General features: G+C 37.9%; 5 protein-coding genes, 1 long non-coding RNA gene and 4 pseudogenes across 13 annotated transcripts; 3 read left to right on the top strand and 7 right to left on the bottom strand.

Moving 5' to 3' along the window:
• Positions 1-37,613: 37,613 nt before the first annotated feature.
• Positions 37,614-47,212, bottom strand: LOC118997947 (60S ribosomal protein L10a-like; annotated as a pseudogene).
• A 3,610-nt stretch (positions 47,213-50,822) lies between these two features.
• Positions 50,823-50,948, bottom strand: LOC118997957 (uncharacterized; annotated as a pseudogene).
• Positions 50,949-55,182: 4,234 nt separating this feature from the next.
• Positions 55,183-62,555, bottom strand: COMMD2 (COMM domain containing 2). Its single transcript, XM_037061839.1, has 5 exons — positions 62,437-62,555; positions 62,263-62,340; positions 61,482-61,564; positions 60,757-60,930; positions 55,183-55,778 (listed from the first exon to the last, which is right to left on the bottom strand). Exons 1-5 carry the CDS (start codon positions 62,501-62,503, stop codon positions 55,581-55,583), a joined length of 600 nt encoding a protein of 199 aa, XP_036917734.1. The 5' UTR covers positions 62,504-62,555; the 3' UTR covers positions 55,183-55,580.
• Positions 62,556-69,456: 6,901 nt separating this feature from the next.
• Positions 69,457-108,994, bottom strand: ANKUB1 (ankyrin repeat and ubiquitin domain containing 1). 2 transcript variants are annotated; one of them, XM_037061837.1, is made up of 6 exons: positions 108,558-108,994; positions 107,110-107,253; positions 98,396-98,612; positions 87,496-87,610; positions 82,825-83,756; positions 69,457-69,729 (listed from the first exon to the last, which is right to left on the bottom strand). In XM_037061837.1, the coding sequence occupies exons 1-6, from the start codon at positions 108,645-108,647 to the stop codon at positions 69,599-69,601; spliced, it is 1,629 nt and encodes a 542-aa protein (XP_036917732.1). In that variant the 5' UTR covers positions 108,648-108,994; the 3' UTR covers positions 69,457-69,598. The 2 variants fall into 2 exon arrangements, with proteins under 2 accessions (XP_036917732.1, XP_036917733.1); XM_037061838.1 differs by having other exon boundaries at positions 98,531-98,612.
• Positions 74,418-74,480, bottom strand: LOC118997955 (uncharacterized; annotated as a pseudogene).
• TMEM60 (transmembrane protein 60) lies at positions 99,461-102,235 on the top strand. Its single transcript, XM_037061790.1, is given in 5 exon segments — positions 99,461-99,563; positions 101,722-101,801; positions 101,804-101,971; positions 101,973-102,057; positions 102,060-102,235. Coding segments are annotated over 5 exon segments (579 nt in total). The 3' UTR covers positions 102,203-102,235.
• Positions 108,995-115,931: 6,937 nt separating the features above from the next.
• LOC118997946 (60S ribosomal protein L32-like) lies at positions 115,932-128,820 on the bottom strand (annotated as a pseudogene).
• A 5,321-nt stretch (positions 128,821-134,141) lies between these two features.
• RNF13 (ring finger protein 13) lies at positions 134,142-257,958 on the top strand. 3 transcript variants are annotated; one of them, XM_037061829.1, is made up of 10 exons: positions 134,142-134,282; positions 162,723-162,852; positions 169,405-169,485; positions 178,929-179,054; positions 204,918-205,005; positions 209,845-209,935; positions 217,418-217,523; positions 225,960-226,053; positions 256,533-256,613; positions 256,867-257,958. In XM_037061829.1, exons 2-10 carry the CDS (start codon positions 162,739-162,741, stop codon positions 257,226-257,228), a joined length of 1,143 nt encoding a protein of 380 aa, XP_036917724.1. In that variant the 5' UTR covers positions 134,142-134,282; positions 162,723-162,738; the 3' UTR covers positions 257,229-257,958. The 3 variants fall into 3 exon arrangements, with proteins under 3 accessions (XP_036917724.1, XP_036917723.1, XP_036917725.1); XM_037061828.1 differs by having other exon boundaries at positions 134,142-134,385; XM_037061830.1 differs by lacking the exon at positions 134,142-134,282 and having other exon boundaries at positions 162,725-162,852; positions 204,918-205,015.
• On the top strand, positions 235,108-248,765 carry LOC118997927 (uncharacterized). The gene is made up of 3 exons (XR_005068770.1): positions 235,108-236,108; positions 242,555-242,561; positions 248,752-248,765. It is a non-coding gene; the product is annotated as an uncharacterized LOC118997927 (long non-coding RNA).
• A 3,696-nt stretch (positions 257,959-261,654) lies between the features above and the next one.
• Positions 261,655-267,723, bottom strand: PFN2 (profilin 2). Of its 5 annotated transcripts, none has more exons than XM_037061833.1 (4): positions 267,446-267,723; positions 265,139-265,331; positions 264,615-264,660; positions 261,655-263,323 (listed from the first exon to the last, which is right to left on the bottom strand). In XM_037061833.1, exons 1-4 carry the CDS (start codon positions 267,575-267,577, stop codon positions 263,272-263,274), a joined length of 423 nt encoding a protein of 140 aa, XP_036917728.1. In that variant the 5' UTR covers positions 267,578-267,723; the 3' UTR covers positions 261,655-263,271. The 5 variants fall into 5 exon arrangements, with proteins under 5 accessions (XP_036917728.1, XP_036917729.1, XP_036917726.1 ...); XM_037061834.1 differs by having other exon boundaries at positions 261,655-263,009; XM_037061835.1 differs by lacking the exon at positions 261,655-263,323 and adding an exon at positions 264,507-264,525.
• Positions 267,724-278,304: the final 10,581 nt, after the last annotated feature.

The following is a 278,304-nucleotide window of genomic DNA, read 5'->3' as shown; positions in this document are numbered from 1 at the left end:
GCAAAACACCTAAGCTCATTATTCCTGGGTTTCCTTCTTTGAAAATTAGGGACAATAATAGCACCCACCTCACAAGATTCTAGATCTAAACACCAGACAGGCATAACTTGGAGATATTGCAGATTTGGTTCCAGACCACCGTAATAAAACAAGTGTAATCTCTTTGTTGGCGGAGGGTTTTGCCTTCAGTTTTTTTTAAACACGCAGTCTTTGTTAAGTTCGATAAAAGAAAGCACAATAAAAAGGAGGTATGCCTGTACAAATTTTGTCTGTTGACCCATGATTTAGAATAATAAGCTTTGAAGTTCCCACCTCTATTCTCTACATTGGGCGAGTTATTTAGCCTCCTCAAGTCACAGATTATTCATTTACAAATTGGAGATACTATTCTAGTTTGTGACATTGCTGCCCTCCTGGGAAGTCAATGGACTACCCTCCTGTTAGTTACACCCTCATGGAGTCCCTTTCACTTAAATCTGGATGGGGCTAGTGACTTGCCTTAACCAGGAAAATGAAGCAAAGCTGTACTAGTTCCCCACCTAACCCCTGAGGTGTGGAAGTTTCTGCTTTTGGACTTTTGGGAGACTTAAGCCACTCTAGGTAAGAAGTCCAATTGAGCTGCTGGAGAAGGCACTTGGGGAGAGAGAGAGAGGCCTTGAGATCTGTGGAGAGAGGGAAAAGTCCAGCCACACAGAATCTGAGCTGCACCCAGCACTCAACCAGCCCACCAGCTGACTGCAAACACATCAGTGGCACCATCAAGATCTGTAAAAGAACTGTAGAGCCTAGCTGACCCCAGACTGTAGAACTGTGAGCAAATAAAATGGATAGTGTTTGAAGCCACCACATTTTGGAATTGTTTTAACACAAAATGGGAATTCTAAGAATTAAATAAGAAAATGCAAATACAGTTTTCAACACCAATTTTGTCAAATACTTAAGCACTCAGTAAAATAATGGCTGTGATTGAAGTCTCACAGAGATCCCCAAAATACCATATTTTGCAGTTGCATAATGTGCACTTTTCTGCCCAAATTTTTGAGGGGAAATAAGGATGTGCATTATATGTGGGTAGTACTATTTCCTTACCTATATAAATGTCTAATTCTTTTACTTATGAATATGTATTAAAAGTGTAAATCTAGAAAGCAATAATGATATCTGTATGAAAAATAATACCCTGAAACATGATAATCGGTTTTGTAGAACTTCTTAAATTGAATTAAAAAATTAAAACAAATATTTTTAAAATATTTTATTTATTTATTTTTAGAGGGAGGGGATGGGAAGGAGAAAGAGTGGGAGAGAAACATCAATGTGTGGTTGCCTCTCATGTGTCTCCTACTGGGACCTGGCCTGCAACACAGGCATGTGCCCTGACTGGGAATTGAACCTGCAACCCTTTGCTTCACAGGCCCATGCTCAATACACTGAGCTACACCAGCCAGGGCTAAAACACATATTTTTTCCCTGAAAGTCTGGGCCAAAAACGTAGTTGCCCTTTATACACAACAAAATACAGGGTAGATAATATATTATACATCCTCATTTTGCAAATGTGGAAACCAGCCCTATGAATTTTAAAGTATTTTGTCCAAGTGCATAACATGAATTTGTGAAAAAAAACAAAAACAGCTGGGAGTCAACCTAGGGTTTGTAATCCTAGATCCGATTGCTTTTTCTACTCTCCCATCTTGTGTGAGCCAGAAGTTGCTCACTTGTATTGTCATTTTAAATCAGTGTGATATCTATTGCCTGCCTATCTCATAGAGAAACTCCACAGTTTTTATAAGATAACCAATTGAGAGAACACTCCCACCAATATGTAAATCTTTCTCTCCACTTGCAAAGACTTTCCCCTGGAAGTTCATGCCTACTTCCAAATTTCCCCCTCAACACACATCCTACTGAAAGCTTCCCTCAGTCAGCAGGCCCTCCTCATCCAGTCAGTGGCAGGTACTGTCATTCTTTTCTTCTGGTATCCCTCAAACCCCTCCTTGCTGTCCCCTCCCCCACAGCATGACCTTATCTCAAAACCTTGCAGTGGCCTCCTCACTGGTTTCTCTGCCTCCACGCTCTTCATTTCTAGCCTCCTGATTTCGTGATATCATCTCCTGGCTCTCAGGCTTTTAGCAACTGCCCACAAAAATAAAGGTCAAAGCTATCAATCTAACACCCAAAGTCTCCCAGCAAACTGCCATCCCCTAGCTTTCCGACCCTGATTCTTACACAACTGTGTCCCTCGTCCACTCCAGCAGGCTCTGCCCCAAGCATATGCAGCCTGTGCCTTCACTACACCACTGTCTCGTTTGAACCCTGCTTGTAACTGCCCCCCATACTCCATTGTCAGCTTCATTAACCTCTCCTTTTCCCTAAATTCAAGTTGTTCTTGTCTCTTTGTTTCCTTGACACATAATTATACGTAACACTTACCTCAGTATAACTTGCCTCCTCCCCTGGATCAGAAATAGGTGTGGGACTAGAAAAATCTTACATTTCCTTATGGAATTGCTCTCCTGGAGGCCGTGACTCCTTGTTAAGGGCAGAATGATCCTTACATGACCTTGCCTGTTCTTGTTTCAGCACCCATGGGTGTGCTCATTACAATTTGTACAGTATCTCCCCACCATTCAAAACAGTTTTGGCACTGTGTATGGACTCAACTCCTGAACAGGACTGCAAGCTTTTGAGAACAATTCTAAGAGGATTTTTGGGTTTTGTTTGTTTGGTTGGTTGGTTTTTGTTTTTCCCATGTTTAACAAAGTGTTCTCCTCACAAAAGGGTCCACTGTGGTCACCTAGCCCAGTGGCTGTTGTCCCAACTGTGTCCTCTGCCATTTTTGCCTCAGGAAAGCCACAAGCTGCTATTCTCAGCCCTGCCTACCCCTTTGAACCGCAGACTTGGGCTGAACCGATTGCAGCTAAGGTGAATGGTCAGGCCCTTGGTGGGGTGGGTGAGTTGTTAGAGGACTCTGGCCCAGGAGTCCTTGGGCAGAACCTGCCTGGACTTGTTGAACCAGTATGGAGAAAATTCCCAGAGTAGGGTCACCATTAGCAACTGAAGAGGAACAAAACAGACAAGGATCTGGAGCAGATAAGAGTTTGAATAATAAAGTGTCCAGAAAACTGTCGAATAAGATCAATCAGTATTTCAATGGGAGGATACGAGTTGACGGATTTCATGACAAATCAAACAGGACATGTGCATTCATAATTTACTACATCCTTAAGTGTCTAGCAGTGTGCTTTATATAGTAAATTTACAAATATTTAAATCAAAACAAATTGGTGTTGCCACCCATTTTTGTGTTCACTCTTCCCAGGTGCACAGTTTCATTGTCACACTTTGCTTCTGTGGTCCTAATGATGCATGACTCGCATGATTATAAGGAAGATAACTTTAATGATGATGTTGGTGATGATGTATGGCCTGTCTTCTGCCTAATGTTATCTATTGCTTCAGCAATGCAGTTGGACCAGAGGAAAAAGAGATTTCTGAGATTTAGTCTTTACTTAAATACTGTGTGCAAGTTGTTTATCCTTTAGTACTTTCACAGTATTTTTTTTAACTGGGACAAATATTTTTAAATGGAAAAAACAACTAAGGCATATTTTCTTAGAAAAACAAAGTAGACTTTGAAAATGTATAACAACATAAAGTGTGTTTCAGAGGTTAACCATCAAGCCATATTGTGAAATTGTCAACAGCAGCATAATCATAGTAGAGGAAAATTAGAGAACAGCAGGGAAAATCTATTAGTAGAGAGAACATTAGCAAGAGACTGGCTAACTATATCTGACAGCATAACATATCCAATGAAGTTTTTGGTAGCTTTCTGAAAGAATATTTATAAAGACAATGTACCAATGTGAAAAGGATCTTGTTTATAATTTTTGATGAGAAAAATCCAGAAACAAATTATCTATGAACATCATAACTACAACTTTGTTTAAAATCATGGGTAAAGCGAATGAAAAATAAGGTGCTAGAATAATACCAAAAAATAAAATACCTATGTAAAAATAAAAAGATAAATGTTTCTTCCCATGTACTCTGTGTAAATCTATGTATGTATAACCCAATAGAGAAATTGAATGATCACTCTAAGAAGCCTAAACCATAATAATATCATTAATATTATTTTGGGTGTGTTGAGAGAACTACTTAGCAATGTTTGGGGTATTATCTCAAGGTGCTTAGTGTTGTCAATATATTCAAGAAATAAGTATGTATACATATGCATAAATATACCGAGTGTCCACTGTTTGCAAGACCAGATGTGGTCTTTCAAGCTGAGCTTGGACAAATTTGCAACAAGATAGGACATCCATTGGCTGGCAGTGTCATCCAGCTCCTCCCACTACCCAGTAAGTTCCAAATCTGGTTACACCAGCTGTTCAAGCCACTCCTCTTTCCCTGTCTTATTTGTTGTGTTGGCAGGAGCCAAGCATATACAAACTCTACTATTATCTCTCTGTCTGGGCATTATTCAGGCTCAATTGAGGCCACTTTTTGTGCCTGGTCAGGAAATGTCAATTTGTGGTTTCGAGCCAAAGAGAGGAGAAGAGGACCAGCCAATCCAAGGCAGGGAGAAGGGAGCTCAGGACCAAATTCTGCTCCACAAGAGAGCTGACCCCATAAGCATGAGTTCAAGTCACTCGTGCTTTAAAAATAAGAATTGTTTCCTTTAAAACTCTGTATCTGCAAACAAGAGGGTGAATTTATTCTCATGTATCTGCCACACAATAAGTTCTAATTTGATTATATGAATGTAGACATTTCCACCTAGTCATAATAATTAAAGTTGTAGCTCAATAACCACAGTAATAGTAAATAATATTTATGTAATATTGTACAGACCACAAAACAATTTCACATGTACGATCACACATGAATCTCACAGTAACTGTGAGAATCGGCAGACAAGCCTTACCAGAACTCCTATGAACTGAATTGGAGTCTTACTTGTTCTGTGAAGAAAGAACAAAGGAAGGAAGGAAGGAAGGCAGAGAGAGAGGGAGGGAGAGAGGGAGGAAGGAGAGAAAGAAAGGAGGAAAGAAGAAAAGAAAAGAGAAAAAAATACAGAGGATATTTTAAAGTTATTTCTCCTCCACTGACTTACAATGTTATTTCACAAATGCTTTATCATCAAATGGCCATTCAATGCATAGAGACTTCTAAAATTTTGATTGAAGTTTAGTTTTCTCTTCCTTCTCATTAAATAAATGAAAACTCAAATGTGTTGGAGGTACTAAAATGCAATAAAACCCTGATGAATGGAGTACTTGTATGTATTTAAAAACCTTTCTGTGATGTGAATCATCACTATCAATTAATATGGAACAAGTGTTCCTTATTTTTTTAAATTTCTTTTTATAGAGAAGAGAAAGAAGGGAAAAGACAGGGAGAGAAACATCAATCAGTTACCTCACTCACATCCACAACCCAGGCATGCATCCTGACCCAGAATCGAACTAGCAACCTTTCAGTTTGCTGGACAATGCCCAACTGACTGAACCACACCAGTCAGGGATATTTTTAAAAGGTTATATTCTGAAAGTTATTTTGTAAGCTGATCATTTGGAACTTAGAACAAGTTTTATTTTTTTAAGACAGAATCTTTTTATTTTAATTATGTATGGATTTTTAGAGAGAGAGGGAAACATCGACTTGTTGTTATACTTATTTATTCATTCATTGGTTGATCCTTGTATGGGCCCTGACCAGGGGTTGAACTCGAAACCCTAGCATATCAGGACGACACTCTAACCAACTGAGCTGCTTGACCAGGGCGATTGTATTTTGTTATAGAAAAAATATTACAAATGATGGCTAGGCAACCCAGTTACCTAGATTACTAAACAGACTAGTAATCTAACTAGGACCTCCAGCACAGCCCCAAAACCTCGGGAGCCCCCAAACCTCTGTTAGTCTGTCCTGGTCCTCAAGCTGGGTCTATTAGAGTACTTGTGCGGGGAGAGTGCAGAAAGCAAGCAGATTTCATCCACAAAAGCAGCAAAGTTCCTGTAAAATCAAAATGGTCTTGTGAGTCCAGGATTACTTGGCAAATTTAGATTTTCTGCATCATGCCTTCTCAAGGAGTGGGATAAAAAGTAGTTAAGACTTCTCTTGGCTACATGTAAAAAATTATGTTTACTTAATCAAAAGGAAGTAGTTATGGATAGTGCATGGAATCTAAGGAAGTACGTATGCGCACGCACACACATACACCCCTCACACATTCTCTCTCTCTCTCTCTCTCTCCACCCCCAACCCCGCCACCCTTATGCTTGCTTCTCTCTCTCCTTGCTTCTCTCTGTATATTTATTTTATTCTTCTTCATGGACCACCCAGCTTATTCTCCTCTTCAGCCCTTGGGGCAAATGGATGCCCGTATCTCACAATTTCACATATTACATGTAATTCCTCTTAGAAGAGAGATGGGAAAAGATGCTCGACATTGCTGGCTATCAGAGGGATGCAAATTAAAACCACATTGTGATACCACTTTACACCAGTCAGAATGGCTATGATAAACAAAGAAACAAACAACAAGTGCTGGAGAGGTTGTGGAGAAAAGGGGACCCTAGTTCACTGTTGGTGGGATTGCAGACTGGTACCACCACTATGGAAAACAGTATGGAATTTTCTCAGAAAACTAAAAATGAATGTGCCCTTTGACCCAGCAATTCCACTATTAGGAGCATATCCTAAGAACCCTGAGACACCAATCCAAAAGAACCTATGCACCCCGATGTTCATAGCAGCACAATTTACGATAGCCGAGAGTTGGAAGCAACCTAGATGCCCATCAGTAAATGACTGTATCAAAAAGCTATGGTACATTTACACAGTGGAATTCTATGCTGCAGAAAGGAAGAAGGAGCTCCTACCCTTTGCAACATCATGGATGGAACTGGAAAGCATTATGCTGAGCGAAATAAGCCAGGAGGTGAAAGACAAATACCATATGATATCACCGTTAACAGGAATCTAAATGACAAAACAAACAAGCAAGCAAAATATGACCAATGACACTCAAATATGGAACAGGTTGACAGGGTCCAGAGGGGAGAGAGGAGAGAATCATAGAGGAAAAGGGGATGGACTCACATGAACAAGTATAAAGGACACATGGACAATAACTAAGGGTGGGGGGTGGAAATGGGAGGGAGGCGGGGAGCACGGGGCCAGGGGCAGGCAGGGCTGGGAATATAAGACAGAAAGCTGTACTTGAACAAGAATTAAGCAAAAAAAAAAACAAAAAAATAAAAACAAATCAGGTACTGCAAAGTACCAAAAAAAAAAAAAAAGAAAGAAAGAAATTGACTTTATCCTCATGTCTAAATTCCCAGAGAAAGGTCTCTGATTAGTTTACTTTGAATCAGGTGTCCATCTTTGGACCAATCACCTTTGATGATGGAGGAGAATGTAGAGGAGGGTCAAATCATTTGTGTTTCACAGAAAGGAAAATAATTTGAAAATATTTGAAAAAAAACTTTAAATACCTTGATAAAATGCCAAAGAAAAATGGAATGAGAAGATTCCTGAAGTTTACCCACTGCCTTCTTTAAAAAATTCTGCAACTGTTGTCCATGAAAGTGTCAGTCAAAGCTCTTCCTCATATTGTTTGCACAGCCAAAAGTCCAGTGCTAGAGATGCTAATAATTCAATCTGGCTAGTTGGTATTGCATCTATAAAAATAAATCTGGTTAATGGTTTTCAAAGAAGAAAGCCTCTAGATTTTTAGTTGTCCATTTCTCTTGTAGTTGTTCAAAGACAGCCTTATCCAATTAAGTATGGCAGCTTGGACCTTTCAGTGAGAAAGGACAGAGCCCTTCATCTGAGAGATCTATCTATGCTAAATCCTCTAGGGATGGGTATATTGAGGTGCACCAGAGCTAATGCTTCATTACTTCGTATTACAATCCATGGTTTTGAGTTAGAACTTAAACCGTTCTTAGAACAAAAGTAACCACCAATAGAGGGGAACACTTTTGATGAATTCTTTGACAACTCTGGAGTGATAGGTATACTGATTCTTCCACATAAGCTATCTCTGACACTTTGCACACCAAAGAATGTCACATAGATTTCAAAGCTTTTTGCACTAGGATTTAAACACCCCACAAAGTGATTGCCAAGAAATAAGTCTCAGTCTGTTTGTCTTAAAAGACAGACATAATCTGGTGGTTAATTTCTTCCTTGCTAATGGATCCTCCCCTTGACTTCCAGTTGGTCAGATGAGTTTGGGGGCCAAACTTTATAGCCTCCAAAGGACGCTGTTGCTATGAGAGAGATCCAGCCCATTTTACCTAAAATCACCGAAGGTCCAAGTTTTTACTTTTAGTCAGTCTTTTCTATTTCACCCCTGAGGGTGGGTTTGTTTATTGAGAGAGGCAGTAAGAACCCCACATATAGGTGTTTTTCTACCCAGACTTATTTGTTTGCAAGGGAGCCTCCTCAGTAGCCATAAAATCCCACAAGGAAAATCCGAACCGAGTTTATTCCTGTGCCAATCCCATTAGTTCAGCCTGGGGCAGCGGTGTGTAGTCAGTCTGGGGACGAAGAGTGCTCTTTCTTTTGATTATCACAAATTCATCTGGACTCAAAAGGACCTCACTTGAATCAGGAATTTCTATTTTCTGAAAATATCATTTTATTTGAATTTACAGTCCTATGGCATAAAGAAGACAACAGAGTTTCTACTACTGAAGTCTAATAGGAAGAAAACAGGTGAGGATCATAAAAGTAATCCAGGAAAGCTCTGAAGGTGAACTTGCCCTTATGCAAAGTACATCTCTGTTTCCCTGGTACAAGGCATAGAAGATACTTACACATCCTGTAACTCCTCTGAAGAGTTGAATAACAGTAAATTGCCCAGCAAAGATACCTGTCCCATAAATGTGTCTGTTTAATCTTCAATGTTCAAACTATATGTCAAGAAAAAAAAATGAGAAAGGCAGGTGATTACTTGGAACAGAACTAGAAAGCATGGTTTGTGGGTCAGCTCAGATCCACCAGAAAGCAAATGCCAGGGTGGAATTAGATGAGCAAGAGATATATTGAAGGAAATAAGATTTTTTCCCTCCAATAAAGGAGACAAGGAAGAAGAGCAAGACAGAGGAGCCTTAAGATTACAATGTACCGATGAATGTACAACACCTGAAAAAAGAGGAAAGCTGGAAGAATTGCATAGGATGAGACTCAGACTGCAACAGAGCTCTGAGACAGTTCTGGCCACACTAATGGGGAGCTGAAAACAATACTTGGCCAACAGAAGTGTCCCAGATGGGCAGGAATGGCTCATCAGCATTAACACCCTGCTGTTGTCAACTGTTGCCAGACTGGGGAGAACATGGTCTTCAGTTTGAGCAGTGCAGCCAGTTTCACAAGGGCGGCAACACCTTCCATCTCATTACAGTAGATTCCCTGTCAAAGGGAGCCGTGAACCATGAGCCAGCAAGGCCTTCACCAGTCTGCAGACTGAATCGCATAGACTGATCTCTCCACCCATACTCAGGGTGCAATTATTCCAGGGTTTTCATGGGCCTCTCCTTCCGAAAGAAAACTTAGAAGAGGGAAGTTAGTGAGACAAACCACAGCCCCCTGTTGCTGCAGTTGGTCTTCAGGTCATAGCTGGTTTTTAACTTCTCTCTCCTCCACTATCCACTCTGAAGTCTCCATGTCTTAGGCTATTACCTATGCAGGTGTTGATGGCTTGTTTGCCTGGTGGTACAACTCAAACCTTCACTTTCGAAGGGCCCAAGTTCTTGGAATCATACTCTTCTTGGGTTGAAGCTGCTGTGTATGTCCATGCATGATTATAATTGAAAAGGAGAACTCCCAGAGGCACCAAGTGGATCACCTGCTCATGCACATTTCTTCCTGCCCACATCCCTTGTACAGTAACAGCCTTAGCTCCTCCTGCTGCTCAGGTCATTGGCCCTGGCCAGAATGAGGATGACTTTTCTTCACTGCTGGTCCCTGGACACAGGAGTCTAAAATACCTAGGTGACATTAGTAGACTATAGTTCAATGATACTCTTGCTATGTTCCCTTGCAAGAATGTGCTCCCTTTGGCATGCTGGGCCTCTAATCCTGCACAGTCCAAGGCTGTAAAGACGAGAAGTACGAAGTTCTCCAATGGGTCACTGGAAGTGATGTTACATGACCCCACTCTTTTTTCCACCCCTTTGTGGATCCAAGCATTCTTGGACTCATGCACTCTTCCTATGATATGACACAACCTTATATAAAGATCTCTGATTTAGTACATTCAGTGCACCTTAAGGGATGGCACCTCACCTCTGCAGAGTATGCCCTACAAGCTAATGCTTCCACTGTGCCTACTTTCTAACAGTTTAGCTATTGTAGCATGTAATAATACAACCAGTGGGTCTTAATATACCATGGTCATTTCTACACCTCCTTTGCTGCAAAATGGAGCCCCTGATTGGTTGCTTTATATGTGATTCTATGCCTATGGACCAGTGATTCTATACACTTCCAGACAGTTGTCCTGATGGAGGCTCTGTGGGCAGGAAAGATAAACGCATACCTACAACAGGTATCTATTTCTTTGCAGGCAAACTGGATGGAAAGGACCCACTATGATCAACTTGCTAAGTGGCTGGGTGGACTCTTCTAGGAATACTGCCATGTTGCAGGCTCAGTATCTGTTGTTGCTGGGTATTTAACACCAGCAGGAACTGAGTCAGCTTTGGTAAGTGTGAGTCCATACTGTTGGGCCCATGCATAGCCTCTGTTTTCAACACCTTTTATTTGACTATTATGTCAATTCTGTGGAGTTGATGGCAAAAATTGGCTAATAGCAATTGGCCAAGTCCATTTTGTCTACTTGATTATTTAGTGCCTCTTCAATGGTGAATACTTTTGGGGAAACATTAGTATGTAATATAAAATCATGCCCACTCCCATTTATCTACCTACATGCCTCTGCCTCTGATCTCTTTGTCTCCAACCTTCCAGTCCTTTCTCTTTCAGGGTCACTGCACACAAAAAGTGTATATATTCACACCTCAAGCAGTCACCTCTCACACAAAGGGAATGACCTTTTAATACTTGAAGCTCTACCCACTGGAAAATTTCTGAGCCATTGTCTATTTTTGTCTTGCACACACATACTAACCCAACTGATCCATAAGCCAAGCTTGGGCTTTTTCTTCTCCCTGAAGGGAGAAGAAAGGAATGAAGAAGTTCAGCACATCCATGGTGCATGGCACAGGGGTCTGGAATACCTGTGAATGAAGGTATTACTCATGCCATCTGGTCCTGCTCAAGTGAAGTGCCAGGTCTATCATTTCCATTTTATAATGAGCTTCTCTTGGGACTGTCCAGCTTTATGACTTGGTACCCCATGGCCAAGAGCTCCATCTCTACTAGGCCCTTGTAACATACCAGGAACTCTTTCTCTGAAGAGGTATAACTCTGCTGCATGCCTTCCTCTACAAGTCCTGGAGCCTGTTTTGTGATTATTCCATGGAGGCTTGCTATAAATCTCACACTGTGCCTCTTCCCACGCAACGTTTATTGAGCACCTACTTTGTGCAAGGCTGTGTGCTAAGTACTATGGGGATCTTAAAGGTGAACAGACTATGATGCAAGCATCAATACATGTGTTTTCATTCAAGGTCTCTGTGAAGTTTATACCACCATCTCTACTACCACCAGCTACAACCACATAGATCTAACAATATAAAATGTATTTCCCATGAAAAATGGATTTAAATAAAGAACTTTACCCTAAAATTATTAGGGAAACTGTACCTCCCACTCATTTAATGAATTGTACTTTTCTTGGTGTATATAGTCTGAGACAGGCTGGTAAACCAGGACAAGCACCATAGGGAAACTGTGACAGACAGTTAAACAAGCAGTTTGTAGTCGTCTAGTAAATTCTATCTTCCCTAAACCATGGACACTTAAGAGTACAAGGTTTGCACTTCCCCCTCCCAATCAGCTTAAATCACCCCGAGAGATAGCAGAAATCCAATTAGTATCATTTGCCAACAGCACCCAAGGACAGGTGAAGTTAAGAAAATTAATCTCATTTCGGCACATCTGCATAAAAACGATGCATATTCTATTAAGATCCTGCCCTAAAACCTCCCTTAAATTCCTGGCCTTTAAAACCCCTCATAACAAAAGCCCCATCATACCCTCTACCTCCCAGATGCACACACTCATTTTTCCCTACCCTCCCCCTTTTTAGCCCCCACAGACATGCATCTCCTAAACCCTAAGGGACCCCACAAAGCTTGCAACCCGGGAGCAATGGGCAGCAGCAGCAGCTTGGCCCAAGCTAACCCCTTGACCCTGTCCCCAAGGCCCCCTTTGTTCTGACTTCTCAGTGAGCCAAAGCAGCCCCACCTAGGCTCATTTCCCTATCTAGTCCCTCTCCCGTTCCTAGGCCCTTACTTGTTTCACTGCCCTCAGCTTTAATAAATGCCCTCAAAAAGCCACCTGCACTCATGTTGTCAAATCTTTGTTACACAAAGTCAAGAAACTACATACTACCAGCTAGCCTTAGGCAGACCCACTAAGGACCAGGTCCCCTTCCTGGTAACAACACCTATTACTAAATGATACAAACCAATATGCTGAAATTTTCAGAGTGCTTTTCCAGCATTTTGACTCCTAAAAAGGGAATTTTAAGTGTGAAGGAATCATAGAAATTATTTGTTCTAACTCCCTCATTTTTAAGGTAAGGACGATAAAGCTCAGAAAGGCGAAGTCACTCATTCAAGGTCACACTAAATAGGCAAGAAGAGATCACAGTGAGAACTCAATCCTCTTGACTTACTCATTGTCCAACGTCTTCCTCTCCCACACAGCGGGAATCCCCACTGTAGGAGGATGAGTAAGGAAGGACTATCCTTCCAATCTGAAAAAAAATTATCACACCTCTAAGGCAAATAAGCAAAAAGAGAAGGAGAAAGTGCATATTTTCTTCCAGGAGTCCTTCGTTAGCTCAGGGTGTGGCCTGTTGTGTAAATGAGGAGGCCCTGCCAGAGAACAGGGCCAGGGGTTTCCTGGGGATGGAGCATGATAATGCTGTATGCTCTGGAAGAAAAATAATACTTTACACTTCTAAAATACTTCTCATCGGTCCAAAAATAATAAATAAGACTTTGTACTTTCAGCCAAATAATGCAAAGTACTTACCAATATTTAACTCAGAATCCTCAGAACAACCAATAAAGGAAAACTTGAGCGAGGAAGAAAGAGAGCACCTCACATTTTCATGATTCAATGGGGAGTCTAAGGTCAGAAGAAATGAGTCTGCGAGTAGCTGAGACGCCACTGGCAGGATGCCTGACATGCAAAGATATTCCTCTGTTGGAACACAGTCTAAGGTGACCTAGACACAGGATTTCAAATAAGGGAGAGGTGGACCCCAAAAAACCCTACTTATTCTTCCAGCCCAGAGACTCTATGAAACGTTCAAAGGAGCGTTGGTTCTGGGTCTAAAAAGGTTCTTTAAAGTCTCTTCAAAAATTGGCTTATCCCCTAAAAGAGTTACTTTATTTTTACTTTTTAAAGATTTTATTTATTTTTATTTTTAGAGAGAGGGGAACAGAGGGAGAAAGAGAGGGAGAGAAATACAAATGTGAGAGAGAAACATCAATTGGTTGCCTCAGACTGGAGACTGAACTGGAAACCCAGGCATGTGCCCTGACCAGGAATCAAACCAGCAACCTTTCCTTTTGTGGGACAGTGCCCAACCAACTGAGACACACTGGTCATGGACCCTAAAAGAGTTTTTAAGACCATGTATCCTTTCACAAAATTTTAGTTGACATCTAAAACATTTTATATCTTTAAATAATTGCAAAGTTTATAATTTCTAGCGTATTGTTAATATCGATATTTTAAAATAACTTATACAATACTATTTTTTGAAGATTTTACTTATTTATTTTTAGAGAGAGGGAAAGAGAAGGAGAGGGAGAGAAACATCACTCTGCGAGAGAGACATCGATCAGCTGCCTCCTGCATGCCTCCAGCCAGCACCCAATCCACTGAGCCACACCAGCCAGAGCTGCAATACTCGCCCCAGAGAGCAGAGCAGAGAGAATGTGGTGTGGTGGTGGTGAGGCAGCTGCAGCATCATCAGATGGCAGAAGGGGTGGTCCCACAAGCACGTTTGGCAGATAAAAACTGGGAGGGACATCAGGGGAGCAAGCCATCCCAACCTCAGGCCAGACAATGCAGCCCAGGGTTCCAGCATCGGGGAAAATAAAACCTCATAACTTCTGGCTGTAAAAAACAGTGGAGGTTGGGGCCAGAGATGGAACTGCCACTCCCTTAGAAGAGTCTGTTTAAAGAACCCACACAGCCCTAGAATGTACAGCCACTCTGGGATTCAGCAGCAAAGCAGCAGCTAGAAAGGTGCCAGTCGCACAAGGGCAGTGGGGGAAGTGATTGGAAATGGGGCAAGAGCTGAGCAAGTGGCCTTGTTCCCTCGCTGACCCCTCCTCCCGCACATACACAAAGCAGTGAAGCGGGCCCCATCCTGGTGAATACCTAAGGATCCACCCCTTACGACCTAACAGGTGCATTCGAGACATGCTCTACATAATACACAGAAACAAACACAGAGAGGCTGCCAAATTGAGGAGACAAAGAAATGTGGCCCAAATGAAAGAACAGATCAAAATTCCAGAAAAAGAACTAAGTGAAACAGAGGTAGCCAACTACCAGATGCAGAGTTCAAAACACTGGTGATAAGGATGCTTAGAGAAATCACTGAGTATGGCAAATGCATAAGGGAAGAAATTAAAGCTACACTAAGTGAGACAAAGAAAAATCCACCCGGAACCAACAGGTAGGGAAGGAAGCTGGGGTTCAAATCAATAGGATGCTAGGAAGAGAAGAGGAAGAGCAAGAAATTGAAGATGTATTTGAAAAATAATGAAATAAAACTCCCCCAATTTGGTGAAGCACATAAATAAGTCCAGGAAGCATAGAGAGTTCCAAACAAGTTGGACCTAAAATAGGACCACACCAAGACACATTATAATTAAAATGCCAAAGGTTAAAGATTAAAAAAATCTTAAAGGCAGCAGGAGAAAAAAGAGAGTTATGTACAAAGCAGTTCCCATACTTTTATCTGATTTCTCAAAAGAAACCTTGTAGACAAGAAGAGACTGGCAAGAAGTATTCAAAGTGATGAAAAGCAAGAACCTACAACCAAGATTATTCTACACAGCAAAGTTATTTAGAATGGAAGGGCAGATAAAGTGCTTCTTAGACAAGGTAAAGCTAAAGGAGTTCATCATCACCAAGCCCTTATTATATGAAGTGTTAAAGGGACCTATTTAAGAAAAAGAAGACCAAAACTATGAAGAGTAAAATGACAACAAACTCACAACTATCAACAACTGAAACTGAAATAACAAAAATGAAAAGAAACTAAGCACACAACTAGAATAGGAACAGAATCATAGAAATAGAGATCACATGGAGAGTTATCAGTGGGGAGGGGGAAGGAGGAATAAAGGGGGAAAAGATACAGGAATTAAGTATAATTGGTAGGTACAAAACAGACAGGGCGAGGTTAAGAATAATGTAGGAAATGGAGAAGCCAACGAACTTATATGCACGACCCATGGACATGAACTAAAGTGGGGATTGCTGGAGGGAAGGGGAGTACTGGGTGGAGGGGGGCAAAGGGGAAAAATTGGGACAACTATAATATTATAATCAACAAAATATACTTAAAATTTTTCTTCAATAATGCCCACATTATATAAAAAATATGTAAAAGTTTTATACATTAGTGTTACCTAGTGTAGCAGAGAATGTAGTAATCTCAGAAAACATTTCAGTTAAGTTGAAAAGAATTTGCACTACTCCTGAAGTTGCACTAGCTTAGAGAGCATCCTTCACAAGTGTTCTAGTAGAGGTGGATGCCACTGGTTAAGATGTGTGAGAATGCAGCTTGTGTGCCATTCTGTTGTGTTTGTTGTGCCACTCAGTCAGGCATCAGTGGCAGAAACCTGCCTTGTCTGCATTACTCACAGGTGAGTCTCTCTAACTAATGGTACCTCCTACGGTTGAATTTTGAGAATAACTGCGAACAAATTGTAGTCTCCATTTTCAGCAAAAAGTGTTTTTTGCTTGGCTGTCATGGGTCCCTCCCTAAAGAGTTATTCTTTCTTTGATAATAATTGGGACAAGGCATGCTGAGTCACTCCACCTCTCCACTTTACCACCCATCTGAATCCAGATCCTCTCCACACAGGCCCAAATACCCCACATCTTGCCTTTTATGGAAATAAAGCTACACCTTATCTTTCATGGACAGACCAGCCAGGTAATTTTGCTTAATCATTAAAGGAGGCTCTTTCAAAATCAATACTTTAAATCACCACTTTGTTTACCTTTTCCCACATTTTCCAGAAGCTCTCAAGATCCTGGAGATAATATTGCAAGGTAAGTTTCAGGATGCTTGAAGAGAGGTTATTTCAAAATGGGAGGTGAAAATAAAGAGTTTGTGTTAAATTTGAGGCTAGTTTTCAGAAGGAACAACTTGAAAATCTAGATACTGATTTCCTTAAAAAAAAAAATCCGTGTGCATACAACCCCTTTGCAATGTTGCATAACTCAGATTGATGATTACTCTTTTAGTGAGATTTCTGTAAATCATGGTTCTGATTAGACACAATAAATATTTAAGTGAGATCACATATTTGTGTTTTCTAGTTCAGCTTATAGCTGATATTTCTGGTACCAGCCTTCGACATTCCAAGGTTCCTGGCTCTTCCGATTCTTATATTCTATGATGTGAAATTTTGTTGGTAAATTCAAATGTTTTTCTGAAGGTCAGGGAGAACCAATGAAATTTTTGAACAAGAGGCCTATGTGGCAAAGCAATGTTTCTAGAAGATGAATGTGGCCATATTGTATAAGGTGGGCTGTGAGGGAAAGAAAGTTGGAAGACCAGTTATGAAGCTACTATACTTGACTCTGAGGCAGGATACAAGCACTTGGACTAAGGTGGTAGGACTAAACCAGGATGACATATTTTCTAGCTTTTTATTTACTCCTTTTTTCGTATACAGTAGAACTCTAATTTTATTTGGAAATCCACACCTCAGGGAAGATGACCCTATTCCTGGGTCAGGGATATATCCTGATCAGACTAACCTAATTATAATAGTCCTCTACACCTTGGCAATGATTGGGTATTAGACCCAGTTTGGGTCAATGAGATGTGAGGAAAAGTCTGCAAAGGGACTTCTAGGAAAAATTTCTTCATTCTTACCAGACACACACAGGAGATGCCCTCTGCTTTGAAGGCACATTGAAGTATCTGACTGTGATGCCCAGGTCTGCCATCATCTTGACCAGATGGGCAGCTGGCCTGAAGCTGGGCAAACAGATAGACAGGAACAACCAGAGTCCTTGATCGTGTCATTCAGCTACCACCATCCCACTTTTGAGCTTGTATCATCAGGAGAATAATGGCACTGAAAAGAGAAATGAGGAAGGCGAGGGGAAAGGAAGGATTTGGAGGCAGAGGATGAAACTTCCAGTGTTATACATGTTGAATGTGAAGAACAGTGGAGTTTCTACATGGACATTGCCAGCACCTAATTAGAGGCATGAAAATAAAAGCTCAGGGTTGCTATCAATCCCAAAATGTCGACATAAAAGCTCTTCACAGAAATTGACATCTGCAAGGGGAAGGGGTAAGGGGGAGCACTGGTCCTGTCCTAATGGCACACAGCTAACTCTTCTAGGGGAATTTAATATCAAAGGAAAAAATTAAATGACCGTCTGCTTGAAGAAAACTAGGAGACACCTACCTCTGCCGACATATTCTTAAAGGTCTATTTATACTCTGAAACAAGAATTCTAGATTCTATATCTCCCAGATTTAATAACAGTGTTTCTAGACAATTGAAGAATTCCAGCATTTCTGGTTTTAAAGTGGAGTCCCAGTCTTCTCTCATCACCCCAGCAATATGAAAATTCAGTCTCATTCTTATTCAATAAGAGCATAATCTTTATTCATTTATTTTTATCCTTTTTTATCTGAGGACATGTTTATTGATTTTAGAGAAAGGGCAAAAGAGAGAGAAGGAGGGGAGGGAAACATGGATGTGAGAGAGAAATTGATCAGTTGTCTCTGTACACGCCCTGACCATGGACCGAACCTGAAACCTAGGCATGTGCCTGATGGGAATTTAATTGACATCCTTTTGCTTTGTGGGATGATGACCAACCAACTGAGCCACACCAGTCAGGGGTAAATAGTGAGGTTCTTTGTTTTGGGGAGGGGGTTGGTTGTTGTTGTTGTTTGTTTGTTTTGAAAAAATAAAAAATAAAAATATCATTAGAATGGATGACTTTTCTGATGATGATAATTCCAACTTTATTATGCCGGGTTCTGTGCTGGGTGGTTTTATATATTGTTTCCAGTCTTCTTCAGTAACCCATCTGGCACATATTGTTAGTCTGGATTTATACACGAGGAAAATACAGGATTAGTCAGAGTAAGTAAATTGCCCAGGGCCACAGTTATCTGGAATTCTAAATAAGATATGCCTTTACCCAAGGCATACTCTACCATACACCACTGACTTTTTGAAGAAAGAAAATATAAAGCCAGGAAACCAATGGACTTTTCAATGTGCACACTTTTCAACAAAGAATATCTGCAAAAACAGTCAGAGAAGGAGCAACCTGAAAGATGGTGTGAAACCCTGAAGTCTCTCTAATAGCCTCCAAATTCCAAAGGCAACTGGATAATTTTGAGACTCTTAAACGTAGCAGAAACAATTCCAAGGCAACCAGATACTCCACTTCAGAAGCCACTTTACATTTGTTAAAAATGTCTTTCCCCTCAAATGCCATTGATGAAAAAGACCACTGTAGATGCAAACAGTGATAGAACTAAAGAAGTTGGTGGTCACAGAGTTCTGTGTCTTTTTGTCCTCTTGCCTTCTCACTACACAGCGTCTTGGTCAAACTCATCCATTATCAAGGCTTTTCCTGCATTTCATATGCTGACAAGTCCCAAATATTCATCTATGGAACTCTTTCCATCTCCAGACACCACATCATATCTCCCCATGATGTTCCTACAGGCATCAAACACAGTGTGTCTAAAATTGAGCTCATTATCTCCTGCTCACCCCAAACCTGTTTTGCAGCCAGCATTGTCTCTCCTGGGAAGTGCCATCAAGCCAACTGGTTGTTGACACCTGACTTTGGTACACCATTCTCAGTTTCCATCCCTCTGTCTTCCACAGTTCCAGTGGACCTCTACCTTCTAAACAGCTCTCTGACTCAATGCTTCCCAAACTTCTACCACACCATGGCACACAAATTCTAGCTGAGAAATTTGGAATTGCTTCATGAAAACAATTATTTTTGGTTTTGTTTTTCAAAAATTAATCTACAGGCTTATAGCTAATTCATGAAAAATAAGGGCAGTAATGCATTTAGGCCTCGGTAACCCTCTATATTGAGGGCTGAAGTCCTGAAGGGAACCCTAAAACCCTCTCTATCTCTCATCTATCTTTCTTTCTGCTTCATTTTTTTTCTTGAAGACCAGCATTTTCAGTTTTCCTACTCACTTATCAGAAGATGATCACACCCAGTGAATGAACTAGAAGTCTTTTAATACTGATTCCAGGGTCTCAGATGAAATGGCTCAATGACACAACTTGAATCAAGCACTCATTTTTTATATGATTAACTTTTCCAGCTTTATTTAAATATAATCACAAATAAAGTTTTATTTTACATATACAACATAATGATTATGTATACATTTTGAAAGGTTTTCTACTGAGTTAAACAGCCATTATCTCATGTATTTTCTCTCTTTTTTAGGAGGGGTTGAAAACATTTAACCTCTTTTAGAAAATTTAAATTATACAAAACAATATCATGCATGGACAACACTGTGGTGATTGCAGGGGGGAGGGGTTGAGTGGAGGCAGAAGTTATAAGGAGGATAAATGGTTATGGGGGAAAAATGAGAATAAAATTTTTTAAAAAGCAGTATTATCAATTATAGTCAAAATGTTATATGTTAGATCATCAGACCTCATTCATCTTAAAATTGAAACTTTCTAACCTTTTACCAACCTCTCCCCATTTTCCCCATCCCCAGACACTGACAACCACTATTTCACCCTTTGTTTCTATGAGTTTGAATTTTTGTTGTTCGTTGTTTTGTTTTCAGACTCCACATATAAGTAATACCATGCAGTATTTCTCTTTCTCTGTCTGGCTTATTTCACTCAGCATATATAGCGCCTTCCAGGTCCATCCACGTTGGTGCAAAAGGCAGGACCAATGAACTATTGCAAAGAAGTCCTATTTTGTAAACAAGATTGCTTTCGCTGTCACTGTGTGGATGGGGTTAGAGGTACAATGACCAGATAAGGCAGAATTATAATCAACTCGGGAAATAAACCATTAAAATTAAGGAGATTTTTATTTTTTCTAGTTTTCCATTTGTATATTCAAACAAGTTCTTTTAAGCTTAACTGAAAAAGTCTTAACTTCATTTGAGATGATTCTAATTCTAGCCTCGACATTTAGTGCATATGAATTAGAAATACTAAAGTGGCCATACTAGAAAGCGTAAAGGTTCTAAAAGTTTCACTTGAAATGTAAGATGGAAAATGTATTCAATATTATGTTTTTTTAATTGGTTAATTTTTAACATTTTATTTTTTTCGCTTTCCAATTTTTTGCAGTTATACATTCTTTCTAGGCTTTCAGTAGTTACCCTACATATTACAATGCATGTCATTCATTTGACAAAGCCTATAACTAACCTTTCTCCTGGTCGTTGCAAGAAACTTAAAACATTTTAACTTCATTTATCTCATCTTACTCATCTACTATTATTGCTGTGAGTTTTAAACCTCACAGACTTTATTTGTTATTTAATACAGTCAATATTCATTTAAATTTATGTATTTATTTTTCACTTTATTTTCTTTTTTATTCTTTTACAAATTTCTGACCTTCCTACAGGGATCATTTCTTTTCTGCCTGCACTTCATTTGTTAATATTTCTTTTAGTGCAGTTTTGCTGGTGGAAAACTCTCTCAGTTTGCAGATACAAAAATATCTTCATTTCACTTTCATTCTCAAAAATATTTTCACTAGTACAGAATTGTAAATTGGCCGTAAATTTTTCTCCTGACCTTCATTGTTATTATTGCTAAGTGAACTGTCAATCTAACTATTGTGCTTTTGAAAGTTATCTGTCTTATTTTTTTCTAGCTACTTGAAAATTTTACTTTTTGTCATTGGGGTCTGCAATATCATGGTAACTTATGTATTCCTTTCTATTTCTTTTACTTGGGGTCCTTTTGGCCTCTTGAAATTTTTTAATTGTTTTTTTAAAGAGTTTATTAGTTTATCTTTAGACAGAAAGGGAAGGAGAGAGGGAGAGAAACATCAGTGTATGGTTGCCTCTCGTGTGTCCCCCGCTGGGAACCTGCCTGCAACCCAGGCATGTGCCCTGACTGGGAATAGAACCGCGATCCCCCAGTTCACAGGCCCGCGCTCAATCCACTGAGCCACACTATACTGGCTCTAATTAATTTTCTCTCACCTCTTCTTATGGGACCTCCAAAAAACATATTTATACTTTTTCTCTTTAATATATCTGCAGATAGATATCAATATAGATATACATATATATCCATATAATTTACTGTCTACTCTGTTTACTTGTTCTTTCATCAGCTGTGTCTAATTCACTGTTACACAAATCTAGTTAGGTCTTAATTTTTGTTACTGTTATATGTCACTTTAGTGTAATATATCATTTTAAAATTTCCACCTTTTCCAAAATGTTATACCCTTTTTTTGTGGTTTCTCTGCTCAATTTTTCAAGTTTGTCACATTAAGCATAATTGTTTTATAGTCTATGCCTGATCATTCCAACATCTTAAGTCTAAATTAATGGCTTATAATACCTTTTCTGGAAAGTTGTTCCTGATTATCTAGCTTGCCATTGTTGGACACAACAGAGGACTTTTTAAAACAGGTTTTACTCACAGAAATGGTTGAGTATGGTCCCAAAATAAAGGAAGAAGTAAAGGCTATGCAAAGTGAAATAAAGCAAAATATACAGGGAACCAACAGTGAAGGGAAGGAAACCAGGACTCAAATGAATGATTTGGAACAAAAAGAAAAAAATAAATATTCAACCAGAACAGAATAAAGAAATAAGACTTTTAAAAAATGAGGCGAGACTTAGGAACCTTGGGGACAACTTTAAATGTTCCAACCTCCACATCATAGGGGTGCCAGAAGGAGAAGAGAGAGAGCAAGAAATTGAAAACTTATTTGAAAAAATGATGAAGGAGAACTTTCCATAACTGGCCAAGGAAATAGGGTTCCAGGAAGTCCAGGAAGCTCAGAGAATCCAAAAGAAGTTGGACCCAAGGAAGCACAAACCAAGGTACTTCATAATTACATTACCCAAGATTAAAGACAAGGAGAGAATCTTAAAAGCAGCAAGAGAGAAGAGGACAGTTACCTACAAATGAGTTCCCATAAGACTATCAGCTGATTTCTCAAAAGAAATTTTGCAGGCAAGAAGGGGCTAGAAAGAAATTCAAAGTCTTGAAAGGCAAGGACCTACATCCAAGATTACTCTATTAAGCAGAAGCTATTATTCAGAATGGAAAGGCAGATAAAGCACTTCCCAGACAAGGTTAAAAGAGTTCATCATTATCAAGCCTTTATTATATGAAATGTTAAAAGGACTTATCTAAGAATTAGAAGATGATTAAAAATATGAACAGTAAAATGACAACAAACTTACAACTATCAACAACTGAACCTAAAAACAAAACAAAACAAAAACAAACAACTGGAACAGGAACAGAATCACAAAAATGGAGATCACATGGAAAGTTATCAGTGGGGAGGGGAGGGAAAAGAATGGGGACAAAGGTGCAGGGAATAAGAAGCATAAATGGTAGGTAGAAAATATCCAGGGGGAGGTTAAGGATAGTATAGGAAGTGGAGAAGCCAAAGAACTTATGTGTACAACCCATGGACATGAACTAAGGTGGTGGGAGGTACCGAGTGAAGGGGAATAAAGGGGAGGAAAAAATGGGACAACTGTAATAGCATAATCAATAAAATATAATTAATTAATTAATTAATTAATTTAAAAAAACAAGTTTTAGCCCTGACTGGTGTGGTTTAGTGGGTTGGGTGTCACCACCCAGAGCAAAAGGTCACTGGTTTGATTCCTGGTCAGGGCCCATGCCTGGGTTTTGGGCCCAGTCCCTTTCTGGGGTGTATATGAGAGGCAACTAATTGATGTTCTTCTTCTCTTTCTCCCTTCCTTCCCTTCTCTCTAAAATAAAATAAAATAATAAAATATAAATAAATCTTTATCAAATCAGATTTTAACTTGAAAAGTTTACATGCAATTTCAGACCATGGCTTCCTTACAATGAATGGTTTCTTTAAGTTTTTGGTATCTACTATTTATGAAAACCAAAAATTTTTTGCAGACATTCAAATTTTGTATCAATTGATGTTGTATTTAAAGAACTTAAATCATTAGCAAATGAAATGGTGTGTTTTTGAACATTTTTATCTCTTTTTTTATTTTTAAAGAAAGGGAGGAAAAGAGAAAGAGAAACAATAATGCAAGAGAGAAATATTGATCAGTTGCCTCTCATATGTGCCCAGACAGGGGACTAAACCTGCAACCTAGGCATGTCCTGACCAGGAATCAAACCAGCGACCTTTTGCTATGCAGAACAATGCCCAACCCACTGAGCCATACCAGTCAGGGCATAATGGTGCATTTCTTAATATAACAAAGTGGGTTTCTAATTTAATCCAACTTTTTCATGTCAAATATTTCAAAATTTTGCTGAAGCTTTAATTCGCAGAACACATATGATTTATCATTATGGGTGCTGTTCCGCTAGCTTGGATGCCACTAAAAGAACACCTCAGCAACAAATAGAAATGTGCAATGAAGGTAAAGACAAAGATTTAGAGCCATCGCCCAGAACTGCAGAGCTCCAGTCAGCATTCCCTCATTGGGAACACATACTCTTCTGACAGCTCTTAGGGCTCTGTTCATGAGAGGAAGTGGTGTACGCTACAGCAGCTGCTGAAGGTGACAAAGCATCTCCTTGGCCATGTTCAGAGCATCACAGGAAGCAGAGAGTGACAGATGCTCTGCAAGGACCAAAGTCTGTAACATCAGATCCCATCCTCTAGCAGGGGTGGCCAACCTTTTGGCATGTTTGGGCCACACTGGAAGAAGAAGGGATGTCTTGGGCCACACATTAAATACATTGTGACATGTCATTACAAAAAAAGGCCTCACAATGTTTTAAGTAAATTTTTGATTTTGTGTTGGGCTGCATTCGTGGCCACCCAGCATACAGCTCAGGTTGGACAGCCCTGCTCTAGTCTTCCCTCTCATCTCCACCTATCGTCTGAGGTCCCTACCCTGCCACCCCAAAGGTATACGGTCCATATCTCTTTATATGTCACTTGCTGGTGACATGCTGGTTGGCCATTTTTAATCTTATCTACCTAATTCTATCTCCACGATCAAAGGTGGGTTTTACAGATTTTCCATGAAGCTAATAAAGTTTAATCTTTAGGACCCTGTTTCATGAAAAATTTCCGAGGCCCTGGGATTCTCCACCAATGTGTTCACAAGGCCATGTGTTTTTATAAACTTTACAAAAGTAGTGTATTTTATTATTTTTAATTTTTTTATTTATTAATTTTATTTTTACAATTTTTGTTTATTAATTTTTAGAGATGGGAAGGGAGGAAGAAAGGGAGAGAAACATCAACGCAAAAGAGAAACATCGACCATCAGAGGTGGCAAGGCCAATGTACCTGGTTAGTAGGGACTCCAGGACTGCAACACAGGAATCCAAATCTTGGCAGTTTCTCTATCGGGCAGGGACAGTTTTGGGTAAAATGGCAGCCCCGACAATGAGCATCTTCAGCTGACCCCTTCCATGCCCTGTGTTTGTCATCTGTGTACCTCTTTTAGAAGGTGATGGTTTCTGCTACTTAATTGTATATACTTGTATTATAAATAGACAAGTTTGTCTTTAATTTTGCTATATATCAGCAGGAAGAAACACATTTCCTCTTGGCTCATCTGATTTGTTTCCCACATTCGAAAACGAACACTGAACAAAGCATCCCAGGTGTGGACGTTGTCTGTCTGGCCACAGCACACTATGTCAGTGCAAGGAGTCTGGGCTTTGGAGAAAACTCTAAAAACCCGGTTTTTAAATACTGTTTAAGTTTTCATCCTAGGATGTGCTTAGGGAGAGGGGAAGGCAGAAAGAGAAACATTGATTTGAAGGAAAAACATCGATCTGTTGCCTATCGTAGGTACACGCCCTGACCAGCATACCACTCTCATATGCACCCCAGTTGGGGACCAAACCCACAAGCCAAGCATGTGCCCTAACTGGGAATCAAACCTGTGAACTTTCAGTTTATAGGACAACACTTCAACCAAACGAACCACATCGGCCAGGGCCTGTTTTAATTTTTAATAGCTTTGTGACCTCAGGTAAGTTGTTTAATCATTCAGAGACTCACCTTTCCTCATATGCAAGATAGACCTAATAATTAAACTGCAAAGTTGTTTGGGAAAATTAAATGGGCCCATGTATGTGAAGCATCCAGCAAATAGTAAGCAGTAAGTAATAACCGTTGTAATAACAATTCCTGTAATTGTTTTTTATTTTCTGAAGCAGCTTTTTCAACTTTAATCTTGCAAACCAAAAAAGTACCAACTATCAGATGGCCAATTGAGCACATTCTGATTGACTAGTTTAAAAAAAGAAAAGCAAGATCAGTCTTTCTTTGACTATTGGAGGCTAAAAATCAGTTTAAGAAACTTCAGATTTGCCAACTGCTTATCGTATCGGCCACGGCGTTTCTGAGAACGCAAGGGCTGTTGTTCTGTTCTGCTGTGAAGCTGGCCACATGCCACATAGTCCAGGCCCACTCAAGTGACTCCCTGAGTTGTCCCCCAAACCCTTATGAAATCAGCTATGCCAGGAGGGTGTCAGTTGTGGGAATCCTCACCAGCACATAGAATTAGATTTTAAAATGTGGAAGGTATTAACATTTAGCATGGACCTAAATCCTTGCTCGTGTTGTTACTCATCTTGTTACCACTCTCCCGTCCCCTAACCTAAGTCCAAATCCTTCCTACACCTCACTTTACAGAAAGAAGGTAGACTATAAAGTCTCCTATTGAAGGAGGTATTACATATAAAGGTTTTCTCATTACAGAGATTTGAGTCACTCAGTGATAAAATCTTTGGTTGTAAGGATGCAAGCTAAAGTAAATAGATTTAGGAACTTGTGTTTGCAAGCCTGTGGTGTTGTGAAGAAGTATGTCACAAAGTGGGAGCCTGGATGTCAGAACCATCTGGGACACACATGCTGTTTACATCTCTAGCCACATAAAAGTTGATGAACAACCCCAGAAGGTTTGCCAACAAATCGAAACATTTACCATGCAGCAGTTATAATGGCCAAAATATTAAAAACCAGTTAGAAAATAATGAATGAACACATTTGCAAAACGATTCTAATTAGTTGATTTGGGATTCTGGCACAACAAAGCTAATTTTGCAGAATAAATCATTACATTAAGGATATCTTTTTAAAAAAATACTGATTAAAGCCCTGGTCAAGTAGCTCAATTGGTTAGAGCATTGTCTCAATATGCCAAGGTTGTGAGTTCTATCCCACTCAGGGCACAAACAAGAATCAACCAATGAATGCATAAATAAGTAGAATGACAAATTGATGTTTCTCTCTCTCACTCTCTTAAATCAATAAATAAACATTTTAAAGATACTGATTAAAGATGGCCAATTGAGCAAATGCATTTACCCCCTCCCTCAAATCTTCATTAAAACAGAAATAAAGAGATATTTAAAAATTAGAAGGAGAGGGAAATAATGATACAATTTTAGAGGCTGAATAATAGGACAATTGGTATGAAAATGAGAAAGCTAAATCTTAAACCAAAAGACAGCAGAACCAAGGAGCAACTCAATTCCCAGGATCGGCCACCTCAGAAGCCCCTCTCCCAGATGCATCTTAGCCAACTGCCTCTCCTAAAACCGCAAAAGACTTGAGGTTTTCTTCAACAGAAGATAAGGGTCTCTAAGCCAGAATTAGGGGCACTGGGCGTGATTAAGATCAGGAACACAATACTGAAAGCAGAGAGTTTAGAAACAAGGTTTATATGAATGTGTTGTCATTCTATAGCCCACATTTAGCTTCCAGAACACCAGAAGCCATTGTTCTCTTGGTAAGAGAGGAAATGTTTCCTCCCTGAAAAATTCAAACAGACCAAGAAAAATGATCTAAAGGTAATGACATTTCTCCTCATATAAATGTCCAAGACAGCCCTAAGTAGTATGGCTTAGTTGATTGGATATTGTCCCACAAAGCAAAAGGTCACTGGTTCAATTCCCAGTCAGGGCACAGGTCTGGCTTGTGTGGGTTTGGTCCCTAGTCAGAGCTCATACGAGAGGCAATCAATGGTTGTTCTTTTCTCACATCGACATTTCTCTCTCTCTCTCTCTATTCCTCTTTTCCTCTCTGTCTAAAAATAACTAAATAAAATCTGAAAAATAAAATTAAAAAATTAATGCTCCAGGCAGATCACCTTAGAGTGAAGATTGAACTCAACAATTTCACAGCATTTTCCATCAGCTTTAAAAATATGAGTGAAGGGCAAGGATCATCAGACATCTGAAGAAAGTCTCTACCAGAAAATGCAGAGACAAAACCACAAAGATGAAAAAAAATCAATTGGAGGGAAACAGAGACTCTGGGAAATAAAAGCAGGGGAATAAAAGCTTCCAAAAATGCTATTAATATATTTAGAGAAGTAAAAAGAATTTTATAAGAATAGGATGCTATAAACATCATTAGAAAACAATAAAGAATGTTTGGAAATTTAAACTATGATAATAACACTTAAAACTTAACAAAAGTTTTAAGCTGATAAAGTTGCAGAACTCTCAGAAAATAAAGCCAAAAGACAGAGAAAAGGATAATAAAAAATAAGAGATAAGATGAAATATCAATGTAGACGTTCTAATATTCCAATAAATAAGAGTTCCAGAAAGAGAGAACAGAAGTAATAATGGGGAGGAACTCATAATAAGTTTGTAATTCAAGATTTCCAAAACCAAGGGACACAAACTACCAGACTGATAAGGCAGCAAATACCAAGTACAATGGATTAAAACAGACCAACGCTAAAGCAAATCCTTGTGAAATTTAAGAACCCTAGAGACAGGATAAAAATTCAACAAGCTTTCAGAGGGAAAAGCAGGTCTGAGAGGACCGAGAGTCCCAACACTGGAAGGCAGTGTAAGACGGCAATTATTGTCAAGTGATGGTCATTGGTGCCAAGTCAACCTCAATGGGAATCCACAACATGGGGTACAGTGAAGAAAAAACTATTCAGTGCAAACAGCTCAATTGTGATACATCACAGTGCAATAGTGTTATGGTTTAATTATGAAGCAGCAAGGCTGTGGAACAAGCACAGCAGTGAGGTGGCACTGGGGTGAGGCCCCTCTCCAGCTAGACAGCACTGCTTTGCTCAGCTTGGCTCTGCTCGCCTCTGCCTGCTCTGCTTTGTTCTGTGCAAGTCTGCTCCCCTCTTCTCCACTTGGTCTGGCCAGGTATCTGTATCCTTAGTATTTTGTTTTTGGTATTTCAGCTCCAGACAAGGAAACACAGTCTTCTTTCTTGGATGGAAAAAGGAAATGTGTTGTCTCGGTCAAAAAGGAGCTGACTTATATAGAGAGAAGTCCCCAGCCCTGATTGCTGGTTGGTCTGTCCTCAGGCAAATGAGAACCCCAAATCCTCACAGTTTGATTGGCATTGATTGGTGAAGATGCTGATGGGGACAGACTGCACAGCTTCGGTTGGACTAGGAAAGCCTCATTCCTATTGGTAGACAGATACGGGGCTCCAGGAACTCCTTTATAAGGGCTGGCTCAGATGGCAGAACACAGTGCAGGCAGGCTGTTCAGTGCAGGCTTCTCCTTGAAGTACAGTTTGCATGAGAGCCCCTGGGTAGAGACGGCCGCTAGGTGCTGTTTTTTTTGTTTTATTTTTGTTTTTTAAATTTCAGCCCTGTTAACCGCCAGAAGTCTTTTTTTAGTAGGTATCTTCTTTCTCAAGGTCCACATTATTAATCCATACAAGAGACTGAGATACTGGTTCATTTTCTAAAAACAAAGGGAAGCAGTACTTAGAACTCTAGGGAACACTTTGAAGAAAAATCCTAACTATAAAATATATCTGTAGGACAAGAAACTGAAAGCAAATGCTCAATGTTTTGGACTTGGGTTGAGAAATAGATTATAGCAGGGTTTCTTCTTAATCCTTGAATATCAACAAAACACAATCATTCTAGCTACCTGGGCCAGGCATCTCATTAACCATTTCAAACACACATTAGTTTAAGTAATCCTCATAACAGTCCAAATGGGCAGGACTAATTATCACAGGTTTACAGATTAAGTTATGCTAGTTAAATAACTTACCCAAAGTACACTATCACTGGTTAAGAGAATGAGTTAGAATTCAAACACTAAAACCCATTCTTTTAGCTGCTATACCGTGCGGCCTTGGGAAATAATGCTTATATTCCAAGGTTGCAGTCAAAATTTTCATAAAGCTCAGTATTTCTGCCAACACTGACTAGAAACAGCAAAAATGTGTGTATACTTCATATCTTTATATTTTGAAATAAGGAGAAAAGAAGGAGATTAGCTTAAAATTAATCTAATAAAATAACATACTAGTTCCTGGTTTTTCAGCAAAGAGTATCTTGGTTAGCTGGCAGGATTTCTAGGAACATTTTAAGAAAAGGAAAGCGTCAAAGATGAGGGTCCAAGAAAGAGTAGCAATATTTCAGTTTTAGCTGGCCTACCAATTGCTCAGTGATGTTCATGCCCAGACTATAAGAGGGTTTTCACAAAGCTTTTATAATTTGGCCTGGCAGCCATTTTTATGTACACAAGCCCTCCCATACTGAATTTTCCGTATTAATGTGCTTCCATTGTTCTCAGTCGGGCCTGCAGTAACTTTAGCCCTGTTCCAGATGTTTCCTGACATTAGCATCCAAGATGTGCTGGCCAGCTGTCTTTAAAATTGCAGGAACTCTGTGTTGTGTGCATTAGTTATGCAAATGGAAAAGCAAGGACAAGAAGCCAATGCAGAGGATAAAAAAGAACCAGGGGAAGGACTGGAGCAGAGCTTTGCTGGCACTTGTAGTGTAGGTAGAAAGCCAAGAAAACAAGCTGTCTTTGATCAAAACCCCCTGCAGCCCTCACCACCACTGCCCACGCAGAGGGGTCATTGTCCTCAGTTCCCAGGTCAGGCCTGGGTTTCTGGAAGCTTCCTTACTCTGGTGATTTAATAGGAACACACTGAATACCCACAGATCTATCAAAACTCTAACCGGTTTCTCCTTTGCTCTACTTTGTCAACAGAAAAATATCTACATAAACTAGAGAACAATTCCCCAAAGCACAGTCCTCAGTAAAATAATAGATATTTCATGAAAAAGCAGGACTGTGCAGTCAAAGAAGTTTGGAAAACAAAGTTAAGTGATTTCTTTCCCAAAGCACTGAGTCTCAGGGCCTCTGGCACATTCACATACACTGAGAAAATCAGAGATAATCATTTCTCAGAGGACCGAGTCCACCTGAGAAAATGCTGGACACAAGGCAATGTGGCTTCTCAGTCCCAACCACCCCCTCAGATGCTAAACTAACTGCCAGCTGAATAGCTTTGCATGTCCCCAAATTAACACATGTGTTACAGAACTCACAATTGCCTCGTGTATCTGCCCAGGCCCCCCTTCCGTTTCCTGGATTATGGTAGCATCATCATTATTCTACTGAACTAGAAATAGAGCAGTTGTCCTCGTCTCCACCCTCCCCCATCCAGCAACCTGCCGTAAGGGGCTACTGCTTTGTCTTCAGAGCACCTCCATGGGTACCAATCTCCCACTTCAGACTATAGCATTCGTAGCTGATGACTGGACATTTCTATTTGGTTCACTACCAAACACTGTACCTGAGCTTGTCAATGACTGACTTCAAGTCTTCATCACCCAACGAGCATCTTTTCCCGACTCTCTGTAACTCTCGAAGATACAGAATCACTATGTTCTCAGCCCTGCTGTGTTGGCTTTCTTTTTCTTGTTTGTTTTTATTTTTGCTTTGTTGTTTGGTTTATTTTTTGTCTGTTTTATTTTTAATTGTGGTAAAATATATATAACATAAAATTTACCATCTTACTCATTTTTAAGTGACCTGTTCAGCAGTGGGAAGTACATTTACACTATTGTACAACCAATGTTCGGATGTCTTTTCCTGTTGCAAAGCAACTCCCCACTTCGCTCTTCCCCCAGCTCCTTCTATTTTCTACAATCGCCATGTCACTCTCTTTATGAAATTGACTACACTAAGTATCTCATATGAGTGGGATCCTACACTATTTGTCTATTTGGAACTAGCTTATTTTAAACACTTAGCATAATTTCCTCAGGGTTCATCTCTGTTATACTGTGTTTAAGGCTGAATAACACCTGGGTTGCTATCACGTTTTGGCTACTGTAAACATGGTTGTACAAGCACCCCTTTGAGAGTCTGCTTTTGATTCAAAAGCAGAGTCAGATGGAAAATCAGGCTTGTGCCAAAGTGACTTTTACTCCCCAGATGAGTGAAGCTTTTACTGATTAACTCCGCCTAAGTTGATTATGCAGTGATTTAATTATACGGGCACAGTTTTGGAGGAAGACCTATACACCCAAAAAGAAAAAAAAACAATCAGACTTTTTTATGAAACAGTCAAAAGTATGGGAAATCAGCAGTGAAATAATTCTCTCCTTCTTATTAGCTTATCAAAAGTGATATAAACCAAGTAGATTCACTTCTGTTTTATTTTTGAGTTGCCCAGTGTCAGCAATCTCTGGAGTGTGCATCTGTGAGTAGGAGTAGGGGTGTGTGCTGGGAAGTGGGTGTGATATTATTGTGCCCTAACTCCAGTCACCTCATTAGCCATTTGACATTCACTATAAAGTTATTGCTCTCTCTCTTCTCTTCTTAGGGATTTATATAAAGACCATTTTATAAAAAACGTGTGTCTAAAATTGAAGGATGTGTAATCATTATCTATAATATTTTACAACTAAATCATAACTCTAAGTTCAGTACTTACATTTCTTTATGACAATGCTTCTAAAAACCATAGAAATAGCTAAGGAGTTTTCCCAGCAACTCCTCTTATTACACAGTGAAATTACACAAAAAGATTAAGTAAGTGATTTGTTCAGAGAGACCAAGTAATACACTCTAGGCCACAGGTGGCAAGCACAAGGCCCACGGGCTGACTCCGGCCCTCCACCTTGCTTTATCTGGCCTGGCACCTGGTTTCTACCTGGCAGCAGCGCCAAGCTCTCATTTAAGGAGTAGTTACATTTATACAGTCCTGAAATTACACTCGGCCCTTTGGAGGCAACCTCGAGGCTGATGTGGCCTCTTGGTGAAAATGAGTTTGACAGCCCTGCTCTAGGCTTTCATAAGGATGAGCCACGGATAGATTTGGTGGTGTGGTCATTCTGAGTAAAAGTGGTTCAACTCAGCCACGTTTCACTGGGTGCCACAAAAGGCTGTGTGGTTATACCCTCAAGAGCTATAAGATGCATTTGCTTTGTTAGAGAATGGCACTGGAACATCTTTTATGAAGAAAATTTACCTTAGCTCCAGGGCATACACAATTTGACCACTAGTTCTGTTCTTTGCAGACCTTTGCCCCCAATCTTCACTGGCTGGGCTTCCATCCAGACCACTTCACTGACCCTCCTTCTGCCCGGCCTACCAAAGGCCAACTCTGGCAGTCACTTGTGGTTTTCATCTCGCCTATCCTCTCAGCAGCATCAGTTGACCCAGTCTCGCTTTCTGGAAACATTCTCTTCTCTTAGCCTCTTGGTTCTCCATTTTCTTGGTTTCCTACCTACCACTCATGCTGCTTCTTCTGTCTTCTTGACAGCTTTTCTTCTATCCACCTGACCTCTTAAAGGTGGAGGGCCCCAGGGACCACAGGGATTCACCCAGTTCCTAGCCCAGGGCTCTTGTGACCCTCTTGCTATCTCTACACCAGCAGTGTTCTCATCTTGGGGCATTGGCACTGGCTATGCCTGTAACACTCTTCTCCCAGGTAGCCACAGTGCTAACTCCTTACTTCTTTGAAATCTTAAGGGTGACCTTACTTAAAGGCTCACAGTACTAATCCTTCCTTCCCTTCTTTATAACACTCGTGAACTTGTAAGATACCATTAAGTCACTACTCTAGTACCAGTATATAATACACCCACTAACATGTAATAGGCATTCAATGTGTATTTTTTAACAAATGATTTAATCTCCATGCCAACAACTGTCACAGTAAATCTCCAACTCTACTTTCTCTCCTGAGCACCTGACCATATATTTAAATGACATCTGCATGTGTTTGAAAGGTACCTCAAAGTCAACACGTCCAAAGAGTGAACTCTTGGTGTATACCTTTACCCAAACTCAGGTCTGAACATTTCAGTGGTCGCACTGCCATGCTCCACGTTGCTCAGGCCAAGAGCCTGGGAGTCGTGATTGATTTCTTCCTTTTCCTGATGCTCTGTGTCTAATCCATCAGCAAGTCACTTTAATTCTTTTACTACAACATATTCCCAAATTTCTACTTCTCACCTTCTTAAGTGCCACAACCAAGTTCCAGCCACTATCATCTCCTACTAGGAGTACTGACATGACCCCTGAACTGATATTCCTGGGGTCACTTAATGAGAGTTACAAGGCTTGCTGAAGCCAGATGTTGCTTGTTTGAAAGAATTTAGGAAAATCTGAAGCATGGGCCAAAATAAGCCGTTTGGATGGAAAAGCCACTGGAAACAGCTTGGGTGGGCCCAAAAGTTGGATGGGGCATCAGGGAATCACCAGAGAGGGGCAAACAGTGTGAGCCAGGTTGTTGGAGTCTCGGATATGGTACCAGCCTGTTGGTTCTGTGGCTCTGTGGAAGGGCTCAGAAAATGAACAATGGACTCTGCCAGCACTTCTGTCTGCTTGAAAGCTGCCCCCAGCTCTCACCCTGATGCTGAACAATTCAGTTCCTTCTCATATGTCTCAGATGCCTTTCAATCTGCTGCCCCCATGTTGGAGCTCATGAATGAGTCTGAGTAGGTCTGTGTGTGGGCCCATTAAGAGGAACTGCCTGGCAATCCAGAAGTTTCTGTCTTCCACAGCCTCTATTCCCAATGATTTTTACAGCCAGAAATTATGGAGACATCTTCCTGGCACTGGTACCCTGGGCTGGGGGCCCTGGTGTGGGGCTGGAATCCCTCAATCTTAAGATATTCCTCTCAGTTTATATCTGTCACAAGTGGATGTGAGACAGACTTGTTCTGTGTCTCTGTCCCTACCACCGGCCTCAATGTGGTTTATTTTTTAATTCTGTAGTTTTAGGACTTCCATTCATCTCAATTTCTGATGCTTCTGAATGATGGTTGTTCCATAGTTTAGTTGTAATTTTTTAAATTTATTTAATTATTGTTCAAGTACTGTTTTCTGTCTCTTACTCCCATCCCAGCCTACCCCCCCAGTGTTCCCCACCTCCCTCCCATTCCCCCCGCCTTAGTTTTTGTCCATGTGTCCTTTGCACTTGTTCCTGTGAATCCTTCCCCTTTTCCCCTGAGTTCAGTTGTAATTTTGATGTGCTTGTGCAAGGAGGTGAGCTGTGTTTACCTATGCCACCATCTTGACTGGAAGTCTCAAGACTATGGTGGTTTAGCTCAGCTTTGTATTCCTAGTGCTTAGCACAGTGTCTGACACACATCAGGTGCTCAGTTTATATTTTTTTACTGAATAAATGCTGAATGATGCTGAAGTCATAGGAAGAAAGAAAAGGAAAAGGAAGAAAAAGGGAAGGAAGGAAGGCAGAATTTTATTTTATAGATTTAAACTTTAAATTATTGAGAACTTTGATAGAAGGAGTGAGTGAAACACAGAAAATTATTTCCCCAAATCAGAGTTTTTCTAACAATAACTTTCTTCATGTTCAGTCCTTGATTTGCCATTTAACCAATATTCTCTTGTTCCTGAACTCTTCCGAATGGGGCTTCGAACCAAAGGGTCACTGGTTCAATTCTCAGTCAGGGAACATGCCTGGGTTGCAGGCCAGGTCCCCGGTAGGGGGTGCATGAAAGGTAACCACACGTTGATGTTTCTCTCCCTCATTTTCTCTTTCCCTTCCCCTCTCTCTAAACATAAATAAGATCTTTAACATTTTTTTTAAAGTAGATGTTAGTTTGAGGCCAATCCCCAAAACTAATTCCTATGAAATAGTGGTAGCCCTAGCTTCCTGACTATACTCAAAACTCTAAACCTTAATGGAAATGGCAAATAATTTATTAATAGATATTACCCAGCTTACTACTGAAAAGGATAGAAAGTATTTTGAAACCAATTACACTTCAGAAAAATATACATCTTTTCTTTCAGAAAAAGATACATCATTTAATCCTAAAAAAAACTCTAAGAGGTATATGTTATTATTATTATTTGCTTATATGGAACCTGAGGTTCAGTCAAGTTACATTTGATCAAGGTCACACCATAAATCAATAGGGGAGAGAGGCGTCCAATGCCCAAAGCTACACTTTTTTCCTCCACCCACACTGCCTCCTAAACAAACACCCATGTTTGACATAGCCTGTGAGAGGGACTCCCTAGTGAGCAGGTATGTGGGTGGAGAGGAAAAGTAATACAGAGAAATAAGAAAGGGTCTGAAACTTATGATTTGGGTTGAGTTGGAGTTGGGGCAATTGAAGTTCAGAAATAATTTCCCATGTACTCAATATTAGTTTTCAAATATATTTCAATTTTATATATTTGAGTTAAAACTTTTTACACATAAAACATTAGAAATTCAGAACTGTCTATGGCAATCCTAAAAAAGAAAACAAAAACCTAATTATCTCCTGTAATAATGTACATCTTGAATTTTAAAATCTATCAACTTATTTCACTTCTCTGAAGCAGTTGTTCATCCCATAAAATGGAGATAATAGTGCCCACAGATGTGTCGCACATGGGAATCAGGAGACGGATAAATTCAGCTTGGCGTGTGTGAATAAAATGCTCTACAAATGTTACTTCCTCTTCCTGTTACTTATAGAAATCGCAAAAAGTTAAAAATAACAATAACAAAGTGGTGGGGATTCCAAAGGGGACTACACCATATTTCACTAGATAAAATGTTTTATTTTGTCTTGTCTGGGGTGGGTGAGCAGGGAGTTTCACCAACATCTGTAACATTGTCTTCCTAGGAGTATCGGTTCCACGTTTGCTTACAGAGAAAACACTGACCAACTTTGAGCATAAAGTCTTTCATGTAGTGAGGGTTATTCAGAAATTGCTGTTCAGATGCTCTGAAGTCTTTGACCCCTTAAGCTAAATCTAATCTTAGTTGTCAAAGGAGCAGAAGGACATTCTAGATTTCTTAATATCCACAATATTCTGTAAGTGAACAAATGACCGCTTGAGTGGTTCTGAATATGGGATAAGCCCACAAGAATGAACAGGTTTAAAAAGTAAAAATTTTTCATAAAAGAAACAACAGAGAAATTGTAAGAAAAAATAAAACAATGAGAAGTACATGGACAAGGACACATTATTTTTATTCTTAAAAAAATCTGTCCCTAGCAACTATTTTTGACCATTTATTGCTTACTTGTTGGAGAAAAGGCCTTGTCTTGCTAACCTATCTCCTAGAGGTAACTCTACTTTGTGATTATATGATTCTTCTTTCTCCATTGAAGGCAGTTTCGCTTCTGTTATCTCGCTTTATAAGCTTTCAAGGCAAGAATAAGAAATAGAGTTTTAGATTGTTTTCAGCCTAAAAACAATTAAGAACAAAAAACATTCTGAACTAATTGTTTACAAAGACTTTACAAGGACAATTCTTTTGATTGTGCAGATTGATAAGGGTGGCAGCCTCCCGAGTAATCATTCCTTTCTGTCTCTGGTGGGTGTGGTGAGACATTGGAAAAGAACGTTAATTATCAGGAAGAACAAAGCTACATTGTTCCTTTAAGGTTCTTCAAGGTGCTGGAGCAAATCCAGAGAAAACTCTGATGGGGGCCAGGATAAAGAACTGGGGGTGGAGTGGGGGGTGGATTTGTGTCCCATGTAAGAGAGCCTTAAGATGCTGCCCTCTGGTGTCCAAGAGGTGAAAGACAGGCTGACAATTCCGATAACCAATTCTGTAAATGTGAAACATGTGTTAAGACTTTAGTTCCCTGATTAGATGTGGGGTGGGGTTAGTGAAGGAGGATATTCTCGGTTTGAGGCAAAGACATAAAAACTCATACATCTGGAAACTCTCACTAAGCGGAGGTTTAGGAAAAGACTGTAGTAACAGTGAGTATCTAGACTTAAAAAAAAAAAAGGCAGCAGAATGATGTTTTAATCTGTGCCTTAGTACAGGTGCTGGGGCTTGCCCACGGCGCCCTAGATGTTCAAGGCCCAGATGTTCTGCCAGTTCTTTTTGAGCAGTGACTCCAGGAAATGACAGCTAAGTGATGTCGTTTCCTTGTATCAGAGTATGATCCGAGCTCATACTCTGCCATCTTCACATGGCCAACAGCCACCGCCAGACACAGCACCTTCTTCATCTGGAACTTGGTTATGGATTTCACTTCATCGACTTTGGCCACCGTGTTCTCATTGTGGGTTAGCAAGGGAGGGAACTTGCTAGCCTTATTCAGGGATGATCAGAGCCAAAGCAAAAAGGCATCATACTTCTTGGCCAGTTTCTTGACCAGTTTCTTTTGTTGTTGTTGAGTTTCTTTAGCGTCTCAGGGTCCATGTGGGGGATAGTCACAGCCTTGGCCTTGTCACAGTATTGCTGCCCACCCCAGAACACAGATGGAGAACTTGGGGTGGGAGTGGACTTAAGCTTGACAGTGCCCGAGAAGCGTTTGTCCTTCAAAGGGTCATAGTTCTTCAAGCTGATCTGCAACTCCACTTTCCCCCAAAACTTCCCATGCTTGTGCTGGTTCTCATGCTGGACTTCAGAAAATTAAAGGACCTTCCATACTAACCTCACACTTTTTTCTTTCTTTTTCTTTTCTTTCTTTTCTTCTTCCATAACTGTCACAACAAACTTGGAATTTAAGATCTCAGGGAAGTGGGATTTTTCTTTCAGGGAAGTAGATCAGAAAAAAGAAAATCAAGGAAAGAAAGGAGGAAGACAGTGGGAAGTGGGAGATCATTATCAACGACTCACCCAGCCTCGGGCCACTCACCTTTGCTCTCATGATAAGCTGAATGGCTCTCTGGGACTTCTCCAGATTTTCTCACTGTCTTATTGAGGGCCTTTTATTTTTAAATATTCTTCATTTAAAAAATTCTGGTAAAATAAACATACATAAAATGTACATTGTAACCATCTTTAAGTGTACAGTGGTGTCGAGTACATTTATATTGTTGGGCAAAGATCACCACTGCCCGTCTCCTGGACTCTTTTCCTGTTGCAAAGCTGAAACTCTGTCCTCATTGGACAGTAACGCCCCACTCTTCCTGCTCCCTAGTCCCTGGCAAACACCATTCTATTCTGTCTCCGTTTTCTCTCTATTCTCTATTTCGTCTCTGCTCTGATCTTCATTATTTTCTTTCTTCTGCTAGATTTGGGTTTAGTTTGTTCTTTTTCAAGTTCCTTAACTTGTAAAGTTGTTGATTTGAGATATTTCTTGTTTTATAATGTAAGCATTTATAACTACAAGTTTTCCCTGTCCACTATTTTCACAGTGCCTCATAAGTTTTAGTATGGTGTCTTAGTTTTCATTTATCTCTTTTTTCCAGCTCTTGTGTTATTTGTTTCCCTTAGATCCACGAATTGTTTAAGAGTATGTTAGTTTACTCTAAAAGTTAAGCCTCCTTTTCTCAGCCTTCCCTAGCCCTTCTTGGCTCCCTAGCCATGGTCCTCCTTCACAGATACATAGAACTATAGGTGTAATAACCCTCAACCAATCTGGTCACAATTTGCCCATCTCTTAATTTACATAACAATCAACTCATTCAAAAGAATATATGTACACCTATGTTCATAGCAGCATTGTTTTCAATAAGCAAGATTTGGAAACAGCCTAAGTGCGCATTAGTTGATGAGCGTATAAAATAGCTGCCATACATTTACACAGTGGAATACAACACAGCAGTGAAAAAGAAGGAGCCCTGACCTTTTGTCACAGCATGAGTGGACCTGGGGAAATATTATGTTAAGTGAAATAATAGTCAGTAAAAGACAAATACCACATGATCTCACTTGTAAGTGGAATCTAGCGAACAAAATTAACTAACAAGCAAAATAGAAAGAGAGGCAGAGAAACATGGAAGAGACCAACAGCTGTAAGAAGAGAAGGGGAAGGTGGGAACTGGTTGAAAGGAGGTAAAGAGATTAGCCAAAGAACATATATGCTTGACCCATGGTGTGGGGATTGCCTGAGGGAGGGTGTGGGGGCTGGGGGGGCAGAGAAGAGGGGGGAAATTGGGACAACTATGGTAGTATAAATAACAAAAGTGCCCTGGCTGGCATGGCTCAGTGGATTGAGCACGGGCCTATGAAGCAAAGGGTCGCCGGTTCGGTTCCCAGTCAGAGCACATGCCTGGTTTGCAGGCCAGGTCCTCAGTGGGGGACACATGAGAAGCAACCACACATTGATGTTTCTCTCCCACTCTTTCTCCTTCCCTTTCCCTCTCTCTAAAAATAAATACATAAAATATTTAAAAAATAAAATACCGTTTAAAAAACCAATGAACTCATTGGCGCATGAGGGTTCATTAAACTATTCTATCTACTTTTGTATATGGTTGAAATTTCCTATAGCTAAAAACAACAATAACTGCATCTCTGCAGAGGGTTTGGCCATGATTTTTCATCCCTGAAAGATCCCTCTGTGTTTTCCAGAATAGTGAAACTTGCAACCCTGCAGATGAAATCAGTCTCCAGCTCTTGCAAATAAGCTTCCTCACTCCACAGATAATCCAGGGATTTGAAGGCCCATATTTTCTCAATGCTAACATTCTGGCTACTGAGTTCTTCTTCCTCAAAAGTGCTCTCTTCATGGTAACCTCTCATATTCAGCCCTAGGATGATGACCTCTCAGGCTCTTGCTCTCCATTTAGGAGAGCATACATTTAGGAATGTATGCTAGGTATATAGACAGAGGATTCAGGTACCACATTTTATAATGGTAAAAGGAAGTCTACCTATGTTATTTTATTTCTCTTTTTAAAATAATTTTACTGGTGCAATTTGAATGGGAAGAAGTAAGCTGAGGGTGGCTTGAAGAATGACTGGCCACCAGGACAGAATAACATCTCTGATCTTGGTAAAGTTTATGGCAGAGGCCTTGTTCTGGAATCCACATTCCTCTGTTTTATAAACTCAGAAACTTAAATGTTAGCACACATAGACACAACAGGACTCTAAGGGCTGATGAATGCCAATAATTAACTTGCAATGAGAAACTTAATTACAAGCAGACCCCAAATTCATGTTTTCTGGTTAGCACATTTCTGTTTATGGGAAACTTTTTATGCAAAGCCAAATTATAATCAGATGGGTATTCGGTGAGAGCAAGCTCTAGAACAGTGAGTTTTCAACCAGAGAGAGTTAGCATCCCCTGAGGGATGGGAAAAGGGTGGAGGCTGCTTGGGGAATTTTTGTGTATGATGGTTTTTTGTGTTTTGTTTTTTTTTTTAGCTTATGTCATTAGAAATGGTGTGCCCAATGGTATAGTGCAATAATACATTTTTTGGGGGGGGGATTTAAATCCTATTGCTTTTATAATGAAAATTATAAAAAGCAAAGTTCAATAGAATCTTCTTGGCTGGTGACACTCAGTTTGGAGGGTAGAAATCCACAAATCAGACTCTCTGGAGGTTTTAGCCTTTTTGTTTTTCTAAATGAGATGAGAGGACAGTGTTGACAGAGCACTGAGCAAAGGCCCCATGTGAGGCGACCTGTACTTTCAGGTTGCGAGTCAAATTTTCTGTTCTCAAGTTCTTTCTCACTAAAAAGTGTGGTGATAAGTGTGATCATATTTAGTTTATGATTAGTCACTAACTGTGGGGATTGATGTAGAAATGTACCTATATTACTTATAAAATATTATATAGTTTATATTATAGTGTAATATGTAGATAATATTATAAAATACTACTATAATTTGTAAACAAATAATTTGTAAACAAATTCTGCAGTGAGGCCAAACCACTATGTGGGAATAGCAGACGTTTCATGGTCTCAGTATTGATTTTTCTCCCTTCCTCCCTCCTCAAAAACCTTATGTTCCTTTGAGGATTGCTTTGGCTCCTGAGAAGGTGACTTTACTCTTGTTCTATTGCATCCCAATCCCTTAAACACAGTGATTGCTTTATAACCTAAACTAGTCCAATCAAAGTGAATCTAAAAACATTTTCTAATAGTAACACTGGCACAGGACGGGTTCACTTTCCAGGTGACTTTAGCAGTTACCATCTTCGGCCAGGAGGAGGGCCTACATAAGGAGAAAGCCAACACCAAGACAGGTCAGAGACACAGGAAAATAAGCGGTGGTCACGGGGATCATCAGTGGGCCACTGGGTGGGTTTGCCTCAAATCAGCACTCTCTCTGCACTTGACAGTTACTTGTACCAGTGAATTCTTTTTACTCTATCAGCCATTTTTAGTTGAAGTGGAAAGCATCGTGGGTGTCAGGGTACTGCTGAATCTGGATTGTCTGGATTTCTTGTTCTCTGACAGGTTCAAATATCACTCAGTGAAGCAAGTCCCAAAGGAAAAAACTCCAGTAACTGTCATGTTCTTAATTTTTCCTGTACATCAGAATCATGTGGAGGGCTTTTATAAATCTAAGGCCAATTAAATGAGAATCTATAATGGCGGGACTTAGGTAACAGAATCTGTACCCTCCCCACTCAAGTGACTCCAAAGGACACTTTAGGCTGAGAACTACTGGTCTCAGTGAATGTCTGGCTCTGTCCATTCAATGAAATCTGCAGACTCAATGAACTAAATTTGTCTCCCCACTGAAGCAAAAAAAACCACAAATGCTGACATGTAACTTGTGAAGTTTATGCAAACCATACTTGTGTGATAGAAAAGCAAGATTAATTTGGAGTGTGTTTATCTTTAAAATGTATGCAAATGTTGTATTCTAATCCATTTTATATTCCTTTCTCCCTCTTTCTTTTTCTCCCATCCACTTTTTAAAAAATTTATATTTAGAAAGAAGGAGGAGGGAGAAAGAGAGGGAGAGAAACATCAATGTGTGGTTGCCTCTTGCACTCCCCCAGCTGGAGACCTGGTCTGCAAGCATGACTACTATGTGCCATGACTGGGAATCAAACCAGAAACCTTTCAGTTCTCAGGCTGACAATCAGTCCGCAGAGCCATACCATTCAGGGCTCCTGTTCACATTTAATAGGAGTTTACCAAGTACCAGTCCCAGTGAAAGACAGCAGGGATACAGAGGAAAACAAGAAAGACACATTTCTTACAACCCAGAAATAATAGGTAGTTATTAATTACCAAAAAACGCTCCTGTGATATCTCTGATAAGGGCAGCAAGTGGCACTATGTAAACAGAACAGGGCTCCTGCCCTCCTGGAAGAAGTATTGTTTAAGCTAACACCAGAGGAAGGCATGTGAGTTACCTTGTTAGATGTGGCTCAGGGCTGTCAAACTCATTTTCACCAGGGGCCACATCAGCCTCGAGGTTGCCTTCAAAGGGCCGAATGTAATTTTAGGACTGTATAAATGTAAAATGTAACTACTTCTTAACAGTTAAACGAGAGCTCAGCACTGCCACCAGGTAGAAACAAGGTGGCAGGCCAGATAAAAAAAGGTGGAGGGCTGGATTTGGCCCATAGGCCTGTGTTTGCCACCTGTGGTGTAAGAGGATCTAGACAGTGGAAGTGACGGAACTGAAAGAACTTAGCAGGAAGAAGAGGAGAATGCTAGAGAGATGAGGTTGGAAGTGGAGACCAGACTTTATCCCAAAAGTAACGCAAGTCAACTGAAGGGTGTTAAGCAGTCAAAGTGTGTGATTTCTCTTTTTGAAAGATAACTGTGGCTCCTGCATAGAAAATGCATGGGGGAGGAGGGCAGGGGGCATAAGACGGAGTCAGGGAGACCAGTTGACTGGAGGCAGATACCGTAGCCCAGGCAAGCGCGCGGAGTCCATAGGAATGGAGACATGCGGACTCATATGAGTGCTATTTAAGAAGGTAGAATTGACAGGACTTGATAATTGACCAGGGCTGTGGTGACTGAGTGGGGAAAGAGAAGCCAAGAGTTACGCATCTCTGGTGTGAGCAACTGTGTGGGTGCCGATGTCATTTCTTGAATAAAGAACACTGGAAGAAAACCAACTTGGTAGGAGATGAGTTGAATTCTTCCCATCTTGAGTTTGAAGTAACTTTTAGGCATCTGAGTGCAGATTGCTGATAGGTAGTCCCATGCGTCTCAGACTCAGAAGAGCGATACAGGCTAGATCTATAGGGGACAGTCATCAGAAAATTAATAGTAATTAAAGCCAAGAGAATAATCAAGTTACCTGACATAAGTCTGTAGAGAGAAATGGATGAAGTTCTGAGGAAAATCTACAACTAAGAGGAAAGTAGAGGAGAGAGTCTTGCAGAAAAGAATGAGAACACATCACCAGAGATGTTGGAGGCAAAATAGTAGAGCATTTTACGCACTCATGCAAAGATAGGGAAGGGTGTATTTTTAAGAAAGACATAGTGATCAATCTAACACATGAGGCTGAAATATCCAGTAAGATGAGGACTGAAAAATGTACATTGGGTTTAGCAAAATGGAAGGTCCTGGAACTGTTACTAGGAATGCCTTGGGAAGGGAAGGTGAAATTTTTCAAAAGTTAATGAAATGGAAAAGAGAGAGAGTGTGTGCTAACTGAAAAGGGATGTAGGTCAAGGGATATTAAGATGAGACAGACTGAACAAAATTTTTAATAGAAAGAAATCAGAAAGATAAGTAAAAGATATAAACATTTCAGGATCCAGGGATGTGAGGAATGCCTCTTCTACTAGAGAAAAGAGAAAGAGGAGTATCAGTGCAGAGAACAGTCAGGATTTTAGATTTGTTGACTAGAAGTGGAGGAAATTCTTATGTGATCACTTCTACTTGTTCTGTGAAGGAGACAATCATCAACAGAGAATGAGAGGGGTTGGTGGGTGAGTTAGAAATTTAAGGGGAGTGGGGAAGATTCGAACTGTTAAAAATAGGAGACAACAGTCATGGCTGGTGTGGCTCTGTTGGTCATCCTGTACACTGAAAGGGTGTGGGTTCGATTCCTGGTAAAGCCATACACCTAGGTTGTGGGTTAGATCCCTAGCTGGGACATGTGAGCGAGGCCACTGTCTATGTTTCTCACATTAATGTTTCTCTCTCTCTGTCTCTCTAAAAGAAATGAAAGAATGTCCTTTGGTGAGGATTAAAAGAAAAAAGTGGGGGACAACTGACTAGGGAAATGGAAGGCTAGCCTGTCAGTGTTAAGAGCTTAACAGAGTTTAGTGATCATTAATGTATAAGCTTAATAGTCTATGTGGTTCTGTATATTTTTTCCTGTAGGTCTCAGCAGCCCATGAACTAGCAAGAAAAAAGATGGCTATTTTAATTCACGTGTGGTGAGCAAAATAGATGCAATAGAAGATGAAATGAAAAGGATTTACAATATTGGTAGTGATGGGTTGTGAATCCAAGATGGATAGGGAGGGAAATATGGATGGGCAAAGGCAGACAAATGGAGAGAGAGAATAGGCAATTGAGGTTCCATTTGAAGCTCAAGAAATGAACTGTTGGAAGTAATTGACTTGCAACTATTCCAATTGACTGATCCAATGAGCTGGATCAGTTTCAGAGAATAGGATGTCTGAAATTGTGATATTAGAAACAGAAGTGTTCATGTGGGGACAATGGTCAGGGAGCATCAATGGAAGCAAGTATATGAATGAGAATGGGAAGACCTTAGGAAATGAGATCCAGGAAATGAGAAGCCAGGTGTTGGATAAATCACCCACACATCAGTTTGATGGAAGAACTTGAGGGAGCAGAACAAATGGAAGCTAAAGGCCCCTCATAGTCTTGCCACTGCCCATTCCTCTGATTATGTCTACCCTCACTTAACTTGAGCCACACCAACATCCTCACATTCCCTCAAACATATCAACCCCATCCTCACCTCAGGGCATTTGCATATACTTGTCCTTATGTCTTTACTACTCTTCTCCCAAATATTCCACAGCTTATTCTCTCTCTTCGTTCACATTGCTGCTCCAACATCACTTCTTCAGAGTCTTCTCTGATCAATCTACGTAAAATGGTAGCTCTTGACTCTAACCCTTCACTCTAACACCTAATCTGGTTTTATTTCCTTTATTATCTCTCATACCACTAGAATGTAAGCTCGATGTAAGCAGTGATATTTCTCTTGTTCCCACTGTATTCTCAGCACCTAAAGCAGACCATGGAACCTAGTACGTGCTCAATAAATACTTGTTGGATGAATAGATGGAAAAGAGAAAGAATCCAGAAAGTACATGAAAGGCAGCTATTCATGATAAGGGGGCATGAATGGCATACATTCTAATGAGCTAGGGCTTTGAAACAAGAGTGAAAGGGGAAAGTTTGAAAGGCCAAGGGGGTAAATGATACTGACACCCCCTCTTCCACTCCTAGAACACCCACCTCCACTAAAAAAGGCAAAAGGGAAATGGGTCCTGAGGGGAGACCCAGATTCAAGGTTATAGTAGTGACAGTGGGTCATTGTGCAAAGGGGCCCACAAAAGGCAGCCGCTGCCGCACCCCATGCCACAGCGCAGGTGACCGAAGTGCAGCCTCTGACTTCCCACTTCTCTGCCTTTGCTCCTGCTCATCTCCTGCTCGGAATGCCCACCGTGCCCATCTGCTCAAATCTGCTCTTCTCTCAACAACTGAGACACTTTTTTTCTGACCACCGCAGGCTAAAGTGCTTTTCCCTACTCTGAAGTTCCACAGAGCTTATTGTATGTTCACTCACTGCTCACTCACTCTTACTTACTCATGCATTTGTTCATTAGTTTTTTTAGCTATAATTTGCCAAGTACTATCCCAAGCAGTTTCATTTGATAATTACTATTTTATGGTTTTATCTTATTTCTACCAGCAAAGTGTAATATACTAATTAAAAGAATTACAGTGAAACCACCAGATTATTATGTTTGAAGGTAAGTTTATAGACACAATAGAGAAGATACAGGAAGCAAATAAAATAGCACAGCACTCAAAGAAAAATGCTAATTAAGGTCATTTGTTTTGAACCTTCATCTCCCTAATCAACTGTGAGATCCTAATTATGAGTTTGTTGCACTCAAACTATATCCTAAAATAATGCTTAACTTTCAGATGCCTGACAATTCGCAGAGCTATTTTACAAGAATCTTATTTTATGAAACGAAGCATGCAATTTTACATAATCTAATTGTATTGTTGCCCTCTGTAACATTTTGGGGTATTTAAACAGAGACTTAAGCAGAGAAAGACTTGATTGAATGTATACTAGGTTCTCTACAGAATCAGAAGGCAGCTCTGAGACCTGGTCCCACAGGAGCACCTTCATGAGTCATGGACAGGTCTCCAAGCATCTTGCAAGGTCGCCACAACTGTTTTGACTTCCCAGGTTTCAAGGTCCCAAGAGAGAGAATTAAGAGGCTCAGCATGATATCCTGTCACTGAACTAGTGGCACTGAACTATATCCAATTGGGAAGAGATTATTCCCCACATATAAACCAGAGTGCAATTACCAAAACAGCAAAAACAATCAAGGGAAAAAGTGCCTTCCTGATGTCCTTCATGAGAACTACTCACTCCTCCTCTTACGTACACAGAGCTTCTTATTTATTATACCCCTTCCTGTGCTTACTCACGCTTGGACGGAATCATGTTGCTTACCTTCCCATCTCCTCCACGGGCCCACAAATCCCGGAGCTGTGGCTGCAGCAGCGGCGTCATCTACAGAATGGTGTTCTAGAGACCCCTCAGTGCACTATTTCAAAATTAGTTCGCAAATGTTTTCAGGTGTGAACTTAAGCAAAAGTAAATGCCTTTTTCTCTGTTCCACTACAAACAATTTTTATGAATTGTTTACAGTTTTATCTAATATGAAAAATATGCAAATGAATATAGGAAGACATAGATCCTTAGTCACTTTCTTATCTTCTCTAAATCTATAAAATGCCCACAAAATTTTCATCATTTCAGTAGCAAATCTTTTATATTAAAATGAAACACTAATATAATTTTCTTCAGAGCTGATTTCAGCTAAGAGTCTCTTGAACAGTTAGCTGACTAGCTCGCTACCTGATACAACTTTTTGGATATGACTAAACATACAGCACTCAGTTCGCTGCAACTCTGCTAATAACTGGCTTGGGAAAAAATTGCTCTCGGACTTTTCTAACTTGAATCTGGGAAAATAATTCCATAAAACTATCATTATAGAAAATACATTACTAAATCTGTCAAAGGTTCTCTTATAAACACTATATAATAAAATATAACAGATTATTTCATTGCAAGACCAGGAATAAGACTCAAATACTGTAAAAAGCAACAGTGTGGCCATACAAATGGAATATTATTCAGTCATAAAAAAGGTATAACATACTGACATGGGCTACAACATGAACCTTGAAAATAATATGCCAAGTGAAAGATGCTAGACACAAAAAGCCATATATTATATAATTCCACTTATATAAAATGTCCAGAAGAGACAAATCCACAGGGAGGTTGGTGGTTGCTAGGACTGGAGGGAGTGGGAAATGGAGAGTGACTGTTAGCAGAAATGGGTTTCTTTCTGGAGTGATAAAAATGTCCTACCACAGAGTGGTGATGGTTGCGCAACTTTGTGAACCTACTAAAAACCATGGAATTGTATACTTTGAAAAGATGAATTTAATGTAAATTATTTCTCAAAAATTAAAAACAGGAAGGAAGAGGCTTAGTGAGAATTTGGTATGAAAATAAATTGTTCTACGGGCCTAAGAAAGGCACAAATTTGGTATTTATGTCAAGGCAAAGACAAAGAATGGGAGAAAAGAGCATAGGAAAATATACCCAATAATTACCTACTTAGAGTCTAACCATTTTTTTAAAAAGGCTTTTATTACATTGCTCATATCGTGAGAGAAATAATTTTTGCCCTTTAAGTGCTAAAAAAGTTGCCTGCAGCCTTTCTTAGTTCTCTGTCTGTGAATTGTGCAAGTCTCAGCTGCAAATCAAGCAATTTTATTATGTTGCAGCACTCCAACTCACTTGAGCTTTGTAAGAATTTTTCTTTATTTGGAATACAAGCACGGTTGGCAGACCATGCCAGGATATAATATCCCAACCATCTATACTTGCCCCAGTGAAACTCAAAGACTTCCCTGCATTTTCTTTTCCTCATTCTCTGAATTTTAATCTGTGTGTTTCTAGTCTTTGAGTTAATGGAGAAGCCTTTTCGTTCTGTGAACTAAGCACATTCCTTCAAAACCACAGGCATCCACTTTTCATTGGATTTTTAACAATCACCACATTGGCATGCAGGTAAAAAGGGCACTCAATTTGCTTTTCCCATCACACCTCTGGTTACCTCAGGGAACCCCACTGCAATGGAAAAGGGGAAAAGGCTAATTTCTGGCATTCTAACCACGTCTGGGTATTCCACACTATTCTGCAGTGACCCATCCTCTCCCCTGAACAGGTCTACACTGTAGCCTCTGAGTCGAGTTAGTGCTTGCCTTCTGGAAGAAGGTGGAGTTTCCAAAAGAGTTTCCCTTGTTCAGAACGGCCTCCTTAGGAGATTCCTTTCTGCAGCCTAATGAGTTTACGATTAAACTATTTTCAAGGATTGAATAGGATGGACAAGCATGAGAGCGTTGTAAACCGAGAACTAGGACTTTATTCTTTGTTCGACACACAGCGTGAATCACTCTAAGCGCTTAATAAATATTAACAAAACTGAGTCAGGACCATTATCCGACGAGAGCTATAAAAGGTTTTCAAATTTGCTTTGTTATTCCTGTCAACACAATGCCCTACATAAACTAGTGAATTACAGCCCGATGTAAGAGAGTAAAGAGTAAGAAAAACTAAGAATAAAGAAGTAAAAGACCTCCTGGTTTGTGAGAAAGGGCAAGTCTTTTTTTTTTTTTGCATGGTCTCTCTGTGTTATAAGAGAAGATGTAATTGCAAAAGGAAGTGAAAGTTAATAGTCTTAGCAAATTAAAAAGCATGAGTTTTGGCTCAAGCACAGAAGAACAAGGCCTCCAACTCTGATGGCTACATTATTAGTACTATTCCTAATAATAATGGATCTAATATACAATAGAATTATTGAAAAAAACTCAAAGTTGCTGTTTAAAAAACCTAAAGAGAAACCACAGAGTACATTAATGCAGATATCTGTGTTCCTCATGTTCCTTTTCAGATTAAGCCCATTAAGGAAACTGAATTACTTTTCCTATATTTCCTCATTATGATAAATAGAATCTTAGGGACTTATGGCTATCAAACATAATTAAGTGATTTGAGTTCCTGGGCAGGGAGAGGAGTGGAGCTATACAAACATAAAACAAAGAGCCATTACTAATTAGTGATCAAACCATTATATATATACTTTACTGTGATAAAGTGCACCATTGTTTTTTCATCTCCATAGTATACTGTTTTGCAAAGCTGAGAAATAATGGGCTTATTCGGCTTTTATAACTAAAAGATCATTTTCAAAGTTTGTAAAGCTTACTGAACTAACCACATTAATGATGGAGTGGACTTGTTTTGTTTTTAAAAATAAGTTTTCAAGTTTGAGCATAACAGTCCTGGTGGTTTAAGAAGTGAGTATTTAAATGAGAGGCAATGTCTTATGACACCCTTTTTACCAAAATATTTTCTACCATTTGTGAAAGAAAAGAGATAAGAGTAACCTAGGATCCTGGAAACTGTGGAAGGGTAAATTAAGGAGGGACTTAATCATACATAATTTTATAAAATAAGTACAGAGACAAGTGAGTAAATTATTGTAGGAAGACTTTAACATAGCAGCTGACAGAACTTCCTGGCCATAAGGGCTGCAAAAAACTGCAAAGACATTTATGTGTCTTTCTTTGAAGACTAAAAACAATGCAGGTAATTCTTCAGTTAGATGAAATATTACGTATAAAGAAGAGAACTGGCTTAGATAACATCTTGAGCTTCCTATGCTTTTTTCACTAGTAGGGAGAAAAAAAACAACACACTCTAGACCAACCTCTATGTAAAAAACCTTGGCCTGACCACCTGAGTCCTTTGGGGACTAAGGAGATTTGAATAGCTGAGTTTTCTGGAGAACTATGTGTGATATCATTCCAAGAATTAAAATTTTGGACAAAAATATTACTAAAAATGTACTTAAAATCCCTGATCATTTTAGGGATTGTAAATCTCTCTTCAGATTTTAAAGTTGTTTTTAATGAGTCATCTAACTCATTATAGAAATTAAGAAGAAAAAGAAACAGCCATAATTCTACCACCCAGAAATCACCAGGTAATATTTATTTATTTATTTACTCACTCATTCATTCATTCATTCATCTTAACCCCTTGTCACACCACTGATTGAAGCGAAACAGGACATGCTGCCATTTCACCCAAAAGCAGTATTTTTACTTTGCCTTTCTCGACGGCTCAGTGGGTCATTAACAAAAGGCCCAATGAGTGCTTTTCTTTCTTTTCTTTTTTAATATATTTTATTGATTATGTCATTACAGTTGTCCCATCCCTCCCTTTACTCCCCTCCACCCTGTGCACCCCTCCCCCACCATTCCCCCCTTTTGTTCATGTCCATGTGTCACAAGTTCTTTAGATTCTGTATTTCCCATACTATTCCTGCCCTCCCCTGTCTATTTTCTACCTACTGTCTATGCTACTTATTCTCTGTACCTTCTCCCCACTCCTCCTCCTCCCACTCCCCTGTTGCTAACCCTCCATGTGACCGCCATTTCTGTGGTTCCACTCCCGATCTAGCTGTCCTCTTAGTTTGCTTTTGTTTTAGGTGTGGTTGTTAATAATTGTGAGTTTGCTGTCCTTTCACTGTTCATATTTTTTATCTTCTTTTTCTTGTATAAGTCCCTTTAACATTTCATATAATAAGGGCTTGGTGATGATGAACTTGAATTTGACCTTATCTGAGAAGCACTTTATCTGCCCATCCATTCTAAATGAAAGCTTTGCTGGATAGAGCAATCTTGGCTGTAGGTCTTTGGATTTCATGACTTGAATACTTCTTTCCAGCCCCTTCTTCCCTGTAAGATCTCTTTTGAGAAATCCGCTGACAGTATGATGGGCACTCCTTTGCAGGTAACTGTCCCCTTATCTCTTGCTGCTTCTAGGATTCTTTCCTTCATTTTAATCTTGGCTAATGTAATTCTGATGTGCCTTGGTGTGTTCCTTCTTGGGTCCAACTTCTTTGGGACTCTCTGAGCTTCCTGGATTTCCTGGAAGTCTATTTCCTTTGCCAGACTGGGGAAGTTCTCCTTTATTACTTGTTCAAATAAGTTTTCCACTCGTGGCCATTCCTCTTCCCCTTCTGGTACCCCTATAATTCAGATGTTGGAATGTTTAAAGATGTCCTAGAGGTTCCTAAGCCTCTCGTCATTTCTTTGAATTCTTGTTTCTTCATTCTTTTCTGTTTGGTCATTTTCTTCTTCCTTCTGGTCCACTCCCTTGATTTGAGTCCCAGTTTCCTTTCCATCACTATTGGTTTCCTGTGCATTTCCCTTCATTTCAATCAGTTTAGTCTTCATATATTCCTCTAGTATGTGGCTAAAATCAACCAATTCTGTGAGCATCCTGATCACCAGTGTTTTGAATTGTGCATCTGAAAAGTTGGCTATTTCTTGGTCACTTAGAATTATAGGCTTTGGGGCTTTGAGCTGTTCTTGAGTCACAATGTATGGTCTGTTCGCACCTGTTATGTTTGAGGGGCGGAGCCTTAGGTGTTCACCAGGGCTGGGCGACCCAGTCACTGGGTTGTGACGCTGTATGTGGGGGCGGGGTCAGAGAGGGAAAAGAAAGGGGCTTTGCTCTGCTCTGCTCTCTCAGATTTGTCCCCTCTGCTGCTTCCCACAAGCAAATTGGGCCCGTCTGGTGCTGGTTCCCGGGTGTGTGGGCCTGTGTACTCTCTAGGACCTTGTGAGTCTCTCCAACGAACTCTCTGTGAGCCTGGGAGCCTCTCCCGGCCCCTCAACCCCTAGGAAGTCTTTCCAATTGGTGCTTTCAGGCTCTAATTCCCGTCGCTGAGGCCCTAGCCTGAGTGGTTTGTCTCACTGTTCGCTCCTTCACTTGATTTATCTGTGCGTGAATATGTGACCACAGTCAGCCAGCCACCCTGCACCCTCACTGGGTCTGCCCGTCGTCACCCCACTCCTGGGATCCACCAACCACCTCTGCTTCCGCTCCTGGGTGGGTCAGACCGAACGATCTTTCCAGCTCGACCCCGCTCCGCCCCTGGCTCCGCACCTCTTACTGGTTTGGCTGAATGGTTTGTTATTGTCGGACTTCCATACAGTTCAATTTTCACCGTTTTGGCTGCATTTTTGTTTCTAAAACTTAGCTGTCTTTAAATTTAGTTGTGGGAAAGGGCACAGTGTTTCCACCTACGCCTCCATCTTGGCCAGAAGTCTACCAATGAGTGCTTTTCAAAGAGGCCAGGTACTATTTTCTGTTTCTTGAATTATCTCCCAGTGTATATGGGATATAATGAGATAAGATACATCCAATAAAATAATGAGATCTCAGTCTACATGAGTATTTTCTAAAGCCTGGGGTTATGCTAAACATTCTATATACATAGTCTCATTTAATCCTCATAAGCCAGTAAGATAGGTGTTATTATTCCTATTTTACAGATGAAGACAACAAGACTTTGGGAATTTATTAAGGGTATGTTAGAAGCCACAGAGCCTAAATTCAAACTCTTTTATCCAGTTCCAAAGACTGGCCTCTTAACTTTTTCATAGGATTAAGAGCCTCCATACATGTATCCTTTACACACACACTTAATGATTTTTCAAACTTTCCTGTCAGGTTCTTATCTCTCAGTTTTCAAAGAAGATATATTTCCATCTTAGCATTTCTCCACCACCTTTCTAATCGCTGCTTTAAACTTGTGTAAGCTTGAAAACACCAGTAACAGACAAGCTCACTGACATCTCGTGAAACACAGAGACTATATGTCGATTTTGTGATACATATACTATTTCTTACAGTTCTGATCTGGGTTTGAGACATGAAAGATATAATAGTTAAGTCTAAACATGGACCAGTCAGTCCTGAAAAATCAGCTTACTAATAATCCAAATGTTAATAAGAATTTAGATGGTAATAGATAAAAGGGCACATTACCAATAGTAATAGATAAAAAGGTACATTACCCAGAGTCAAGAAACTTGATCATACAGACAGTGGAACAATGACTGCATCTGCAGAAAATATATTTATAAACAAGCCACACACACACAAAATCAAATATGCCATAGACCCAACAAGGCAGAGTTGTCCATAAGGGATGGGATGTTTATATACGAAAAGGAAGAGGCTTACTTTCTACCCTGTACTAAAAAGTGAGCCCCAGATTCAAAAAGGTGTCAAGAGAATGCTCCCAACTCACTCTGGCCCACAAAGGTGAAGGCAGCACATCAGAAATAATGAAAGAGAGAGAGGCCAGGAAGGTGTGATACGTGAGAGACAAATGCTTTCTTACTTCGATTGGAGTAAGAACAGTGTATATAGAGTGGAAGAAAGGTTGCCCTGGTGTCAGTGCTGCTTATCTTCCACCAAATACGGACAAATAAGACGCTTCACAGAGCTATTTTTATCATCTAAGCTTGGCAGGCATACTGCTTTAAAACGGGATGACTTATGCTACTATTTCATGTAATATATAAGGTTTCCTTTTGTCAGGTTGTTAACAAGAAAGCTTCATCAATCAAGTTATCACTGTAATTAAAAATTGTTTCTGATTATAGTTTGCTATCTGATATAGGCATTTTGCAACTGTAGAACATACACCTTTGGGAAAACAGCGACCCACATGCCTGCAGGGGGCTGATGGGTGGCAATTTCAACTATGCTTTTTTCTTTCAATTTTCCTGATGGGTTGAGCTCGTAAGAAGGAACATGATGTCACTCTGACCTGAAAATCTCTTTCTCAGGAGGCAAAGCATTGATAGAGCCTAGAGTACAGCTTAGAGTCTGATGGTTCCACAGGCCTTCCTAAGTCGATCCACCAGGATGAGACTCTCAGAATAAGGGCCCATGTTTCAGACTGAATCCCCATTTCCACTCTTCCATGACTTTTCTCCATGAGTCCCCTTTTCTCCTTAAGTCTCCCTGTGTCCCTGCACTCGATCACACTGACCTGACACATCAGCATCTGAGTTTTTCAGGCCAATAGCTTATAGTTACCTACTAAAACAACTAAACCAAAACAAAAACTCAGTTTGTAAGGAAGAAGGGATATTTGTCCAAAATGTAGTAAACATGATCTCCCTTTCCTTCTTTATACTTTATTCAAACAAAAATATAAAAAGTGACTATCATTTTTATCCACATAATTAAGAATCTATTATACTACTCCTGCATGCATTGTTTATAAATGCAAATGACAGCGTATTTCTTAGATTATTTGGGTACTAGGGGGGAATATAGTCCTTGATAAAGTGCAATATATGACCACAAAAATCTGAATACTAAATATTTAAGCTAATTAGCCACATCAATTCAAACTTAAGCAACATGGCAAGCACTTATCTTTGCACGCCAAGAAAATTCATGAGCTGTCCAAACAATATTGCACTTTAAAAATGTTATATTTATTTCCAACTATCCTGTGGCTATTAGCATCCATGGTTGCTTTCAAAGTTCAAAAACATTGAATTGTCTAGAAACATTCAGAATGGTAAGAGTATTATACTGTGAATTTTATTTTCACATTTTGGTCAATAAGGAGGAAAATAACAAAGTTAAGCAATCAAAAGAAGTACTAAAGAAAAAATAGTCATTCATATACACAGATAATATGAACACTAAAGATTCATTTCCCATTGATTCAATCTTATTTACACATTTAAAATATAAAATGCATGTTAATTTGTCAAGAAGGTAACCACATTTAGCACCAGGAAAGGAACTTTACATTAGCCTTTGAACATGACCTCACATCTTGGCATAGGAAAAGAACTGTCATAGAATCTATATGTAGTTATCACCATCAATTAATAAAAAAAGTTTTTATAAGTAACTGCTGCATATCATTAATTCACAAGCACTTCAAAGGGAATTAATCTTAAAACTGGGACTACTTGATATTGCGCACAACTCTCCTGCAGTGGTTTGTTTTCATCTCCTCCAACGCTTGTTCCAACTGCTGAACCAAATGGAGCAGTGTGGCTGGGTCCGTCTGTAGAACCTGAGTGTTGCGTTCTCCATTCTGGTTAAGGTGTAGCTTTATAGTCACTGATGGTTTTATCTGTTGCCTGAGGCTTCTGCTTGCAAGCTTGATTTGAAATGGAATGAGAACATAGTAACTATTTAATAATCATGTTGAATATCTAACATTTATAATTACCTTATACCATATACAAAAACCAAATTTCAGATAAATCACAGACTTCAAAATAAAAAGGAAACTTTAAAACTTTTTTCAGAAGATTTAATTTATTTATTTTTAGAGGGAAGGAAGGGAGAAAAAGAAACACTGACATGAGAAACACTGATCGGTTTACTCTTGCATGCCCCCAACTGGGGGCCTGGCCCACAACCCAGGCATGTACCCTGACCAGGAATTGAACTGGTGACCCTCCAGTTTGCAAGACAATGCCTAACATACTGAGCTACACCAGTTACGGAATAAACTTTAAAGCTTTGGGGGAAAATAAAAAAAGAAATGAGAATATATTTGTAAACTTATAGTGTGGAAGGATTTTTCTTTTTTTTAAAGCTTTTATTTATTTATTTATTTTTAGGGAGAGGGGAAGGGAGGGAGACAGAGATGGAGAGAAACATCGTTATGTGAGATCACTTGCCTCTTACATGCCCCCAACCGAGGACCAGGCCTGCAACCCAGGCATGTGCCCTGACTACAAATCGAAACAGTAACCTTTCAGTTTCAGGCTAGCACTCAATCTGCTGAGCCACAGCAGCCAGGGCTACAAGGATTTCTTTTTAAAGATTTCATTCATTTTTTTAGAGAGAGGGGAAGGGAAGGAAAAAGAAAGAGAGAAACATCAGTATGTGGTTGCCTCTTGTGTGCCATATGCCAGGGACCTTGACTGCAATCCAGGCATGTGCCCCAACTGGGAATCAAAACAGAGACCCTTCAGTTCACAGTCTGGTGCTCAATCCACTGAGCCACACCAGCCAGGGCCTAGAAGGACTTCCTAAACATATAAAAGGCACAAAGCATAATGAAAAAAGTGACAAATTTAGCGACATTAAAACTAACTTTTCTTTTAAGGACACCTAAAGATGATGAAAAAACAAGCCATAAAATGAGAGAAGTTATTCAGTAACACATGTAACCCCAAAAAGACTAGTATCCAAGAATGCATGAACAACTGCTCTGATTTAAAATGAACAAAACCAAGAGAAAAAACATGCTGAAGACCTATAAGCACTTAATAAAAGAAGTAACACAAATAGATAGATAAAAACAGGCAAATATGTTCAACTTTATTAGGAATAAAAAATGGCCAATAAAACCATAAAATACTGTTTTGCACATATCTGAATAGCATGAATTAAAAAGCTGTCCATATGGAGCACTGCAGGTTACAGAATGGAAACTCGTGTCCCCTGAGGTGCGAGTGGCAAGAGAGTCACTTTGGAAAACAATATATATTTCCAGTAATTCCAGTCTTTGGTATATGTCCTGAACTCTTATACATATACATGTATTTATAATAGTATTTGTTGCTAAGAGTCAAGAATTGGAAACATCTTAAATATTCTTTAACAGAATGGATACATTGAGAATACTCATACAATGAAATGCTTACTGGCAGCAAAAAGAAATACATTACAGCAAAATGAATTGCCATGGATAAATCTAAAAAAAGTTAAATGGAAAAAGCAAGTCACAGAATAATACGTAAAAATCTAAAAAATCCAGTTTACTGAAAAAAAAAAAAGTATGTAAAAACACCCAACTATAAAGTAAAAAATAACAAGGGTGGTGGTAACCTCCAGTATGCTGGGAGGGGGTTCTGACTCGGAAAGGGACACTCAATGGTACTGGTTGTGTTCTAGTTTTTAAGCTTGGCCGTGAGTATTTGTTTTGTTATTTTTCTTTAAATTGAGGATCTATAATATTTTATTTATATGATACATCCCAAATTTTTTTTTAAAAAGCACTATTTGTTCAAAGAAAATAACCACTAGAAACATGACCAACTTGGAAATGACAGAATTTAACCCTAGCACCAAAGTGTACTCTCTTACAAGGAACTAGCACCTCCTTGAATAGCTAATTCAATTCAAGTCTAGGCCTGGGATTGTACAGATGAACCCCAAATATCCTGTTATACAAGAAAGCAAGGTTGTTGTCTAAAATCACTGGAGTAGTGCCAAAGGACAAGAAGCCAAATTGAAGAAAGAGACTTCCAGTAACAAATCTAAACCGAAGATTTTAGGATTACCTTAACACCACAAGATAGAAATTGGAATGACAGTCAGTAGTACTACTAGAAGATAAAGAACAGTACCCATAAAGTTCTTGATGTGAACTTATTTTTAATAGGGATAAAATTCTGTCCTTCTTCCTGTACAAATAACAAGAGCAATTTTAAATAAATTAACCCTAAAAGTAACATCCTCTCCACCAATCTCAGATGCATTTAACTTAACTGATGCTACTAACAAAGATGTCAATTATACTTGCAATTTATGAAGTACAGGAACTGTTTCTATTAGAAACTAAACTATGATGACTAATTTACTCCCCATAAGCAACTACACAATAATTTGATGGTAACTATCCATTCATTACCAGTCTCCATGAGACTAATCAGTTACTCGAAAATGAAAGGTTCAGCCCTGACTGGTGTGGCTCCATGGACTGAGCGCTGGCCCGGGAACCAAAGGGTTGCTGATTCGATTCCCAGTCAGGGCATATATTTGGGTTGCAAGCTAGGTTCCCTAGTAGGGGATGCAAGAAAGGCAACACACATTGATGTTTCTCTCAATCTCTTTTTCCCTCCCTTCCCCTCTCTTTATAAAAATAAATAAATAATCAATCTTAAAAAAAAAAAAAAGAAGAGAAAAGAAAGGTTCTCTATCCTGTTATTAGTTTCCTAGTCTTTTAGCTGGTTTTCATTTGACAAGTCTTCCTTCTATAAGCAGAATAATCCACTCCAGTTAAAAACCTCTTGCAGTAATTCCCTGACCAGTGTGGCATGGAGATCATCCGTGGTCGGCTGGACATCATCTTACAAAGCAAACGGCCACCAGTCTGATTCCTGGAAAGGGCACATGCCTGGGTTGTGGGTTTGGTCCCCTCACGAGAGGCAACTAATTGATGTTTCTCTCCCTTTCCCTCTCTCTAAAAATAAATAAATAAATAAATAAATAAATAAAATTTAAAAATCCTTTGTAATAATTTCAACTAATATGCTAATGAAATCAATTATTTTTCTGTAGCTTTTTAGCACTGAAATGCATTTCACAGCGAGGCAATATTCATTCAGTATACTCTGTAGACTGTATAAAGGGTATTCATTCAGTTTAACTCTAGACTGTGTATTAATCCTAGCAATAACAAAGCTATTCAAACTCATTTCACTGGATAAATGAGTTCTCTTCAATTTGATTTTAGAATTTCAATTGCTTATCTTTTTAATTTCTAAAATTGTCTTCATAATGGAGAAACTCAAAGCCAATCAATAACAACAAAAATTAAAAAAAGAACTAAGGGATACCAAACCCTAAGAGTCAGAAGATATCCCCACACAAAAAGGTAAAGATGTAAAAGATAAATTACTGCTGAATCTCATGAACATGACCATCCCCACTTCTCTTCCACCTGGTTGTTCTGAAAGGATCCAAACATAAAGGCTTAACCAGTGATGGCCTCCTCATTAGCTCTACAGGACTTGTTTATAACGATTCCAAGAGTATAAACTGTACCTTGTTCTTTGCTGTATATGCATCACAAAATATCAAATATCTGATATAAAAAAAATCAAAAAACATTTGATAAATTAATTTAAGAATGTGCTCACCACTACATCCCCTCCCTACAATTTTTACATTTAGCAGTGAATGCCTACTATATGCCAGGCATTGTGCTGGGGACACAGCAGTCAACAAGACACAGCACCCGCCTTCATGGAGCCTAAAATCTGGTTTATACCATAACTGTGTTAATATCTATTCAAGCACTCATCACATTAGATCATAATCGCTAACACTTCTAACTGAATTTCTATAACCTATTCGGACCTCCTTACTACTATTCAAATCAGGAAGAATCTACTATGAGAGTGGTTTACAAACTTTGTTGCACATTAGAATTACCTGGTGAATGGGGAGCTTTAAAAAATCCTGATGCCCAGGCCAAAACCCATACCATTAAGTCCATTAAATCAGAATCTTGTGGCAGGGATGGGGCAAAGAATTTTTAAAATCTCCCAGGTCATTCCAATAAACAGTCAAGTCTGGCTAGGCTAGTGAGCTATACCACACAGTCAATATGCTCATTCCCATAGGCGTGTGGGCCTTTATAGATTACACTGTCTCCTTTGTCAAGAATATTCACCCTGGTTTTATGTATTCATTTATCCTTCTGAAGTCTCACCTCCTTTTATTGAAGCTTTTGTGAATCATTCCTGTGTACACTAAACTGAACTACCTGAGCTACAGCTTTTTTAATTACTCAGTTGTACCTTGATTTACACAATTCTATTCTTTTCCTCCTCCAGAACCACACTTTACAACTACCTCTAATTACTAGTTATTCTGAGAACATCTAATATTCCTAAAATATTTTTTTCAGCTAAGAAAGCATCTTATGCTTTTGTTTCCTAAAGCATTTAGCAAAGCACTGATCAGCAAATGGATAACCAGCAACCCAGGCATGTGCCCAAACCAGTGACTCTTTGGTTCACAGGCCAAGACTCAATCCACTGAGCCACACCAGCCAGGGCCTTCTACGTATGTATTTATTTCAACAGAAGTTTTTAAAAATCTAAGCATCACTTTAAAAAATCCACATAATCATCTCCTTTCCCAAAATAACCTATTCCTTACAAATTTACAAATTAAACTGATTTGACACCTTAAAAATATTAGAAAATGAACTATTTGTGAAATGGCCTGAAAATGAGTATTAAAAAACTCCTGAAGTTTCAAACCAGAGTTTGGTTAAGGTGGTAAAGAATACCATAAGCCTGAGGACATATACCTAAAATAAGTCTTATATTCTAATTCAAATTAAAAAGAAGAGGGAGAAGGAGAAGAAGAAGCTGCAGCTGCCATACCTGTACATCTAATCGCCATTCAAGGCTGTGGTAACTGGGAAAGTCTGGTGCCAGTTCACTGAGAATAGTTCTGATCTCCTTTCTGTTGTCCAGATACAGCTGAAGCAACAATTTGTTCAATTCTTCAGAGAATCCCAGAACAAAAATAGAGTCTTGGAAATCCAGTTCAGAAATCTGAAATGAATTGAGTTGAACAGAACATGAGAATTTACCTTTGTCTAGTAAATGCTAAAATAGTTGATATACACAAAAGAATATGAAATCCCCTAATTCTTTTGTCTAGTAAAAGAATCAATACCCTTTAGTTAAAGGCAATCCTATTTTAAAATCTGAGTTTCTGATATATAAAAATATTAATGTATAAAAAACAATTATTAAAATGATCAATTTTCTCAATTCTTCACCATCAAGCCAGATACTGCTAATATGCAAACACAAAGTAGAATAAATCATTATGTTCTCCCTCCTCTTAGGATATTGAACCACTATTGTATGTGGTTCAATAACATGCAGAATTATAGGCAACTCTAATTTATACTAACATGAGGTATCCATGACAACAGATTGTTATAGTTCTATTGTTTAGGCATGGCTTCACCAAATCAATGATAAACCATTAACAGCATTACTGAAATAAGTGTGTACCTGCCAGGGCTATGACATGGGGCATACATGCCCTTCCTGAGGTTTGGCTAATCTTGTACAAGACAGTCTACAGCCCTTACCATGAGCTTTGAGCTTTCAGTGAGAAGGTAGGTTAATCCTTCCACACCATGCTGAACAGTGTCTCGACTCACATTGAGTTTTCCTGAGGAAAAAACGTAAAAGTGGGCAAATGCATTACTGGGTGATATTTACCCTTTTATTCAAACTCTTACTTAAGAATAAATATTACCCATTATTCCATTTTTTTCAAACACTGCAATTAATAATAATGAGTTGGTAATAGCCTCCCATTCGTTCTCCAGTCTCAGCGAAATGGTTGCAGTATTTTCCATCTTCTAGAGATGGAAAAATGCAGACTTTACAAAATGCAGACTCCTAGAGACTAGTACCAGGAGCATGTCCTTCTCTTGAAGGCACTGTTCCTTCAAGCCTGACAGAAGAGGAACTCAACAGAGACTGACTTAATCTGATAAACTGCCCCTGGTCCGGCGGGAAAAAACTATACTTCGCCAAAAGATGTGTGTACAACTAATAATAACCACTTACCGGACTAAGTGGTTATTTTGGGGAAATTAAGTTTTATACTACCACCCTGGCAGATGGCAGTATGTCGATTTTACACACGAAGAAGTCAACTTAACAGAAACTTAAAAAATCTCACAGCTACTAAGGAAACCTGCAGAATATGCGCCCTGACTGAAGAGCTTTTCTGGTTTTATTCTACAACAATGGGGTTAAGACCGTCGGAGTCGCAAAGACCCCTTTCTCGCAGAAGTACTACAGAGAATGGCTAGTACTTCCACCGCGCAGCCTGCGGGACCGCGCCCCTCCCCGTCTTACTGGCGGCGCCGTCGTAAATCTTGGGGTTCGAGCCTCGCCTCAGGAACTCCACCGCAATCCGACCAAATTCGGCGACCACTGCAACGGAAGCCAGGAGATCATGAGAAACGGGCGCTCCCTCTGCTTCCTTCCCCAGACCACAGAACACCACCCTCCGCTGCCGCGTCCCCTGACCCGAGCTGTCCACTTGCGGCAGGAAGGCCAAGTGCTCCTTGTGCTCCTCCGACAGGTCCAGCAGCATCTTCGCTTAGCGGCCAACTTCATTCGTAGCGCTGACCCCGCCCTCCCCACTTCCGGATACCGAGTCCTAGCGCGAAAAAGCTCCGGCGCCTCAGCATCCCGAGCTTTGTGTTCCGCGCTGTGGTCGTCCTGCATTAGAGCGCCCCCCGGTGCGTGCTGGGTTGGGGAGTGAGGAGTTGGGTTAGAAGATTCGTTCGTAAATCTCTTTCTCAGAAGTAGCTCTCTGGGTGCAAGGTGCTAGGATTTGTTGCAGACAAAAGAGCCGACACGCCCCCTCCCGCGGAATTTACCTTGATAATATCAGTAGCTAACAGTTATTAAACACAGTGTTAGGGACTATCCTTACCATAATTGTTCCCCTTAGAGATAAGGAAACTGGGAAGTCGGGCAACTGAAACTAAGTTTTATAGAACTATTAGTTTGCACAGAGCTCTGGTGTATGTTATTTTGTTTCATGTATCTTATTTAATGTGCTCAGTAGCCGTTAACTTGTTCTTACAGATGAAGAAGCAAAGCTCCAAAATGACCTAAGAAGCCAGTGACAGAGCTAGGAGAGCGCCTTGACCACGTGTTCAAAAGGCCATCATTCTACACAGCAGGCCAAAAGCTGAAGGTGTTTAACAAATTCTTTGAGTGATTATAAATTAGGATAAAGATGATGATGACTGAAAGGACTGATGTTTGCAGAGCTCAGAACAATTCATTTTTATGTGTTGATTACAGTGTGAGAATTCTGATTCTTTTCTCATCTGTCTCTCCTCACCTGCTGTGGTTCAAACATAAGAGACTACAGAATTGTAATTGTGAGGCACGTGACTTTCCAAATCTCCCCTCTTTGTGTGTGGTGGGAAGAAACCTAGAGAGAGAGACGTTTCTTATCTATCTTATGTCTAGGTACTGAGACACGTCTTTCTACACTGGCCAGAGTGAAAATTGGAAGTTCCTCAGCTGTGTGCTGCGTGTACCTTATCCCTCGCATCTGACTGAAATTGAAATTCTTTGTTTCCTCAGGGAAAGGGGGCACAGAAAGGCAAGTCCTTGAACTAACTTGTTATAGTAGTTAGGTCTTGAAGAAGCATTTCCAGAGAGAGAGAGTGATTTTTAGACTGCAGATCAGCAAAAGTTGCAGATCGGCATAAATAGCATTATTTTCTGAAGAAGCCTTTATTCACACATTATTGAGAAAATGTCCATTATTTAAGATACTCTTCAGAAAAGATAAAATCGTGATTTTTCTACAAATATCTGATGAACACACATCAAAGACTGTATTAAAATCATGAGTTAGTAAGGGAATCAGTAAGGGTACAGTAACAAGTAGTTTCAATGGAGATATTCCAAAACAATACATATGAAGGAGGACCCCCCCCCATCCAAAATCAGAGTTATATTCTGGAGGGCGGGCCCCTCGTAATGCAGGCTTCCCCCTCCAGGTGAATGTTTTAGGAACCCATCTGTATCAGTGTACCAGTTGGTGTTGTTGTGAGAAGCTGCGTTTAGCTTCAGTGGATTTTTTTGAAGACTCTTTCAACGTTTGCCCATTTTAATGATGGGTGATTTGTGAGAGCACCTGCCCACACTGTGCTGAGTGTTCAGGAGGTTTTGACCAAAAAATGGGACGGCCCTTGTGCCCTATCCTCCCTATTCACTCAATCTCACCCCAAGCGACTTTTTTGTTGTTTCCCTGAATGAAAAAAGTCCTCAAAGAGAAATGTTTTGCTGATGTGGAAGAGGTGCTACAAAACACAGCAGAAGCACTAAAAAGTATCAAAATCAATGAGTTCAGAAACTATTTTGAGCAGTGGATAAAAAACATCTCAATAGGAGTATTCCATCAAATGAAGAGCACTTTGAAGGTAACTGAAGTTTAAATACAAATTTTTATAAATAAATTCCATTTTTTCATGTCCCCCTTTCATATACAGATATTCCTCAACTTACGAGGGGGTATTGTCCCAATAAACCCACTTTAAATTGAAAATATCATAAGGCACCCTGAATGGGTGGCTCATTTGGTTGGAGAGTCATCCAGTATGCCAGAAGGTTGCAGGTTCACTCTCGATCAGGGAACATACCTAGGTTGCAGGTTCCATTTCTGGTTGGGGCATGTATGGGGGGCAACTGATCGATGTTTCTCTCTCTCTTTCTCTCTCTAAAATCAATAAAAACATCCTCGGGTGAAGATTATAAAATATATGTGAATCATGCTCTGGCCAGTGTGGCTCAGTTGGGTGTCATTCTGCAGCCTGAAGGGAATGGGTGTGATTCCCACTCAGGTCACGTGCCTGGGTTGCAGGTTTGGTTCCCAGTTGGAGCATGTGCAGGAGGCAACTGATGGATGTGTCTTTCCCTCTCTTTCTCCCTCCCTTCCCTTCTCTCTGGAACCAATAAAAGAAAAAAATTTAAATTAAAAAATATATATCATAAGTCAAAGTGCATTTTAAACATCTAATCTACCAAACATCATAGCCTAGTTTAAGTGTTCTTAAACGTGTTCAGAAAACTTATGTTATGCAGTTGGGGAAAATTATCTAAGTCAAAGTTTGTTTTATAATAAAGTTTTGAATATCTCATGTAATTGATTGAACACTATATTGAAAGTGAAAAACAAGTGCAGGCCTGTGAACCACACGATCGCGGTTCGAAACCCAGTCAGGGCACATTCCTGGGTTGCAGGACAGTTCCAGCAGGGGATTCACAAGAGGCAACCATACATTGATACTTCTCTCTTTCCCTGCCCCTCTAAAGATAAATAAATAAAATCTTTAAAAAAAAGAAAGTGAAAAACAGAATGGTTGTATTGGTATGCACCATTAAGATACGCAGAGGTTAAAGTACACTGGGCCTGAAGAATATTTGAAGCACTGAGCTGAAACGAAAATGCTGGCAACGCAGTGTAGAATATTGGCTGTTTATCCTTGCAGTCTCGTGGCTGACGGGGACCATCACCAGAGAGCATCAGACTGCATATTGCTAGCCCAGGGAAAGATCAAAATTCAAATTTGAAGTATGGTTTCTATTGAATTCTTATCACTTTTTCACCACTGCAAAGTTGAAGAACTGTCTGTATAGGGAATAAGAAGTGCTGAAATGAATTTCTATAAATAGATTCAATATTATACTAATATGATATAGTCCTTCTTCCCTGGGATGAAGTGGGGGCAGGGGAGGTGAAGGTAGTAATACGAGTAGCCGAATGGGATGGCCAAAGAAGGGAGCCAAGAAGCCATGTTATAGGTGGTGGAAATCAGCCTGATCTTAAAACTCCCCAGGCTAATTTAGAGAGTGACTGCTGTCAAATGTGATGTTGTTTAGACGAAATTACCTGAATAAAAAAAAATCAAAGGTCTAGATTCCAGATCTGGCTCTGTTACTTACTAAGTGTAGGGCCACAAACACTTTGTTTTTATACGTTATACAGTTAGCCTCTTCATTTGTGAAATGGTTATTTTAATGACTACCCTTTTGTACCATGCATAAACTAATAAATTTATATCAAGGAATTAATTTTGATGATCAAATAAAGCAATTAATTAACATGAAGCAATTGGAGGATTTGTAAACTGGAGTGTTCATATTTTATAGGAGATTTTATATGTACAAATTATTGAGAATTCCACGTGCATGTTCATCCTAAAATTCATTCAATTCAACAAATATTTATAGAGCAGTTCCTCAAAGATTCAAGCATATGCTATGCCTTGGCAATTTGGAGTTGAATAAAACAATGTTCTTTTCTCCTAGAAGATGACAGCTCAGTGAGGAAGACAATCAAGTAATTTCAGTACAGTGTGGTGAGTGGTAATGCTTGAAGAATAAACAAAATAATGTGGAAGCATAGAGAAGGTGGCGATTTCAATAAGATTCAACATGAGAATACATGTTCCAGGGTATTCTGTACATGCTAATAATTATGCTTTGCAATTGTATAACATTATATGTATATAATGTCTTAATGTTATTTCGTCGTACATCTTAAGTAAGCCATCTTCTTAACCTATATTATTTCTGGAGCTAAAGAAAGAATAAACATTTGGTATTATTTCAGTTGATCCTGTCAGAAAACATTGTCCATATCAATTGCCCTGTCACAGTTTCTCCTCATATTTCTTTCCCTATCAACATTCCTTTCCTCTTATATTTCCCCATATTCCTTTCTCCTTAGGCATTTCAGCTCCAGAATCGCTGCACCAGGCATTTCCTTGGCTGTGTTTCAGTGATACATAAAATATTTTAATCCCTGCAAGGAATCACAGTTCAGTTCAGCAGACTGTTAAGGACCTGAGATCTAAAAAAAAAAAAAAATAGTCACTTTTAAAATTGGATTACAAACTGCATATAAAAAGGGTACAGATAAAACACTCCTTGTAGACTTTTCTCAAGTTGAACACACCTATTAACCTAGATGAAAAACTCAGACGTTATCAGAACCTCAGAACCTCTGCTGTGCACTCTTCTAGTCACTCTCTCCTCTTATTGCTACTGCACTGACCTAACACATAGGAGTGGACACGTGCTGCCTCACAGCATCTCTTTACCGTCATCCTTGTATTTTCTTTTGTACCAACCTTATACGTGCCCGAACCTCATAATATTTAACTAAGAATTTAAAGTTATTTTAAAAGTGAGCTTTAAATTTTAGGTGTCTCTGACTGTTGTAAGAGAATCTATTTTTTAAAACTTCCTAGCAAATAGAATAAAAACAAAATATTTAGAAAAAAATTAACAAAAGGTTTGTGAGATCTCTACATCCAACACTAAAAAACATTGATAAGAGAAACTGAGAAAGACTTAAGTGGGGACATATAGCATAGACAGAGAAATATATCATGGGTTGTAAGATTCAACATTATTGTAATGTCAGTTGTGCCCAGTCAAGATCCCAAAGGGTTTTATAAAGAGAATGACAAGTTTGTTAAAAAATGTATATGGAAATGCAAAGAACTAAGAATAGCCAGAACGACTCAAGAAAGACAAAGTTGAAGTATTCATACTACCTAATTTCAAGACCCATGATGAAGCTATAGTAATTGAGACAGTGTTTCGTTAGTATAAGGATATATAAATCTGTGGAACAGAAAAGAGAGTCCAGAAGTGGATCCATACATATATTGTAAATTGGTTTTGGGCAAAAGTGGCAAGATAATTCGATGGAGGAAAGGAAAGTCTGTTCAACAACTAGTATTGGAAGGATTTGATAAACTGTTAAGTGGGAAAAAAATAAATCCTAACTCATCTCACATCACACACAGATAAATAATTTGAGCTGGATTATAGGCTTAACATAAAAACTAAAATTGTGAAACTTAAAATATTTTTTCAAATATTTTATTTATTTATCCTTAGAAGTGAAGAGAAGGCGAGAGGGAGAGAAACATCAATGTATGGTTGCCTCTCATGAGTTCCCTGCTGGGAACTGGCCTGCAACCCAGGCATGTGCCCTGACTGGGAATCGAACCTTGATCATGTGGTTCGCAGGCCCGCACTCAATCCACTGAGCTACACCAGCCAGATGAAACTTAAAATATTTAAAAATATCTACATGACTTTGGATTATGCAGAAACTTTTTAAGAAACAAAAGTATGAATCATAAAAGAAAAAGCGATAAATTGTACTTAATAAAAACTAAAAACTTTTATTCATCAAAAATGTCATTGATAAAATGAAAAGGTGATCTAGGAAAACACAACAATATATTTATCTGATGAATTTATATCATGAGTATCTAAAAATCTTCAATAAACCAATAATTAAAAGATAACCCAATACTTTAAGTTTCAAACAAGCATAAATTTATATTTCACAAAAGAGAATATACAAATAGCCAATAAGTATACAAAAAAGCATTCAATATAATTAGACATCAGGAAAATGCACTTTAAAACCACAATGAGATGTCATTTTAAACCATAATTTTAGTCATTTAGAATAACTCGAAATCAAAAACACTGAAGACAACAAATTTTGCCAGTATGTGAAGCAACCAGAACCACAATGAAGTAATCAGTACACTGTTAGTGGAAGTTAAAATTGTAAAACCACCATGGAGAACTGTTAGACAATTTCTTATCACGTTAAACATGTATTTACCCTGTTATCTAACAAGTGCACTCCTCAGTATTTGACGAAAAGCAATAAAGACATAAGCCCAGAAAAAGACCCGTACAATAATGTTCATAGCAGCTTTAATAGTAATATCCCTCAACCTGAAACAACCCAAATGTCCATTATAGTTGAATAAATCATAGTACATCCATAGTATGGCACACTAGTCAGTAATAAAAAGGAACATCCTATTGAGACATGCAACAGTGTAAATGAATCTCAAAATATTAAATTGAACAAAATAACCCAGGCACAAGGTGAGCAGCTATATGATTCCTTTGATTGGGGCGGTGTGTCCAGGGAGATAGGAAACAGAATAGTGGTTGCTTACTCGGGGCTGAGACGGACTGGGAGAGAGGCTTAAGGAAACTCTCTGGGCTTTTAAAATTATTCTACATATTGATTGGGATATTGGTTACACAGATGCATATATTTGTCAAAGTCATTGAATTTTATATGTAAGATCACAATATGTAAACTGTACATGCAACTCACTGCATGGGGACTTTACCTCAATTAAGACAATTAGTAGAAACTATGTTTTAGCAGATATTCAAAAGATGTCTGAGACCAGTACTAGACTTAAATGGTATTGGTAACTCTCCTAGGAACTGTCCCTAGGTAAAATATTTTTTATTTTATTTTTTTAACTATGTACTGTATTCACATGGTTTCAAAAAAAATTCCAACAAACTCCAAGAGGGAAAAAAGAAACAGTAAAAATTCTTATTTCTGTCCTTGTGTCCAGTTTTTCTTCCTCTGAGGCAACTACTGTTCTCAGTTTCTTATGAATTCTTCCTTGGGTTCTTTATGCAGAAACAAATGCCCTAAATTTTCATTTACGGTGATGGAGTTCAAGAAAACATGGTGTTTAACATGAAATATTCTGTTCATAGTTACATAGCATTAGACCCTTGATTAGAAATGTTAACATTAGAACTGGAGGTTCTATTTGATCAGTTCTTCACCCAAACTGACGTTGTCATGACTTCAACGCGCAGATTCTGCCAGGTTTTCACATCCTCTCAGTCCTCCTTGGGTCATCAGGTGAGAAACACTCTTTTTGGCCAGGACTCTTGCTATTTCTAACTGCCGAAGCCATCGTTTCTCTTTAAAAGCACGGTAAGAATCCAAGACATTATTTGTTTGTTTGTTTATTTTTCATTAATAAAGTTCAAGGTTTTATACTATTTTCTAAAAATTTTATTGAATGTATTGGATTGACATTAGTTAATAAAACTATATAGGTTGCAGGTGTACAATTCTTTTTTTAAAAGATTTTATTTATTTATCTTTAGAGGGGAAGGGAAGGAGAGAAGGAGAGAAATATCAATGTATTGTTGCCTCTCGTGAGTCCCCTGATGGGAACTGGCCTGCAACCCAGGCATGTGCTCTGACTGGGAATCGAACCGCAATCTTGTGGGTCGCAGGCCTGAGCTCAATCCACTGAGCTACACCAGCCAGGTAATTCTTTATTGTACATAATCTATATTGTATTGTATGTTCACCACCCAAAGTCATGTCTCCCTCTGTCACCATTTATTCCGCCTTCACTCTCTTCTACTTCCTCCTACCCACCCACTCTTTCCCTCTGGTAATCACCACACTGCAGTCTCTGTCTATGAGGTTCTTTTTCTTTGCTTATTCCCTTCATCTTATTCACCCAGCCCATGATCCCCCTACTCTCTGACAGCTGTCAGTCTGTTCTCTGTATCTGAGTTCACTTCTATTTTGTTTGTTGGTTTATTTTGTTCATTAGATTCCATATACAAGTGAAATCATATGGCACTTATCTTTCTCTGACTGGCTTATTTCACTTTGCATATTTCTTTACTTTCTATTACTGAGTAGTATTTCATTGTATAAATATACCACAGCTTTTTTTATCCACTAATTTTTTAAGGGGTACTTGGGCTGTTTCCAAATCTTGGCTGTTATAAATAACACTGTAATGAACATAGGGGTGCATATAGTCTTTTGAATTACTGTCTCAGGTTTCTTTAGATATATTTCCAGAAGTGGATTCATTGTGTTATAAGGCAGTTCCATTTTTACTTATATTCCCATTGTATTTTTATTACCATTTATCCCTCTTATACCTCTCCCACCTCCACCCACCCCTCCCCCTGAAATCACCACATTGTTGACCATGTCCATGAGTCCTTTTTCTGTTTTGCTCAGTGCCTCTACCCCAACCATCCACCCCCAAAGCTGTCAGCCTACCCTCTATCTATAAGTCTGTTTATGTTCTACTTGTTAGTTCAGTTTTTCATTAAGGTTCCACATATGAGTAAAACCATATGGTATTTGTCTTTCTCTGATGGGCCTATTTCATTTAGCATAGTGTTCTTGAGGTCCATCCATGCTGTTCCAAAGGATAAAGTTTTCTTTTTTCTTATGGTAGAGTAGTATTCTATTGTAAATGTACCATAGTTGTTTTAGCCACAGTTGATGGACACTTGAGCTGCTTCCAAATCTTGGCTGTTATAAATAATGCTGCAATGAAGATAGGGGTGCTTATGTTCTTTAAAATTAATGCTTCAGTTCTTTGGGTGAATTCCTAGAAGTAGAATCTTTGAGTCATAAAGAAGTTCCCTTTTTAATTTTTTTGAGGTAATTCCATGCTACTTTCCACAGTGGCCACACCAGTCTGCATTCCCACCAACAGTGCACAAGGGGTCCCTTTTCTCCACATCCTTGCCAGCACATGTTTTTTTTTAATTTTTAAAAATATATCTATTGATTTTAGAGAGAGAGGAAGTGTGAGAGAGAGAAAGAAAGAGAGAGAGAGAAACATCAACATGAGAGAGACACATTGGTTGGTTGCCCCCAATATGCACACCAGCTCTGCATCAAACCCACAACCTAGGTATATGCCTTGCCTGAGAATTGAATCCCCAACCAGTTCGTGTACAGGACAGTGCTGCAACCAACTGAGCCACAATGGCCAGGGCACTAACACTTGTTTTTTTGTTGATTTATTGATGATAGACATTCTGACAGGTATGAGGTGGTATTTCATTGTGGTCTTAATTTGCATTTCTCTGATGATTAGTGACTTTGAGCATCTTTTTATGTCTATTAGGCACCTGTATGTCCTCCTTGGAAAAGTCTCTCTTCAGGTCCTCTGCCCATTTTTAAAGTGATTATTTGTTTTTTTTTTGGTGTTGAGTTTTATCAGTCCTTCATAAATTTTGTATATTAATCGCTTATCAGGTATATCATTGATAAACAGGCTCTCCCATTCAGTGGGTTGTCTCTTCATTTCATTAATGGTTTCTTTTGCTGTGCGAAAAACTTCATAGTTTGATGTAGTCCCAATTTGCTTTTTTCTTTTGTTTTTCTTTCTATTTATTTCTTCCTTATGTTCCAAATCATTGATTGATTTGAATCCCAGCTTCATTCCTTTCACTGTCGGTTCCCTATAGATTTTTCTTTATTGTACTTAGTGTAACCTTCATTTCTTCCTTTATGTTGTTGCCATACTCTGAGTTCTTTGAGCATCTTGATCACCGGTATTTTGAACTCTGCATCTGATATGTTGGCTATCTCCATTTCATTTAGTTCTTTGGGGTTTTGCTTTGTTCTTTCATCTGAGCCATATTTCTTTGTCTCCTCAATTTGGCAGCCTCCCTGTGTTTGTTTCTGTGTATTAGGTAGAGTTGCTCTGACTCCCTATAAAAGGCACCTGCAAATTGTGTGGGGTGGAGCCTTAGGTAATTGCCAGGGTGGGGCAACCTGCTTTACTACTTTGTGGCTCTGTGTGGGGGGAGAGCTCAGAGAGGAGACTGTGCTGCTGCCTGGCTCCTGGGGGTTTGCCTGGCACTTGACCTGTTTCCAGTCACTTCACCCACTTCCTGTATGTGACTGGCACCCTTCCAGCAGTTGCCCTGGTGTTGAATCTCAGAGTGTGTGGGTTTGCATACTTTTTAAGACCATGAGGGCCCTTTAAGCAAAGTTTCCTGAAAATCTGGCAGTTTCTTGTGTGGCCCCACCTCCACTGGTTTTTACAGCCAGAAGTTTGGGGGATTTATCTTCCTGGTACTGGAACCGTGGGCTGTGGAGTCTGGCCTGGGGCTGAGATCACTTGCTCCCACGGTATCTCTCCCAATTTATATCCACCACATGTGAATGTGGAATCATCCATGCTTATTCTTCCACTGCCTTATTTTTAAATATTAAAAAAAGTGTTTATTGATTTTAGAGAAAGAAGAAGGGAGGGTGGAGAGAGAAAGAGAGGCAATTATGTGAGAAAGAAACATCAATCAGTTGCTTCCCATATGTGTCCCAACCAGAGATTGAACCCACAACCCTGGATATGTACCCTGACCAAGATTCAAACCCCAAACCTATTGGTATACAGGGTGATGCTCCAACCATCTGAGCCACACCAGAAAGAGCTTGTCAAATATTAATTGGCCATAAAGGCATGGTTATTTCTGGGGTCTCTGTTCTGTTACATTGATCTATATGTCTGTTTTTATGCCAGTACCGTGCTGTTTCTATTACTGTGGTGTTGCAATACAATTTGATATCAGGTAGTGTGATTCCTCCAACTTTGTTCTTCTTTCTCAAGTTTGGGGTGGCTATTTGGGGTATTTTGTGGTTCCATATACATTCTTGTAATATTTTTTTCTAGTTCTATGATATACAGCATTGGTGTCTTGATAGGAATTGTATTGAATCTATAGATTGCTTTGGGCAGTACAGACATTTTAATGTTAATCCTTCCTATCCATGAATATGCTATGTGCTCCCACTTATTTGTATCTTCTTCACTTTCTTTCTTCAGTGTCTTGTAATTTTTCCAATACATGTGTTTTACATCCTTGGTTATATTTATTCCTAAGTATTTTAATTCATGATGCAATTGTAAATGCAATTGTTTTCTTAGTTTCCCTTTGTGATAGTTCATTATTGATGCATATAAATGCAACTGATTCCTGCATATTTATTTTGCATCCTGCTACTTTACTAAATTCATCTATCAGTTTTGGTAGGTTTTTGGTGGAATCTATAAGGTTCTCTATACAGTGTCATGTTGTTTGCAAATAATGACAATTTTACTTCTTCCTTTCCAATTTTATGCCTTTTATTTCTTCTTCATGTCTGATTGCTGTGGCTAGGACTTCCAATACTACGTTGAATAAGTGTGGTGAAAGTAGACATCCCTGTCTTGTTCCAGATCTTAAGAAAAATGCTCTTAGTTTTTGCCTGCTGAATATGATGGCTGTGAGTTTGTCATATATGGTCTTTATTACATTGAGGTATGTCCCCTGTATTCTTACTTTGCTGTGAGTTTTTATCAAAAATGGATGCTGAATTTTGGTAAATCCCTCTTCTACATCTATTAATGTGATCACGTGGTTTTTATTATTTTTGCTTACATGGTATATTGTATTTATTGATTTGTGGATATTGTACCATTCTTGCATCCCTAGAATAAATCCCACTTGATCATGGTTTATGTATTGCTTTTAAGTGTATTGCTGGATCCTGTTTGCTAATATTTTATTGAGGATTTTAGTATCTATGTTCATCAGGTATTGGTTTATAAATTTTCTTTCTTTGTAGTATCTTTATCTGCTTTTGGAATTAGGATAATATTGGCATCATAAAATGAGCTTGGGAGTCTTTCCCCCATCTTGATTTTTTTGAATAGTTTGAAGAGGATAGAGGCTAGTTCTTCTTTAAATATTTTTGGTAAAATTCTCCTATGAAGCTATCCAGTACACAGCTTTTGTTGTTCAGATTTTTTAAAAATCATTGCTTCAACTTCATTAGCTGTAACCTGTCTATTACAGCAAAGGGGGCCAGGCTAATCTTCTCTGTATCATTTTAATTTTAGTATATGTGCTGCTGAAGTGAGCACCAAAGGACATGTCTTCATTGATTTTAGAGAAAGAGGAAAGGTGGAGTGGGGGGAAGAGGGAGAGAAAGAGAGAAACATCAATGCATCATTTGGGTGCCTTCTCTATTTGCCATGACTGGGGATTGAATCCATAACCTAGGCATGTGCCCTGGCCTGGGATCAAACCTGCAGCCCCTTTGTGTATGGCATGAAACTTCAACCAACTGAGCTACCTGGCCAGGGCTGTCAGTCTTGGTTGTGTTTTCAAAGAAACAGCTCTTGGTTTCATTGATCTTTTGTATTATTATTTTTTAAGACTGTATTTTGTTTGTTCCTGCCATGATTTTTATTATTTCATTTCTTCTACTCAATTTGAGCTTTGTTTGTTGTTTTTTTTCTATTTCCTTTAAGTGTAAATTTAGATTGTGTATTTGAGGTTTTTCTTGGTTTTTTTTTTTTTTGAGGTAGGTCTGTAATGCTATGAATTTCCCTCTTAGGACTGCTTTCACTTTGTGCAGATAGTTTTGGTTGTTGTGTTTTCATTTTCCTTTGTTTTTGAGTATCTTTTAGTATCTTCCTTGATCTCATTGTTAACCCATTAATTATTTAGAAACATGTTATTTAGGTTCCATGTCTTTGCATGTTTTTCATTTTTGTTCTTGTGATTGATTTCTAGTTTTATACCATTATGGTCAGGGAAGATACTTGATGTGATTTCAGTCTACTTAAATTTACTGAGACTTGTTTTGTGTACTAACATGTGGTCTACCTAGAAAATGTTGCATGTGCACTTGAAAAGAATGTGCACTCTGATGCTCTGAATATCTAATAAATCCATCTGATCTAGTGTGTAATTTAAGACCACCAGTTCTTATTGATTTTCTATCTATCTGGAAGATCTATCCATTGATGTTGATGAGGTGTTAAAATCCCTACTATGGCTGAATTACTGTTGATCTCTCACTTCATTTTTAAGTATATTTTATTAATTATGCTACTACAGTTGTCCCATTTTTCCCTCACCTTTATTCCCCTTTGCCCTGAACCCCCTTTCCACCAGCATTCCCCACCCCTTTTAGTTCATGTCCATGGGTCATACATATAGGTTCTTTGGCTTCTCCATTTCCTAAACTATTCTTAACCTCTGTCTGGCTATTTTCTACCTACCATTTATGCTTCTTATTCCCTGTACCTTCCCTTCATTCTCTCGCTCCATCTCCCTACTGATAACCTTCCATGTAATCTCCATTTGTCATTTTGTTCCTATTCTAGTTGTTTGCGTAGTTTGTTTTTGTTTTAGATTTAGTTGTTGATAGTTGTGAGTTTGTTGTCATTTTACTGTTCATATTTTTTTTATCATCTTATTTTTCTTAGATAAATCCCTTTAACATTTCACATAATGAAGAGTTGGTGATGATGAACTCTTTTAACTTGATCTTATCTGGGAAGTACTTTATCTACCCTTCCATTCTAAATGATGGCCTCGCTGGATAGAGTAATCTTGGATGTAGGTCCTTGACTTTCATGACTTTGAATACTTCTTTCCAGCCCTTTTTTGCCTGTAAGGTTTCTTTTGAGAAATCAGCTGATAGTTATGGGAACTCCTTTGTAGGTAACTGTTCCCTTTTGTCTTGCTGCTTTTATGATTCTCTCCTTATCTTTAGTCTTGGCTAATGTAATTATGATGTGCCTTGGTGTGTTCCTCCTTGGGTCCAACTTCTTTGGGACTCGCTGACCTTCCTGGATTTCCTGGAAGTCTATTTCCTTTGCCAGATTATGGAAGTTCCCTTCTTTATTTTTTTCAAATAAGTTTTCAATATCTTGTTGTTCCTCTTCTCCTTCTGGCACCTCTATGATTTGGATGTTGGAACATTTAAAATTGTCAGAGGTTCCTAAGCCTCTCTTCATTTTTTAAAATTCTTTCTTCTTGATTCTGTTCTGGTTGAATGATTATTTCTTCCTTCTGCTCTAAACTGTTGATTTGATTTCCTTCCCTTCACTGTTGGTTCCCTGTATATTTTTCTTTATTTCACTTTGCATAGCCTTCACGTCTTCCTCTATTTTGCAACCATACTCAACCATTTCTGTGAACATCCTGATGACCAGTGTTTTGAACTCTGCATCTGATAGGTTGGTTATCTCCTCATCACTTAGTTCTATTTTTGGAGCTTTGATCTGTTCTTTCATTTGGGCCATATTTCTTTGTCTCAGCCACCTGTTACATTATTAGGAGCAGAGCCCTAGGCATTCACCAAGGCAAGGCAAACCACTTTGCTGGGTTGTGGCACTGTCTGTGGGGGAGTGGTCCAAGAGGGAACCTTGTCACTTGCTACGCTCTCAGCCAGTTTACAGTCACTTCCCCCTCTACACACAAGCAAATTGGGCCCCTCTGGTGCCAATTCTTGGGTGGGTGGGGTTGTATACATTCTAGGAACCTGTGGGTCTCTCCAACAAACTCTCCTGTGCAGCTGGGAGTTTTTCCCACCGCTGCATCCCCACAGGTTCTCACAGCCAGGGGTTTTGAGGCTTTATTTTCCCACACTGGAAGCCTAGGTCTGTCTCACTCCCCAGTTGTTCCTTATGGGAGGAACAACTGGGCAAATTTGGGACTGCCCAGTCCTCCAGCCACTGCTTTGCTGCCTGTCCTCTCTGCCCCTCCTACCAGTCTGGATCTGTTTCTTCTTTAACTCTTTGCTTGTTGGACTTCTGTACAGTTTGATTTTCTGGCAGTTTTGGTTATTTTTTGCTTTTAAATTTGTTGTTGTCCTTTTGGTTGTACAAGGAGGCAAAGTGTATCTATCTACACCTCACTCTTGGCCAGAAGTCTGATCTATCATTTTATATCCACCCAGATTTGCTTTACATATTCAGGTGCTCTTCTGTAGGGTGCATAAATGTTTACAAGGGTTATATCCTCTTGTTGGATTGCTCTCTTTATCATTATGCAGTGTCCATCTTTGTCTCTTACTACAGCCTTTGTTTTAAAGGCTGTTTTTTTCAGATATAAGTATTGCTACCCCAGCTTTTTTCCCTCACTTCCATTTGCAGGAAATATCTTTTTTCACGCCTTTTTTTAGTCTCTGTGTAACTTTCATTCTGAGAGTATTATGCTGGATGAAAAAAGCCAGTCAGAGAAAGACAAATACCACATGATTCCACTTATATGTGGAATCTAATGAACAAAATAAAGCAACAAACAATTAGAAATAGAAATAGACTCATAGATACATACAACAGACTGATAGCTCCCAGGAGGAAGGGGGCTGGGGGGCTGGGTGGAAAAGGTGACAGGATTAAGAAAAGGAAAAAAAAGCCTCACAGACACAGACAACAATATGGTAATTACCTGGGGGAATGCAGGGTGAGAGGAGGAAGAGGAGGGTAAAGGGTAATAAATGGTGATGGAAGGAGACTTGACTTTGGATAGCGAACACACAATACAATATAGATAATATACCATAGAACTGTACTCTTGAAATCTACATAATTTTACTAGCCAGTGTCACCCGAATAAATTGAGTAAAAATTAAAACACAAATCAGACTGTAGGAGCACTATAACTAAAAACAAAGCAGGACTGGAGGGAGAGGGTACAGGCTGACACCACTCAGGTCAGATTTTCTCAAATAGCCTCTGCCATGCTCAGACCCACCCTCTGTGAGTGTGTGGAAGTGGGCTAATTTAGGCATTTTGTCCTTGAGTTGTCACTTTCTGGGGTTCTGGCATTTACCCAGGAGAGACCAGTGCAGTTACTATCGCTCTGGTGGGCAAGGACAATATACACACACTCATCAACAGGGCTGCCTTACTATAGCATTATTTCAACTCCACCATTGGGTACTCTGTTGGGCTTTCTGAACATGGGGACCAGCCCAAAACACATCTCTAAACTCCTGAGAAGACCTAGGAATTCCTATGGCTGCCTGTGTCTCTTTAGAGGTGGGAGCAGAGCATTATGGGCCATGTTGCTGAGGCTGTGTCTGGGTGTGCCTGTGCACCCAGAACCTCACCCTTGCTTTGATGAGGGTGATGACAGGAGTCATCTTTGCATCCACCCTGACCTTTATTTCTTATCATATGCGACCTACCACCAAGTCCTATCAATTTCTTTCTTGCATTTGTTTCCAACCCATCTACTGCTCTCCATTACTCAAGCCAATCTACCACCATCTCTCCCCTGGACCTCTGTCATTGCCTCCTATCCGGACTTCAAAGTCCTTTCTTGTTCTCTGACACTGCAGCCAAAGTGATCTCTACAAAATGTGAAGCTGATTAGGTCAAACTTTTCTGTGTTCCCCTATTGCTTTTAGTATGAAACTGCCCAGTTCTTCATAGGGACCCCAGCCTGCCTCCCCACGTTGGTTTCATACCCCTCTTCTCTCCCTTTACCCTAGCATATCTTTCTATGTCACAAATGCTCCACGAACTGCAGCCACAAGGCTTTTGCATAAGCCATGTCTTCCATCCAGAGCAGTATCTTTCCACTCTTCCTTCACCTGGTTAACCCCTACCCATCCTTCAGAATTCAGTTCAGACATTGTCTCAGAGAGGCCATAGAACCTCTTCCCTGAAGTTCCTCTCCATCACTGCACATGCCTCAGCTTGTGTGATAATGCCCATCACACCCTGGTTAGTAGTTTGCTTCATGAGTGCAGGACTGTATTTGTATTTGCTCTTCATTGTAGAGGGTGACCACCTCTCCTCGTTTGCCAAAAACTGAGGGATTTCTCAGGAAACAGGACTTACAGAGCTAAAAGTAGGAAAGTCATCCTACTACTGTATCACCAGCTCAATATACATTTGTTGAATGAATAGCCATTAATAATCACTAATTGGGCCATCAGCCCAACCACCTACCTGAATCTCAGTGTTTCTTTTCATCATAGGAGTTCCCAGTTAAAGGATAAAAGGGTAGTATAACTCTATCCACCTCTCCCTGGCTTGACAGGTAGTTTTAGGTAGACACAGGTGCTTTCCTAACTCCTATGAGGGGCATAAACCAGACCAAAAAGAGCTGTGCAGGGTCATGAAGACTCTAGGTCTTTCCTTTCCCTCCACAGCCCACCAACAGAGGAAGGTGGGACAGATCCTGGGAAAGATGCAGTGGATGGGGGGGAAACAGATGGGAAGGAAGGAGAGAGTGCAAATAGAGGACAGAGAAAAAGAGAAACTGTAAAGTTGGAAAGATTTGCTGGGAGTAACTCTACCAGAGGAAGTATGAAATCAGACTAACCACCACTCCTATGAGTCTCCTTATTTTTTATTGTTGATACTATTGCAGATGTTTTCATTTTGCCTCACTTTGCTAACCTCTTTTTTAAAAAATATTTTATTCATTTTTTAGAGGGGGAAGGAGGGAGAGAAAGAGGGAGAGAAACATTTATGTGTGAGAGAAGCATCTATGGTTGACTTCCTCACGACCCCACCTAGAGACCTGGCCTACAACCCAGGCATGTGCCCCAACTGGGAATCAAACCAGCAACCTTTCAGTTGGCAGGCCAGTGCTCAACCCACTGAGCCACACCAGACAGGGCTTGCTAACCTTTTTCTTTAATACAGTCTTCTCCCCAGAGATTCCTTTCTCAACCTTGAAATTGTTTTCTCTGATAACTTCAACTTTATAAAATATGCCTACAAAAATAGCATGTTAGTACAACCTCTTTAGAAAACTGCTTGGAAGTGTTTCCCATCCCCCCCCCCAAAAAAAAAACTTATCCTGTGACCTAGCAGTTCCATTTCTAAGTTTATAGTCAAGGGAAATTAATGCAACTGTCCAACAGACCTCATATACACAAATCATTATACAGTTTTATTCAGATAGTCCCAAATTAGAAACAACCCAGCCCTGGCCAGTGTGACTCAGTGGATTGAGTGCCAGCCTGCAAACTGAAAGGTCACTGGTTCGATTCCCAGTCAGGGCACATGCCTGGGTTACAAGCCAGATCACTGTTTGGGGGTGTATGAGAGTCAACCAATTGATGTTTCTCTCACACATCAATGTTTCTTTCCTTCTCCCTCTCCCTTCCTTCCCCTCTCTCTAAAGATAAATATTAAGATAAAACCTTAATATAAATATAAAGATATAAATATAAATATAAATATAAATATAAATATATAAAGATAAAATCTTAAAAAAGAGAGAGACAAATAACCCAAATGTCCATCAGTAGGAGAAGAGATAAACAAAGGTATGGAATACTACACAGAAAAGGAATACTACATAGAAATAAAAAGAATCAATACATGCAAAAACATAGATGAACCCCATAGGCAGTATATTGAGCAAACAAGCCACGTGTAGAAGGTGCATACCATATAATGCCCTCTATGTGAAATTCAAGAACAGTCAAAACTAATCTCACTGATAGGGATCAGAATGATGGTCACATCTGGGAGAGGTTATTGACTAGAAAGGAGCATGAGGGAGATTTGGGGGGTGCTGGAAATATTTTGTATCTGATCTGAGTAGCTGTTACATGGCTGTGTGCAAAATGAGTAACATATGTAGGATTAACACTCCTTATGCATTTTTCTATATATTTCGCAACTGAATTCCTCCCCAAGAGAGCATTCCACACAACAGACACTGGCAGCCTTTCTCCCCCTAAACCACACACACAGGCCCACCTTAAACACAGATGCATTTGCACATTTCCATCCTGCCTAGCGTTGCACTGGGCCATGATAAGCACTTAATGGATGCTTGAAAAATAAGCTTATTTTTCACTTTTATTTAAGTGTAACTGACAATAAGAAAATAAGCTCATTTTAAAAGGTTTTATTTATTTATTTTTAGAGAGGGGAAGGGAAGGAGAAAGAGAGAGAGAGAAACATCAATGTGCGGTTGCCTCTCATGTGTCTCCTGCTAGGGACGTGGCCTGCAACCCAGGCATGTGCCCTGACTGGGAATCGAACTGGCAACCTTTTGGTTCACAGGCCTGCACTCAATCCACTGAACCACACCAACCAGGCAATAAGCTAATTTTTTAACATGCATCTGTTAATAAAACTAACCAATATTTCCTTTCATGTTTACATCCTGATTTTAAAATGAGCTATACAGTTTTTTCAACTAAAAAATTTTCTAGTCTTTTTCTAGAATTTGAGGTTATTTTTTATACATTCCAGTCAGAGATACCTCACAAAGTACAAAGATTGAAGATATTAAGTAGTTTCTTTATTGTCCTCACTCTGAATTCTGCCAGTGTTGAAGCCCATATTATTCTCGCCACTAGGTGGCGATAACCTTGCTGAAATAAAGTGGAGCTGAAATAGAGACCAACACAGAAAGGCAACTAAAACAACTTAGCCTTGTTTTTTCTTTCCTTCTCATACACTGAGTGAGGGGGAAAAGCCACTCACAAATCTGTATTTCAGCTACAATACTGACACCCAATAACACCTCATACATTTTGTAGGTTTTATTTTATTTTTAAATTTTATTTATTTTTAGAGAGAGGGGAAGGGAAGGAGAAAGAGTGGGAGAGAAACATCAATGTGTGGTTGCCTCTCATGTGTCCCCAACTGGGGACCTGGCCTGTAACCCAGGTATGTGCCCTGACTGGGAATCGAACCAGCAACCCTTTGCTTCACAGGCCTGTGCTCAATCCACTGAGCTACACCAGCCAGGGCCACCTCATACATTTTGAATGGGACCTGAGATTTGCAGAGCTGGATTTTCAGTAAAATCTGGTGACCAGTATGTAACATTTTATCTTACGAAATGAACGTGTTTGAAAAGTCCACCCCAGGTACATTCGCTTATGTCTTCGAATGTGATAGTGCATTACTTTTTAAAACTTACCTTAAATATTAATGTCAATCCTATCACTCCAATATAGACCTCCCACAACTTGTATATCTTGCCCAGTAAGTCAACTGAAGTCTTTATGGTTCAGTTGTTTCTTTTATTTTTCTTTCCCCTTCATTTCCATCCAGTCTTCCATGATAGTTTTAATGTCTCCCTTCCACATTTCAGCAAACAATTCTTATTAGTGTTTTTTTTTTTAAGAAACAATGGACTTTGTTAATTGATACAACTTTTTAAACTGTGTCTCTTTTCTTTCCCAAACCTTAAGGGGAAAAGCGCTACACAGATTGGATTGCCCAATAAAAACTGTTTTGCTGTAGACACAAGGCTAAAGTGAGGTCCTGGCAGCCAGACACTGATGCACTGGAACAGCCTGTGTTACGCTGTAGGGCGTGGCAAGGCTTCACGGGCCATCCCCTGCCCCTAGACCTGCCCTTTGAAAGGTTTGCTCTCATATGTTTAAAGAGAAATATTCCTCTTAACCAACATCACCCCAATAAATTTAACTAAAAATAAAGAAGTACGTACATGAATACAGAAATAAAACACATTACCTGGCCATAGCTAAGCAGTAGATAGCGTTTTCCCTTGGAGTTCTCCCGCTGCGCTCAGAGAAAGATGCGAAGGAGGATCTGAGTAGAAAGTCAGCCCTGGGTGTTGTGTAGTAAAAAGAAGGGTGTGAATGGCCTACTCTGGAAACTGGAGGGAGTGGGATTTGTGGGAGGTATGTATCTTTTGTGAGCTTTTCTTTTTTCATATCCATGGCAATATTATTTTTCCAATTTTGTTTTCTTTGTAATTCAGAGGTTGTATTTTTATCTGCCAGCGGAAGAAATTTGAGAGTCTGTTCTCTTGCATCCTGCTGTGAAATTACCAAAGGACTGACAGGTTTCCTGCTTGCAGTTTGTTCCTTGAGAGGCAGTGGCTTGACCACAGGGCTTTGTGAGTCCTCATTCCCAGCCTTATGCCAGCTCTTGGAGGTCATTCGTGGTTTGCTGAAACCATCCACCATCACAGTGTCTCCAACTTTTGCCCCGAAAACTCTTGATCCACACAGCTGGCTTTTATAAAGGTTGTGACTCTGAGCCTTGAGCACCCATTGTTTTATTTTGATATAGATCCTCATGGGGACTGACATTTTCGGAAAAGAAACTGTGGACCACATTTTACTAAGCAGATACAATACGCAGTCTTTATGCTTGTGTTTGAGCGCAATGGCCAGGGGAGCTTGGCCTGCGGCGTTTCTGCATTCCAGGCACAGCACACTGCAGTTGACAAAGGCCTTCAGAATCAGCAGCTGGCCTGCTTCTGCAGCTGCATGAATGGGACATTTAGAGACATCTGCATGCAGGGCTTCATGGCACCATGCTCGGTGAGGGTGGACGCCAACCGCCTCATGGGGCCGCACGCCCTGCTTCAAGGCCCACTCAGTGAGCTCAATGTAGCCATAAAAGGCAGCAATGTACAGGACCACCCTCTTCTGGTACCTGGATGAGCGAAATGAGTTGGAGTCGGAGTTTAGCAAGTCAGCAAACAGACAAGTGCAGTTACACTAAATGCCCATGAAACATTCTACTTAAAATTTTTGTTGCTTCCTAACTTTTACCCAAAATGTTTTTCAGAAAAGGCATATAGTAATATGCAGGTTAAATTGCAGAGGTCCTGCTTAGGCACATGATCCTACTATGCACATGCAAATAATTCCAACTGGTTTCCTCAGAGCAGTTTTCTTTCTTATGAAAATTCAATGCTCAGGAGAAATATCAAGCTTTATAGCAATTGGCAAAGTATTGGAAGAAATTTAGCACATTTTAGAAATGTGAAAGGGGTACATGTTTGTTTGTTTTGCCTATTCTAGCAGTCCTCATTTTCAGGCTTCTCAGAGTCCTTGCTGCTATCTGATCTAAGCACCAGGTTGCCACCCTCCACCGGCACCACTCCCAGTGCCTAACTGGTCTCCCACCTCCATTCATCTCCCTCCAGGCTTTTCCTCACACGGTACTCAAAGATCTTTTTATTCTATAAATTGGAAGTTTCCTGTCCTCTATTCCAAACCCTCCAATAGCTTCCCACCGCAACTGAAATTCTAACTCCTCACCTTGGCCTATAAGGCCCCTCATCATCTGGCCCCTGGACCCCTCTCCAGCCCCTCTTCCCACCAGTCTCCTTCTATTTCACTATATTGGAGGCACACTGGCCTTGTTACTATCCTTCCAGTAACCTAGAAGGCACAGTTGACTGATGGGGGAAGGCTGTTTGGAGAAAGAAGAATTAGGGAGGGAAACCTAGACAGGGCCCCACCTGCCAGAACATACTTGGGCAGGGCTATCTGACCCCACTGTAGAGACGGAGGGAAGCTAGCCTGGTATCATCCAAAATACACTGTATTTAACTAACTCTCCTGTGTCTGCTTGCATGCTCGCCACACCACGTTTTGCTGTGTAGGTGGCTTCCCATGTAATTTTCCTGTGAGGTAGATGGTTTCCCCAGAACACATGGGTCTCTAGGAGGACTCTGGCAGTTAGATTATAACTAGAGTTATACATTAATACAGTGGCACACATCAATTTCTTTTGAAAGTCACTAGTGCAAGTCAGCACATCTGAATTTGATCAGTTTTCTTGACCTGGGGAGAAGAGCCTCTCCTGACCAGCCTCTCCTGACCAGCCTCTCCTGACTGGCCTTCGAGTTTACCCTTAGCACTCAGATTGTGGGGACCAGAGGTGCTCTTGGTACCATGGCTAGTTGATGCTGCTTTCTAAATGCATCTTTTCGAAATATATCCTCTCAGTCCTGAGCCCAGGTCAGGCCACCATCTTCTCTTGACTATCTCCCTGTTTCCCTCCCTGCCTCTGTCTCTTGCATTGAAGCCCAGCTGCAATGTCTTCTGAATGCTATAAAGTTCAAATTCCTTTGCATTCCTGTGGGGCCTGCATGAGCTGGCCTTTCTGTATATTTTCAGCCTCTGCCTACTCCCCCCTCTCACTCTGTGATGTACCATGTGGAATTTCTTTGACTGCCTTGAAAATCCATTCTCTTGCCCTGGTTTTTGTTCATGTGGTTCCATCTGCTTTGGGACATGGGGTTTTTGTTTCTGTTTTCCTCTCTACCATTTCTCTGAGTACCAACTCTTCGGGTCTCAATCTTAATTCTGTTTCTCAGGATGACCCCCTGGGACCGGTTAGGTTCTCCATAGTATCTATTCTCAGATTGTCTGGCTCTGAGCCCAGGCCCTAACACTTCTCACACTAATGACAGCAGCACCTAGCATTCATATCCTCTTGCCATATGCCAGGCAGCTCTCTAAATTCCTTATGATTCCTAGATAATTTAATCTTTAAAACAGTTCTATGAGATACTGTTATCACTCCCATTTTATACAAGAGGATAGTGAGGTACAGGATGACTATATAATTTGTCCAAGTTTACACAACTAAACCTTGAAGGTGGGTCTTTGAATCTAGGCATATGAGCCCTGGCATATGAGCTTGTACTCCCAAACACTTTGCAATGCCACTTCTTCAGAAATTGGCTACTGTTTTCTGTTTTCCCTACCGGAAGCCTAGGCTATATCTTGGTTATTGCTACGTTCCTAGAGCTTTGTGTAATATAGAGAAAATGCTCAACAGATATTTGTTAATTGGGTAGAAAATAAAAGGAGCTTTTCAGTGTGATTATTTATATTCTCTAGATTGTATTTAACTTTTTAAAGATTTTATTTAAATATTAAGTGGAGGTAGTTAAGGAGATAAGCACTAGAGTTGCATTGTTAAGAGGATCCAATACCCAGTTATGTTCTTGTTAGCTGTGTGAAAATGGACAGATTTCCTAAAATCAGTTTTCTCATCTATAAAGTAAGATAAAAGAATATTGACCTCATAAAAGTATGAAGTTACCAATAAATATAACTGTCACAAAGTACTCAATAAATATGCACTATTAAAAGTAACAGTGTAGCAGGGCTATTTCTTTGGATTTAGAGCATCAAAAGAATTATTACTGCCCTGGCTGGTGCAGCTCAGTGGGTTGGACACAGGCCTGCAAACCAAGGGCTTGCAGGTCTGACTCCCAGTCAGGGCACATGCCTAGGTTGCAGGTCAGGTTCCCAGTGCGGGGTGCACGAGAGGTAACCACACATTGATGTTTCTCTCCCTCTCTTTCTCCCTTCCCTTCTCCCTAAAAACAAATAAATAAAAATCTTTAAAAAAAGAATTATTACTATCCCCAAATAGAAATTAATTTTAAATATTTGAATATTTTAAAAACTTGCAAGAGGTGGCTTCCAATCTATCACCTCGCAGAGCCCTTAGAGCCGCTAGTGGATATGCCAGCTTCTGGAAGGCATACTTAAATCACCCACAAGGGGGCACTGTTCTAAAATACAGCACCACTGATTTTAAATCAAAAGGGTAGTAGTGTAGCATTTGGGAAGCTGCAGGCATACATTAAAATGTTCACCTGCTTCTCTAAACCTACCCACCTCCACTGCCTCAGGCACACATGTTCTACTTCTGAAAATGTATGAATATTGTATTAAGTGCAGTTTGAAAACTTACATGGGCGCTTATGAAAAGACCGCCAATTTTTCAGCTAACCAATTAGCAAATAGTGGGGTTTTTGTTGTTGTTGTTTGTTTTTAGAATAATTGAATGTACCCTGACTGGCTTAGTTGGTTGAAATGTTGTCCTGCAAACCAAAAGGTCGCAGGTTCGATTCCTGGTCAGGGCACATGCCTAAGTTGCAGGTTCTGTCCCCGGTTGGGGGTACCAGAGGCAACTGATGGATGTTTCTCTCTCCCATCAGTGTTTCTCTCCCTCTCTTTCTTCCTCCTTTCCCCGTTCTCTAAAACTCAATAGGCATGTCCTTGGGTGAGGATAAAAAATATAATTGAATGTGGCAGTGACAAGACACTTATTACAATGTCTTTTAAAAAAGGTGTTCAAAGTCTGATAACCAAACCAAACTGGCCAACCACTGAAGTAGTTAGTGTTTCCCGAGGAACATCTACCCAGACTGCAATCCATCCCCAGAGGCCGTCAGTGCTGCGGCATCCCTGCTGCGCTGTTCCATCCAGTCTCTCAATAACGATGTCTGACCGAGACGTTCTGAAAGGAATCGGCATGGAGCAGCAGTACACCAGCCGTGGAGTGAATTGCAGACTCCAGGTGCTTTGGAAATTTAGTAAAAATTAGTTAAATTAAGTTAGTATTTGCTTTATCTCCGTACTTAAGTACCGGCTTTTCGTTTGATAAGTAGCGTTGGACTTTAAGTTTTTGTCCAAGGAGACAACCCATCAGCAATTCCTTCCATCCATCCCAGACGTCCAGGCGAAGCGTTGTGCCTGCGGGTGAAGAGAGGCAGTTCACAGTGCAGTCCATCTCTACGGCTTGGCGATCCGTAAAACCTCTAAAGATAGCTTTCCCCAAACGGAGGCATGAACTAGATGGGAAACAAAAGGTAACCCTAAAGTAAATAAGTAGACAGAGGTTATTTTTAGCATAGGCCTGCGCAGGAATTGCAGACCGGGCTGAAACGCTTTCTGCGGCTATCTTTTCAAAAAGCCCTGTGGGTACTGATTCTGGGATGACGTATCCATCACTGTGAAACTGAAGCTGTTCTGTTGGAAGAGGAAAGTAAAGAAAACGTGGCAGGGCAGATGGGCTGGCTGCTTGGGCCTTTAGCTTATGAGTGGGCTGTGGTGGAACTGAACGGCCCCTTTGTTCTATGCTTCACAAAATGGGAGCCATTCTGCACTATGTTCACCGCTGCTGCGCGACTTACCACCTGCTCCTCCACCGTTTACCCTCTCCTGACCCTGTGTCACCACATTCCCTTTGTTGTACAGGCAAGTGTTTTCCAAGACTCTTTTTTTTCTTTGGTCTTCTTCTGATTTGCTCACTCTCCACATTCCTCAGGATAAAACCCAGTCTGGCCACCTTGCCTCTCTCCACTTCCTGGGACCCTCCTGTCTCAGGAGAGCCAGCTTGCTCCTGTCCAGGGCACTCTGACATTTCACCTGTTCTTGAGACACACCAAGTCCACTCCCATCTCAGGTCGTAAAGACTTATCATTTCTTTTGCTTCCAAGGGCCTTTATCCAGATTCTCACAGGAGCGTGAGTCTCTTTCAGTTTTCAGTTCAAGCATCCTGCCCTCACAGAGGACCTTCCCAGCCACTGCAGCTGAAGCAATCTCAGCCAGCCACCACCTCCTCCCCTTAAATACTCTCCATCCCATGACCTCATTTCAACTTCTTCATGTCCTCTGTCATCAGTACTTGGGATCATTTTACTTGCATAGGGATTTCTTTTCATGCCCCTACCAAAAAGAAAGCTGGTTTGGGGACTGGTCACTCAGCCTGGCACTTGGTGAGTGCTCACTAAGTACTTGTTGGTTGACTAACAGGCAGTCTCAGTGATACTAAAGGCTGCATTGACCACCCACGTGCCGCTCACTCCCAAGTCCAAATCTCCAGCCCAGGCCCCAGCTCCGGACTCCCCCTGCCAGGGACATGGAGGTCCGAGGGATTGCACTACCTTCATGGTGTTATAAAGGACAACTCATCACCTTTCATTTCCCACCGGCTTTTCCGCCTGCCTTCTGTGTCTCAGTGGGTGGCACCACCTCCTTCCTCACTACCTACGCTAGAAATTTCAGAGTTGCTTTCTTCATTCCTCCCTTTTTCTCATGCTCTACACCTGTGTAAACTAGTCACGGAGGCCTTGCCTAGTTTATCTCAGAAATGTTTGAGACCTCTGTTTCCTTGCCTTCATCTCAACCAGCTCCACCCTCTTTCAGGCCGAGATCATCTGTCGCCTTCGAGAAGCACCAACAAAACTTCCTCTCCCTTCAGGTCTCTGCTAAAATGTCATTTCCTCTTCTGACTAAAATAGCCTTCCTCTTACCACCTCATTCTTTATCCTCTTATGCTGCTTTCCTTTCCCGCATAGTTCTTATTTCTATTTAAAATTTGACATTTTTCTCCTAACTTGATGGTGCTTGCTTTCCTCACTGAAATGCAAGCTTCAAAAGGGTAGGAACCCTGCTACTCACGCACAGCCCTACGCCCGCTTTCTCAGTGGTGCCTGGGTCATGGTGAGTAGTCAGTGAATAGTTGGCGAATGAAGCTCCGCCCCACTCCCCAAATCCATTCTGGGCATGTGCTGTCCTCCTCACCCTCAACAGCCCAGCAGGCTGGCCTGCACTTCTGCATGCACCCCAGGCTGTTTCTGGCTCCAGGGCTTATTATTTTGCTGCCCCTTCTGTCTGAATTTTTCTGGCTCCTTCCCCCCACCCTCCTACCAATGGTTGATTATGCAACACTGGCATCATCTTCTCCAGGAAGTCCGGCTTGACAACACCATTCTCTCACTTCCCCAAATAGCTTAGACTTTGAAACTATCGTTGAGCATACATTCTGCTTTGGAGTGGTTAGTTTTCAAACACTAATAGAGAACTCTTTGAGTCCAAGCATCATGTCTCATCCAGGACATGGGCTCTGTTTTAGTCATGCTCTTGGGTGGCAAGGAGGCCTTCAATGAAATGGGTTTATTGTCTCAGCGTGTCACTGAGACAGTGACGGGCAATGATGTGCATAAGGAACCGAGGCTCCAGAATCCCTTGTGCCCTCTGTGTCTTGTGTATCTTCTCACTTTCCTTACCCACCGGCTACCCTGCTTACAGTTTCTGCCCCATCACAACTTTGGCATGCATTAAACATCAGTTTCTCATGACCCAAACTTATTTCATGACACCTTTCATTTTCTGCCACTACTGATAACCAATTTTATCTTTCTACATTTCCCAATTTGAATTTGCAAGACTTATAATAATGAATAATAACATTAAATATGAATAGTTGATATTCATCAAATCCTTATTATATTCTTTGTATTGTTCTAAGTACTTTACGTGAATAAGTTGATTAAAAATTCACAGAAGCACCAAGTGGTTATAATATCATCTCCATTTGACAGCTGAGGAAACTGAGGCATTATGAGATTAAGTAATCTGCCCAGGTTTTTCATACCCAGTAAGTGGTGCAATTAGGAGTTGGACCTGGGCAATCAGGCTCCTGTGCCCATGTTCTTGTCCTCTGTGTCATACTTGTCTCCAAACAGAATCTAATTGGCTTAGCTGTGAGAGATGATGTCATTGGACAGCCTGTGGATCAGCTGCCTTCAATTAATGTGATGGCTTTGGCAGTAGGAGCCGGTGTGTGTGTGTGTGTGGGGGGGGCTTACCTATACATGTCTGTAGGCTCAGACACATAGTAGGTTCATAATAAATACTTGCAGATAAAAAGGAAGGGAGGAAGAAAATGAGGGAAGTCAACCTCATCAGCATTTTGGAGGCATACAAAACTTCTAAACATGCTTACTTTCTTCTCTGGGGTATCCTAACACCAGTTATCTTCAAGTCACAGAATGCTGAAGACTGAAAGACCAGCACGCTCAATTCCCCTTTTTACAGAGTGGGAAGCTGAGACCCAAAGATATGGTGAGTTGCCTGAAGTTACTCAACAAACTGGGAGTAGATTTGGCTTGTAGTTTACGTCTATGGGGCCTTATCTAATGCCTAGAAAGCCACCTCCTTTCACTTGCCTTTCTCTTTTTTTCTCTCTAGTTCCCTCTCTTCCCCTTCTTGCCTCCACTCCATGGACAGACACACGGCTAAGTTTAAGTTCTCTCCGCTTATCCTTTCCTTTCTGGCTGTTCTATATTATAACCTATAATCTTGAAGTGGGACTGTTCCTCTGTTACTTTTTTACTGTGGTTCGTATTCCTTGAGCGTGGCCTCACTCTCCTTTGTGGGTTGGCTCCCCTTTGCTGTGCTTGTTTACTCACAGAGCAGCATCTACAGTACCGGCCTCACCCCCAACCTCCCTCCACCCTCACAAATCTGGCCTCGCTAGCAGAGCCCACTCTTTGTTGCTGGAGAATCAGGGAATTGTTCTGTGGAGACCAAGCAGTGGTTCTGCAGGTATGCTGCAGAAATGCTTTGATAAACATTTTCTAAACTATGGATCACCCTCGACATAATAGACTTAGTTTCTCTAAACCCGCTTTGCTGTACTTAAACTTTCTTATGAAATGCTTGACCTACATGGGTAGCACTGGTAACAAAGGACTTTAAACACTGGTCCAAGTGCATTCATTTTCTCGCTCGACTTAAATGATTTACTATGTTTTTAGTTTGCTGTGGAGATCACTCACAGGTGAGCTTGGAAAGCTTCAGCCTGGCACTGTACCGCTGCCTCCTTGGCCCTCCACAGCGGTGGCCACATAGCCCCGGGCCTGGGGAACAATTTTAATTCCATAGGAGGGAATAGGTGAAGATTCCGGGCCAGTAGGTCAGAGGTTTGGTGGAAAGTTAGTGTTCCCCGTTCCACGATCTTGCCTTACTCTTGAGCAAGCCCCCACTCTGTGCCCCGGAACATGATGAATTCCAGTATCCTTTCAGGTTTTAGAACTGAGGTTCCATTCTGAAGCTCCTACTCTGAACTCCCATCTCTGGGGTCAGATTTCTCTTACCTGCTGTCAACCATCAGCTTGTCTAGTTTTGTCTGTTATGTCATTCATTCATTTATTCGTTTACTGCCTTGAAACTCTGTTACAGTCGTAAATGGTTCAACCACCATGTCCCTGATGGATCTCCCTGAAGCTCACCTTCTGCCTTTCTCAATCTTACCAATTGCCAGTTGCAGACTGACCTGCCTATCCCAGGATGCCCACTAGCAGGACTTAAATAACTATATGTGGGTTCTTCCTGGCCCATCTGTCCTCTAAGTGGTTGCCTCACCTCAGGAACTTAGCTGTCCCTGGCTCAACCTGTCCACTGCTGAGGAGCCCTGATTCTGAAAACTACAGTGAAAGCTACATGATTTATTTTTATTTATTTATTTTTTGTTTTTTCTCTATCTTGTCTTTTTTTTTAAATTTCTTTTCTTTTCTTATTCTTGACTGCTATCTGTTTTAAATCCTCATTAACAGTAGGGTACGTCCATCAAGCCCTGTATTTTATTCTGCTTTAATTCCCTATCTAGCAGCAAATGTTATAACTATCAATTTCAGTTCCTTGCAATAAAACAGTCCTAATTTCCAAAAAAAAACAAAGATTAAAATGGATGTTTTTTTCTCTGAATGCTCAGTGCTCAACTTTTATTTATCCAGAGAATTTCTAAGCAAGTTAACCAGCACCATTTATTGGCTAATCCACCCCAACCAATTTGTGATGCCTCCCTTGTCACCCATTAAATTCCTTCATAAGTTTAGGAATTCTGTTGGGAAATATAAATTTACTTGAATAATGCTATGTTGTTCCAGAAAATACAATTAAAATCTACAACTGAAGTGAAAGCAAAACTAATGAGTCTTAAGCTTCAGGGCCTCTCACTATATGAGCTTTCTAATTCTCTCTTTTTAATGTTGGATTATTTTTAAGAGGACCCCCAATATTTACAAAACAAACAGAAAGTCCACTCACTTTCTGCTTGCAAACCTATCCATCCTCCATGCCCAAGCCACACAGAAAAGCAGGTGTGAGCAAGAGTGTCTGTTCTAAGGAATCACATCCAAGCTCTCTTCACATGGTCCCTGTACCTCAAGTTTCTGGATTCCTCATCCATACTCTGAAGTCAATACCTGCCTTTATGACTTGGGCTTTTTATTCTTTAATGTAGAAACCATTTTTCTCGTTTGGATTTCTCCTAATGAGAGACAAAACATTGATCAGAACTTAAAAAGCACCAATAAAAATAGGCACACACAAAGGATGCTGGATTGGCAGTGTAAATTGTTGGAGACAAGCCAGTCTTGGGTATATGATTACAATTTATTAGCAGCATGACCTTTAGCAGGTCAGTTAATTTCTCCCAGCCTCATTTGTAAAAGGAATCAAAATGGCACAGCAGATCCCCAGGGGGCCAAAGGGAGCCTAGTAGAGGGACCAAGAAGAGGGAGGGAGACCTAGGGACCAGCCCAAATATCAGGTTCTGAACTGCCAGGAGCCTGCTGCTAGAACAATCTCTCAGATGCACTGTGTTCAGGCTGGCCATGAGTACAAGCCATGAGGTGTTTACAGTGGAAAGTACCAATGGCATCACCCTGTAAATAAAGGACATTCATTCATTCGCCCATTTATTTAGGCACATCTTGTTCCAGAAAGGATTAATATTGGTTTATAAAAAGATATAAAAATATAGATGGAATAACAAGTGAGCAAGAACATAGATAAGTAAGAGGAAAATGTGGGCCAGACTGAAACTTAGGCGCCAGAAATGGAACTAGAATGACCATCTGTCCCTTATAGGTTGATACGAGAGAAGGTATGTTTGTGTGTGTGTTGTGTGTGTGCCTATGTAATGTGTCACTAGGCCTCAAGTCACAATATCACAATTAAGGGATATTTAGTTTTGATAAATTCTTGATAAATTAATCATTAAATATTCTACCACCAAAAAAGTCCCTTAATCTCCTTATTACTATCTCCTTTATAACTGCTGCAATATTACTGTCTCTCCATCCACTTCATTGAAACTACTCTGAGTTCACCAATGACCTTTAAGCCAAATCAAAAGTTTTTTTCTTAGACATTGTTTTGGGCCTTCTCTGTCATCCTGAAAATTGTCTCTTCCTTGTCACCTGTAGCAATGCAAAGTCCACTTCTCCTCTCAACTCTGACAGCTTTTTGTGTCTCATTTCCTGACTCCCGTCTACTTGCCCTAACTTAAGGGTGTCCTTAGCACTGGCCTTTCACCCTTGACACGTTCCTCTCTATTTGCTCTCCAAGGAAAGCACCACTCAGAGCTTCACCCACAATTCCACTGGCAGGACATCAAGCAACACCTGCTAACACAGCCATCACTCAAGCCCTAGCTCCATGTTTGTTGTGGAGTTGTACTTACAGCTTGGCCACTAACAAGCTAAATAGCTTACAGGGGGAACACGTACTCTCTGAGTTTCCTTATATCTAAAATTTAGAACCCAAAGCATAAATTTCTTTTCCCAAGTTCACCACCACTCTCCTAGTGGCAGAACGTTGGTATCTCCCTCTTCTTTAATGTGATCCAGCATGACATTCAGTCTCCTTTTTCTGAATTTCTCAGATTTGTCCCATCCATTGCCAGTGGAATTTGTTAATACTGGATTGTTAAAAGTTATCACCTCAAAATTACAACTGAACTACAGAACAACCATTGTTTAGAACCACTTGAAATCTAGCTGAATGGTGGTCATTACAACAACCAATGGTGGTCTGGTCATTGACAGACTGGTCATTGAAACCAGTCTGTCATGAAACAGACTGGTTTCACAACCACTTGTGGCAAATAAAAGTTGGAAAAGATATCTCAGCTTTGGAGGTCCCTCCTGAGGAGTGAGGGGTCACAGCCCCACACCAAGCCTCCCAGCCCAAGGTTTCAGTGCCAGGAAGAGAAGTGCCCATAAGTTTTGGTTGTAAAAACCAGCAGGGAGCATGGCTAAATGAGGAGAAGATTCCTGGAATCCCAGGCATTTTCTCTTAAAGGGCCCATGCACAGACTTAGACTCACTCCTTCTGAAATACAGTGCTGAGGCAGCAGCTCAAAAGGCACCAGGGATATGCAGGGAGGAACTTAATTTTCTGGCATCAGGGCAAGAGATGGAGGGACAGCTTTCCGCCAGACAAAAGTGCTGGCAGAGGCCATTGTTCCTTTTCTTAGATGCCCCATCTCCACCTATATATATACAAGACAGGCAGACAGGCACCATATCTGAGCATCCATCTACCTAACACCATTAGCCGTGCCCAGGAAATTTCCTGAGACCCTGCCCCACACAACTTGGTTAGACCTAACCAAGCTGTTTCCAATGGCTTTTCCATACAAACTGCCTGCCTTGGCTTCTGCTGAAGATTTCCCTAAAATGTCTCAAAGTTTCATAAATTGCAAATAAGCAGCATCTGGCCTTGGCGTGCACTGTACCTCTCACTAAGTGGCCTCAGGTCCAGCACTAGCAGAGCCAGCCTTGTTTTGCAGCTTGTACTTGCCTGGACACCTCCAAGCCCAGCACAAGTAGCAGCCATCTGCAGATCTCTTTGTAGTTCACGCCAGGTAGAACTGGGCAGGACAGAGGTGGTGGCTGACCTTAACCTGTTCCTCCCAGGAGGCCCCAGAGCCAGTACACCTGGTAGAGAGCTTCAGGCCATGCTGAAGCGCCACCCAATCATAAGAAACACATCCAGGAGGTAGACTCAGTGAGCACCAAAGCCCTGCTGAAGTGAGTCGTGTTTCATGTAGTGGGCCTCTGCACATCTGATCCTCTCTGGTGGTTGCAGCCAGTCCTTGCAATTGATCAGCCTGGGAGTAAATCCTTCCCATTGAGGTGCTAACAGCAGTCCAGGTTCAACTACAACAGGAGGTTGTACACAACCAACTTGGAGTTGGGGGAAGCAGCTCACCTGAAGCACTCACTTTGGGTAATCAGGGAGGCTGTGCCACTGGACCCTACAGGATACCTATTACACAAGGCTACTCTACAAAGACCAGAAGTAGCAGCTCTACCTAATTCATAGAAACAAATGTGGGGGCGCAGTCAAAATGCAGAAACAAAGAAACAGATCCTAAATGAAAGAACAGGAGAAATCCCCAGAAAAAGAACTAAATTAAATGGAGGCAAGCAAACTACCAGAAACAAAGTTCAAAATAATGGTTATAAAGATTCCCAAGGAACTTAGTGAGAATTTCAACAGTATGAAAAAGGACACAGAAACCATAAAAAAGAACCAGTCAGAAATGCAGACTAATTTTGCAGGGAATCAACAGTAGAGTATATGAAGCCGAGAATCAAATCAGTGATTTGGAATATAAGGAAGCAAAAAACACCCAATCACAAAAGCAAAAAGAAAGAAGAATTTAAAAAAATGAGGCTAGCTCGAGGAGCCCTGGGACAACTTTAAGTGTACTAACAGTTGCATCATGGGGGTGTCAGAAGCAGAAGTGTGAGAGCATGGAATTGAAAATCTATGTGAAAAAATAACAATGGAAAACTTCCCTAACCTGGTGAAGAAAATAGACATACAAGTATAGGAAGTATAGAGTCCCAAACAAGATAAACACAAAGAGAACACAAGATACATCATACTAAAACTAACAAAAGTTGAAGAAAAGAGAGAATCTTGAAGGCAGCAAGAGAAAACCAGTCAGTGACCTGCAAAGGAGCTCTCATAAGATTGTTAGCTGTTTTTCAACAGAAACTTTGTAGGGCAGAAGGGAGTAGCATAAAATAATCAAAGTGATGAAAAGCAAGGGCCTTCAACCAAAATTACTCTACCCAGCAAAGCTATCATTTAGAATCGAAGGACAGATAGCGAGCTTCTCAGACAAAAAAAAAAAGCTAAAGGAGTTCATCATCACCAAACCAGTATTACATAAAATGATAAATGGTCTTCCTTAAGAAAAAGAGAAAAAATATGAATAATAAAGTGGCAATAAATGCATATTTATCAATAATTAAATCTAAAAATCAAAATAAATACACAAGCAGAACAGAAAGAAACTATAGATACAGAGAACATTTTGATGCTGCCAGATGGGAGGGGCACTGAGGGGATGGGTGAGAAAAGTGAAGGGATTAAGATGAACAAATGACAGCCCTGGCTGGTGTAGCTTAGTGGATTGAGCGTGGGCCTGCGAACCAGACGATCGCGGTTCGATTCCCAGTCAGGGCACATGCCTGGGTTGCAGGCCAGTTCCCGGCAGGGGCCAGTTCCCAGCAGGCGATGCACGAGAAGCAACCATACATTGATGTTTCTCTTCCTCTCTCCTTCCCTTCCCCTCTAAAGATAAGTAAATAAAATATTAAAAAAAAAGATGAACAAATGACAGTTAGAAATAGTCATGGGGATGTAAAGTACAGGAGTAATATTTTAATAACTATGTGTGGTATCAGATAGGTACTAGATTTATTGGGTTTATCACTTAGTAAGTTACATAATGCCTACTCACTGGGTTGTACACCTAAAACTAATATAATATTGTATATCAACTGTAATTGAAAAATAAAAAAATATTTTAAAATAGAAAATAAATTGTTTATACTAGAAAAGTGTACTCTGACCCAGGAGTGAATTTAGCTAGAGCTGTAAACAACTTGGGAAAACCAGGTTTCCATTTTTGATAATAATGGGCTTCATAAAGCAAATACTATTTACTGGTATTCAGAGTATATTAAACTGTAAATTTTGGAAAAGTCAAATAAGCACTATCCTAAATTACAGCAAAAATAAATATGAGAAATAACGGGGATCATTTATGTCAAAGTGTTGAGAGCCTCAATTAAAAATAACATAAAAGAATAAGCAAGTATGATAGGAGGAGTAACAAAAATGCAAATTTAGCATTATACAGAGCGAAACTGCTTCACTCGAGAATGTCTACAAAGCCCTATTATAAGTTGGAAGAACTCAAATTCCATTGCAACAAATGTTACAGCACGTTACTTAAAAATGTGCCAATTGTTAGCAAAGACCCATTCACCTCAATCAAGAATCTCTACAAGGTTTGAACCATTTCCAATATGGTTAAACAAACCTGGCAGTCCTTTGAGCTTGTCTCACTGGTATAGGGCTAGAAGGACAGTATTTAAAAGGAGGTCGCAACTGCCATGAAGAGTAAATAAAGATCAGCTCACTGAGGCAGCTATTTGACCAGCACCGTACTGGCCTCACCCTGTTTAAAAGATTGTTTAATATAACCAATAATATTTTAAAATGAGATTGCATAAAGCAAGGCTCAGAACAGTGTTTATCATGTTACCAGTTGTGCTAAAAAGAGGAAAAAGAGTATGTACTTGAACTTGATTTTATATATGCTTGAAATATATTTGAAAGAGGAAATTACAAACTTGCTCTTCTACCCTGAGAAAATATTAAGTCCTCTTGCTTTGAGTAAAGAAAACAAGACATGGCAGGGCTGTGAGACTTTTCTTACGTCTTAGTCTACAGAACCAGACACCAAAGAGGGTTGTTGCTAATCTCCATCTATATCACTCTTTCAGAGATTTTAGTTTAGCAACAACTCCTCCATTTGTTGTGAATCTGGTATCAAAGAAGTGCTGAGTAGTAGCTGGTATCAAGGGTAGAGGGCAGTACCAATGTCAATCTGATAGTCCCTGAGGGTGTTGCAGTCATACATCTCCAGTCCTCTTGGGGTCCGGAGACAGAAGACACTCACAGGGAAGCCACTTCTCAAAGATATCAGCGTTCTCAGCTCAGACACTTTCTTACAAAAAAGGGAAGCGCTGTTCATTATTGGCATCGTCTCTTGGGTAACAGCATTGAACACTTGGAGAGTGGGCTTATCTTCTTTCTGCGGGGAGAGAAAAGGAAGGAACTCAGGAATAATCACCCTCTGAAGGTTGGGACAGGGGCAAATATTTTGAAAGGTGGCTCTGAGTGCCTCTAGCTAAGGATGAAAGCAAAAGTCAGTTAAGTCCCCTGAGTTCCGGTCTGAGTCTTGCTCTTCTGTCAGAGGATATTAATGGGTGCTCCTGCTCTGAGAAGAGTGAAGGAGACCTGGCAGGGCTTTGAGAGCCTTCTTGCTTCTTAGTCTACAGGCCCACACACACAGTGCTGATAACATCCGCGCTGTGTTAGTCTCAAAACAACCCCTCCATTGTGCTGCACTTTCATTTGGAAATGCTATGGATTCTAAACCTTCATTTAAAAAAAAATCCTTTCTGGGAGGTTACCTCTGGGGCATGGAACTGAGTTCAGGCTGTGTGTGGGCGGGGCGGATTTTGCTTTCCATTTTATGCTCTTCATTGTCTGTATCATTGGACCTTAAAGAAACCATATGTATTTATGTTTATTATTTCAAACAGGAAGTTCTAAATGTCTGTGAAAAAAGGTTTCCTTTGTTCCTTTTGTTTTCATTTTGTAATCTTATTAGGAAGGCAAGTAGAACTGAAATATCCAAAATCGAGTGGAGAGGGAACGTTTGGGGAAAGTATTAATCCTTCTGTTAGCAAGAGTTAAATCAAGCCAAACTAAAACTGAAAGCGGGTGAATGGGGGAAAATAGGAAAGTGGTAGGGAGGGGAAGATGATTAACATTTCCACTTTTCTAACAACAAAGAAATAAAACTGGCTTTACTTCCTCTTTAGCAGATTCAGGTCAGTCACAGTTTTCTGTGATGCTTTGTGATCAGCTTGGCGGATGTGGGTCACAGAGCTGCCACCAAGTGCCCTGGTAACCCACTCTCAGGGAGGGGCCTTGAGCAAAATGAAGGAGCCAGCAACTGTCCTCCAGTTTTCTCAAGGTGGTTCTGCTCCATTAGTAACCACTCTCTTGTCCCTCCTGTCTCCAGCCCCATCCTTTTCTCATTAAAATTCATCTCTGGTTTCTCCAGGGGCCCCGCCCTGCTTAGGTTTATAAAACACTAAATTGATTCCCCACCTCCCAGGTAAAACTTTGCCATACTATAATCAACATTAGATCTCTTCAGAAGAACCTCCAAGGAGAGGTTCTTCGAAAGAAACTTCAAAGTAAGGAGTAATGTTATTGATGAAAGTTTATGTTAGGGTGGGCGGGGATAGAAGGAAGCTCCGGCTGGACTTTGCCAAGATGGACATCCTCACAGTAACCCGAGTCCGAGGAAGAGACCACCAATGCTGTATTGCTGCTTTGTTCAGAGGGCACCAATCCCCAGCTTCCAGGGGGAGCCAACGAAAATATAACCCCATGACATTCCCTGCTTGGGTGTGACTTCTCCCGGCCTCATCCTGCAGACTGCGGGAACCTCGCCCGGGTGTACAAACCCCAATAAAGCTCTTTATTGCCTACTTTATGGCTGATTGGCATTTCTTTCTCGGCGGAGCCTAAGAAAACCTCTCAGTTGAGGCTGCAGTGCTTTAATCCAGGGTCCATTCTGCTGACTCACATCACCGGGAGCGGGTTCCAGCTCCCTTCCCCTGAGCACCAGCCACCCAGCAAGCTGAGTTGCTCCCTGAGTCTGAGGTGCTTGGGAAAATGTTTCTCAGTAGCTTCTCCTAAATCCACGCTATGCAAATTTGAAGGACATAGGATTCACCCTTTCTCTTTCACCGTGCTCCTGCTTTCCTACGGCGGCATTAAAGCAAGTATGTGCTCATCCTAATCCATGTGATATTTATGGGCAGGAAGAAATTCTCATGAAAACTGAACAATGCTATAGAATTGTACACTTGTAACCTATATAATTTTATTAACCAATGTCACCCCAATAAATTTAACAAAATTCAAAAAATGGAATAAAAAGCTAAAAGAGAGAGGTTATGTTTGATATAATCATTGTTTTTTATTTCATTAATGATTACTCTGATTTTTCTTCAACCCTTGGTATAGGTACTAATTTATGTTTATAATTGAATGGGTAATGTACAGAGTGGTAAAGGCCCACATCACTCTTAACAGCTAATCATCTACTATATAATGTTAGAGCAATAAGTTTGAAAGGTGCATCTCAGAGTACAAATAACCATATATTTATATACATGTAAATATATATATATGTATATGTATTTCACATTGGTTATATGGAGGGGTGAGCAGGTAGATGCTGATTAATAGCAGTTTGCTAACTCATCTACATAAGAAAAGTAGTCTATTTGTCTGTATCATATCCTTTTCCAAATATTCAGAATGAGCAACACTCATAGTTGTACCCAAAGAAGCCAGATGCTATTAAATAAACAACATAAATACAAATCATTGTTGGACATATGCAGAATTAGATATTTCCCTTTTACAAACAAACCAAGACACCAATGTAGGAAGTATGCCAAGTTTCTTACCTCTTATTTTTTATTTTTATAGGATTTTTATTTATTTGTTTGTTCATTTTTAGATAGAGGGAGAAGGAGAGGGAGAGAGACATCAGTGTGTAGTTGCCTCTAGTGTGCCCCCCCACTGAGAACCTGACCTGCAATCCAGACATATGCCCTCACTGGGAATCAAACTGGTGACCCTTTGGTTTGCAGGCCGGCACTCAATCCACTGAGCCACACCAGCCATGCTAGTTTCTTACTTTTTAATAAAAAACAAATACATAGATATATTTTGTGGAAGTCATTCCACTGTTGTCTTCAAAATACAAATGTGATTTGTTCTACCCAAAATACAAAAGTTGCTTGGGGAGGCGGAACTGAGCTCTTTTTCTTGATTACCATATGATGGATTCTGGATTCAATGGGGGAAAAAGTGTGGAATAGGCCAAAGATCAAATGTGGCAAATTCCCTGATCTTGAAGACCCTTGTTGGCTCTCTGGCTAGTGGTGTGGCCGGCCAGTTTAGTCCCTCATCTTATTACGACGTCTTTTGGCCAAGAAAGGAGACCAGCACAGAAAAAGCCTTCCTGCGGCGTGAAGCATCTGCTAGCTAAGTAAACCAGGTATATTCCCATTTTTTGACTCTGCAACAGCCTCTTTAAACTGTTTAAGTGGGAATATCCTTGGCAGAGAGAGTACTACTCGCCCGGCTTTTCGCATTACTCTTGTTCATCATGTTGGTGGCTATTGATCATGTTGGCTGGATGAGAAGGCACCTTGGAACTGGTTTCTCATATTTATTCCAGTCTGGATAACCGATATATTTCTGTTCATCCTGATTGTGAAAATGGCTGGGCAATGTAAGTCTGGCTTTGACCCTTGACCTGGATCACACAATATTAAAAAAAAAAACAAAAAACCAAAACTGGTACGTCATTGCAATGTTACTGAATTTAACCTTCTGCTTCGCACCGTGGGCTAGACTGGAACAGTTCACTGCCCCAAATCTGTCTATGTCTTCATTTCTTTTTGGACCTTACTGGCAGGGGCTTTGTTAGAGCTTGGCTATAACATCTTTTTTTGCGTGTGTGAGAGACTGACTTCTAAGGACATCATCTTATTTTCTTGCTGTACAACAAGCTGTCATCATTAAAGCATCTGACTCTTTGCAAGCTTGAAGAATACCCAGCAACTGAGAAGAATACCAAATGTAGTTTTACACTGCTTCCATAAAGCAGTCTTGGTGAATCATCGACTTCCAGTCAACCCAAAGCTTAATTGTTCAATATTTGAGTCATGAAGATCTTTACTGACCCTATTTAAATAAAGTTTGTCTTGGATCTTAATAAAACAAAAATGCAATTCACTATAAATACACACATGGGTATTGACAATAAAATAGGAAAAGTTAAAGAGAAGCAGATGGAAAGAAAACAGTTGATGTAAATTTTGAACACTGCTGTGTTTTTTTCACAAGTTCTGCTTTTTCATATTTTGCTGTCTTGGAGTTGCAGCACCAAATAAACAGAAATTTCCCCCAACTATCCCAGAGTAGGCCAAAAGAGGAAATACTGTTTATTTTTGTTGAATTGAATGAATCAAGTTGAGATGTTTTCATACACGTCTAAACCTCATAAACTTCTCTCTTGGTATAATAGTCATCCCGGAGAAGTTGTGCTGGGTGTCTAGGACACAGCACTGGATTCAGCAAAGTCTTCACATACTATTTTTTGTGACTTATCTTAGAAGAGATAGCCATTTTTTACAATGTACTTTCACTTACAAATGATGCATTTTTTAAGCATGTTTAGGCTGAATGGAGGTGGAAAAGGGCATAAGGGGGATAAATAGTAGTGGAAAATACACAATAAAAGTAAAAGTAAATAAATAAAAAATAAAAAGGAACATATTTGTACATGTTTTTGTGTATAAAAGTATATTTAAAATCTAAATTCACATGTGATATGTCTCCTGAATTTTGGTACTGTGCATTTTGAGTGCCTTTCAAAAGCTTAAATGTATGTTATTTTGAATCAGTTTTATACCAACTAATATAGCTCAAACTTCTTCAACTTGTCTGATAGACACCTACTCAATGGTACTGCAATTAACTTAATTTCTTGCCACTAAAACAGCATTCCAAGGATTCAAGAAAAGATTAAGTTTTAACCTAGCCCTGCCTTGCATGGGTTGGTGGAAGTGTAGTGATACAAAGCAGGAAACCAGCAGAGTGTTAGGGAGACTGAGCCCATCTCACACTTTTTTAGAAAACACAACCTGCCAGACAGTAGTTTCTCAGCCCACTTTGCAGCAGGGCTGGACCTGTGACTTGGGAGCCCCCAGTGAGCCTACCCATCCACCCGGACATAGGATTAGGAGCCAGGAAGGCATAGAAGCCTCAGAGATGGAATGCACCCTGCAGTGGCAGATCTGAAGCACTCCTGGCCTGGCAGCGGGGCTGTCACAGTGTCCAGGGCCTGCTTTAAGGGCTCAGGGGTGCTGCGGCAATAGCCTTTGTGGACTAGTTCTGGGCATGATTTAGAAACTGTTTCTGGCTGTCTGCACTCATAGCTAGATTCCCCAGTCTTCCTGTCAGACTGTGAACGGCCCAATTTCTGCTGAAATTCAGAGTTCATTTCTGGTGTTGTAGCTGGGAACCCTGATTCTGGACAAGGAAAAGGGCAAGGCTACCTGAGGACCTTGTCTTCAGGTTGGAGGGAGAGGAAGGATGCTGGAGTGAGAGAGGGAATCTAAACTCTGAAATGCATCTTAGCACTTGCTTCTGATAACAATCACATCCTTTCTTGTTAACTCTCATACTTGATCTCTCAAGGTCTTTTCTTTATTTATTTTAGAGAGAAGGGAAGGGGGGAAGAGAGGGAGAGAAACAACAGTGTGTGACTGCCTCTCACACTCTCCCTACTGGGGACCTGGCCCACAGCCCAGGCATGTGCCCTGACTGGGAATTGAACCAGCAACTTTTGTTTTGCTGGCCGGTGCTCTATCCACTGAGCTACACCAGCCAGGGCTCAAGGTCTTTATCAATTAATTTTTCAACACATATTTATGAAGAGCCTAGTATGTGCCAGATACTGTTCCAGCTTCTCAGTGACCACAATGAACAAAATGAAGCAACAGTTTCTACATAACAGTTAGAATGAAGGAGGCAAATGCGACAGCATGTCTGCATGTTGACAGTTGCCTGCGCCTTGGCAGCGCCTCACCCCAGGGCCTGCAGGAGCTCAGTGAACTGCTGCAGCATCTACAGTGAATGGCAGGACTGACTCCTGCGTTAATAGGACCTGGAGATGTTTGCCAAAGAAGATGTTTTCTATGATTTCTATGAGTTTTTTCCAAAGGAGGAAAAATTAATGCAGTGTTCTTTCCCCACTGTTCTTATGTCACCCTCATCTCCCATTCACTTTTCCAAATGTATCTTCATTGCCATTAAAGGAGAAGGTGTGGTATGAAGGAAAACTGGAAAATGACTGTTTTACAATGTGTTCGGAATAGATCTCCTCTTAATTTATCTAATGTCTTTTCCTCTTTCCACACAAGCAAAATCTTATAATCCACACAAAAATATAAACAGAGTAAAAAAATATTTTGGAGTTATTTTGTATCTACTTGCACCCTTTTAAAAAGAAAATGGCTTACTTGACAAGTTTTTAAACTTTGCAAAAGTGTTTTGGCTTACTTCTTCATATTTCTAAGTGATACTAAAGTAAATTAAGAGACTCTAGCTTTCCTAGATTCTCAGAGGGTATGAAGGAACATAAGAAGGGTACTACTTAAATTTGTATACATGCGATTATGCAATAAAGCAATAACATGCCTTAGAATGCAGCCTTTGATTACGTAAGATAGCTCAGACCGTGTAGAGTTGGTATGACGGCATTCTTTGATGCATGGGGTATATTATTTATGAAGTATTTTTGTCATTGGAAGCCCGTTTCGAACTGTTATCCTATGGGCATGGGAAATAGTATGGATTTTTGAATAGGTTTCTTTTATCATCTAATCCAAACAGGAACTAAGTTAGGATAGGGACCAATACTTATGATTTCTGCAGGTAATTCTCTTCCTTCAGATTCAAGATAATGTTTTCTTTCTCAAACCCAGTGATAAGAAATTCTCTAAATGTGATTCTACTGGAAAAGGTGAAGATTAAGATCAGTAAGATTTCCATGGAACTTGAGAGTTTTACATTAAATCCTCTGTGTTGGCCAGTCCTGTGACAGTTATATCCTGCCTTTCTTGAATAATAAACCTTTACACTCTTTTTTTTTTCACCAGCAGTTTAAACTCCAGGCAAGGTTAGAGTTCAGTGCAAAGGCAGCCTTATCACTGTGATAGATGAAGTTTTTCTGGCAGAATGAAATATTTTTATAAGTAAAACTATGAAGATAGGTTGCCCCTGGGGAGGGAAACTGGGGGCCGCAGGGAGGAGCCAGACTTTTTACTGTATTTCCTTCCTTTTGAATTGAGCACTGTGTGAATGTACTACCTAGTCAAAAACAAATAAAATTTAAAAAATTTAAAATCAAGTCAGTGCTTAATTAAATAATGGTAGTGAACTCACACCATTATCTCCAACTAAGCAAACTATAAAAATATCTTGAACATCATTATTGGCATTGGAAAATTCTGGCAAAATCTAGAGAGTTATCCTATACAGTAACAAAACCACAGTATATAACTATACTTAAAGACATAAAGCAAAGACATTTAAGAAATGATATGAAATTTAGTCTGTTTGAAAAAGTATGTCAGAGAGAAAAGAAGACAGTAAAGTGGTTTTTATTTCCCTTTCTGATAATGAAACATTCTTCAATAACATAAAATTAATAAGCGAATAAATGTTTATAAAATATTAAAGACATAAAGATATGGTCATTTTATTTACATGAACAGGAGTATACAATGTTTATATTTCTATAAATTATTTTTACTACTTACTAACCAATATTTTGATATATATAAATATGTAAATATTTCCTTTAAATAAGTTTTTCCACTTAGTCAATTAGTAAAACATGTATTTTTAAAGAGTGCTCTGGCTGGGCAGCCCAGCTGGGTAGAGTGTTGTCCCCATACACCAAGGTTGCGGGTTCAGTCTCTGGTTGGGGCACAGACAAGAACTAACCAATGAATGGACAAATAAATGGAGTAACAAATTCATGTTTCTCTCTCTCCTTTTCTCTCTCCCCCCGCAAAACAATAAAATAAAAAAATTAAACAACACAATAAGAGTTAGCTTTGGCTGCCATAAACAATCTTTAATGCCTAATATGAGAAAATGAGAGCCTCATATAGCATAGAATAAGTATTTTACTAAGTTTCTTGAGGCTCACTTTTCATGCAGGATAAAGAACTAGTACTGAATAATATTTCTGTCCTCGGGCATGGCTCTTAGACTCAGTAGGTCATCTGTATCTTTGAGAAATTGTCAAAAGTTAAAGGTCCTCCACCTAGAAAATCTCCAGGTACGTAATTTTGCATATATTACGATCTTAGGGTCTTGTAAAGTTCTTAAAATGCAACCACAGACCTCAAATTAAGCACCACGGATTAAGGGCCTTATAACAGAAAAGTCTATATCCATTGTATATACACATAATCCATGAATGGCTGCTCCGGCTGGATCTGATTATAGAACCTGCCCCTTCATGCTCGTTCTTACTGACAAGTGCTTCCCTTGCCTTACTCCACTGCCCTCAATCCACTGTGGACTCAGAGAAGTGATCTAATCTTTTCCCACCAACACCAGTATTTTAGATCCTCCCCTTGGTCTTGTTCCAGTACTGGTTTGTGGGTTGCTCTGTGGCGACTGTTTGCGTCAGCAACAAGGTAGACAGGGAATGGAAGGGAGAGAAGGAGTCAACCAGTGGAACTAGGTAGTCTCCATACTTTATTGCCCCTTACAGCCTAAATTGAAGAAGGAGAAGGCAAGAAGAGAAAACTTCTTCCTAAGTTGGAAGATCACTTTCACTGACTCACCCACAACGTTATTCAAAATGAACTAGACATCTTGGACAGATGTTGTTCTGATGATCATACCTTAACAAAGCATTTGAGAGTTGAACAAAAAGATATTCCAATATCGGCAAGGCTCCACCTGTCCTTCAGGGCTGCTCCAGCAAACATCAGCTCCAGATACCGCCTGCCTTGTCCATCTTCACACAGAGGAATGTGGAAATAATCCTTCAGGATCAATAGCATATTATGAAAACAGTACATCTCTACATTACTAGACCAACAGTGTAATTTCTTTTTATTTACACTTTCCACTAAGCATTATAAAATATTTGGGGACAGAGGGAACAAGTATTAGATAGGGTTCTTCACTTGGAGTCTATAGACCTCCCCAAAGTTTGTGAATAGAATTTAGATGAAAAAAACTATAATTTATTTTTATTAATTTAAAATGAAATCGAGATTTTCTTTTAATTATACATGGAGGCAACAAACCAAAGTAGCAGTAGTTGGTTGTACCTGTGACTTTGTGACCAATAGGAATCATCGATATCTCAAAATATTATACTGATCACTCTTTTGAATTACAATAGTTATAGATCTACTGCCAGAAGTTATTGATGCGCTAATGAAGAAGCCCACATACTGCTATACCACACATTTGTTTTTTGATGTTTGAAATTTGTATTTCGGTATAACTGATTTCCTTCCTAGGTATATATTTTATTTTATGCATTTAAAGAGATTCTGAGAAGGAGTCCATAGGCTTCCGGGACTGCCAAAGGGATCCATGGCACATAAAGTGTAAGGGCCTCTACGTTAGAAGATCCAGATTTCAGTAATCACAGTAATCTACTGCATAGCCTATGAATATTCAATAAAAGCTCCTTGGCAAATAGAAATGACCATCTCCAAGCTAAATACCATTTGATGGTCAGGACTTAAATCTTTGTCTTCATTTCCCATTTTAGAGTGAATATTTTCAAGATGTGTGTAAGAAAGTTATTACACCCAAATTATTTCTTATTCTGGTAAAATTCAACCTCTCTTTTCCCTAAGCCTCAGTTTCCATGAATGCATAATGAGGCTGTAGCCCAGTTCTCCAAAGTTTTCTTTATTTCCAAAATCCTCTTGTTCTTCACAGTTGCTTGCTCACTAAACAAGCCATCTAGCTGACAACCGGCATGCTCAGCTTTTATAGCCCAGAGTGAGGGTCTTATTTGTGTCCTTTAATGAAGAATTACAGTGATAATATATGGCCCATGCTAAACCCACAGATTCCATAAAGAGAAGTTAATGGTTTTTTTCCTGAAAATGTACTAACTCAAGTTTTCTTTCCTAACACCTCCATAGTGACTATCTTCTTATCCAACTATTGTGTAAGCATACAAAGATATTTGAAGTAGTTTTATTTTCCTGTTTGGTGAAAATGCATCACCAAAGAGTAAAATCTCTGTCCCATGTGCAGTTTAAACTTCACTGCGCAGTTAAAATGAATATACATCCCAGTGGCTCAGGGGCAAAGTGCATACCTTTATCATCAGCTTGACAGCCTCCACAGTTTCATCTGCTGAAACTTCAAATGGTTCAAAAGATCCCTCAAAGGCTATGAAAATCCTCATTTTCTCATAAAAAAACCCCACAACTTTTTTTCAAATATCTTGCTGGAAAGCTGGAAAAATTCCAATTTGCAATTAAGGATAAAAATGATGAGCAGAGGCAGCTGTTACTGTCCAGCCTCCAAGGTGAGTCGAGAAATGTGAAGAGACCAGTCCCCCAGCATCACAGTATCGGGCTACAATGGCAGCTGCACTGGAGGAAATGCTTCTCTGCTGAGGGCAGCAGTCAACAGCCACCTGGTTCTCATATTACGGAAACCAGCAAACTTGACAATAGTTGGGGCAAGTGTGAACAACAACCAGGCACGTAATACAAAAATGCCACAAGCAAATTACTCTTTTGTGATGTGACCACCACATACTGACTCTGGAATCCATATTCATTCAATACAGCTGAATGAAGGACGGTTCAAAATAGATACTTCATTGGTGTGCACTGGCCCACAGTGAAGCCAAACAGAGTTGTTTTTATTGAATGTGATAATCCTCCAAGTTCTCTGTAAATAACTCTGAGTTGAAGCACTCTGGTTTCCAAAGCAACTTTGTGTACTTGCGCCCCAGTGGTATTTCCAGTCCTGCCATGGGGTACAGAACAATACCCGCTGGCACCAGGGAGATGAATGTGTAGGCAAGTGACTGACTCTGTGGCATTCCCTTCCCATCTCTGCGGAACGGAATCTGCCCAGTCGCAACACAATGTAGTTTGTATTTCTTTTAGCCTCAGCCTTTAGAACAATTTACCATTGTTATCTTCTTTAACTTCCTGAAACTTGTTGGTGGAAAACATTTCAAACCCCAGTCAATAAATGAGCAAAGATATTCAGCACCATTATTCAAATCTATACAGTAAGCATTTTATGCAGAACTCCATTCTAAGACTCTCTTCTGAAATCTCCAATATGATATACCTGGTTTAATACCTGCTATATCATATGTCTGATAATTTTTCATACATGTAAATCTCGTCTTCTTCCTGTGATTCCTCCTGATTGAGGACAGAATCCTCACCTTGCATTTCTTTTCATTCTTAAAGGCACTCAGCACAATGTGAGTCCCAGGATAGGTGCTCAGTAAATGTTAAACTGCTGATGATTCTGTTCCATTTCCCAACCTGAGTTCCAACTATAGGAAATCTGAGAAAATGGAAAACATAAAGGCAAAGAATTTCATTGCAAAGCGAACCTTTTTTGCCTCATATTTTTCATGTATTGTAGCATAATGCTATCTTCTTATGCTGTCAATATTTTAATAGAAAGTGTACTGATATGGGATGTAGTTGATGTTTTGGTGTCTTGACCACCCCCTAATTCCCCCCTCCCACCCAGCACTGCTATGACTGTTGACTGCTGAAGGCTCTCCAAAGAATTGCCCTCAGTTGATGGGAGCTGCCTGCCGGGAAAGCTAGGCACTCCCCTCCTTAACTGACTCTTAAGGGGCCACCAAAGGCCCATCTTCTCATCTGAAGGTGTGAAAACTGCAGAAGATCTGTGTAGATCAGAGGCCATGGCTGGACTTTACCTGAGGCTGTATCTTTCCTCAGCATTCCATCCCGCTTAACTCTCTCCCTCCCAGCACTCCCTCAGGGACATGCATCTCCATCCCTCTCGGGCTCTGTTCCAGAGCAATCAGCCGAAGGCAGAAGATGTTGGAGAAGTTCATATTCTTTAATAAGTCATAACCAGGTGCTATGTAGTTTCCTGAATGGCCTGTTTATTTATACAAGTGTGTATTTGTACACTGTGATAGCCTTGCCTTTCCGAGTAAATGCCTGGCTCAAAATTGTCATTAAGTACTTGATCCTCATTCCTGCCCCCCTGCAGCCATATTTGCAATGTGACCTTATTCTCATCATGACAGTTGGATGGATCAGAATGGAAATGTCAGAATCCTTTCTCTTTGTGCTGAAGGAAAATATGACTTTGTGATTGGATATGTATACATGTATCTTAGTAGCTGTGGGTGAACCGAATTCTTCCTCCAGTGTAACTGAGTCAGCAGAGAAAGCTAAGAAGAGAGAATGAATCACACCTATAAAAAGTAACAGAGGACATGGACAGAGCACTCCTGTGATTTCTGTTGCCCTTGAATTTTGTGAGACACCTTATCTACATATAATACAGTCTCCCCATTCTATTTAAGCATGCTCTAGTTTGTGTCTGTCACTTAAAGTCAAAAGAGTTCTAACTCATTCATCTTTCAAGATTCAGTGTCTTTCGCAACAAGATAAAGATATTATCACTGCAATTGTTGTTTTGTGTTGTTCTCAAGATACCAACCAAAATGTTTCAACAAGAATAATAAAAATTAAAAAACAGTAAGTAAACTTATCCCTAATCTTAGGAGACATAATTGTAAAACAAGAAAATGATGGTAATTAAAAGTTTATGGTACTACAAATAATGTAACAATTTAACTAGGTGGCTGTATTTTAAATTAAAACACAGAAATAATAGACTTTAAGAAATGAATGACAATACAGAAGACATCATAATAGAGAATGCTCCATTTACAAAAGAAAAAAGACAATATTTTAGGAGCAAACGTAGCAAGAAACATGTAAGAGGTGTATAAAATAAATATAAAAACACAACCAATAAACATAAAAGACTTGAACTGGTAGATAAGCATACCATTACCTTGGAAAGAAAGGTCCCAACCATTAAGGCCATCAATTTTTCCCCACTATCTGAATGGAGAGTGTTCCCATGAAACTGTTCGTAGACCAAAATGGTGCAAAGCAAAGACACTGGTCTGGTAACAGCCTTTTTCATAAAGGTGAAAATCCTCTTTGGACTTCTTTTTATTAGTGGAAACAAGTACTAATGTAAGTCTTTTGTAAAAGTGAAGTGGTGTAACGAAACTTTTGGTAAGCAGGGGGTATCTACCTGTACGTAAATTAGTATTATCCCAATAAAAACACCGACAGAATTTTTCCAGCTTTATAAAGATATAATTGATATACACCACTGTGTACAAGTCTAAGGTACACAACATGATGATTTAATATACATATATAGCAAAGTGATCACTATAATAAGGTTAGTTAATACATCCATTACCTCACAGGGTGACCTTTTTTGTTTGTTTTTTTGCTCTGAGAATAGTTAAGCAACTTTCGAGCACATAACACAGTTTTGTTAAGCCAAAAATTTTTCTAATTTAGGTAAGATAGTTCTAAAATTAATGTAGAAAATAAACATGTATAGCTAGGAAAGCTCTGAAAAAGAAGAGTAGTGAAAAACACTTACTTATCAGAGGTTAAAATGCATCATAAGGCTACAATAATTAAAGCACTGTGATACTAGATCACGAAGAGTTAGAAAAATCAATGGAAAAATAGAAAGTGTGAAAGTGGACTCACAAGAATTTAATATGTAATTAAGGTGGTATCTTCTGTCAGTAGGGATGGCGTAGGGGAAGTAAGATAAGGTTAGATTACCCTAATAAACAAAAATTCGGGGGGGCGGGCAGGGTTGGGAATATAAGACAGAAACTTGTACTTGAACAAGATTTAAATAAAAATTATATAAATTAAAAAAATTAATAAAATATATATAATTTAAAAATAAAACAATAATTAAAATGTAAAAAAAATTTGGCTATACTTTTTACCATACGGTATGAGATATTAAAAATAAATCAAATATTTAAGTCTAAAATATAGAACTATGAAAACATTAGACTTATAATATTTTTGTGAGGTTTTAAACCACTTAAATAGAAGATCTTTCTACAGCAAAAAATACTGAAGCCATAAAAGAAAACATTGATAAATTCAAATATATTTTCAAAGATCTAAATGGCAAAAACAACTTGATATGAAGTCAAAGACAAAAACTAAGAAAACTGTTTAAAACCATTAGAAATAAAGGTTAATTTCCTTAACATATAAAGAGTGCCCACAAATTGATAAGGAAATGACCTAAAATTCAATAGTAAAATGAACAAATGATGTAAATAGAGAGTTCATAGAAAAGGAGATACAAGTGGCTTTCAAAACTTTGTTTAACTCAGAAGAAATGTAAATTATAACTGTAATGAGATGCTGTTATCTAACAGAAAGTTGAAAAAGACCCCCAAATTTTATTACACACTTTTGCTGAGTCTGTCTGAGTTATATTTTGTAGAGGGGATGTAACCTGGTATAATTCCATACAAAGGAAAATTTGGTAATGTATATTAAAATTACAAATGCACATATTCTGCCTTGGCTGTTGTAGCTCAGTGGTTTGTTGTCCTGCAGACTGAAAGGTCACCAGTATGATTACAGGTCAGGGCACATGCCTGGGCTGAATAAATAAGCTAGATTATTGTAGACTGATATCACTAAAAGTTGCCTTGTAACAATGAAATAAGTAGACTTGAAAAGTCCTTGAGAAATCTATCTAGGGAGAGAGCTCTAAATGATAAGAATTGGATTTGAAAATTCTTAGTAGCAATCTAGGAACAGCTTACTTTAGTATCTAGAAGATTTTTTTTTCTAGGAGATTTTAATTAATTCAGTAAGTTTATTGAGTGTCTCTTACATGTAATGGAATATGCTAAGTCTTGGAAGATTTGGTGATGAATGTGACCTTAAGGGATTTGCATTGAGTAGGGAAGACGATGGTTGTGCCAAACGCCTGGGCTAGAAACTGTATTATAGGGTGAATTATTATGAGAGGTACAAACAATCTAGATGGTATGATTGTGAAGATTCACTTGATCTGAGATGAAGATATACTGTCAATTAATTGTATTCCTTCAGATGTACATACTGAGCCCCTACTATATGCCAGGCACTGCTTGGTGTTGGGTCATTGCCATGAACAAGACATGGGGCCTCCGGTTTTGTGTGAATGTGTGCACATGTTTGGGGTGGAGGAAGGTTAAGGCTAGGTAAGAAATAGGGGGGTTGGGGGGCAAAGAAAGATGGTAATTAAGTAAGCAATAAATAAATAAGCTTTGTTTAAAAGGAATGGTCATGCAGTAGGAATAAGCATGAAAAAGATAAATAAGATAAAATAGAGAAACAGGAAAAGAATCCCTCACTAGGAATGATGGTAGGAAACATTAGGTTAAATGCAAGAAAAACAAATAAGTAGGAGGATGACACACACCAAGGGAGAGAGAGAAAGAAAAGTGTGACAAGAAGATCTGGGACTGGATAAAAAAGAGAAAATTATGTCATAGTCAGTGACTAATATTTTAGTGCTCTGATCTCTCATATATTTTAAAGATAGAAATCAGTTATTTGATTTTTAAAAATGTACAGTTATTTATTTTAGAGAGAAGAGAATGGAAAGAGAAAGAGAGGGAGAGAAACATGGATTAGTTGCCCCTTGTACATCCCAACCAGAGACCAAACCTGAAACCTAAGCACGTGCCCTGGTGGAAAATCGAGTTGGTGACTTTTCGCTTTGCGGAACAAAGCTCAATCTACTGAGCCACACTGATGAGAACCAGTTACTTGATTTTTATTTCTGCATTTCCAGTCAAGGCATCCTCTCTATTCTGGTTAACACTTTACTTTATGTTCTTTTAAAAAGCTTTAAAATAATTATACCTTTGAACTGACTTGAAAATATTTTCTGATTTATGACATGCTGATCCATGTCATACATGTTATGTGGTATATACAGAATAGTAAGAAACACAATTTTATGTCACATGATAAATAGTATTATGAAAGAATGCTGAGTGATTGGTGATCCTCTATAATACTAGTCACCTTAGGAGTATCTGCTTTGGTATGAAAGATGCTCAACACTAATGTGTTGAGCAAAAATTGAAAGCATCTGTTTTTAATACATAATTATGCTATTCTCATTGTAACTTTTGAAATTTGCCACTGAGCTCTGGTCATCTAAGAAAGTATAAAGTACATTTTAATCACCCGATGATCCTCTTGGTATGTGAGCTCTCACTAAGTAGTTCTAAAGTGGGACCTGAGATTTTCACTTCCAACAAACTTCCTGGAATATACTTTATTTTTTTTATTTATTTTTTAAAATAAATTATTTATTTATCTTTAGAGAGGAAGGGAAGGAGAGAAGGAGAGAAATATCAATGTATGGTTGCCTCTTGTGAGTCCCCTGCTGGGAACTGGCCTGCAACCCAGGCATGTGCCCTGACTGGGTATCGAACCGTGATTGTGTGGTTCGAAGGCCCAGGCTCAATCCACTGAGCTACGCCAGCCAGGGCCCTGGAATATACTTTAAATAGCAGGGAACTAGAAGCTATATGGAGATTTAAAAAAGAAGCAATTGTGAATATAAAGATTTTTACCCACCTGATTTCCAATGTAATACAAAGACAATCAGAAGAAAATTATTCTCTAAAATTCCACTAAAAATAATCTTGCAAAACAGTGATTTTAATATTACATTCCTTAATTTTCTTGAAAGTGATAAAAGGCGTAAACCAAGCAATCTGTTGAGATATAACTGATGTTAGTAAGCATTTTCATTTGTTGACTAATTAAAGTAAAATGAGCTGCCTTTCACTTAAAATTCATGTTTTAAAAGTCACATTTACTTTAAAATTTTTTTTTGTAAATCAAAAGATTCAAGCTTATTTTGACAACAAAGCTTGCTTCACATTTCTTAACCTTCACAAATTTGAAGAACTGGTAGTTTCTGTTTTGACTAAAGATTAAGTGTGAAGATACATTGTGTTGATTACCGTGGCTGAGCAGCCCTTGCGAATAGCGCTAGGCGGGATGGAGAGTGAAGCATGGCAGGGAGGGGGAAGAAGACACGTCTCACCCCTCGATTCAGCAATCCTGTGCCCAGTCTGCTAAGACGGCCGATGGATCTGAACATCACAAGGAAAGACAGCCTAGAAGGAGGGGAGCCCTTGAAACTCTGTGTACTAGGAAAGGGAACCTCTTTAGCAATATCACTAAGACAAAAAAAAAAAGAAGAAAGAAAAAAGCCTTTACTTGCTTAGAAAGAAAGCCTTTGAGCTGTATATTAATCCCAAGGTCTAGAAGTGGGAAAAGGAGGGGTACCTAGAAGCTGGTTAAAGTGTATATAACCGCTGAACCCTAATAGTCAGGGCAGTCAGATTACCTGAGTGTCCACTTGTAACCTTTTTGCTCATGTGTTTCATAAATAAACTTGTTATTTCATTTCCACTATATGTGTTGTCTGTCACTCGAACTCTCTTGAGATCGAGGCAACAACCAAGAGGGTGGGGAAGCTCCCCTCCACCCACCTCGGGGCTCTCTAGTAACAACAGTACTAGCTTTTTCATAGAAAGCACTTGTCTGTAATCAGGTACAAACACAATGTGCACACAATTTGTCTATTCATTTCCTTTGCTGTGCAGTCTGGCATTGGGGTTGGTGATCTGATGGCCAGCTGAGCTGCTTTTCCCACAATGGCTTTGTGGTTCTTGGAGGAGAAGTTGTGAGCAATCTCAGCACAGTAACATTTGTTGCACATCAACAGCACTTCAGGCTCCTTGACGTTGTGGACCAGGAACTTCCAAATCCACTGGGCAGCACCTGCTTTGTTCTCTTGTTGCTCCCATAACCAGCAGTGGCCATCAAGAGCTGGTCCTTGAACCTTCTGCCCAACCCATTGTCAATACCTCTGGGTTATACTTAATTTTGGCATCAGTCTGACTGGTGCTGGATAAACTTCTTGGTTTCCTTTTTGACAGTCTTGGGTTTCTTAAGGGTTCTGAGGGCAGCAGGTGCCGAGTAGCACACAGCTGCCACTTCCATAGGCAGCACCGAGGAAGATCTACGCCTGCTTCTTGAGAACAGAAACAGGTTGAAAAAAGGAAGTACAATTCTTAATTCTCAGTATTCTTCTGGTTCTCATATTCTTGATTCTGTTAAAGTGCAGTTTTAGTATTTCCTTGAAAAGTAATTTATTCTTATTTTCATTTTAACTGGAAAAACAATCATGGAGGTTTGGAAAATCCTAAGACACCTAGATATACTGAGTTAAATATAATACATCTTAGTATTTGCAGAGTAGAGCTTCCAAGAAAATTAGGAATACGCTTTTGACCCAAACAAAGAGGAAACTAAAAATCAGATTTTACAGTTTCTTGAATTTGCTATTTAGCAAAGGAAACATGAGAGGAATCAATGGATTAATGAAGATAAACTCACCAGTAAAAGGATGGATGACTTAGAAGTTTGGTCTGGACATCAGCAGCATCAGAGTCTCCTGGGTACTTGTTGGAACTATAGAAGCTAAGGTTCCACCCCAGGCCCACTGAATTAGAATCTGCATTTTAGCACACTTCCAGGTGTTCCTACACATAATAGTTTGAGAAGCCCCAGTCTACATGACGCCATAGTTGAGTGGTACTAGGAAGACTTCTGTTGACCACCAGGTTTTTCTACTATTCACCTCAGTATCTATCATTTTCATTTCAGGTATTGTGATTTCAGAAGCAACCCTATAAACTATATACCTTTACCAAGGCTAATACTCTTGTGTTAATTTATTTTAAAGTTTTCTAAATAATAGTTAGATGGAAGCAGAGCTTTGGAGATCTAGGAGAGGTAAATTTTAGGTGTTGAAGAGGACAATAGGCTCATATAAGGGGTGTCCTCCAGGCAGGACAACTGTGCATACTGAGAATGTGATGAAATCTAGGAACTAGAGGTTGGTTGCGTTACTCGCCTCAGATCACATGGAAGTCATTTGACTCCAACATGAGCCCTTTCTCTCATGTTATACTGGCTACTCTTTTTTTTTTTTTTAATTCAGAGCTCAGGCTCTGATGTGGATAGACTTGTATTCAAACACTAGTTTCAGAACCTAAGAGGTTTTCCACTTTTTACTAGCTGCATGAGTATGGATGAGTTTAATTTATTTGAGCCCGAGTTCCCTGATCTATAAAAATAAACACAATAGTGTGACTTAAGGTTGTCATTAGTATTAATTAAAAAATGAGTCAAAGAGTTTAGTACAGTGTTGTTCCTGCTGCTGTTATTGTTATAGTTATTAAGGAAGCAAGGAAAAGTCTGGGAATGTTTTGAGAGTTCTTGGGGATAGAGAGTTGAATATGGGAAGGAAACAACAATAATGAAAAAAGATTGAAAAGGTTTGAGAACAAACTTTTTTTAATGTTTAAATTTATTTATTGATTTTTAGAAAGAGAGGGGAGGAGAGAGAGATGGAGCAGGGATAGAGAGAGAAAGAAGCATTAATTTGTTCTTCCATTTATTTATAACTTCATTGGTTGATTCTTTTATGTGCCCTGATTGGGGACTGAACCTACAACCTTGGTGAATGGGGACAATGCTCTAACCAACTGAGCTATTCAGCCAGGACTAAGAACAAACTTTATTGATTTAAAAATTTTACTTTAGCACTGAACATGAAGAGACTAATAAATAAAAAGTGAAATCCTTATAAAGTGGCAAACAAATATGAAGACAGAGAAAGAAGACTACAGATAAAAATAAAGGCTAATATTCAATATTAGCCTAGCAATATTCATACAATGTAGATCCTTTCTCCATTATTTGGTTATGATTCCTACCATACATACCTACGTCTTTATTTGGTGATCTGAACACATGACAAGTGTAATTAAATAGTTCCCCCCTGAACATGGGGAACGTGAACAAACAAGGGGCAGGTGCATTTCATTAAATTGCCAAGATTTTTATGTCTTAACTATAATAAGAATGGAAGCCAGGAGAATTTCCAGATTATAGAGTTCATCACCAGATGCAAAGCCTTTTTCAAGGAAGTGAAATTGTGCAATTGATAGCTGGAATAGACTCATGCTTGAAACAGGAAATAGCAATCAGTGAAAAGAAAAGAAATATAAAATTAGGAAAACAAGCTTTTGGGGGGAATAGCAGTTATAAAACAGTTTATTGTCAACTGAAACAGAAAAAACAGTAGCCTAATTGAAATACTGTTTAAGTATCATTTTGTTAGTTGGAATGTTTTGTATCAATACAGAACTTTGAAATTCTAACTTTAACCACTGCCCCGTTTAGTAAAATCAAACATCATGCTTTCTCTTCCCCTCTGCTGGGACATGCAGTTGTCTTGTCCCCTATAACGTGTCCAAGTTGTGGCGAAAACTCTTACATTTTCACTGAAGCTCCCAGATCAGGACAGTGCTATCTCAGGTCTTACCTTTTCTGTTCAGTGCTTCCCATTTGTATGTGGTCTAGCAATCTGCAAAAGAGTAGGGGAGGGGAGAACTCATCAAATACGAGATGTCAATGGCTGACAAGTAACTATTTAATATCTCTGCCTTCTTTTGAATAAAAAACTGATGTAAGAATTTGTAAGGATTCCACATGGAAAAAATTGGGGGGCAAGAGCTAAGGAGTCCTCAAAACATAATAGGTAGGTGGCTACCTGCTCCATTTATATTAATGTCTACCTCTAAATATGTTCTATTTAAGTCAGTAGTTTTATCAAATTCTACAAAAGGAGGCGTTTTGTGAATGATTTCATTCCCGTGTGTTTAGTGCTACTTTTACAATGAAGCTCCCAAATTTTATACCTCCCATTGTAACCACTTCTTTTGACATCCAGACGCCTCCTGAGCATCTCTGTTTAGGTATCTCAACCTTAACATGTGCAAAAGTGAACTCGTGCTTTTCTTTCTCCAAAGTCTACTTTCATCTACTTTCTACTTTCATCCACTTTTTTCTCTGTCTCATAAATGGTATCACCACTCACGCAGCTGCTTGACTAGAAACCTGGGGCTCATCATTAATTCTTCATTTCCCACATCCGCCACATCTATCAACAAATCCTCATAATTTGAACTCCAAAATATATTCTTTTTAAAAAAATATATTTTATTGACTATACCATTACAGTTGTTCTATTCCCCCCCTTCATTCACCTCCACCCGCACACTCCCTCCCCCACCATTCTCCCCTCCTTAGTTTATAACCACGTGTCTCAAGTTCTTTAGATTCTATNTAGAAACCTGGGGCTCATCATTAATTCTTCATTTCCCACATCCGCCACATCTATCAACAAATCCTCATAATTTGAACTCCAAAATATATTCTTTTTTAAAAAATATATTTTATTGACTATACCATTACAGTTGTTCTATTCCCCCCTTCATTCACCTCCACCCGCACACTCCCTCCCCCACCATTCTCCCCTCCTTAGTTTATAACCACGTGTCTCAAGTTCTTTAGATTCTATAATTCCCCTATTATTCTTGCCCTCCCCTCTGTTTTCTACCTACTGTCTATGCTATTTTCTGTACCTTCTCCTACCACTCTTCCCCTTCCTCACTACATTCCAGCTCCACTGGCTCCCTTATCCTCAGACACACAAGGCTTGTTCCAGCCTCAGGGCCTTTGAACGTGCTGTTTAATTCTTTCTTTTTTTAAGTAATTTTCCAATTACAGAGGACATACAATGTTATTTTAGTTTCAGGTATACAACATAGTGACTAGGCATTTATGTACCTTACAAGTGATTACTTACTTTTTAGTCATGTGACTGTTTTTATGGCTGGTAATTTGTACTTAACCTCTTCACCTAGTCTCCCAAACCCATTATATCAAATTGTTCGCTATGTCTATGAGTTTGTTTCTTTTTGTTTATTTGTATATTTTGTTTTTATTGATTCCACGTATAAGTGAAATTATATGGTGTTTGCATTTCTCTGCCTCACTTATTTCATTTACTGTAATACCCTCAAGCTCCATCTGATACAGAGAGATATGATGAGATCACTGGGGAGGAGCAGGAGGAAGTTGCCCTAGGCAATAGTGAATAGTCTAGGACGGGATTGGCTGAGAAGCTGAATGCTTCCAGAGTACAGGGAATTATGGGCCAGAAGATTTAAAATAAAAAGAGGCAGAGACTGAGTCTCAGACTATCTCTTCCTNCAATTAGTTTAGCCTTCATATGTTCCTCTAATTTATGACTATAATCAACCAGTTCTGTGAGCATCCTGATAAACAGTGTCTTGAATTGTGCTTCTGAGAGGCTGGCAATTACTCGGTCTCTGAGAGTTATCGGCTCTGGGACGTTAAGTTCTTCTTGCGCCATCTTTTGGGCTGTTTGTGACTGTTACGTAGAAGGATCGGAGCCCTAGGTGTTCACCAGAGCAGGGCAACTCAGTCGCTGGGTTGTGACACTGTATGTGGGGGCGGGGTCAAAGAGGAACAATGGCGTCTCGTCTGCTGCCTCCCGCCGCAGCCCCCACCGGGGCCACAGCTGCCACCGTCACTGGGACCCACGCGTTTCGTCCCACTGCACGTGAGTGTGCCACCTCTGTCAGCCCTTGCCCTCTGGGGCCTGCATGGTCCGTCTCACTGTCCTCGAATGTGCGACTGCGGTCAGTCTGCCCCACACCCTGACTGGGTCCGGGCCACTTGAGCGCCTAGGTTGGGGGATCTGGGGGATCTGTCCTGCCCGACCCTGCTCCACTGCTGGCTCCACCCCTCTTACCGTCCCCAGTGAACGTTAGATGTAGTCGGACTTCCGTATAATTCAATTTTCTGTCCTTTGGCTGTGTCTTTGTTCTCCAAACCTTTGTTGTATTCAAACTTGGTTGTGGGAGAAGGCACAGTGTTTCCACCTATGCCTCCATCTTGGCAGAAGTCCCAAAATATATTCTTATTCTGACCATTTCTTTCCATCTCTACTGTCATCACTTTGGTCCAGGCCATTATTTTCTTCTTGGGGTATTGCAACAATCTCTTGATTGATTTCTTTGTTTTCACTCATGTCTTTCTTAAATTTCTTTCCTCCATAGCAAGGATTGTTCTCTTAAGATGCGAATTAGATCACTCCTCTGCTTGAAATTTCAAACTCCCCGTAGGATAGAAATCTGAACTTTTACTATAATCTACAAACCTCTACATAAGTCATTCTCAAACAAACATTTTTAAGATCCCTTGGAGAACTAGTGAAGACACAGATTCCTAGGCCTGAAAATCTGATTCTCAGAACTGGCCCCAGAATACAAATTTCTAACAAGCTCCCAGATGAAACTGATATGACCAGTCAAGGGCCACATCTGAAATAATAATGTCCAAATGTGCTCTCATCTCCTACCACTCTTCCCCTTCCTCACTACATTCCAGCTCCACTGGCTCCCTTATCCTCAGACACACAAGGCTTGTTCCAGCCTCAGGGCCTTTGAACGTGCTGTTTAATTCTTTCTTTTTTTTAAGTAATTTTCCAATTACAGATGACATACAATGTTATTTTAGTTTCAGGTATACAACATAGTGATTAGGCATTTATGTACCTTACAAGTGATTACTTACTTTTTAGTCATGTGACTGTTTTTATGGCTGGTAATTTGTACTTAACCTCTTCACCTAGTCTCCCAAACCCATTATATCAAATTGTTCGCTATGTCTATGAGTTTGTTTCTTTTTGTTTATTTGTATATTTTGTTTTTATTGATTCCACGTATAAGTGAAATTATATGGTGTTTGCATTTCTCTGCCTCACTTATTTCATTTACTGTAATACCCTCAAGCTCCATCTGATACAGAGAGATATGATGAGATCACTGGGGAGGAGCAGGAGGAAGTTGCCCTAGGCAATAGTGAATAGTCTAGGACGGGATTGGCTGAGAAGCTGAATGCCTCCAGAGTACAGGGAATTATGGGCCAGAAGATTTAAAATAAAAAGAGGCAGAGACTGAGTCTCAGACTATCTCTTCCTTGAGGACACCTGGATGATCCTGCTGCAGCTGCTTGTGTTTCCCAAAGGATGGTATGTTGGATGGGAGAAGAAACTCCAGGAGCAGCCTAGGATCAGGCTGGCCTGGCAGAGGGTGGCAGGGTTATTCTTCTTTGAGTGTTCTGGGTGGGGGGGTGGGGGGGGGTGGGTGGCAGGTGCAAGCTCTGAGGCAGAAGCCACTTATTCTTCTAAAATTGAGTAGCTTTTGTATTTTATGTTGCTTTAGCTTGTAAACTAATCCTGTAGAAAAAAGATAATTAAAAACTAATGGGGAGAATGATTGGAGAAACTCAGGTGTTAAAGAGTTTAGCCTTAATTGATAGCTTTAAGTGATTAAAGTTGTAACTGAAGTGTTAGAGAGGTTAACCTTAATTGATAGGCTTAAGTGACTAACTCGCGTGGAAAGCTGTTATTCTAAAATTGTGTAGTTTTTGAATAAAGACTCTTTTCCTTTATCACCAAAACTTTGCCTCCAGAATTTTGCATAGAGGGTGGCGGTGGGCAGCAGGACCCCACTTACTGTTCAGTAACACATTCATGTTGTTGCAAATGGCCAAATTTCACTCTTTTTATGGTTGAGTAATATTTCATTGTGTATCACCTCTTCTTTTTTCCAATCATCAATTTTTTTAACCTTTTAAAATTATAGTTTGTATTTAATATTATTTTATATTAGTTTCAGGTGTACAGCATAGTAACATTTATACAATTTACAGAGTGATTCCTCTGATAAGTCTATCATCCACCTGGCACCACACATAGTTATTACAATATTTTTGACAGTGTTCCCTATGCTGTACTTTACATCCCTCGAGGACAGTTACACTGTGACTGTTTTGTAACTACCGATTTGTACTTCGGAATTCCTTCACCTCTTTCACCCAGCTCTCCTCCAAACCCTCTCCCACCTGGCAACTATCAGTTTTTTCTCTGTATCTGTGAGTCTGTTTCTGTTTTGCTTGTTCATTTATTTTGTTCTTTAGATTCTACATCTAAGTGAAATCATATGGTATTTGTCTTTCTTTGCCAGACTTTTTTCACTTAGCATAATACACTCTAGATCCATGCATTGTTGTCTCAATGGGTAAGATTTTATTCTTTTTTATAGCTGAGTGGTATTCCACTTTTTTTTATCCACTTGTTTATTGATGGGCACTTAGGTTGCTTCCATGTCTTTGCTATTATAAGTAATGCTTCAATGAACATAGGGGTGCATATATTTTTTAAATTAATGTTTTGTATTTCTTTGGATAAATATCTAGACGTGAAATTCAGGGTCATATGGTAGTTTTGTTTTTAGTTTTTTGAGGAACCTCTATACTCTTTTCCACAGTGACTGCACCAATTTGCAATCCCACCAACAGTGGGATTGGGATTGCAAAACCTGCACAAGGTTTTGCTTTTCTCCACATTCTCAGTAACACTTGTTATTTAACCACTGCTCCATTTAGTAAAATCAAACATCATGCTTTCTCTTCCCCTCCGCTGGTACATGCAGTTGTCTTGTCCCCTATAACGTGTCCAAGTTGTGGCGAAAAGCCTATATCCATAGGCTTTTCTGTCTACACTGATTTATTAGTACAGGTATTCTGACAAGTGTGAGGTGATATCTCATTATGCTTTTAATTTGCACTTCTCTGATGATTAGTTGTGTTGAGCATATTTTCCTACATGTATTGGCTATCTGTGAGTCCTCTTTGTACAAGTGTCTAGGTCCTCTGCCCATTTTTTTAATTGTTTGATTCTTGGCCTTGACTTATATGAATTCTTTATAAATTTTGGATATTAACCCCTTATTGGATGTATTATTGGCAAATATCTTCTCCAAATCAGTAGGTTGTATTTTCATTTTGCTGGTTTCCTTTGCTGTGCAAAAACTTTTTAGTTTGATGTAGTCCCATTTGCTTATTTTTTCTTTTGTTTCTCCTACCAAATGAGACATACCCAAAAGAATATTACTAAGAGTGATGTCAAAGAAGTTACTGCTTATGTTTTCTTCTAGGAGGTTTATGGTTTCATATCTCACATTTAAGTCTTTGATCCATTTTCAGTTTATTTCTGTATACGGTGTAAGAAAGTGGTCTATTTTCCTGTTTTGCAAGTATCTGTCCAGTTTTCCCAGCACCATTTATTGAAGAGATGGTTTTTACCCCATAGTATGTTATTGTTTCCTTTTGTTATAGATTAATTGACCATATAAGTATGGGTGTATTTCTGAGCTCTCTATTCTGTTCCATTGATCTATATGCTTGTATATATGCCAGTATCATGCTGTTTTGATGACTATAGGCTTTTAGTATAGTTTGATATCAGGTAACTTGTTGCCTCCAACTTTGTTCTTCTTTCTCAAGATTGCTTTAGCTATTCAGGGTCTTTTGTAATTCCATATACATTTTAGGATTATTTTATATAGTTCTGTGAAAAATGCCATTGGTACTCTAGTAGGAATTGTAATGAAGCTGTAAATTGCTTCAGGTAATGTGAACATGTTAATGATGTTCATTGTTCCCTATCCATGAGCATGGTACATTCTTCCATTTATTTGTGTTGTCTCAAATTTTTTCTTCAATGTCAGTTATTTTTGAGTATTGGTCTTTTACATCCTTGGTTAAGTTTATTCTTAGATATTTTATTTTTTTGTGGTTATAAATGTTTTTAAATTTCTGTTTCTGATAGTTTGGTATTGGCATTTAAAATGCAACTGATTTCTGAGTATTAATTTTGTATCCTGCTAATCTACTAAATTTATTTATTAGTTTTAATAGTTTTTTGGTGTAATCTTTAGGGTTGTCTATATAAAATATCATGTCATCTGCAAATAATGATAGTTTTACTTCCTCCTGTCCAGTTTGGCTGCTTTTTTTTCTTCTCTGTTTGCTGTGAGTAGAACTTCGAATACTATGTTGAATAAAAGTGGTGAAAGTAGACATTCTTGTCTTGTTCCTGATGTTAAAGAAAAAGCTTTTAGCTTTTCACCATTGAGTTTTCTGTTAGCTGTGAGTTTGTCACATATAGCCTTTATTATGTTGAGGTCTATTTCCTCTATTCCTACTTTTCTGAGTATTTTTATCATAAATGCATGCTAAATTTTATCAAATATTTTTCAGCATATATTGATATGATCATGTCATTTTTATTTTTCATTTTGTTTTTTATGGTGTATCATGTTAATTGATTTGTGGATATTGCAACTTTGTATCCCAGGAATAAATTACACGTGATCATAGTGTAGATACTTTCAATAAATTGCTGAATTTGGGTTGCTAACTTTTTGTTGAGGATATTTGCATCTATGTACATCAGGAATATTGGCCTGCAATTTTCTTTCTCCCTTTTTCTCTCTCTTTCTCTTATTGTAGCATCTTTGTCTAGCTTACATATCAGACAAAAGGTGGCCCTATAAAGTGAGTTTAGGAGACTTCCCTCCTCTCAAATCATTTGGAATACTTTGAGAAAGATAGGTACTAATTCTTCCTTGAATGTGAAAAAGTTTGCCTGTGAAGTCTGCCTTCTGGTTCAAGACTTTTGTTAGGAGTTTTTTGATTATTGATTTGATTTTGTTAGTATAATAGTAACTGGTCTGTTTAGATTTTCCGTTTCTAGTCTTGGAAGCTTTCATGATTCTGGAAATTTATTTATTTCTTCCAAATTGTTCACATTATTTTCTTATAATCTTTTGTATTTTGGTGGTACATTTGTCACTTCTCTTTCATTTCTGATTTTATTTATTTGGGCCCTCTCTTTTTCTTGAAGAGCCTGGCTAAAGGCTAATCAATTTTGTTTACCTTTTAAAATAACCTACTCTTGTTGTCATTGATTTTTCTATTTTTACATAAACTCTTTTTGCTCATTCCCTCTCTGATCATATTTTTTTCTTCTACTCCTTTGAGTTTTTTTTTTAAATTTCCTTTGGTTTAAGTTTAAATAGTTTATTTGAAACTTTTCTTGTTTCTTGATTTAGGACTATATTGGTATAAATTTCTCTCTTAGAACTGCTTTTTCTGTGTCCCATTGTTTTTTGGTCATTGCTTTTTTTTTCCATTTATCTCAAGGTATCTATTGACTTCCTCTTTGATTTCATTCGTTACCCATTCATTGTTTAGTACCATGGTAGTTAGCTTTTCTGTGTTTGTGTTTTTCTCAGTTTTTACCTTGTAATTGGTTTCTAGTTTCACATCATTGTAATCAGAAGAGATACTTGATATAATTTTAATCTTCATATACTTATTGAGACTTTGTTTTGGCCTAACATGTGGTCTATACTGGGAAATATTACATGTGCACTTGAAAAGAATGTATATTTTGCTGCTTTTGGGTACATTTTTCTAAAAATGCTAGTTAAATTTATCTGTTCTAATGTATCAGTTAAGGCCACTTCTTTCTTGTTGATTATCTATCTACCCATTGAAGTCCATAGGCTGTTAAAGTACACTGCTATTATTGTATTACTGTTGACATCTCCCTTTATGCCCGTCGATATTTTTACACATTAGGTGCACCTATCCTGGTTCCATAGATGTTTATAAGAGCTCTGTCCTCTTGTTGGATTATTTCCTTTACCATTATAAGAATTTTAATATAAAAAGAGGAAAAGAATTTCTTTTTTGTCTCTGTTACAGCCTTTGTTTTAAATCTTAATTTGTTGATATAAATATTGCTACTACAGCTTTTAAAAAATTTCCTTTTGTATGAAATACCTTTTCCCATCTCTTTGCTTCCAGTCTGCATGTGTCTTTTAATCTGAAGTGAGTCTCTTATTGGTCTATTGTACATATGCTTGTGTATAGCTCTTGTTTTCTTATTCATCCATCTTGTATCTTTTGATTGGAATATTTAGCCCATTTACTTTTTAAGTAATTATGAAAGCATATAGTTATTGCCACTTTATTAATTATTTTCTGATTGTTCTTGTAGTTCTTCTCTGTTCTTTACATATTCTCTTGCTCTATTCACTTATCTGTTGATGACTTTTTATAGCATTATGTGGGTGGGTCCCTCTTTATTTCTTGTATGTCTTTTATACAATTTCAGCTTATGGCTACCATGTGCTTCATATGTACCAAACTATGGTTGTAGTGGTCTATTTTAAGTTGATGTTTTCTTCTGTTCTAACACTTTCTAGAATTATTACAATTTTAGAGCTTCCGTATGACCCAGCAATCCCTGTTCTGGGTCAGGGAGAAATTTTTCTGAAAAATTTGAAAATATTTATTTGTAAAGATTTATATACTTCTTTGTTCATTACAGAATTAGTCATGGTATTCAAGACATGGAAACAACCTAAGTGTTTTTTGGTGGATGATTACATCAAGAATTTGTGGTACATATATGCAATGGACTAGTGTTCAGCCATAAGAAAGGATGTGGTCATAAGAATAGTGTTCATTTCATAAGAAAGGATGAAATACTGCCAATTGCAACAACTTGGATGGATTTTGAGAATATCATATTAAGTGGAGTAAGTCAGGTGGAAAGGACAAAATCAAAAGATTTCATTTATACGTGGGGTATAAAATAGAAGGCAACAAAAAGAAACAAAACAAACAAATTTATAGACACAGACAAGAATAGCACATAAAGGTACTCTTACCAGATGGGAAGGAGGTTGAGGGAAGATGGAGAGAATAAAAGGAATCAAATACATGGTGATGAAGAGAGACTAGACTTTGGGTAGTGAGTGTACAATGCAACACACAGGTGAGGTATTATAGAATTACACACTTGAAACTTATGTATTGCTATTAACCACTATCACCCCAATACATTAAAAAAATAAAATCACTAAAATTTTTACTCACCCCTCCCATGTTTACATATGTCTTTGTTATTATTGTTTACTTTTGTGTGTACACCTTATTTATTATTTTAATTACACATAATCTTCCTACTTTTGTCTCTTAACCTTTGTACTCAATCCATAATTAACTGATCCACTGCTGTTATGCTGTGTTTGCTTTTATCAGTGAGATTTTTTCTTTCCTATATTTTCTTACTCTTTTTTTAACTTTTCTTTTCTTCTTAAAGAAGCTCCTGTCCTGCCCGGTGTGGTTCAGTGGATTGAGTGCTGTCATGTGAATCGAAGGGTCACTGGTTGATTTCCAGTAAGGGCACATACCTGGGTTGGGGGGCCAGGTCCCTGGTTGGGGACATATGAGAGGCAAATGATCAATGTTCCTTTCTTTCTCTTTTTCCCTTCTTTAACCTCTCCCTAAAAGATAAGAAAAATATCTTAAAAAATAAGTTTCTTTAAGATTTCTTGTAATACTGTTTTTGTGGTGTTGAACTTCTTTTGCTTTTTATTGTCTGGGAAATTCTTTATCTCTCCTTTGATCCTAAATGATAGCTTTGCTGGTAGGGTGATCTTGCTTGTAGATATAGTCATACCTTGGTACTTGTCAGCTTCAGAACATGTCAAACCCTGTACTCATTGCATTTTTATGAGAAACTGTTTCAGCACTTGGCACTTGCTCAGGACTTGTTGCACTTGCTAGGAGTTCATTGAACTTGCTAGAACTTGTGTAAGTCATGATGCCGTGATGCTGCCCTGCCAGAGAAAATGCTTCATTGCTTGGTATGCATTGGTTTTGACATTCATCATGAGTTCCAGAACAAATAATGACAAGTGCCAATGTATCACTGTATTTGCCTCTCATCATTTTAGGTATTTCTTGCTGTATCACTGTGGCCTGACAAATTTCTGTTGAAAAACCAGCTAACAGTATTATGGGAGCTCCCTTATATGTAACTAACTGCTTTTCCCTTCCTACTTTTATGATTTTCTCTTTTTCTTTAACTTTTGGCATTGTAATTGTAAGTCTTTATGTGAGCCTCTTTGGGTTCATCTTGTTCGGGACTCTCTGTGCTTCCTAGATTTGTATGTCTATTTCCTTCACCAGGTTAGGAAACTTTTCAGTCATTATTTTTCGAATAGATTTTCAATCCCTTGCTTGCTCTCTTTCTTCTCCTTCTGGTACTCCTATGATACAAATGTATACTTGATGCTATTCCACAGGTCCCTTAAACTATCCTCACTTTTAAAAATTCTTTTTCTTTTTGCTGTCTGACTGTTTGTTTGTTTGTTTTGCTATCTTTACTTCCAGATTGCTTGTTTGATCCTCTGCTTCATGTTATTTGCTATTAATTCCTTTTCATGTATTCTTCATTACTCTATTCCTCATTTCTTATTAGTTCTTATTTATGTTTTCTGTCTACTTTTTACTGTTTTTAAACTATTTTTCACTGAGTTCTTCTATTCTACTCTGGAGTTCCTTGAGTGTCTTTATAACTAGTGTTTTGAAATCTGTATCTGGTAGATTACTTATCTCCATTTCATTCAGTTCTTTCTCTGGACTTTTGTCCTATTCCATTGTTTGGGACATGTTTCTTTGTTTTCTCCTTTTGGCTAACTTCCTGTTTTTTCCCTATGCTTCTATGTATTAGGTACATCTCCTATCTCTCTCAGTCTTGACAGAGTGGCCTTACAAAGAAGGCATTGTATAGGGTGCAGTGACAGTGTCTCCCTGGTCACCCGAGTTGGGTGCTCAAGGGGTGTTCCCTGTATAGGTTGTGTGTGCCCTCTTATTGTAGTTTTGCCTCCATTGTTGCTGGTATATCAGTGGGTGGTGTTAACCCTTCTGCCCAGTTTGTATCTCTACCCCTTCTACCAGTCTTGACCTGGCTTTTTCTTTATATCCTTAGTTAGAAAAATTCTGTTCAGCTATTCTTCAGGTGGCTCTCAGTGATGACTGTTATGTAATTTAGTTGTAATTTTGATGTGATCATGGGAGGAGGCAATCTCAAAGTTTACCTACTTCACCATCTTGACCAGAAGTTCATACTGTTCAATTCTTTCTGGTGTCCTTACTCAGCATTTGTTGTTTTCTTTTGGTAACATCATCAGAAGTTGACATGCAATGGTGTATAATGTGATCTGATGAGACAGTTATTTAAGTCACTCTAATCGTGATGTGAACATGTATCACAAGGTGAGCCAGTGGAATGGCTGCCTCTCTGGAATTTGAACTGTAAACAGAGTGACGAAAATGGCTGGAGTTGTCCTGACAGGATGAGAATGTTGATTCTGTGTGAAGATTAGAGCTACTGGTAACTTGTCTTTACAAGATTCTACTTAAAGCATTCTTTTGATCCTGTGAATATTCTCATATTCTTGAAATAAATTACCTTTTTTTTCTACCTAAATTTACCAGAGTTGGCTCCTGTGGTCCACAGTCTAGGAAACCTCTTTAAATCTCAGCTTATGTTAGCTTTTTGGAGAGGTTTCTCTAACAGTTTGTATAATATATGTTTTCCTTTAATTCTCAAATGCTTTTTCTGAATATGTAAGATGATCTTATAGCTTTTTACTTTTAATATATTAATGTGGTAAATCATATTATTACACTTTAAAATGTTATCTCACACTTAAGGAAAAAAAATTATTTTTTTAAGCTTTGCCCATTTTAGTTTTATTTGGGGTTTTTGCATATTCATTCAAAATGAGGTTGGCCTATAATTTTTCTTGTACTGCCTTTGTTTGGTTTTGGCACCAAGGTTATACTACCTTAGTGGAATTAGCTGGAAAGCAACTAGGGTTTTCCTTTTAATTCTGTGAAATGGTTTGTAAAAATTTTATTATGTATTCCTTGAAGGTGTGGTGAACTTATCTTCAAAACTTACTTGAGATGATTTTTTTTGAGGGGGAGGGCTGTAGATTTTTGAGAACTTTTTAAATTTCCTTAGCATGCTTAGATTTTATATATCTTCTCAGGTGTTTGGGCAAGTTAAAGCTTTCACCTAGGAAATTGTTCACTTGACATTTTTACATATTCATTAACTAAAGTTCATGGTATTCCTTTAGAATTTTAAGAATATGTATTCTATTAGTCACTGAAACCTAATATTATATTTTGGTTTTATAACGTGGGTTATATGCCACTGACTCTTTGATATTTTTGAGATTTGTATTCTAATATCATATAATGCCATTTTTGAAAAGATTTCTGGTATGCCCGAAAGAAATGTTTGCAGGGTTCTCTATATGCCTCTGTGTTATCCAACAATCTGTTGGATTTATCAGTTATTTAAAATGATACGTATACAGCTCCTCAGGACAAAAAGATCAAATGCCTGTGCCTTTCCCATCCATCTTGGCTAGACCCATTCTCTTCCTTGAGAATGTTATCACTAATGAACTTTGCTTAAAGATATGTACAACTCTTTTATGATTGTAGATTTGCCAACTTTTTCTGGTAAGCTTGTAAATTCTTGCTTTAAATATTTTGAGGGCATGTTTCTATATGCATATTGGCTCAAGATGATTATAACGTCTTTGCAATGTTTTTAATCATTATTTAATAGTTGAATTTATGCTAGTAACAGTGCTCTTTGACTTTAGGTCTGTTTATCCTCCCTCGATAATAACACAGCTATACCAGCTTTGTTTTGCTTGTTGTTTGCTTAACAAATCTTTCCCCATTCTTTTACCATCAATCTTTGGCTGTCCTTTGTTCTAGCACCATGTCTTGTTAAAAATATATAGCTGAAAATTTATTTTTAATTTAATTTTTAAAAAGAACTTATTTATTTCTTTTTAGAGAGAGGGGAAGGGAGGGAGAAGGAGAGGGAAAAAAACATCAGTGTGTGGTTGCCTCTCACATGCCCCGCACTGGGGACCTGGCCCACAACTCAGGCATGTGCCCTGACTGGGAATCAAATAGGCAACTCCCTGGTTTGCAGGCCAGCACTCCATCCACTGAGCCATACCAGTCAGAGCTGAATATTTATTTTTTAATTGGCAAATGTATCCCATTTACCTCTTTTGTAGATTACTGATATAATTCTTTTTACTCATTTTATATTTGCCATCTACAATACTTCTTATTTGATCCTTTCCTACCCCTACCTACTGGCTTTCTATTGGATATGTTTTCTTTATTTCCTTTTAAAAATTTACTGGTTTGAAAATTATACTCAATTTCCTCCTTCTCCCTACTTTCTTACATCTTACTCCTTCTTTCGAGTTCAGTTTTCAATTTTTTTAAAGACATCCTTTAGAAGCTCTTTCAATTAAATTCTCTTAGGAGTTAATGCTGTTATTTCCTCTAAAAATGTCTTTATTTTTCTCTCACTTTTAAATGCTAACATGGCTTGGCATATAATTGTAGTTCAACAATTATAATTATTTTATTTTAGCATTTGAAGATATAGTTCACTGACCTCTAGGTTCTTTGTTGCTATTGAGAAGGCAAGCCTCTATTCCTTTATAAGTGCAGAATTTTATTTTTCTTTATGCTTACTTAAGTACTTCTGTTTTTCTTTAACTTTAAAAAAATTCACCGTAATATACCTCTATATGAATTTATTCTGTGTTTCTTTAGGGTTTATTCCTTGGGTTGAATTGCTTTGTCAGAGAAAATTTTTTTTTTCAACCGGACCAGATAATGCCATTTTGTCTTTACATTACAATGTTATATAAATTTTTGCACATTAGTGACCAGGTCATTTCTTAAAGAGTGTTACCATTAAAGACTTTTTTTTTTTTGGTCTGAACTTTCTTAACTGCTGGAAAATAAACTTTTTGAAAAACCCTTTTGCCTGATGCCTGATTTTTTGTGTTCTGGACCTTTCACTATCTTACAAAATGAACTGTTTGCTAACTTAAAACTTGGTAAAGAAATTGATCTTTTCTAATCTTTGGCCAGAAATTTCCTAAAAGGTTTTAAAAGTTTTGTGTGGTACTTTTTCAAGTTGTCTATTGTATACATATGATGATCGATGTAAGAAACATCCAAACCTTTAGAGTTTATTTGAACCAAACTGACAATTGTCGGGAATCAAGATCTCAAATGTTTCTGAGAATAACAGTTTTGCAGTTACTTGTATGAATTTTTAGGTAAGGAAATAAATAAGGAAGATTACATAAAGGTGGGCAAAAGTAAGGTGGGAGTTTGATTATAGTTAACAAAATCATGCGCTTTCTGGAAGGAGATTACACTTTCCAGGGGTATTTCCTCAGGCATTTCAAAGGTGTGTTAATTTAGATGCACAGAAACAAAGAATAGGGTTTACTTAAAAACTTTTCACTAAAGAAGTTAAATGCTTGGGGCGGGACTACTCACAATGACCTGACCAGTTCGGAATTTATGATCAGGTCACCCTATGAGGTCGCCTGTAAAAATTTTTTTCATCCATACATGTATGAATTCCTGTGGATTCTTTACATATTCTCCAGTCCGGCCCGAAATGCTAACGTTAACTTGGCTCCCAGGCAGGCGTAGGACTCTGGTTTAGCCTTCACACCTCTAACACCTGGGTCCCGGACTCTAAGGCGTTTGCTTTGATTGCATCCATTCCACTCTCAGGATACAGAACTCGGTGCTAAGGGGAATGAGGCCTCTTCCTCGCCTCTTCCGCCCGTCAAGCAAGGGTGGTGCTGGCACCAGCGCCAGGCCCTCCCAGAATGAGCTTTCTAGCTGGGTTGCAGGCTGCTTTGGCCCAACAGTTAGGTCAGACCAGGGTGGCTGGCCCTGGCCGCTGGGTCCAATCCCCTCCTGACCTCATGATCCCCACTCTCGGGGACACAATCCTTCCTGTTAATCTGCTCCCTCCCCTGCTGAAAACGGGTCAGATTCTTCAGTTTTGCTCTAGAAGTATGCCCCGCCCAGCCCTTCCCTCCAGCGAAATCACGTGGCCAAGAACGGGACTCCGAGAACTCGGTATTTCTGCAAGCCGGGCCAAAGCTGGCAGAGACACTGGGCGTGAGAGTGGGAAGGAACTTTAACGAGCAGCTCTATGGCCCAATGGCTTTCTTCTGCCTTCGGCTGTAGGCCAATGAGGTGCGCAGGGCAGGACTTCCTCTTCGCTCGGTGTTGTCGTCCCGCTAGGCTCCGGCCGTAGGGTCGGTGCGGATATTCAGTATGGAGTCGGGGTAGGGAGTACTCCGCAGAGACTCGGCCAGCAAGTTTATTTGAGGGCAGGGTCAGGCTTCCAGGTAAGAACCCCTACGAACTCGAAGCAGCCTCGAAGCCACCGGGGAGCGCTGGGTGGCGGGCCTGGTCCCGAGAACACACCCCCTCGTCTGCTTTTCGTAAAAGGTAAAGAAAAAAACCTCTGCCCTGGGAAGACTGAGTCTTCCCATACCTCTATCCCGTGAGTTTTTGTTTGTATCTAAAGCTGTTGGTTTATCTGTATGGCTTTTCCCATTCCCCTGCTGAGGTGGCAGGAGCTTGGGAGATGTTTGGAGGCTTTTCTTGGTTGAGCACTTGCCGCAAAGTCCCCAGGCGGAGTTGCCAGACTTAAGTTGCAGGGATTTGCTAATCTCTGAAAAAAGAAGAGAACTGTCACTTCCTTCTAACCATTTTCTTCCTCCCGGCCCCTCTCCCCTACCCCACTGGAAGCTCAGATTCAAGGTGGGCCGTGACTCTGCTAGGATCAGATTCTACGTCCCTGTCCTCTTAAAGTCTGCTCTGCCCGGAAGCTTATTGAGTTGAGTCGCACAGCCGAAAGAACTCTGTACCAGAGAGGGAGTGGGCGACACCAAAGCCTGGTGACCCCAGAGGCACTGAAGCAACTAGGGTGGCAGCCAGAGTGTTCTCTGTCAGCTTGCGGTGAATTCCTCTATTTGCCCTAATTTGACAATAGTAAATTTCCAAAACTATCGTATCATCCTCAGCTTCAGCACCGTGGGCAGCCGCTCAGGTCCTTTTGTTGCGCCAAACCTGCCTGACTCTTATTTGCTAGTGATGCAGCAGGAACAGCGAAAATGAAGGCATTTCTGTCAACACTGATCTGTTGTTTTACAAGGAGAACATCTACAGTGTGATACAATATAAGTAAGATGGGTATGCCGCCAAAGAGTACTTGTAGAGAAACGGATCAACTCAAGATTGAAGTGTTTAATTTATTTAAGGACAATTTTTAATGGGTTAAGGAGATGAACTCCACTTCACGAACCAAAACAAAACAAAACAAACCAACCCTTTAAACAGGAGACAAGAAGTGTCGAGAAATATCAGAGGACGTTCTGTAGAATAATAGTAAATATTTCATTGAGTTTTTGTTCGTTTTTAAATTTGTGTGTTTGAAGAGGAAGATGTTAATGATTACCGTATTATTGTGGATTATGTCAAAACACTGGATCCCAAATTTGGGGGTCAGGCTGGGTCAGCCTTCAGTTCTGTTATGTACTAATTCAGGGATAGTATCTGTAAATAGGGAGGAATTGTAAGAATTAATCAAAATAAAACGTTGCATGGTTAAGCCTCATTTTTTAAAACAATTAGGTAGAGCCCAGTTATTTCTGTTTCAGAAATGACAACTGTTTTTAGTTCTGCCTTTATTTGAAGCCAGCCAGCTTGATGTCTCCGTGTGTAATATAGTAAGTCACGTAGACAGAATCTTGGTTTGTGAGGTTTCACTACTTGAAGAGTGCTGGAAGGATTTGGAGTCAGTTCTCATCTATCCTTGTTTAAAAGCTCATTTCTCTCAGTCATTTTGTTGCTAGCATTCAGCACCCTTCCTTTGATTATTTTCTGCATTTCAGAGTAACAGACTTTCAGATCTTAGAAGTTTTCAGGCACTAATTTTAGTAAGTAAGGGTAGGACTAGGTATGATTTACTTATGTCTTTGAGTAAATTGAATAGGAGGGCATTTTATGTTTTATAGTTATTGCCATAGAGGTGTATGAAATGAGATGGCTTTGTCAAATATTGTGGTATGCTTACTTCTGTTGGTATGACCTAAAACCAGTTAGTGTTTAAAATAAAAGTATGATTTTTGATATTTTAAAATCTGGGAATTAATGTTGAGTAGAAGGCAAGATTAGTTTGAATCAAAATTGTGTTTTGCACCATTTGACATGTTACTGCCATATGGCATTGCATATGGTAGTTTCACATGACAAAAAGGGAAGAAAGTTGGTAAGTCTTGTAGTTTTCTTAAAAGAGGAAACTGTTAATAGACTAGTGAATTTCTTTTACTACATTATGCTGGTTAATTATTGTTTAAAAATTTATATGTTCTTCAAAGATTGAGCATATATGAAAATACAGTATTAAGCTCTTACATTATGCAAAAGCTGATTTGGGAACAGTGAGAGCATAATTGGCATTGTCAGAGTTTACATGTCGTAGCATATAAATAGCAATGACAGTAATAATAGCTAACATGGCCAAATTCAATTCTAAGCACTTCATATTGTCTCATGTAATCCTCACTATAATCAGTGTGGTAGGTAGTTAGTGCCAGTATCCCCTTTTTATAGATGGAGAACAAAGGCATCACAAATGCATAACTTGCTTAGTTCACACAGGTTGTTAGTAGAGTTACTAAAATTTGCACAGAGGCATTTTAGGTGTCATGTTTTATTAAAGAATACAGAATACTAAGGAGTTATCTTGGATTCCTTTCTCGTTGGTTTGGCTGTTGGATGGCTTTGGGTAAATGCCTTTAGCCCTCAGTTTCTTCAGTTCCTTCCTCAAAAAAAGAAATGTAGTATGAAGCCATTATGTTTCTATGAGGATTAGGATAATTTGTAAAAGCGCTAGAGAGAATATGTGTTCAATAAGTGACATGCCTCAGCTGTTTTCCTTTCGTGAGGATGTGGCCATTCAGAAATGGCTAGTTGGAGGAGGATGGGAGAAGAAAGCTAGCTCCACATAAGGGTACTGTCCAAGCAGAGGTGCAGAGGTAGGAAAGCATTTGCCCAAGTTGTCTGTTTAAGGAACAGGCTGGTAAGGATACCAGGAAACAGATTATGAAGATCTTTAAATGCCAGAATAAGGATTTTGTACAAGATTCTTAGTTGAAAAGAACCTTTCTTTGTTACTATTAGTCTTTAACAGAAGTCTGCAGAGTTTAATTACAGTAGTTGAGAGAAGAAGTGATGACAGGGGGATTGTAGTGAAGGGTATAGAGAGCTGAGAAATGTTGACATTGGCATGGGAACTGACATAAGTATGAGTATAAGATAAATTTTGGGGAGGGTGATGATGCTCTTAACAAAAATAAGAATTTTATGAAGAATAGGTTTGGGTGCAAGGGAATTTAGGAGAACACTTCATGATAGGGATTTCAGAGCTGAAGAGTTATTGTAAAATGGGTACTGGGGGCTTTGTGTATTCCATAAAAAGGGAAGAGACAAGTAGCTCACATTTTGAGGAAATGGTCTATAAGCAATCATTTGCCTGAGAGTCAAAGATTCATAGGAGTGATGTGATTCCTGAAGGTCTTCAGAAATGCAAATTTCTCCCTTGATAGAGATGTACCCACTGGTTTTCCCTGTGAAATGTTTTGTGTCATGGGAGGATAGTGGGGAGGTAGTGTAAGTAAGGAGGTAAAATATTGGAAACCTAGCAAGACTCCCATTGATCATTTCAAAAAGAGCCAAAAACTGGAGGCTCACTAAGAACTTGAAAAGATGCTGTGATTTTTATATGGGGCAAGGCATTTATACACAAAATTCTTAGATGTAACATCTCCAGATTTGTTACTCTTGTTATCTCCTGTTTGTTACCCTCAATAGATTAATAGCAAAACCTTTAACATCAGAAAGCCTGTATGCTTGTTACAGGGATGATAAGAGGAAACCTAGAAAGATTGTGTTCTGCTCATTTATAGCTAAGATTGTGGAAGAAGAATCTCAAAGGATGATGAGAAAGCTACCTGGTATGGTGAGAAGAATAGACATTCTGTGAATAAATCTCTGTGCTACCTATTCTCTGGCTTCGGTTTCCTCATTTTATAAAATGATGATGATAATACCAATTCTGACCTTTGATAAGAAAGAAAAGAGACCATCTGGAGGCACTTTGCACTCAAAAAAATGGCTCAGGTCTAAGTAGTAGAAGAGCCTATAGATTTCCTCTATTGGCAGGTTTTCTAGGGTTTGGTGTAGTTGAGTAGAGCATGATGTTATAAATTAAGCAGTGTAATTTATATATCTCTGAACTATTTTAGTTTCTTGTAATGCAAGGCCTGAGTAACTGGCCAATCAAATTAAAAAGTAAACATTAGGCTCAAGCAATAGGACAGGAAAAAGTTCACATATTCTGTCACACTATTGTTGGAAACATTACTTGGGTCTTACTACTTACAGGTTTTTTATAGCATTCATTGACCCAACAAATACTTAAAGTACCTTCTGTGTCAGGACCTGTTCTAGGCATTCGGAGAACATTAGTGAACCAAAGAGCTGACCTCATAGAGCGTATCTTCTACTGGGAGAAGTAGATATATTTTAATAATGGAAAGTAATTAGATTTTTCTTGTACTATGTATTTATAAAAGCACCATCTTAATAGTAAAAGTACTATACCAGATTGCACCTAATTTTGTAGAGCACTTTGAAGGAAGGGACAATGTCATTGCTACCCATTTGTGTCTCCCCATTTCTCTTTCTTCTCAGTAGAATGACTTAGATGTATTTAGTAATTAGCAAATGAAGGTACTAATTAAATGTTTATGTTAGGGAGAAGGAGGTTTTGTTAAAGTGAGGCCAGTTCTTAAAGAAATCAGTAAAATGTGGCAAGTATTAAGTTCCCATATACTCACTAGATTAAAGGTAGGGAAAATGAAAAGGGTGCATATGCATTACTGGGCTTGCCTATGAGGTGGAAATAGAAATGAGGTTATATTGTAGTTGAAAATATCAACATTAAGTGTGACTTTTCATAAATGAGTTGACCTCTCAGTTCATTTCCTCATTTGTAAAATGAGGTAGTTGGAATTTTCTAGTTAACAAATCCGTTTTTAAGATTTCTTGCAAAATCTCTTTTACAGTAATGTTTCACTTTATAATATAAAGTAGAGCTGATTATGAGCTTTCATTGAATAGGGGACTAAATTTATATTATTAATGAAGGAGATGCTTAAAAAAGTACCTAAAAAATTATTGTTACCTATTTGATGTTATTTACTTGGAAGACTACACTGTAATTTTTTTCAATGCCCATTATAGGCCATATATAGTTTTCCCTTTTGCCACTATGTAGGAAATATAAACTCTACTATTTTACATGCTAATAATGGATTTTCATACTTACTCATACTTTCATATTTTAATTTTACAACAGCCTTTGATTATTTTGCTAGGTGCTGAGTATACCAGATTGAAAAGGTTTAGTCTCTAAATTCAAGGACTTTAAAGAATAATGGGAATAATGAAAAATTAAATTAGTATAAATTGGCACATAATAAGCATCTAAGAGAAGAAGACATTAATATGGTCAGAGAAGAAAGACCGAGAAGGTATAGCAAGGGCTAAAGTTGGAGTCATAGGCAAGAGTCAGTTTATGAAGAACTTTCAGTGCTAAATCACAACTTAGTTTTGAGCTTTATTCTAAAAGTTACTTAATCTGTTAAGGAATTTTATGCAAGGGTAACATGATTAGGCATTTTTATATCTGTATTTCTCTTGAAGGAAGGATCCATGAGGAAGATATTTATGTTTTACTAGTTACTTCAATGGCATAGTCGTAACTGAGAAAGTCAGTCTTTTAACTCTGAAATAAAGGTTGAGAACTGTCAATTTTGTGGTTTTAGAGTAGTAGTAACTGTTAAAAATTTAGACATTAAAACATTTTGATATTTTGTTCATAACCACATTAATGTAAATAGAGAAGACAACTGAAATGTTGGGATATTCTTATTGGAATGAGAGAGTTACTTCTGGTCAGTTGTAAGAACTTGATTTATAATCATTTCTGAGGGACTAGAAATTTGTTGAAGTTTAATTGAATGCAATTTTTAGTTCAGGCTTACTTTCTAATGACTGAGCTATCCAGTTAAACTTTATAGAGGGAATTTCCAGGGGGGAATAATCATACCTGACGATAGGTGAATATTTCTAAATTGTCATGGAAGAGAATAGGAATTGAATTACTCTTTCACTTAGACATAAGACTTAAATGTTGCCCTGACTTGGGTGGCTTACTTGGTTGGAGTGTTGTCCTGTACACCAAAATGTTCCGCATTTGATCCCCAGTCAGGGTGGGTGGGGGGGGAAGGCAACACATAGATATTTCTCTCACATCCATGTTTCTCTCTTTCTCTCCCATCCTCCGGCCCTCCCTCCCTCCTACTTCTCTCTCTAAAATCTATAAATATATATCTTCTGGTGAGAATTAAAAAAAAACTTAAATGTTGAAGAGTGCTTTATCTGTCTAATTACTGTGCTTGTAATTTATTTATGTGTTTGACCCTCAAAAAGGAAGAACTGTGCTTGTAATTTATACATTTGTCCAACACTTATTATAAACACTAAATGCTTTAAAGATTTTTTTGAGGTGATATTTATGTAACATAAATTTAATGATTTTAAAGTTAATAATGAGTGACATTTACTTCATTCATAGTGTTGTACAACCACCACTTCCACCTAGTTCTGAACCATTTTTATCCCACCAAAATAAGATTGGAGTGGAAGCTTATTTGAAAATATAAGTTATTATTAATCTACTTCAGTTTTGTTACCAAACAAAAAGTGGGGGGGGGGTTGTCTGTCTGTCACCTTGGGGCCTTGAGCTGCAAGCAAAGTGGCAGCTATGCCATCTCCTGGCAAATGCTCCTTTGCACCCGGGTACAACCACCCCTCCCACTGAGTGGAGGCAGTGCCCTGTCCTGCTTGCAGTATGCACTGGGGTTCCCACAGCCTCTGGGCCAGGCAGTTGCACAGATGAGAGGTGGGGCAGTGGGATGGTCTTGCAGTAATCAGCCAAGCTTTGCCTCTGAGAGAGTGGGCTTGGAGCCCCACCTGCAGAGGGCACTCCCTCTTTCCTGCAGCTTGGCACAGTCTGCTGAATGTTGGGCACCTCAGCACACTGAGAAGGGGTGGGCCAAGGGTATGAGCTTGTCCTCCTGCAACAGTTTTTCTTGAAAGGAGTTTTAAAATATTTAAAATTTATTATGAATAGACTTTAATAATTTCAACCTCACAGGTAGTTAAAAAAGTGCAACTCTATACAATAATTGAATGGTCTAGAATGATTGGCATTTCATGAAACAGACCAGTGTTTGAATCTTGGCTCCACTATTTAAGAGGTTTCATTGGTCAAGTTACTCGAAAAGTAAGAGTGATGGGGATCCAAACTTCAGCATAGAGAATATAGTAAAAAATATAATAATTGTGTATGGTGCCATGTGTGCTAGAATTACTGGGGGACTACTTCATAAATTGTAAATATCTCACCATTATGCTGTATACTTGAAACTAATAAATGTTGAATACTACCTGTAATTTAAAAATTATTTATAAAAAAATGAGTGAAGACTTACCAAGTACTTGATATATGCTAGGCCCTTTGATAAGTACTTTATGTTATTGATCTAAGTCTTAATTTCCTATTTTTATGGAAAGGTAGTAGAACCTACTTCTGTTGATGGTGTTGTGGGGGTTAAAAGAAATTATACATGTTAAATATTCAGTCAGAGATGTATTGGGTTGGCCAAAGAGTCTGTATGCATGGCTTTCTCCATAAAATAAAAGATACATTTTTCATTTTTATAAGTAAGTTTATTGACTTGGATATTTTGACTATGTCAGCTATTTCCCATGTAGTATAACATTGATTGTTCTCAATTTATGTCTCAATTTGATCCTATCAACTTCAACTGGTCTACCCAATCATGGAGCAATGTCCAGCAAGAAATCTCCAACATGAAACTTCCCAAACCACTTTTGACACTTTCAGTCAGTCACAGTGCCTTCTCCATACACTGCACAATCTTTTTTTGCATTTCAGTTGTGTTTTTAGCTTTCTTGAAGTAATAAAGTATAATATGCTGAAAATATTGCATATTTTTTCCAACTTCAGTTGGAAAATGGCTACACAAAACCCCACCAATTTGATAAGTTTTTTAAAATATGCAAGCTAATATGACAGGTGTCACAATACAGTCTAACAAAATAGTTTCAAATGAAACTAAAGACATCTAAGCACTACTAGGGTCTTCTTATGAAAAGAACCAAACAAACTTTTTGTCAACCCAGTAGTAAGTGTTTAAGAAACATTAGCTATTTTAAATCATTTATAACTTCACCTAACACCAATGAACATGAAAAAGGATCATCTGTGCAATGAAATGCACATTTACATGGAAATGTAAATAGGAACATTCTTTCTGAAAAGCAAGTTGAAAATATATATAAAGCTTTAAAAATGTTCCTATGGGGGAGTTTCTGGCCACGATGGAGGCGTAGGTAGAAACCCTTTGCTTCCTTGCACAACCAAAAGGAGGATAACAATCAATCTAAAATCAGTAAACAATCAGAAGTGCCAGAAAATCAACTGCATGGAACTCCGACAACCACAGAATTAAAGAAACAGTCAAACAGGACAGCCAGACCAGTAAGGCGGTGGTTGGAGAGAAACCCTGGTGAGGCAGAAGACCTTGGGGGCGGGGCTGGCTACAGCTTGCACAGGAGGGGCTGACTTAAGGGGAAACTGAGGCTCAGAGCTGACTGGACTACAGTGGTTGCTGTGGTGGGAGAAACCCCCAGTCCCACACAAGAGTTTGTTGAAAAGCATACTAGAGATGAGCAGGCAAGCTGCACTGTTCCCTCTCCGGCCCCTCCCCCACAGGCAGCACCAGCTGCACAGCAAGGAGGTTTGCCCTGCCTGGGTGAATACCTAAGACCCTGCCTCCTTATAAGGGGGACCCTGAAAAAAGAAATAGGGACCCTGAAAAAAGAAATAGGGCCAAAATAAAAGAACAGAATAAAACCTCAGAGAGCTAAGTGATGAGGATATAGCCAATCTATCTAATAGAGAATTTAGAGCCTGGTAATCAAAATGCTCACAGAATTGATTGAGCTTGATCGTAAAATGAAAGAACAAATGAAAGATACCTGAAATGAGATAAAGCAAAATATTCAGGGGAAAAAATAGTGACAGGAAGGAAACTAGGACTCAAATCAATGATTTGGAACAAAAGGAAGAAATGAACATCCAACTGGAACAGAATGAAGAAACAAGAGTTCAAAAAGTGAAGACAACCTGGGACAACCTGATACATTCCAGTATCTGAATTATAGGGGTGGCAGAAGGAGAAGAACAAGAGCAAGAAATTGAAAACTTATTTGAAAAAACGATGAAGGAAAACTTCCCTAATCTGGCAAAGGAAATAGACTTTCAGAAAGTCCAGGAAGCCCAGAGAGTCCCAAAGAAATTGGACCCAAAGAAGAACATACCAAGGCACATCATCATTAAATTACCCAAGATTAAAGACAAAGAGAGAATCCTAAAAGTTGTAAGTGGAAAGGCAAGAGTTATCTGCAAAGGAGTTCCCATAAGACTGTCATCTGATTTCTCAAGAAACCTTACAGGCAAGAAGGGGCTGGAAAGAAGTATTCCAGGTCACGAAAGGCAAGGACATGCATCCAAGAATACTCTATCCAGCCAAGCTATCATTTAGAATGGAAGGGCAGATAAAGTGCTTCCTAGATAAGGTAAAGTTAAAGGAGTTCATCATCACCAAGTCCTTACTATATGAAATGTTAAAGGGACTTATCTAAGAGAAGATGATCAAAAATATGAACAGTGAAATGATAATAAACTCACAACTATCAACAAATGAACCTTAAAAAAAATAAAAGAAAGGAAAACAATGAAAACAAAAACTAAGCAAACAGCCAGAACAGGAACAGAATCAGAGAAATAAACATCACATGGAGGGTTTTAAGTTGGGTGGGGGGAGGGGAGGAATAGGGAGGAAAAGATACAGGGAAGAAGAGGCATTATTGGTAGGTATTAAATAGATGGGGAGAGGTCAAAAATAGTATAGGAAATAGAGAATTCAAAGAACTTCTATGTACAATCCATGGACATAAACTAAGGAGGGGATGGTGGAGGGTTGGGTGGTACAGGGTGGAGGGAGATAAAGGAGGAAAAATTGGAAAAACTAATAGCATAATCAATACAATTATAAAAATAAATGTTCCTTTGGCATGGTGATTCTATATGTAGGAATTGATCCTAAGAAAATTAGAAATATGGGAAGAGACTGATAATGTATCATAGAATTATTTGTAATTTATCATAGAATTTGTAGTTGGGTTCACTTTAATATTGAACAACAGGGGAATAGTTAGACAAAGCTATGATTCAGCCATATAATGTAACATTAAGCAGCTATTAACAACGGTTATGAGGAGCTTTCACAACAAAGGAAAGTGCTACAACTTTAAGTCTCAGAGCATACAAATCATAGTACATTATGATACCAATGATGTAAAATAAGCATGGAAAAAAGACTTACTTACGGTTGAATCAGAAGAACCATTGTGAATGGTATGAGTGATATAGAACAAGGGTTTAAAATCTAAGAAATCTGGCACCTGGTTAAGAAGTATATTACAAGGCTGCTGTGGCCTTTGTGCCTCCTGTGTTGGGTGAGCTGGGCTGTTATGGGTCAGCCAGGTTGCAGGGAGGAAGGACAGCGGAAACTGAGGTTGGCAGAGCAAGAATATGTTAGAACCTGTGAGAAGAACTATATATCACATGAAGACAAATGTTATCTGTGAATGTTAACATTGTGGGTAATGAATACTTTCTCTGTAATTTCCAATGAACCTTATTTTTAGTCTTAGAAAAAATCATAAAAATTATATGAGATACCAGTGTAATGAATAACCTGAAGATTGGAGAGTCATTACAATGATATTAACTTAAGTCAGTAAGTGATGGAACCAGGGTTAGAACATTGATCTTAAATATTCCAGTGCTCATTATAATCTTTGCAATTACACTTTAAAAGCTAAATTTGGTTTGCCAGGTTCTGAGAGAAACCATAGTGATTTTTATAGCTGGTAACTTTTCAGTAATCTGCACTACTAATTTTAGACAGGCCTCAAATAATTTATTTTGAACTTTGGAGGACATATGATTAAAATGAAATAATATTTATTTTGAAATAATTACGAGGTACCAGAAAAGTTGTAAAAATAGTACGGAGACCTTTTATCCTCCCTTAATTACTCCATTGTAAGTTGTTGATCTGTTACTCCTTACCCACCAAATACTTCAGTGTAAGACTCCTACAAACAAGGGTATTCTCCTTGGAGGATTGGCTGGTTTCAGGGCCAGGGCAGGGAAAGAACAGGACAGGACTGGCAAAGCTGGTGGGAGAAAACAAAGAAGTACTCAGGGATGATGGGAACGTGTCAAAAAGACACAGGGGCCTTTTGAATGAGTCTCTACTGGCCAAACTGAGGACAACTGAGCATCAAAATAATAGTAATTGTAACAGATTATAACACATTGAATAAAACATGAGTAACTTGGAAATTTGATGAGAAATGAGATAATTACTGTGGTAGAGAGAGTAATGACAGAATAATGACCCCCAAAGATGTCCATGTCCTGGAACCTGTTAATATGTTACCTAATATGGCAAAAGGAGGTTTGTAAATGTGGTTTAGTTAAGGACTTTGGTACATTGTAATCCCAGTGGTCTTTAAAATAGAAGGAGGAGATAGAAGAGGAGTTTGGAATAATAATGTGAGAAGGGATCAACCTGCCATTGCTAGCGTGGAAGGTAGAGAAAAGGGCCGTGAGCCCAGGGATGTGGGCAGCCTCTAGAAGCTGTTAGGCATGACAATCAATTGTTGTGTAATTTAAAACATTTATATTTTAAAGCACACATGGATCATAGACAAAACTAGAATAAGAAATTTGCATGATTTTTAAAAATAAATATTTCAAAGAGATTATGCTTTTTCAAATTCTGCATCTTGATAACACACTAAAAGCCATATATGCATTTCTTCTTTTCCCTGTTGTTAAATGAGAGAAGCACTGCCTTATTTAAATACTGTTAAAATCATAAAGATAAGTTTGTCAGTTATCAATTTATTTTCTTTGTGCTCCACATTCACCATTCAATCCAGGCTCTACAATAATGGACTAGACAGTTAAGCATTTCTCCTTGAAAAGAGTATGATAAGCTTTATCAGATTTTGGAGGGAACTGAGTGTTAGAGGAAAAATAGAGACATTTATTGAAAAAAGATACAAGAAACACTGTACATAGGACAGTGATGCCTCAGTCCCCTTCAAAGTAGGCACCTTGGGACCTCACACACTTCTCCCAGTGTCTCTTCCACTGTTCAAAACACTCTGTAAAATCCTTTGTTGGAATTGCCATTAACTGCCACGTCATATTTTCCTGAATCTCATCGATGGTCTAAAATCTCTTCCCTTTCAAAGGTGATTTTAGTTTTGGGAAAAGCCAGTAACTTGAAGGGTGTCAAATCTGGGCTATAGGGGGAACTGAGTCACCTGGGTGATTGGGTGTTTCACCAAAAAACTCTGCATGAGATGTGATGCATGAGTGGGTACATTGTCATGACGAAGCCGCCAATCACCAGTTGCCCATAGCTGCAGCCATATTTGTGGTATGGCATCTCTCAACTGTTGAAGAACATTGAGGTAGTACTCCCTATTAATTGTTTGGCCTGGAGGGGTGTTGCTTGTGATGTACAACACCTTCCCAATCAGAAAACACAGTTAACATGGTCTTGATCTTGCTGCGGACTTTGCCATGCCTTCTTCAGGCATGGAGAACAAGGCAACTTCCATTGGGATAACTGGGCCTTCATTTCCAGATCATAGCCATGGACCCACAGTTCATCCCTGGTTATGACCTTCTTGAGGAAATCTGGTTCACTGGTAGCAATTTGAATCAAATCATTAGTATCTGTAGCGTAGTGTTCCTTCTGTTCTGGTAACAGAAGCCATGGAATGAATTTTTCTACTACATATTTCATGCCAAGATCCTGTGTCAAAATCTTAGCCCAAAGTAGTTTTGGAATCCCCAGATCAGCTTCTAGTTCTTGCAGTGTTGGTTGCTGATCTTTGTTGATTGCAGCCTGTACATGTTCAACATTCACAGGTGTTCTTGTTGCAGGCCTTCCAGAACATGGATCACTTTCAACAGATTCTCGACCATCTTTGAAGCAATTGTGCCACACTTTTATTTGTGCGGCACTCATTGCATTGTCCCTGAAAGTTTTCCAAATCATCTGAATAGTTTCTGTGGAAGAATGTTCAACCTTAATGCAAAATTTGATGCAGATTTAATGCAATGACCACACAGTACACATGCTCACTCAATGGTGTCTACTGCCCCCACTGACTAGAACATTGAAGTTATCATTGTTCACACATGCATATTAAAGTCTACTCTTCTTGGCTGCCAGGTTATATCGATGTTGCCCCAAACATTCTCATTACATTAACAATGGCTAGACTTTTCCCAGACAGAATGTTAATATGTTCTTTGGCTACTCTATTTCCTATGCTGTACTTTAACATCCCCATGACTACTCTGTAACTACTACTTTGTACTTCTTAATCCCTTCACACATTTTGCTCATCCTCTGACCCCCCTCCCATCTGGCAGACATCAAAACATTCTCTGTATTTGTGATTCTGTTTCTATTCTGCTTGTTTATTTTGTTTGTTAGATTCAGTTGTTGATTTATTGCCATTTTATTGTTCATATTTTTTATCCGGACGCTTTAACATTTCATATATTGTTAGTTTGATGGTGATACACTCCTTTACCTTTTTCTGGTCTGGAAGCTATCTGCCCTTTGATTCTAAATAGCTTTGCTGGGTAAAGTAATCTTGGTTGTAGGTCCTTGCTTTTCATCACTTTGAATATTTCTTGCCAATCCCTTTTAGCTTGCAAAGTTTCTTTTGAGAAATCAGCTGGAAGTCATATGGGGGCACTATTGTAGGTAACTAATTGCTTTTCTCTTGCTGCTTTTAAGATTCTCTCTATGTCTTTAATCTTTGGCATTTAAATTATGATGTGTCTAGGTGTGTCCCTCTTTTGGTTCATCCTGTTTGGGACTCTATTTCCTGGACTTGTATGTCTATTTCCTTTACCAAGTTAGGGAAGTTTTCTATCATTATTTTTAAAAATAGATTTCCAATTTTTTGCTCCCTCTTTTCTTCCAGCACCCTGTGATGCAAACATTGGTATACTTGAAGTTGTCCCAGAGGCTCCTTAAATTAGCCTCATTCCTGGCACTGGAACCCTGGTCTGGGGGGCCTGGTGTGGGGCTGGGACCCTTTGCCCTTGAGATATTCCATCCGATTTTTATCCGCCACATGTGGGTTTGGGACCAGCCTGTTTTGCATCTCTGCCCCTCCTACTGGTCTCAATGTGTGGTTTCTTTAATTCTGTATTGTAGGACTTACATTCCTCTCACTTTCTGACAGTTCTGAATGATGTTCAAGTTTAGTTGTAATTTTGTTGTCTATTATTAAATAATTTTTAAAATGAATTTAATCCAGCTTAAATGTACAGTTTATAAAGTGTACAGTAGTATATAGCAACGTCCTAAGGCCTTCACAGTCACTCACCTGTCACTCACCTGTAATTGAGTAATTGAAGAGAGAAAATGACTGATTATAACTCTCCCCAAAAATTACATTTGTTAACTCTCAGCTCAAGATCTACCCTTTGTTCACTCTGTTTTGATTACAGGTTTTACTTCAGAAGAAATAATTACATCTTCTCCGTATTGTCAGTACTTGTGAATTATAAAACCTTGTTGCTTTCTCATTAACAAAAAAACTTTGTGGGGCTGGATAAAAGAAATGCACATTTAGAAAACTTGAACAAATGAAACAGATTTCTGTTAAGCATACTGTGTATTTCTTTTAGGCTTTTGTATGGTATATATTATAGAAAAATGAAATAGACTTTATGAAGTTATAGTTTTTTATTCTGAAACATGTAGATAGACATAAAATAAAAAACATAGACTCTCACCTAGAATTTACATATATTAACAATTGGTTTCTTTCATAGAATTTATGCATATTTTTAGCGTTAAGTCCTTATTTTTGCCATAGTTAAGAGGTGGCCATGTTCAGAGGCTCTGCAGAAGATAATATTAAGGGAGGCCATGTGTGCATTTATTCTACAAATATTAAGCACCTAATATTGCCAGGCATTGTTTAGATACTTCATGATATACCCATAAAATAAAGATTCTTGTCTTGGAGGTTTATATTCTTGCTATACAGAGGGACATGAAACAATAAATATAATGTGTAAGCAAAGTATGGCATGATAGAAAGCACTGAAAATTATGATAAATGAAAAATGTAGAGGATATTAAGAGGAGCAAGGCATTGCAGATTGCAGACATTTGTCAGGTGAGAGTGTGGTATACAGAACAGAAGGCCAAGAGCAGTTCTCTGGGGTGATATTTTAAAGAAACAGTTGTTACAATCACTTGATCTGGTACCCTATAACCCTCCATCACTAACATAGTAGGCCAGATAACTTAACACCAGTCTGTGTATTGGTCATTGGGTGTGCTCAGATTTTTGTTCAGAAATTGCCATAAATTAAGGAGGCATGGGGCAGGGATAATGGGTAAGGGGATTGCTTCACTTATTCAGTTTCTAGTACTTACTCATAGGAGTTGAGACCTCTAAAGTAAGGAAGCTGGCATTGTTTTTATTTGTTCTTGTTTTACTTGACAGGGTTGTTCTGAGATGTAGGTGGAAATGCATTCATTTCAGTTGCTTAACAGACAGAGCACCTGGCACAAAATTAAGTTCCTTACTGATTTGTTTATAGTAATGGTGGTGACATTTGTGTGAAATATCATGAAAAGAATTCTGGTTCAGAATTATACTATGAAGCACGCTGGGCATGATATATTTGGTAACCTAGAAAACCATAATTTTCTGCCTGCTTCCCTAAGTAATGCTTAAGATTCCAATATCCATGAAAGCAGTTTTGTTGTCAGTTGTCTCTTTTGTGTTTGACATGTGGCATATTGCTGAGATTGGCAACCTGTGGCACTGTGTGACAATAGTAGTATTTGAGGGAATTATGAAGTATATTTTTGTTAGCGTTCTCATTTTTCTTTCTCTTTGTTTTTCTTTTTCTAACTTGACTCTCTACCCTTCTCTTTGACTTACAAGAATTTTATGAGTCATGAATTGGTATTCGTGTGACTATCTGTGGTTGAGAACATTTCCAGTCTTGGCTTGATCATAAGGACTCACCAGGAGGCATTTTTTGAAGGGAAATTACAGGCTTTTTGTCTTACTCTCTAGGGGAGGAGCCTAGGGACATTTATTTTTTATCACAGGCCCCATGGTCATATGTGCTAAAGGGTAGTTTACAAACTTCCCAGGTGATAAGAATCACTTGTAGTACAAGTTAATAATATGAATAATACCACTGACCAGACCCAGTCTCAGTCCACTGAAGGAGAAGCTTTATCTCTGGGGCTGAACATGAGTCTGATTATTTAATAGTTGCCTATTGACTGACTCTCTTTTATTGTGTGTTTGCGGTCTCGGAAGGCTGCTGCTTGCTACCTTTCATAATATTTCTGTGTAGCAAGAAAAAACAACCCAAGAAAAAACCCTTGTTTTGAATGGTAGGCTGCTTTATTCTTATTTTTATTTTTAAAAATGGTTAGATATCACAGATACAGAAGAGTATATAAAACATTTGTATATGATTTAAAGAATAATTGTAATGTAAATGCCCATTTCACCACAGCCCAATTGAGACACACAATATTGCTGGCATCCGAGGAGCACCCTTTCCTGATCACGCTCCCTTCTGTTCCCCTTGAGGTATCTACTATCTTGATTTTTATTATGCTAATTTCCTCATTTTTCTTTATGTTTTTACCTCTTAAATGTGAATCTCTAATACCATCTATTTTGCCTTTTAAAGGACTTTTTATGAGTAGGATATACTGTTTGCATTCTTTGTGACTTGCTTCTTTTGCTCAGGGCTATTCTTGTGAATTCATCTATGTTCATATAGTTGTTTTTCATTTTTAGTATTGTAGAGAATTACATTATATGCACATACCACCACTTATTAATTCTATTTTTATCATAATGCTCAATAATGTTTGGTGTAAAAAGGATAGTTCATTTGCCTATGTCTGCATAAGGACAAAAGAGATATATTTTGGGGAAGAAGAGGACATGAGTTCTGTCACTTAACAATGGCAGTATTCTTGATTGTATTATTGTTGAAGTATGTGTGTGTGTATATGTGCATATATATATGTGTATATCTATATATGTGTTTCTGTATATACATACATATATACATACATATATATATTTGGAAATGGTCAAGAATTGTTTTAATGGGGAGAAAAGAAGCCTATTTAAGTATGTATTATACATTGAGAATAGTTTATATGAGCCCCTGAGGTTAGAAAGAATTTCTGTTTTAGAGAAACCTGTTTGATAATTGTTTTAATTAAAATTTTGTTCATTTTGTTTCATTTGGTGGAAAAAATCAAATTGTGAAGGGTTTTCATGGAATCTGAAAAAAATTTGCTTTGGTTTATGATAGTAATTCATAATATTAGATGAGGATTGCTTTTATTTTGGATGGCTTTATGTTAGAGAAATTAGCTGGATGACTTTTTGTTTTCTTGGAAAGGACTATTGGGCATCTTATTATTACTTAAAAACAATAAGTCTTTCTTTAAAAGCTTTAAGAAACTATGCTTTATGGGAATTTAACTCTATAAGGTGGGGCAAAAGTAGGTTTACAATGGTTTGTCTGGAAAATAATACAATAATTAAACAACAATATAAGGGTAAACTTGCATTTTGTGTATTCATGACTGTAAACCTACCTGTGCCCCACCCTTTAGTATTTGTTAGTTGTTCCCAGTTGTTAGGACTCTTGGAGTAATGATGCTTTTTAAGAAACACTATGAAGTTACTGATACTTTTCTGTTGTATTTGTTGAGGACACTGTATATATACCTAATATAGGTAAATGACCATGAGCACATTTATAAGAAAAACAACCTATTTAATGAAATGTGAGTTGGTTATTATAAGTTTTACACAAAAATATTAACTAGCTGTTCATTTACGTTTTCTGTTAGTGCTTGCTACAATATATGTCCTTTTGATGCATATTGTAGTATAAAATAAGTTTATGGAGAAAAAAACTTTAAATTATCATCAATTTAATATTTTTGCAAATTAGGAAAAAATTACCATTGTTTTATCAGTGGAGTAGTTTTGGTCCAGTTTTGAAATGCCAGTGATACTCAGGAATGTAGCTTGAGAACCAATGGAATATGAACTTATTCAGAGGCTTTCTAATGGAGATGGTTAGCTGTTTGATTAGTGTTATTTGGCACTGAACTAGTTAATGTCAGAATGTGAGTTATCTTCAAAATTAAAAATTATTTGGAAAGGAATTTTCTGAAAGTAATGTTGTTCTTAAGCACTTACTAAATGCATCGCCATTTGTACAATGAAGTTTTAGAATGTAATTTTATGTAGATGAGTTGTATGGTTTTGTCACAGATTTAAATGTGAGGATAGGGTTTACTGTGATGCTTGGGGGAGTTTTTAAATTTTGCAGTTACCGCATCAGCATTAGGTGAGTAACTGGCATCTGTGCTCTTAAATCATACAGATAATCACATGTGCCACCCAACGTGCTGAAGTGCTCAAAAATGAGGCCAAGAGAAAAATCAGCAAAATCAAGAGTTGTTTTTTAAAGATAAACAAAATTAATAAACCTTTAGCTAGATTTACTAAGAAAAAATAGAAGACTCAACTAAAATTAGACATGAAAGGAGAACATAAAAAAAAGATTATAAGAGAGTAATATGAACAGTTGTAGAGCAAAAAATTGGATAGCTTAGATGAAATGGATAAATGCCAAGAAACTTAAAACTTTCCAAAACTGAAACATGAAGAAATAGAAATTATGAATAGATTTATGACTAGGAAGGATATTGAATCAGTAATCTAAAATCTCCCAAGAAGGAAAAGCCCAAGACCAGATAGATGAATTTACTGGTGAAGTTTATCAAACACTTAAAGAACAATTAACAGTAATCCAAATTAAAATCTTCCCAAAAGTTAAAGAGGAAGAAACACTTCCTAGCTTGTTCTGTAAGGCCAGGATTACCCTGATACCAAAGCCAGACATAGATGCTACAAGAAAAGAAAGCTACAGACCAATGCAGGCGCACTTTGTTATATATATCTTCTTACCCCCTGAGGACGTGCTTATTGACTTTTTTTAGAGAGGGGGGAAGGGAGGGAGAGGGAGAGAAACATCTATGTGAGAGAGAAACATTGGTTGCTTGTTATATGCACCCTGACCAGGAACCAAACTCACAACCTAGGCATGTGCCCTGACCAGGAATCGAACTCACCGTCTTTATGGAATGATACTCCAACCAACTGAGCCACACTGGCCAGGACAGCAATAAAATATTTTTAAATTAAGGTATATACATTGGTTTTTAGACATAATGATATTGCACACTTAATAGACTATAGTATTGTGTAAACATAAGTTTTATATGCATTTGGAAACCAAAAATTTGACTTTTTTTTAATTAAAATTTTTTTCCCATACTTTTTTACTGTTGTTCAAGTACGGTTGTTTCCATCCCCTCCTACTACTATCCTCCCATCCCAACCATCCCCACTTTCTACCCTTGATCCTACCCCGTTTAGTTTTGTACATATGTCCTTTATACATGTTCCTGAAAGCCTTTCCCCCTTTTCCCCTCCCCCATTTCCCCTCCCTCCCCCCATTATCCCCTCCCACCTCTCTCTGTTTATTGTCAGTTTGTTCTTAATTTCAATGTCCCTGGTTATATTTTGCTTGATAGTTTGTTTTGTTGATTAGGTTCCACTTACAAGTGAGATCATATGGTATTTCTCTTTCGCTGCCTGGCTTATTTCACTTAGCATAACATTCTCCAGATCCATCCATGCTGCTGCAAAGGGTAGGAGCTCCTTCTTTCTTTTGGCCACATAGAATTCCATTTTGTAAATGTACCACCACAGTGCACTGTTGGTTGGAATGCAGTATGGAATTTCCTCAGAAAACTAAAAATGGAGCTGCCTTTTGACCCAGAAGTTCCACTGTTGGGATTATACCTGAAGAACCTGAAATACCCATAGGTTCAAAAGAACTTATGCACCCCAATGTTCATAGCAGCACGATTTACAACAGCCAAGTGTTGGAAGCAACCTAAGTGCCCATCAGTAAATGAATGGATCAACCTTGTTTTATTTTGATATTCACGTTATTACATTGGTCTGAAACCAAACCCACAATCACTCTGAGATGTGCTTGTATTTGTTACAAATATTGATTCAAAAACCCTCAACAAGTGCTAGTAAACCAAATTAAACAGGGCCATGACCAAGTCAGACTAGTTACTAGAATGCAAGGATGGTTCAACATATAAAAAGTAATTGGTGTAAAATGCCACATTAACAGCTGAAGGAAAAAAACACATGACCACCTCAATTAATGCAGAAAATAAGTTAGACAGAATTCAACACTTTTTCATGGTAAAAACTCAAAAGTAAAAGGAAGTTACCTTACCATAATAAAGACTACATATGAAAAATACACACTTTACATTCTACCAAGTGGTGAAAGACTGAAAGCTTTTCCTTTAATATCAGGATTGAGACAAGGATGCCTGTTTTTCCCACTTCTATTCATCATATTACTGGAAGTCATAGCCAGATAAATTGATAAGAATAAGAAATAATGGCTTCCAAGTTGGAATGGAAGAAGTAAAATTATTTCTGTTAACAGACATTATTTTACATGTATAAAACCACAAAGATTTCACAAAAAAACCTATTAGAACTAATGAAGTTCAGCAGAATTGCAGTTATATATAATTAGCATGCAAAATTTAGCTCCATTCCTAAATAAAAACAGTGAACAATTCTAAAATGGAATAAATAAAATAATTTCTCTAACAATAGCAGCAAAAAGAATAAAATATTTAGGAATGAGTTTACCAAGCATGGCAAATGGCTTGTGTACTGAAAACTACAGTATGTTGCTGAAAGACATTAAAAAAGGTACAAATACATGGATAGACATCCCATGTTTGTGGATCAATAGAATTAATATTGTTTAGACATCAGTATTCCAAAATAATCTACAGAACCACTGTAATCCCCAGCAAAATCTCAATGGCATTTTTCATTAAAATAGAAAAATGTACCCTAAAATTCGTATGGAATCTCAAGGGACCTCAGCTAGACAAAATAATATTGACAAAGAAGAACAAAATAGGAAGTCTCATCCTTCCTGAATTCAAAACCTACAGTAATCGAAACAGTCTGGTACTGGCATAAAAACAAACATAGAGTTTAGTAGAGTAGAATAGAGAGCCCAGAAACAAATTTTTATGTATATGGTTAAATGATTTTTTAAAAAAGATTTTATTTATTTATTTATTTTTAGAGGGGAAGGAGAGAGGGAGAGAAACATCAATGTATGGTTGCCTTTTGTGCGTCCCCTGTTGGGAAATGGCCTGCAGGGAACCGTCCTGAAACCCAAGCATGTGCCCTGACTGGGAATTGAACTGCGATCCCTTGGTTTGCAGGCCTGCGTGGTTAAATGATTTTTAACAAGGGTACCAAGACTATTTAATGGTAAAAGGGAAGTTATTTCAACAAATAGTTCTAGGAAAACTGGATAGCCACAAACAAAAAATGAAGTGGGACCGTATTTTACATTACATACAAAAATTAACTCAAAATTGATTAAAGACCTAATCATAAGGGGTGATGTATAAATCTCTTAGATGAAAACGGGAAAGCTTTTTAACGTTGGATTTGGCGGTGGTATATTACATATGACATTAGGAGCACAGGCAACAAAAGAAAATGAGGTGGACCTCATTACAGTTAAAAATTTGTGCATCAAAGGAATTTGTGCATACAGAGTGAAAAGACAACCCATGTGATGGAAGAAAGTATTTTTCAGTCATATATCTGATAAGGGAAATATATACAGAATATTAAGAACTTTTGCAACTCAACAACAACAATAACTGATTAATATGGATAAAGGACTTGAATATTCACTTTTCCAATGGAGATACACGAACATCTAAAAAGCATATGAAAAGATGCTTAACCAATATCATTAATCATCAGGGAAATGCAATTCAAAACCACAATGAAATACCACTTTATACCCATTGGGATGATTGTTATTGAAGAAAATAAAAAGTGTTGGTTAGCACGTGAAGGATGTGCATTGCACATAGCATGTGCATTGCTGGTGGGAATGTGAAATGATGGAGTTGTTGTGGAAAATGATGTTGTAATTCCTCAGAAAAACTAAACATTGAATTACCATATGATTCAGCAGTTCGACTTCTGGGTACAGAGAAGTGAAAGTGGGGGCTCACACAGATACTTGCATACCTGTGTTCAGAGCAGCACAGCATTTTTCATAGACATCAACAGGTACAAGCAACCAAAGTGTCTCAATGAATGAAAGGATAAAATATGATATATACATGTAATGGAATATTTTTAGGCTTTAAAAAAAGAAGGAAATTCTGATATATGCTACAACATGGATGAGTTTAAAAACATGCTAAATGAGATAAACCATACATAAAAGGACAAAAAAATGATTTTACTTATATGAGATACCTAGAATATCAGTGGGAAATTAGTGTTTGATAGGTGCAGACTTTCAGTTTGGGAAGATGAAAAAGTTCTGGAGATGGATCTGGTGATGGTTGCACAACAATGTCAATGTCACTGTTTAAAATGGTACATTTTTATGTTCTGTTTATTATACCACAATAAAAGACAATGAGACTGAAGACCTTCTAAAAAGATGGCCAAAATAATTGTTCATTCACTGCATTTAAAGAAACTTAGACAAGTGATCAAAAATATAGAAAAGTAGACCTCAATATAATCTGTACCTAGATTTAACATTATTAGTCTTTGGCTTAATTTTTTATTTTTTTTTGGCTGGTGTATTTTAAAGTAAATTTCAGGTATCATGATATTTCATTCCTAGGTACTTCACTAGGCATCTCCAAAAGTAAGAATTTTTTCATATGAACAGTGCTGTGATCATGTTATGAGTAAGGGCTCCCTGCTTTATCTGGATAGAAAAACCAATAAGTGGTAGTGGGAAAATGGAGACAACTGTATTCGAACATTAATTAAAAAATAGTTTAAAAAAGGCTTAATTGTGATGTCCACAGGCAAGGAGATGAGAGGCAAAATTCAAATTGTATCCCCAGTTGAGAGTTTGGGATGGAATTTTTAAAGGGTTAGGGAAGGATGGGCTAATATGAGGAAGTGCTGGTGGGACGGGTTATTTAGCTGGAGAGCACAGGCACCAGATATTCTGGATAACAATCCTTACCTTCTGAAAGAATTCTGATGGTAAAGTTCCACTCAAGTTCTAGCTCTTTGGTTGGTGGTGGTGGTGGTGGTGGTTCTGGTTGTTACTGAAGGTCAAAATTCTTTCCTTGGTGCGCGTGTGTACTGCACGACTTAATGGTTTTGTTCTGTTGTTCCTGAAAAACAACTCAGTATGTTGTTAGAAACAGGGTAATGCCAGTTTGAGCAGGTTCTGTGGTTACAATGATACCCAAGAATATTAGTAATACTTTTTAAAAAGTGTATCTAATATATAGACTATGTTCACATTGTCCCCCTTGTTCCTAAACTGTTGTTGTTGATTTGCTTCAACTTTATGTTTTGCGTTTGGATTTATTGTTTCTTATCTCTTTGACAGTTTCATGCTCTTTTCCCATTCCATTCCCCTGCACTATTTTGTTTATTACATTTAATTTTCTAGAAATTGATGTGGTGTCCTCAAGTAACACACCTACCTTGTTTTTCCTATTCCATGTATTTCCTGTAAACTTGAAGTTAGAGCTAAAAAGGCTTGTTAGAATCAAGTTTAAACAATTTTGGCAAGAATACATTTTAGGTGATACAGACTGAACAGCAAGTAGAATGAGAATTTGCCAGTTGATGGAGTCAGGAAGCTAATTTTAGATAAATCTCTGTTAGTAATCAGTTAAATAGTAGATTGTATCTCTAGATATGATCAGAAATGGTGATGGGGGCATTTCTAGAAATCTATTCTGTAGACAAGGATTTCTTGGATTTTCTCTGCTATATACTTCTTTTGAAGAAGTTTAACCTTCTGATTTTAGGCATATTCAGAATGAAGATAGAGTCATGATCTATCTTTGGTAATTACTGAGGATGTGTGGAGAAAAAGAGCAAAGAGAAAGGGAGAGAAAGAAAAGAAAAGGGAGAGGGAGGGGAAAGGTAGATATTTGTATTTAGCAAGATTTTATTAGGTGTTCCTCTGTGTTCTCCCTTTCTAAACATTGTTATCAAGAAATGTCGCCCTGGCTGGTGTAGCTCAGTGGATTGAGCACAGGCCTGCGAACCAGAGGATTGAGGTTCGATTCCCAGGCAGGGCACATGCCTGGGTTGCAGGCTGGTTCCCTGCAGGCGAGCCTCCAGCGGGGGATGCATGAAAGGCAACCATACATTGATGTTTCTCTCCCTCTCTCCTTACCCTCTAAAGATAAATAAATAAGTAAATATTTTAAAAAAAGAAATGTCAAGATGACTATGTCCTATTAGGAACTTATGAGAGTTACAACATGCAATATTTCTATTCTATTAAAGAGGCCATAACAGTTTAATAAATTTAAGGATGAGAGGCTCATGAGAATTGTCTTGGGGAAGAAAGGTATAACACCCACTCTGCATGGCCAGCTGTGTTAGGGGTTCTGGTTGACATTCAGATTCTCAGTAACTGATTGGTCATAGTCTGGCACCAGGGTCATGAGCTTTGTAAGAACATACAAACTGATACAATGTATCAACCTACACTGAGAAGCTTACATTCATCCAGGTGCAGCTTTTATACTTAACTTAAGGGAGTATACTGGACTGTAACAGACAACATCAGATGTGTGGATGTGTATCACATCAGTGTAGGTAAGTCATATGAACAGAGCCATTTGTAGCTGTTCATGAATAACTTCCTTGTTCAGGTGACCTCAAGGGTCATTTTTGGGTTTAAGAAACACACACCACAGGGAAACAGGTTATTCTGGTTTCTGTAACAAGCTTTTATTAATACACACTCTTTCCAGTTTAATGCTTTTTACCAATTGGGAAGTCATTGTTATAATAAATAATGTTGCCTAGTATTACAGTGGACAGTCTACATGTACTTTTTACCCAGTAGTCTAAGGGCTAGGAGCTAGTATCAAAGGATTTGATTTAAAACTTCTTTGAGAAGGGAAGATTTAACAACAAAAACACCTTTTTGTGCCCCCTTTGAGAGTGTGTTAACAACCGTGGATCTCTTTCACAGAAACTGTGTATATTTATACATACATAAAATTTTGCAAACAGTTTCATAAGATTCTTAGTTTTCTCTTAAATATTCCATTGAAGGTAGAAGAAAGTATACTTTAGTTTCTGGATAACACATGAAGATAATAGAGCTGGCCATAGCAGAGTATATTCTTGGAAACAGGGAGTTGATCAGAACAAGGGTACATGTTAGGCTACAGGGAAATAAAATTGTTTAGGTCTGAAATGTGAACATTTTTTTACCTTTTTGCCTCTTTTCCAACATTTACTTCTGTTGAATGCCTTTCTTCCCTTCATATTAATTTCAAAGTTTTTTCTTTCTTTACTTTTATGAAATCGATCTCTTTTCTCTCCCAACCCTTAAATTCAGATATTCTCCAGAGTTTTCTATAGCCTCTTCTCTTTTTAATTTTCATTTTTGTGTTAAGATTATCAATTATTTGTTGATGCTTCTGAAATCTCTCTATGTCTTGGATAGAATGCCTGACTTCTACCTAAGAGTGTGGACTTTGGAAGCACACTGCCTGGCTTTGAATCTTGATTCTGCTGTTATTCATTGTTTGACCTTGGGCAAGTTACTTACTAGTGTGTTTTCCCATGCAGGAAATGATACCTACCTTATAGGGAGTTGTTAGGATTGGATGTGATTAACTTAGTTACATGCTTAGAGCAATGCCTGTTGCTCTAAGTACAAGTTAACGATAACAGTTGTGGTTATTATTACAAGGGATCAATAACAGTTGTGGTTCTCATTCATGTTCGTAGAGTTATTTTCCCTGTAAACTCTCCCTTCTCACCCCACGAAGTTGGCTGGCTGTTGCAGAACATCAAGGGAAGTCATGTATAGTTCTTATTCAGATTAAGTTTGTCAAACAGATCAGTGGTCAACATACCGAACAGTTTTTTCTTCTTAGCAAACTTTAGTAGCAACTATGCCTTATTTAGTAAGGATTTGTATGTTTTAATCATGTCATTTTTGACCAGAAATTATCTAATGTGGTTGTTATGGGGCCCCCAAGACCGTCTCAGTGTAAGTGATTCACCAGGACACCGGTGGCAAATACAAGGCCCCGTAGTCTGCATCCGGCCCTCCACCTTGTTTTAATCCAGCCGGGCACCTTGTTTCTACCTGGTGGCATCACTGAGCTCTTGCTTGACTGTTAAAGAAAAGTTATATTTATGCAGTCCTAAAGTTACATTCGGACCTTTGAAGGCAGCTGTGAGGCCAATGTGGCCCCCGGTGAAAGTGAGTTTGACACGCCTGCACTAGGAGAACTTACAGGACTCAGGGTTAAGGTTGTACTCATGAGTATGATTTATTGCAAAATCAGCAAAGAGAAAAGGAGCATGGGGGTGAAGTGCAGAGGAAACCAGGTGTAGACTTTTAATAGTCCTCTTCCAGTGGAGTCACACAGAGAATGCTCAATTCCTCAGCAATGAGGTATGACAACACAGGGAAATGTCTACCAGAAGAGCTGCTAGATACGGCGTGTGTGGTTTACACTGGGTGCTGCTCATGTATCCTAGTATGTACCAAAGTTTCAGACTCCTGGAAAGAAAGTACATGCTCATCACAAACCAGACTGTCTGCAGAGTTTAGGCAGGATGGAACCCTTCTGAAGTTTGGGTTCCCAGGTACCAATGAAGGGCCAGTCATGCTTCCAAGGAGGCCTTCTGAGGATGAAGGTCTCAGGCCTGCTATATTAACTTCTTTTCTGCACAGAGGTATATTATCAAATGTATTTTACCTAAGAGGAGTATCAACAAATCTATATATTTAAAAAACAGCTTTATTGAGAATTAATTCATTCAACATAAAATTTACCCATTTAAAGTAAACAGTGCAGTGATTTTTAGTCTATTGATACCTTTGTGCAACCATAACCACAATCTGATTTTAGGACACTTTTTATCAGATTATTTTTTTTTCAATCCTCATCTGAGGACATACTTAGACAGAAGAAGAGAGGGAGGGAGAGAGAGAGAGAGAGAGAAACATTGCTGTGAACGAAAAGCATCTATCAGTTGCCTCTCCCACATGTTCTAATCAGGCACTGAACCTACAATGCCAGGCATGTGCGCTGACTGGGAAAAAAACCTGCAACCTTGGTGTTTTTGGACAATGCTCTAAGCAACTGAGCTACCCAGGCAGGGCCTGGAACATTTTTATCACCCTGAAAAGAAACCTAATTTATGAGCAGTCATTCCCTGTTCGTATCTGTCCCTCCCCCTCCCTTAATTCTTAACCCCAGCCACAGGCAACCGCTAATGTACTTTCTTTCTCTTTGGAACAAATCTCTTACTTAATGGGTTTTCACCTTTATCTCATCTCTTAGATTAATAAGTTTATAAGGCGGTAGTTAAAAAATTATTGAGAAATTTCAGTTTTTGTCAAAGAGTCAAAGTTTGAGTCTGTATGTAGTCTCCAAACTCAGAGCCTTAACAACAGTAATCATCATCAAAATTGGTGTTATATGAGTTGCTGGCATTCAATGAACTAATTCTTTATAAAGGCAAACTTTGTTCTCACCTTTAAGTATGCTCTACAGTTGGGTGAGGCTTATTGATGAGAATTTTGAACTTGACTAGGTTAATATCTAGTCCTTTCATGGTATTGAAAATGTTTAGTCCTTTCATGGTATCCCTATAGGGACTACGTAGAGAATTGGATGAGGTTGGGAGAGGTAGCTGCACTATTGCCATTAGGATGTAGGGAAGGAAAAATGTATATATTAGGAGAGAAAGGGCAAAAAGCATTACTCTAAAAGTGTCTGTATTTTTACATTCTCTACTATAAGTACAATATGCTACAATAAATAAAAAGTGAATTTACATATCATTCAAAGAATTATAAAATTCTTTAAAATTGTAGGAAATTTAAAGCAAAAGTGCTTCTGATTTTTAAATCATTATTTTGATTGAAATCCAGTTTCCCCATCATTGAATTAAGAGATAAGCCATACTGTAAACCAAGGGCTGTGGGAATATGTTTAATTTGTGGTTAAAGCACAGTACTTAGTCACCACGAATTGTGGAAGTATTGACTAACCTTGGGTGTTTACCTAAATGTTCAAATGTGTGTAAATCCTAATGCTTTTGAAATATGTTTAATTTTAATTGTCACATATTTATGATTAAAAGAGATATTTTTGGACATCAGGAATTAATATAGCATGTCACTTACCTTCAAGGACAAAGCACCAGAGCTCATTGTTACTAACCTGCTTATATTCCAGGTGATTTTACAGCGAGATGCTGCTCTCCATAGGGATGCTCATGCTGTCGGCTACACAAGTCTACACCATCTTGACTGTGCAGCTCTTTGCATTCTTAAACCTGCTGCCTGTAGAAGCAGACATTTTAGCAGTAAGTACAATAAAATTTATTTTTGTCTAAAAGCATCCCTTAAAAAAAGCTTTAAAAAAGTCCTGAATGATGGAATCTTATAAGCTGTTTACCTATAGACATGCAGGCAGATACACATAGTTGTTACTTGAAAGTGGGAGGACCATACTCATCTTTTTATTGTTTAATAGGTAATGTAAGATCTAATGTTCAGTAAGTACATGATAAATGTTGCTCTTGAGAGTGTGTGCCTTCCCAAGAGTGCTCATGCACATATATATCTACAAGCTGTGTATTTCTGTAGAATCTTCCTGTTTTTCTTGATAATTAATGTATCTGTAATGACTTTGATAATGTAATATTTAAAATTGGATAATAATGGTTTGGTGGTGGTGAATTCCTTTAACTTTTTCTTATCTGGGAAACTCTTTATCTCCCTTTCACTTCTAAATGATAGCTTTGCTGGGCAGAGCAGAGCAGTCTTGGCCTTGGGTCCCTGCTTTTCATGACTTTGATATTTCTAACCAGTCCCTTCATGCCTGCAAAGTTTCTTTTGAGAAATCAGCTGACAGTCTTATGGGAACTCTCCTGAGGTAACTAACTACTTTTCTCTTGCTGCTTTTAAGATTCTCTCTTATCTGTAACCTTTGGCATTTTAATAGTGATGTGTCTTGGAGTAGGCCTCTTTAAATCCATCTTGTTTGGGACCCTCTGTGCTTCCTGTACATATGTCTATTTCCTTCACTAAATTAGGGAAGTTTTCTTTTGCTATTTTTTCAGATAGATTTCCAATTTCTTGATTTTTCTCTTCTCCTTCTGGTACCCCCATGAGGCAAATGTTGGACTTCTTGAAGTTTTCTCAGATGCTGCTTATGCTGTCCTCATTTTTTGGATTCTTTTTTCTTTTTGTTGTTCTAGTTGGTTGCTTTATGGTTCCTTGTGTTCCAAATCATTCATTTGGTTCTTGGCTTCACCCACTCTACTGTTGTTTCCCTGTAAATTCTTCTTTATTTTAATCAGTATATCCTTTGTTTCTGATTGGATCTTTTTTATGCTGTTGAGGTCCTCATTGACTTCCTTGAGCATCCTTATGACCAGTGTTTTGACCTCTACATCTGATAGACTGCTTATCTCCATTTCATTTACCGCTTTTTCTGGAGTTTTGATCTGTTCTTTCATTTGGGCCATGTCTCTTTGCTCATTTTGACAGCCTCCCTGTGTTCATTTCTATGTATTAGGTAGAGCTGCTTTGATTCCGTGTCTTGGTAGAATGGCCTAATATAATAGGTGTCCTCTGGGTTCCAGTGGCACAGTCTCTCTTTTCACCCAAGCATGGTACTCGAGGTTCGCTCTTTGTGTGGGCTAAATACACCCCTCTCTTATAGTTAAACCCTGGTTGCTGTTGACTGATCAATGGGAGGGATTTACCCAGACCAGTCAACTGCAAGGATTGGCTGTGACCACTCACCACCAACCTAACCATTCGTGAGGATCAGCTGTGCAGGGATAGGTAGAGTGATGGTGCTCTGATGTGGTCTGTAGCTGTCCACTGGGTGTGCCATCCCTGGGATTTCCTGGGTGGTGCAGGCCTGTGTTTTACCCGGCGGCCGTCCTGCCTGAATTGTAAAGCAATCTGAAATGACTGCTACTTGTGCTGGGCTTGGAGATTTCCTAGGTGAAGTCATACTGTGAATCTAGGCTACTAGTTCTGGGCCTAGGGCTCACTAAGGCTGGCTGTTGCTTGTTTGAGAGGATTTAGGAAGTTGTGAAGCATGACCAGCCTTTCATATGGGAAAGTAGCTTGGGTGACTGTAATTTGGGTGGGGCAGAGTTTCTGGAAATCTCCAAGGCAGATCAAACACTGTTCACTAGGTTTATGGAACCTTAGATTGGCACCAGTCTGCCAGCTGTGTAGGGGGAGGGCCCCCAGAGAAGGGAGAGTGGCTTCTGCTCACCTTGGTGCCAGACACCTCAACCTCCCCTGCATGCCACTTGTGCCCCTCAATCGCCACCTTGGCACGGGAGCCCAGAGAGAATGACTCTGAGTAGGTGAATCCATGTGGGGATTCTTCATGAAGAACTGCTTGGGGCTCCAGAAGTTTCTTCCATTGACTCAGTCCCCACTGGTTTTTGTGGCCAGAAGTTGTGGGGACTTAATCCTTCTGGTACTGGACTCTGGGCAGGGGGAACTGGTGTGAGTGTGGGACTCCTTGCTCCTGAGATATCCCTCCCTAATTTTTATCCACCACACGTGGATGTGGGACCAGCTGGTTACATGTCTTCGCCCCTCCTACCAGTCTGGATGGATGTGGTTTCTTTAATTCTGTACTTGTCAGATTTTCATTCAAGTCTATTTTTGTCAGTTCTGAGTGCTGGTTGTTCTATATCTTAGTTGTAATTTTGTTGTGGTTGTGTGAGGAGGTGAGCCGTATCTGCTTATGCCACCATCCTGACCAGAAGTCCAAACCATTTACTCTTAAGTGTCCTTGGTTTAGGGAAGGTAGGAATTACTAACTAAATGGCTGCAAACTGCTTATTTAACTGACTACTTGTCTCAGTTTCTCTTTTCCACGTGTCTGGCTTACTAGCCTGTCTCATATAGACAAAATGAAATATTCGCTATAGCGGAACAGTCAGTCCTTGCCGTCAGGGTTTCCTGTACTTCAGGTAGGTAAGTGTGGAATGTACGTTGATGTTATCTAGTGAAGGAATCATCAGCGTAGGGGTTGCTTAAATAAGAACATTCCTAAAATTTGAGCTTGCAGCGATACAGATTTAAGTAAGTTGGGGAAGATTGATTCTTGTTTCATTTTGGACGGGTATTAGGATTCTGCATTTGAAATGGTAAAGTCAGTTTTAGTCATGTATTTGTATGCCAGATGATTTTATTTTTGGCAATTCAATTTTCCCATTTAACTGTTAAATGTTTCTAACTGTCACATGTTTCTACCCAGTACAAGTGACACAGGTGGGAAGTCAGTAAATGTTTGAATTGATAAATAGAAATTTAGTCCATTCTTTTGTTTTTTGCTTTTCTTTTCGATTTTATTTATTTTTAAAGAGAGGGGAAGGGAAGTAGAAAAAGGAAACGTCAATGTGTCCTTGGCTCTCATGGTGCCCCCTGCAGGCCAGGGGCCTGCAACACAGGCATGTGCCCTGACTGGGAATCTAACTTGCGAGCCTTTGGTTTGCAAGCTGGCATTCAATCCACTAAGCCCCACTTCAGTTCTTCAATGTTTTTCTTAATAGCATTCATTCCTTTGTACTTTAGATTGTTGTTTCTGTTAGCAATTTTTTTTGTTTTCATCTCCTACCTCATTTCTCTTCCCTTTGATCCAGAAGGAAGTGTGAAATTAGTAATTATGTAGGTCTATGTCTAGAAACATGGAGCTTTAGAGCTTGCAGAGGCATCACACTTTAGAGATAAGCAAATCAATGTTGAATATTCTGAGGCCCATAAGCTACAAAGACTTGTTAGCTCTGAGTAGTGCCATGGTCCTACTGAGAAGTAAAAGTATCCATCTTATACAGCTTCGGAGAGTAGAGAGCAAAGCAACCCAAGTTGGTTTACTCACAATCTGAACTTTTGATTCGGTTGTAGAGATTCGTCAGAGAGAATTCATTGCTCGTGAGGGTCAGTAGGTAGAGTAGGAGAGAAGGACCTAGTGGTGTGAGTGGATTAGATTACATAGCATGGTAGTTAAGAATTCTGTCAATTGAGTTAGACTCTAAGTTGAATTTAACTCTCTTAAGTCACACTTTACTTCTTAGGAAAACGAGACTGTATGACAGACAGTGTAGGGTAGTGGGTTAAGAGCCAGGGTTCTGGGGCCAGACTGCCTGTATCAGAGTCCTGGTCCTCTAATTTACTTGAGCGAGTTATTTCCAATATCAGTGGTCTCTCTAAAATGAGGATGACTATAATAATGCCTGGCTTTATAGGATTGTTGTAAGAATTAAATAAGCAAATACCTGTTAAGTGTTTAGCATGATGTCATAAGTGTTTAATAATTGTTACTTTCCAAATTAAATTACACCTTTTGTTAAGGTTGCTGTCAAAGAGGAGAATTGGTTAAGGAAAAGACCTTTTTAAAAATTAAAACTGTTATTTGTATTAATTACTGAGGCTGGAATTCCAGAGAGGATGACTTTATTTTCTACTTCAAAAATTTTAATAATCCCCTGGTGGTGTGGGTCAAGTGGGTTGGTTGTCATCCTGCAGACCAAAAGGTCACCAGTTTGCCCATTCAGGGTGCATGCCTGGGTTGCAGGCTGGGTCCCATTTGGGGGTGTACGGGAGGCAAACAGATTGATGTTTTTTCACACATCGATGTTTTTCTTCCTCTCTTCTCTCTCCCTTCCCTTCTCTCTAAACAAATAAGTAAATAAATAAGAAAGATCTTTAAAAATTTTTAATAGTGAGCATGCTTTAATTTCAGGAGTAGCAGCCTCCCCTCTAATACTAAAAATGTAAAGTACTTTTGTAATAAAGATGTCTCCATTTCTCTTGTTCATGGTAAGAACATTTTTTTGTTGTTGTTTTTAAACAACGTGATTGTGAGAAGCAGTGTGAGATAGTCCTTATTTTGCTAGTAAGGAAAGAAAAAGCAATTTCAAAATGTGTCTCACTCAATAACAAAACTGATTCCAAGGCCTGGTGTTACAAGTACTACAGTTTAAGCTAGATATTTTATATCTGAACTTCTGGTCAAAAAAGTGAAACCCTTCAGTGATAGGAAATGGTATAAGAATATGTGAGCACAGTTGTATAATTTCCATTTCTGATTTTAAAGTGCCTTTTTGAAAAAGTACCGCCTGCACACATGTCTATTTTTCTTTGACCTATCTATGTTTATCTAGATCAATTTCTTTATTTTACAATAGTGTCTTTTTCCTTGGAAGAGTTAAATGACTTTCTCAAGTTTAACACAAAGCTGATCAGAATGGAATGAAACCAATTAAAGACAGGTCTTTTAATTAGGAGATTAAATGGTGATGACACAATAGCACTGGGGGACTCTCAAGCACTTAGTAATCAGAGAGCACTCTGCAAATGTGAAGTAGTGTTATAGCAGGAAATGACGCAGAAGCAGTGCTGGCCTCCAAGTACGATGCCAGGCCGGTTATTCCATAGGTAGCACAATGGCTAGGTTCAATGACCACATCCAGATGCTTAAATCAGTTTATTGAGTTAGTTACAAACATACAGTGAGAAGTATAGGTAACATGAATATGCTGAGACACTTACAGGATTCCACTTATATGACTGGAATGCGAGAACCACACTATGTGAATCCTGTGTTATTGTTTCAATTTGTCCAATCCCTTTACGCTGCTTCAGCTTTCCCTGGTGACAGTGTGGTTACCAGGATCTGAGTTGAGGGTTAGCATGGGGACTTGACAGATGGAAGGTGTCTGGATCCAACCTTTGTTTGCTCTGTTGTAGAGATACGAGGTATTTACAAATGAACACCACTGTAACTTGCTGTTAGCCTGAAGAGCTGTTATCTGCGTGTTGCTTGCAGATGACACAGGAGGCTCGAATGGTGATCGCCAGTAGGTGTTTGATTTAGGGATGATGTAGCCATCAATTCATATGTGCGGCCTAATCCATGCTTTGTGAATACTTAAGGTTTACTTCATCCTTCCGTCCTTTGCTCTCTAACACTCTTGCTTTGTTCCATCCTTTTTATCTCTATTCAAAACAAATGTATTCTAGCTTTTCTGTTTTTTGCCTTTATGGCAACTATCTTAACTTCTAATGTATTATACGAGTTTCTCTGTGTTTCAAAAGTTACTTATTTACTATCTTAGTTTCATCTGTCTTTCTTTCTTTCTTGTTTCTCTCATTAGAGATAACAGATTGAACATTGTTAATACAGCAATCTTACTTCACAGTTATCATTTACTATTATCTTCCAAAAGCACAGAAACCTTTATTTAGTTTTGTTTTGTTCTGTTTTTGTAGAGGACTGATAAATATTGTAACATAGGAGTCTAAATTGGTAGCAAAGGGGAAATTTGCGATAACTTCAGCTCTCTATGTGTATGTACTTCATTGAGTTTAGTCCTTTCATTGTTTAGCCCTAGATAAAAATGTTCAGATTATATAAAAAATGGTAATACTTTAGAGATATGATTTGATGCTCCTTCTTTCTCTGGTAAAAAAGCATTTTGCATAGCTACAACCAGAAATCCTGTAAATCTCTTATGTCAGACCCTTACAATATAGAGAAAATAAAGGGGAATTCTTGCTGGGAAATAATCTGTCTAGAAAAATTCTTGCTGGGTATTGTCTGTGGGAAAAACTCAGGAGGTGGTTTAATTCTATGTCATAGAATTATTACTGTCATATAATTATTATATAAAATACAATCGAATTTAAGCAGCTGTATATGTAGTAAATTGTATATATTTCTTAGTAGTTTGGTGTGCATTTACAAAATTATTTTTTCCTGTGATAAATGGAGATAATCAGAAATGTGGAAATGAAAACTCAAGTAATTTAATAAACTTTTTGTTTGTAATGCCATTTGTAAATCGGTTGTAACTTGTTTTTAATTTTATATTTAGTATAATTTTGAAAATGTGTCTCAGACGTTTGATGACCTTCCAGCAAGATTTGGTTATAGACTTCCAGCTGAAGGTTTAAAGGTAAGAAAATTGTAATATATGATAAAAACATAAGGTATTTAATAAGGTAGTTTGATTCCTCTTTATTTGATTAAAGGATGGAAATATCTGTTACTATTTCTTATCATAAAACTTGTACATAGTTATTTGTACAGGGTTTAGACTTTTCAAAATGTATGAAGAAGGTGAAAATCACCTATGATTGTATTACTCTGAACTAGCCACTGTTAATATTTTGGTATGCAGCATTTTAGACCTGTTTTCTAGGCTGTGTGCCGTGTGTATGTTTGTAGATATGTGTGTGTGTGTGTATGTATGTGTGGAATACATTTTTATATAGATAATGAACCTATATTTAACACTAACAGGCTTTTCACTGCCTTTTTCACTTAATCGTGTATCTAGAAAATCTTTTCATGTTTTTATTTGTAATGGCTATGTTTTTGTTTTTGGTTTTCTTTACAGATTTTATTTGTTATGCTTTAGAGAGAGGGGAAGTGCGGGAGAAAGGAAGAGAACCATTGATCGGTTGCCCCTCCCACTCCGCCAGTTGAGGCCTGGCCAGCAACCTGGGCATTTGCCAGTTCACTGTCTGGTGCTCAATCCACTGAGCCACACCAGCCAGAGCAGTGTGTTTTCGCATTATCATAAAACACTATAGATTTTTAACAGTTGATTTCTTTAATTTTTTATAGTGAATATTTGGATTGTCCAGTTTTTGCTGTTACAAACAGTGCTACGATGAAGCACTCTGTTTATTTGCATAAGATACTTTTCCAAATGTAGAGCTTTGTTGATGGAACACATGTTTAAAATTTTGTTGGGATTCCAAGTGGCCCTTCCAAATTTAGTGTTTGAAGCTGTTCTTTTTCCCATGACCTTTCCAGTACTAGATATTACCCAATTTTTGTTAATTGATAAAAAAAAATCTAATGCAATTGACCGTCTTTGTTTTTGTATTTAAAAAATGCTATTTTTTCTTTCTACATCTAGGTTCATGGTTAGAAAGTATTACTCATTACCTATTCCGAGGTAATATGGAGTTTTATGTTACATAATTTAGTATACATAAAATTGTATATATACATACCACAGAATGATTTCAGCTTGTTCTAAGTTTTAAAAAATTTCTTAAATACTGTAAAACTATTCTCAGTAGGTCCATAGGCACCTTTGGAAGAAGCATGTTAGTTTTTATTTTTTTTAAAGATTTTAAATTATTTTTAGTACATGTGCTGCTGAGGCAAGCATGGCTTTAATGATTGTTTTGAAATTCCCAGCCTTGTATGACTATTTCTCATTGTAAAGGTATTTAAACAGAAGAGAAGTATACAGAGGAAAAAGGGAAACCTTCACCCCTTTGTTTACCTGCACATATCAATCCCACTTTTCTCTTTAGAGTTGAATATTAGGGTGTTAAGTAATATTACAGACCTACAGATTCTCTTATTCTGAATATGTATTGCTTTTAATTCATAAGTGTATAAACTCATAAAGTTCACACTTGTCCTTTGCCAGTCTGTTTCCCCAAATCTAACACCTTGATACTTCTGGCTGACTGACTGTAGACTGTAGTTACTAGCCATATACTTTAGTGAAATAAGCTATGAAGGAAGCTGGTGTCAATGTCAGAAGTGTTCAGACTGCCCTGGCTGGTGTGGCTTGCCTGCTTGGTTGGAGTGTTGTCCTGTAACTAAAAGGTTGCAGTTTGGTTCCCATTGGATCCCTGGTCCAGGCGCGGGTGCCTGCAACTCCCAGTCTGGCTGCATGCAACCCCTGTTGGGCGCATATATCCCTCGTGTGGGGGCTGATTCCCTGTTTGGGCACATACAGGAGACAAACAATGGATGCTTGTCTCTTGCATGGATGTTTTTCTCTCTCCTTTTTCTCTCCAAAAGCAATGAAAAAAAATGTCCTTGGGTGAGGATAAAAAAAGTTCGAACCTATAATGACTTTTTATTTACTGTATTTTGCCATGTATAATGTACACCTTTTTGCCCAAATTTTTGAGGGAAAATAAGATGTGCATTATACATGGGTATATTGTTACATGGCATGAGTGTAATAATGGGCATAAAAATTCCATTGGCATGCATTATACATGGCAAAATACATGTATGTTCCTCTCCTAGTTCATTGAACGTTTTTATAAGCAGTGTTTTAAATTCCATTCTGGTAGATTGCGTGCCTTTCCTTGTTTTTGTTTCATTTTCTGGAGAATTTTTTTCCTCTTCTTTCATTTGATACTTGTTTCTTTGTCTTCTCATTTTGGCTTCTTCTTGGTGTTTGTTTCACTGTATTAGGTAAATCTTGCACTTCTCCCAGCCTTGGCAGGTGACCTTATGTAGTAGGTGTCTTGTGGAACCCAGTGGTTCTGGTGCTTCAAGAGTGTCCCTTGTGTGGGTTGTGTGGGCTGACACACAGTGTACCAGCTGCTGTTCAGGGGATGACCTCATGGAGTAGGATTTGCCCCAGTGACTGTCTGGTGTCTGCTGAGACAGCCCTTGGGGTATGTTGTTCATGGAGCTAATTGGGTGCTGTTCTGTTGTGGTCTGAAGGCAGCCACCTGGTATGTTGGTTTTGGAGCCTCTTTGCTGGGGCTTTTGTGCAGGCCAAGGTCAGCCACTGCCTATGCTTGGCCTTGGGCCACCTGGTAGTAGCTACAAAGTGATCCATAGCTGGTAGCTACCTGTGCTGTGCCCGGTGGCATATAGGAGAGGCAACAGGGTAAACTGAGGAAGGCCAAAACTGCAACTGGGCCTGGGGGCACTTAGCAAGAGGTACAGGGCATGATGAGGCACTTTTCCAGACCCTTCACACTTTTGAGAGTTTTTAGAATGGTCTGCAGCACAAGTGAGGCCTGCTGCCTGTGAGGAATGGCCTGTGCAAGAGCTCTGGGTGAGGCATGTCTCAGGGAATCACCAGCTTGGGGTGAGTGGTGTTCCCAGGTTAATGAATATTCAGATTTGGCATCAGTGTTGGGCCTGGGTCCTTTCAGCAAGAGGCACACACACATTAAAGCCAGTTGTAGCCCGCTTGGGGTCTGTGGACCTTGAGAGTTTTTAAGAAAGTCTGCAGTGCCTGTGTCTGCAGGCTGAGTCAGGGCAGGGCTCAACACAGGAATAAAATTGGCTGTCCCTCCAGGCCCTTACCCTGAAACCACATAATTTAGTTTCTCCCCAGTATGTCTCTGGTGCCTTTCAAACTTCTGTCCCTTCTCTGGAGCTTATGGTGAGTGTGAGACTGTGCATGGGCCCTTTAAAAGGATGCCTGGGTTTTCAGCAGCCTTCTGTCTCACCTGGAGTCCCTGCTGATTTTCCTAGCCAGATGTGGGAACTCTTCTTCCTGGCACTGGAACCCTGGACTGGGGAGCTCATTGTGGGACTAGGACCTGTCACTCCTCTAGTGGGACTTCTGCAGCTGAGATACCCCAATTCTCAATTGTCACATGTGGGTGTGGGGCCAGCCTGTTTCACATCTCTGCCTCTCCTATCAGTCTCCATGTGGCTTCTTTATATCCTTAGTTAGGGGAGTTCTGTCCAGCTAGTCTTTAGGTGGTTCTCCAGGTTGATTGTTCTATAATTTAGTTGTAATTTTGACATAGCATGGCAAGAGGCAAACACAGTGTTTACCTACTTTCTCATCTTGACCAGAAGCATCTCGTGTGACATCTTTTATTCAGATTTTACTAAAATCTAAAATTTAACTTACTGATAGAAATATATAACAAAAAATTATTGGGGAGAATTGGAACAGTATATGCAAGGTGAGATATAGCTTTGAGGTGGAAGATACTCAGTTACTGCTCTGAATAACGTTGCAAATGTAACACATAGTTTGTGAAGAAGCTTTTTGAAAACCTTTTAATACAGTTAAGGACTTAACTTTTAATCAGTATATAACACTCACATTTCTATCTTATTAACTGCATTCCTCAGTGATGTGCAGAAAGACACAGAGGGCATGGCTATCAAATTTGCAGATGTGTGAAGCTTGGAATTGTTAATATACTAATTATTTGCCCTCGAGTCTTAAAAGATAGGTACTGAAAAGTAGATATATAGCTTAGTTGCAACATGTTAAAAATTTGTTCAAACGACTGTGATATGTTTGCCAAAAGCCTAATTTGGTTTGAGAGTGCTTGAATAGAATGGACTAAGTGTCTAACACAGGTGAAAGAGCTGTAGTTTAGAGCACCTTTTTATGGGGTTCCCTAAAATCCGTATGTATGGTTTTCTCCATAAAATAAAAGACACATTTCTCATTTTCACCAATAACTTTATTGATTTGGATATTTTGAGTATGTTGACTGTCTCCCATGTGGTATAACATTGATTGTTCTCAATCAATGTCTCGATTTGATCTCTGTTAACTTCAGCTGCTCTACCCGACCATGGAGCATTGATGAACAAGAAATCTCCAGCACAAAACTTTGCAAACCACTTTTTACACGTTTGATCAGTCAGAGCACCCTCTCCATATACTTTACAAGTCTTGTTTTGAGTTTTAGTTGCATTGTTACCTTTCTCGAAATAATAAAGCATAATATGCTGAAAATGTGTATTTTCTTCCAACTTCAATATTAAAATGGCTACACAAAAATTCACCAATTTTGATAAGCTTATTTTTTAAATGCATACTGATATGACAGCTGTCACAATACAATCTAACAAAATAGTTTAGAATGAAATTAAAGACAGCTAAGCATTTCTAGAGCCATCTTGGGGGAAAAAACCAAATGAACTTTTTGGTCAACCCACTATTTACAAGATGGGATGCTGCCTGATTCATGAATTTTAGAATAAAACCAATTAGATCTTCAACTTAAAAAAAAGCTATAATTCCTATTTGTTGTTATATTGGTCAGATCATGTATAGTAGTATGGTCAGTTTGGGGCACCCAACTGAAATACAGTAAAGTTTAAGAACCAACACAAGCTACACTTTTTCTGTTACTGCTTCCCATAGTTAGAATAATTTGCTCTATTCTGTGCAGTTGTGCTACATGTTGCTTATACTTTGATTCCTCTTATCTTATTGGATATGTTAGTTCTTAACAGATATTACTTGGGTAGACTCAGTCTAATCCATTCCAGTACTTAACCAGAGCCCTCATGAAATGTGACCAGTGTATTCAGAGCACAGTGTTAAAGGAACTTATTATGATATGAATTACAGTTAAAGGATGTTTCGCTGCCTAAGAGGAGACTAATCCCCAACTATTTATAAAAAAGGAATTAAATGTGTCCTTTATATGAAAGTTACCGGTAGATTTTGGAAAAATGATTTAATAAAGAATTAGAGAAAAGGACAGTGGATATTTCTAATATTATAGAAAGTTATTGATATAAATAAAATCATCTGTCTCACATCAGGAAAATGTTAGCTAATAAAATCTGATCACTAGAATTCTTTTTGGTTAAGGTTTGCATGTAAAAATTGTGGTAGAAAGGTTGACATATTCATCATTTGAAATATTTGTATCAAATTGGGAAATCAGCCTTAGTTTCCTTTTAGACGGTCATTTTTGCTTATTCATTTTTATAAATGTTCACTCCGCTCTTTGTACATTTTGTTCTTCACCCAGTGGTGTTTTTTGTTTTTTTGTTTTTTTGTTTTTGTTTTTTGCCTTTTGTCTTGTCTGTCTTGTGGAGGCAATATAGCATAATGGTTGAAAGCGTTGGATCTAGAGTTAGACTTCCTGGAATTGCATGCCGGCTCTATGTAACCGTGGGCTAGTTACTTTTTTTGAGATTTAGATTCTTCATCTTTAAAAGAGTGATGATAACAGTAGCTACCTCATAGGGTTGCAAACATAACTGAGTTAGAACGGTAAAGGGCATAGTACTTGACACACCGTACAGAGTACCATGGCTCGACAAATGTTAACTGCTTGATGTTGCTGCAGTTATTAATTCATAACTGAAGGTATTCACTAAGAAAACAACATACTACTTCTTGCTTTTCCTTCTATACTCTAAGGAAGGCAAAGATCTGCTGCCTTGCATTTAGCACTTTTGTTGAATTATTGCTGCATGTACTCTTCTTAATTTTACTCATTTTATAGTTTGACATTCAGTGAAATCTGGAGGGGGGAAGGAAAGTGAAGGCTTTTTTTAGCCTGAAACGGTATTTTGAACAAAACCACTTTATTGAATATTCTAGCTTTTTCTGACTTTATTAATCAGTGTAATTTATCAACAAAAGTAATTTTCCATAATGTTTACCCTGAAATGCTGCAATTCTTAATACTTTCTGAAGCACTAAGGCAAAATTATATTTGTATGATTTTTATGTTTAGGTTATTTCAGTTAAAAAGTGGTAACCCAAACCACTTTGGAAAACTGCTTCATGGTATTTAATAAAGCTAATGCCCTATGGGCCTGCTTCACTGTGCATACTTCACAGGTGTGTGCATCCTTCACAGGTGTATGCATATGTTCATGAAAAGACTTGTACTAGATGTTTATAACAGCACTATTTGTGATAGCCCCTACCTAGAAATTACCCAAATGCTCATCAGCGATAGAATAAATTTTAATAATAAATAAAATATAGGACAATTGTGATAGCATAATCAATAAAATATACTAAAAAACTGTAGAATAAATTTTGATACATTCATACAGTGTAATACTACATGGAAATGAAAACAAAAAATCTACTATGTATATCTCAACAGTATGGTTTCTTAACAGTAGAGTCGAATCTGACAAATACAGTACTGAGAGAAAAAAATCTGAAAGAGCATTTACTACACTGTAGGGTTCTCTTTATGCTGTATCAGAGTAGGCCAACACTAATCTGAGCTCTTCAAAGTTCATGCAGTGGCGCTGGGTACTGAGCTGGGAGTAATGAATGGCATGGAGGGTGAAGGGAACCTCTGCAGCGCTGTTAATATGTTCTGTCCTGATATAGGGGCAGTCTGTCTGTGGAAACCTGTCGAGCTGCAGAATTCTGTTTTGTTCACTTTGCTTTATGTAGAGTCATTAAAGCTTTTTAAAAAATCAACATATTAATATATTGTAAACTTACCACATTATGCATTTGATGATAATTGAGGTATTAGTGTACATCACTATTTTTGTGCCAGGCTTTGTTTAATCATCAGAGAGTTATAAGAACAAAGAGAAGAAAGGTTGTCATCCAGTTTGAGCCCCCCAGGCATCCGTAGTTTTCTTGAGCTTCCTACATAGTATTGGCAGTAAATTCTGTTTTAATAAGATCTTGACTGTGGAATAAGCATCATTTTAATAAGAAGAGTTTGGCCCTAGAGCACAGGTGGCAAACACAAGGCCCGTGGGTGAAATCCGGTTCTCTACCTTGTTTTATCTGGCCAGGCACCTTGTTTCTACCCAGTGGCAGTGCCGAACTCCTTGCCCCGTTCCCCTAGTTAAGGAGTAGTTACATTTATACAGTCCTAAAATTACGTTTGGCCCTTTGAATGCAACCTCGAAGCTGCTGTGGCCTCTGGTGAAAATGAGTTTGACATCCTGCGCCTAGAGGGTGATGCTAGGCCTGTGGATCTCCCTTAAGGCAGCACCTTCTTGGCCACTCCTATTTAAGGGATTTCTGCCAAATTAATTTGAAAAGCCTGTAACTCCTCTTCATAGACTTTGTAGATGAAAGAAAGTAAATTTACATGTAGTTTTAAGTGACTCACACCTGATGGAAGAATAGGAATTAGTAATCTATTTTAGCAAGTTATTGTTTTTTGGCATAATCAATAAGAAAGATAATGTTTAATAATGTAAGACCTTTTTAAAAAATTCAGTTTTTCATTTAATGCTAATAGTGTTTTTGTACTTCTAGCCTATGTGTATTTTTATATATTTTAAGAAAAAATAGTACATACTTGTCATAACACATTCAACAATATAGAAGTGGTTAAAAACAAAAACCTTTTAAAAGTTCCACTTGGATGGTCTGTCCATAACATAAATTTACTGATTCTAAGATACATTTTATTATCCCATATTTTAACATCTCTAAAATTGGGATGTGTTTTTCAGTTGATGTCCACCAGGTTGCAGTCACAATGGTGCTGGCATCCAGGACATGGGAAGTTTGGCCTTAGTTGCTCTTACTGTCTTCTCTTGAGTTATATGCCTTAATAGTACTACCCAGGTTCAGTTTCATTGCTGTAATAAGTGTCTTAAAAAGAAATGTACTGTGTGATTTGGCATTAAAGCAAAAAGTGTGTGTGTACATGAAGGTGCAGAAAAAGCAGCAGGATATAAATTAAACATGAGCGAAGTCAATACCATTGTGGGAATGATAACCACAGTCCTAGTAAAAACAAATGCTTTATGAAATCAAGAGGGAGAACTATTCTATGAGTAAATTCAGGCTTGTTAAACTTTATTCCTGAAACATGTAAAAGCATTCCCTATCACAAGCTAAGCAATAAAACTTCAGGCAGGAGAAATTGCCAAATCCTGTGGAATTTGGTACAACCAATAAACGGTGCAGACTGTTGTTAAGGACATTGTGTCGTAGGTTTTAACTGCTTCCTTTCTTTCTATAAGTGGATTTAATGAATTTGATCATCTTGATGTGTTTATTCAGTGTTTTACATCTTTTGAGATAGTCAATTGGTTTTTCTGTTTTAATCTATTAATATAACATTTAATATTAATAAATTACATTTTATTAATATAACATTTTGTGTTAACAGATACCATTGGTTAATATAACATTTTATATTAATACATTTTCTGATGTCAGAGTATCATTGTAGTTTTGAGAGAGCAATTAGCTAGTTTCTTTTTAAATTAATAATTACCTTATGGCCATCTTTTCCAGTTACTGTATATAGATTAACCGTATTTTTAATGGCTTCATTATTTTTCTCTTGTAAGAATATATTATAGTTTCTCTTACATGAATAAATCATATTAACATCTGCCTTATTGATGTACATGGTATCAGGTTCTTGCTGTTAAAACAGTGTAGTATGGACCACCTTTCCACATACACCTTTATTAACTGAGGGTAGTGTTTCAGTACAACACAGTTCTAGAAATTCTGTGTATTTTCATTGTTTGATAATATAGGAGAAATATAAATGTTAATTTTAAATAAACATAAATAAATGCTTGCAACTACAAAAAATTAATTTTAAATAGGTATTTGCTTGGTTTAGAAATGTCAGTCATTGCTGGGAAATATACCAATATATTAATAATAGTGGCTGTCTTGGGGCTATAGGCTAATGTGTGACTTTTAAAAAAACTTTTAATAGCAAAAAGAGAACTTACATAAAAAAACTAAATGCTTATGAAACCAAGTACTACTTAGAAGTTCTGGGATTGTGAGCAGCTGGAGAGTGAGAAATGTGGTGTTGCCAGATAACTCATCTAACATAGTGCAAAACACATAAAACAGATCCAAAAGTTGTTGATAGAAGCAAGTTGGATTTTTTGGAGTTTGAAACAGAAAAATCACTACCAATTCTCTTTCAGGGTTTTTTGATTAACTCAAAACCAGAGAATGCCTGTGAACCCATAGTGCCTCCACCACTAAAAGACAATTCATCTGGAACTTTCATCGTGCTAATTAGAAGACTTGATTGTAATTTTGATGTCAAGGTAATGTTGTTTTTTAATTTTTTTGTTACTGTTTGTTTCGTTAGTATCTTAAATACTTTCTTGTTTCAGAATGGATTTTAAAAGTTTACACCATTCATTCTGATTAAAAAATGAAAGGAGTGAGGACATAGGAAAATGAGATGGTTGAAGGCAAAAAATATAGGAGCAGGTTTACCTAAGTCTTATTCATTTGCTGTAAAATTGTATCATCTAAGCTTTTAGCAGCCAGTGCAAAGAAAAAGAAGACCCCATCTGTTTCATGATTCACAGATTTAGTATGACTGACAACAAACAAATTGCCTAGTATATAAATAATTACTATTGGCTCTAAGAATTTCCAGGTGATTGTTGGACATCTTTGAACTGTGGTTGAATAGTGGAATCTTGTTTGATCTAATGTGGGAATGGAAATGCTAACCTTTAGTTTTATGTCTTCACCCTTCTACTGTATCTGTATCTATGTTGACATTGGGGTTTCTCTATTGTAGTAAGCTGATCCTGTTACCTTATAAAATTTGTCTCCATAATGTGGTTAAGCTGGTGTTTTAGATAGTAAAACGAAGTCTCCATAGGACTTCCCTCACTATCATCAGTGCTACTATAAAGTCATGTTAGTTTTGGATGCTTTTAATGCTGTTTTTACAAATCTGTTTTTGGACCATGCCTGAGTTTTGTCTCTGCTCCTTTCATTTCCTGAAAGAAATAACACCTCCAAAACAAACTTATTAAAGGAATAAAAATAACTGTAGAGGGATTTGAAAATGTAGAGCACTTTGTAAATAATAGATAACATTACTATTGTATATTAATTACAAACCTAAACTCTCAATTGCCTTTAAATAGGAAATAAATTAGAATTTGGAGTCGAATGTAGTAGATTTCCTGCTCTTCAGAAATTTTATGTTCATAGTAGTTTAAATTTAAACCATTTTAAGATTTGATCCAAAACTAAGCTTTCAGAAATAGAGATTGTTCTAACAAAAATGAAGTATTATTTGATACTTCATTAATTTCTTGCCTCTAAAAAATTAAAAATAAACTAAATGGTGATTCCAAGGTTTATTACACTATTATATTATGTGATTTTTAAAATCCTTACCCAAAGATATGTCTATTGATTCTAGAGAGAGGGGAAGGGGGAAAAAGAGAGAGAGAGAAACATGAATGTGAGAAAAACATCAATCAGTTGCATCTTGTACATGCACTGTCCAGGGATTAAACCTGCAGCAGAGGTATGTGCCCTGACCAGGAATCAAACCTGCAACCTTTTGGTTTTGGGGTAGACGCTCCAACCAACTTAGTCACCAGCCAGGGCTATGCTGTATCATTTTTGGCCTAGGTCAATTTTTGGTAAATAGAAACCAGAATAACTTTATTTTAAATTTTATTTTTTAATTTAATTTTAAATTATATTTTATTGATTATACTATTACAATTGTCCTAATTTTCTCCTTTTGCCCTCCTCCACTCAGCACCCCCCACTACCTCAGGCAATCCCCACACTGTTGTTCATGTCCATGGGTCATTGGTGTAGGTCCTTTTGCGACTCCATTTTCTTTACTGTACTGTACTGTACATCCCCATGGCTACTCCTGTAACTACCAGTTTGTACTTCTTAATCTTCAGGGATTAAGAAACACCCTCTTCACCCATTTCCCCGACATGCCCTCCCATCTGTCAAGCCTCAAAACGCTCTGTGTCCATGATTCTGTCTCTGTTCTTATTTGCTTAGTTAGTTTTTTAGATCCAGTTGTTGATAGGTATGTGTTTACTGACATTTTATTGTTCCTAGTTTTGATCTTTTTCTTAACTGAGTCCCTTTAATATTTCATATATTAGTGCTTTGGTGATGATGAACTCCTTTAGTTTTTTTTGGTCTGGGAAGCTCTTTATCTGCCCTTTATCTGCTAGAATAATGGAAATGACAGACTAAAAACTTACCAGTGTCCTGTGATTTAGGGGTAACCGAGATGGGCAAATAAGGTTGCAAAGGAACGATTTTGGGAGGGTAGGAAATTGCCTTGTTGGTAACATTCTAAAATAGAGCACTTGAAAAATTTTGTTTTGTCTGCTGTTGGGAGAAGTGCATCTGAGCTTTTTAATTTATCTTGCCCTTAAGAGAAACAGCAAAATGCGTATTTAGAAACAGAATTTGGATATGTGGAATGTCCAGAAGGCCAGTAAGAACATTGATCACATGCCAGCTGTTATTCTGAAAACAATCACTTTTACTTACACTGAGAAAAGCTGTATCCTCTGAAAAATAAAGCTCTTTAGAGGAACAGCAAAACAATGTTATTTTGTTTATCTTTGTGAAATGCTTTCTTTACTGTGGCAAGATTATTTGGAAATGTTAGTTTGGGGTTAGTATTTGAAGTTAAACAAAACTTTGCTGGCTCTCTAGCAAATAAATTAACGCTATATTAAATGTTTTAATTAGAAAAACAACTTTTTAGCATTCTGAGACAGAGTGTTCTCCAAGGACTTATATTAACATTTCCATGGGAAATACACCATTTAAAATTTTTCATAAAATACTCTGGTTATTTCAGGAACATTAAAATAATCACAAAATAGAACTTTTCAAAACTACACAAATTTCTGTGTCTATAACCAAATAAAATTAATTATCAGAAGTCTGTCCATTGTCATTATAGTCGGGGTTTTTTAATCTTATGATTTAAATGCAAAGTCAATTCTTTCTTCAAATAGTCAATTTATTTTTAACTGAACTCTAAGGAAGCTTAGTAAACAGAATTGGTGCAGTGCACATACTTCTGCTGAATTTTATTATCATCTACGCTCTAATAATTATTTTTGAAAAATGTGGCTGCAAAACCATATAGCCATCATTAAGAGACTGAAAGGACAGATTATTTTCTCGACTTTTTTTTTTTTGCATGGATGGAGTTGCATGTGGATTGTAGATGATAAGGAATATGTTCATACTCATTTTCAGTTGGAATGTGACATTTACAAAACTTGGTTGTGGTACAAACCCCTATTTTACCTGACTTCTGACTCTCAAGTCACGTTTGTACTTCCCCTGTCCCCTCAACTTTAACCTTCAAAAATTTAGAATGCCCTGGCTAGTGTGGCTCAGTGGATTGAGTGCTGGCCTGCCAACCAAAAGGTCACTGGTTCTATTCCTGGTCAGGGGACATGCTTGGGTTGTGGGCCAAGTCCTCAGTTGGGGGCGTGCAAAAGGCAACCAGTTGATGTATCTCTCACACATCCATGTTTCTCTCCTCTCTTCTCTTCCTCCCTTTCCCTCCCAATAAAAATAAATAAATAAAATCCTTCAAATCCAAAATTAAAAAAAAAAGAATTTAAAATGGAGTAAAGATAGCCTTTTCAACAAATGGTGTTGGGAGAACTGGACATCTACATGCAAAAAAATGAAACTTGAGCACCAACTTACACCATCACCAAAATTAATTCAAGGTGGATAAAAGACTTAAGTATAAGCCGGGAAACCATTAAAGCCCTAGAGGAGAACATTGGCAGGAAAATCTCAGATATTCCACGCAGCAATATTTTTATTGATATGTCCCCTAGAGCAAGGGACATAAAGGAAAGAATAAACAAATGGGATCTCATCAAAATTAAAAGCTTCTGCATGGCTAAGGACAGCAGTATCAAGATAAAAAGAGAGGCAACAGCTTGGGAAAACACATTTGCCAATGATACCTCAGGCAAAGGTTTAATCTCCAAAATATACAAAGTACTCACTCGACTCCACTCAAAGAAGACGAGCAACCCAATTAAAAAATGGGCAAAGGACTTGAACAGACACTTCACCAAGGAGGACATACAGAGGATCCAGAGACACATGAAAAGATGCTCGATATCGCTAGCTGTCAGAGAGATGCAAATTAAAACCACAGTGAGATACCACTTTACACCAGTCAGAATGGCCATGATAAACAAAGAAACAAACAACAAGTGCTGGAGAGGTTGTGGGGAAAAGGGGACCCTAGTTCACTGTTGGTGGGATTGCAGACTGGTGCAACCACTATGGAAAACAGTATGGAATTTTCTAAAAAAACTAAAAATGAACGTGCCTTTTGACCCAGCAATTCCACTACTAGGAGTATATCCTAAGAACAATGAAGCACCAATCCAAAAGAACCTATGCACCCCGATGTTCATAGCAGCACAATTTACGATAGCCAAGAGTTGGAAGCAACCTAGATGCTCATCGGTAAATGACTGGATCAAAAAACTATGGTACATTTACACAATGGAATTCTATGCTGCAGAGAGGAAGAAGGAACTACTACCCTTTGCAACATCATGGATGGAACTGGAAAGCATTATGCTGAGCGAAATAAGCCAGATGGTGAAAGACAAATACCATATGATCTCACCGTTAACAGGAATCTAAACAACAAAACCAACAAGCAAGCAATATATGACCAATGACAGTCAAATACGGAACAAGCTGACAGGGTCCAGAGGGGAGAGGGGAGAGAATCATAGGGGAAAAGGGGATGGACTCACAGGAACAAGTATAAAGGACACATGGACAATAACTAAGGGTGGGGGGTGGAAATGGGAGGGAGGTGGGGAGCCCTGGGGGGGGCAGGGCTGGGAATAGAAGACAGAAAACTGTACGTGAACAAGAATTAAATAAAAATTAAAATAAAAAAAGAATTTACAAGTTTCCATATATGCTGAGTAGTCTCTCCCTGTCTCTTGGTTTTGACTATGTTCTTCATCTGTAACATCTTTTCTCTGCTTCTCTGTCTGGGAAATTGGACTTCCAGGTATAAGATGAAGTGTCATCTCTTATCTGAAACCTTTTTTGATTTTTCTCCATGGAAGAACAGATCACTTCTTTTATATAGTGCTTATTTAATCCTATGTCAGTCTCTTTGAAGGAAAAGGTAATGCTTTAGATTCTCTAGTTCTGGTAACTAGTACACTGTATGGTACTTGGTAGATGATTAATAAATATTTTCAGAATGAACTAATTTAGAAAACCCTAAGGGCTTACAATGAAATTTAACTGGGCTAGGGAATAAATAATATTGGAACCTTCTGTTGGCTTCATGTTCACTTCACTTAATGTTCTTGGGTATTTTTAAATCTAGTTATGTATTTGTCCCACAAATACTTTTCGGTAGGTCTGCATATTTTATGAGAATTTTTAAAAGTTACAATAAACTTTTTAAAGATTATTTGGATCTATACTGTAAGGTCATAATAATAAATATAAAAATATTTTTTGCAAAATTTTGCTATCATATAACAAAGTAGTCCTCCAGTTTTCCTCTGTAGGATTACCTTTCATTGTCGTTTTTCAGGCCTCCTGGCTAATACATTACATGATATTTCCAGAATCGCACTTTTATTTCAGTAGTAGTAAGTAGGTATGACCTTGAGTAGAAACTAACCTCTGTAAATTATCTGGAAGTCATTTAATGTTGTCACTTGATTTTTCTAAGTCTTCTCTATAATCCTACAAAGTAATACATAGCACTTGTTATTAATCTACTTGAGAATTATTTTTAAAAGATTCTACTAAAAGAATGTGTCCAAAGATACTTGGTGAATGGAAACATTTCAACCCATATTATGATTCAAACAACTTTTTGCTGCTAGTTAGTTAATTTACTCATTTGTTTTTTCTCCCACTCTTTAATTGATAAACATAACTGCATTTAATAACTAAGTTTTTTTAGACACAAGTTTATTCAATATTAAAACTTTAACAAATCAAAAAATACTTTAAAATCAGGAATGTAATATTAAATGAAAGAAAAAACCCCAGAGAATTAGTGAATTGCATGTATTTTACCCTAACCCAATGAAGCAGTGTTATTTTGGTAACTTTATTTACATAGCTCTTTCCCACACATTCTTTTGCTTCAAAATTAAGATATTCAGATTACTCAGATACACTGTACATGATGAATGTCTAATTAAGGAGGGAAGATGGGGCTGAAAGGAACAGGGAAAGATAGCTTGTATCATTGAACTTCTGTTATTGAAGTGTCATTTTAGCCCAGTACTGTCTTTTGTGGAGTAGCTGTTCTCCACATGGCCTCTAGTGATACTAAAATAATGTGAGGAAAGAATGGTGTTGGAATGGGATTTAATCTTTGCAGTTGTCTCAGGTTGGTAGAACCGCCCAAACCCAGTGTATATAGCCACGACAGTCAGAAGAGGCCCGGTTCTGAAAACACCCAGTATCTGTATTATGGTGGGCTTTTTCATTTTACTGTGTTTTTAAATATAGCATACACAGAAAAAGTATGAATAATGTATATATGTATAATTTAAATTATAGTAAAATGAATATGAATACTTATTACCTTGCTTTTACGAGAGACCTGTTACTTATTAATGTTAAAGTTGTTAAGTACTTAAAGCAGACAAGTTAAAAACTTTATGAAGTAAATTCTTCATCTTTTAGATTTTATTAATATACAGATCATATTAAACTAGTATTAATATCTGATTTTTATGAAGGAGTTTCCTACTTGTAATATTTTTACAATAATTTTAAATGTTTTAGTAAAGTGATATTAAGTGTTCCATGAAGTGATTGCTTATTAAAGCTGCTCATTCTGTCTTGTGTTTGAAAAGCTTGTGATGGGAAAGATTTCTTGCTAAGGTCAGAGCAAACCCCAGCAGTACAGTGTTTCTTGTTTCTTTATGTAGGTTCTTTTCTTTTTGTTCCATAATATTTATTGTCTTTCCCTCTTACTTGATTCTAGCCTAGAAAACTCATAGGTATATCTTTTCTTACTTCAGCTGCTGTGGAATACAGGGTTTTTTTTTTACAGTACCTCAGAACACCGCAATGAATAGGCAGTATGGGAGGCGCATAATCAGAGATCTGTCACTGGGTGGCGCTGAGCTTCACAATTCTTATTGTAATTGCTCCATCAGTTATTTTTAAGCGCCGTGGGAGTCCCTGGCATACTTGGAAATTCCCAGTAGGCTGATGGCAAGTTCAGAGAGTTATTATTCTTTCAGTGCACAAGAAGTTCTCCCATCAAGCTTTATTTACAGTGGTGGGTGGGTTGAAATAGAACTTCTGCTGTGTTAGGATGAGAAATAATTAAGATTTGATTGGATATGAATCCTATCAGTATCCATAAAAATGTGAACTTAGATTCTTCATTTTAATATGTACTTTAATATACACAGGTAGCTAGAGAATATTATATGGATATTCTTGTTAAACTTATATTGCAATTCTGAAAATTAAATATTTAGGTAGCTTTTAACTAACGTAGTTTAAGTAGGACAGTTCATTTGTAATGAAAATTTTTTTTAAAAGCATCTTTACTTTAAATTAATGGCAAGCATCAGAAATAGCCACACATAAAGGTTTATTTGAATTTTCTTAATGTCACTAAGAAAAAAAGGATTATTTTAGTTTTAACCTTTAGGGCTAATCATATGTCAGAGACAGCATTAAAAGTTCATTGGAAACAGCCACGCTCAAAAGACCTATAACTGTTGACTGACTCTGTGATGGTGTGTTGCAGAATATTATTGCTGCAGTGAGTGGAAAAGTACAAATCTCCTCTCTGATTTCAGGCAACCTACAGAACATTAGGAACTCACTGTATGAGTGGGTTTCAAACATTTGACTGCAGCCCACACTAGGACATTTATTTTTACTCATGCCCCAATATATAACAACACACAGCTGATAATAAAGTTTTATGAAGCAGTATTTTCCTGTACTACTTATGACACTCTAGTATACGGATTTTCTTTTTTTTTTTTTTCGGATTTTCTTTTTATTTAAAAGTTCACCAAGAGCCACTAAATTATTGTATTGCCCACAACTTTTACTACCTCTATATTTAATCAGCTTAACAATAACTCACAACCTTCGGATCAACTTATATATTTAAAAATTACTTTCCCATGTACTAAAGATTGACTTAAATGCTACCACTGAAACATAACAAAGTTGTAATCGATTTTTAAAGTTCCCAGGATTCTGGCTTTTGTTATCTGCCTTACTTGAAACAAACAACTATGCATATAGATACAGATTTTCTGGGCCTTACCAAAATTTTTTCTAATGAAACAAATAAATTTAGCTTTTCTCTAAGCCTAAATAGACATATACAGTTGTGGAGTGCCATTAAAAGGCACATCTCAGAATATCGCCTAAAATATCAGATACTGTAATAAATATCAGATAGTGTCACAAAGCTTCAGTATTAAAATCATGTATTTTTCCTAAGAGTTTTTCTCAACCTTTATAAAAGTACTTAATTTTTTTTTAAGTTTAGAATTCTTAGGTTTACTTCTCTGTTTCTTTGACCCAGGGTAGAATGAAGCTGGAGTGACTACCAGTCATCTCCTAGTAATAAGCACACAGAGAGGAAGTAATATTTGACACTTAACATTAAAGAGAAAAACCAGCTAAGGTCTGGTGAAGCTGTTTATGATTATAAGTCACTGGAAAAGGTCAAATTACACTTGGTGCCATTTACTTGAGCAAGCTGGGAAAATGCAAAATATTACAGTAAAATTTTATTTCACATTGAGTGAAGTAAAATTTCTGGCATCCTTTTAAGGTGAATTAACCAAGCAATGTAAGGAAATTTTATTTTTGTGGCATGTCTTGTTGGGTTGGGTGGATAGACAGTTACCTTAGTTGTGATTTAGTTCGAAGAACAAGTATTTATGTGGGAGAGATTCTCGTGGGCTTGAGATATGTACAGACAAACAAGGTAGTTCTTAAGGAACAAAGTCTGGCATTCAGAATGCTCTAAGTGTTATCAGATCTCTGTTTTTCAAGGTGATAACAAGTTTAGTTTTCTGATAATTAATGTTTTTTAACAAAAACTGTAAGAAAATGATCTTTGTAATTTTAAGGTAATACTTTATAAATTATTCCAAAGTCAGTTTTCTGGTATTGTGATTTTCACTTATCTTCAAGATGTAGTAGGATTTTACTTTTATCTTTTTGAGAAATGGTGAAATTAGTATATTATTTTACTAATGAACCACAGTAATTGAAATTTATTCTACAGGGCAGGGCACAAATAGCACCTCTTTTTTATTACAAAATCTCTTATTACAAAATCATAAGCATATAATTCTGTAACCTAACAATATCACAGGCAGGCACACCATATAACATTTCAGGTGAAATGTTTAAATTAAAACTAGAAATCGTCACACCCACACTATTACCCTACCAACCACACTCACTTAGGAGTTACTTCTGCTGGACCCTGTATTTAAAGTTAATTTATTTACCCTGGCCTGACTAAAATGGATCAGGTTTTTAGAGTACCCAGATGGATATTTAAAAAATAATGCCCCCAAAGCATTATCCTGTTGTGGTTATCATTGTTAGTTATTCACAAGTGTTTTAGACTATTTTAGAATGGCCACATCTTTTATGTCTTATGATTTTCTCTTTCCCACACAGCATTTTCCTATGTGCCCACAAAATATAGTTACCTCACTTACAAAAGTTAATGTCAATAAATGCTGTTTACATGTTTACACGAGCACCAATTAGGAAAATTTCCTAATTGCCTCCAAATTGACCGCTACAGGTAATGTTTTTAATCATTTGTTTTTAATCATTTCAGAATCCAGTCATGGGTCACACATTAAATTAGTTGTCATGTCTCCTTTAATCTTGCAATAGTTTTCGACCCTTTTCCTCCTACTTTTCTATAATTGTGTTTCAGTTTAGATAACTTTTATTGCTTTGTCTTCAGATTTGCTCATCTTCTGTGTTCTCTAATCTTTCATTCAGTGCATCTAGTGAACTTTTCATTTCTGATATGGTGTGTTTCTTCTCTAGAAGTTTTATTTGCATCTTTTAAAAATATGTTTGTGCTAGTGTGCATATATGTGTCTCTTCTATTTTTCTCAGTGTTATATTCATATATTTTGAAAAAGGTTTTATTTATTTTTAGAGAAAGGGAAGGGCGAGAAACATTAATTGGTTCCCTTTACACACCTGCAACTGGGGACCTGGCCCACAACCCAGGCATGTGCCATAACCAGGAATCAAACCGGCAACATTTTCGTTCACAGACTGGTGCTCAGTCCAGTGAGCCACACCAGCCAGGGCAATTCTTTCAAATCCTGTAACATAATTTATAATTTTATTATTTTATCTTCACCCAAGAACATTTTTTCATTGCTTTTAGAGAGAGAACGCGCAAGGGAAAGAGAAACACTGATGTGAGAGGGAAGCATCAGTTGGTTGCTTTCCGTAAGTACCCAGACCATACCCAGATCATGACACCCAGGTTGGGGATCAAACCCACATCTATTCAATTACAGGAAGATACTCCGACCAACTGAACCACACAGACCAGAGCCATAATTTATAATTTTATATAATTTATGTTGTTTCTGTAAATCAATGTAATTATAATAAATTATTGTCTGTAATAGCTGTTCTAAAGTTCTTATCTGCTAATTCCATGTCTGTGTCATTTCTGGGTCTTTTTTTTTTGACTGATTTTTCTCCTGGTTATGTGCCATGTTTTCATGTTTCTTTGCATGTCTGGTAATTTTTGATTGGATATTGGCCATTGTGTTGTTGAGTGTCTGGGTTTCTTTAAAAACAACTATGGGACATGTACATGATGGAGTACTACTTGGCCATAAAAGAAGAAAGTTTTACCCTTTGGAACAGAATAGATGAACCTGGAGAACATTATGCTAAGTGAAATAAGCCAGTCAGAGAAAGACAAATAACATATGATTTCACTCATATTTGATATCAAATGAACAAACTGAACTAACAAGGCAAATGTGGACAGACTCATAGATATAGAGCAGGATGACAGCTGGTGGTGGGGAGGTGATGGGGTGGAGGGATTAAGCAAAAGGGAAAAAGGACTCATGGACAACAGTGTGGTGATTGCTGGGTGGAGGATAGTATAAGGGGACTAAATAGTAGTGGAAAAAATACCATAAAGGTTAAATTTTTTAAAAAGACCAATTCATTTTGTTTTGCTGGCAGTTAAGTCACTTACAGATGAGCTTTGTTCCTTCAAGGCTTGTTTTTAAAGTTTAAGTTGTTCAAGAGTGGCCTTTCCTCAAGGACTGCTGTTTTAGTTCTACTACTAAGTTGTTTCTTCCAGGGTTTCCTCTGAGTGCCCTGGGTGTTCCAGGTAGTTTCCCCTTTCTAACAAAGAGGTCAGAACTTGAAATTCTCCTGACCCTGCTTGAACTCGGAATCGTTCATTTTAAGCTTCCCAATAGTTGTTCTTTCCACGTTAAGATTGTTTTTCCAGCCTCATAGAAACTCACTATGTAAATATACATCTTTATATTCAAACACAGACTCAAGGAGCCCAAATGTAGATTTCTGAGGTGCATTCCCCCACTCTGTGGTACTTTGTATGATTTCAGTACTTTCAAAGATATCCAGGATTTTATTAAGGTCTAACACATGGTCTATCCAGAAGAATGTGCACTTGTAAAGAATATTTATTGTTGAGTGCAATGTTGAATAGATGTTTGTTAGGTCTAGTCAATTATAGTGATGTTTAAGTCAGAGACCCCCAACCCCAACCTGTCTGCATGGGGAACTCGCCTGAGTTTCTCCTCCTGACCCCATCTCCTGAGTTCTGCCCGACCACTGTCTATGGAAAAACCAGTCCTTGGTGCCAGAAAGGTTGGGGACCACTGGTTTAAGTCTTCTTCTGTACCTTGTTGATCTTTTGACTAGTTCTAATCACTGTAGACATTCTCTATTACTGAAGTTTCCCACTACTGTTGATAGAATTTTTTCTATCAGGTCTCAGTTCTTGCTTCATGTATTTTGGAACTCTGTAATTAGGTGTATAAATACTTGTAAGTAGGTATATAAATGTTTCTTGATTGAAAACATCATAAAGAGGTGTTTTTTGGTCTCAGTAACAATTTTTATCTTAAAGTCTAGTTTTGTACTATTTGCATGGTACATGTTTTTTTCTTTTATTTTCAAGCTATTTATGTCTTTGAATTGTGAGTCTAATAGATAACACATAGATTAATCATGTTTTTAAAAATATTTATTTATTTTTAGACAGAGAGGAAGGGAAGGAGAAAGAAAGGGAGAGAAGCATCAGTGTGTGGTTGCCTCTCGTGTGTCCACTACTACGACCTGGCCTGCAACCCCAGGCATGTACCCTAATTGGGAATCAAGCCTGCAACCCTTTGGTGTATCAGAGGATGCTCCAACCAACTGAGCCACTTGGCCAGGGCATGAACCTTTTTTTTAAAACAAAAAATGGCAACAAAAAATCTTCATACTGTTTTCATAATACTTACATAGTTATATTTACTGATACTTTTTATTTTGTGTAGATTCTGTTATTTTTTATAGGGCTACTGATAGAATCTTTCAGTTTTTCTTTGTTTTCACTTTTACCTTTTTTTAGATTGTTCTGTCTTTTTTAAATGATTTTTTTCTTGTGTTTTCTATTATAGTTGTCCCAATATTTTCCCCTGTTGCCCCCCTCCACCTAGCCCACCCCTCTTTCCCACAGTCAGTCCCCTGTTTGTTGTCTTTGTTCATGGGTCATTCATGCATGTTCTTTGACTAATCCCTTCCCTTTCCTTCTACCATCCCCCCCACCTTCCTCCCCTCTGGTTCTATTTTTCTTGTTAGTTTATTTTGTTCGTTAGATTCCGGTGATAAGTGCGGCCATATGGTATTTATCTTTCATTGATTGGCTTATTTCACTTAGTATAATAGCCTCCATTTCCATCCATGCTGTCACAAAAGGTAGGAATTCCTTCGTTCTTTCTACTACGTAGTATTCCAATATGTAAATGTACCACAGTTTTTTTATCCACTCATCTACTAATGAGCTTTTAGGATGTTTCCAGCACTTGGCTATTGTAAATAATGCTGCTATGAACATTGGGGTGCATAAATTGTTTTGAACTAGTGTTTCAAGATTCTGAAGGTATAATCCCAGGAGTGTAATTGCTCTGTCATATGGCAGTTCCATTTTTAATTTTTTGAGGAAATTCCGTACTGTTTTCCACAGTGGCTGCATTCCCACCAATGGTGCACTGGGGTTCCCTTTTCTCCACATCCCCCCCAGCACCTGTTGTTTATTAATTTATTGATGATAACCATTCTGACAGTGTAAGGTGGTATCTCATTGCAGTTTTAGTTTGCATCTCTCTGATGGCTAGTGATGTTGAGTATTTTTTCATACGTCTATGGGCGATTTGTATGTCCTCCTTGGTGAAGTGTCTATCCAGGTCCTTTGCCTATTTTTTTTAAAAGATCTTATTCTTTATTTTTAGACAGAAGGGAAGGGAGAGAAAGAGGGAGAAAAACACTAATGTGTGGTTTCCTTTCATATGTCCCCTACTGGGCACATGGCCCACAGCCCAGGCATGTGCCCTGACTGGGAATTGAATAGATGACTTTTTGGTTCATAGGCTGATACTCAATCCACTGAGCCACACCAGTCAGAGTGCTTCACCCATTTTTATTTGGGTTGTTTTTCTGGTGTTAAGTCATGTAAGTTCTGTATATATTTTGGCGATTAAACTCTTGTCTGATGTATCATTGGCAGATATGTTCTCCTATGCAGTTGGTTCTTTTTGCATTTTGATGATGGTTTCTTTAGCCATGCAGAAACCTTTTAATTTGATGTTCCATTTGTTTATTTTTTCCCTTGCCATAGGAGATAGTATCAGGAAAAATACTGCTACGTGGGGTGTCTGAAATTTACTGCCTATTTTCTGCTAGGACTTTTATGATATCATCACTTATTTTTAAGTCCTTTATCCGTTTTGATTTTATTCACCTTCATCTATGAAGGATAGTTTTGCTGGATATGGAATCCTAAACTCAAGTGTTTCTTCTTGTAGCCTTTTCATAGATTTATCTAAGTAGATAATTATGTAAACTTGCAAGTAAAGAGTATCTTCCCTTTTTTTGTAATCTATGTTTATTCTTTCTCTCTTTCCCTTCCTCTCCTTTTCTCTCTTTCCTCTATTTTTCTTCCCTTCTACTCTCCCACCATATTATTCAAGAGAAAGCTTCCAGTGTTTTATCAGAAAATATGTTGTTAATTGTCAGGTTTTTATAGATAACACTACTAACAGGAAATTTTAATTTTAAAATATTTTCAAATACTAATTTAAATGTGAACCCAGGTTTCATTCTTGGGCTGGAAAGCAGATTGAGAGCAAAAGAAAATAAAGATGCTTTAAAGTCACTGAAGGTAGTAGATGATTAAATGGGAGTTCAAGAAAATGTAGTCATTCTCTTCCTAGTCGTTAAGTACTCAATATACATCTCACAATAGGTGTATTTTTAAAATACTATTACTAAGCTAAGATAGTTGAATTTTCTTAATATTTATTATGTCTTCCTCTTCTATTCTTATTGCTTTATTGTTTTAGTAAATAAAATTATAACTTGTCACTTATATTTCTCTTTATATCACTTATATTTCTATTCTGCATGAATACTTACAATCTGATGTATTTTGGTATATTCTTGTAAGTTCCTAATTATAATGAATTACCTTTTCACACTTCTAATAAAACTGCAGAAATAATGAACTCTGCTAAAAATTGTATTACCATCAATTTTAGAAATAAATATATTTAAAATGGGTTCTATTCTGAAGCAAACATCTTTTGACTATCACCTAAAGATAGAAACACTGCGGATCTATAAGAGATGTGTATGTGCTGGTCATAAAGTATCACCTGTCTGTCTGAAGAAATTCTGATTCTGAGCTTGCCTTTTCAGTTCACAAATTATTCTTTATGCAAGGGAAAGACAACACTATCATTCAATTAAAGACTTTAGTACTTGAAACACATTTCAAATAAAACATATTCTTGTTCTACAAGGCAAGAGTGTCTGCTTTCGCTGCTTTTATTCAACATAGTTTTGGAAATTCTAGGCACAGTGGTCAGACAAGAAAAAGAAAAAAGGCATATTCCAAATTGGAAAGAAGGAAGTAAAACTGTCATTGTTTGCAGATGACATGATACTTTACATAGAAAATTCTCAAGACTCCACCAAAAAACTACTGGTCGTAACAAGTGAATTTGGCAGAACAGTGGGATGCAAAGTTAACATTTAAAAATCAAAGGTACTTTTGTACACCAATGATGAAATATCAGAAACAGAAATTAAGAAAAAAATCCCATTTACTATAGCAACAAGAAAAATAAAGTACCTCGGAATAAACCTAACCAAGGAGGTAAAAGACCTGTACTCAGAAAACTACAGAACAATGAAGAAAGAAGTTAAGGAAGACATAGGTAAATGGAACCATGTACCGTGTTCATGGGTTGGAAGAATTAAAATCATCAGAATGTCCATATTACCCGAAGCAATTTATAGATTCAGTGCAATCACTATTACAATACCAATGACATATTTCAAAGGCATAGAACAAACATTTCAAAAATTTATATGAAACCATAAATGACCCCAAATAGCCTCAGAAATTTTGAGAAAGAAGAACAAAGTAGGAGGGATCACAATACCTGATATCAAACTATGTTATAGGGCCACTATAATTGAAACAGTCTGGTACTGGCATAAGAACAGACACATGGACCAATGGAACAGAATAGAGAGCCCAGAAATAAATCTATGTCTCTGTGGTCAATTAATATTTGACAAAGGGGGCAAAAGCATAAAATGGAGTAAAAAATAGCCATTTCAACAGTGGTGTTGGGAGGTGCAACATGCAAAAAAATGAAACGCTACCACCAACTTACACCATACACAAAAATAAACTCAAGTTGGATAAAAGACTTATATAAGTCGTGATACCATAAAAGTCTTAGAGGAGAACATAGGCAGGAAAATTTCAGATATTCTACACAGCAGTATTTTCACCAATATGTCCCTAGAGCAAGGGATGTAAAGGAAAGAATAAACAAATGGGATTACATCAAATTAAAAAGCTTCTGCACAGCTAAAGAAAACAGCAGTAAAGTGAAAAGGGACGAGGGTGCGATCTGCAAAACAAAGAACTCACATGACTTCACTCCAGGAAGACAAACAACCCATTAAAAAATGGGCAAAGAACCTGAACAGATGCTTCTTCAAGGACATACAGAGGGCCCATACACATGTGAAAGGATGCTTAACATCACTAGTCATCAGAGAGATGCAAATTAAAGGCAAAATTAGGTACCTCTTCACACCAGTCAGAATGGTCATCATAAACAAATCAACAAACAACAAGTTCTAGCAGAGTCATAGAGAAAAGGGAGCCCTAGTACACTGTTGGTAGGAATGCAGACTGGTACAGCCACTGTGAAAAACAGTATGAAATTTCCTCAAAAAATTAAAAATGGAACTGCCTTGTGACCCAGCGATTCTACTGCTGGGAATATACCATAAGATTCCTGAAACACCAATTCAGAAGAACCTGTGTTCATAGCAGCGTTATAATAACAGCCAAAATTTTGAAACAGCCTAAGTGCCCAGTAGATGAGTGGATCAAAAACTGTGGTACATTTACACGGTGGAATACAATACAGCAAAAAGAAGGAATTCTTACTTTTTGTGACTGCATGGATGGAACTGGAGAGTATATGCTAAGTGATATAAGCCAAGTGGTGAAAGACAAACACCATGTGATTTCATCTATAAGTGGAACCTAATCAACAAAACAAATGAGAGAGCAAAATAGAACGAGACATAAAGAACAAACACAGTGACCAGAGGGGAGGATGGGAGGGCAGAACAGGTGAAAGAAAGTGAAAGGTCAAATCAAGGAACGTGTATAAAGGACCCAGGGAGAAAGACAACAGCGGGGGGAATGGGCATTGAATGTGGGAGGTAGGGAGTGGGCAGGGCAGTGGAGAGTAGTGGGGGAAAATGGGGACAATTGTAATTGAACAACAAAAAAAATATTTTTTAAAATTTTTGATCCAAGTGTGTCTTATTTTATATGAGCATCCAGACTATTGTCAAATACAATAATTGGATTCTCTTTCTAATAAACATTTTTAAAAGATTTATTTATTTAGTATTAGAGAATGGGGAAAGGAGGGAGAAAGAGAGGGAGAGAAACATCAGTGTGTGGTTGCGTCTTGCGTGCCCCCGATTGGGGACCTGGTTCGCAACCCAGGCATGTGCCTTGACTGGGAATCGAAGCAGTGACCCTTTGGTTCGCAGGTTGGCACTCGATCCACTGAGCCACACCTGTCAGGGCTAGTTGGGTTCTTTTCAAATTTCTTTTCCATCAAGGAAAGTCACCTCTTGCATTTTTACCACTTTTTCAGGGGTATAGCTCAGAAATAGACACTGGTCTGCTTATTAGTAGTGTCTCCTCCTGGGGAAACAACAAAGTACACTTGACTCAGTTCATGTGTAGATGTTAAAGTGTGTTGAAGACAATAGGAAATTTTAAAAGTATGAGTGGATTACGTTTTATTAGAAGTGTGTTTTCAACAACCAGTTGGCTATTTTTCCAAATATTTGTTGAAAGAATAAATTATTTAATTTGCTGAAAGTGTCTAAATTTTTATCCCAAGTTCTGATCTGTCAAATTCTACCTACCTGAGAAATGTATGCTACCTCTCAAATTTCATGTGTTCGGAATCCCTCTTCTTCTTCAGGAAAATAAGGCCTGCTTCTCAGCTTCCTCATTTCGGGTTAAGTGCAGTACCCCAGTTTTCCAGGTTCAAAAACTGGTTCCTTAGTTACAACAGCTTCTAAGTCTTCAGTCTGTCCTCTCCATATCAATCCAATCGCTACCAGATTGTTCCAAAACCCTGCTTTAATCGTGTCCACCCCTTATTTAGGTGTCCAGTGTGAACCCTTGACAGAGGAGACCAACCCTTTACTTTTCTGAATGCCCCTCAAGATATGGCACAGTCTGTCCCCTTTTTCTCTCCCCCTCCTCACCTCTGACTCTCCAACAGCAACAGTAAAATCCAGTAACAATGACAATAGTAATAACTAGCACTTATTAATATGTGGTGGGCACTGAGCACTATTTTAAATGCTTTACATAAAGTCACTTAATCCCAGAACTACTATCATTTTACAGAAGTTATTTGCCTAAGTTTATATAGTTTGTATACGACAGAGTCGGAATTTGAATTCAGGCGATCTAGTTCCAAGTGGCTATACTTTTAACTCATCTGCTGACCTTCCTTTCAGTAACACTTGTCTTTACTTAGTGAGGTCACTCTTTGTGTTTTTGTTTGTTTGTTGTTTTTAATATGTCTGGCTAGATCTCGCCTTTTGTTTTATTATTTCTATGTCTCATATGAGAAATTTTCCCCAACTTTTTTCACTGTAAACCCAAATTTCCTGTTTGTGTTAAAGTACAATTCACATTCCACAAAGTCTGCTATAGGTATTTCAGTCCACAACCTTTTCTCCTCTTAAGCACTTTTCCAGCATTCTACCACAATGTTTCAGCACATTTCTTGGCTTATACTCTGTTTTGTTTATAGTAGTTCCTACTTCTCTGTATGGGATGCATTCCAAGACCCCCAGTGGATGCCTGAAACCATTCGTAGTACTGAATATGTACATACACATGTTTTTTCTTAAAAAACATGTGTATGTCTTACTACACATATGTAATACCTATGATAAAGTTTAATTCATAAGTCAGGCGCATTAAGAGATTAACGACAATAGCTAAAAATAGAATAATTATAACAAAGTACTGTAATAAAACTTACATGAATGTGTTCTCCTTTCTCTTGTAACTGATCAGTTNTTCAGCACATTTCTTGGCTTATACTCTGTTTTGTTTATAGTAGTTCCTACTTCTCTGTATGAGATGCATTCCAAGACCCCCAGTGGATGCCTGAAACCATTCGTAGTACTGAATATGTACATACACATGTTTTTTCTTAAAAAATATGTGTATGTCTTATTACACATATGTAATACCTATGATAAAGTTTAATTCATAAGTCAGGCGCATTAAGAGATTAACGACAATAGCTAAAAATAGAATAATTATAACAAAGTACTGTAATAAAACTTACATGAATGTGTTCTCCTTTCTCTTGTAACTGATCAGTTAATCCGCATGGCTGCTGACTTGGGTTGATACTGTCCAGCACATCCACGCTATATGCACTGGAATGAATTATGTCCCAGGAGGGATGGAGAGGGCCTGAGAAAGATTTCATCATGCTACTCAGAGCAGCACATGATTTAAAACTTATGAATTGTTTACTTATGGAATTTTTCATTTAATTATTTTAGACTGTAGTTGATCATAGGTAACAAACTGTGGAAAATGAAACGGTGGATAAGGGGGTGGCTAACAGTGTAGGCCTTATTTTTCCCCCAAGATTTCAAGAGAAGTGTTACCTGAGTCTCCATGCTTTCTCATTTCAATTCCTTTTTTCCAGACATTTAAAAGAAATGGTAAATAAGCTTAGTAATCCTGGTTCTCATCCTGGGAAATCCCAAGTTTATCTAATCAAATAATGTTCTATTCAGATCTCAGCTCTCCCCATGTGTAACCTTAGAGCAGTTTTGTTTACCCATATTTTCTTATTTTTAAAATATAGAAAAGAATATCTGCATTGTAGAGTTGTGTTAGTTATTAGAACTAAATATATAAAGATCCAGCATGTAAAGGCTTCCTTTATTCATATAGCCTTTTGTCTGTAGCCTTGTTAAATAGAGTTTATCTAAACAGTTTTCCCCAACTCTGCATGCCTATATGTCCTTTAAAAGATCTCTACTCAAGATTATCCTCACAGCATAATCAAGACCACTGCATTTGTGTCAGTATGACCAATTTGTACAGACTGGAAATAAGATGTCTCTTCCAGGCTTTCTTTTAGTCCCTGTCTTATTGTAGACTCTTCTATTAGCAGTTTCCTATCTCCTGACATATTGTCTATAATAATAAACCCAGCAGTCTTACATTTCTTTAAAACTCTTGGTTAAGTGCCACCTGTTCTGCATTATTTCATTGCAGGTAGTTTTTTGATTAGATATGTTGCATTTACCATAATTGGTACTAATAGTTCTGATCAGTCCCTTTAAAAAGGAAGTTTGGCAATACAGTTCAGAAAGCTTTTTAATGTGGTTTTTATTTTTTTATGGTGATTTTAGAATTTAGATTTGTTCATTATGCATGGTTTTTAATTCATGAGTTTTTGAGTTCTTTCATCTGACACTATGTAAGGTTGTAATTTGTGAATGTGAAACTTTGCACATGTTTACTAAATGATTTAAGTTTTATTTCTGCTTCATGTGTTTGTAAAGTAACAGTTGCTGCTTATTTAAAAATGTAATTTAATTTGACTGACACATGAGTTTTTTAGTTCATAAACCTGAGTATATTTTTCTTATTTGTATTCATAAGCGTGTTGGTCCATATGTTAATTTGTTTCTTCATTTAATTTATTGCATTTTAGAAATCAATGAGACAACAACAAAAAACCTGGGGGAGACTTCTTGTTATAATTTTGAAAGCATATTTCTGGTTTTTGTAATTTACTCTTGTAAATTACCTACAAGGATTTCTTCTTATATTAGTGTTTTCTGTTCTAGGAATTTTATTATTACTTTTTAGCCGAGAACAGCTTTTGATGTCAATATAATTTTATCTTATATTTATGGAAGCAGTGACAGTTTGAATATGTAAAAGAAACATTTCTCCTCAGTTACTTGATGTAGTTTTAAGACTCTAATGGCTAGATTTATTTACACACATAGCAGATCGTTTGTATTAGTTTTTCTGAACAACCTGGGGAGTCAGTAAGCCTCTTGTAAAATTGATGATTAGTTTGTCCCCTCTGTCCAGGAAAATTTACATATAGATACCTGCAGGAGATTTAAGGATGCCAGTAAGGCTAGTTTTGGAAATGGAATAGTACATGTTTCTATAAGTACTTATAATTTAAGGTACTATATAGATTTTTAAGAAAAATATAAATACACTGATATAAATACTCCAAGCAATGCACAGTTATGTGAGTGCTTGGGAACAGTGTGTGGAACAGGGCATGGGGTGAGGGTGAGGGGGCTTCATGGAGATAACGGAATTTGAAGGCCTGATAGGCATACAGAAAAGAAGCCTGCCCCAAGCAGAGAAAATAGCCTGAGCAAATAGAAAGGCAAGAAGGTACCTGACTATGTTTAGATACTATATCTAAGGTACTATATCTATGTTTAGATATCCAGGAATATTGAGATCTTTTTGAGAAGAATGATTGTTTCTGATTCACCTTTGAGTTGTGCACTGTGCCCAGCACACAATACCTTACTTGTTCTGTAAACTTAATGAATACTTATTGAACCACATTTTTTGTTCTATATCATCCTTCTGAGAGCACCTTTCTCTGTGTGCTAATGTGTTGTGTCTTTGTTCACAAATATGTATTTTGCAGGAAAACAGTTAAATCATGTGATCTCAGCGACTCACATGCATTAGTTGGCTTTAAAAAGAAAAACAGACTTCTTTTAGATCAGCAGAGAACAGTTTTTATATAAATTTTATATTTCTTAAATTGTATCTATGTTATAACCTGGATCTCTGGAACAGTTTTTTAGATTTACGAAGAAAACATTTCTCCTCAGTTACTTAGTTAGCTTTTGGGGAAGTTAAAATTTAAGTCATTAAAGCAGCAGGTAAACTAATAGCAACCCCAACCAAATATACTTTTGTTTAAATAACAGCTAAATGAAGTCTGTACTTTTATGGTAATTTAATGAATAAATAATAGATAAATATATAAGTAAGAAATAAGGTTCAGACTTCCAGCCAAATGGAGGAGTAGGTAGACACACTGTGCCTCCTCACACAACCAAAAGAAGGACAACAACAAATTTAAAAACAAAAACCAATCAGAACTGACAGAAAATCAAACTTACATAGGTCTGACAACCAAGGAGTTAAAGAAGAAACATTCATCCAGACCAGTAGGAAGGGCAGAGTCAGGCAGCCAGGTGGTGAGGGCATGTGGGAAGGCAGCAGCTGGCACACCAGGCAAGGTGGTGGCTTGCAGACTGGGCAGTCCCACATTCACTTGCAGATAAACTGGGAGGAACAACTGGGAAGCGAGCCAGACCATGAAACTGAGGGTTCCAGCTTGGGGAAATAAAGCCTCAAAACCTCTGACTGAAAACACCTGTGGGGGTTGAGGCAGTGGCAGGAGAAACTCCCAGCCTCACAGGAGAGTTTGTTGGAAAGATCCACAGGGCCCTAGAATGTACACAAACCCATCCACCCAGGAATTAGCACCAGAAGGGCCCAGTTGGATTGGGGGAAGCAGGAAAGTGACTGAAAACAGAGAACGGAGCAAGCAGCACTGTCTCCTCTCGGACCCCTCCCCCACATACAGCATCACAGTGCAGCAATGTGGGTTGCCCTGCCCTGGTGAACACCTAAGGCTCCACCCCTTACTGTGTAACAGACGCACCAAGACAAAAAAAAATGGCCCAAATGAAAGAATAGTTCAGAGCTCCAGAAAAAATACATCTGGGGCTTTGAAGACAGCCTATCAGATGCACAGTTCAAAACACTGGTAATCAGGATGTTCCAGGAACTCACTGGGTACTTCAACAGCATAAAAAAGACCAGCAATGAAAGTTGCATTATGCGAAATAAAGAAAAATCTATAGGGAACTGACAGTGACAGGAAGGAAACCAGGGCTCAAATCAACAGTTTGGAGCAGAAGGAAGAAAGAAACATTTAACTAGAACAGAATGAAGAAACAAGAATTCAAAAAATGAGGAGAGGCTTAGGAACCTCCAGGGTATCTTTAAACATTCCAACATCTGAATCATGGGGTTGCCAGAAGGAGAAGAGGAAGAGCCAGATATTGAAAACTTACTTGAAAAAATAATGAAGGGAATTTCCCCAATCTATCAAAGGAAATAGACTTCCAGGAAGTCCAGGAACCTCCAAGAGTCCCAAAGAAGTTGGACCCAAGGAAACACACACCAAGGCACATCATAATTACATTACCCAAGATTAAAGATAAGGAGAGAATCTAAAAAGCAGCAAGGGAAAAGGAGACAATTACAAAGGAGTTCTCATTAGGCTGTCAGCTAATTTCTCAAAATAAGCCTTGCAGACAATAAGGGGCTGGAAAGAAGTATTCAACGTCATGAAAGTCAAAGGCCTACATCAGAGATTACTCTATCCATCAGAACTATCATTTAGAATGGAAGGGCAGATAAAGTGCTTCCCAGATAAGGTCAAGTTCAAGGAGTTCATCATCACCAAGCCCTTATTTTATGAAATGTTAAAGGGACTTATCTAAGAAAATGAAGATCAAAACTATAAACAGTAAGATGATGACAAACTCACAGCTATTAACAACCAAACCAAAAAAAAGACTAAGCAAACAACTAGAATAGGAACAGAATCACAGAATTGGAGATCACTTGGATGGTTATCAGTGGGGAAATGGGAGGGGGACAGAAGGGGAAAAGGTACAGAAACTAAGTAGCATAAATGGTAGGTAGAAAATAGCCAGGAGAGGTTAAGAATAGTATAGCAAATGGAGAAGCCAAAGAACTTATATGTACGACCCATGGACATGAATTAAGTTAGGGGGGTAAATGTGGGTGAGGGGGGTGTGCAGGGCAGAGGCGAATAAAGGGGGGGGGGAATGGCAAACTGTAATAGCGTAATCATTAAAATATATTTAAAATTTTAAAAATAATAAACACATTAAAAAGATTTTAGTATTTTAAGGATCATTTTAATTAAAAGATAACCATAAAAAAGAAATAAGGTTTAGAAATCATATTGTTTTTAAGAGTTTTTTCTCCCATCCCTTGAAAAATGGTAATATCTATGGGGAAGAAGTCATGGGGCTGACATTTCCTCAATTTTATTTGAATAAGAAAATTCACCTAAAAATACAACATGTAGACAATGACAAAAAATAGTGAACTTAACGTCTTGATTATTGACCTTTTCTTACATAACTGCAAAACATTCCTTTAACAGTTTTGTCGACTGGTTGATTTCCTTACCATTATTCCTAACATTAAGCAGTAGGTACTGTGTTGGTCCACTATTTATGTTATTTTAATCAGGTTTTAAAAAATCTCTAATTTTCTCTCTTGTATTTATAATATAATATGAGCTGTATTTTATTCACTTACTCATTCAAGAAATATTTAATGCATCCCTACTTTATCTGACTATTTCATAGATGCTATAGAGACTGTAAAGATGAACAAAATATTAGTTCTTTGAGGCAATCTTATCTCCGACAATTCAATTTTTTTCAATGATAGGATGAAAGTATTCTGATTAATCTACACTATTGTCTCTTTTACAGACCCAACTTGCATTGCAAAGTCATTTTAGAGAAGTCAAGGATTATATAGAGGAGAAATTTACTCTGTGCAGAACCAACTTGTCGGTTTGTGGTTGAATCCATGAGCTTCATCCTTTTACCTAACACTCAGATTCAGTCTGTCTGAATACGTGGCTATTCTTTTGACTCTTGCGAACTCAGTTCTTTGAGCTTTCCCTTAGTCTTTGGAACTTGATTCAGATTTTACTTTTGTTGAATTATAGTAGAGTTGTGAATTATTACAGTGCTGATAACTAAAACAGAATATTAGACCTTCTGGAAATTAAAAAAATAATTTCCCTATTCTTTATAAGTATAAGTATCATAAAGAAACACTTTGAGATCCCTGGCTGGTGTGGCTGATTAGATTGAGTGTGGACCTGCAAACCAACGGGTTGCTGGTTCAATTCCCAGTCAGAATACATGCCTGGGTTGCAGGCCAGGTCCCCAGTAGGGGACACGTGAGAGGCAACCACACACTGATGTTTCTCTCTTTCTCTTTCTCCCTTCTTTCCCCTCTCTCTAAAAATAAATAAATAAAATCTTAAAAGCAATAAAAGAAGAAATACTTTGAGAAACTTAACACTATGCAATAATAGGTGATGCATTTCAAGAGTGTTTCACCATATGAAGTATTCAAAACTGTATATATGTTTATAGTTTTCAAAGTATTCAAAACTATATTATATATGTGTATATAATATGTACATTATATAGATATAGCCTACCCAATTTTTAAAAAATTTAATCAGTGTGCAAATAATGATCTAATCCTTCCTTTTTTCACCAGTGGTCCAAAGGTTATACGACTGGATAGCTTAGGTCTGAGTTTATTTTTATTTAAAATATTGTTATTTTTAAAGCAAGGTATGGTAACCTGTTTGGATACCTTTTAGATACTACAGGTAAAATTTTGTCACGTATATAGTCATATTCTTATGATGCAAAAATTAGTATTTTAGAGTCTAGTTTCAGGAATAATTAAATAGAATCAAATAAGCAACTTCAGGCTGAGGTATTTTTAATACTTTCAAAACTTTAGAAATGAATTTTTAAGAGCATGGTTGATGATGAAGCTAATAAAGATAGCTTGTGTTTGACTCATATGTGTTATGCATAGTGTTAATCGTTTTAATACTGTTTACATGAGAAAAATATTGTTGTTATCCTCATTTTAAAATTGCAGTAACTGACAAGTAAGGCAAAAAATAATCTCAAGTTTATCACACTAATAAATAGTAGAAGTAGATTGAATTCCCAAGGACTGATGACTGAAGCTTGGTAACTGAAAGTGTCCACCTCTTTAGGGCTAGACAGGTTTATTGATTTGGATCTTTTTCGTACTAGAGCTCCTGTCCCTATTTTTTGTTTGCTTCTCATTTCATTTAATGCCATGAATGAAATCAAGAAGATATCTAAAGAAGTCCTTGATAATCAATTGTAAAACACCCATTTATGTTTTAAGAACACAAGAGATTTATTCTTATGTATACAAGATATATAAGAAGTTCTAGATATATGGCACAGACTGTTGATTTGTTGAAGCTGAGGGACTGGGTGACAAAAGCACTTTTTTCCTCATACCATGACTGTTTTCTGTCTCGCAGGTTTTGAATGCACAGAGAGCAGGATACAAAGCAGCCATAGTTCACAATGTTGATTCTGATGAGCTCATTGGCATGGGATCCAACGACAGTAAGTACAGGTATCACTTTTCTTCTCTCCTGTTTGACAGATTTTTTTGGAACTAAAACTTAACAAGATTTTTCTTTTCTTGGGTTCTGTTTAAAAAGCATAATCTCTTTTAGAAAAGTGATTCCCAATTTTTAACCCCCTGGGACAATTTTATTCAAAATAGAAATGGAATTGACTTGTTCTTTTCCAAATATTATTTTTAACCTATGTGCATAATTTTAGGAAATATGTTGATATTTTGGTAAAAACCAAAGGAAAACCAAAGCTTTAAAGAGAGATAGACATGCTGAGTTAAAGATGACCAAAGAATTTTTGTGACTTTCTTAGAGATTTGACAAGATTAAATTTTAGGATATGAGACTACTGAATTCTCGTGGAGTTTCAAAGCTACACGTTTGTGCTTTCTTAAATACCAGTTGGTTATTAGGCACTTAATATGCATTGGCATGCCTATAACTTTTCATTTAAAATGGGAATATTGTTCCTTTAGTCACTTTTAAATATTAGCATCTAAGGAGAATGAGCCAATTTTAATGAACTGGCTTTGATCAGAAAGTAACTTTTAAGTTGTGTACCTCTACGTAATTTAGTGAGAGTGAAAAAAAAAAGATGTCTTTTGTTATGTTGATGAGCTGACTTGGAGCACCCACCTAAGGGTCCTGGCTGGTTGCTGGGAGAACCAGCCCCATGATTAGTGGGTTGAAACTTTCAGTCCCACCCCTGTGACCTTCCAGGAGGAAAGAAGTGCTGGAGGTTGAATGGATCCACAATGGCCAATGATTTGATCAATTATTTGATCTAATGAAGCCTCCTTAAAAAGACAAAAGGACAGGTTTGGGAAGCTTTCAGATTGGTGAATAAACTTGGTGAATGAGAGGGGGGTGCTGGGAGAATTGATGCCTGGGTAGGGCACGGAAACTGTGTGCCCCTTCACAGGTACTTGCCCTGTATATCTCTTATGTCTGTTTCTGAGTTACATTCTTTTGTAATAAACTGGTAATCTAGTAAGTAAAATATTTTTCTGAGTTTTGTGAGCTACTTTAGTAGATTACCTGGACATAAGTGGGTAGGGAGATGGAACCTCAGTCTATAACTCGTCAGTCAGAATCACACAAGACAGTGTGGCTTGCGATTGGCTTCTGAAGAAGGGTTAGTCTGTGGGACTAAATCCTTAACCTGTGGAACCTGGTGCTATTTCTGGCTATATATCATCAGGCTTGAGTTGAACTGAATTTTTTGATGCTGTGCGGCCTGGGGTAGTAAGGAGGAAGGTGCCACGTGATCTATAGTGGTGTAGCATCCACGCAGGCTGGAGGAAAGGGTTTAAGGAGAGAGCAGATGGAGCTGTGTGGGGACCTGCCTGAACACACATGGATTCATGGGAGGTGCTTGGAGCTGAACTGGGGCTATAGAGCTGCAGAGTTCTGTGTCTATGAAGGACGTATAGAGAAGTCACTCTCTTGGGACATGTGCCTCCCTGGACTCTACCTTGATCCAGAGTAACATGGCACATGTTTTCCCGAACCGTTCCATGGACGCTGAGGACAACGTACCCCAGATCCTGACGGGAAGAGTGGCTGCAGGAGGATGGCGACTCTGGAACTCACAAGAGCACCTTTCAGGGGGGATGGAGGCCTGCTTGCACAGCCGGCTTAAGAACAGATAAGGGTCTGGGGAACTTCTGGGCATGGTTCTGGCTTATAGCCTGGTGGGGAGCAAGGGAAGTGCTGGATCTCATGGGACAGCAGGGCTTTCACCAGTAGTACTCTCAGCACCCCCGAGGTTGGAACCCTGGTCAGTAAACAGATTTAATAAAAATCTGCCTCCTTCAGTACCAAGTGTTGGGTCACGCATCAAGGCACCACCTGGATGAGCCCTGGTTTGGTCAGTTACGGTTTCTGGGGACTGCCTGCCAGGGTTTGAACGTCAGCTCTGCCACTTACTAGCTATTTGACCTTGTTATGAAACATGTTATGTTTCATGTTATGTTATGAAACATCTATGTGCTTCACTTTTCTGATCTGTAAAATGGGAATAATAATAATAATAATATTAAATCATTTGGGTTATTGTGAGGATTGAATGAATTAAGCCATTTAAGCATTTAGAAGACTGCCTGGGTCTTAGTAACCATTTAGTCATTATTTAGCTACTATCATTATTGCTGCTGTTACTATTATTATTATGTTCTAGGTGGGAGAGAGGAAATGAATACAAAGAGGTATGATATATATCCAGTAGTGACAGGTGCTATGAAGAAAAACATGTTTGGCTAAAGGGATATAAAGGGACAAGGACAAGAGAATGGTGCCTATTTTAGATTGGGTGACCAAAGAAGACGTCTTGGTGTGAGGCTTTGACATTGAAGCATAGGCTTAAATGAGAGGCTGGGACATTTCTGGAGGAGGAGTTTTCCAAGGAAATAGAACAGCAAACAGATACAAAGGCTCAAAGATAAAGTGTACTTGGTGTTTGGACAGAAAGAGTGGTAGGGGATGAGGTTAGAAAGGGCGTCAAGGGCCAGGTCATGTCCAGGTCTGGCCTCCAGGTCATGTCCAGGTAGGATTTTGCAGCTCGTTCTGCATGGGTTTTACCATATTTTGCTGTGTGTAATGCACTCTTACGCTTTTTAGCACTACCCATGTATAATGCACATCCTTACTTTTTTCCCTCAAAAATTTTGGCAAAAAGTGCTCATTACATGTGGCAAAATACAGTATACAGAAGTGTGAGGTGATCTGACATACGAGGGTATTTTAGAATGCTCACGTTGGCTGTGATTCTTTTTGAGAATAGCTTGAAGGTAAAAGATAGCCCAGAGTGCCAACAGAGATGAGTTAGACCGTTGCTGCAGCAGCCAACAGGAGGTGATGGGGATTTGAAGTGTTAGCAATGATTGTGTTGTGAAGTGGTACAATAAAGGACCTTTTTTGAGTTGATGGAATTTGTTATAGAAAATAAAGGAGAGGGAGGATTAAGGATGACTCCAAGATGTTTGCTCTGAGAAACTAGGTGAGTAGTTAATTACAGAGATGAGAAAGACGAGGAATTAGAGCAGAGACCTTGTGAGTCCCATCTGAGAAAGAATACACTTGAAACACATGTTAGGCAGTCAAGTGGAGATACTAAACAGGCAACTGGATACATGAATCTGGAGGGGCTGGGGGTGACTATGTAAATTATGATTTGTCTGTGTTGTGTTAACACTATTTGGCAGTGCATACTTCACAGAATTGGTTTGTGGATCAGAATTAAAATTTAGTATTTTTTCAAATATTTTGTGAACTAACTATTCATATTTGCATACATCATTGCCCCACTTCTTCTTAATCTTCTGACTAAAATAAACTGAGGAGCTTCTTACATCTGTTTAAGTATCATAAGTCAAAGAAGTTATCTTCCAGTAATTATAAACTGGTAATTATAACCCAGAAGTTTCTCCTTCAGTTTATCAGAGTATCTTCATGAAAGGGGAAAATATTCATTTTACCAAAGGGTATGTAATTCCCAGTTTTAATTATCAAATCAATTAAATTGTAAACTATGTGATAAAGATCTCTTAGCGAGACAAAATATCTCCCTAAAGTGTATGATGAAGTGGGTCTTTATTGACGTGACAGAATCTCTGATGTGTATCATTGAGTGGAACAAAAGCTTCTATTTTTTCCATTATTATATGACCTCATTGATATAAAAAATACAAATTTTATTGACCCGATTGATATAAAAATAGTGATTAAATATTCCTTTACTAACCATTTTGCTTCCTGCTCTCCTGGGGCTTATATGATGTGTGTGTTTGTGTGTAGGCGGGGGGAAGAGAGAAAGAGAATGAAAATGAGAGTATGAGTAGAAATGAGTGATTGTATTTGCACAAAACAAACCAATCTGGAAGTGAAAAAAAAATGTATTCTACCAAGGGATGCCAAGACTTGAACACATTAAAACTTGTCTTTATAAGGAGTAAAGAAAAGCACATTAATGGTTGCTAAGGTTGGGGACTTATTTTGAGGTATGATAGAACATTCTATGTCTTGATTGTGATGGTGTTTAGATAATGACAAAGGTTTATTGAAATAAAACCTTTGTCTTTGGGTGGAAAGGATTATGGCTATGTTCTGTTATTCTTTACTTGTATCCTCTGCCCTTCTTAAAATAAGTAATGAATGTGTATTTTTAAAGAAATGTAGAATAAAGTTATTGTGAGAATATAACAAGAAAACAAATGAGCTTTCTTTAAAGTCTATTCAAATAGTTACTCAAATCTATTCAATTAACTCACAGCTGAAAATGGCTGCTTTTTCTATAGTAATATTAAGAGGATTGTTTTTATTTCTCTCCCTGAGAAATGGGTAAGTTTTACATTTGGCATTTAATTTTGGTTTTGTAATACAGTTGAGTCACATTTCTTAAGACACCCATCAAAACACAAAACTTTACCAGGAATTCCAGGGTTAGGAGGAAGTAGAAATTTACTTAGCTCTCCTGTCCCATTTCCACTCTTGTCGGCCATTTCACTCTGGAAAGCTGTCCATGTGTGGTGTCATTTTTCAGACTGTTGTGAAGTGGTCTTTTTTAACATTCTTAGGCTTGTACCTCTCCTGGGAATGGGTATGTTAAAAAAAAAACTTTTTCACTTGCTCATTTAGGAATTAAGTGTGGAAAGAAAATTTAAAATTTCTCTTCTTTTTTCTAATACTTAATTATGTCTATTAAGGATAAATTGAATGGAAATATAAAAAATAATTATATTCCAATCTCACAGAACTGTTGAACTAGGATGATAATGTATATATGCAAAATGTTAGCTAAAAATAATTTTATTATTGTTTTATGTAGTTGGTCTGTTAAAGAAAATTGACATACCATCTGTCTTTATTGGAGAATCATCAGCTAATTCCCTGAAGGATGAATTCACATATGAAAGAGGGTAAGTAATGGAAATAAAAAAATAATAATGTAGAGTAAAAATTTTTTATATTAGGGTAAAATGAGATAATATTAGTTGCAATTGAGGTTATGTTTTAGACTATTCGATTGTACTACATTATCTCTTAAGTTGTCATGTTTTTGTACATTTTCCTCTGTGTATAGTTACATGTTAAAAATATCTTCATGACAGAGAGATTTAAGGCACCTGTTTGGTAAAAAGATAAAAAAACTTAAACTTATAGTTTAATCAAACTACTGGTATTTAGAAAAAATGTAATTTAATTTATATGATGCCTTTCATTAAGATGTATTTGTAGTTCAGTAAATTTTTCATTTTATAAATACAGAGTACAATACAGTATGGGGACTAACTTTTACAGACACAAAAGGTGTGTTTGCAAGTTTAAAAATTTGATTTGGAGTGAAAACTTCTCCATGGAATTTTCCCTCCAAATCTCGTTATCATGGTAACCTATAGACTGAAGCTAACTTAAGGCGCCACTGTCTCCATGGCATGACCCCAAAACACAGTGGGCATGAGTAGGCTTTTGACCAAGAGGAACAATAACAACAATATTAATAATAAGAGCAGTCTTATTTATTGAGTATTTGGCAAGTGGCAGGCACTCATGAAACCAAGACATTTGTTGTGAGAATTTCTCACAACACTCTAAACGTTATTATAATCTCTTATTATCTACATTTTCTAAAAGAGGAAAGTGGTACAATGAGATTCGATTCTAATTATTTAAGGGAAATACATACTTGAATACTTGAGTTTGAAAATCCATAAAAAGAAAAGGTTTTCTGTTTTTGCTGTTTTTCATATGTACTTTAGATGTTTAAAATACTGTTCACATAGTATATACTCAGAATGTCTTTATTCAGTTACAGGGTGTAATTTAGGATGTTGTATTAAAAATATTTAATCAAGCCCTGACCAGGTAGCTCAATTGGTTAGAACATTTTCCCAATATGCCAAGGTTGTGTGTTTGATCCCTGGTCAGGGCACATATAAGAATCAACGAACATGCCCTGGCTGGTGTAGCTTAGTGGATTGAGTGCGGGCCTGTGAACCACACGATCGCGGTTCGATTCCCAGTCAGGGCACATGCCTGGGTTGCAGGCCAGTTCCCAGCAGGGGACTCATGAGAGGCAACCATACATTGATATTTCTCTCCTTCTCGCCTTCCTTTCCCCTCTAAAGATAAATAAAATCTTAAAAAAAAAAAAAGAATCAACCAACAAATGCATGAATAAGTGGAACAACAAATTGATGTTTCTCTTTTCCCCCTTTCTTCTTTCTCTAAAAAACATCAATAAAAAAAAGTTTAACATTAAGAAACAGTTTATCAAGTTGCTGTTGTGTAAGCCATGTTTGTGTAGCTATAGCTAATAAAGGAGAACTGATACTTGCATTTTTTTCTAAATGAGGAAACAATACTGAGGCAAATATACATTTTAAAAGAGTCTTGTTTTTAGTTATAAAATCATACATTTTTAAATTGAAAAGTAATACATACATGCTGGTAAAACAATTCACAAATATAAAGTATTTAAATGAAATTTCTTTATGATGTCATTCCCTAACAACAGGAAGATTTTAATTGCCCCCTGTATTTGAATACTCAAAATTAATTAGTGATCATGTGTTCATAAAATAGAACTATAACACACATAGTATTCTGTAACATGCTTTACTTAATGTTTAGAACTTTCCGTGGTGAAGCAAGTCTACATTTTTCCTTATACCAGCTCTTGGGGTCAGATGTACGGTGGACTTCAAAACTTTTTAATTTTTTAAAAGTTAAGTAACATTCCAGATGGGGTTTTTGGCAGCATCTCATAAGCAAACAAATTTTATACAGAGGTGGGCAAAAGTGGTTTACAGTTCATATAGAAAAATACAGATTGATAAATAATAGAAGATAAACTGTTTTATGTACTCACAACTGTAAGCCTACTTTTGCTCACTCTTAAATAGCTGCCGTGAATGTATAAGCAATTATTTTATGTTTGTTCAGTTCAGACTGACTATAAATGAATTGCAGACCTTGTTTTTAAAGTTTTTTTTAGGTTTCCGAGTTGTGCTTGAGGGACTGTAGACTCGTACATACAGACCTGCCTCATACATCTGTCAGCTGGCCTGCCAGCCTAGCTACTTACCCACTCATTAATTTACCCTGCTTTTTTGTTATGGTAACTTCCAAAGATATTTAAGAGTAGAGAGATGACTATACTGGGTCTCATCACTCAGTTTAGAAATTACCAGTTTATGACCAATTTTGTTTGGACTGTTCACCTTCTGGCCCCATCTCACCTCCCTTTCTTCCCCTTATCATGATTATTTTGAAGCAAGTCCCAGATATCCCATCATTTCACCTGTAAATATCTCAGAATAGATCACTAAAAGATAAGGTTATATAGAGAAATATAACCATATTATCATGATTACTGTATTTTGCCATATACAGTGCACTCCAGCGTATTACACGCACCCACATTTTTGGCCCATACTTTCAGGGGAAAAATTGATTTAATTTTTTAATTCACTTTTTAATTAATTTATTTATATTTAGAAACAAAACTGATTTTCATATTCCAGGATATTTTGCACATGAATATCATTGTTGCTTTCTAGAGTTACACTTTTAATGCATAAATGCATAATGCATAGATAATTAAAAACATTTATATAGATACAGAATTAGTACTACCCACATATAATACTACCCATGTATTATTTTTCCCTAAAAGATTTGGGCAAAAAAGTGCACATAATACATGGCAAAATACGGTATACCTTTTTTAAAAAGGTAAACATTAGTTCAATTTCAAAACATTGAGTCTTCAGATTTTTTCAACTGTTTGAAATCATTTTAAAAAATATGTTAATATTCTAAATAATGTCCATACATTGCAGTGGTTCTTATGCCTTAATTTTTTAAAATTTGTCCTGTGAATTTTGCTACAGTCTGGACTTTCCTGATTGAATCCTTGGGTATTATGTAGAATATTTCTTTGCTACTTATTTTCCCTATAAACTGCTCATTAGATGTTGAGGTTTGTTCCAATTAGAGTTATTGAGGGACTGGAAGAATAGGGAAGGCAAGAATACTTTATATATGGTATTATATGTTTCATATGTAATGAAACATATAATACCAGAAACAATATTTGGATCTATCTTTGTGGTGCAAGTATTTAATTATATGATTCCCCCTTCATTTATTAGTTAAAATCCTTCTCTAAAGATGACTTGCACCATATTAATTATTTGATTACCTTGACATACAACATCTTTAGGAAAGACAGGATAAACACTTGATTCTTTCCCTTCACTGTTTCTTGATATGACTTGGTTTTCTAGCATCTTCCAAAGATGATTTAGTATATAGATTTAAAGTATTATAGCAAACTCGTGAGTCAAAACATATTTCATATGCTTCAGTCCATTGTAGTTATTATCTTTATTGACGTTCACTTTGTCCCATTTCTCACTGCAAGTTTAATCCTGATTTCTTTTGACAGGAATCTAGGAACTTTTGCTTGCTCCCTCTTTTTGGTAAATGACAAGATGTTCCAGGCCTATTTTCTTCTTTTCCTTCCCCTAACCTGGAATCAGTCATTTCTTCAAGTTCTGCTTCCTTTTAATTGGTTATGGTATTTAAAGACCAGGGGTGATCATTGCTCGTGTATTGGTCACTATTTCTAGGGCTTTTCAGTGCCCAGAGCTAAGAAATACATAGGCTTCTAAAGATACAATAAATCATTAAGTGCATACTGTTACTTCTAATTCAAATTCGGGGCTATCGGATTTTTACTTTGTTGATCTCACATCTGTATTTTTCTGTGCTCAAAGACACCAATATAATTATTTCTTTTCTTTTTAAATTACATAATACACACAAAATAGACTCAGAAGAACAATACCAGCACTACTATGAACATCTGTAAAAAACACTTCTTGTCCTGGCCAGGTGCTCCGTTGGTTGGAGCACTCTCCTGTCCACCAAAAGAGTGTGGGTTCAGTTCCCGGTCAGGGCACATACCTGGGTTTGCTGGTACATTCCCTGGTTGGGGTGCATGTAGAAAGCCACCAATCAGTGTTTCTTTCTCTCTTTCTGGTCTGTCTCTCTAAGATTAATGAACATGTACCTGGATGAGGATTAAAAAAAATGAAACAGTTCTTTCTCTACTCAAGGTATATCATAAGGATATAAAGTCAAATTATATTTTAAAGACATGAAATAATTCTTGTGCGTGCTGATGCTGTCAACTGGAAACACAATTGTAGTTGATTTATTTTGTTTTTAAGTTTTAGGGATTGCGTTTCCATATGAACTATGACTTTTATAATTCCATATAAATTAAAAATCATAACCAGTAAGACATTGTTTATACAGAGATGTGCAGCTTATATGTGTTATTCACCTTGTCCCTCATGTTCTACCCTTACCTTAAAAAGTTTTTAGTTTATTCTTTAATTATTTTTTCAAATGTAAACAAAATACCTATCTCTTCTCTATCTTCTGTCCTCAATACATAAACACTGTTTCCCATCTTGTTTTTTTTCAAGTCACAGTATGGCCTAGAGATCACACCATGTGAGAAGATAGATTTTTCATTTCTTTGTAATAGATGCATAGAACTCTATTAGCTGCTAGCCCCCTGTTGATGAACACCGGCGTTATTTACAGCCTTTTGCTGTTAAGTTGTGCTCTAGTAAATAACCTGATGTAGAATCCTTTTCATGTTTTTGCTTGTTTATCTTTGGAATAGATTTCTAGAAGTACAAATGGTAGGTCCAAGGTTGCTAGATATTGGCAAACTCTCATCCAGAGGATTACGCCAGCAGTATATGACAGTGTCTCTTTTCCTGAAGAGTCATCAACAAATTATGTTGTCAGATTTTTAGATTTACCCTAATCAGACAGGTAAGAAATAGTTCTGCTTGTAGCTTTAATGTATGTTTCTTTTAACAATTGTGAGCAGAGGAAAGAATTGTTTTTGATTGTCGTGAGTAGCAAGGTGAACTGGAGATACTGCTGGGCTGTGGCCTTTACAGGTCATTTAATCTTCATGGACAAAGAATCCTGTTTCTTTCAACTCCAAACTTTCTGTATTCTCTCTCTTGTGTAGGGACTCCATTTTTTCATATTTTGCCCTTAGGATCAGGTACGATGGCAGCATAGTCAGTAAATGCTGGTGAAATTTAATTGCTATTGTGCAACCTGGAGCGTGCTTCAACAGAGAGCACTGTGCTGGCAGCAGAACAGGTTGTGCCACAGATGGGGACCCAGGACTGAGGTATGGGCCTGTCTAGTGCAGAATGTGGGGTGTTTGGTGAGGCGGTTGTGAGCTTTGTCTGAAAGGGGCAAGTTCAGGCCCGTAGTTGTCCAAAAAAGTGAGGGTGTCCCGTGGTTGGGCTGATCACAGGTCATTACCCTGTGAAAGTTGGTTTATAGGAAGACTTTGGTGTGCGGTTGGTTGCTTTATGGGAAGAAAGGCTTTGATGTGTGTTTGTATATCCACTGAGGCTCAGTAGTGTAGGAATAGCTGTTTGACTCAAGATGGTGGGGGTTGGTATGAAAACAAACAGCAAGACAAGTATCTCATGTATCAGCATAGGGATTGAGAAATTAGAGTAATTGTAACAAAGTTTAGGCTGAGACACCTGGTTTGAAATTAGTCTGGAAACTCCTGGAAAGGAGAGAGAATAAGACCCTATTTCCTGGGTTGCTTAGGATTCTACTTCAATGATCACATCTTAACTGCAGAGCTCATGGAGTGTATTATATCTAGGGGTTCACATGGAGGTTGTGTGTAAGATACTAAAGCTGTTTAAATATCTCCTTTTTCAAGTACAAATTGATCTGGTATGAACTGGACTGGGATGAATCTGCAGGCTCAGCTGTGAACGCCTGCACAGACAGAGGAAATAGAAGTAAGGCTGGACTGCTTTCCAGAGTACATGCACCAGCCGTCTGTAAGGGTTCGGATTCCTCCTTCTGAAGGACTTTCAGAAGCAATTGTGTAGCCCCAGAAAAACCTGATGGTATTTTCATTGAAATTACATTATACTTATAAATTAATTTAGGGAGAATTGACATTTTTAGGATGTTAAATCTCCTTATCCAAGAACATGGTATGTCCTTTTATTTGTTCAGCCAGTGAGGCTAGCTCAGTTGGTTAAAGTGTCGTCCCCATATACCAAGGTTGTGGATCCAATCCCTGGTCAGGGCACATACAAGAATCAACCAATGAATACACAGATGAGTGGAACAACAAATCCATGTTTTTCTCTGCACTCTCTTACCCCTTCTCTCTCTCCTTCTTCCTCTCTCTCTAAAATCAATGAATGTATCCTTGGGCAAGGATTTGAAAAAGTCACTTTAAAATGGAAATAATTTACTTTCATGGTATTTTTTCCTAAGTACTATGGTGTACTAAGCATCTCTGTATCAGGGGAGGAGTCAGCCTATTTTTATTTTCTTTTATAAAATTGAGAATTTTGGTTTGTGTTTTCTGAGCCATGGATAGCAAAGTAGTGTTGCTGACACTGTATTAGTTGAGTAGCACAGAAGTACAATGGAGAAATCAGTCATGTTACTGACCAGTATACAGACCCTTTCCTAGACTGAGGATATTTTCTAATGCAGGGTTTTGCTCTCATGTAAAAGTTGCTCGCACAACACAAAGAGTGTGCCTACTCTGAGCACAGTTTAATTTCATGAGTCCCCTTCAATTTTTATAATAGTAATATTACAGTAACTAATAATACGTTAGTAATGAAGGGGAATAAGGCATGTAGCATTCACCACTTCTCCCCTGACAAAATATATATTTTTGTAGTTTTTTTCCCCCCAGGGAAGCAGTGCAGAAGATGGAGAATAGAGAAGAAGCTACAACTCCTGTGAATCCCTTTACCAGTTTTCCATTCCATGTCTCCCAGATAATGTAGAGTACAGGGCCATGTCCATCATCTCTGGTACAAGTTTATGAAAGCCTATAAGGAGGAGGGGGCATATTTTCATCGTTGGTGGCTTTTCCAGAGGGGAAACTGATGAACAGTAATTTGGTTGAGGTGGGATTGTTATTGACATACTACCTAAGGTATTGCCATTATTTTAACGTTGGTTTTGCCTATAAAATATACATAGTTTTGTCCAGATTACTGAATTCAGTAAATAATGTACTTGAGGGATGGACACAGTAAGTATTGATTGGCTGATTCCACTACCCAGTCTAAAAGCTTTTTTGAATTATATGGATCAGTAATTTTGGCAAACATGTAAAATAGACTTAAAATGGAAAAATCACTCCTTAAGTTATTGGAAATTGTATATTAGAAAATGTGATGTGTCTAGTGGATTGAATTGTAATGTCTAAATGCTTTTTAAAAATATATTTGCCTTTGATTAGCATCATAATTTGGCAACTCAATCTTTCTCATTTATTAATTCTTGTTTTCTTCCAGGGGCCACATTATCTTAGTTCCAGAATTTAGCCTTCCTCTGGAATACTACCTAATTCCCTTCCTGATCATAGTGGGCATCTGTCTCATCTTGATAGTCATTTTTATGGTAGGTGAACTGATTTTAAATACTTTTAAAAAATACTATATAAATGGCTCTAAAAAACATTGTATTAAGAGAAGAATTACATTAAGGCTTTTTATATGAGTCCATTTATGTAAAAGTTTCTTGAAAAGGCAAAGATAATCTGAGTAGAAAAAGCCAGAGCAGTGATTGCATCTGGGGGGCAAGGGCGGGTGAGGGATTTGCTGGAGTGGGTCTGAGGGGACTGTGTGGGCTGTGAATCTTATTCTTTATCTTGAGAGGTTTGGATGCTTCTAATGCCTGGATCACCAGATTGTATACTTAAAGTTTTGTGCATTTCATTGTATGTAAATTTTACCTAAAACTAAATTCTGAGTAGTGATATACATTGCTGAAGTATTTTGAGGGACGTATACTGATAACTTGAAACTTACTTTGGAAAAAATTAAAAGAGAAAGAGATTGATTGATGGATAGATAGAGGGATGGATAGATATGTGATAAAAAGTAGCAGAGTAAAATATTAATTATAGAATCTAGGTAGTATCTATATGGGTATTTATTATAAAAATTCTTTCAACTCTTCTCTGTATATGAAAAATTTCATATTAAAATGTACATAAAAAACAGCCTGGGGGCTTAACATTAAGGGGAATGGCCCATTTTCTCTCCAGAACAGTGCTAACCAGGATATGGCTCCAGGACTCACAGTGGGTCTGCAGGGTCAAAATTATTTTCATAATAATGCCAAGATATTATTTTTCTGTGTCACTGTCATTCAGGGTTCAGAGTGAAGGTTTCCAGAGGCTATGTGGTATGTGGTATGAAAACAAACTGAAGACAAAAGCAGATTATGAGAATCCTTCTGTATTCTGTAAAGATAAATGTTTAAAGAGATTTGTAAAGATGTAAAACAATCCCACTGTTCTTTTTATTTTTGATAAAGAACATATCAACCTCTAAAGAATTTATTATATTGAATTTATAAATTAATTAAAAAATTAAATGGTATCTTTGAAATGTATAGTCTTTGTATGATGCTTAGGTATTCCTTTTCATTTATTTATGTATTTTGTTAGTCTTTTTTGAAATTGCATTTTCTAATTGGTTATTACTTGGTTATAAGAACACTATTGATTTTCATTCATTTTCTTTTTTTTAATATAATTTTTATTTAATTCTTGTTCAAGTACAGGTTTCTGTCTTATAATCCCAACCCTGCCCGCCCCCCACCCCATGCTCCCCGCCTCCCTCCCCTTTCCACCCCCCACCCTTAGTTATTGTCCATGTGTCTTTTATACTTGTTCATGTGAGTCCATTCCCTTTTCCCCTATGATTCTCTCCCCTCTCCCCTCTGGGCCCTGACAGCCTGTTCCATATTTGAGTGTCATTGGTTGTATTTTGCTTGCTTGTTTGGTTTGTTTAGATTCCTGTTAATGGTGAGATCATATGATATTTGTCTTTCACCGCCTGGCTTATTTCGCTCAGCATAATGCTTTCCAGTTCCATCCATGATGTTGCAAAGGGTAGTAGTTCCTTCTTCCTTTCTGCAGCATAGAATTCCATTGTGTAAATGTACCATAGTTTTTTGATCCAGTCATTTACCGATGGGCATCTAGGTTGCTTCCAACTCTTGGCTATCGTAAATTGTGCTGCTATGAACATCGGGGTGCATAGGTTCTTTTGGATTGGTGTTTCAGGGTTCTTAGGATATACTCCTAGTAGTGGAATTGCTGGATCAAAAGGCACGTTCATTTTATTTATTTTTAGAGAGAAGGAAGGGAAAGGGAAAGAGAGGGAGAGAAACATCAGTGTGTGGTTGCCTCTGGTGTGCCCCATACCAGGGACCTGGCCCACAACACAGGCATGTGCCCTGACTGGGAATCAAACCAGTGATCTTTTGGTTCGCAGGCTGATACTAAATCCACTGAGCCACTCCAACCAGGGCTGATTTTTATTCAATAATTTTGGAATAAGTTTTATTCAGTAATTTTGAAATAACATGAAGATTTATAGAAAAATTGCAAAAGAGAGTTTCTGTACATTTCTCATCTAGGTTAGCCATTGTTAACATTTTACATTATCATAGTACACTTGACAAAACCAAGAAACTGAGATTGGTACATTACCAGTAGTTCAAATCCAGACTTCGTATGGATTTCACTAGTTTTTCCATCAATCTACCCAATCTATAAGTACCCCACTGTATTTAGTTATCACATTTTCCCTCTCTCCTCTGATCTATGACAGTTTCTTAGTCCTTATTTTTCATGACTTTCACAGTTTTAAAAACCTTGGCCAGTTATTCTATACAGTGTCCCTCAATATGATGTTTTTCTTATGATTAGACTGGATTAACGGGTTTTTAAAAAGACTATCAGAGGTGAAATGCCCTTTTCATCATGCCCTGTTAGGGGGTGTGTGATCTCTGCATAATGTCACTGGCGATGGAACCTTTCTCCCGTGGTTAAGGTAGTATTCACCAAGTTTCTCCACTATGAAGTTACTGTTGTTCTCTTTCTCTGTTCTATTCTTACTTTTGAAATGAGGCAGTGAGTGTAGCCCACCCTGAAGATGGAGAGGAATTAGTCTTCACTAATTCCTGCGGAGGTAGCAGAGAGTATTCACATACATTATTTAGAATTATTTTGAAAGGAAGATTTGTCTGTTTTTGGCATTTATTTATTTATTCACTTATTTACATTAGTAAGTATTCATGTATGTTTATTTTAGACTTGGGTAAAATACTACATTATTTATTTTTCTTGTTTAAATTATTTGAGTGTTGGCCATTGGGAGCTATGTTAGGCTTGCTTCTGTATCCATTTGATTTGGCCCATCTTTTTTTTTTTTTTAGTAATTCTTTACTGTCTGGTGCTGTAAGAAGGTTCAGGCTCAGCTTACATTTTTCTTGGCTCAGCCTTAGAATAAGACATTTCTCCAAAAAGCCTTGGTTTCTTTTATTGAAGAGTTTTATTTAGAAATGGTGATTGGACAGTGGCCATTATTGATTTGATTTTTATATAATAATCTTATATCTATAAGTTTGCTGGATTCTCCTATTCTGACCATTCAAATTTGTTGATTCTTTTGGGGATTTAGTGTAGAAACAAGGAAATGTAGAAAGTTAGAACAACAAACAAGTAAAAAATACTCTTGGCAAATGGGGAATAGAAATACCTTTAAGCTAATAAAGATTATTGACTAAAAACTTTAAATGAGTACCATTAAATGGTGAATTATTAGAAGCCTTCCCTTGAAAGTCAAGAACAAAAAAAGTGGGCTTATTGTTGGAACTTCTATTAGTATTATGTTATATTTTCTGGTAAAACATGAAAAAACAGTATAAGGATTAGAAATAAAAGAAACCAAGTTTTTATTTCCTTTTAAAATACATGAATAGATACTGAATAATGTCCTCTGGCTGTTGTAATGATCATTGGTTTTCTATGTTTATTAAATTGGATTACATTAGTTTGTTATATAAATATTTAAAACCCTTGTATTTGGGGAATAAACTATTTGATTATGATGTATAAATTTTGTCTTGGCATTTTGGCTTATTCAGATTTTTAGTATGGGTCAGTCAGTTTTACACTTGGGCATAGATGCAACTAATTTGAAGTAAAATATTAGGCATCTGAATTTCTAGGTAAGGGAAAGTTTTAGTTTTATGGAGCTAGAATAATCTTGAGAACTGAATAGTCCCTTGAGTACTGTTGGTAGGAATGTTAAGTGGAGCACTCACTATGGCAGTTCTTAAAAAATTTAAACATAAATTCCCATATGATCTGGCAATTTCACTTCTGGGTGTATACCCCAAAGAATTGAAAGTGGGAGTTGAAACTGTGTTCATAGCAGCACTATTTGCAATAGCCAGAGGTGAAAGCAGCCCAGTTGTTCATTAATAGATGAATAAACAAAATGTAGTATATACTTAGAATGGAATATTATTCAGCCTTAAAAAGGAAGGAAGTTTGGACACATGCTACAGCATGGATGAGCCTAGAGGACATTATACTAGGTGAATAAACCAGTCACAAAAAGACAAATGTTGTGTGATTCTGTTTATATGTAGTACCTAGTGTAGTCCGATTCAGAGACTGGAAGTAGAGTGGTAGTCGCTGGGGGCTGTAGGAAGAGGAGAATGAGGAGTGATTGTTTACATGGGTGCAGAACTTCAGCTTTGCATGATGAACATGATTTTATGGATGGAATGGATGGATAGTGGCAATGGTAGCACAATTTGAGTGTACTTAATGCCACAGTACTGTACACTTAGAAATGGGTAAGATAGTAAATGTTATGTGTATTTCCCAATGTTTTTTTTTTTCCCAATTTATCTTTAGAGGGGAAGGGAAGGAGAGAGGGAGAGAAATATCAATGTATGGTTGCCTCTTGTGAGTCCCCTGCTGGGAACTGGCCTGCAACCCAGGCATGTGCCCTGACTGGGAATCGAACCGCGATCGTGTGGTTCGCAGGCCCGCGCTCAATCCACTGAGCTACGCCAGCCAGGGCCTCCCAATGTTTTAAATAACAAGTATAACTAGACACAATAAAACTAGTTCAGAAAAATTAAAGCTTTCTTTTATTTTCCATTTCTAAAATATTTTTTTCTGAAATTGGAATCATCTGTGAGTTGCCTTTTGGCCTATAAAATCATCTAGGTCTACTGGACATTTTCATAGTTACCCGACATTGTGATGGTGGTTCTCTACTTCTTTATACTAATACTTCTTTACACTTTATACTTCTTTATTATATTTCTAGGAAATTATTTTGTCTGTTATCAAATACGGTAGCAAAAATTGATTTATAATATTTATGTATTCATATAGCAACTTCAAGAGAAATTCTACAGTATGTGGACTGGGTTCTCTTCATACCCATCTGTGTCTTGCACAAAGTTGCCAGTTTATCTGTTTTGCCTTTCAAAGAAGTAGACATTGAGGGTTTTTTTTCATTCAACAAATATTACTTTGCACCTACAATGAATTAGGCACTACTCTAGGGTCTAAAGATTCATCATTGAACAGATACGTAAAACTCTGTGGTATCATCAAGCAACATACATTCCAGTGGAACTTATATTCCAAAGTCTTTCCTTTTTATTTATCTCATGAATAGCTACTCTTACCATTATTTATTTTCTTCTATTTTGTATGGATATATTGATTTTCTTTTTCTAGCTTGTTCAGTTGAATGCTTTAAATTTTTTTCTTGCTAGTATATACATTTAAGTTATAAATTTTCTTTTAACAGTCACATTAGCTGTAACTCAAATTTTGATAAGGAATATTTTTATTTTAATGGTTTGTTAAATTTTTTCATTGTTTTACATACATTTCTTTATGACTTTGATGTCTCCAGCTGTGTGAAGGGGGAACTCAAGTACTATAGCTCCTAGCCCATCTTTACCCTTTCACTCAGTTGGTCTTAGGGAAGATGAAGTATCTTATCTGTGTGGTACATTTGGGAAGAATAAATTAGGGTGTACTTGATTCACCTCTGCCTTTGTCTTGGAACCAGCCTGTTTTCATCTCCTCCAGAACTGGTAATGCAATTCTAGGGGAGGGTGGAGGGAAAGCCTCCTCCATTCCAGAGTTGTCTTTGTGTGCATCTGGGTGGGTAAGGCCATCTAATTCTGTGGTTCAGTAAGAAGTTCTGTCTCTTTCTCCACTGAATTAGGTACTCTACTTCTCTCGCATCAACTTATTTCTCAAGCTATTTAGAATACAATAGGTGAAGAGGTATACCGACTATCAGAGCCCCTCAGAACCTCAAAATATCCATTGTGATTTTTTCTGTGACTTATGAATTATTTTAACCGTTCAAAATACATATTTTTCCTGTATCTTTTTTTCCCCATTGACTTCTAATTCAGTTGCATTGTGGTCATGAAACATTGTATGTTATGGATTATTCGGTTATTTCCAAAGACTTGTTTTTTGGTTATCTCTTATAAACATTCCCCATGTATGTAAAAAGAGTTAGGTTGTGCCGAGTTCCATATGTGTACTTTTGTTTGAGCTTATGCATTTGTTTTTGTCTAGTCTTTTTCCCACTGTGTTTAAAACAGCTTTTTTGAAATATAGGGTGGGGCAAAAGTAGGTTTATAGTTGTGAGTATGCAAAACACAAGAGCTTCTTGTATTATTATTAGTTACTGTATTTTCCATATGAACAACTTGTAATTGTACTTTTGCCCCACCCTGTATGTATATTAGCTCCAATTTTATTGATGTATGATTAAGGTATAATTAACCTCACATATTTAAATTATATAATTTGGCAAGTTTTTAACACATGTCTATCTGTGAAGCCACCACCAAAATCAAGATGATGAAATATTGATCAGCTCAAAAGGTTTCTCATGCTCCTTGGCAATCCCTTCCTCTAATCCCTTCCAATTTCCCCTTAATATCTCACTCATCCCCAACCCTAGGCAACCACAGATCTGCTTTTTTGGTCAGATTTTCTACAACTTTATATACATGGAATCATAAATTATGTACTCTTAATGTATGTGCCTTTTTTCTCTCAGGATAATTATTATGAAATTCATAAATATTATTGAGTGCATTGATTATTCATTTCTTTTTAAAGCTGAGTTATATTCCATTGTATGGACATATCACTGTTTTGTTTACCTGTTTACCTATTGATGGGCATTTGGGTTGTTTATTATTTTTGGCTCTTACAGATAAAGCTGACATGAGCTTTGGACATGCACTTTTGTATATGAGTTGTATGGTACATACCTTTATTTCTGTTGAGTAAATATAAGTAGGAGTGGGATGATTGAGTCATATGGTAAATGTGTGTCTAAATTTGTAAGAGACCGCCAGACATGGTGGCAGCATTTTACAGTCCTACTGGTGGTGTGTACCAGAGTGCCACTTGCTCTGCCTTCTTGGCAATACTTGGTGTAGTCAGTCTTTCTAATTTTAGTCATTCTAATAGGTGTGTGGTATTTGTGATTTTAATTTTTGTTTCCTCTTGACTAATTTGTTGAGCATCTCTTTAAGCGATTAGTTGTCATCCTTATAGTCATATGTTTTGCCCAGTTTTTTCTATTGGGTTGCTTCTTTTCATATTGAGTTTTGAGTTATTTTTATACGCTGGATACAAATTTTTTGTTAGATATGCAGTTTGCAGATATTTTTTTCCAGTGTGTGACTTCTTTTTTATCTTTTAACCATGTCATTTAAGGACAGAAGTACTTAACATTGATGTAGTTAAATTTGTCAAATTTTCTTTAATGGTTGTTGCTTTGGCGTTTGGTTCTAGCCCTGTAGACTTCCTTTTTATTCTTGCAAACATAGTAATTTATAGTTAAAAGTCTTAAGTATATTATCTAGCATTTCTGAATATTTGTAGTAGAGGTACTATATATTTTTCTGCTAGAACTGAAAGTACAATGGCTAATAAGTATACGTTTGAAAATTCTTTTAGTTTTTATTTTAATTTTTTTCTATTGTGCTTTCTAAGTAAATTTAAAAAAATATATTTTTACTATATTTTTTCATTAGCATTTATTCCCCTTATACTTCTTCCACCTCCACCTGCCCCTTCCCCATGCCCATGCAATCACCACACTGTCGCCTATGTCCATAAGTTCTTTTTCTTTTTTGCTTGATCCCTCCACCCCCAACCCCCTCTCCAGAGCTATTCACCTGTTCTATTAGCCTGTCTCTATTTTGCTTGTTAATTCAGTTTGTTCATTAGATTCCACATATGAGTGAAATCATGATATTATCTTTCTCTGACTGGCTTCTTTCACTTAGCATAATGTTCCCCAGGTTCATCAGTGCTATCACACAGGGTAAAATTTTTTTCTTTTTGTTTACAACTGAGTAGTATTCCATTGTGTAAGTGTCCCATAGTTTTTTTTAATCCACTCATTTATTGATGGTCACTTGGGCTGCCTCCAAATCTTGGCTGTTATAAATAATACACAATAAACATATGGTACTTACATTTTTTTGAATTAGTGTTTTGGGTTTCTTTGGATAAATTCCCAGCAGTGGAATCGCTGGGACATTAGGCAGTTTCATTGTTAATTTTTTGAGGTAACTCCATACTACAGTATAGGAGGGTTCCCCTTTCTCCACATCTTCACCAAATTTTTTAGTTTATAAATTATAGGAATTCCACTCTCCTATTCTTCATCTTCTTTGTAACCTACAACTTACCATTTGTGTTTTTTCAAACAAACATGTTATTTATGTTTCTATCAGAATAAATTAAAGATAATTTAGATCAATGAATAAAAATTCAAAGGATAATTTAACAGGGTAATTAATCACTAATGTAGTTTAATGTTTTAATTAATCTTGCTATTAGGATTAAAAGAAATTCATTTTCAGCAGCTATCCAAAAACTTAAAAGATATTTGATATTTTAATGGCCATCTTTACTTGATGTTTAATATATGATTCCTTTTTTCCTTTTACTTTTAGATCACAAAGTTTGTCCAGGATAGACATAGAGCTAGAAGAAACAGACTTCGTAAAGACCAACTTAAGAAGCTCCCTCTACACAAATTCAAAAAAGGTAAGTGAGTATTTTAATTTTCTAAACAATTGCCCTTAGTTTATTTAAGAATAAATACATGGTGCTAGATGGGAGAGTTGCTTCAATAAAGTCTTTAACAAGGAAAGAAGGGATAGGATCTCTTGCACAAATAGAGGGGTTGGCCTTAGAGAGGTGGGTGCAAAATCCTGGTAGATGGATATTAATGGTGGTGAGTCTATAGAAGTGTTCCTTACTTCCTTATCACACTATTTCAGTTACTATAGATTTAATAAGTTTTTTTAAAGATTTTATTTATTTTTAAGGAGAGAGAAGGGAGGGAGAAAGAGAGGGAGAGAAACATGTGCAAGAGAAACGTCAATTGGTTGCCTCTCACACACCCCCAGCTGGGGACCTGGTCCACAACCCGGGCAAGTGCCCTGACCAGGAATTGAACCTGTGACCTTCTGGTTCGCAGGCTAGTGCTCAATTCACTGAGCCACACCAGCCAGGGCAGGTTTAGGTAAGTCTTGATCTGTTAAGAGTTGCTCCTCTCACCTTGTTTTTCAACAGTTTTTAGCTATTATTGACACTTGGAATTTGCATGTAAATTTTAAAATCAACTTGTCAAGGCTACCCCCCTTCCAAACATATACAATAATCTTGTATATTTTGTAGTAAAATATAGATAACATAAAATTGACCATTTTAACCTTTTTAAGTGTTAACGTTTGATGACATTGAGGACATTTGCATTGTTATCCAATCATCACCACTGTCCGTCTCCAGAACTGAAACACTCTACCTGGTAAACAATAACCGCTCATTTCCCTTCTCCCACCACCAGTCCATGGCAACTGCCATTCTACCTTCTGTCTGAATTTGACTATTCTAGGTCCCTGGTGTAAGTGGAATATGTGACTAGCTTTCTTCACTTAACATAGTGTCCACAAGATTCATCTATGTTGTAGTGTATGTCAGATTTCCTTCTTCTTTAAGGCTGAATAATATTCATAATATTCTGTGTATCTGCACATACTGTTTATCCACCCATCTGTCAATGGACACTTGGGTTGCTTTCACCTTTTGGCTATTGTGAATAATGCTGCCATGAACGTGGGTGTACACATGTCTGTCTGAGTCTCTGCTTTCACTTCTTTTGGGTATATACACAGAAGTGGAGTTGCTGGATCATAGTATAATTCTCTGTTTAATTTTGAGGAATGGCATACCACTTTCCATAGTGGCTATGTTACTTAATATTTCTATCAGCAGTGAACTAGGGTCTCAGTTTCTCTTTATCCTCACCAGCATTTGTCATTGTCTTTTCTTTTCCTTCCATCATTCCTTCTTTCCTTCCTTTTCTCTTTCTTTTCCTTCCTTCCTTCCCTCCCTCCCTCCCTCCCCTTCCTTCCTTCCTTCCTTCCTTCCTTCCTTCCTTCCTTCCTTCCTTCCTTCCATTCTTTTCCTTTCATTCTTTCTTTTTTTCTAATAATGATAGGGATTCTAATGGATGGGATATGGTATCTCATTGTGGGTTTGATTTGCATTTCCCTCATGAGTAGTGATTTTGAGCATCTTTTCAGGTACTTATTGGCTATTTGTCTCTCTTCTTTGGAAAAATGTCTATAAAAGTCCTTGGCCTTATTGAATTCTTCTTTAACCTCTTGGGAAATAATTTCAAACTTACAAAAATACTTTGCTTCAAAGTTAAATGCTTTTGTTCTGAGGAAGACTGTTAAGAGGACAAAAAAACTCCTCATGAGTAGTACGAAAAACACCCATATACCTTTCACCCAGAGTCGCCTATTACTTGCTATATTAGTTCCCATAGGACTTCTATAACGAGGTACCATAAACTAGGTGGCTTAAAAGAACAGAAATTTATTTTCTCACAGTCCTGGGAGCTAGAATTCCAAAATCAAGGCTTTGGCAGTATTGTTTCCTACTGGAGGCTCTAGGAGGATTCTTCCTTGCCTCTTGCCGGTTTCTGGTGGTTGCTGGCAGTCCTTGATTTTCCTGGCTTGTGGCAGCATAACAGCAATCTCTACCTCCTTCTTCACCAGACTTTTGCGCGTGCGTGCGCGTGCTTCCAAATATCCCTAATCCAGTATAACCTCATTTTAACTTGGCTATTCTGGAAGAAACTTATGTCCAGATAAGGTAACATTAACAGGTTCTGGGTAGGCAATGCATTTTTAGATGCCACTAGTCAACCTATCGCTTTATCATTTTTGTTCTCTCTCTTCTTCTTTATGCATGTACGTATATAAAACCTTTTACTGAATGATTTGAGAGTAAGTTACACACAACATGATCTTTTATGTCTGAATATTTTTGTGTGTGTTTCTTAAGAATAAAGAAATTCTTTTACTGTGCTGCATTGAATTCATCAAATTTAGAACATTGCTGATGGATTATTTTAGTCTAATTCATTGCCCTTTTCCCAGTTTTGTCAATTGTTTCAATAAGATTCCTTTAAAGTATTTTTTCTTCCAATATACAGTATTCAGTCTACTATCACTTTTGCATATAATTACCATGTTTCTTTAGGTTTCTTTAATCTGGACTTGTTAGTCAGCATTTCTCTGTCTTTCATGACATTGACATTTTGAATGACACATTGCTCCTTTCTTTAAAAAACACTGTTTGTCTTTTAATTAATAGACTTTAGTTTTAGAGCAGTTTTAGGTTTACAGAAAAATTGAATAGAAAGTATAGAGAGCTCCCATGTGCTCCTCCCTTCTTAACAATTTTCCCTAATACTATCTTGCATTAGTGTGCTGCATTTGTTACAAGTGGTGAATAAGTATTGATATATTTCTAACTAAAGAACATAGTTTGCATTAGAGTTCCCTCTTTGTGTCGTCCAATTCTATGCATTTTGACAGATGTTTAATGTTATTTAGCCACCATTAAAATGTTGTAGAGAATAGTTTTACTGCTCTAAAAATTGCTCCTCCCTTCCCTTCCTCAAACCACTAGCAATTACTGATCTTTTTGCTGTATCTGTAGTTTTGTCTGTTGTAGAATGTCACGAAATAGCAATATGCATTTAAGGTTTTTTCATTGCTTTTTTGTGATTTGAAGGCTCGCTTTTTTCTTTTGCTGAATAATAATTCCATTGTTTGGCTATAGCAAAGAATGTTTATTCCTTTCACCTATTGAAGGGCATCTTGTTTGTTTCCAGATTTTGGCAATTAATAATAAAGCTTCAATAATCTTTGTATGTACATTTTTTATGGACACAAGTTTCCAGCACATTAGGGTAAATACCAACGAAGATGATAGCTGGATTATGTGGTAAGGCTATGTTTAACTTTGTAAGAAACTGCTAAACTTTCTTCCAAAGTGGCTATACCACTTTACATTCCTAACATTAATAAATGAGAGTTCTCTCCAACATTTGGTGTTGTCAGTGTTTTGTATTTTAGCCATTCTAATGGGTGTATAGTGATATATCATACCTTAATTAGATATAATGTTGGGCATCTTTTCATGTGCTTATTTGTATTTGCCATCCATACATTTCCTTTGGTAAGATCTTTTTGAATTGGGTTGTACAGTAGCCTAAATGTTTGTATCCCTCCAAAATGTGTATGTTGAAGCTATAATAACCAATATGTTGATATTTAGGGATAGGACCTTTGGAAGGTAATTAGGTTGTGAAAGTGGGGCCCTCATGAATGGGATTAGTGCCTTCATAAGAAGGCATGCTAGAGATATCTCTCTGTCATGTGAAGATGTACCACAAGAAGGCAGCCATCTGCAAATAAGCAAGAGAGGTCTTACCAGGAACTGAATTGGCCAGCCCAGCCCCCTGAACTTGGACTTCCCAGCCTCCAGTAGTGTGATTAGTAAATATTTGTTCTTTATACCATTCAGTCTATGGTATTTGTTATAGCATCCCAAAAAGACCTAAGACAGATTTTTGGTTATCTTATTGTTTTAAGAGTTCTTTGTATATTTAGGATACCAGGCTCTTGTCAGATAAGGCTTTTGCAAATATTTTTCCCAGTGTTTGGTTTGTCCTTTCATTCTCTAACAATGTCGTTTTTCAGAGTAGTTTTTAATTTTAATGAAATTCATCTTACCAATTTTTTCTTTCATGGATCATTCTTTAGTTTTTGTACCTAAAAACTCATTGTCAGACCCAAGGTCACCTAGATTTTTGTGTTATCTTCTAGAAGTTTTATAATTTTGCCTTCTATGTTTAATTCTGTGATCCATTTTTAGTTATTTTCTGGGGATGGTGTAAGGTCTGTGTCTAGATTCTTTTTTTAATATTTCTTTTTAGTCTGATATGTATATAACAAAATATGGCATTTTAACCATTTTAATTCAGTGGTATTAATGATATTCACAGTGTTTTTGCAAACATCACTACTATCTATTTCTAAAACTTTTCGTTGCTCTAGGAACTCTGTACTCCTTAAACAATAACATCCTATTTCCAGCTCCCCCCAGTCTCTGGTAACCTCTAATACACCTTTCATCGTTATGAATTTGCCTGTACTAGATATTTCATGTAAGTGAAATAATACAGTATTTGTCCTTTTGTGTCAGTTTATTTTACTTAGCATAATATTTTCAAAGATTATTCATGCTGTGCTATATTTCAGAACTTCACTTTTTTTTATAGCTGGATAAAATTCCATCCTAGGTTTTTGCCATATTTTGTTTGTCCATTTTTCTGCTGATGGACACTTGGGTTGCTTCTGCCTTTTGCCTGTTGTGAATAATGTTGAAATGGTAATTTGTAGCCCTGGCTGGTGTAGCTCAGTGGATTGAGCACGGGCCTGCGAACCAGATGATCGCGGTTCGATTCCCAGTCAGGGCACATGCCTGGGTTGCAGGCCAGTTCCCGGCAGGGGACACACGATACATTGTGTGTCCTCAGCAGAGGCAACCATACATTGATATTTCTCTCCCTCTCTCCTTCCCTTCCCCTCTAATGATAAATAAATAAAATATTTTTTAAAAAATGGTAATTTGTGTGGAAATGTATTTGTGTGAGTTCCTGAACTCAGTTCTTTCCAAGAGTGGTGTTACTGGGTCCTATGATAATTCCATGCTGAACTCTTAGAGGACCTGCCATACTGACTTCCACGGCTACTGCACCATTTTGCAGTCCCAGCAGCAGTGCACAATGGGTCTTGTTTCTCTAATCTTTGTCAATGGCCTTTAAAAAACAACAGTTTTTAATTATGTTGAATTCAAATTTCTCTATTCTTTTTTTGTTCATGCTTTTGGTGTCATAATTAAGAATACATTGCCAACTCCAAGGTAATAAAGATTTACCTCTTTTTTCTTTCTAAGAGTTTTATGGTTTTGGCTCATAATAGGTCTTTCATCACTTTTGAGTTAATTCTTTTTAATATAGTGTGAGGTAGCATTCTGACTTTATTCTTTTGCATGTGGAAATGCAGTTGTTCCAGAACCATTTGTTGAAGAGACTGTTATTTTCTCATTGAATAGTCTTTCACCCTTGTCAGAAATATTGGCCCTAAGTGTATGGGTTTATTTCTAGACTCTTATGTCTATTCCATTGGTCTGTATGGTACTGGCATAAGGTGATGTGAGGTACTAGCCTTATGCCAGTACAACACACTGTTGGTTACTTTAGATTTACAATACATTTTAATATTGGAAAGTGTGAGTCCTCCTACTTTGTTCTTTCTCCAAGAGTTTTGGTTATTCAGGATCCTTTGCAATTCCATTTGAATTTGCAAATCAAGTTTTCTATTTCTACAAAAAAGGCTATTAGAGTATTAATAGTGATTGTTATTGGATTTTTAGACTCCTTAGGGAATATTGACATCTTAACAATATTAAGTCTTTTAATCCATAAACATGGGATGTCTTTCCATCGACTTAGGTCTTCTTTAAATTATTTTATCAATGCCTTATAGTTGTCAGTGTACAAACCTTTCACCTTTGTTAGATGTTTTCCTAGGTACTTTATTTTTTTTAATGCTATGACAAATAGAATTGATTTCTTAATTTTCTTTTTGAACTGTTTATTGCTGGTTTATAAAGAATCCCAACTGATTTTTATATGTTGATTTCGTAGCCTGCAACTTTGCTGAATTTATTAGCTCTAGTACCTTTCTTGTGTATTCTTTGGGATTTTCTTTTTCTTTAAAATGTATTTCATTGATTATGCTATTACAGTTGTCCCATTTCACCCTCTTCATTCCCCTCCATCCTGTACACCCCCTCCCATCCCCATTCCCCCACTTTAGTTCATGTCCATGTGTCGTAAGTTCTTCAGCTTCTACATTTCCCATACTATTCTTGCCCTCCCCGTGTCTATTTTCTACCTACCTGCCATCTATGCTACTTATTCTCTGTATTTTTCCCCCTCCTCCCACTCTCCTGTTGCTAACTCTCCATGTTATCTCCATTTCTGTGGTTCGTTCCTGTTCTAGTTGTTTGCTTACTTTGCTTTTGTTTTAGGTGTGGTTGTTAACTAATTGTGAGTTTGCTGTCTTTTTACTGTTCATCTTTTTTATCTTCTTTTTCTTAGATAAGTCCCTTTAACATTTCTTGTAATAAGGGCTTGGTGATGATGAACTCCTTGAATTTGACCTTATCTGAGAAGCACTTTTTCTGCCCTTCCATTCTAAATGAAAGCTTTGCTGGATAGAGCAATCTTGGATATAGGTCCTTGTCTTCCTGACTTGGAATACTTCTTTCCAGCCCCTTCTTGCCTGTAAGGTCTCTTTTGAGAAATCAGCTGACAGTCTGATGGGAACTCCTTTGTAGGTGACTGTTCCCTTATCTCTTGCTGCTTCTAGAATTCTCTCCTTCATTTTAATCTTGAGTAATGTAATTGTGATGTGCCTTGGTGTGTTCCTCCTTGGGTCCACCTTCTTTGGGACTCTGAGCTTCCTGGATTTCCTGGAATTCTATTTCATTTGCAAATATTGGGGAAGTTCTCCTTCATTATTTGTTCAAATACGTTTTCCACTTGTTGCTGTTCCTCTTCCCCTTCTGGTACCCCTATAATTTGGATGTTGGAATGTTTAAAGATGTCCTGGAGGTTCCTAAGCCTCTCCTCATTTTTATGAATTCTTGTTTCTTCATTCTTTTCTGTTTGGTTGTTTCCTTCTCCCTTCTGTTCCACTCCATTGATTTGAGTCCCAGTTTTCTTCCCATCACTATTAGTTCCCTGTGTATTTTGCTTTATTTCACTTAGTGTAGTCTTCATTTTTTCAGCAAATTTGCAACCAAATTCAACCAATTCTGTGAGCATCCTGATTACCATTGCTTTGAACTGTGCGTCTGATGGGTTGGCTATCTCTTGGTCGCTTAGATGTATTGGCTCTGGGGCTTCGATCTGTTCTTCTATTTGAGCCCTTTTTTTTTTGGCAGGGGTGGGGAGTCTGGTCACGCCTGTTACATAGTGAGAGGTGGAGCCTTCGGTGTTCACCAGGGTGGGGCAACCCAGTTGCTGGGCTGTGGCACTGTATGTGGGGGCTGTGTCAGAGAGGGGACAATGGCACTTGCTCCGCTCTCATGTTTCAGTCCCTTCTGCCACTTTCCACAAATAAACTGGGCCCTTCTGCTGCTGGTTCCCGGGTGGGTGGGCTTGAGTATGTTCTAGGACCCTGTGGGTCTCTCCAACAAACTCTCCTGTGAGGCTGGGAGTCTCTCCCAGCACCTCAACCCCCACTGGTGTTTTCATTCGGTGCTTTTAGGCTTTATTTCCCGGCACTGGGGCCCTGGGATGCGTGGTCTGTCTCGCTGCCCCGTTTTCATCTGGTTTATCTGCATGTGAATATGTGACTGTGGTCAGCTAGTGGCCTTGTGTGCCTCACTGGGTCTGCCCATTGCCCCCAGATGCCTGGGGTCTGCCAGCTGCTGCCTGCACACCCAGGACACCAGCCACTGCTTTTTCCTGCCGACTCCACCCCTCTTACCAGTATGGATGAATGGTTGTCAGATTTCCGTATAGTTCAATTTTCTGTCAGACCTGGTTGTTTTTTTGATTCTAAATTTTTGTTGTCCTTAATTTTGGTTGTGCGAGGGGGCACAGTGTGTCTGTGTATGCCTCCATCTTGGCTGGACTCTTTGGGATTTTCTTTGTGTAGGATCATGTCATCTGTGAATATAATATTACTTCTTCCACTTTGAATTCCTCTTACTTCTTTTTCTTTTTAATTGCTCTGAGTAGAACTTCCAGTAAAATGTTGAATAGCAGTGGTCAAATTGTACACCCATGTCCTGTTCCTAACTTAGGAGGAAAGCTTTCAGTATACTAGGGTATTAGCTATACAATTTTCAAAATGCCCTTTGCAATTTTGATAAAGCTCTCTTTTATGTAGATTCATTTTTTTGGTTTGTCCAGTTGTACTGGGACCATTTGTTTAAAAAAAAACTGACTTTTTTCCCTTGCCCTGTTGTCAAAGAGCAATTAACTATTTATGTGGATCTACTTGTGGACTTCTTGTGTTGCCCCATTTATCTATATGTCTTTTCTTTCACCAATCCCATACTGTCTTAATTATTATAGCCTTATAGTAAGTCTTAAAGTAGAGTAGTGTCAGTTCTTCAACTTTCTTATTCTTCTTCAATATTGTATTGGCTGTTTGGGTCTTTTGCCTTTCCCTATAAACTTTTGAATTGGTTTGTCAGTATCCAATAAAGAAGAAACTTCTGGGATTGGGATTACTGTATTTTGCCATGTATAATGCATGTATTTCTTAAAAGATTTTATTTATTTTTAGAGATAGGGGAAGGGAAGGAGAAAGAGAGGGAGAGAAACATCAATGTGTGGTTGCCTCTCACATGTCCCCTCCTGAGGACCTGGCCCATAAGCCAGGCATGTGCCAACACTGGGAATCGAATCAGTGACCCTTTGGTTCGCAAGCCTACGCTCAATCCACTGTGTTACACCAGCAAGGGCTATAATGTGCACTTTTATGCCCAAATTTTTGAGGATAAATAAGGGTGTGTATTTTACATGGGAAGTACTAATTCTGTATCTATATAAATGTTTTTAATTGTTTTATTTATGCTTGTAAGTTAAAAGTGTAACTCTAGAAAACAATATCAATATCCATATGCAAAGTAATACCTTGGAATACAATAATTGCTTTTGTTGAATTTACAAAACACTTCCATTGAAAGCAGTTTCAGCCAATGATTCAACAAAATGAAATGAAGAGCAACATATTGTCATCCACAGAGTTAAATAGATGATGCCAACTATTAGCCACTTGATAAGACAGATGATGTCGACTTTATTACCTTAGGGTGAACAGTGAAACATTTCTTTTCATGCACTTTAGGTGAGAGAAATTATTGAAAAATCCCTTGGAAAGTGTCAAAACATTTTTCTTACACTACAAACTCTGACCTAAAAGTTACTAAATATGCTGAAAAGCATGGCAACAGAGCTGCTGTGAGACATTTTGGACATCCTCCCACAGAGAGTGTCATCAGATTGTGGAGGCAACAGGATGAAGAACTTCTTCAGAGGCCAAGACAGAAGAAGGCAATGCAAGGGAAACCTCCAAAGTGGCTAGACGTGTGGAGCAGGAGGTGAAGACCTGGATTCTGGAGAAGCATCCAATTGGGATCTCTGCTTCACCCAAGATGATACAGAAGAATGTAAAAGATCGCATGAGAAAAAAAACATTGACGATATCTCAGAGACACCTAAATAGTACTTCAACTTTATGAAGAGAGGAGGTTTGAGTGTAAGGACATGATGGAAACTTGCCCCAAAACTTCCAGCAGCCTATGAGAATCAAGTTTGGAATTTCATCTTAGATTATTAGTCTTTGAAAGACTTACAGCTTTGAGCTGTCCCAAATCTCCAATATGGATGAGATCCCACTCATATTTGATGCGCCATCCAACAGAACTGTGGACGTCAAAGGGAGCAAAGACTAGCTGTTAAAACCAGTAGCCATAAGGAAACACATTTTACTGTTCTCATCTGTTGTGCAGATGGGACAAAGCTACCACCTATGATCATCTTTAAAAGAACAATGTTTCTGAAAGAAAAGATTCCAAGTGGAGTTATTGTCCATATGCATGAAAAAGGCTGGATGAATGAAGAAGGCATGAAAATCTGGTTTAACAAAGTATTGATATTTTTTTAATTACTGATTTTTTTAGAGAGAGGGAGGGAAAAGAGAAACATCTGTGTATTGTTTCACCTGTTTATGCGTGCACGGCCTCTTTTATGTGTCCTGACTGGAGACCAAACCCACAACCTTGGCTGATGAAGAGCAACTGAGCTACTAGGCCAGGGTCTAGAGATATTAATATTACTAATCTTTTCAAAGAACCAGCTTTTTGTTCTATTGATTTTTCTCTATTGATTTTCTATTTTTAATTTCATTAATTTCTGTTCCACTGTTTGTTTCTTGTTCTTTCTTTGTATTTAATTTGCTCTTCATTTTCTAGTTTCCTAAGGTGGAATTTTAAACTATTGATTTTAGATCCTTCTTTTTTTCTGATATGTATTTCTCCTGACTGCATACCATAAATTTTGGTAAGGTTTGTTTTTATTTAATTAAAATATTTAAAATTTTCTTTTGAGGTTTCTCCTTTGATCCATGTGTATATTTTTTAATATCCAAGTATTTGGGGATTTTCAGCCCTCTTTATGATTTTTAATTTAATTCCATTTTGGTCTGAGAGCAGACATTGTATAATTTCTTTTAAATTTGTTTAGGTGTGCTTTATGGCTCAGAATGTAGTCTGTCTTGGTGCATGTTCCATGTGAGTTTGAAAAAAATATATGTAACAGGTCCTCAAATAAGGTCATTTCATTATAATGTTGATGAAATGCCTTAGGAACTTAACTCTTGTTTATAGCCATTAACTTATAGTAAAATCGGTTTCTTTCTATGTCATTTCAGTTAAAGTAGCAGAACCTATCAAAGTTAAGTAAGGACTTACTATATTCTGCTTCTAGTTGGGTGAAATAATCTGTATGCCAATTTTAGCCAGTTGATTGATGTTGCTGTTGAGTTAAACTATATCCTTAATGGTTTTCTGCTTACTGGACCTGTCCATTTCCGGTAGAGGCATGTTGAAGTCTCAAACTATACTACTGTAGTCGCCGCTTATCCACAGTTTTGCTTTCTGTGGTTTCAGTTACCTGTAATCAGCTGTGGTCAAAAATATTAAGTGGAAAATTCTGAAAACAAACACTTCCTACGTTTTAAATTGTTCACTGTTCTGAGTAGTGTGATGAAATCTGTGCCATCCTGCCTATGACCTAAGTCATCCCTTTGTCTGGTATATCCATGCTGTACACACTAACTGCCAGTTAGTCACTTCATAGCCATTTCAGTTACCAGGCTGTCATGATACGGCAGTGTTTGCATTCGAATAACCCTTATTGAGGGCCCCAAAGCACGAGAGTAGCAAGACTGGTGATTTGGGCATGCCATAGTTTAGACATAAAGTGCCTCCTTTAGGTGAAAAGGTGAAAGTTCTCAAAGTTTCCTTTATAAGGAAAGAGAAAAATCATGTGTTGATGTTTGCTAAGATCTACAGTAATTTCTACCCATGAAATTGTGAAAGAAAAATTAGTGTGAGTTTGCTTGAGATCATTTTACAGTATATTGTTATAGTTGTTCTATTTTATTAGTAGTTATTATTGTTAGTCTTTTGCTGTGCCTAATTTATAAATTAAACTTTGCCATGGGTATGCATGTATAGGAAAAAATACTGTACATATAAGACTTGGTACTAGCTGAGGTTTCAGTTATCTAGTGGGGGTCTTGGACTGTATCCCCAAGATACATCTATTTCTCCTTGCAGTTATGTGTAGTTGTATGTATTCTGATGCTCTGTTTTTAGGCACATACACTTTAAGGATTGTTATGTCTTCTTGGAAAATTGACCCTTTTATCATTATATAATTCCACTCTTTATCTATGGTTGCTTTCGTTGCTCGAAAGTATGCTCTGTCTGAAGTTAATGTAGCTATTCTGCTTTCTTTTATTAGTGTTATTATCACGTGTCTCAATCTATTCAGTGAGCTATGACAAAAATACTGTAGAGTGTGTGGCTTAGCGAACAGACAATTATTTCTCACAGCTATGGACCCCGGGAAGCCCAAGATCAAGGTGCCAGCCATTTGATACCTGGTGAGGGCCTGCTTCCTGGTTCATACATAAACTATCTGTTTGTTCTCCTCACTGGCAGAAGGAGCAGGGGAGCTCTCTGGACTTTCTTTTGTAAGGTCACCAGTACTAGTCATGAGGGCTCCACCCTTATGAACTAATTGCCTTCCAAAGCCCACCACCCTCAAAACCATCACATTGGCAATGTCTTCAAATAGGAATGGCTGGGGGGAGCACAAACATTCAGTCTGAAGCATCATGGTATACCTTTCTCCATCCTTTTAATCTATATGTCTTTATATTTAAAAAGAGTTTCTAGTAGACAGCACATAATCAGCTCTTCCCTGTTTTTTGGTTCGCTCTGATAATTTCTTTTGGTTGGTGTACTTAGACCATTGACATTTAAATTGGTTATTGAGCCCTGGCTGGTGTGGCTCAGTGGATTGAGTGCTGGCCTGTGAACCAAACCGTCACCAGTTCGATTCCCAGTCAGGGCATATGCCTGGATTGTAGGCCAGGTCCCCAGTAGGGGGCATGCAAGAAGCAATCACACACTGATGTTTCTCTCCCTCTTTCTCCCTTCCCCTCTCTCTAAAAATAAATACATAAAATCTTTAAAATTAAAAAAAAAGATTATTGATGTAGTTGGACTAATATATTTGGATATATAATATGGATAAATAAATAACACATAATTTGTTACTGATTTTTTGTTGTTCTTGTCCTCTTTCTTTGTTTCTTTCCTTCCATTTTTCTGCCTTTTGTGATTTTAATTGAACATTTTATATGATTTGGTTTTCTTTCTTGTCTTAGTTAAGTAATTATTCATCTTTTAAAATTTTTTCTAGTGACTGTCCTAGAGTTTGCACTGTACAACTAATCCAAATACAAATAATGTACTGCTTCACAGTAGTGATGTATCTTATAGTAACAAAATATTTGAGACCTTACTTTGAATTCATTTGGATGTATACCCAGAAGTGGGATTGTTAGATTATGTAATAGTACCATTTCTAAATTTATAAGGAACTTTTTCCTGTTCTCCATAATGACTATGCCATTTTACATTCCCATTAACCATGTGCAAGTCAGTCCTTGCTGACACTTATTTTCTGTTCTTTTGATAGTAACCATCCTGACTACTGTAAGGGGATATTTCATTGTGGTTTGATTTACACTTTTCTTAGGATCAGCGATACTGAGTATCTTTTCATGTGCTTACTAGCCATTTGTATATCTTCTCCGGTGGAATATCTGTTCCTTTACCCAGTTGTTAATTGGGTTATTTTTGTTGTCATTGTTGATTTATAGAAATTCCATACATATATTTTGGATATTAATTCCTTGTTAGATTGATGTGCAGTTATTTTTTTTTCATTCATAGGTTGTCTTTTCACTTTGTTTCCTTTGACACACAGAACTTTTCCAATTTGGTGTAATTGTTATTATTTATTTTGTTGCTCATGCTTTTGGTATCACTTCCAAGAAATTACTGCCAATCCAATGACCTGAAGTAGTTCCCCTGTGTTTTCTTCTAGCAGTTTAATTGTTTTAGGTATTATGTTTAAATATTTAAACTCTTTTGAGTTAATTTTTATGTATGGGTCAGTTTCATTCTTTTGATGTCATAATAATGCTAGCCTCTTAAGAGGATAAGTTGGGAGTATTTCCTCCTCTTTGATTTGCCCGAAGAGTTTGAGATACAGTGATGTTTATTCTTCTTTAAGTCCTTGGTATAATTTGCCAGATAAGCTATGTAGTCCTGGGTTTTTCTTTGCTGGGAGGTTTTTGATTGCTTCTTCAGTCTCTTCTCTAGTTATTGATCTGTTCAGATTTTTTACGTCTTCATAATTCAGTCATGGTAGGATTTATGGTTCTGGGAATTCATAAACATTTTCTCAGTCATCTAATTTATTGGCATATAATTATTCATAGAGGTCTCTTTTAATCCTTTTGATTTTTGTGACATTAGTTATAGTATCTGTTCTTTCATTTATAATTTCAGTTACAAGTCTTCTCTTTTTCTTAGTTACTCTAGCTAATGGTTTGTCAATTTTGTTGATCTTTTCAGTAAACCAACTTTTAGATTCATTGGTTTTTTTTTCTGTTCTTTTTGATTTTCTATTTCATTTATTTCTGCTCTAATCTTGGATATTTCTCTTCTTCTGATAACTTTAGGTTTAGTTTGTTCTTCCTTTTCTAGTTCCTTGAGGTGTTAGGTTAAGTCTTAATAAGATCTTTGTAAAATACAAGCATTTACTGCTATAAATGTCCCTTAATACTGCTTTTGCTGTGTCCCATAAGTTTTGGTATGTCATGTGTTTGTTTTCATTTGTTTCAAGATATTTTCTAAATTTCTCTGTGAATCCTTTTTTTAACCACTAGTTAAATTTAAGGTGCATTATCCATGTTTATGGATGTTTCTGTTTTCCTTCTAATGATTTCTAGTTTCATTCCCTTGTTTTGAAGAAGGTAGTTGGTATTATTTCAGTCTTCTTAAATTTGTTAATATTTGTTTTGTGGCCTAATATGTGGTCTACTGGGAGAATGTTCCATGTGCTCTTGAGAATGTGTATTCTGCTGTTGCTGGGTAGAGTGCTGTGTATATGTGTTTGGTACAACTTGCTGGGACCATCACGAAGTGGGGTCGACAGGAGATAAAGAAAGACACAACACAGATAGTTTAAGGAAAAGAGGGGACCAGGTGGGACATTGTCCTCTGATGGAGAGACAGTGAGCCCTGAGCATGGTCTCCGTGTTTATTTTATAGGGGTAGTTTAGGTACAGCTCAGGGACGTTTTGCAAACTTAGGGAGATGCTACAGGCACAGATTGTTCCGTTCCCAGGCTATCTAACTGGTACATATGTCTACTGCAAAAGTTACAGTGCATACAGCTGAAGCTTGCAGTTATCAATCTCCTGTTTAACCCCCGCGGGTCCCAGCTGTTGTTGCTGCTGCCTTGATCCGCCTTGCAGATGCAAGCAGTCAAGTACAGCTTTGTTAAGCACTCAGCCGTGGCCATGATGCCAGCCTTCACCATCCTCCACACAGTTGGTCTGTAGTTTTGTTCACATCTGTTTCCTTATTGAACTGTGTTGTTTCCTATCCATATCTCAGAGTGAGGTATTGAAGTTTCTCACTACTGTTGTGTTGGTGTCTCTTTCTCCCTTTAGTCTGGCAGTGCATGCTTCATATATTTGGGTGCTCTAATGTTAACTTGTGTATGTGTTTATAATTGTTATGGCTTCTGGGTGAATTTACCCTTTATCATTATAAAACATCTTTGTCTCTTGTGACAGTTTTATCTCAAGTTATATTGGGTTGGCCACAAAGTCCATATTGTTTTTTCCATAAAATAAAGACAAAATTGTCCTTTTTTATTTTCACCAGTAACTTTATTGATTTGGATAAGTCAGCTGTCTACCGCATGGTATACTAGTGACTGTTCTCAGTTAATGTCTCCGTTTGATTGCTAACAACTTCAACTGATCTTCTTAACCATGGAGCCTCATCCAGCAAGAAATCTCCAGCACAAAACTTTGCAAGCCACTTTTGACACATTCGATCAGTCACAGCACCTTCTCTGTACATTGAACAAATAAAGCATACTATGCTGAAAATGTTTAGTATTTTCTTCCATTTTCAATAATAAAGTGGCTACAAAAATTAACCAATTTTGATGTTTTTGTAAAAAATGCACAGTGATACGATAGCTGTCACAATACAGTCAATAAAATCATTTCAAATGAAGTTAACAACAACTAAGCACTACGAGAGCCATCTTTTGGAGAAAACAGAATTCTTGGCTAACCCAATATTCTGTCTGAATAAGTGTGGCCCCTGCTGTTCTCTTTGGGCTCCTATTGGCAAGGAGTATCTTTTTCCACCCTTTCAGTTCTACCTTATATGTGTAGATTTACAGTGATCTTTAAAATAATTACTATTGCCATGTGGTTGTTTTCTGTCTTCCAGCTTTTTTTGCATCTTGCTGTCTTTGTGTTTTGTTGATCTTTTTGCAGTGACATGTTTTGATTTCTTCTCATTTGCCTTTGTGTATATTCTTTTGATATTTTCTTTGTGGCTGCCATTGCAATTACATAAAATATCTTCAAATTAAACAATCTCTTAAATTGATAATGTCAATCATATATAGAAAGTATACCTTTACATCTCTGCTTCCTCTCATTTTGTTATTGAGTACACAAATTGTTTTTAAATTGCATATATCTATTAACATTGATTTATAATTACTTTATAAGAAAATTGATTATACCAGGTTTATATGTGATTTACTCTTCTAAATTGCAATACTATAGGATTCCATATTTGACTGTGTATTTACTTTTACCAGGGAATTTTATATTTTGAGTTGCTATTATTCTTTTGCTTCAACTTGTAGTACTATCCACAGCATTTCTTGTAGCATCCAACTAGTGGTGATGAACAGTTCTTTTGTTGTTGTTTTTTCTTTGTTTTTAATCTTTCAAGGTGTTAAATTCTCCTTTTCTTTAAGAAGAATTTTGTATTTGCTTTAGTATTTTTTAAATTATATTTTATTGATTATGCTATTACAGTTGTCTCGATTTTTCCTCCATTGCCCCCCTCCACCCAGCACCCTCACTCCCTCAAGCAGTCCCACCACATTGTTCATGTCCATGGGTCATGTGTTCTTTGGCTACTCCATTTTCTATACTCAACTTTACATTCCCATGGCTATTCTGTAACTACCTATTTGTACTTCTTAATCTTCTCACATCTTTACCCATTCTCCCCCTCTGCCCTTCCATCTGGCACCCATCTGGCAACTAACTTCTTTTCTCTTGCTGCTTTTAAGAGGGTCTCTTTATCTTGAACCTTTGCCATTTTAATTATGATGTGTCTTGGAGTGGGCTTCTTTGCAACCATTATAATTGGGACTCTCTGTGCTTCCTGGACTTGCAGGAAGTCCCCTGTTAATTCTTCTTTATTTCAATTAGTATATCCTTTGTGTCTGACTGAGTCCTTTTTATGCTCCTGAGGCCCTAAGTTCCTTGAGCATCCTTATAAACAGTGTTTTGAACTCTGCATCTGATAGATTGCTCATCTCCATTTCGTTTAGCTTTTTCTGGAGTTTTGATCTTTTCTTTCATTTGGGCCATGTTTCTTTGTCTCCTCGTTTTGGCAGCCTCTCTGTGTGTTTGTTTCTATGTCTTAGGAAGAGCTGCTTTAATTCTGTGTCTTGGTAGTGTGACCTAATGTAGTGGGTGTGCTATAGGGTCCAATGGTACAGATTCCTTTGTCATCCAACCTGTGTATTCGAGGTGTGTCCTTTGTGTGGGCTGAGTACACCCTCCTCTTGTAGTTAAACCTTGGTTGGTGTTGGCAGGTGGATGAGAGGGACTTACCCAGGCCAATCAGCTGTAAGGACTGGCTCTGTGTGACCACTTACCACCAGCGTCTGCCATCTGTGGAGAATCAGCTGCCAGGGTCAGGGCGGTGGTTCTCTGGTGTGGTCTGTAGCTGTCTACTGGGTACACTTGTGATCTAAAAGGAGTTCCTTTTTATGTCCAAGCCAGGCTCCACCTGTGTTTTGCTGGGGGCACCCTGCCTGAGTTATAAAGCGATCTGAAATGGCTGTTACTTGCGCTTGGCTTAGAGATTCCCAGGCAAAGCCAAATTGTGACTCTAATCTGGCTGCTGCTAGGGCTCACTAAAGCCAGCTATTGTTTGTTTGATAGGATTTAGGTACCATGACCAGCCATTCTTATGGAAAAGCAGCTTGGGTGGGCCCATAAGTTGGGTGAGGCAGAGCCTTTGGGGATCTGTTTCCAAAGTGGGCCAAACAGTGTTAGCTAGGTTGATGGAGTCTCAAATATGGCACCATCTTGCTGGCTCTGTGGGGGAAAGGTTTAGCAAAGGGACAATGGCTTCTGCTCACCTTGATGCCAGATGCTTCAGTTTCTCCCTGTATACCACTGGTGCCTTACAAGCTGCTACTCCAGTGCTGGAGTCCAGAGAGAATGAGTCTGAGTAAGTGAGTCCATTTTGGGGTACTTTAAGAGGACTGCTTGGGGCTGCAGCAGTTTCTTCCACTGACTCAATCCCCACTGGTTTTTGCATCAAGAAGTTGTGGGACTTACCTTTCTGGCATTGGAATACTGGGTTGGGGGCCTGGTGTGGGTTGGACTCCTTGTTCCTGAGATATCCCTCCTGAATTCTTATCCTCATGGGTGTAGGACTAACCTGTTCCATACCTGTGTCTCTCCTACTAGTCTGGATGGATGTGGTTTCTTTAATTTCATAGTTGTCAGACTTCCAATCAACTTGATTTCATGGTTGTCAGACTTCCATTCAGCTAACTATCTGATGTTCCTGAATGATGATTATTTTATACTTTAGCTGTAATTTTGATGTGATTGTGTGAAGAAGCAAGCCATGTCTGTGTATGCCACCATCTTGACTAGAAGTCATTGGTTATAGTATTGTTTGGCAGTTAGTGTCATTCAGTACTTCAAATATATCATCCCACTCCTTTCTAGCCTGCAAGGTTTCTGCTGACAAATATGATCTAAAAGGAGTTTCTTTGTATGTAACAAGTTGCTTTTCTCTTGTTACTTTATCTACGACTTTGGTCAGTTTAATTATGATGGGTCTAGGAGGGTCTTTTTAAGCTTATCCTAGAGTTCTACGGGCTTCTTGAATTTGTAAGTCCATTTTCTGTCATCAGATTTGGGAAATTTTCTGCCATTATTTTTTCAAATAGATTACTTACCTCTCTTCCTTTTCCTTCTAAGACAACCAAAATGCTTATCTTGTTCAGCTTGATCGTGTCCCATAGGTTCCTTAGGAATTCATAATTATTTTCATTCTTTTTTATTTTTGTTCCACTGCCTCAGTAATTTCAAAAGTTCTGTCTGAAAATTTGCTGATTGTACCGTCTGCTTGGTAAGGTCTGCTGTTGAATCCCTCTATTAAATTTTCAATTCAAGTATTGTATTTTTCAGTTCCAGAATTTGGTTCTTCATAGTTTCTCTTTGGTATTATTTTTTATGAATAGTTTTTCTGATTGTTATTGTCTGTCTGTGCTCTATTTTAATCCACTAGGGATTCTTTTAACAATACTTGTTTTTTCTTCCCATTCCCCAACCTTATCCACCTTTGGCAACCATCAGCTTGTTCTCTATATCTATGGATCTATGTTTTAGTTATTTTTTATACATTTTTTAAGACTCCACATATAAGTGAAATCATACAATATTTCTCTTTCTCTAATTTAGTTCACTTAGTGTAATACCCTATAGGTCCATCCACAGCAGTAGTTTACCCTTCTCTGATGGATCTAACAATTATTGTTGATTTTTTTAGTTTCCTTAGCTTTTTACTTGTTAGGACAGAATGGTGGCTTTCAAAGCTCCTTCCATGCTGCACCAGAAAAGCTCCAATAGATTTATTTAAATCTCAAATTTGTCCACACTGAACCTCTAGCAACTTATCAGTTAACAGTTTATGTTTTTCTACCCTGGTTCTGAGTCTCAAGATTTGTTTGCTCCTGGGCTTCTGCTCCAGTACATTGTGATTATATCAGCCAATCTGTTCAATTTGGGGGCAGCAGTTTTCTCTGGGAACTCAATCCTTCAATAGGTCTTAGAAGAGTTGTTGGTTTTCAGTTTATTAGCTTTTCTTTGTGAGTACAAGACTGACGACTTCTGAGCTCTTTAACATGCCAGAGCAGTAACTGGAAGTCTCCACCATTTCCTCCACCCTTCTTCCTTTTCTTTTTCATAGCACCTTGGTTATACATGTCTGTTTCTCAAAGATCATTTGTTTACCTGTGAGTGAAACTACTAAGTCATAGAGTTAGTGCACTATGCTAAAGTTAGTGCACTATGCTAAATTGATCTCCAAAATGTTTATATCAACTTTCCCACAAGAGATATATAAGAATTCCTGTTACTTTACAAATTGCCATGTCAATCAGGATCCTTAAAAAGTTTTGGGGGCCCTGGCTGGTGTAGCCCAGTGGATTGAGCGCGGGCCTGCGAACCAAAAGATCGTGGTTTGATTGCCAGTCAGGGTGCATGCCTGGGTTTCAGGCCAGTTCTCAGCAGGGGACACATGAAAGGCGACCATATGTTGATGTTTCTCTCCCTCTCTCCTTCCCTGCCCCTCTAAAGATAAATAAATAAAATCTTTTAAAAAAAGTTTTAGGTCTGATCACACCCACCTGCTTTATCTGAGGTGTTCATATACTATTTTAGTACTAACAGAACTATTTGTTAATATTACTGATTTATACAAACTGCTTTAAAAAATGCACTTAAAAAGTACTGTCCTTAAGTAACTTATACAGAAACTTACACAGTAAATTTCTGATTTAAACATCTATTCACGCACTAAGTAAAGACATACTGGAGACTTTCTGTGCTCTAGAGGTAGCATTCTACCAAAACATTGGGGATGCACAAGTGAATCTATATCAAGAAGGAAATGTGTAACATAGCTTTTTTAAATTGCTAATACATAAAATGAGATAGGCCTCACATATTTAAATCATTTATTAGTTTACCTCTTAAAGATATTTTTCTTCTCATAATTACTTTTAGTTTCTACGGAACATTCCTACTTAGCATGGCACTTAGTAGGAACTCAGATATTTGCTCATTGCTCTGAATTGTATTAAATCATAAACTGCTTAAATTCAGTTACCCTGGTCCTAAAAATATTAAACTAACCATCAGCTGTCAGAATACCATACCTCTTCTAAAATACCCTTATTGTATCCACTGACAGTAGTTTTTAATTTGCATAGATGATTTTTTGACAATACAAGTTTTGTTTTCAGCATACCTTTGATTACTCCATTGTAAACCAAATTATGAGAAAATTTAGAACCAATCATTAAATAGATTAATTTCCTCTTAAAAATGGCAGACTAAATACATTTTGATATTTATTGTCTAAAAAAGTCATACTTTTTGTCATCAATATGGAAAGGATAAAATCAAAGTGGTTTCCCCCACATGAACATAGAATTGGAGACTATTTTAAATTTTTTAAAGTTATTCCTTTCCCAAAACCTTACTTAATTTTTTTTCTAAGTCAAGATGCTTGGTGTACATGGTCTTAGAGTATGAAAAGCCTGTTAACCTGACCACTGTGTAAGGATAATGACAGTGTTGAAAATTGATGATCTTTATGCCTTTTCAGTTTAAGGACTGAATTAATCCAGTTTATCAAAAAGGAATGCCACCCACCTTTTCTTACTTGTGGGAAGTTATCTTGCCAAGAATTCTGAACCTAGGCTGCAACATACAGTCATGAAGGTTGTACATTGTGCAGCTCTGGGAAGTTACCATTCATTCTTCCTAATCAGAGGTTTTTATATTTGTGATATTTTTTTGGTAGATAGCAGTAAACTGCCTTAAGGAAGTGTGGGTTTCCCCCCTCAAGTTTGCATAAAGGTACAATTGAGCCAGTAGACTTTTTGATCTGAACATCGAATGATTAATGTAATGCTCCAGCCATCTGAAAAAGCAGTCATGCATGCAGGCACCCAAATCTGAAATGTAGATGCATTTATAGGACAAATCATCCAGTTTATTTTACAACCAACTAGACAGAGAGAGGACGGCTCTTTTAGATTAAAAGAAACTTAGAAGTCATCATCCCAAACATACAAACATCAGATGCAACATTTAGATCCTAGTTAGAGTAAATCACCTGTAAAAAGACAGGTTTGAGACAATTGAGGAAATTTGAATATGCTTTGGGTAGTAGATGATACTAAGAAATTAGTGTTCATTTTGTTAGCTGTGATAATAGTATTATAATTGTTTTTTAAAGTCCTTATGTATATTTGATTCTTTTTACAGTCACCTTTGTGACACAAGAGTTGTAATAAATATTAGCCCAACCTAGTCAATAGGCAGAAGTCATCTAGAAGAAATTCTGTTTTATTCAAAGAGATGCAGGTGCAAAACTTCCTCCACTTTAAACCCCAGGTGTACCTTACCTGAGGCTGTTCAAGTTTTTTGTTTAAATCCCTTTATGTGAAACGAGCAAAAATAATTATTGAATTAGAACACAAAATACTTAAGTATGTACATAAACTTGAGGTTGTAAGTTGGCTGTGGAAGAGTATTGTACACCAATTTTCTAGTGGCCTGAAAAGGAATAATCAAAGGACATGAAAACCTCAGTAGTTAGTTCGAGGAAATGCTTTTAAAGTACTTGAGGTCTGGCGACATTTACCATTCTAAAATCCATTTAAATTTGATTTTTCACTTCAGGATCATGAATCTTTGAACCTATTTGGTTTTCTATTCAGAAAGATTTTGGGTGCAATTATAGTTTATCTGCATAATGCATTCAAGTTAGAACCAATCAAAGGTAATATATAATGTCAATTTAGAATACAGGGAAAAGTTAGGTTTAAAAAAAATTTAACCAACTGGCCCTGACCAGGTAGCTCAGTTGGTTAGAGCATTGTCTCAATATGCCACAGTTGCGGGTTTGACTCAGCCAATGAATACATAAATAAGTGGAACAACAAATTGATGTTTCTTTCTCTCTCTCCCTTGCCCCTTTGCTCTCTCTAAATCAGTATTAAAAAAATTAAAGATAAGAATATTACCCCAGTTGTAATTTGGTCAGTGCTAATACCAGCACTTAGGCTTGGATTTTAAGTTGGTTATATAGATTTATTTATGGTCTATAAAGATACCCTTTTTATTCTCTCAGTTAGTGAGGTTATTCCCACAAACCACACTACCCCCCAAAAAACTACCAACATAATGTTCTTTCCTTCAGTGGAGTCATTTGTTTACTTACTGTGCAGGCCACTCTCATTTCATCATCAAAATGTATAAGAAATGTTTGACTCTTAATTAAACTTGTAGAATATAGCTGCTATTTTGTAGCATCCTGAACAGTTTATACAAATATAAAACTATGGGAGACAGGGATGAAAAAAAAATCTGGTTTCCATGTGTGACAGTCTGAAGACCAAAAGAGTGTTTTGGTTTATGAATTGGAAACATTTTAATTTCTGTTAAGTGGCTGCTTAAGAGTATTTCTTAACTTCTTTCCCTTTATACACTATGAATCAAGGGGGATTATTTAATTGTGAAATTCTGAGTGCATGCACTAGAAGTTAATACCGCACGTACATGGACTTTGGAGTCTGACAGACCTGGACTGGAAGTGTGGATCACCCATTTATTGACTGAATGACCTTGTAAGAGTCTCATAACTTGTGTATTCACATCTCTTCATGTGTAAGTGTGATGAACAATACCTGCTTCATTAGATGGATGCGAGGTATAAATTAACATGAAAAATGCTTATAACAGTGCCTGGTACACAGCAGCCGGTCAACAGATGGTAGCAATTAATATTACAAAAACAAAACAACCCCTTAAAACCATAAATAATATATTAGTGTCATCAAAATTAAGTCATTAAACATTTCTTTTATGATGAAATAAGAGGCTGCCAAAATCATAAAGCAGCTTAAAATATGTAACTTTATAAATATTGCACTTGTAATTTCTAATAACCATAAGATTAAGTTAGTTATATTTTTGTCTTAGAATGTTTTGGTTGAGATTTGGCATTTAAAGTAACAGAAAGAGGATTATTTGTTATGCATGTTCTAGTATACTGTAATAGTTTTGAAAAAAGTATGCATAGATAATAATAGAAAAAATCCCAATTTAATTGTTGTAATTTTCTTATAGTTATAGATGCAACTATTAGATGATTGAAAACATGAAAGGAAGTATAAAACACTTCTATGGGTACTCATCACTCCAGTAAGTTACAGCACCAAACCATGGAAGTCTTCAAAGAATTCATATAGGCTTAAAATGTAATGGAAATGTTAGTGTTAGGGGAATCTCTAACAATTTGGAAACATTTATCAACAAACCAAAAAAATTTTGACTTTTGGAACCCTCCCACAGGTATAGCCTGTACTCAAACCTACAGAAACCACTAACTTGAGGCCCCACCACAAAGTTGGTCAGCATTGCCATACATTCACCATACTTTGGGAACATGGTTATCTTAAATATTCCTAATTACCTTACTGACCTTCACCTTGGTAGGTCTTTCAGAAATGTGATTAATAGTTAAATGATTTAAATATTGCCAGCCATTTCTAGCACATATGAAATAATAATAGCCTTTTAGTTGTTTTCTTGGTCCTGAAGGAGGAAGCTTGCTTAATTTTTTAAATAATTTTTTATTATAGTTTTTTCCATTTCCATTTATACCTCTTATACCCTTTTCTACCTTCATCCACTCAACCTCCCCCACAATTACCCCACTGTTGTCCATATCTGTGAGCCCTTTTTCTATGTAATTGACCTCTCCACCCCCTAAACCGTCTAGCTATCCCCACCCCTACCCCCAGAGCTCTCTCTATATGCTCTCAGCCTGCTCTCTATCTATAAGTCTGTCTCTGTTTTCCTTGTTAGTTCAGTTTGTCCATTAAGTTCCACATATGAGTGAAATTATATGGTATTTGTCTTTATCTGGCTGACACATTTCACGCAGCATACTGAAATATCTATGCAGTCTATCCATGCAGTCACAAAATGTAATTTTTTTTATGGCAGAGTAGTATTCCATTGTGTAAATGTCCAATAGTTGATTTTTTGCTGAAGGACCTTAAAAAAGTTTCTTTATTTTTAGACAGAATGGAGGGGAGAGGGAAATATCAATGTGTGAGAGATATGTCAATCAATTGCACTTGTATGCCCCCAGATGGGGATCTAGCCTGCAACACAGGCATGTACCCTCACTGGGAATCAAACCAGTGACCTTTTGGGTTGCAGGCCAGCACTAAGTCCACCTAGCCACACCAGTCAGGGCTTCTTTTTTCCTAAGACTTTAAAATAATTATTTATTTAGAGAGAGGGGAAGGAAGGGAGAGAGGGAGAGAAACCCATAGTTGTTTTATCCACTTACCTACCAATGGACACAGGCTGCTTCCAAATCTTGGCTATTATAAAGAATGCTGCAACAAACATAGGGGTGCTTATATTCTTTCCAATTAGTGTACTATGTTTCTTCGGGTCAATCCCTAGAAGTGAAATCACTGGGTCATAAAGCACTTCTGTTTTTAATTTGAGGTAACTCCATACAACTTTCTACAGTGGCTGTACCAATGTGCATTCCCACCAACAGTGCACTAGGGTTCCCCTTTCTCTACATCTTCACTACCACATTGTTTGATGATTTATTGATGATAGCCATTTTGACAGGTGTGAAGTGACACCTCATTGTGGTTTTAATTTGCATTTCTCTGATGATTAGTGACATTGAGCATGTTTTTTATGTCTGTTGGCCATCTGTATGTCCTCTGTGGAGAAGTGTCTATTGGAATTTTTTTGGTGTTGAGTTTTATAAGTTTTTTATGAATTTTGGATATTAATCCCTTATCAGATGTATTGGCAAATATGTTCTCCCACTAAATGGGCTTATTTTGTGGATGGTTTTCTTTGCTGTGCAAAAAACTTTTTTAGTTTGAAGTAGTCAAAACTAAAAAGCTTACCTTTTCTTTTGTTTCCTTTGCCTAAGGAGATATATGAGGAAAAAAATACTGCTACAAGCAATGTCTGAGATTTTACTATGTTTTCTTATAGGATTTTTATGGTTTGGAGTCTTAACATTTAAGCCTAATTGAATCCACTTTGAATTTATTCTTGTGTGTGGCATCAGAAGGTGCTTTGTTTCACTTTTCTGTGCAATTTTGTCCAAGTTTCCCAACACCATTTATTGAATAAACTTATCTTTAGTCCATTATATGTGCTTGCTTCCTCTGTCAAATATTGAATATAAAAGTGTGGTTTTATTTCTGGGCTCTCTATTCAGTTCTGTTGATCTCTGTGTCTGTTTTTATGCCAGTACCATGCTATTTTTATTACTGTGGCTTTATAATATAGTCTGATATTAGGTAGTGTGATTTCTTAAACTTTGTTCTTTCTCAAGATCACTGTTTCTCTTCGGGGTCTTTTGTGGTTCCATGTAAATTTTTGAAATATTTATTCTAGTTCTGTGAAATATGTCCTTGATATCTTGATAGGAATTGTGTTGAATTGATAGATTGCTTTGGGTAGTACAGACATTTTAATGATGTCAGTTCTTCCTATCCATGAACATGGTACATGCTTCCACTTATTTGTATCTTCTTCATTTTCTTTCTTTGGTGTCATACAATTTTCCGAGCACAGGTTTTTTACATCCTTGATTAAATTTATTCCTAGGTACTTTATGCTTTTTAAAGCGGTTGTCAATGGGATTGTTTTCTTAATTTCCCTTTTTATAGTTCATTTCGGTATATAAAAATGCAGCGGATTTTTGTTTATTAATTTTGTATCCTGCTCCTTTAATGAATTCATTTAACAGTTCTAGTAATTTCTTCATGGAATCTTTAGGATTCTCTATATACAGTATCTTGTCATCTGCAAATAATGATAGGTTTACATCTTCCTCTCCAATTTGGATGCCTTTTATTTCTTTTTGTTTGATTGCTGTGGCTAGGACTTCCAGTACTATGTTGAATAAGAGAGGTGAAAGTAGGCATCCCTGTCAGGTTCCCATTCTTAAGGGGAATGTTTGTAGTTATTGCCCATTGAGTGTGATGCTGGCAGTGGGTTTGTCATATATTATGGCTTTTATTATGTTTAAATTAGTTCCTTCTATTCCCACTTTACTGAGAGTTTTTATCATAAATGGGTGCTGGAGTTTATCAAATGTTTTTTTCCTGCATCTATTGATGTTATCTTCATCATGTGGTTTTTAACCTTTGTTTTATGTGGTTTATCACATTTATTGATTTGCGAATGTTGTACCTATCTTGCATTCCTGGAATAAATCCCACTTGATCATGGTGCATGATCTTTTTGATGTATTGCTATGCTTAGTTTTCTAATATTTTTGGGGGGATTTTAGCATCTGTGTTCATCAAGGATATTGGCATGCATACACACACACATATATAGTAAGGCCATGTGTGTGTGTGTGTATGTGTATGGCCTTACTATATATACATGGAATTTTCCATGGAAAATTTACATGGAACCACAAAAGGCCTCAAATAGTAACAGTGACCTTGAGAAAGAACAAAGTTTGAGGATTTGCACTACCTAATATCACACTACATTATAAGGCCACAGTAATATATATATATATATAAGGCCACAGTAATATATATATATATAATATATATATATATTTAATACCATATATTTTTANATATATATATATATATATATATATATATATATATATTACTATAAGGCCATATATATACATATATATATGCATATATATTTGTAGTGTCTTTATCTGGTTTTGGAATTTGGATAATGCTAACCTCATAAAATGAAGCTGAGAGTCTTTCCTCTTGAATTTTTTGGAATATTACTTGAGGAGAGGTGTTAGTTCTTGGAATGGTTGATAAAGTTCGCCTGTGAAGTTTCTGGTTCAGAGCTTTTGTTGGCAGTTTGACTAGGTGTAATCTGTCTATTCAGATTCTCTGATTCTTCCTGATTTATTTTGGGAAGATTGTATGTTTTTAGGAATTTATCCATTTTATCCATGTTGTTCAGTCTGTTGACATATAGTTGTTCATAGTATTTTCTTATAATCGTTTGTTTCCTTGGTATCACTTGTTATTTCTCCTTTCATTTCTGATTTATTTTATTTCTCTTTTTTTCTTGATGAGTCTAGTTAAAGGTTTGTCAGCCTTGTTTATCTTTTCAAAGAACCAGCTTGGATTCATTGACCATTTATGGTTTTTTTTTTTATTAACACTGTGTTTATTCTGCTCTGACCTTTATTATTTCCTTCTTTGTACTCACTTTGGGCTTCACTGTTCTTTTTAAAGTTTTTTTTAAGTGTTAACTTAGATTGTTTGAGTTTTTTTCTTATTTCTTGAGATAGGCCAAAATGCTATGAATTTCCCTCTTAGAATTGCTTTCCCTGTGTTTCAGAGATTTGGGGCTGTTGTGTTCTCATTTTTATTTCATTAATTTCATTGTCAACCCATTCATTGTTTGATAACATGTCATTTAGCTTCCATGTATTTGTGTATTTTTCAGTTTTCTTCCTGATTGATTTCTAGTTTCCTAGCATTATGGTCAGAGAAGATGCTTGATATGATTTGTCTTCTTAAATTTTCTGAGACTTGTTTGGTGTCTCTAGGATGTGGCCTATCCTAGAAAATGTTTGTGTACCTGAAAAGATTATATATTCTACTACTTTGGGGTGAAATACTCTGAAGGTATCAATTTAAATCCATTTGACTTCATGTGTTAAAGGCTGCCATTTTCTTGCTGATTTTGTCTGTAAAATCCACCCACTAAAATCCCCTACTATGACTGTATTTGTCAGTCTTTTATGACCATCAGTGTTTACTTTACATATTTATGTGCTTATATGTTCAGTACATAAATATGTACTAGGGTTATATTTTCTTATTTGGTTGTTCCCTTTATTATTATGTAGTGTCCTCTTTGTCTCTTACTATGGCTTTGGCTTTAAAGTCTATTTTGTTGGATATAAGTATTGCTACCCCAGCTTTTTTTCCTTTTCCATTTGCACAAAGTATCTTTTTCCATCCCTTTACTTTTAAGTCTGTATTTCGTTCTGAGTTGGGTCTCTTGGATATAACATATATATGGGTCTTGTTTTCTTAGCCATTCAGCTACCCTGTGTCTTTTGATTAGAGCATTTAAGCCATTTACACATAAAGTGCTTATTGATAGTATTTATTGCCATTTTATTTTTTTAAATTCTTCCTCTTTCTAAGTCTTAAAGCAAGCCCTCTAAAATTTATAGCAATACCGGTTTGGTGGTAACAAACTCCTTCAGCTTCCTTTTTTGGTCTGGGAAGCTCTTTATTTCTCCTTCAATTTTATTTATTTTTTAAGATTTTATTTATTTAGTTTTAGAGACAGGGGAAGGGAAGAAGAAAGAGGGAGGGAAAAAGATCAATGTGCAAGAGAAACATCTTGCCTCATGCATTAGGGCTGCAACCCAGGCATGTGCCCTGACAAGGAATTGAACTGATGATCCTGTGACCTACAGGCCAATGCTCAATCCACTGAGTCACACCAACTAGGGCTCTCCTTCAGTTTTAAATGATAGCCTTGCTAGGTAAAGTAGCCGTGGCTGTAGGTCCTTGCTTTTCATCACCTTGAATAATTCATGCCAATCCCTCCTGGCTTAAAATGTTTCTGTTGAGAAATCAGATGAGTCTTATGGGACCTCCCTTATAGGTAACTGCTTTTCTCTTGTGGCTTTAAAGATTCTCTCATTGTCTTAGGCTTTGCCATTTTAATTATCATGTGTCTTGGTTGGGCCTCTTTGGGTCTATGTTGCTTGGAACTGTCTGCGCCTCCTGGACATGTGTGTCTTTTTCTTTCTCCAGATTGGGGAAGTTTTCGGTCATTATTTCTTCAGATAGGTTCTCAATCCCTTGCTTATTATCTTCTCCTTCTGGTGTCCCCGTGATACTATACAGAGATGGACTTTATTTCTAATATGCTTCCCAAGGTTGTTGCCATGTGTGTGAGGTGGCCACTGAATTTAATTGTTCCCTGAGCTTTTTGTAATAAGTTGAAAGCAGTCGCAATGGTCATTGCCACTACATAAAAAACCACTACTGACTCAAGACTATGTGTCATGTAACATGATGCCAGTTCTTTAAAAAACATTACTCTTGAATTCCAGAAAGAGCTATGAATTAATATATGTTCATGATTTAAAGGTGCTAAGTTCAACAATAAGAAATTACAAAGGACACTAACATTAATATAAACACCATTCAGTGAACACCTATATGCCTATCCCTTTGCTTGTGTTATCTCATTTCATCTTCTCAACCCTGGAAAGTAGATGGAATCTTTTCCCAGACAAAAGAACTGAATGTCACAGGCTAAGTAACTTTCCAGGCACCACAAAACTGGCAAATGATGGAACAGAGATTCAAAGCTCAATACGTCTCATTCCAAGTGTTTTTACTCACCAGTATATTTTTTAAAAAATGAGTATATTACAACATGTTTCAATTTTTACTTAAGAGACTTTAAGAAATCTAAATAGTGAAATTTTGTGTCTGTGGCATAAAATATTTCGGAATAGTTACACAGAACTAATGGAATTATTTTTACCAAAATCTTTTGCAAAGGTAATCAAGGTAAACAAATCTGACATCTTTTATTCTAAAAGGTAAAAGTTTAATTATTTAAATTAAAACTTCAGTTTCCCTAAGTTGAAGTACATCCTCAATCTGACAGAAAACAAAAGGTGTTGCTTAAATATAGGTAAAACAAAAGGCATTTAAAATAACTGATCAAGGAAGATCCAACTTGAATAGTTTGAAAAGAACACCTCTCCCCATTTTTTAATAAATTTTATTTACTATTTCCTCTTAGGAGATGAATATGATGTATGTGCCATTTGTTTGGATGAATATGAAGATGGAGATAAGCTCAGAATCCTTCCCTGTTCCCATGGTATGAATAATCACATACTGCTTTGAATTGATAATAGTAAAATTATATTTAGGTTCAATATTAGATGGGGAGACAGAAAATAGTTACTAGCATACCATAAGCCAGGTCCTGTACTAATTAGTGATCTCAATTGTTATAGGATGGAGTTGTATTTATAAAAATTTATGTACTTCATAACATTCATAATTGTGGTAAAAAATTTAAATGTCTGCAACCAGAATACTACCTAAAGATGTGTGTTTTTCTTCAACAGCTTATCATTGCAAGTGTGTAGATCCTTGGCTAACTAAAACCAAAAAAACCTGCCCAGTCTGCAAGCAAAAAGTTGTTTCTTCTCAAGGTGATTCAGACTCTGACACAGACAGTAGTCAAGAAAATGAAGTGTCAGAACATACCCCTCTACTTCGACCTCTGGCTTCTGTCAGCACCCAGTCATTTGGCGCTTTGTCAGAATCTCACTCACATCAAAACCTGACAGAATCTTCAGACTATGAGGAAGATGACAATGAAGATACTGACAGTAGTGATGCAGAAAATGAGATTAACGAACATAGTGTTGTGGTTCAACTGCAGTCTAATGGTGAACGGGATTATAACATAGCAAATACTGTTTGACCCAATCAGGGGGTGTTGGGTTACTTCCCTCCAAAATGTTTATTTAGGTATATAATTTGATTTTTTTGCTCCCTTTACAGATTTCTGTAGAAATAACTTATTTTTTAGTATTCTACACTTTAATCTTACTGAAACCATTTTTTTAAAAAAATCTAGTGTTTATCTGGACTGTACTGCATTTTACTAATAAGTATTAACAGACTTGCTGTAACTCAAGCATCAAGTCAGCCCTTATTTTGGAATGAAATATAGCCAAAACATTAATTTTTTTCAGTATAGCTTGCAATTAAGACCTAGATCACAGTATGCAAATTTTGTGTTTTACACAGAAGGTCAGTGCTGTGGCCACCTAGCATGAGCTAAGCCAACTTCCATAAAGTCACCTAGAGTTGTTGAGGTGGAATGTTTGATCTGATTATTATCCTAAATTGCCATCATTAGTGACAGGCAACAAAGTAATTTAGCATTTTTCCTCCTGTTGGCATCATAAACTCAAAGCCATCTTTCTCCTTTCTATTCCAAGTAGTCTTCTTACTCTGAAAGGAACAGTCTGTATTGCTGCAGATTTCAAGTTTTAAGGTTTCTAATACTATAGTATTATGTATGAAATTGATTCATGAGATAAATATGTTGCTGTACTTAAGTTACTGAATTTCAGTGTCCATAAGGGTTTTGTGTTGTGATCAAAGCAAAAAGGAAATGCTACACAAAAATACCAAACTTCAACTTTTAGCACACAGATCATATACCTCTTAATAAAGAGCATCTTATGCTAATTAGCCCTGCTACATTATGTACAGAGGAAATTGTTCAAATATTAGATTTGAAAATAATTGCTTATGTTTAACAGAACTAATGATCTATTTAAACAATGTATTATGAAAAAAGCTAAATTATATTATACATCATTGTAACTACATACAAAATATAGACTTAAGGTATAATCAAAATGCTAAGAATTTTTATATGGCCTTGTATGAAGGGAGTTTGAATGTTAATAAACACATTTTTCTACTTTAAGAACTTTATTTGTTGTACTATATTACCCCACATTGGCCTTATTTTTCTATGCAGTGCTATAAAGATGTAACAATTAAGGTAGTTTGGCTCAGATACACATCACCTTAGAATTTTATGCAAGGTAACTAACTATTCACAAGCAACTAGGTAATTCTCCCAAAAGTTAAAACTGCAGCCAAAATAATTCCAACAATAGTGTCCACTTTGGTACCCTACTATAGTTATAGTACATCTTTACAGTAGATTGCTACACAGCCTTAAAAGGATAAAGTATATATCTGCACTGACATGGTAAATTGTTAGTGAATGAAAGCATATTAGAAAGTAGTGGGTACACTAGGGAGATAAGCCTTTGTTATAAGAAAAAATTAATTTTAAAAGAAATTTAACACTATTAGAGGGAATTTCATTTTCTGAACTGCTTTTTAGATAAATTCTTATAAATAACCGAAAAATAGTTATTGCTGCTTATGAAAATAAAAGTTCAGCCCTGGTTGGTGTGGCTCAGTGGATTTAGTGCTGGCCTGCAAACCAAAAGGGTCACTGGTTTAATTTGCGGTCATGGCACATGCCTGGGTTGCAGGCCAGGTCCCCAGTTGGGGGCACGAGAGGCAGTGGATCCATGTAGCTCTTGCACATCAATGTTTCTCTCCCTCTTTCTCATCCCTTCCCTCTCAGAAAATAAATAAAATCTTAAAAAAAATAAAAGTTCAATTGTCTACTATCTGATACCACCTCATTTCCATCTTTTAAAAGTAAAACAAAAGCATGAGAAACAGAACAGTCATTTACTCTATAGTTAGCAGAGCTTTGGAATTCGGTTGTTTGTATTTCATTTAACCTAAGGTAAGGTGTGAGGACAAAACATTGAACTTAGTGCCTGGCACAAAAATACATGATAATGTAATAGCTTTCAGTTTTTAAATAAAAACATCATTACCTAAAACACTTTAAACAGGGGAAAGTCACTGTGACATATATGAGATACTGTTTCCTTCAGTTCTTAATCCACAGTTCAGAACAAAGAACCTGGTTCAAGTCCGAAGTTTTTCTGAAGTAAAAATTACTTAAAAAAAAACAACTCCATGCTGTTGCTTTTAGTTGCAAAATTTATGAAGTGTCTTAAATAGCACTGTCTATGATTGGGCTAGTCCTGATATTCACTTGAAATCTTTTATAGTTTCTTCATGGTATAACTGGGAGATTAAATAAAACTGAAGTCCAATTTCTATTCAATACCTTCATAATTAAAGTTTTTTCTGTTATTAAAGGACAGTCACCTGAAAACTTACCCTGGAAATAAATTTATCTTGATATTTTACCTTCAGAAATACATATGTAAAATACATGTATATATTGTACATTGTATTCATTGTATGTCACCATGTGAAAATGCGCTCCCATGTACAATACATACTGTTTTGTGCACATTATACACAGGGTTCTTCTGCCTATTACCACACCCATGGCATGTAATCATTACACCCATGTATAATGAGAATCCTTATTTTCCCCTTAAAGGTTTGGGCAAAAAAGGGTGCATTATACACAGCAAAATATGGTTACACTGTACTAACATCTGCTTATATACTCTTATTTAATATTCATTGGTGAGCATTTTCTGGTGTCACTCTTCGATGACTATTTTATCCTCTGGACAACCATTATGCAACCCATAACCTTGAAAATTAAATTTTGTCATTTTCCAAATTTATTACAAGTAATGCTGTATGATGGACATTCTGGTGTATGAATTTGCATAGCTCCATTTCCTGAGGTTAAATTTCTAGAACTAAGCACAAAGCAAAAATGTACAAGTGTTATCCCAAGTGTTTTTCTAATGAAATTGTGGGTAGGGGACCCATGACTAGTTCCATTATTTACTATTTTAATGGTAACAAATGCCCGCTACCAACTTCTACTCATCTGTGCACATCCTCAACACACTCTCCCTCACCTCCTTACTTACAGGTTCATTCATTACAGGTTTCACAATTCTGGTTGCTTTCTAGTTACCCTAACAATTCTTTACAAGTGTGAATGCATATTACCATAACATATCAAATCATCACAACCCAATCACCAAATTTTCATTTCACCAACATTTGTTCCTAACAGGGATCTTAATGGGTTAGAAAGTTGAGGTTTATTCTTGTTTTACAATTTCTAAGGTAGGCCCACCCAGCTACCAAAGTAGCCCCAAATCCCTATCTTCCAAATTTCCAAATCCCTGTACATACAAATATAGAAGTATGTATCGTCACTGCCTGAGCAAAAACTTTTAGTTACGCACAGTAATTTAAGGCAAAGAGATTCTCATTCCATAATTCATTGTTTCTCAAAGGGTAGCCATGCTGCTTAAAAGTGATTCAGACTGACCTGCCAATTGTTTCTAAAGGATCTTCTAGGCATATGGAATCTCCACCTCCAGGGTGGAACTCCAGAGCCCAGAATCTGCATTACAACCAGATCCCGTTTCACTTAGACCCACCAACTTTTGAGCACCCCTGCTCTGAACTTCTGCTTGATAGTTCATAGTAATGATTTATCTGAATAGTCTTAAAGTAACATATTTACTAAACTTCAATATATCTCAGGAACCTTCTGACCTCTGTGATTAACTTGATTTACATAGCTATAGTTAACATGTCACTCCAAAGCCAGAAACTGCAAGAACATCCACATTCTTTTATATGCTGCCCAAGAAATGTCTTCTCTTCTGTGAGAGTCCCAAGTGGCTGATTTCATCCTGCCAACATAGCCTAAAGTCATGACGGACTGTCAACCCAGAAGAATCCACAATGCAAAAGCCCTTGTTGGTCCTGGGCCCCCTACTGCTCACTACATTTCACGTCTTGTGTTTAGCAACAAAAGAAAAGCACTGCAGTGGTACCTTAGTACTTGCTGTTAATTCATTCTGGAACTTGTGACAAGTGCTGAAACCCATGAGTACCAAAGGATGAAGCATTTTCTCTTGCAGGGTAGCATCATGACTCATGCAAATTCTAGCAAGTGCAATGAGTCCCAAAACACTTTTTTCTAATCAAAATGAAATGTGTACAGGGTTTGACAAGTTCTGAAACCAATGAGCACCAAGGTATGACTATTTAAGACCTAGTGGATACATTAATCTTCCTCTCTTAAGCCTGTAAATAAGCCTGAGATGACTAGACGCCATTTTAGTAGAACAAAACCCATTAAAAAGAAATGCCCTTTTACTTATTTTATAAACAAAATTCTCATTTTATTTATAATAAATACTGCAGAAACTGGAGTAGGCCAGCAGCTGAATTTCTAAAGATTTTATGCCTGAAGCAGAGTTTGGCTTATTCTGTATATTCCCATTGTGTCAAAAATCAACTGTAATAGTAAGCCAACAATTTATATAAACAACAGGAGTCTAGAGTATTTGGTTGGAATAAATTTATTTCATCTGTCTGTAAACAAGGTGTTTAATAGTTATGGCATTTTTTTAAATGCATATTAAATCAGATGAGTTAGACTGTATCCCAGATGTAACAAAGTGCAGGGAAAGAAAAGGACAAATCAGCAACAAGATTTGTTTTTAAATCTGTACATTATCCACAAGGCCCAAACAATAGAAGCAAATACTAGAATGTCCCTAAAGTAGTGCCATTCAAAAGAAACCTTTAATAGGTCAGTTAAAATCCATCTCACAATTAGCAACAGTTCATTTTAACAACAGTATGGCACAGAATACATATGAAAAAAATTCATCACAAGACAGCCCAAGTCCACAATAATGCAACTTCATATAAAAACTCAAGCTGCAAATAAAAATTGGTCCTATGAAGAACAAACTGGACACACTCCAGATGGTTATGTTGGGATACCTAATGTCCATAATGGCAGCCTTTTACAATTTTACTACAGTTAGAGTTGGTGTGCAAAGGAAAGGATGGGAACAAAAACCTAATCTATTGTGATGATGGAATGTCCCTGGGGATTCAATCAGTATAGTTACTGTGAGGTCATGGGAGGAAGTACCTTTTACTCATTTTGCAGTTGCACTCTTCATATGTCCTGTAGACACTATGAAAAAAGGTTTGTCTACTCACGTGCAACAACAATACTAAAAGCAAACTACTGCAGCTCTCAATAGTTCAACAAAAGGGATTATTATTTGGTTAAATAAACCAGGCACTGCATAAAATAAGATGGAAGCAAAAGAAATACCTTATGTGCAAAGGGAGGGGGTGAAAAAGAGGAATGGGGAAAGATGCATGCACTTTTTCCTCCCAACCATGCGCTACAAAAGGAAGACTAAATGACCTAAGTAAATGCTCAAAGTGCTAAAAAGACATTGATCAAATTAGAGATTGTACACCGGCACCTTGCTTATATTAACTTATTTTAGTAATCAATATCCCATTAATTGCTAAACAAAGTGATGCCCAACTTGGCATGCCCCCTCCCCCCAAATTTCAAGGTATCATGCAAATCATTATTGTGCTGCAATTATGTTGCCAGATAAGGTTTGATTACATACAGTGGTTAACATACAAATGATCCATTGGGCAAATAGGAATCATGACATTAGAAAATAGGTAAAGAAAAATTAGCTACCATATAATCTGGTAGCACTGTGACTATAATTGGGGTGGTGATGAAGACAGTTGCTAGGTAGATGGGGAGAGGCTGCTTACACATCAGACCGCCTCAGGTATAAAGCGAGTTCATATGCTTTCTTGTTAAGTGTGCCTCCGTGGACACCTTCCTTTCCCATGACTATAACCAATGCTGGAGTACACAAGGAAACAAAACAAAGTGAACAGAATTATTTAATGGGGGGAGGGCAAAAAGAAAGATTCCTTTCCCCACCAACAGAGGGATACAAAGGAGACACAGGTTCATACCCCATCACCCTGCATTGCTAATAAAATTTCCAGAATTAAGACTCAAGCTAGGAAAGTTTAAGAGCAATTTTCCCCTAATACTTAACAGTCTGCCTAGCAGCTAGAACCCAGAGTCTCTCAAGTATTTTGCCATTGAGTATGCCTTCTTATTCAATCCGCCTCCATGGACCCCTTCTTTTCCCATTACAAAGACCAAGACTGAAAGAGAAAGAAGAAAAGTGTTTCAAAAGAAGTGTTAATCAAGAAAAGTCACATAAGTTTTAGCAGACAGAACCCCGATTAATAAGTTAACATTAAGTTAGTTTTCCATGAACTGTCAAGCACTGAAGTCAACTAGGTCTCTAAAAAGGAGAATTCTGAATCTAATTATATGTGAAAAACTGAAACTATTCACTGCATCTGGAAAGTCCAATCAATGCAGCTGCAGTGCTCTACAAAAATATCTTTACACTAGCTGGGTGGTGAGGTGAAGGGGGAGAAGTGTGATCATTTATCTTCCATTCTAGGGCAAAAACTTCTGGTTAGTATGACATACTAACATGTTAGACTGGTCCCAAAAATATAAACTTAAAAACCTTAAGTGATCACTTTTAAAAATTCTCCCAATTTAACAGTCTTGATTAAGTATAAACTATTAAGTCTTACCAGTAAGGCTAAATGGGTCTATTACTTCCAGAGGAAAACCAAGACCAAATTTTCAAACAGCATTTTCAGTGCTATTCACGAAAGGCCAAATTAAAAGTACTTAGGTGTTATGATTACTGATGTCCTTATTGTTCTAACTTTGTTTTTAACTGAGTGTAAAAGCCTGAAATAGATTTACTATATCCAACAACAGGTTATTCTATGATGCAGTTCAAAGATCTATCCCCAAAATATATGTATGTCAGATTTTATATTCATTGCCACTAGATGTCAGCAGTGCTATATGGTATGGAAATCTCATTCTGGTTTCCTGTCACACGGTTGATGCTTTTTAACATTTATCTGAGCTCTGCAGATATTTAAAGAGATATGTCTATTATTTCTACCACCTAATTTTCTTATAAAGCAATTCTCATACTCATCAATTCACATTAGAGTAAGAGTTACCATTAGGACAATTACAAGGAGTTAGGACCATTACAGTAAATTACGGCTCAGAGAAGCTTCAAGTTCCTTCACACAGTAGATTTGGTCTTACTTGTATGTGCCAAATCTGCTGTACGAGACTACACAAACTTTCTTTATTCACAAAATATTTGCACAACGTATCGCATTTAAATATACTTATAAATTAAGTAAATGTCATATCAAACCTCAATTTTGAAAGTTTTGAAAAAGTAGTGAGGCATATTCAATGCAGTAAGATTTTCTGCAATGTTGACAACAGTCAGGAAACACCACAATTTCTTGATCAACTGCATAAATGAAATACAATTTCCTATTTTTCAAGTCTAAATCACAAATACTTAGTCTTTGAAAATATTTTAATAAAGGGACAACTTACTCCAAAACCCTTATTCTAATCATTTCTCTCTTCCCCAGCAATGTTCCTAACTGAAAAAAATGAGTCAATGTTAATTTTTCCATTTTTATGTTGAGCAATGAAAGATTAAAATGTAAGCAAGAAAGAAAAGGAAGACATCCAAAGGTCAAAGACATAAACTTTATGTCATAAAGGGATTAAAGTAACCAAACAATTAACAATCTGGATACACCATAAGATTACCATTGGACATGTCAAGCAGTTTAAGGGACAAATTTAGATTTTCAATTACTAAAGCCAAAACTGGAGAGTAGATATGAATATTCTATTTTAGAATAAAGCCAGGATCTCAGAGGCTAGGCTGTATATGCAGCTGCTGTACAGTAAGTAAATTTAAAGCAGTGCCTCCCTTCAGTGCTAGGCAGTTCACAAAAACCACCTTAATAGCCATTATGGACAAACACTTTTATTCACAATGTTAAAGAAACCGATTAACAAGTTGTAATGTGGCATGCAAATTTTAACTAAAAGACTGCCCAGCTTACCTCTACCAGCTCTGCCCACTGCAACGTTGTATGTTGGCTCCCCACCTTGACTCTTTGTCCGGATGTCCATTGTGCAGTCACCATCAACGTATAGACTATCTCTGATCACTGAGCACTTCTTTGCTCCAAGAGTCAAACCGTTGGTAAAGAAACCTTCCCGGTCTTTTCCTACAATCATATCTATTTCTACTGGCTGCCCCCCAAAAAAAGAAAAAGGGAAAAAAAAGTTATAGTTAATTCCTTCAGGCCTCAATCAATATAACAGGAAAGACTGTGTGCCAAGTTTTTACTACCAGTGCAAGACATCAACATTTCAATAATATAAAATCAAGTTTTAGTATTTTCTAAAGAATCACTTATTCCTACATGATTACATGTTTTATATCAGTTAATTAGATTTCGAAGTTCACACTAGTCTGCTAACTAAAGACCAAATTAGTTAGGAATCTCAAAACAGTTGGTAGTTGACATTAGAGAAACTACAAAAGCAGTTATTTATAAACTGTACCAAGTCAGGTGGGACGTGAAGTGCTTATGTAATGGTAAAGACTCACCTATAAAAAAACAGCAACAACTTGTCTATCATATTCAGTTACATTACAGTCAGTCATGTTGCACTGAATTTAAAGTTGTTTGAAAGTCTTCATGCTTAGTAGGTCTCTGTTCACGACTACTCTGCTTCAAATGGCTCGACATCTCCCCAGTGCATGAACTTCAAAATTCCTAGACCTCAGTGCTATCCCAAATTCATATTTCCCTCCTATTTTTCCAGTCACTGCTCCTTTTTCTCTCCAACTTCCCTTCCCCTCCCACGTCAGTAATCAGCTTTCATTTCCGCAAATGCAAAGAGGTGTCTTTCGGTAGTACCGCAGCAGGCCATGGTAAAAGAACAGAGGAAATGGAAGGGGGCTTTGGAAAGAAACTGAGGTAGCTACCAGAACCGGAAAGAACACGTGCATTCCAACATTCCATGAATATGAAGGAAGGCGTCGCCCCCATCAGAACTGCAGAGTCATGGCAGGCCCCAGCCATTCCCAAGCACACTCCTGCAATCTTCCCAGCCAGACAGTGAGAACTCACACACAAAAAAACACGGGGACTGAAGAAAAAAAGTTGATCACCAGATGCCAATTCTCTGTAAGAACTGTATTCCCCTGTGGTTATGGGAGACCTTACATCAGGAACTGAGTTCTACACAGTCAGATCTCAAACCATGTTTAGTAGTCCTTAGCAGCACCCTAACAGGGGGCATGAATTTTGGCATTTGATAGAAAAGACAGCGTGAGGCTGAGAAATTAAGGGACTGGTCTTGTATTTGACACAATCGTCACAATTTTAGAAAAAGCCTCGTGCAGAAAGAGACAAAACAATAAAGTAGCACTGAAGGTTTAGTGACAATTATTCCCCACCCATGTGGCAACCAAGTTAAAACCAGCAAGTCACAAAATCAGGCACTGTGAAGCATAAATCTGCATTAGTTCCTTACTACCATCACGAAAGAAGGAGGGACTTGGAGAAGTGAAGTGTCCCTTTGGTATTCACAGATCACAGAAAACCCCATAAAAGCATCCCTTTTATTTTTTTGGAAGTATGTTGCGTAATTGGGGATAACGGTATATCGATGAGTCTCCATAGTAGGAGGAGAGAAATCAATGGCAGTTCGCCATCTTGGAGAATTAAAAAAAAAAATCCTATGGAGCCAGAGCTGAAGTCGAGATTCACGAATCCACCTACGTTGTCGGCGCACATTCCTCGGAAGCCCCACAGGCCTGAGCACCGGCAAACCTACGCAAAGTCGCTGCGAGGATCCCCGGGGCCGGGCAGCCGCCGCCTCCCACTGCCCGCGGCGCGGGAGGCGCGCCGTCTGTAAGCGGGGCGAGCGGCGGCCACGACCGCCGCCAAAGGACCCCCGCCCGGCCCGGAACCTCAGGCCCTCGCTTCCATCCCGGGTCAGGCAAAGCTAACCTCAGGGCTTTCAGGGTACCTGAGGCAGACACACGAAGGGGGAAAAGGTGCCCCCACCCGCCCCAGCTGGTGCGTGCCCCCTCCCCCAGCTTCATTCGGACCGGCTCTGTGAAGGCGGGGAGCCCCGGCCGCCGCCCCCGCCTGTCAGCGCAGCCCCGAGCAAGGGGGCGTCCCCGGGCCTCGGCCTCCCGGCCAGCCTGGCAGCCGCATCCTCCGCGCCGGCCGCCTGGCACACCTGCCGGCGCGGCTCTCTATGCCCCGGGCCCTCGCTGCGGTGCCCCCACAGCCGGCCGGCACCGCTCCTGTCCGGGGACGGGAACCCGCGCCGCCCCCGTTCCTCACCGTAATGCTCTGGAAAACGCCCCCAGCCGAGGCTGCCCAGACGTATTTGGCGTCGCAGTAGCCGACAATGGCGGCCTCCTGGCAGCAGCCATCGCACATCAGGTTATCCACGTAGCTCTGCCAACCGGCCATCTTCGAGCCCTTCGCACTGCAGCGGGGACGGCGAGGAGCAGCAGGCGCAGCGGCGGCGGCGGCAGTAGCGGGCGGCGGCGGAGAGGGGGAGGCGGGGCGGGGGCGGGGAGGAGGCGGCTCTGCGCAGGCACCGACCGCCCCCCTCCCCGAGGAGCTGCGGTGGGAGGACGCGGGGACGGCGGAGAGGGACCAGCCGCGGAGCGTGCGGACCCGGCTGCTCGCCCGCAGCCGCGGGGCTGACTAACCAGCTCCGGGAGGCTGAGGAGCAGCAGTGCTGGCAACGGCAGTGTCGGCGATTGCTTTCCACCGCGGTGCCCCCAGTTCTCGGCGGCCACGGAGGGACGTGCGCGCGTGCGTGCGATCCTTCCGCGGCGCCCCGACTCAGAGGGTCCCAGGAAGGGAGAGGGAGACTGAGGCGGGGGCGCGGAGGGATACCGCTCCGGGACAATCACTGCCGCCACGTGCCGAGAGCGAAGTCCCGGCGCGACGGGTTGCCCAGCCTCGCACCCGGGTCCGGGGGAGAGGGCGTCTCCCCCGTCGCGTTAGGCACCCTTGGGATGGCGGTGTCTGGAAAGCCTGGGAGTCCCCGCGGCCGTGCAGTGATGCGTCTCTTTTGAGTGCGGTGGTTTGAAATGCGGTATTTTGAGCCTAGGTGTCGGATTGCAGAGTTACCCTAGTGACGGGATGCGGAGCCTTTACTCCTGTACTTGGTGGGGATGGCTGGTGACAGTCGCCCACTCTCATCTCAGGCCTCCTCAGTGGGACCTTCTTTCCTGGATCCCTCTACCCCTCGGCCCCAAAGGCAGCCGAACGGGCGTGCTCCTTCAACCTGAAATCAGAGCAGGCATCGGTGACTTACAGGAACGTTTCTGAGTTTTGTGGATCGTTCATTGTTGCCTCATTTGGGTATTAGGGACCCCCGCAGCCTGTGGATTCTTTCACTAGAAGAACCCCTCCACCCTTCCCTCCTTAATGTTGCTAATCATGTGTGGCTAAACTGCTTTAAATTCCGAACAAAAAGTGACCTGTGTAAACTATATTTTGTAAATTGGGAAAGTTATTGGTGGGTCGAAGAAATCGCTGAACATACAAAGAATAAAAAAATCTAAGAAGAAGTTAACTGAATGAACCCAGTAATATTTTTGCTCTCGAAGAATAAAATAATTGCGGGACCCAAACTTGAAAATGGCTTAAAATTTTTTACAAGGTAAACGGTGGGTATAGTCCCTATGAATCTCGCATCATTAGTAACCTCTGGGTTCTTTAACCAGACAAGGAATGAGATGTCCTACAATTCCAATTTTAAGTGAGCAGAAATGATTTGCTTATCAAGAGAAAGAACAAAAGGCATTTAAAACATCGAAAAACGTATTTTCAACTTTAAAGTTATCGTGTAAGGTCAGTTTGTGACAGAAGAATTACACGAACGTAGCTTAAGAAAGAAGAAAAAATGTTGCTAAGCAATCTAATTGGTTCTGAAGTTTCGATTTTTTTTATCAGCTGTTTGCTTTGAAATGAATAGCTACTCCTGAGGGAGGGACACAGTAGGACCCCTCCCAACACACACACAGACACACACACACGTCAGGAACCTATCAGGAAGGCACATTGTGTCAATGTTCAGATGGTTTGGAAAATCTATGTGGTATAAAATGCATGCCCCAAATTGTTTCATCTCAAGTGGGCCTCCTACCTGATTTAGTTATATGTACTACTTCTTTACTACTATGCCTTTTGTAGTGATTGTTAATGGTTTTAATCCTTCAAGTTTAGCAATTTATCACCTTAAAGATTATTGTTATAGTGTGCTGATAACATGGATATGTTCACTTTGTGAGATTTTTATCAAACTGTATAGTTAATGACTTGTGCTTTTGGTAAATTTAAACAGTAAACACCAATAATGAGAAGAAAGAAAAATAATAAAATGATAATTTAAAGAAGTATATTTTGAAATTCAGTTTTATTAATCTACTCTGAAGGTTTTTAGATATCATTTCTAGGCTATTACCTTGTTATTGTTATATCAAAGAGTTGGAAATAATTGCATTCCATTCTTGTATTGTCTTTAAACAGAAAAAGCATTAGACCATCTGAATATTCTGGATATTCAAATCTTGAAAGATTGTAAAATACATCTATTGGGCAAAACATGTATAAGAATTTAAAATATCTATCTTTTAAAATATTTTTCAAAATGTAATAATGCATTCTAAAATTACTGTTTTACTTTTCCAACATAGTAAAATTTAAGCAACTATGAAAAATATATTCTGTATAATAGACTAACTAGGTTTCACAGTTTAGGTTTTTAGATGATACTCAAAGAGAGTCTCTGTTTTCATTACTATTATAAAATAATCCTGTGCCTGATTTCAGCCTCCTAACATTTTGCTTTACTTTCTATTTGTATACAAAGATATGTTCCTATTTCATACAATTACTGCTTACCACACTATGTTTCAAAAGGCTTAAATAAAGGTAGAATACAGTTTTAGGAATAGCAGTAAAAATTAAGTGCAAGGGGGTATCAATATAAGAAAAAGAATTACCAATTTGTATCTTTCTCACTTTTTTTACGGGTACCTGATCTCTACAGTATTAATAGCAATGGCTGGGCAGAAGCAAATATCCAGAATGATGTAGCCGTTAACAGTCAGTAATAGCACATTTAAATTTGGAGTGCATTGTTGTGCATTGTTTCAAAATTCTTTTATTCTTATTTTTGAAACAGACACTATGTGGTAAATCAGATTCTTTAATGTCTCAGTGGAGGATGCTTGAGCCAGTTAAGTTTGAGTAAATCATTTGATGAGTAAATCACTTGACATTTTAGCAAAATACAAAGAATTAAGAAGTTAAGTTATAATTGTTAAAATGTATTCAAATTAATAAACATTGGGGTAGGAACTAAACTGTAGCATGTAACTACCCAAAATATAGTAAATTCATAATTAGCCCACCCTCTGCCCTCAATTAACTAAATTTTTCACCTCTATACTTAATTTTTGAAAAAAAGTTTTAATTATACAAATTCTTACAACAATCAAGAAAAAAGTTTAGAAATGGAGAAAAATTATCTTTAATCCCACAAGCAATACAAATGTTATCTTGTGAATGTATTCACTCACACTTTCCCTCATTTTAAAATCCTTTTTATTTTTTGATTATAGTTGACATACATTATTTTATTAGTTTCAGGTGTACACCCCAGTGATTAGACATTACATAACTAAGTGATCATCCCAATAAATCTCTACCCATCTGACACCATACATAGTTCTTAGTGTCATTAACTATACTCCCTATGCTGTACTTTACATCTCTATGACTACTCTGTAACAACCAATTTGTACTTTTTAATCCTTTCACCTTTTTTCATCCATGCCCCCAACCCTCCTCCCATCTGGCAACTGTCAAAATATTCTCTGTATCTATGATTCTGTCTTTATTCTGCCTGTTCCTTTATTTTGTTTTTTCCATTCAATTGTCGGTAGATAATGTATTTATTAGCAGTTTTGTATTCACTCACTTTAATAATGATTTTTACAGTAAAAAAACAACAAGTACCTTCAATTCTGGATTTGTTCATTTTACCTTGAGACTCTTCATTTTTTGCTTTTTATAATATGATATTATTTAATTAGGCACATACAAGTTATAATTATTTTATTTTCTTTCTGATGATTTTAATCTTTATGTTAAGTAGTGGTCCTCTTTATCACCAACACTGCTTTTTGTCTTAAATCTGTTTTGTGAAAAATTAAAGTAACTGTGCCAGTTCTCTTTTTATTGATATTTATCTGATATATCTTTTCTCATCCTATCTCTTTCCTCCGTCCTCCCTCTCCTATCCCCTCTCTTTCTCCTCCTTGCTCTCTCTCCCCAAGTCCTTTTCCTTGTTCTTTAATTTTAGATGTCTGTTGTAAACTTCACATAGCTAGATTTTGACTCTTCAAATAACAGGCAGTCTATCCTTTAATTTGTCATCCATGTGAAATTTATATGTTCAATTTCTATTCTTTTAGTGTTACCTTTGAAATTTACCATGCATATATAATATACAAAGCTTTAATATTTTTAAAAAAATATTTTATTTAATTTTTTAGAGAGAAGGGAAGGGAGGGAGAAAGAGAGGGAGAAAAGCATTATTGTGTGGTTGCCTCTCATGTGTCTCCTACTGAGGACCTGGCCTACAACCCAGACATGTGTCCTAACTGGGAATTGAACCCATGACCCTTTGGTTCACAGGCCTGGCTCAATCCAGTGACCTACACCAGCCAGGGTTTAAGATATTAAATTAATGTCTTAAACTTTCCCTTCATACAATTCAAGGACCTAAGGACACTTTAAATCTGGTCACCACTCTCCAGGCTATTATTTTACACAGATGTTTGTTTATACATATACATTTGCTATTTTATTTACTTATCGTTCCATCTCATATCTCAGATCATCATTCTATGATTCCTTCTTCCTGAAGTAAATCTTTAGAAGTTATTTTAATGGTGGTCTCTTAGTGGTAAACTCTATTTTTGTTTATCTGAAAATGCTTTATGTCACTTTCATTCTTTAAAAATAGATTGGGTCTACAATACTATACTGATATTTTGACATTATTTGTTCTGATTTTCATCATTGCTATTGTAAGTTTATGGATGGTCTGTTCTTCTCTGGCTTCTTTTGGAACCTTTTTGTCTTTGCTGTTTATAGTTTCACTATGTTGTATCTATACCTGGGTTTCTTTTACTCTACTTGGAAAAATAGATTTATACCTGTGATCATGTCTGGAAATTTATCAATCATTATCTCTTCAATTATTTCATTCCTCATTTCTCTCTACTGCCTTTGTTTAGGGTTCCAAATAAATATTTATTTTCCTCATCTGTTCTCTTTATTTCTTAGTTTCTTTTTATATTTGCCATCTTCTTACCTCTCTGTGCTGCATTCTGGGTAATTTCTTCAGCTAAATGTTCCAGTTCACTTTTCCACTGTGTTGCATCAGTTTTTAAACCCCTACATTGAGCTTTTCTTTTTCATTTCTAAAAATTATTTATTTTTAGAATTGCCATTTAATTGATATGCAGATCTTTTTAATTATTCTTGATAGTCTCTTACAGCTTGCCCATTTTTGTGGTTCTATATTCCTTCCAACATTTCTTACCTAGTTATTCTACACACTATCTGACAATCCCAATATCTTAAAAAGTTGTATTATTTTCTTCTCTCTCTCACCCAAAGGCAGGTTACATCCTTGTATACTTGGTGACCATAGATTGTAAATTTATATTTCCTTGATCATAATATGTGGGCATTCTCATGGCTTAAATTGAGAACACTTTGTTTTAAACATGATTTACCTCTGCTTCTGCTATGTGCCCAGGTGTGCTAGCAATCTGGGACCACTTTAATTATTTCAGAGGAGTCCCCAAACTGCAGGAGTATGTGACTCACCTCCTCACACAGAGCTACTGTTGGCATTTGCACTCAGACCAACCCTGTCTCTTTAGCTTGTATACAGAGTCCTGCTCTGGTTTCTGCTCAAGATTTAGTTCTCTCTTCATTTGGTGGCAAAAAGGAGTCTTTAAAGATTTTTCTATTTTCTGAGAACCAAGAAAAACATAAAAAATATTTTTGATTCAATATCTAGCTCTTTGCAACAGGACAATTCTCCCACAATATCTAGTCCACCAATGATACCGGAAACAGAAGCCATGCCCACAATTTTGCATCTTCTGTGTTTTATTCAATAATTATGAATTGAATATGAGTTTCAGGCTTGGGTACTAGTTGGTGCTATTTACTGAGGCAAGGAGTACGGGAAGATGAGTAGTAAGGAGGGAGATGTTAAGCTTAGTTGACTTTTTAATGCTTGTGAGACATTTAATGAAAATGTTGCTTGGCAGTCAGATGCACAGCTCTGAGTTCAGAAGAGAGATCTGAACTCAAGGCAGCGTTTCAAAAGTGACAGAAGAAATGAAGTTCACAATGAAAACAGAATGCGTGGCCAGAGAAGTTAGGTGGGAAATCAGAAGCCAGTAGGTCATAAGTGCCCAAGGAAGAGTTTTTCCATCTGGTAGAAATGGTCAAGAGTAGCCAGTAATGCTGAGAAATTAAGTAGCAGGGGTTAAAGGTGTTCATTGGATTAGCCACGTAGAAGCGGTTTTAGAAACTTGGCAAACACAGATTTAGGTGAATGGTGGGGAAGTAAACCAAATTGCAGTGGATAAAGGAAAAATATGGAAGTCAGGGAGTTAAAACATCCTTCATTAAAAATTTTTGATGGTATAAGGAGAGAATAGAGAATAATAGCTAAAGGGAATATTTGGATAAAGGAAGGTAGTAGTGTTGCTGGCGATGGTGGTGATTGCTTTACTTGGAGAGTCTTGACCATGACTAAATGCTGATGGGGTGGCACTAGTGGAGAAGGAGATGTTAGAGATATAAGAGAAAAGCAAGATAAATAATATGTTAGGACTCTGGAATATTAAAGAAAAAAAAGCCCGGGATCCAAGCACAGTTGGATAGAATTGCCCTTAGTCAAAAGATGGTATGCCCTCATTATAACATCACTATATACTTGTAACTTTTTCTTCTTTTTTTTCTGCAGGATAACATACATATAGAAAAGTGAACCAATCACAAACATATACCTTGATGAATTTTCACAAAGTGAATTTATCTGGTTAACCAGCATCTGAATCAAGAAATAGGACACTATTAAGAACCCAGGAGTCTTCTTCTTGCCCATTTTAAGTCACTAATCTCAGAATTTGAACTACTTTTCTGACTTCCTAGAAGTTATCGGATAATTTTGTCTATTTTTGAAATTGATGCAAATAGATTCACACAGTAACTCTCATGACAGTATCTGGGTTCTTTTGCTCAAATGTTTTTGAGTCACCCAAATTATTGCATATAATTTTATTTTGTTCATTCTCATGGCTGTATAGTATTCAATTGCAGACTATACCATAATTTGTTTGTTAGTTCTACTTCTGGTGCATAATTGAATAGTTTCTAGGTTTTTGCTATTATGAATATAAACATGTTTTTGCATGTATTTTGGTAAGCAGAGGTAAGCGTACACCCATGAGTGGGATTGCTAGCTCTTAAGTTCAGGTTTCATAGATACAACCAAACAACATTCCAAAGAGATTATACCGTTTTCCCCTGGCACCAGTGATGCACCAATGTTTCAGTAGCTCCACATCCTCACCACTATTTGGTATCATCGTTCTTTTTAATTTTAAACATTTTGCTGAAAATGCAATAGTAATTTTTATGTTTTAATTTGCATATTTCCAATGACAAAAGTGTACATCATTTCCATATGTTAGTCGTTTGGGCAATTTTTTTGGTGAAGTGCTTGTGCAGGTCTTTCACCTTACATTTGTTATTTGTAATGATTTCAGTAGTCCATCAAATGGATGTATATAAGGTATCTGTTCTTACTGAAAAAACAAATATGTTGAGAAACAATAATCAAAAGAAAATTTAGTTAGGATTTGTATGGTGATGAACTTCCAAAGGCATGCAAATGTCTAACGGCAAGATTTTATATACAAAATAAGGCACTTAATCAAATGTGCTAGATATTGCTAGTTTATCAACCCAATATCTATTGTTCTTCCTTGCTAACAATCATAACTTTGCTTGGGGGCGGGGGGTAGGAAAATAAATACAATTTTGAATTGCTTCCAAAAATGCCCTTCCAGCCCTGGCTGGTGTGGCTTCATTGGTTAGAGTGTTGTCCTGTAAACCAAAAGGTGACAGGTTCAATTTCCAGTCAGGGCACATACCCAGATTGTGGGTTCAATCTTTGGTCAGGCATGGGGCACACAGGATTGATCAGCCAGTTGATCTCTCTCCCTCTCCTCTCTACCCTTCTCCCCATTTCCTCCCTCCATCTCTAAAAGCAATGAGAAAATGTCTTCAGGTGAGGTTTTTGTTGTTGTTGTTTTTGTTTATAAAGCCCTTCCAGCTAGAGCTGTCATCTAACACATTGGCCAATGAGCTGAAATGGAAGTTATTTCATGGAGAGCTACTTACTTTCTGATACTTTAAAAAAGGACTGTTTATTTGGCCTAAGCTTTCTGCCTTTAACCTGTTCTCTCCCTTGCTCAGATTGTGCTTGCACTGCCTACTCCGGACTCTTGTTACAATGGATAAATAAACTTCCATTTGTTTAAGCTACTAGCAGCAGCTTCTGTAAGTCCAACCAAACCTTGCACTCACCAGGCTAAAGGACTCAGAGGTGGAAAGTTGCTGAGATGGCAACTCTGGGGAGGGAGAGAAGGAATCGAAAGATCAGAGGAGCTGGAACAGGACAGGAGGGGGTGTCTTGAGGAAGAGAGAGGGGAGTGAGTTCTAAGGGCCCCAAGGCTGTACATTGGTCACCAGGGGCACTTTAAAACATCTCAATGCCCAAGTCATACCTAAGAACAATTAAATCAGAATGTTTGGGATGAAACTTGGGCATCAGTAACTTTTAATTAAAACTCCCCAGGTGATTCTAATACTGCAGACAGGGTTGGCAGCCTAAGGTATAATCACAAGTTTTTGAGCTCCAGTACTCTGCACACGGGGTGTAATTTTCAGACCCCTCACTCTGCTAAAGGTGGAGACTAGATGCCCTAACCACCACGTCAAATTCAATGGCAGGTCCCTAGGTCATCTTCCCTGGGGGCCAGGGGATAGTTTGAAAGATCCATTGGTGGCAATCATCCCTCCTGAGAAACAGTTGGGCTGATACTTTAGTCTCCCTTGGCTCTCCCCGGACACATTACCCCTGATGCCGAGCTTTTAGGGTGTTTCCACGGGCGCACCCTACCCCACCCACACTCTTTCCATCCTCTATTCTCGGAAGGAAAAACAGGAAAGAAAAACAAAGAGGAAGTGAAAAGGTGAGTTTTGTGTATTTGCAGGAATACATATTCTCTACTATGCTGGGAATCTTTGAATCATGTTAATAGGGTAAGTACTTCTACCAACTTCCTCAGGAATACCACGTCTTGGAAACACTCTACTTAGAACAACACAATATCACCATGTGCCTCCCTGCCCTGTGCAAATATTAGTCTTTAACTGAAATGACCAAAAGCAGATGTTACATGTCCAGGATGTTTTCTCACAGAGGGTTTCAATAGAATTACTTTAGCTTTTTTAGATACATCCAAATAAAATATTTAGTTTTGAAACATGCTATTTTAAAAGTTGCTGAGTTGTGACTTCATCAGAATGGAAGAACCCTAATCAGGGACCCGTTTTCATCTTTCATTTCTTCAGACGGAGCAAGGGTAAACTGTGAAAAATGATGAAATTCTGAGCTTTAGTGATTCAGAGGTGACGTTTTAAAAAACATGGAATCCTCATGTAATGAAACTGAGAAATGCCAGTGACATATACTATAAAACCTGCTTGGCAACTTTATAAAACTACAAAATGGCTTTTGATTAGAAAAGTTTGTTCCCAGGATATAATGAAGTCATACATACAGCCAAGTTTTAAAGTGTTTCATTCTAAAGAGGCATAATATTACACAAATCTTAATATTATTAATGTAGTATATTCAAAATAAATTCCAGGGATGGTAAAAGTATTCTACAACTATGCTTCCCATATTTTAATTTACATGAAAATCAACTGGGGTCTAGCTAATTCTGATTCTGGAAGGGCCCAAGATGCTGCATTTCTGATGAGCTCTCAAGCTACATTGTTGCTGCCGGTCTGTCCACCAATGTCTTTGTGTTCCTTCTGCATTAGTTACACCCAATGCAGAGGTAGCAATTTCTAAAGCTTTATTTCTTCATTAACATTTTCATCAGCTTTAAACAGTCTTTAAAATTATAACTTTATAGCTCTTAGCATTACTTCTTCCCCAACCCCTTCCCACACACTTTAACTTCTTAGAGGATCTCTATGTAAACAAATTTTCCCTTACCACCACTTTTATATTGGATTGTATAGTCTATGAAAAGAAAACATGCATAAAGGTTGTCAATTCTCATTATTAATTAGCAAACAGAGACTTCTCCCCCGTGTAAGACAGAAAGTGTACTAGTAAGACAATTGCTAACGTTTAGTTCCATCACCCATAGCACCTTCTGTAACAGTAATAGCAACTACTGTTGAGTACTTACTATTTTTCAGGCATAATGGTAGGTGATTTATTTACATTATCTTAATCATAAGAACGCAGTGAGGAAGGTGTTTGTTTTATTTAACAAACAGGTACATAATGCTTTCTATGTACCAGGACTTACTCTTAGTGCTCTCGAGGCCCTTATCATACTCATTTTTACAGATGAAGGCATAGAGAGTTAAGCAACCTGCCTGAAGTTACCTAGTTAGAAGGAGGTGGTTTTATTAGGACCTAAGCACTCTGGCTTCTAGTCATCCTCCCAAACATGAGAAGGAACAGGCGAGAAAAACAAAAGTTGGGTAGCTTTTCTCAGGTATCACTGCCAGTTAGAAGAGAGAGGGGTCAGAGCAAGTTGGGTTGGACACCCTCTTCCTGTGAAGGCGAGAGCGGCCTCTGACCACTGCATATGGCCCCTAACTGAGCAGACAGCGGCACTGAGGAACATTTGATCTCAGGCCAGTGATTTGCATGTTTAACTGACTATTTCTGGCTTCATTAAAGATTATTAGAATTTCAAACCATGATTTTATGTCTAAAAGTGCTTTTAGATATTAGATCATGTCTGAAGTTTAAATACAACATT

Source organism: Sturnira hondurensis, unplaced genomic scaffold (genome assembly GCF_014824575.4).
Source record: "Sturnira hondurensis isolate 20B ecotype Veracruz unplaced genomic scaffold, ASM1482457v3 Scaffold0013537, whole genome shotgun sequence".
NCBI classification, from domain to species: Eukaryota; Metazoa; Chordata; class Mammalia; order Chiroptera; family Phyllostomidae; genus Sturnira; species Sturnira hondurensis.
The sequence above is the reverse complement of the archived record's forward strand: the minus strand, read 5'-3'. Positions and strand labels throughout refer to the sequence as shown.

What these genes read in the sequence shown, in the direction of transcription:
- COMMD2 (XM_037061839.1), bottom strand. Translation starts at nt 62,503, where the DNA reads ATGCTGCTGGACCTGTCGGAGGAGCACAAGGAGCACTTGGCCTTCCTG. An exon ending in GCCGCAAGTGGACAGCTCGG is followed by an intron (nt 62,341 to 62,436) that starts GTCAGGGGACGC and finishes CTTCCGTTGCAG; the next exon opens with TGGTCGCCGAATTTGGTCGG. An exon ending in GATTTACGACGGCGCCGCCA is followed by an intron (nt 61,565 to 62,262) that starts GTAAGACGGGGA and finishes TTTTTTCCTCAG; the next exon opens with GAAAACTCAATGTGAGTCGA.
- ANKUB1 (XM_037061837.1), bottom strand. Translation starts at nt 108,647, where the DNA reads ATGAGGATTTTCATAGCCTTTGAGGGATCTTTTGAACCATTTGAAGTT. An exon ending in GGACTATCAGATTGACATTG is followed by an intron (nt 87,611 to 98,395) that starts GTACTGCCCTCT and finishes CTTCACCCGCAG; the next exon opens with GCACAACGCTTCGCCTGGAC. An exon ending in AACGAAAAGCCGGTACTTAA is followed by an intron (nt 83,757 to 87,495) that starts GTACGGAGATAA and finishes TCGCTCATCCAG; the next exon opens with GTACCAGAAGAGGGTGGTCC.
- RNF13 (XM_037061829.1), top strand. Translation starts at nt 162,739, where the DNA reads ATGCTGCTCTCCATAGGGATGCTCATGCTGTCGGCTACACAAGTCTAC. An exon ending in TAGAAGCAGACATTTTAGCA is followed by an intron (nt 162,853 to 169,404) that starts GTAAGTACAATA and finishes TTTTATATTTAG; the next exon opens with TATAATTTTGAAAATGTGTC. An exon ending in GAATTCACATATGAAAGAGG is followed by an intron (nt 209,936 to 217,417) that starts GTAAGTAATGGA and finishes GTTTTCTTCCAG; the next exon opens with GGGCCACATTATCTTAGTTC.
- PFN2 (XM_037061833.1), bottom strand. Translation starts at nt 267,577, where the DNA reads ATGGCCGGTTGGCAGAGCTACGTGGATAACCTGATGTGCGATGGCTGC. An exon ending in GCGTTTTCCAGAGCATTACG is followed by an intron (nt 265,332 to 267,445) that starts GTGAGGAACGGG and finishes TTTGGGGGGCAG; the next exon opens with CCAGTAGAAATAGATATGAT. An exon ending in ATTAGAATAAGGGTTTTGGA is followed by an intron (nt 263,324 to 264,614) that starts GTAAGTTGTCCC and finishes TTTCTCTTTCAG; the next exon opens with TCTTGGTCTTTGTAATGGGA.